Source organism: Eschscholzia californica, unplaced genomic scaffold (genome assembly GCF_041429995.1).
Source record: "Eschscholzia californica isolate CP2 unplaced genomic scaffold, dmEscCali1.0.p SCAF_6, whole genome shotgun sequence".
Taxonomy (NCBI): domain Eukaryota; kingdom Viridiplantae; phylum Streptophyta; class Magnoliopsida; order Ranunculales; family Papaveraceae; genus Eschscholzia; species Eschscholzia californica.
The window spans coordinates 3,828,635-4,068,788 of NW_028238483.1; the positions used below are offsets into that span (position 1 = coordinate 3,828,635).

Sequence of the window (240,154 nt, forward strand, 5' to 3'; positions counted from 1 at the left end):
GGAAGATATGATCATAGGACTATAATCAGAAAGATCCCATTAACATCCCTGCTACATGACCTCCATCAATTTAGTGTCTGACTGCAAAATCACGAGCAATGATTGACCACCGTCGTACAAACCTATATAAATTACATATGGCTGCCTTAAAAATGAATCTGATGTTTAACCTTTGAGATTTTTGTTACCAGTAACCTGCACACTTGAACTGACTTAAGCATCAGAATGACTTTACAGGTACCATCTGTCCCTCTCTTCTCACCAATGAGCTATCAAACAACACATAGGAGGTAAAAAGATCATAGGTAACAAGGCCGATTTTTTAGAGATATCCTGGAAACCACTTTTTGAGGTCATTACAGAAGATAGTTAATTGGGTCGAACTGTCGGGAACGCTTGCTTTTAATGGAACAAATTTTGGAAATTTGATTACTAATTATGATGGAATGAATGCAAAACTAAAACCCAACTGATTATGAGAAATGAATGACATATGCTACTAGTATTACCCATTCTGAGAGTATATTGTTGGTTTCGGTGTACCGATTCAACGAGTTGACTCAGCGAGTCTATAACCGAATCACTGGTGAAACTGGTTACTACTTTGATTTTATTTGTAAATTAATCAAAAACACTTTCTTTCCAAATTAATGGAGAAAAACTAAGGAATAAAACAACTCAATATCTTTCGTATTTCTAACCGATAATGTCTATTATCCAGAACAGATGATTCGTAGTCGAATCTCACTATCGATTTAAGATCGGAAAGAGGAATTGTATCCTTCTGTGTTTACTGATTTATTACTTTAAAAATCAACACACTTCTGATTTGGAAAATCAGAATGTCTTTGATTAAGAAATCAGATAGACAAAAAAGAAAAAGAAAATCGGAGGATTAGAAGAAGAATGATTTTTTTTTTTTTTTTTTTTTTTTTTTAATCGAGGCGAGGTATTCCTCTTTCCTTAAGACAATTGACGCCCTGTATAGTACCAAACAGTTACCGGCGTTTGTCTCCCAGGATACAACGATTAACCTTTCGATTCAATGGTACTTCGAATCAGAAAGTAGTCGAACTTGAAAGTATACTAACCTCTGACTTATGCAAATGGACCAAACTTCTTGCTTATGAAACTCCTTGAAAACTCTGCTAAATCTTTCTCTTAGATACTCTAATATGATCTTCCAACAATGCTTGACACTCTGGAAAAAACGGATTGGAATTTGGAGTTGATTTGGGTCCTATAAATAGGTTTCGAATAGATGCATTCATAAGGGACAGGTCTGTTGGCTTTTAGGGACGCATCTGTTGGAAAGAAACGTGACGGATCACTTCTTAGCAACGGTTTCTGTCGGCAACAATGAGGACCGTCAGATCTCGCTCAAGATCTCGGGAGGAACGCCTGCCATCAGATCTGGCCGTGTCCGCTTTGCGTAAATGGTCCCTAAACTAACTTTTCCTTATTGCGACTTAGTCCCTAAATCAACCAAACATCGATCAAACTTCGGACTTGAATATCTCATTCATCCGGAATCGGATTTGAGTGATTCTTGAGTCTAAACTTAAGAGCTCGACGAGACGAACGCAATGGCATGCTCCGTTTCTGAGTTTGACGACTTTAACCGATCCAAAATCGGCTCCGATTCCAACAATCCCCCACATGAATGAATATTCGAGATTTCCTATAATGCAGACTTACTAGACTGACACACTGACACTGACAGAGGTTAGAGGCGGAATTTTGCTGCATCGGGATAGATAGCTTGCGGCTTTGAATCTTCCGTAGTGAATAGCCACCGGGTTTACAAAGACCTTAGTGAACTATGTCTTGAACTGGGTCCCATGAGTTGTAAACCAACGAGTAACTATCACACATCTAGTTCCTTACTTTCAAAAGTTCTCGGTTGTGTTCATTTCGGCCCTGAACAACCTGGTTTTCATGTGTGCTCTAGAGAAGTCGGCCATTACGACCTTCTCATAGAACCGGCATCAGTTCGCACACATATAGGTTATCCGTAATAAGGTATTCTGCTATACCTCACGTTAGACTCAAGTTCTAAGTTTTCGGATTCATTAAGAGCTTAATGCTTAACCTCTCATTGCAGACAACACTGATGTCATCCTAGGAATGGGTAAGAGATAAATCTTTTTCAGTGTTCCGTTCGAGTCAGTATATAACTTCAGTTTTCCCGTTGAACCTACATCTTGGGATCTCCAGTCACATAGGTTGGGTTTCCGTTATGACTTTACTCATTTACTTTAGGCAAAAGTCCCATTCCCCTTGATGAAGCAATTACTAACTCTCTAGGTAACCCTTTTGTAAATGGATCCGCTAGGTTATCCTTAGATTTGACATAATCTACTGTTATGACTCCTTCTGAGAGTAATTGCTTTACGGTGTTATGTCGTCGACGAATGTGTCGTGACTTACCGTTATACATTTTACTATGTGCTCTTGCAATAGCTGCCTGATTATCGCAGTGTATTTTTATTGCAGGCACCGGCTTAGTCCATATAGGAATGTCCTCCAGGAAGTGTCGCAGCCACTCTGCCTCTTCTCCTGCTTTATCCAGAGCAATGAATTCGGAATCCATTGTCGATCGAGCTATGCATGTTTGCTTTGAGGATTTCCATGATATGGCCGCCCCACCCAGTGTGAATATGTATCCACTAGTTGACTTGGTATCATCAGTATCTGAGATCCAGTTGGCATCCGCATATCCCTCTAATACTTCTGGATATTTGGTATATAATAGCCCATACTCTTTAGTCTGTCTCAAATACCTGAGTACCCTTACTATAGCCGTCCAATGTTCTTTACTTGGATTGCTAGTAAACCTACTCAATTTGCTAACAGAATAAGCTATGTCTGGACGTGTACAATTCATCAAGTACATCAGACTTCCGATAATCTGTGAGTACCTTAACTGGTTTACTCCTTGACCGCGATTTTTCATCAAATGCACAGTCGGATCTATCGGTGTCCGAGCTAAACTCATATCATTCTTGCTGAATTTTTCTAGAATTTTCTCAACGTAGTGAGTCTGAGATAATTTTATCCCAGAAGAGCTTCTAGATATTTTTATTCCGAGAATGACTTCAGCCCTACCTAAGTCTTTCATGTCGAAATTCTTCGACAACATTTGCTTAGTTGTTTTTATGACATCTATATTATCTCCCATAATAAGCATGTCATCTACGTACAGACATAGGATTACACATCCTTTAGCAGTGACCTTAGTGTAGACGCACTTGTCACACTCATTTATTTTGAACCCATTTGATAACATTGCTTGATCAAATTTCAAGTGCCACTGCTTAGGAGCCTGCTTTAAACCATAAAGCGACTTTACTAACTTACACACTTTCTTCTCTTGGCCGGATACCACAAACCCTTCTGGTTGAGTCATATAGATCTCTTCTTCCAGTTGTCCATTTAAGAAAGCTGTCTTTACATCCATCTGATGTATTTCTAGATTGTGGATAGATGCTATCGCGATTAGCAATCTTATTGACGTGATTCGAGTAACATGAGAGTAAGTGTCGAAATAATCTAGACCTTCTCTCTGTCTGAATCCTTGAGCCACAAGTCGAGCTTTATACTTGTCGATTGATCCATCCGTCTTCAATTTCCTTTTGAAGATCCATTTGCAACCTAATGGTTTGCAACCTATCGGGAGATCTACTAACTCCCATGTGTGGTTATTCATAATGGACTCAATCTCACTGTTCACTGCCTCTTTCCAAAAAGGAGCTTCTGGAGTCGACATAGCTTCTTTATATGTTAGAGGCTCACTTTCTAACATGTAGGTTAGAAAATCAGGACCAAAGGTTTTTTCTACCCTTGCCCTTTTACTCTTACGAGGCTCTTCCGACTTGTCCTCTACTAGATTTTTATCTCTTTCCGAGATTTCTGTATTTTCTTCGTTTCTAACTCTTTTCAGAGATTTTTCCTCTGATATAGATTTACATGGAAATATATTTTCAAAGAATTCGGCGTCCCGTGATTCTAAGATTGTATTCACATGTATATCTTCTATATCAGACTTGTGAACCAAGAATCTGTATGCACTACTGTTTTCTGCATATCCAACGAAAATACAGTCTATTGTCCTTGGTCCTATTTTGACCCGTTTAGGTAAAGGCACCAGGACTTTGGCTAGACACCCCCACACTTTAATGAATTTAAAGGATGGTTTTCTGCCGTTCCACAACTCATAAGGTATCTTACCTGTTTTCTTGTGAGGTAACTTATTTAATAAGTAGTTGGCCGACAATATTGCCTCCCCCCACAAGTTCTGAGGTAATCCAGAACTGAGTAATAATGCATTCATCATCTCCTTCAGAGTTCGATTCTTTCGCTCTGCTACACCATTTTGTTGAGGTGTATAAGGAGCAGTAGTCTGATGAATGATGCCGCTTTCGGCACAAATTTCAGCGAAAGGGGATTCATACTCTCCGCCTCTATCGCTTCTCAAAATCTTAATTTTTCGATTAAGTTGATTTTCAACTTCATTCTTATAGATTTTGAATTTCTCTACTGCTTCATCTTTACTTCTTAGCAAGTAAACGTGACAGTATCTTGTACTATCGTCTATGAAGGTGATAAAATACTTTTTACCTCCTCTAGTCTGAACCATTTTTAAATCACATATGTCACTGTGAATTAACTCTAATGGTTCTGTATTTCTTTCCACAGAATGAAAAGGAGTCTTTGTCAATTTAGACTCTACACACGTTTGACATTTTTCCGAAGAATTAATATCAAACTTCGGTATTAAGTCCATGTGCATTAACTTTCTCAAAGAGTTATAATGAACATGACCTAGTCTCTCATGCCAAATATTACAAGAATCAACAACATAAGCTAATGGTTTTTCTTTATTAATAATATTTAGAGTTACAGTTGCAACATTCAATTTAAAGAGCCCCCCCACATAAGTACCCTTTTCCCACATACATTCCGTTTTTGGATAAAACAAAATTATCGGAAACAAATACAAGTTTGAATCCGTTCTTGCTAAGGAGCGATCCAGACACAAGATTCTTTCGAATGTCTGGTGCATGCAGGACGTCATTTAGGGTTACTTCTTTTCCTGAAGTGAACTTCAGGATAACTTTCCCTTTACCCTGAACTTGACTTGTTGCGGCGTTTCCCATAAACAGTGTCTCGCCTTCTTCAAGTTTGGTATAAGTGGAGAACATGGTTCTATCTGCACAAACGTGCCTCGTGGCTCCAGTGTCGATCCACCATTCTTTTGGATTTCCAACTAGGTTAACTTCAGAAATAACCGCACAGAGGTTCATATTCTGAAACTTTTCAGCCACATCTTCGATTCCAGTAACCATTGCACACAGGTTCTGGACATCTTCATCTTCAACAAGAGAAGCCTGATGCTTAGCTTTCTTTTTCTTGTTGATCTTGTCATTTTTAGAACGACAATCTTTGGCAAGATGCCCCTTCTTGCCACAGTTGAAGCAGTTGCCTTCGAAACTTTTCTTCGTCGGCTTTCCTGAGCCTCCTTCATGGCCCGAGCGTTTCCGCTTTAGTTTTGGTCCCCCTTCGATGACGTTTACTTTTGGAGTATTTGAAGACTTCACTGTCTTCTTCTCTGCAGTACGACTATCCTCTTCTATTCGAAGTTTGAGGATAAGTTCTTCAAGGCTCATATCTTTATTTTTATGACGAAGGTAATTCTTGAAGTCTTTCCAACCCGGAGGCAATTTTTCAATCATTGCTCGGACTTGAAAGGCTTCATTTGTTACCAATGATTCGGCCTTTAATTCCTGAAGAATTATTTGGAATTCTTGAACTTGGGTTATGACTGGTTTAGAGTCAACCATTTTAAAGTCCAGAAATCTTCCAACGATAAATTTCTTCACTCCTGCAGTTTCGGCTTTATATTTATTGTGTAGTGTGTTCCATAATTCTTTTGCACTATCAATAACACAATACACATTATAAAGCCCATCATTCAACGAATTCAGAATGTAATTCTTACATAAAAAATTACTATGCTTCCAGGCCTCTACGGCCGAAGTATGTTGGATATCTCCGTCTTCTCGAAGGACTGGTTGGTCTTCAGTCAGATATTTTACTAACCCTAAAGTGGTTAGATAAAACATCATCTTCTGTGCCCATCGCTTAAAATCGATGCCCTTAAACTTCTCCGGTTTTTCGGCATGGACAGGACCAACACTTTTCGTTATGGCTTCACCAGTTGTTGCCATCTCTATTTCTGTCTCTGACTCAGAAAATTAGTTCAGTATACCGAAGTAAATCAATTGTCTTAAGATTGTTGGTTTCGGTGTACCGATTCAACGAGTTGACTCAGCGAGTCTATAACCGAATCACTGGTGAAACTGGTTACTACTTTGATTTTATTTGTAAATTAATCAAAAACACTTTCTTTCCAAATTAATGGAGAAAAACTAAGGAATAAAACAACTCAATATCTTTCGTATTTCTAACCGATAATGTCTGTTATCCAGAACAGATGATTCGTAGTCGAATCTCACTATCGATTTAAGATCGGAAAGAGGAATTGTATCCTTCTGTGTTTACTGATTTATTACTTTAAAAATCAACACACTTCTGATTTGGAAAATCAGAATGTCTTTGATTAAGAAATCAGATAGACAAAAAAGAAAAAGAAAATCGGAGGATTAGAAGAAGAATGATTTTTTTTTTTTTTTTTTTTTTTTTTAATCGAGGCGAGGTATTCCTCTTTCCTTAAGACAATTGACGCCCTGTATAGTACCAAACAGTTACCGGCGTTTGTCTCCCAGGATACAACGATTAACCTTTCGATTCAATGGTACTTCGAATCAGAAAGCAGTCGAACTTGAAAGTATACTAACCTCTGACTTATGCAAATGGACCAAACTTCTTGCTTATGAAACTCCTTGAAAACTCTGCTAAATCTTTCTCTTAGATACTCTAATATGATCTTCTAACAATGCTTGACACTCTGGAAAAAACGGATTGGAATTTGGAGTTGATTTGGGTCCTATAAATAGGTTTCGAATAGATGCATTCATAAGGGACAGGTCTGTTGGCTTTTAGGGACGCATCTGTTGGAAAGAAACGTGACGGATCACTTCTTAGCAACGGTTTCTGTCGGCAACAATGAGGACCGTCAGATCTCGCTCAAGATCTCGGGAGGAACGCCTGCCATCAGATCTGGCCGTGTCCGCTTTGCGTAAATGGTCCCTAAACTAACTTTTCCTTATTGCGACTTAGTCCCTAAATCAACCAAACATCGATCAAACTTCGGACTTGAATATCTCATTCATCCGGAATCGGATTTGAGTGATTCTTGAGTCTAAACTTAAGAGCTCGACGAGACGAACGCAATGGCATGCTCCGTTTCTGAGTTTGACGACTTTAACCGATCCAAAATCGGCTCCGATTCCAACATATATAATATTATCTTTACTTTTTATATCAGAAAATACGTTTAGAAAAATAAATCGTAAGAAATTGCTTGCACAATTGGTTATGCATCTACTCTGAAAATTCAGAGGTTGTATGTTTGGTACTTGGCGGGATTAAAGTCAATTTATTTGCTTGTGATGGAGGGTATAAACAAAGTAAATATTTCTTAATGATCATTTGAATCCATGTGATATCCTTAAATAGAGCCACAAAATTTTGGAATCGAAGTTCTTTTCCCGAACGTTTAAATTGTCCAGCAAATTAATTTCAAATTTGGTATTGTAACACAATGATTGTGTCTGTAAGTTGGACTATTGTGCTCACAGGTTCGAAACCTCCTAGTAACACCAATTTTGTGATTTTTTCTTATTCTACTTGTAAAACCCAGATTAATTATTGTCATAGAAATAGCTAAATTTCCATCACAGACCTACCCTCTACTAAGGGAGGAGCGAAATTTCGTTTTAGGCAGGGTTGATTTAATTAAATTTTTATCTAGAAGGTATTAGTGCTGGTGACTTACTTGTCAACTGGTGAGACACATAAGTAAATAATAATGAGATCATGAAGTGAACGATAGATAAAAAAGAAATAACAAAAATAATTTAAGTACGTATGCATAAGAAGCATATAATTGGGAAAACAAAACAAGGTTTGGGACCTAGAAAGAAGTTTAGACACAAAGGCGGATTCAGAAATTAATGAAGGGACGGGCTGAAAATTTTAACTAATAAAACTTAATGTCTTTTATAAATAGTGCACAAAATTATTTTTAGTTGTACGTGTCTAGTAAAGTTTAATTCATACGATACATCTATAATAATAAAACAACTCAGTCGGTTACACGTGGGATAAGTTTGACCGTCCATTTTCTTTGGGAGTTTCATAAAAATCACATCCAACACCTGTTACAAATTCCTCTTTATGTAAATAGACTAAAAAAGAAAGGGTAATAGTGTCACTAATTAATTTCTTTTTAAATACGGTTAAGATATCCCTAAAATAACTACTGCCCCATTTTCTTCTCTCCACTAAATTAATCGGTTATCTCTCCACTAAATTAGTTATAATATCTTTACACTACATAAATCACTTGTCCTCAATGAGAGATATACGATTATATTTCTCTCTCTCTCTCTCTTCCCTAAAAATTGAAAATGTTACGGCGTTAACCAAGAGGGATCTGACGCGACGGAAACATAGTTAGATTATAAACGGGTTAAGAAAGTCGAGTCTCAAATTGCTATTCAATATTCAAAATATTGGGATCATATTTTGTTGGTGACACTTATGTTAGCTTAGGTCATCATCTTCTTTTTTATTACAAAAACTAGATAAGATTTGTTGTTGTTATTATATAAAATTGTAGTATAAGAAGGAAAGATAAAAATTGCAATATTAGAGAAAACCAAACATAGATTTTCGTTGAATATTTTTTGGCACAAGTGATTATGAGTTCAAACATAAGCTTCCCATCAAGTTTAATTGGGCACAAAAGGCAAAAAAAAAAAACAATTGGAACACCTGCCCTTTATGAGTAAGCTGAAGAACTCCACCCTTTGCCACTTAGGAATGAACATTCCCCATAAATGAAGTTAGTACTTGCATGCATTATTACATAAGTAGACGCGGTTGCAGCCCGGCGGAGCCCACTAGTGACCCCGTCTCTGTTTAGACACATATAGGTGCCTACACGATTAAGTAGTTACAAATTGGAGGTCCAACAAGAATCTAACAATTCTCTAAACAGAAGTTTTAAAGACCCTATAAGCGTTAGAGGCACCTCCTTCCCACATGGAGGCGCCTTCCAGTGTTATTAGGAGCGTCTCTAAAACTCTCCTCCCTTCTGAAATCAGAAATTAAGCAAAGAGACTGGAACCGGTGACCTACCAAGCCAAAACCAGCATTACAACCAACTAGGCTAACACACATAATTTTGATTATGTTTTGTTTCAAAACTATTTGAAGTATAGCCTGAGTTGGTCTTCACATAGTTGGGTTCATGCTCTAAAGTATTCAACTTAACAAAAAAAATGCTCTAAAGTATTCAAAACACTGTAGAAGAGGATGTAACTTTTAAGATAAGAGCCATTATATCTTTTTCTATTAAATTTTTAAGGTAGGCACAATCATTTAGGCATCTCATTTGGCATTGCAGGTACAGTGTAACAGTGGCTTGGGATTCACTCCCACATTTTGGGAAGTTACATGTTCAACTCTAATTGAAGGTGGAAATCCATGATTGACCAAAACTATGTTATTAAGGATAAAAGTAATGACTTGTAAGATATGTTGTATGACCTTTTAGGTGTACAGAGTGTTTATAGGAAAATTTTGTGGTTACTATTAACATATTCCATCTTAAGATGTATCAAAGTCAAACAATATATACAGTGACAAAGCAAAACCACATAAAAACTACAGGAAAACGGCAACCGCCAAACACCTTTTCTTAAAATGAATGTGGATGCTTTCTTTACAGATATTAATGCTAACACTGAAAGCAGTTTAATTATGGGGGTTTTTAGTGCATGCCCCTCATTTATTTAGCTATATTAGGGGGACACCCCTAAAAACACTTTCATTTAGGCATTAACTCCCAAAGTCTATTTCCCGTCAAATAGCCGTTATGTGAGGGGTGTGCGAGTCACATGCTCGATCTCTAACCAAAATACCCCCTCCTAATTTTTAGTATATGACCCCCATTTATTTAGCTATATTAAGACTACACCTCCGACCAAAATACCTTGTCCATTCATCCACGTTAAATCTGTTTTCAGATTCTCCTTCAACAACTAACCAAGATTTAGAGTAAAAAACAGAGTCCAAGTTGACAATAAAGAAGAACAAGAACAAGAAATTGAAGTGAACCCTAGATTGAAACCAGAACCCATTTGCTTAGATTCAGCAGATCCACAAACTGAAGAAAAATCTGGATTTTGTAGTGAAAATTTTAATTATGAAAGAATCACTTATTCCAAAAGGAGAAGAAGATACTACATGTTGTGAAGTTGATGGTTGAGAGGAAGAAGATACTTGAGAAATAGGTGGTTGTGAAGCTCCAAGTGGTATTTTGGTTAGGGTGTAGTCCTAATATAGCTAAATAAATGGGGGTCATATACTAAAAATTAGGACGAGGGTATTTTGGTCAGAGATCAAGCATGTGACTCGCACGCCCCTCACATAACGATTATTTGACGGGAAAATGAGTTTTGGGGGTTAACGCCTGAACGAAAATGTTTTTAGGGGTGTCCCCCTAATATAGCTAAATAATTGGGGGTCATGCACTAAAAAACCCTTTAATTGTTCATTATCATCAGTCAAAATTCATGGAAGCTAAAGTGCAAACAGCTCATGCGCGAAATAGTGAGGAAAGTAAAGCGCTAGTCATACTCAAAGGTATCATATGGGCGGAGGAACACAAATACAAAACAATCATAATTGAAAGCGATAACCTCAAACTCATACAACATATGAAGAACCCTGGGCACTCTATCTAGTGGCAATCAATTGACCATATCCGACAAATCAAGGAAATCAACGGGAAGTTTGAGAATATCCAATTCACATATACATCACACACTCAGAATATCCAGGCGGACAAACTGGCGAAATGGTCAAGGAAGACAAACATAATTAAATTCCAGAAGTACATTCCCTACTTTCTGTCTGATATGTATTGTAACTATACTCTTGTGAATTAAATGCGATGTATCTTTCAAACAAAAAAAAAAAAAAGTTAAACAATGTATGGTTGTCCATTATACTTATGTAATCCTGTTATTTAATATAAAAATATTGTATAGACATTTTCACTTGAGTTAAGGTTGTGATATACATTCTCAACAAAAAAGAAAAAGGTTGTGATATACACAAAAAGTTTAGAATCACTCTTTGTTTGAAAACATAAACAAGGTCTTCATAGGAACACAAACAAACCAAAATTTAAGAGAAATAACACACCAAAACGATTAAAATATACAATTAATTATTTATTATAAACGCATTGCCTTCCATTGGGTTATATAATAGAATTACATCTGAAAAATGATAAAAATCTTTAGATATAAAAAAATCAACGTCCAAGATGTTCATAGAGACTAGCTATGTCATTTGGATCTGGAATGACTAACTTTAAGTTGATTCCTTCCATTTCCCATCTCAAAATAGTTAACATAAAAAGTTTCCATATCTTTAACAAATAGAGCTTAAAAGGTAGGACAATCAATGTAAAGAAAAAGTTGATTATAAACCTAACAACAAACCAAAAACAAACAAGAAATAGATTTTTAAGTAAACGTGTGGAGGACTGCCTTCTTTCATTCCCTTCCGAACCCATGACAATTGATCTTCTTGAGGTCTTCTCTTGTCTGTTTTTGAAAGCAAAACAGAGTTTAATAACTCTTTTAGTTTCTTTCGAGTGGGATTAGTTACTTCTCTTGAGAATGTGTATATTTGACACACTCTTTTCATTTTATTATAGAAAATTTGGACATGGGGATTGAATGAATCCTCAATCTCTGTCTGTCCTCCCAAAATCCTTCTCAATTTAAATCAACCGTTTAATTCTTAAATGATTTCGACTTTTAGCCAACTCGTCAATTTGACTTTGCTGAACTAAATATTAATCGATATTGACTAGTCAAGAAGTTAATAGATTGACCTAGACCAGACATCTTAGTGTTTAGCCTCATGCGAGCAAATCCTCAATGGATCTTATCAAGAGAGGGGATCTGGAAGAGCTCTACCACCTGAGGCAATCTTTAACCAGAGAAATTGTCGGGAGGTTGGTACGAGTCTCCTAAGCACCTTAAATCCTGCATTGACCCATAGGCAAGCGAAGAGGTAGACTCGAGTCAGTCTGCCCTTAAGCTCTGCTTTGACTTTGAAATAAAGTGTAGGTCCGAGTCAACTCTGCCCTGTGAGCCCTGCTCTTCTGGCCAAAAAGACGAAGTAGGAAAGTCTACAGAAGTCAACTCGACACCTCGAGATCTGTTTGCCTGAATAAATGCAGTTGCACGGAGGGTCAGTAGTGTCAAAAATTCGGTTTTCACACACAAACCGTTATATGTATGAAGATCCTTTCATGTCAGAAGATACACACATGGTCAATGATTATACTTCTAACGACAATAATGAGACTCATCAAACCGGTGTTTTACCACCACATCATCTCAGTCGGTGCTTTGTCATTGCCCTCCAACAAGGCCGAAGCCAGGTGTCTGTGGCCCATGGTTCTAGTCAAGGGCTGAATCCTATTGACTATTAAGGTCTTAGATATAACTGGTGCACAAACATAGCTAAACCAAGGTGGTTCCTAAAGTAGTCACTTGCCGAATCACACAACTGACTAATGGAAGCAAGATTTAAAGTAAGTTTGGGAACATGAAGAACATTATAAATAGATAGACTAGGTGTGACGACATAGCCGATACCACCTAATGACATTGGTGTGCCGTCAACGGTTCGGACTGGAAGATCAGATATATGCTTTAATGAAACAAAAGATGGTAAGTCTGGAGACATGTGACGAGAGGCTCCAGAATCTAAAATCCAAACTGAAGAAGGCATACCTGAGGAAGAAATAAGAGAAAAGAAACCTTCAGAAGAAGACAAGGCATATGGCTGCATGACTAAGAATTTCTAAAACTGATCTGAGAGTGAGTCTAATGTAGTACTAGAAGACTTGGGAGCTAAAGGGCCTTGCGGAGCAGAGGTGGACATAGCATGTGGCTGCATGGCAAGAAATTTCATATACATTTGAAATTAATCAACCACATTATCAGTTTTGGGCACAGAAGAAGATGAGTCCCTAGAACCAGGCGAGTCAGATGGCGGTATAACTACTGCAGCGTCATACTGAAAAGGCTTCTGAGGTCTCTGATTCTGTTGTGACTTGTTCATTAACTTGGGACATTGAGCCTTCCAATGACCCTTTTGCTTACAGAAGTTGCATTCATCCATAGCAACCTTTGTATAAGGTTTGTTCTTGTGATTTTGCTTCGAATGAACAGCTAACACTGTTTCAGTAGGTATTTGAAGAATGTCTTTCCTTGCTTGGTACTTGAGACATGTCTCTTCAGCTATAAGCTCATTAACAACTTTAGCAATAGAGGGAAGTGTCTTACTATGCAAAATTGTACTACGAATTAATTCAAAATCACTACGCAAAGCCATCAAAAACTGAACCAAACGACCTTCCTCTCTAGAGCAATATAAGGAGGACAAGCCTGCAACTCTTCGGATTTTGTAAGAGCTAACTGATCCAAAGACCAGTCATTGCAGAATGAAATTCTTGAATACTCACATCTCTGTGTTCCATATTTCTAATATCAGCTTCTAACTTATACTGTGTTGCAAATCGACTATTGGAACATATCTGCTAAGTAAAACCACATCTCATGACAAGTTTGAAATTTCGCCAACTGATATCCAATAGTGTTATCTACTGAGTTATTAATCCAAGTGATAATTTTTGAGTTATTTGCTTCCCAAGTCTTATATAACTCAGCAAATTTTTTTTTCGATTTATCAATTGCTTGAACAACAGTACCATCAATGTAATCCCACAAATATTTTCCTTTCAAAAAATTTCTCATAAAAAAACTCTAATAAAAGTAGTTTTTACCATTCAATCTTACACTAATAGCTTGCAATGAATCATCCCCCCCCCGCCCATTTTTTCAATTCAGTACCAAAAATAACCAACAAAGCAAATAACAACACCAAACAGACTAGCTAAAAAAGTACGAAGAAGAGGAAGTGCGAAATAACAATACGAGATCTGCGGCAACCAAGCGGTCCCTTGTAGAAGATAATTTTCCAGCTAGTAAAAAAATAAATTCCAAACGCACCCTTCTTCTCCAAATAGTAAAATCACTTTTTCCAAAACCACCAAAGTGCAACTCGTCCAACTATTTTCCAAAACCACCTAAGTGCAACTCGTCCAACCCTTCTCCAAAACCGCCTAAATCAAAAAACCGGTAACTCGTCCAACCCTTCTTCTCCGAAAATCCAAAATAAAACCAAAATCCAAAGACAACCTTTTTCGAACTCTCCCAACAACTCTCTCTTTCCCTTTTATGTATCCAAATCGCCTATTTCTAAGCTCACAAACCGCTTTCCCACATTCTAAGCTCCGATACCATGTGAAAATCAATAACAATATTCAAAGAGAAGAAAAAGAGAGAAACATTTTAATGGAGGTTAGGGATTTCATTAGTGGAACTAGGTTTACCAGATAACAAATATATAGTAAAGATAAAAGACTAAAAAGCCTCAACATTGAAGAAATATATTCAATTAGGAACAAAACTTATTGAATTTATGTTAAAATTTGTTATCATAAAGGATAGTAAACATCCGTTGTAGCAAGTTTACATCACAAGATTACCAAGTAGATGAGAAAAACCAACTTAGATATAAAGTTAAAAGAAGAAAAGAGGGAGAAAATAACATCATACATGCTAAATATAACAAATCCTTCCCAATTTCAAATCATGTAAAAATTCATATATAACCTTAATCTCATACTTCTCCCTCTCAAAATTATTTAGAGGTTTGTTGAATGATATAATACAAGCAGTCATTGTATAAATGAAACCTAATTGTATTATACCAGATCAAAAGAGAGAAAAAGAAGATGAAGATTGTTTTACTCCTCTGCATGTGTACATAAAACTGTATATATACTTTTCCTTGTTTAATTAGTTCCTTTCGTCAAATTCGTACCCGTTGAGTCCGTTTTTCAGTCATAGTCTTCGAATGCATCATCAAGATCTTAATATTATTTTTCTTATTAGAGTTGAAGTTTGGTTTGGTTAATAATTTTAACCAAAACCCACTTTTCCTCTTGCTCTTTCCATTTCCATCTTCGACTGAACGGCTTCTCTTGAGCTGATCATCTCTGGTTTTCGACGACGAAACAAATATACTGTTCTGATCAATTTGGTCATGTTCTTGTTTTCGATAATGAGTTGGAGAAGAAGAGGAAGAAGAAGAAGAAAGAGGAGATAATAAATAAGGTGTTATAGTAGAAGTTGAATTGAAATCAGAGAGCTTTTCTTTCAAACAACATGAACACACCCCTGGTGATTGTCTATGTTTTGGGTGTTTATTGCACTTTAAGCTTGATTCAATTCCATACCAACCCATTTTATCTTTCTCTATCTAGATTTCTTTCTCTCTCTCTCTCTCTCTCTCTCTCTCTGTATAGAAGCAATTGATCTCATTGTCTCATGGTTTTCATATATTTAGAAGAGTAGGAGAGAGAGAGAAAGTTAGGTTTCCTTGGTGGCTTAGTTTTGTAATATTAAATTGATCCAAAATTGTAGGTTGTGATGTAAAAGGAAGGAGATTACAAGGAACCGAGAGCTTTGAATTTTGACCAAGATTGGTGAGTGGTTGTGTATTATAGTGGATGTATGCAGACAACATAACGCACGTGGGGAAACTGTTCTGTTGTTTTTGTGAAATAAATTAAAATACAGTATATTTTTTTTTTAGAGAAATGAAAGAGTGACTTAGAATTTGGTACTTAGAGGATGACATATTTTCTCATTTGGAAACAAAAGCGGTCTTCACTGTAGTCAAATTTTAAAAAAATATTGTCTTTTAGTGAATTTCACGTCATTATGTCATCCTCTAAGTCACTCTAGCATCTCCCTTTTTCTTAACACGCTTTCGGGAAGTCATTATATGTATGTAGATACGTCATAAATACATAAACCAATTAAAACTTTCAATATGATGATAATAATGAGTTACACAACTACTCCCTAAAGCAATAATGGATTCACCAACTCTTCAAGATGTGTAGAAACACTCTTAAATAAAAATTCCTCACCAAAACTACGGTTGATAAAGCTGAAGAAGAAAAAGGGAAATAAAGGTGTCTTACTCCTAAATTACCACAATGATTGAAGAATTATAACACTAAACCAAATCTCTATTTCTCTTTTTTTTCCTCTCTCTCATATTTCACACTCTAATTTGAGAGGATATAATCTAAAAAAGTTCTCTCTCTGACCTTTCTCTTCTATCCGAAAGGATATAGTCAGAAATGATTACCTAATCACTCTCCCTACTGGGAGGATTATAGTTCTCTCTCTTATCTCTCTCTAATCTGAGAGGATATGATCTGAAAGGATTCACTATCTTTCTATCACCTCCCTCGAATCCGAGAGGATATGATCTAAAAAGATTCTCCAATAACTTTCCCAACTGAGAGGATACTCTCTCGTTTGAAAGTATGAATACTATTTTCCCTTTCATTCTCTTTTACAATGACAATTAAGGAGGTATTCTAATAAAAATAGGATATCTTTTTTAGGCTTGAAATAGAAAACCTATATCAACCCACAAAAGGAATCAGGGAAAATCCTATTTTAACTAGGAATCCTTTTTATATTAGGAGGGACCCGAACAATATGCACTCGGACTTGGCTCAAGAGGCATCCGGTGCGCGTCTCTCCATGTCTGAGACTTACCACCAATTTTTTGTTCTTTTTGAATCCTAATTTTGAAAACTCCTTTTGAAAATAATTTAAAAATCTATGAAAAAAAATGATATTTCTCTTTTGAAACTCTTTGAAAAATCAAGTCTCTTGAAGAAAACTCAAATTTGCAATCTGTTTTGAAGATCCTTTCCTTTCTAATATGAAATTTTATCAAATCTTGTCTAAATTCTTTGCATATCTATCTAGCTATAACAAATCTAAATTTGTTAAAGTGTTAGTCCGAGATTAGCTAAAATTAGCTCGTGCAAATGGCTCTAATACCTCTCTTTGGTTATGGTCACACCTAATGTTCTAAGCGGAATCTGAGATGTCATACATCTAACATTAGCTGTCTGGATCTCATGCCAAACCAATAATGAACTAGTAAAATCAGAATTACCTTAATTCGCTTATCCTACTGACTAATTTGATTATTTTCTCTCGAAGATCTAGAGCTCCATTTGTGCAGCTCCTCTACTTGAGACACTCAAGGAATGGACTTAATCTTCTGCTCTTTAGGTTAGCTAGAATTGAATGGAGACCTTTCTTGATCCTTCTTTAGAGGTGAAGATGAAGAGCTCTTTCTTCTTTAGACTAAATAGACAGTTTAGGAATTATTATCTTTATTATATTGTACTAATGTAGCTAGAGAGACGAAAAATTATGAGAATTTTCCACACTTATTTCTATTATAATTGTATACGTTTATAGAGATTTCTAAAATCGGAATCTTAATCAAATTAGGTTTCCAAAAGAACCGCCAAAGCAAAAAAATTCCAGAAAACCAAATCTAAGTGGAATTCCTATATGGGAATTAACTCCCATCTGGGGTTCCCCATTGTGGTGGCTGGCCAGGAGTCCCATTCCTAAAGGGAATGACCTTGCCGACCATGCCCTAAGAGGCCCGACCACTACGCCCAACCTTGGACATGGCTGGGGTCATGCGCCCGTACACCCTCTGCCCCGGGCCATCCACGCCTTTTATCCCACTCTGTCTAGTTAGATCTTCTGATAGAGTCGACACTCTTTTGTGTAACCTGTTGTAGGATCGGTCTTTGTTAGTCGCATGTCATCTGAATGAGTTGTAGATCATAGTTAGTTTTAGCTAAACATTACGATTCCTAAAATGACCGAACTTATTCATCATCTGTCCTGTCGGACAAACTGATTGCATTGCCATCTTGATCGAAGAACATTTCCTTCACTGACTATTTTTCTATTTTAGAATGAAAATGAGAAACTTACTCTGAAATTAAAAAATAAGGGTCCTTCGAGTGGGAGTGCTCTAGGGATCGCCATATTTCCTTATAAAGGGAGATTCATACCTACTTTGGGTAGCAGTTTGGGCCCTGTCCCTAAAGGTAAAGTTATGCTCGTGCTGCCTTTTCTAACAAAGGGTTCAGTCTCTACTTCTCATGTTCAAAATTCTATATTTGATTTTCTAGGTGTTCAAACCCAAGTCTTAGCTTTGGATTCCACTACTGAGACAACTCAACCAGTCAGAGCTTATGCGCCTCTGGGTCCTCTGCCCCTCTTTATTTGGTGAGTTGTTTAAACTGTCTTCTCAATGTCTCTTTTTTTGTACTTGTATGAATATTTTCCTTTATGTTGTAGATATGAAAAAAATCTAGTGTAAATAGACCAAACCCATTTTTCGTGGACTTGCTTTGGAGGGAGCTACGTGGTCGAGGTCACAAAGATTTCAAGAGGCCAATCTTTCACTCTTGCAAAGAAGTGTCTCTTTCTAGCGAGCTGCTGAAGCTATTCTTTCGATGAGTCTGAGGTTGTTGAGGTGGTTATTGATCCTCCGTCTTCTTAGATAAAACGGTCGACCCTTCTGGTTCACCTGTTACGTATCAGGAAATCAATATTAAGGTTAATAATGCCAAATTTGATTATCTCTCCCGATTCTCCATTCTGGGAGTTCAATTGTTGGTCACTCGATCGACTTATCCGTGGATCCTCTTCCCTTTTTAACTCGACTTAGTGTCTATTTTGGTAGGATTGAAATTTCTATTTTTTTTTTCTCTTTTGAGTAGTATTTTAACTAACCACTTCTTTATTTGTAGCTCAAGGTAGTAATATAGTCGTCTGCTAACAAGTTTCAAAAGTTTGAGTTCGATCTCAACTCAGCTTGGATGTCTGTCGTGCAACTAATGCCGAGAGAGACATGGCCAAAATAGAACCCGGGCGAGTTCATGATTCAGGTGGATATAGTTGGGGAGAGATGTAGCATGGATTTGAAGTTGACTCGGGTTAAGGATGGGCCTGCCCACACAACTGAGCAATATCTTCAAATAATCGTTGACCTGAAATGCGACCTGGAAGTGACGGAGAAGAAGAGTGAATAGGCTATATTTGATATGGATCGTCGCTTTAGGAAGAGAGAGAAAAATTTGTGGCAAGTTGTCAACTTACCTTCTTGTGGGCTCAAAGTTAAGAAAGGGGTCCTCGGCTTAAAGAATGGGTGAGATTGTGCTCACCTGACATCAAAGCTCAGCTGATCTTGGTGCCTTTTTGCAAATGGCTCCTGATACCGTGAATGGGTATGTTGCCGAGTTGTAACTCATTGGGAGATTTATTTGAGTGAAAAATCAGAGCCGGACGATGAAGAAGGGAGGGCCGACTATGAAGTTGAGGATGAGGTTGCCCCCGAAGGCAAAGACGATGAGCATGACACTGATGTTGGTCAATATTTGGCTCATCCCACTAAATTACTTCCCTAACCTACAACACTTAACTGATTTAAGCTCAATGTCTTTGCAGGTAGCTCACCCCCACGATCATCTTAAATCATCATTGGAAAGTAGGAAGGACATTTAATGAAAAGTTACAAGTTTAATTTTCAAGAAATACTCAGAAAATAAGTTTCCGACATCATTAGAGACTACTGCATTTGAGATGCTCTAAGTTTGATATTGTTGTCTATTGAATCACTGCTAATAATGATTTAAGAAGTTAGATAATTTTATCATGCAATTATTATGGAATTATCATTTTGAGATGCTCTAAGTTTGATATGGCTGTCTATTGAATCACCGCTAATAATGATTTAAGAAGTTAGATCATTTTATTATGCAATTATTATGGAATTATCATTTTAAGATTAAAATTAGACGTGGACTAACCAGACTTAGAGGAAATCGAATAAAGGCTCCCAAATCCCAAATAGGAGGTTCGCATCTCATTTAAGCCTCTAAATTTGTAGGAGCTCCTGCTCCAAGGGAGGATCCCCAAAAAGGGGGTCCCAACCCAAATTTAATTTGTTTAGTCGTGTGTGATGTGCTTGTGTGAAATTTTAGGTCTAATTTTCGACTACAAAATTAGTTGCTTCAAATTTCAAATGTGTCAGCCGTCTATTTTTATAAAAGATAGAAGATTTTAAAAAAATCAAAAAAATATATTAAAAATAAAAAATTGTTTTGAAGTATTAAAAATATTATAAGTGGACAATTTTTTTAGGAATCCACCCCAAATTGGGAAGAGTTGGCGGAGGGATTCCGACCTCTTGGGGAGTCCGTCCAAGGGACTCTCGTCTTGGAGCACCCTGGGCTCCCAAATTCAAATATTTAGAACCCCGACCCTCAACTATTGGGTTTGCTCTTATAGCATAGAACAACATTTTAAACATCATTTAGTTCCACAAAAAAAAAAAACATTTTAAACATCATTTCGGCAACCATATACTTGTGGTTAGGTATCTTTATGGCAAATATGAGTATAAGAAAAGGCTAGTTTGAGCTTAACAGAAGGCAATCCACTCTCTTTTTCTATGTGACCTATATACTATGTACTATACATCAATTAGGGTCCTTTTGATACCTGTGAAAACATTTGGATAGGAAAGTGAATTATTCCTAATGACAAAGAAAATCAAAATTTTCACGTTATAGTTTAAGTGTTTGACAGAGACCGGGAAAAAAAGGGTTGCCTTTAAAAAAATATAAAGTATAAACTTTAGACATTCAGTGGGTGCTTTTGTGATGTTATACGCAAATTACTTGTCCACCACCCTTTCGTCCAGAGGTTGGACACCCCTTTTAAGTCCTGAGGTAGTCAGATCAAGTCGCGGTAGAAGCAGTTTGCTATCAAGATTTATCCCATGTAATTTTGGCAATATATATAGTAAACAATATAATAATTTTTCAGGCTTTAGGCCTCTTTCATGTTGTCGGGCTTTAGGTCTCTTTCATTATGGTTTAAATTAGGCATTTATCGTGCCCATCACATCTTCATCATGTGTCAATTCCTTGTAACAATTAATGTAGATCGTAGTCAATTTCTCAAAAAAAAATAGTAAATTACTTGTCCACCACCCTTTTGTGTAGTGGTAGGACATCCCTCTTAAGTCCGTGAGGTCTTGGGATCGAGTTTCGGTGGAAGCAGTTTATAACCAAGATTTATCCCATGTAATTTAGGCATTGAATAAAGTAGATACTGTCGGACTTTAGGCTCTTTGTTGTCGGGCTTTAGGCCTCTTTAATTATTGGTTTAACTTAGGCGATTATCGTGCTCATCACATCTTACCGATGTATTAATGCCTTGTAACGACTGACGTAGATCGTAGTCGATTTCTCAAAAGGAAAAAAGTAAATTACTTATAAGGGGTGCCTTTAGAGTTTCGTGATGTTGTCTTCTTCCCTTTCCTTCCCTTCTCCCGATCTCATCTTACTAATCTCAAAATCAAGTTCTGGATTGAGGGTTTAGAGTAAAGATGATGACATTCATAAACAAGACCAAGCTTCATTTAATCAGGTATCCGAATTTGAATCAAAAGTTCTGGTCTAAGGGTGTTATGGTTTGAGATTTGATTTTTTGGATTGGGAAAATTGATAAATTAGGGTTTGAATAATCTAAAGTTTTATTACTTGAAGAATCCGGTTTTGGTTACTTTTCTCCACTGTTTCTTTTGATCCATCTTATCTGAAGAGCATAAAGAGAAAGAATGGAGAAAACGAAAAATCCAAATCTGATTTTGGTTCCTTTTGTTGTTTGAAGAATCCAAATGAATGCTATAAAAAAAGTCAATTATGGATTATAAAGAGAATCCAAAGATAATATTAGAAAACCAAAATTGTACATGATTAGGTCGAAAATTTAGAAGGAATCAAGGTTAGAGTTAGATTTTTCGATCTCATCATGTAAAAAAGAGATGATCCGAACAAGCCAAAATCTCTTCAAGCAGCCATGCCATGCCGGAACAATCCAAGATTGAAGATTAAGGGTGTAAGGAAATTACTTAAACACCTTCACGGAAGAGATAATTTTCATACCTTTTTTTTTTTCTTAAGAAATCATTTAGCACACCCAAAACGCCCAACCAAATAGTGGAAAATAGATTTTCTTACGAAAATTGATTTTCCCACATAATTTTCTCGCGTATCAAACGGACCGTGAAGCAAAAAATGAAACTTTTAAAATACTGATTATATAGTTCTACGTTATAAATTTTTTGCTGAACTTTGGACACACTGACATGCCCTGGAATAAAAATTAAAAAAAAAAAAAAAAATATTGTTGTCCTGCTATTATTCTACTGGATTGATTGATTTAGGCCAATGTTTTGGGGAAATCAGCAAAGTTTCCGGGGCATTAAGTTTTGGGTGGAAACAAATTTTTTTTGTTTCCTCCAAATATCATCCTTTCAATTTTTATTTTGTCTTCTTCCGGTGACTTCTGCCATTAACGCCGGCGACCCTCTTTCCCTCTTCATCCCTTTCTCTCTCTCTCTCTCTCTTCATCCCTATCTCTCTCTATCTCTTCTACCTCTCTTTCTCTCTTCCCTCTCTCTTCTACCTCTCTCTCTCTTCCCTATTTTCTCTCTCCAAATTCCGGCGAAGGGAATGTTTCCTTCGCCGGAACCTTCGTCTGGAAAACCGAACGAATGGAGGAGACCTTCGTCTGGTTTTCCAGGCGAAACTCGTTTTGATCTGGACTCCAGATTTAGACAACCTTCTTCTGGAAAACCAGACGAAGTTCGTCTGGTTTTTCAGAAGAAGGTTCCGACAAAGAGACCATTCCCTTCGCCGGAATTTAGAGAGACAGAAGGGAGGGAAGAGAGAGATAGAGGTAGAAGAGATAGAAAAAAAGAAGAAAGGGAGAGAGAGAGAGAGAGAAGAGAGGGAGAGAGAAAGGGGGAGAAAGAGAAGATGATGAAGTTGCCGGCAACATCCGGCCGACGACTTCTGAGGTGCGTTTGGTTTGCGTTTTTTTAGTTTTGCACCGTCTTCCTCAGAAATTTTTCTGCTTCCCCCAAAGCGGTGGCCTTGATGTATGTGGTTTGTTTGCTTTTTTTTTGATTGATTGATTTATGTGGTTTATTTGTTAGACTAGAGGTTTGTGGTTAAAGAGCACATGAGACGTGAAAAAACTATGATGGGTAATTTTGTTGGGGCCCGGAAAATTGCTTCCCCAGTAGGATTCCAGAATATTTGCTTTTTGTTGGGCTCATTTAGATTGCTTATTTCTAGCTGATTTTAGAGTGGAGAGAAATTTTAGAGTGGCTTATGAGCCCAAAATAAAATATTTTGTAACAAGGTGTAAGGTGAAATAACTATCGCGTCCCTGACCAAAGCGAGCCTTGCACGCAAATTTAAAGCCAGTCAAAAGAGTCGGATTCCGACGTAAAACGCAAACACCACCCCAGTGTATGTATGTTTATGTGCCTTCGTCTCCCTCAAATGAAAACGAAAACGAAAACGACTCGAGGAAATGAGAATAGATTTCACCTGATCACTTAAACAACAAACAAAAAACAGATTCTTATTTGGTTGAAAGCTTCTCACACTATCATTGACTGAAACAATATCATATTCCTCTGCAATACTAAGCTTCTGCTCCGTATCTGGGGGAACACTTTTGCGTTTCTCACACGATAAACAAGCACAAGCATAAACCGGACGTTATCATTTTGCAAACACTTATCACGATATTGAGTGAACTCTATGGATCGGTCACCGATTGAAACCAAGAAAAAAGGAAAGAAAAAAAAAATCATAAATTTAGGCTCCTCTATTCATCTGGGTTACAAAAATGAAACAACATAATGAATCAAGATGGATTCAATTTTGAGGCTAGAATTTGCATAATCACATTAGCTGTCTGTGGAGAAACTCAGAGTTTAAAAATTAAACTAAGAAAAAGTGTTTACACCACTAGAATACTTGAACAACTAATGAGAGATCCAATAATAGGTTAAAAATTGAATGAAAACTTGTTTACTTGAGTTTAATAGAGACCAAGAAACTTCCACCAAACCGCTCCGACTCCACCCCAGATTGTAGCATTGATCATAGCCATTATAAAACCGATTTTGAAGATGTCAGGTAGATCAACATAACCAGCTATTCAGAAGAACACAAAAAACAACAATTATCAGTTATCACAACGGCACCATTTAGATCAAGCTAAGAAGCAACAATGAGAAACTATGCACTCGGCTACACATAAATTGTTTTTAATTGAGAGTGTTTAGTTACATAACATGTAGTCATACCATTTTTATCTGCTACCTTTATTTCTGATTGATATGCAGCTAAAAAAACAAAAAAGAATATGCAGCTAAAAGTATAGTTCTGTATATCCCAATGCTGTATTTTGTTCTAAATGAGCAATTACTTCCCGTGATGCTTAAACTAATCCAAAGTGAAGTATTGTAAGTGAAAAAGTAAAGGACCTATTAACTAAGACAAAAAGTCTAAGTATACAATTAACAATTGTATCAGAGTATCTAACTTTTTCCACTCGACTTTTTTCACTCACAGTATCTGACACCTCCTACTGATGTCAAACACCAACAAGCGTACCAATGTCCATGATACATAGTTTTCGACTTGGCTGGAAGATCATTCAGTAGAATAACGTCTTTGGAGCATGTCGATGTGGGCACTACACGTGACGATGTTAAAGATCCATCCCTAATTTATAATTTAAACCTAAAGAAGGAAATTATAAAAGAAAGATCTGAAAAGGAAAAAAGAAGCTATACCACCGTAGTATACCGCAGCCTGACCACTGCTATAATGTGTGAGTGCGCCAAAGAGATTAGTATTGTATGCCAAAGCTAACGCAGCCACAATAGCTGGAACTCCAGATGCTAAATGCATAGCAAGAAATGCAGAGTATAATGCTCCTACATGACCTGTCTGACTTGCAAATAGATAGTGGATTGAAAAATAGGCTACTTGAAGAACCCCAAATGCAGCTGGCCAACTCAAAGAGAATGTCCCGAGAAACTTGGCTACGCAAGTAGACATCCATGACACTATACCCAGGTTTGTTAACTGTCCTGCCATTCCCACTAAAACTGCAAACCAAGCCAATGTATCCCATGCTGATTTTTCGCTTAAGCAATCATCCCACTCTAGAACACCCAGTAACAGGAGTATCGAGAGACCAAGCATTGCAGCAACAACACTTGCTATACCAAGAGCATCTCTGCACATACAGACCAAGCTCTGTCAGAAATCGAGTCCTAAAAAAGCAAAATTGGAGATACACTAGCATAATGAGGCAATAATTCAGAAATATTTTATGTTGCAAAGTAGACAAATTATTTAGATTATTGCAAATTTCACATGTCAGATAGTTCAATGAATGTTACTTTCACATAAATGCATAATTCAGTTTCAACTATCTGAATGGCATTAGCATATGTAAGAAAAGATAGTTAATAGCCCTTCAGGAATATCCTGAATGTTAATTCTTACATCAGGGGGTGACTGGTCAGGCTATTTGAAAATAACTTGAACAATCTAACTTCTGCTGACTTCATGTGTAAGATAACCGCAACAAAAAAATGCCCGTTCACATATACGGAATCCAGTCAGGAGAGGAGCAATTTTATGCATAATCAAGTGAAGTTATTCCTATCTAATCGCAGCACTATCATATAGAAATATGTCATTAATTATATTGAAAATGTGCAATAGATAATCTTCTCTCTGCTGTGCCGTAGCTATGCGATTAGGGGGATAAGAGTTCTATGACTCTATCTGCTAAAAGAGGAGAGTGACTGTGTTTATCATTTCTACTGTATCGTAGTTTTCATTATATGTCAAATACTGAATTGATTGGCACTTACCCAAAGACCCACAATGTGACTGCAAAAAGCATAGTACTAACCATCACCCATTCATTCTTTGTGACGGGACCCATCTTTTCCAGCTTCTTTGTAGCCAAAGCGGGTGCATCAGGTGTGTCTTTCGTTTCAGGAGGGAATATCTTATATAGGATAAATGGAGTGGCTAGAAGAGAAACCAGTGCAGGTAAACTTGCAGCCTTGAACCACGAAACCCATGGACTTGCAATTTTAATTCCGAGTTCCTCGGCTAATTTCAAACACAACAAGTTTTGAGCTGCAGCAGTTAGGAAAAGCGCACTTGAGTTACCAGCGGACTGCCATGCATAAAAAAACACCAAATAAGAGGTAGATATATCGCCATCACAAAAAAACAACAACATCAGAACCTTTTCATAGTAGCCAAACTTTAAAATAACACAACTATAAGTCTAGCACAAAAATGTGGAACAATCCGATATCTATCAAGATGAAATTTTACAAGAAGAAATATAGTTCGTGGATCCCACCTACAAGATTCCGCAGACCAACAATTACCTGACCAACAATGCCTAAGAGGACAAACCATGTTACAAACTTTAAATGTGCGATATTAGACTGTAGAACCAACTGGATTAGATGCTTACGCCTTTGGATTTTCGAAAGAATAAAGTTGACCAGGAATCATAATGATGCAATAACCTGAGTAAGATTACCCCCAAAAAGGAGCACGTCTGAAGTACTAAATAACCTTAATATTTGATCAACAACATAAAGTAACAAAAACAACTTTCCTTCATGTTCCTTTATAAGGAAGAAAAGTTGGACCCAGTTCTCCATTTGCGTCAACGTTCGAAGGATAGATGACACTGGTGGGTCCAAACAGGGTGGTGGTTGGCCTACTTATTATCCTTAATAAAATGCATTGGCAATGGATATGGGTCAATCCCATTTACGAACATCAAACTACCCACTCTTAGATGTTATTCTTTCACGGGCAGTTCGGACTATTCTTCATTTCCACTTACATTCATTTGCAGTTGAATTTCCGATCTTCTACATTTGATTTTCTAATTTTCCCAATTGTCACATAACATAAACATGAGCAATGTTAATCCATAAATGTACGAAAGATATCCTTCGAACCTTTTTTTTTCTAATCTTTTTTAGTTTGATCATATTTTCTAGCTACTATAATTAGATATCTCTAAAATTACATAGTAAACAATCTTACTCTAAAAAAATGTAACTTCAATTCAAGGCAAAAACCTAACCAAGAAAACCAAGGATACTCTTTATTACCTGAAATTGAGACTGAATCAGATATGATCCAAGCTTCTTCTTCGAAGGATGGTTGGGCTGACTTCCAGCAGCAATCGATAATGACTTAATAATCGGCAAAAACACACCACCAGCTCTAGCTGTTGTACTCGGCATAGCCGGAGCGATTAGAGCTTCACTAATCGTTAATCCATACGACAAACCTAAAGTACTTTTTCCAAGCCACTTAACAAAATAAGTAGCGATTCTATCACCAAGTCCCGTCTTAACAAATCCACGAGCAAAGAAAAACGAAATAACAATCAACCAAATAACTTCATTAGTAAAAGCTGAAAATGCAGTTGTAAAAGCTAGGGTTTTCGTAACAATTGCAGTCGTTAAACCTAAAAACGCCCAAGCACCAACAGGTAAAGGACTTAAAACTAATCCAGCTATAGTTGATAAGAAGATCGCAAGTAATTGCCATGCTTGTTGAGTAACTTCGACAGGTTTAGGAACAAAAAACCTAACAATTAATCCAATTCCAACTGAAATCAGAAACGGAACAAATTTGGCACCCTGAGAAACAGATTTCTGATCATCTGAGGTAATTATACCAGGAGATGAAGCAGATGATTTAATCGGTGGTGAAAGAGATTTGAAAGATTTGTTAGAAGAATGAAGAGATTTTAAGTGGAAGAGAGAGAATTGAGATTGAGAAGAAGTGAATAAGAGAGGAGATGGAGAAGATCTAGAGAGAGAAATGGGTGATGAAGGAGAAACATAAGGTTGTTGAGATTTAGAGATAGAAAATTGTCTTTTAGAGAGAGAAAGACGAGATGAAGGAATGAGAGTAGTAGTAGAAGAAGTAATGGACGGAGAATACAACGCTGAGCTCTGCATCATTTAGCTTCTTCTTTCTGCTTCTACTGAAGAGAGAGAGAGAGAGAGATGTGATGTGAGAAATGAGAAGGTGGGGGTTCTATGAGAATAATTCAAGGGCCCCATAATTTAATTGGATATAACTTTTGATGTTGGCCGTTCGATTACATGAACTTTGTTGAATTATGCCTTAGCCAATGCCTTTTATTGGTTTTTTTTTTTTTTTTTTGAGAGAAATACAATAACATTCATAAAGGATAGGTTACAAAGTTGGTCCCTGAACTGACAGATAGAGACAAAAGTAACACAAGTTAACAAAATGTACTAAAGCCGCATACAAGGCAGACTAAGGGGGTAGAACCAAAGTCGCCAAACCATGTGCTGCTTGGTTGATCCTACGTGGAGAGTAGGATAGAGTGATGTTTAGCTGCCGCGTGCGTAACCGGAGATCGTCGATTTCGTTGTACAATCACCACGGTATTGTCGGATCATCGGCTGAGATTAGGTCCAGTAGAACCCTAGAGTCCCCTTCGATTATAAAAGCTTCCTGCTCCATCTCTTCCGCCATTTCTATTGCCAACCTGAACCCTATCATTTCGCTGTGCATAGCTGATTCCGTCCTGAATGTTTGTGTCTTAATCGATCGTGTGAAACCCTGTGCATCTCTTGCTATAGCCGCACTGGAGGCTCTTGTTTCTCGATATGATCCATCAAAATTAATTTTGATTAATCCCGTCGATGGAGGGCACCAGTTATCTGCATGTTCAGAGTGATTCGGAGATAAAGCATCTTGTGGGTTGGAAACATACCTTAGATCTTCCTGAGTTTGCCACCAACATCGTCTTAGATTCGGTTGGATATTGTTAAAGATAAGTTGATTTCTTGTCTTCCACCAATTCCACATAAGATATTTGATAGTATACCATTGATTGTTGTTATTTCTATGTTCTTCTAGCATTTTCTTGAGTTGTTTCACTGGATCTGTGTTTATCTGACTTAATCCTTCCTCCCTAGAGAGCTGAATCAACTGTCTGAATGTGGGACAACTTCCGAACAGATGGTTAACCGATTCGATTTCGTTTAAATTGCACATCCGACATGTTTGAGTTATTTGATCCAACCTTCTCCCTATGTTGCTCAGATTTGTCAGTCCATCGTGTATGAGTTTCCAAATGAAGATTTGAATATTTGGTTGCATCTCTGTTTGTTTCCAAAACTTTGACCATGGAAATGCATGAACCTCTTCATTTAGTTCAGGGAGATCTTTTATTTCAGCATAATATGATTTCGTTGTGAAATTCCCGCTTTCGATTGGACACCAAATCAATTTGTCCTTGTGTGTTCTGGCTGGAAGTTTGATGCTACTAATCTCATGTGTTGTGTTGCTATCAAAATACTGTGAAATTAGATTCATATTCCACCTGGTAGGATTTGTAATTATGAGATCTGCAACCCAGAAAATGTTAAAAGGCAGTTTATTTACTATGTTTGGTTGATGATTTGGGAGATTTGGGATCCATGGTCATTTTGAATTTTGACTGATGTGTCGTCTCCTATAATCCACAGGACCTTTTCCCTCATTGTCTCTCTTTTCTTGAGAACCAATTTTCAAAATGGTGAGGGTGTGATCCGAGTGTTGGTGGACCAAAAGTCATCGTAATTGACGTATTTCGACTTTAAAAGTCTGACCCACATAGCGCTTGAGTTAGTTAATAGTCTACAGGTCATCTTGGCTATAAGAGTCTCATTCACCTGTTTTAAAGTTCTGATTCCTAGTCCTCCCTTGTTTTTTGGTCTACTAATTATTTCCCATCTAATGAAGTGAAATTTTCGTTCGTTGTCTGCATGTCCCCACCAAAAACTACGCTCTGCCTTTTCAAGTTTGTCAATAACACCACTTGGCAAGAGCTGGTAGCTGAATGGGTATGTACAATAAGGTCCTAGGACTGACTTAATTAAAACAGTACGACCGGCCAAAGATTTTATCTACTAACCATTGGTGGCTCTTGATACGGTTACTTGGTTTTAAAATGAGTGCTCCCAAGTACTTTGCCTGGTCTGTCATGATTGGCGCATTTAGTTGATTGCTGAATTGGTGTTGGATGTGCTCGGGTACTCCTCGACTGAAGTGAAGAGATGACTTCTCAAAGTTCACTTTTTGTCCTGAGAAAGCTGCATACTGATCCATCATATGTAAAATAGCATCTAGATTTTTTTGATTAGCTTTTTCGAAGATAATCAAGTCGTCCGCAAATAACAAATGTGTGATAATGGGACTGACTTGATTTATCTTATACCCTGTAAAAGTGTTATTTTGTGCATAATGAAAAATTAAGAGGGAGAGAGACTGCGAGGTTAGAATGAAGAGATAGGGTGATAACGGGCACCCTTGTCTCAGGCCTCTAGAGGCCGTCAAGTCCCCCACTAATTTCCCGTTTACCTTAATGTTGAATCTAAAGGTAGTGATGCTGCTCATAATCAGTTTGAGTATGGTGCCCTGAAGGCCTGAGGCCATGAGGACCTTATGGAGGAAAATCCAATCCACACGATCATATGCCTTAGCCATGTCCATTTTCAGAGTAAAAACTCTTTTTTTGGCCCTAGACAAGTTCATAGAGTGGAGAAGTTCTTGAGTAGTCACTATATTATCCATAATTTGTCGACCCATGAACAAAAGCATTTTGCGTCCAAATGATTTTATCCTCAAGGTAAGGACGAATACGGTTTACTATAATTTTCGTGATGAATTTGTACACTGAGTTGCATAGGGAAATCGGTCTGTAGTCCGAGGCCTTACTCGGGTTCCTGATCTTGGGAATTAAAACAATGGTTGTCAAGTTGAGAGAAGGGTTGATATCACCTGAAATAAATATGTCCCTGATAAAAGCGATCAACTCCTCGCCTACGACCTCCCAATTGTGTTGAAAAAAGAAGCAAGGTAAGCTATCCGGTCCCGGGCTCTTAATAGAGCCCATCTTCACGATAACCTCTTTTATTTCCTTGGCCGAGGGGACCCTTGAGATATGGGCCAGCACTTCAGTCGAAAATACCTTATATGCGTTGAGTATCTCAGTGGGTTGGGAAATCACCTCCTCTGTCTGAAATAAATTCTGAAAAAAATTTGTCAGTTCATCTGCAATATCGTCCTCATTTGTGGATACCTGACCCGAGTTGAGTTTAAGTTGATGTATTTTGTTTTTCTGTCGCCTCATAGACATCAAAATGTGGAATGCCTCCGTGTTCCTATCACCATTGTGAACAAACTTTGTTTTAGCTCTTTGTTCGGCTTTTGATTTTTGCACGTCTTCCAAATGTATGATTTGTTCTTGGATATTGCTCTCGATTTGCATAGTCTCCTCTGTGGGGTCCAGAGTTTGGATATCTTCCAAGCATTTTTTTAATATGGTCAATCTGTTTTTCAAGACCCCAAATGCGCGTTTACTCCATTTACGGATTGAGTCCTTTACTAGTTGGAGCTTATATGGAAATGGACCTGTGCTGGTTTCCCACTTGGTCTGAAATGTGGCCCTGTAATCTGCATCTTTTGTCCAAAATACCTCAAAATTTGAAATAGTATTTAACACGTTACCTTGAATAGACAATTTTAGTAAAATAGGCGCATGATCGCTATTATACCTAGGCAAATGGAACACTCTCGCCTCTGGGAATTGTAATAACCAGGAGGCGTCGCATAAAACACGGTCTAGCCTCTCTCTAGTCAAATGGTGAAGAGCTTTACAATTTGTCCAAGTGTATCCCGGATCGTTAAACCCTAAGTCCAGGAGGTTAGCCTCCCTGATAAAGTTCTGAAAATTGGACATGAATGGGATGTTTGTGGATCCCCCCATTTGTCAGCACTAGAGCTCATCGCGTTAAGGTCGCTGATACAACAGTAGGGTCTAGTGATGGTATGAATCTTAAGGAGGAGGGTGGACCAAAAGGCCGGTCTATCCTGGACCCTAGGTGGTCCGTAAATGCAAAATATAACCCAAGGGTTCGGATTCATGGCGGATTGGACAGTAATATGAATACAATTAGCCGAAGTGAAATTAACATTTACTACTAATTCATTTGACTAATGAAGTAACACACCCCTACTTCTACCAGTGGAGGGAACAACTACATAATTAGACAAGTCATACTTAATAAAACAAGGAAATACATTATAATTAGTAATTCCAGTTTCGGAGAGAAAAACTAGTTGTGGTTTTGTCGCTCCTTGATAGGCCTAAAAGGTTACACTAAATAGGTCTACACCCGCAAGTGCACGGGTGTCAAGTTGTAATAAATTCCGGTAAAACCGGTTCGTTCCTCAGAGACTAGTTAAACATATTCTAAAATTAGGAAGTAATAAGATTTTAAAATGATTTGGTTTTGGTTTTTTTTTTTAAATAAAATATTAAAATAAAATTACGGAAATGAAAATGAACTCAAATGGGGAGAGGAGTCTAGGGTTTAGGATTCCACCACATAAAATCACCTTTATTACACATATTTAACTAACTAGTTCTTTTTTCTATAACTCAAAACTTTGGATAATAAACTATCCGAATTTCGGAAGATGTTTTCGATAAAATCGGTTCTTAGAAAATGGTAATTGTCTTCTTTTGAAAAATATATTTCTAAACTACTATCTATCAATTAATAAGCGTGAACCGTCAAACGATTTAACATAAGCACGATGCATCAAATCTAAAAGTATAGATAGTGAAAAGATAACTGATTTAACAAATTAAAACAAATTAAACTTTATCGTTCAATCAAAAGAATTCGTCAATTAAGAATATGCCAAAAAAATCAAGAGTTGGTTTCATCAAAAACCCTAGATAAATAGTTTTAGCTAATCATGGTCATCAAAGAGATCATAAATAATTACAGAGATTCAAATAAATAGGAAAAATAAGAGAGAAAATGAAAAAAAGAATTAAACTTTTCTTAGCTGGAAATGATTTCCTTCTGATTTTCCCGTTTATCCGCCAAACGCGCCTTAAGGGAAAATGATTTTCTCATCTTCTCGAAAATATTTTCCCTGTGGGAAAATTATTTTCCAATCTCTTTTCTCGTCTTCTTCACTGTTTTCTCTCTTTCTCTCTCTCTCCCTACTGTTTTAAACTTCTTCTAGTACCTCTCTCTCATACAACCATGAATAAAGAAAACTCCAGAGAAACAAAAATGAAGAAGAAATAAAAACAAGGGATAATTTGACATTAACCCCCATTTATAATGTGATATTAGGACTTCACCCCCAAAATCAAAACTGTTTAGGCGTTAACCCCCAATTGCTCTTTTTCCGTCATTTACACGTTAACTGGTCAGTGTGTGAGTCACACGCGTGAGTCGTGACCAAACTGCCCCTCGTACCATCCTCCATCTAATCTAACGGTCACCATCTCATCTCCCGATCAACGGTCCAGATTGAATATTTCAATATAGCTGTTGAATTATGTTTCCCAAAACTACCCCCACAAGCTCCCAACGGTAACAACCCTAAAAGCTTATAAAAAGCAAGAGATTCAATCGATGGATGATGAAGTTTTGGGAGGGTTGAAACCTTAAATTGTGTTCATTGTTTCGAAAACGATGGCAGGAGGAGCTAAGTGTAGTTCATCATCTGAGGTATACACTGATATCTTCTATTTTTGGTTGGGGGTCCTTCCCTAATTATCGTATTTACAGTGGGGTGTTATCTTAACTGTTATGTGCAATTTTCGTTTTCAGGAAGTCATGTGTCAAATTTGTGAGATGAAGGCTCATGTAGCTCTAAATTGCCCCTTTCTTTACTCCGCATGTACGAAGAGAAATTGTGATGGCATTCGAAAAGTGATGGTGTCGAGTACTTCAAGAAACCCCGGAAGAAAGTATTTGAGATGCCGGAAGAAAGTATTTGAGATCCCACTGTCAAATTTTCGTTTTCAGGAAGTCATCTATGATAGATAAGTTTCACTTGATGATGATGTCTTTGCTATATGAGAGAAGGAAAACAGCTAGACAGTGGGATCCCAATGGGATTGTACCAAGAGCCAAGAGGGTAATAGATGGGTATCAAAAGAGCATAAGCAAGTTTAGAATCCAAGGAGCCAGTGACCATCTTTTCAATGTGTATGAGGTAAATACTGCAAATAGATGGACTGTGAACTTGGCTAACTTGAGTTGTTCCTGTTGTGTATGGGATCTTACTGGAATCCCATGCAGTCATGCTGTCCCTATCATCATGCAAACTAGGAGATCACGGGCAGAGTAAGAACTTATAACTTATAACTTTTTTGACAATTCTTTAACCATTTGTAGTTTAAGATTACATTACAACATGTGTAAACCTTTTTAACATTTCTTATAACTTCATTGATAGATATTGTAGTGATTATCACAAGGTAAGTACTTACCTAATTGCATATGGTGGATTTATAACTCCAATGAAGCAAAGCAAAGACTGGGGTGAAGTAAGTGTTGCTAATGATTGCTTTTTTCTTTGATGAATATTACTTTGTTATTTGGTTAATCTTGTCCTAATGATTGTTTATGTGATGTGTTGGTGGTGTTTGTAGTCAATGTATGAAGTGCTTCCACCCATCATAGTTAGGCCAGCGGGAGGCCAAAGAAGCAAAGGAGGAGAGGTGTAGATGAAGGACCTTCCAGCCAGAAGAAGCCAAAGAAGTGCAAGAGATGTGGTGGTGTGGGTCACAACAGTAGGACCTGCAAGGGTGGTCAATCACAACCACAAAGACCCCCACCAACTCTGCCTAGGGGAATGAATGGTGCTACACCATCTACACAACAGTCCACCACCACTCAACCATCAACATCCACAACCCAACCATCAACATCCACAGCAAATCCAGGATGCAGGACATTCTTTGGCAGGTCACCAACAATACCAATGAACCAAGTATTTAGGCCTTCTAAGTTACAACCAAGAAAAGCAGGGAAGAAGTAATTAGGTTGGGTTTATCATTTTGATCATTTTGTGAAGAACATACTTATAGATTTTGCTCTTTTTTTGTGGAAATATGGTTATGTTTAGATAGTTGATCATTTTGTGAAGAGCAGTAGGTTTGAAAACTAAGGAAGATGTGTTAGGTATCTAACAGGAACTATGTTAAGTCTTGTTAGGTTTATGTAACATGTACTTTTGGAGCTATAAAAGTTGGGTATGTTTTGAATCTTAGTTTTTTTGTAAAGTTCAAACCTTTTGAATGTGAATTGCTACAAATGTCTAATCTTTAACTTCTAACTTATTCAATATCATCTTCATACATACATACTTGGGTACCCTACATACTTCAAAGTTTCACATTGTTAAACTTGTTACAAAACTCTTCAAGAGTAGTTGTTATCACTATTTGAGCTTGAGAATGGTTACTTTGCTTCTGTCCTTGGTTCTTATTCATCGGGCAATCTTTCTTCCAGTCACTTGGATCTCCACAACCATAGCAACCCACTACTCGATGTTGTTTCACACGTTGAGTTTGATATTCAAGCATGGCTTCATCTAGCCACTGAAAAGATTCACATTTGAGGTATTGGCATCTCAAATACTTTCTTCCGGGGTTTCTTGAAGTACTCGACACCATCACTTTTCGAATGCCATCACAATTTCTCTTCGTACATGCGGAGTAAAGAAATGGGCAATTTAGAGCTACATGAGCCTTCATCTCACAAATTTGACACATGACTTCCTGAAAACGAAAATTGCACATAACAGTTGAGATAACACCCCACTGTAAATACGATAATTAGGGAAGGACCCCCAACCGAAAATAGAAGATATCAGTGTATACCTCAGATGATGAACTACACTTAGCTCCTCCTGCCATCGTTTTCGAAACAATGAACACAATTTAAGGTTTCAACCCTCCCAAAACTTCATCATCCATCGATTGAATCTCTTGCTTTTTATAAGCTTTTAGGGTTGTTACCGTTGGGAGCTTGTGGGGGTATAGTTTTGGGAAACATAATTGGGAGAATTTGACATACACCCCCACTATTATATGAATATTAGGACTACACCCCCACTTTTTCAAAACTTTTGATATACACCCCCACTTGGACGGAAACCGTCAACTCAGAGTTAAGTTGAGTGTGTGCGAAACACACGCGCCAACCATGACGATTTTACCCTTTTGTAGTTGTTGAAATATTTTGAGCGATTTTGACATACACCCCCACTATTATATGAATTTTTGGACTACACCCCCATTTTTTGAAAAAATCAAAAATTTTCAATTTGCCCTCCAACGATCATCTTTTACCTTTTGTCTTATAAATTTATTTATCTTAGACAAGCTAAAAGGTCAAAGCGAAAGAACTATTTGAGATATCAAACTATAGAAAAGATGGGAGGAACTATTTGGGATATCAAGCGAAAGAACTTATTTATCTTATATGGGAGGAACTTATTTATCTTATTTGACATATAAGATAAATAAGTTCTTTCGCTTTGACCTTTTAGCTTGTCCAAGATAAATAAGTTTATAAGAAAAAGGTAAAAGACGATCGTTGGAGGGCAAATTGAAAAATTTTGTTTCTTTCAAAAAAATGGGGGTGTAGTCCAAAAATTCATATAATAGTGGGGGTGTATGTCAAAATCGCTCAAAATATTTCAACATCTACAAAAGGGTAAAATCGTCATGGTTGGCGCGTGTGTTTCACACACACCCAACTTAACTCTGAGTTGACGGTTCCAGGTGGGGGTGTATATCAAAAGTTTTCAAAAAGTGGGGGTGTAGTCCTAATATTCATATAATAGTGGGGGTGTATGTCAAATTCTCCCAACATAATTCAACAGCTATATTGAAATATTCAATCTGGACCGTTGATCGGGAGATGAGATGGTGACCGTTAGATTAGATGGAGGATGGTACGAGGGGCAGTTTGGTCACGACTCACGCGTGTGACTCACACACTGACCAGTTAACGTGTAAATGACGGAAAAAGAGCAATTGGGGGTTAACGCCTAAACAGTTTTGATTTTGGGGGTGAAGTCCTAATATCACATTATAAATGGGGGTCAATGTAAAATTAACCCTAAAAACAATTGATTATTTATCTCTCTCTCTATAAATTACTCATTTCTCTCCCTACAAATATTTCTCTCTCTCTCTCTGTTTCTTTCTCTCACTAAAAGAATTACAGAACAAGAAGAAGAAGAAAAGAAGTGGATGATAATGGTGTTTCTCTCTTTCTCTCCGATTTTCTCTATAGGTTGAGCTTGAGATGATGATCTTCCCCTCCAAACCGAGATGATCCTCATTCCCTCCTTCCTCTGTTTTTATAAAGAGATGAATAAAAACCATATCCAACTGTCTCTCTCTGTCAAACCGAATCCGAGTAGCTGTCTTCATCAGTTTCTCTTTCTAGAATATATTTCCTAATCTCCACCCAAAGTATCTCGGTTATCTCTCTGAGGATCGAACCTAAGATAATCTTTCTTTCTTGGTTTGATCTCTTTCCTGTCTCTGAAACAGCCGAGCTCTCTCCCTCTCTCGGTTCTTCTTTCCTTTTTGCTTCTTTAAAAATCTTGCCTTCCCTCTTTAAGTAACTTTCCCTCTCTTTCTATTTCTGTTCTCCATCTAAGATAACCAGTAATCCCCTCCATGAAAATATAAACTTACCTTCAAAAGGAAAAGAAGACAGATCCAAGAATCTGTTTATGGGAAGGTTTCTTTCTCTCTCTTGATAAATTCTCTAATAAAAACGAGAGAGAGAAATAGACGTTAAAGATATGGAATCTGACCAAATGAATGGGTGCCAGGTTGGTTTTGACGTGATCTTGTAAAGTGATAGAGATACAGTACACCAGATGCAGCATAAGAAGTTACGACCCTCACATTGAAGCCGCGGGATTCTACTGGTTTGCATGGAAGTCGTCGGATCAATGTAGATACGGGAATGGATTTTCGGGGATCATCGTAGACGCCTGCATCGAGATACATTGGATATTGCCGTCCTTGTTATCCCGAGAGTATACCATCAAATCCCAACAACGTACCGAAAATTTCGTTTTCGCCGTCAGATTTGCGCCACCTGTTGATGAGTTGGTATATGTTGACCTGGTCACTTGATTTTGATACTTTGACCCGGTCTATCTTTAGCATCTGGATTCCGATTCGACTTCCGCTTTCGTAGGTGGATTCGTGTTGGACCATACATTTCATTCGAGCACCAACGTAGACCAAATAGCCAGACTACCATAATTTCCAAATGACCAAAATACCCTCAGTGTCTTCCTCTCGGTTTTACTCCGGTTTTCACACTTAACTCCGTAAAAGACACCTGAGAAAGAGAAACACGCAATTCATCATAATAACGGCTCGAAATAGACTAACTCGTCCAAGTTAAGAGATTCAGATGGGACATTTTCATGTCTCATCAAACATCCCCAAACTTAGATTTTGCTAGTCCTCGAGCAAAATAGAAAAATAAAACTAAACCCATTTCCCCACTTTCGTAGGGAATCACGATTGCACTTAGCACGTGCAACAAGCCGTTAAACCCCTAGGTTGCCCTAAAGGACGAGTTTTGTCTCGTGAGGGTTTGCAGTGAATATACCCACAAAATTCAAAGATCAAAAAATGCAAAAGGGTCTAAATATGATGTGGACTAAAAATGTTCATCCGGTAGGTTTTCGAAAGTTAATAGAAATGAAATCCAAGCCAACCAAACCATACAAAAGCTAAAATTCCCTTCACTAGTAATCAAGACCTAAAGTGCACATGACCAGCCAATATGAGTATCATTTGGGTTCCAAACAGGCAAGACCTCGATTACCTTCTCAATACATTTCGCCTCGACTACTGCCTCACGGTCATACACTCAAAAATTTAAGTCACTCAGAAATGTTTCACTCAATGTGCGAGTATGAGCATGAAGAAAAACTCAACACATTACAAAAAGACAGACTAAATTTTTGGTAAACGACTGATCTCATAGAAAGGAAACAACCACTAATACGGAATGGGGAAGTTAACCAACTCTTCTCACCTGATCAACTATCTAACAATGCTTCCTAGAGGTCAATAGACTATAATGATGACGTGACTAGAACTCCTGAGAACTCGACGTCTTCAAATCTTCAAGAATTACTTCAAGAGATAAACACTTAAACAAAACTACACAAACACTTTTTTTTCTATTTCTTTTTTTTTTTTCTTTGCTTCTTTTTTTTTCTATATTTTTTTTCTCTTCTGGTAATACAACTCAAAATACACAACTTACTTTCTCAAAAATTTCCTTGGGTATAATTTTCTCCTCTTTGCTTCATGTCTTATTCTCAGGGTTCTAAATGATGGATGAGATCTATTTTCCTCTACATTGCTTTCAAGTTTCTCAGACTACAAGAGAAGGGTTTACTTCCTGATGACATCCCTAGTGGTTGTAAAATTTGAACTCAAGAGATCAACTGAGCTCTAATGAATATTGCGAGGTTGAGTAGCTCTTCATTCTACTCGGAGTTATCACAGAAGATATCACTCAAAACAAAAGGAAAGGCTCAGACTCTCACATAGGTTAAGTCTCCACTAATGATCGATTAAGTTCTCTCAGAAAAGTCTACTCTTCACCTATCTAACACTCACATGGCTAGTGCACAGACAACCTCAAGACTCGAAATTCGTGAAAAAAGCTTTAGCAAAAGTGCAGTACAACCAACTAGACTCTATAACTATTAACAAGCAAAAACAACTAGACTCACTTTTTCAATCCAAAATAAAAAAATTTAAACCCTTTTGAATTTTTGAAATAAGGACTTAGCAAAAAAATCAATCCCCTGTCCCCAAACTTAAATCGAACATTGTCCTCAATGTTCTGAAGACTATGTAAAAATAATAAGATGAGGGAAAGATATTACCTGATTCTGACGTCCTAGCCGTGGGTTGCCTCCCAGAAAGCGCTAAGTTTAACGTCTTCAGCCAGACGAAACAGATGGTTCGAAAAATATAAAAAATTATACCTACTGGATTACAAATATGTGATTAACTGTAAACGAATAATCGATACATCTGTGGGTCCACCCAAAACACAAAGTTTTCAGTGAACGATAGTCTCACATTTTCGTAACTTGGTGATAGTGTAAGTGAGACTATCAAGAAAGAAGGGCGATCCCCAAACTTAGACGACAATAAGGTCGTTAAGTTTGGCACCGCACTAGAGAGAGTACAGGCCGGATAGAATGGGTCTTCATATGGATGATCAACAGTGGGAGTGAGTGCTTCAAAATCTACACATGGTTTTGAGGGACAAAATGCAAAGTAATCTAGAGGACTATCAATGACACCCGGACTTAAACTAGGGTTCTCTAAAACAGGTACTTCAGGTTCCTTCAATGGAGAAACCCTACTATCAGACTCAAAGTCCCTAGAAATTGGTTCAGATAAACCTTCTGTGATCTCTTTTATCATGATGTAATCAGGGTCCTTGAAGAATTCTAAATCTTCGCCTAAATTAGGCGAGTCAATCCTCTCATTTAGCAAATTGGTCAACCATGATTCATCATCCTCAGTTGAGTCAAACGACTTCAAATCATCTTTCACTCTAGTGAACTCTTCATTATGGTCTGAATGGATTTCAGGTTCGATACAATGAGAGGATATCTCAATATCGGGCTCCATCGTTTCTGAGATTTTAGTCTCAATAACGATGTTGTCGGGAGAACTATACTCCTCTAAAATTGTATCCTCGTCATCATAGTACACAGGACACTGTGGACCGTACTCTACATTCTCATGGTGATCTTCTTCTATAATACTGGTTGTTATTTCTTGTAGAGGTCTGCAGATATTGTCAGTCTTTTCTTCTAAAGTCTGACAAAACTCGAAGGTACTCTTTTGAAGATCACTAACAGTTTGGGTCAATGAAGATGATCCTAAAGATGGAGAGTCAATAATTTCACCGTTATCCCACTGAAGTTGAGATACGTGTGGAGCAGAAGATTCTCCATTAATCCTCCTTAGCGCACTAATAGACTCTTCATGAACCTTCTTTAACATACTCATAGTTTCGGCCAACAAAGATGATGCTAAAGATGGAGAGTCAACCTTTTCACCGTTATCCCATTGAGGTTGAGACACGTGTGGAGCAGAAGATTCTCCATTAATCCTCCTTAGCGCACTAATAGACTCTTCATGAACCTTCTTTAACATACTCATAGTTTCGGCCAACGAAGATGATGCTAAAGATGAAGGATCTACAGTTTCACCGTTATCCCATTGAGGTTGAGATACGTGTGAAGCATAAGATTCTTCGTTATAATGCATGTAAGAGTCATTAGTTTCAATGTTTTTCCATTGAGGTTGGGACACATTTGGAGCATAAGACTCTCTACTATAATGCATGTAAGATGATCTGTCAGGATATCTATAAGGGAGATTTTATAGGGCCCCCTCATTTTTGTTAAAAGGCCTCCCCTCAGTGATAATTTAGCAAGTAAAATGGTTCATGGGGAGGCCTTTTAACAAAATTGGGGAGGCCTTATAAAACTTCCCTATCTATAATATTCATAACCTTCTTGAGGTTGATAATAATCCCTACGACCATCATTATGCACATTGTCTCTAGGATGACTATTACTATTCTGCCCATTTGCTAAATACCACCATGGTAGATTTGAAGAACTCTCGTCCCTTCTGCCATTATGTTGAGACCACGATCTATCCATTTCTCATCAATTTTTTTTTTTAACACGAAAACCGAGGAAGCACTACGAAGATCTTATGAAAAGTACCCACTAACAGGGGATTCGTGGGTGATTAGAGAAAGTTACCTCCCGTTCGAGACGGGCGACGACCTTTGCAGACGACTCGGGCCACTCTCCCCGCGAGTGTTCGAACCCGAGGCTTCGTTTTGGTTTTTCGGTTACAATTTATAAAAGCCCTCCAATTTAGGGTCAAAACAAAAGAAAGTACTAAAAAGTCTAAGTCTCTCTCTCACCAAAATAAATACAAAATAAAATAAAAATAAAAACAGTAAATTTCTTCTTTTGAGGTCCTCCTCCTTGTTTGTGCCTTTTCTTTCGCTCCTTAATGCCCTACACACCAAAAATAGAGAAGCAAGTCAAAGTGGCCAAAAATCAAAACTTACCAAAAATAAAAACTTTCCAAGATTAGAACAAATTTAAAACATAGTCCCCGGCAGCGGTGCCAAAAACTTGATAAGCCTAAAAGGTTACCCTAAATAGGTTTACACCCGCAAGTGCACGGGTGTCAAGTTGTAATAAATTCCGGTAAGACCGGTTCGTTCCTCAGAGACTAGTTAAACCTATTCTAAAATTAGGAAGTAATAAGATTTTAAAATGGTTTGGTTTTGGTTTTTTTTTTTAAATAAAATATTAAAATAAAATTACGGAAATGAAAATGAACTCAAATGGGGAGAGGAGTCTAGGGTTTAGGATTTCCACCACATAAAATCACCTTTATTACACATATTTAACTAACTAGTTCTTTTTTCTATAACTCAAAACTTTGGATAATAAACTATCCGAATTTCGGAAGATGTTTTCGATAAAATCGGTTCTTAGAAAATGGTAATTGTCTTCTTTTGAAAAATATATTTCTAAACTACTATCTATCAATTAATAAGCATGAACCGTCAAACGATTTAACATAAGCACGATGCATCAAATCTAAAAGTATAGATAGTGAAAAGATAACTGATTTAACAAATTAAAACAAATTAAACTTTATCGTTCAATCAAAAGAATTCGTCAATTAAGAATATGCCAAAAAAATCAAGAGTTGGTTTCATCAAAAACCCTAGATAAATAGTTTTAGCTAATCATGTTCATCAAAGAGAGGATAAATAATTACAGAGATTCAAATAAATAGGAAAAATAAGAGAGAAAATGAAAAAAAGAATTAAACTTTTCTTAGCTGGAAATGATTTCCTTCTGATTTTCCCATTTATCCGCCAAACGCGCCTTAAGGGAAAATGATTTTCTCATCTTCTCGAAAATATTTTCCCTGTGGGAAAATTATTTTCCAATCTCTTTTCTCGTCTTCTTCACTGTTTTCTCTCTTTCTCTCTCTCTCCCTACTGTTTTAAACTTCTTCTAGTACCTCTCTCTCATACAACCATGAATAAAGAAAACTCCAGAGAAACAAAAATGAAGAAGAAATAAAAACAATTGATTATTTATCTCTCTCTCTATAAATTACTCATTTCTCTCCCTACAAATATTTCTCTCTCTCTCTCTGTTTCTTTCTCTCACTAAAAGAATTACAGAACAAGAAGAAGAAGAAAAGAAGTGGATGATAATGGTGTTTCTCTCTTTCTCTCCGATTTTCTCTATAGGTTGAGCTTGAGATGATGATCTTCCCCTCCAAACCGAGATGATCCTCATTCCCTCCTTCCTCTGTTTTTATAAAGAGATGAATAAAAACCATATCCAACTGTCTCTCTCTGTCAAACCGAATCCGAGTAGCTGTCTTCATCAGTTTCTCTTTCTAGAATATATTTCCTAATCTCCACCCAAAGTATCTCGGTTATCTCTCTGAGGATCGAACCTAAGATAATCTTTCTTTCTTGGTTTGATCTCTTTCCTGTCTCTGAAACAGCCGAGCTCTCTCCCTCTCTCGGTTCTTCTTTCCTTTTTGCTTCTTTAAAAATCTTGCCTTCCCTCTTTAAGTAACTTTCCCTCTCTTTCTATTTCTGTTCTCCATCTAAGATAACCAGTAATCCCCTCCATGAAAATATAAACTTACCTTCAAAAGGAAAAGAAGACAGATCCAAGAATCTGTTTATGGGAAGGTTTCTTTCTCTCTCTTGATAAATTCTCTAATAAAAACGAGAGAGAGAAATAGACGTTAAAGATATGGAATCTGACCAAATGAATGGGTGCCAGGCTGGTTTTGACGTGATCTTGTAAGGGTTATTTCCCTAATGGCCCCCTACTTTGTGACCAGCTTCCCGCCTGGCCCCCTACTTTACGAGAAATACCCATATGGCCCCCTAATACCGTTAACTTTAACTTTCCGTCACTCTCTCTCCTCCATCTCTTTTTCTCTCTCTGCCATGTCACGCCACCTCATCTGTTAGGCCACCTCATCACCTTCTCCGGCAGAGGTGATGAGGTGGCCTAACAGATGAGGTGGCGTGACATGGCAGAGAGAGAAAAAGAGATGGAGGAGAGAGAGTGACTGAAAGTTAAAGTTAACGGTATTAGGGGGCCATATGGGTATTTCTCGTAAAGTAGGGGGCCAGGCGGGAAGCTGGTCACAAAGTAGGGGGCCATTAGGGAAATAACCCATCTTGTAAAGTGATAGAGATACAGTACACCAGATGCAACATAAGAAGTTACGACCCTCACATTGAAGCCGCGGGATTCTACTGGTTTGCATGGAAGTCGTCGGATCAATGTAGATACGGAAATGGATTTTCGGGGATCATCGTAGACGCTTGCATCGAGATACATTGGATATTGCCGTCCTTGTTATCCCGAGAGTATACCATCAAATCCCAACAACGTACCGAAAATTTCGTTTTCGCCGTCAGATTTGCGCCACCTGTTGATGAGTTGGTATATGTTGACCTGGTCACTTGATTTTGATACTTTGACCCGGTCTATCTTTAGCATTCGGATTCTGATTCGACTTCCGCTTTCATCGGTGGATTCGTCTTGGACCATACATTTCATTCGAGCACCAATGTAGACCAAATAGCCAGACTACCATAATTTCCAAATGACCAAAATACCCTCAGTGTCTTCCTCTCGGTTTTACTCCGGTTTTCACACTTAACTCCGTAAAAGACACCTGAGAAAGAGAAACACGCAATTCATCATAATAACGACTCGAAATAGACTAACTCGTCCAAGTTAAGAGATTCAGACGGGTCATGTCTCATCACTCCTAGGAACTGTGAAAGTGTCTCTTTTGTCGGGGCGTTCGCTAAACCCCGACAATTCCAAGCCAAGTGATTCATTTCTCTTCCGGCATTGGGGTTGCCGGTACTCTTTCTTCCGCATCCATTGATAGTTGTCCCGCTGTCCTTTTATAGTGTTTTATGGTACGCGCTTCTTGATGACCTTCCAGTGAGATTGGTTGTATGTTAATGTTCGGCAGTACTGCATAGTGTGTGAGAGTATAATCTGTCTCCCTGTCTCCTGAACTCTCTGCTCCAACGTTCATCGATTTCACCCCAGTTGTTGTTTGAACTTTGCTCCGTTTGATCTACGACAAGCTAGATAATAATCCACCAAAATTAGTACGAATAGATGGTCTGGGTGTGTTGGGGTCTTGTCCCTCTGTTTGCGGCTCAAGGGACAAACGTTCCAGACCTAAAGATCCTAGTTCGCGTCCCTGATTTTTCAAATTGAAGGGAACCTTAAAATTATCTTTATATTTCGGTTCCATGGCTTTCATCACTAGTTGTGTTTGTTCCTCTGAGAGTCTCTGTTTTAAGAGATCTCCAAAAGCTAGAATAGTTGGACAAAATTTAATTGTGTAACCAAGGCGACCACACGATTGACAAAACCGAGCAATGCCTTTTATTGTGAAAGACAATGTATTTTGTAAATTTGACTTGGTCAATTCTTTAAGACTATCAGACTATGTTTGGTTAAAGGGCTTAAAGGGAATGCTATTTCTAACGGTTACTTTCACCCATCCAGTAAAAAGCCGCTAGGCGTTAATAAAATAAATCTTCTTCCTTCTTCATCTTCTCTCTCATCTCTCTTTACTTGCCGGCAACGGGGATGGACCCCTTCCGGTTTCCACGTTTACGCTCACCACAAAATATCTCGGCAACTCCTAATCATGGTGGTTCAACTTCTATTGATACTTCTGGTAGTAGTAGTGGTAATTTTCTTGGTCACATTCGTGTGATGTGGCAGCATTGCTGGTAATGATTTTACTCATGACTTCATACAAGTCTTCAATTGATTCACAATGGTTTGTTTTTTCTAGAAACCAGTAGGCCTTTTATTTCAGTGTGTGGATAATTAAATCATATTGATGTACTAGTTATTTTATCACCAAACTATCTCTACCAATAATCAGAGTTAGGGGTGAGCATCCAGCTAAAAAAACACTATCTGTCTGAAATGTTTCAGCTCCTACCAGCTTAATGTTCATCAATCTCCTGTTAGTCGTTGTCGCACGGGATCACAAAGTTCCTTAAAGAGTGTTTCCGAAGGAGAAGGAAAAGGAGGAGGAGGAGGAGAAGAAGATGGAACAAGAAGAAGAAAGCTGGCCGACGATGTTATGTCAAACATTGGTTGAGGCATTGCCTCCAAAAACACATTGCCTTTAACGAAACTATGGATTGCCTTTAACAAGATTGCCTTTACTACAATAAAATCTCATCTTCTTCCATGAATTTCAACCAAAATTTTTTATTATCCTCAAAATCCTACCAGAGAACCCTAATTTATTATATTAAAACAGCTCAGTCAGTTATCCAGGGGATAAGTCTAACCGTCCCTTTTATTTTAGAGATTTGATTGGAAACACATCCGACGGATGATATAAAATTCTATTTTATGTAGATAGACTAACAGAAGAAGGGTATTAGTATAAATCGACCAAAATTGGTTATATTATCCCTACTACGTATTTATCTCCTTATTTTTTTTCTCCCACAGTTAAGTTTCATTTTTTTGAAACTTACCATAACCACCTATATCCAGTCTAGACATTTATGAGATAAGATCGTGGGATTAATAGTGGGGAGGTAATATTTTGTAACTTATTGCTATATATATTTCTTTTTATCCCATTGGTAATCTTTTGTAACTACACACTTATCTCTGGGTCAAAGTTCAACCTCTTTATCTTAAGACTGTCTTCATGGATGTTGTTACTTCCCTCGATTATCTCATCTACTTTCTCATCTCTTCATACGATTAAATCAAACCTTTTCACTTATTACTAACTTCTCATGTTCATCTTTTTATTTTGGTTGATATTTTTATAGTTTTTCTATCAAATTCTTTTTGGGGTTTGTAATTGATGTTTAATTCCTTCATGTTTTCTTTCATGTTTATGTATTTTACAGGTGAATGACACAATCAATTGAATACCAAGTAAGAAGAAAAAGGAGATAAAGAAAAGAAAAGAACTAAGAAGATATATTGTTTCATGTTTATGTATTAGATTCTTTAGTTAAAGTTTCATAATATTGTTTAGTTTTATTGTTTTATGAGAAAGTAGAGGGAGAGAGATTTAATGGGTAAGAGATACAGTTTTGTTTCATCCATATGTTTGTTTCATGGATTATAATTATATATCTTTGACCAATCAAATTTCATAGTTAATGGTTTCATAGTTTTATTAGATTCTTTAGTTAAAATTTCATAATATTTTTTAGTTTTATTAATGATCTAATAAAATTTGGTAATATTGTTTAGTTTTATTGATGATCCTTAAATCTCTTTACCAATCAAATTCCATTCAACCCCCAGCCATAACTTTCTCTCTACCCGTTCAAATCTTTTCCCTCATTAACAAATAAAAGACTACACACTTTATATACTTACTCTAATCTCCACGACATTGTTTTGGTTCATTATTTTCTTTTGTATTTCTCTAACTTACCTCTCTAATCTTCAAGGCATTCCATTGACTATTTTTTTTAAACGGGTTTATTTTTCTTACTTCATTGATAATGTTTGTTGAGTTTTTGATACTTTAATACTATAAATTTTTTATCTTTAACTAGGTTCCCACCGCGTCGCGGTAGATCCCTTTTGGCTAACGCCTCTATCATTGTATCCGCCGTAGTCGATCACCCTTCAGTGGTGTGTGTATCTCGAAGTTGTGCATATTCAGATGAGAATGCATCACGGATTTCATTTCTGCACCATCTAAGATAACACAAAGATCTGTGATTCGCATAGAATATGCAAATTACAGATCCCTGTATAATGTTGGATGGTGTAGAAATGAAATCAGTGATGCGGTCTCATCTGAATATGCACAACTTCGAGATACATACACCACTGAAGGGTGATCGACTACGGCGGATACAATGATAAAGGCGTTAGCCAAAAGGGATCTACCGCGTCCGTAGAACGCGGTGGGAACCTAGTACTTAGTAAAAGAAGTCATGAACCCTAGTTAAAACTACCTAACGAAGCCATGAAATCTTAATACATCAAGATAAATCTATAATATTAAAGAGAAACTTATGACCAATAAAATCCTAAATCTATAACAAGATTTCTTTGAAAACTTAAACAAACAACCAAGGAGAGTGAAAAAGAACAACAATCTTACCTTTATCTCTGATATCTCTTCATGTGGGTTGGAGAAGATAACTGAAGTCTTTGAGGTTAGAGAATTTTTTTTCTGAGAAGAAGATGAAAGGTTCAAAGAATGGCTTTAAGAATTTTTAGAGGGAAGAAATCAAGGGTTTTAGATGGAGGGAAGGACCTATCTGTAAAATAGTGGTATAATTCTAAATACCTAATAAGTTGTGATAAAGTCAAACCATTTGTAAATAGCAAAAAGTGTATCTACAAATAGCCAGCTCTCTAAATAGCTCTTAGTAGCTCTATAAATAGCAGCCACAGTGAATGAATTAAAAAATGGTAACTTTGGAAGAAAAAAAATTGACTTTAACGGTCAATGGACGGTAACGGCAAAAGGGGGTTATCTGGGTAGTTTCGATAAACTAGGGGGCTATGCGGTAAGCTGGTCATAAATTAGGGGGTCATTTAGGAAACAACCCTTTTAGTTATTGCTACTGACAAATTTTTATCTCTTAATTATTGCTCTAAATTTTAAAATCAAATTTGGCGATTTTACCTCTATGAATTAGGCAAATGTGGCGCCTTTTCTCTTTTGGGTAATAATAACTTTACGAATTAAATACTTTTCTATTTGTTACAAAAATTTCAAAAATCAAATCTGGTTAGTTCCCCTCTATAAAATTTGGTTAGTTTGCCTCCATAAAATTTGGTTACTTCCAAAATTGGATCCTTCTTAATAGGTGCCCTAAATTTTCATTTCTAAAATTTCTATACAATTGGACTAGCTATATATACAAGTTTCCATAAATAATGTGCATTCTTTCTTCAGTTAAGAAAAGAGACAATACTAAATAGGTCAAAATAATCACAAAACATTTGATAATTATTATTCAGGTAAAAAAACATACTAAGTCTATTATACCCTTTTGTCATTTTGTATAACTAATTTTTTATTTTTCTTTAAACTTTAAATCTATATAATTTTTTCTTGAGATGCCGGATTTTTATAACTTATATATTTAGAAGGGATTTTTTTATTAGCTTTCTAACAAGATCCACATTCAATATTTTTTGTCAAAAAGTAAAAATTCAATAAAAAAAACGACATTTTTTCTGATCGTTTTTCTGCAATCTGGGTTTGCAAAATATAAGTTGCAAATCGGGATTGCAAAATGTAAATTACAAACTGGAGTTGCAAATTTTGCAAACACTATTTGCAATCGAGAATAAAGACTGATGTTTCTTCTTCTTCAAATCTGATTTCTTCTTCATCAATCAATATTGGTATGAAATTAGATGGAAACGTCACCTGGATCTAAAACTACAGATGAATAAAGCCACAATAACATCAACAACAACAAACATAAACAACATCATAACAAATTAGGGGGAAAAATCGAAATTAGGGTTTGTTCTTCATTTTTTTTATTTCAATTGATTGTAGTTCTTGATCTATCACTCCGTAATACTCTTCCCAAATCTTTTTCTAACAAACATTGACGAACGAATCAATCCATTAAACACCTGAAGAGAAGTGATTGTCAATGGCATGAAGTGTTTCCCGACTTATTTTGACCATGCTTAACCATTAGTTGGCCAAATCCTTTCTTTGTACAAAATCTTTATCCACTGTTTGCTCATTAGAAAACCATTCTTACGAAAATCATCAAAAAGGTACCAATAAGGAAATCGGTGAAGAAATCGGTTGGTGATGGCTGGCGGAGCTCGATTTCTAGCTATAACCGACTTAAATGTTTGATGAGATATACAAAGTGAACTAACCCTAGAGATGATCCAAATCGATTAGTGATGGTGGTGACCAGACATGATTAATCTATGATGATAACGGGAAGATAAATTGGTTGAGTTTACAGATATGAAGATGAGAGGAAAATGATGATTTAGTGAAGAAAAGATAGTTGACTGAGTTTAGAGAGAGAGAGTGTGTGTGTGTCAGATAGTCTGTTAAGTTTAGAGATAGAGAGAAGAGCTGAAAAAAAGAGAGATATTTTATCAAGGGGTAATTTTGGAAAATAAATAAATAGAAATGACCTCATTAATAATTATCCATATTATTTTGAAAGTTATGTATCGTCACCACTAATATTGGGATAACATTTATTAAATACAAAAAAGATACTTGTTTTTTTGGTTATTATCAATAATATTTTGACCCAAACAACCATTTTCCCTTAAGACCTTTTCCTCCGATGTCAAATATTAGTGGTGATCGACTTAAATGTTTGATGAGATATAGAAAGTGAACTGAACCTAGAGATGATCCAAATCGATTAGTGATGGTGGTGACGAGACATGATTAATCGATGACGATAACAGGAAGATAAATTGGCTGGATTTACAGAAATGGAGATGAGAGGAAAATAATGATTTAGTGAAGAACAAGATGAAAAGAAAATAGTTGACTGAGTTTAGAGAGAGAGGGAGTGTCAGATAGTCTGTTAAGTTTAGAGAGAAGAGCTGAAAAAAAGAGATATTTTATAAAGGAGTAATTGTGGAAAATAAATAAATAAATAGAAATGACCTCGTTAGTAATTATCCATATTATGTTGATAGTTATGTATCATTACCAATAATATTGGGGTAACATTTATTAAATATAAAAAGGTACTTGTTTTTTAGGTTATTATCAAATATATTTTGACCCAATCAACCATTTTTCCTTAAGAAAATTACCGAACTATTACATTACATCACTTTCTTTTAAACCCTTTTCCTCCTACAAATATGAGTCATCTACACCAATCAAACTATTCAATTTCACTAGAGAAAATTAACAAACCAAAACGTTAAGAAATTCTAGATTATCTCTTGCAGAAAAGTGATAAAGGAAACCTAAGAAATCATTCAAGATAAAACATGAAAACAATACAGAGAATTTGAAAAATATTTCAAGAATGTCAAGTTAATGGAAAAAACTATTAATGTGTCTAGCAGATTCGCTGGTAATGTTAGTCGTAAAAGAATTGAAATTTATCGTAGCAAAGTATTAGAAATTCCTTTACGACGTAGTTTAAATTTTCGATCGATGGTCAAGTGCTTAATTTGGACGTTTCAAAAAGTACACTTTACAGACGAATTAAAGAAGATAAAATTAGGCCACATTCAAGTGCTCTGAAACCATCTTTAAGCATAGAAAGTTAAAAGGACAAAACTTCAATTTTGTTTATCGATGCTTAATCAAAACAATCTTGATTTTCATCCAGTTTTTTACGATATGTTCAATTATGTACATATTGATGAAAAATGATTTTATATGATTAAAAAATCCAAAGATACTACCTTCTTCCGGGAGAAACAGATCCTTATCGTACATGTAAAAGCAAGAGGGTTTATCTCAAAAATCATGTTTATGACGGTTGTTGCTAGACCACTCTTTGAGTATGCAAGTAATGAAGACTTTAATGGAAAAATTGAGATTTCTCCTTTCACAAGTTAACAGCAAGAACCGTGTTGTGGGTACATTAGAGAAAAAACTAATGGTATCTGTGAATAAAGGCACCATTCGATCATATTTAATCGAAAAATATTTGTCGACAATTAAAGAAAAGTGGCCACATGATAATATTTCGGGTACTATTTTTATCCAGCAAGATAATGCCAAGCCCCACAACAACCCTAATGATGATGAGTTTCTTCAAGCCGTTTCAAGGATTGGACTTGACATTCGGTTATGTTGCCAACCACCAAATAACCGAGGTCTAAATGTTCTAGACCTGGGGGTTTTCTCGAGCAATTCAGTCATTACAACATCATGAAGCACCTAATACAATCGATGATTTACTTGAAGCAGTAGAGAGATCATTTTGTGATTTACCCGTAAAATTTCTTAATCGTAATTTTCTAACTATGCAACAATGTATGGTTGAGATATTAAAAGTGAATGGAGGAAATAATTAAAAACTCCCTCACATAAGTAAAGATCATTTGGAAAAGTTGGAAACCTTCCTTCTCAATTGGAGTGTGATTTTGTGATTTAATCGATAATGCCATACGACTTTTACAAGGGTCGAAGTGTTAGTAGTTTTAGTGTATTTGGCTACAGTAGATTTGGTCCAATATGATTCTGGTGAATTTATTTACTTTTATTTTTCTGATTCACAGTTTCTACAAAATTTGTATTGTTAAATCATTAAAATTTGGTTATTAACAAGTAACTAGATTAGTGCAAAAGAGGAGTAGTTTGTTTGTTGGAAAAAAGATTATTTTTTTTTTTTATAATAATCAAATGATTTAATTGCCTTAATTAATGCACCGTATTAGCAATATTAAGGAAATGATATATGTGAATAAAGAAGGTATTTTAAATGATAAATAAGGAATGAGATTCTTTATTTGGGACATAAAAAAAAAAAAAAAGAATAATAGGCCCATAATTTGAGACGGAGCTAGTATAACAAATGTATGAGGTATTGATTGTTTATTGAACCCATAAAACTGTGGTTTAAAACTAAAATAAAATAAACGGTTATTTCTCAAATGATCCCTAGTTTATGATCAGCTTCCCGCTTAGCTTGCGAGTTTATCGAAAATACTCAGATGACTTTATCGAAAATACTCAGATGACCCATTTTTTGCCGTTACCGTCAATTGACTGTTAACTTTTTTTTAGAACTTTTGAGAAATGTCCTATTTCAATTACCACATAGTCAACTCTATTTCTATCTCATGAAATTCTCCCTCTCACTCCCATCATCTCTTTTTCTTCCCAAGGTTTTCTCTCGCTAAAAATGTCATCAAACTTGTTATAGATCTTGAAAAAGAATACAGATCTTTTTTGTTGTTGAAAGAAAATAACACATATGTTAAAACTCAGTTCTTACTTTTCTTGAAATCAGAGGTTTTAGTTTACTAAACCCTACATTGCTAAAATCATCACCAAATGTCCATTACTACTTTCAAGTTTCAACCAATCCCAACAAAACCCTAAAATACAAATGATCCAACCGTGTCTAGTTACCTAATGATCCAACCATGTCTAGTTTCTGTAAATGCCGGAAGATTTAAAGAGATTGGGGAGGAATGACAGATGCTCAAAAGTGAAATGAAAGGGAAAGAGAAAGAGGATTTTTGTTAATTTTAAAGAGAGAAAGTGAAATGGGCGTAAAGCTTATGGAAAACAATAGTTGTGTCACTCTGTGAAACTAGACATGAATTTCACTCATGGATCCCACAAATCAATTCATGTCACGGGGTTCATCGTTTCAGAACGATTGGCAGAGCTCTCGATCACATAACTTTGACTAACCAAATTGAACCCACCAGTAAAGATTATACCAGAGATAATATTTCTATGGGGAATTTAGTGATACCCCCTCATCCCTAATGTCTGATTAGCGATTCCCCCTCTTTTAATCAGATATTAGTGAAACCCCCTTTTTTGCACATGGAAGTACAAAAATACCCTTATCCTGTTTTATCTATCTTTTTTCTTCGATCTCTTATACTTCTTCGATGTTATGCTTACCAACGTATTTCATGTCGCATACCTTTTTTTTTCTCTTGTCCATCTTTTTCTAATTTACCAACAATATTTGTCGAAATTTAAAATTAGTACTAAATAACAACAATTCGAAATAAAAATCATCTAAGACAAAAAAATTAACTTCTCATTTGTTTTTTGTTTTATGTTAAAATTGATGTTTCTAAGTGTAAATTTGATAGTGACCTCTTGATATTTGTTGTTCTTTCTATTAATTATAACTCGTATGCATTCAAAAAATACAAATGGAAATTGAACGAAAAATTAAAAAGTTAAAATGATATACTAATTGAACTTCCAAATGAGAATGAAATTTTTTTTGAAAGACCGAAATTAGAGTATTATGTCAGTCATTAACTTACAAACTAGATAGAAAAATTCATGGGAAGACCGAAGTTAGAGTGTTATGTTGGTCGTAGTGATATGAGAGGGAGAATGGAGATCAACGAAAAAAAGGTTTAGAAAGAGAATGAAAATTAATGTGAAAAAATAAAAAAAAGGGTATTTTGAAAGAAAAATCTGAATGTAACGGTCAATTGACGGTAATATTAAGAAAAGGGACCATCTGATGGATGGCTAAATCGAGTAGTTGGTCATAAACTATGGGGTCTTTGAGAAATAAGACTAAAATAAATTTCTTTGAGAACCAATTAGGACGGTTCTAGAAAGCGCAGAGTCAACAGTCAAATGGCAGGAAAGGGCTTCAAACTTTCTTGTTTGGTAGGCTAAATATTTTAGCGATCCAATCGAATTTTAAAATTGGTTACTCAGTAGTATTTGAATACTTTTCCCCTGATTTCCTTCTCTTGAATTTCTTAGAAAGTGGGGGTTATTGAAACTTTCATGAATTGGTATCTAGTTTCTTCTGACTGACTATAAGAAGGAACTTCAATTTCGACAAGTTTAATTTCATTCATTCTTCAGATTCAATTAACATGGCGGCTCTCAACCTTTCATCTTCTTCAATGAACCTATCCTCTTTAAGGTATTCTCTCTCTCCTCTCTTTCTTTTCTTTCTCCAGGAGACTTATGGATCTGTTTGGGTTTTTGTATTTATTCTTATGTGTAATTCATTTGATATTGATCATTCTGTTTGTATCTCTTTTTGAACTGAAATGGGTTTATGTTAAAAATTAATCTTTTTTATCTAGAAATTAATGGGTTTTATAATTTTAAAATTCTTGTTTCTGGTTTTGATTTGGAGCAAATCCCTATTTGGTTATCCATTTTAATTTGATGAAGACCTTAATGCAGGGAGATTTTCTGAAGGATATCCTAAGATCTAGTATTTTAGTAGTATTTTTGTTAGTAAAAAGTTTATATTTTTTAGCAGTTTTATATTTTCCAGAAACTAATATTTTATTTATCTAAAAGTTGTTTGTTAGAGTTTGATTAGGTTTACGAAACCCCGATTACTATATGAAGGGGATTTAATAGTTGTTTAATGGGTTCAGTTTAGTCAATAAAATTCAGTATTTTAGTATAATCTTTTTTGTTTGAGGTTCCATAAGTCTTAGATGAAGATCTAAGGGTTTTTTTTCTGGGTTTTATAAGTTTTAGACGAAGATCTAATTCTTTTTATTAGTTTTCCGTTGCGTCAGACCTATATCACTCTTATAAAAGTATAGAACGTCGAAATCAATCGAGAAATGCAACAATGAAGAAAGTTGTGATAATAATTTGGAAAATGTCTGATTTAGAATGTCTCTTTGGATATACATGTTTGAAGATATATGAGGTCATGTTTTAGGTTTAATCTCCACTGAATGCTGGTCTCTACATGTTTCTGACACACCGGGAAACTAGGAAAAGCTTTAGATCTATTTCCAAAATTTAGAAATCGAAAAACTCACCAAGAGTAAAGAAAATACTGAATTTTTATTGAGAAACTGAATGAATTACACAACTATTGGATCCCCTTTCTATGGTATTAGGTTATCCTAAACGTAATCAATTTTGAAATAACATTTTCTAAATAAATAAGTTTCAGAATCTCAAGAAAATAGAAAACTACCTGAGAAAAACTTCCTAAGAGAAAACTTCATAAAAATGGTAAAAATAACTACTAAAAGTCCGTTTTGAATCCCTGATGGAAATTGTGGTTCAAGATAGAGTGAAACGTTATTTCGCACCAACATCCGTAGCTTCAATTTTTGCAATTTCAGTCGTTTGCCTTTATTTTTTGCCGCATCGATGTCTTCCATGAATTTCTCAGCCAATACCTCTTCATCAGTTTCCATTACTAATTTCAACAATTATTAGTTCTTCATAGAAATAGGATGATAACGAAGTACTTTTAAACACACAAACATTTCAAGAGTTGTTTGATTTTTTCTTTTATGAAGTTTCTTCTATTTAAATTTATCTTTTCATAAAAGTACAAGAAAATCTAACTAGGTAATGTGTTTTATGTAGGGGGAAGAAATCGTTCAAGTTGTTTAGCGGGCTAAAGTCTACGAGTTCATCTATTAGTGGAAACATATTGAATTTTCCCGCAACCAATCTGATTAACTCTAGCCTTGGCCTTCAGAGTGACAGTAGAGTAAGAGCTACAGTTATATCGGGGGAAGGCGATCTCTTATCCTATGCCCAAAGCAATATAGCTGATGGAACAAATGGGTTTGTTGATAAACAAGCCAAATTATTTACCCATGTCGAGACACAATCTGCTGCAGATATTACTCTCGGAACCGATGACTTTTTTGTGGAGACTAATGAATTTGATTTAGATATTCCGACAGAAGGATTTGCTTCTGTTTCAGAGGCAATCGAAGACATTCGTCAAGGAAAGGTCTGTTTTTTCCCCTTAACTAGGTCCATTTTGAATCACCTGATTCTTTTCCTTTTTGTTTACCCGTTTCTTCAATTTGGTCTACCTTTCAGATGGTTATTGTTGTGGATGATGAAGATAGAGAAAATGAGGGAGATCTAATAATGGCAGCAGAATTGGTAACACCTGAAGATATGGCATTTATTGTAAAGCATGGAACCGGAATTGTGTGCGTAAGCATGAAAGGAGAAGATTTAGATAGGTTACAACTTCCTTTAATGGTGAGGACGAAAGAGAACGAGGAGAAACTTTGTACGGCTTTCACAGTCACAGTGGTATGTAGCTAACTTCCTTCTTAAATCAGCTAAAGCAACAAGTTTCATTTATGGAGCGATTAAAATCAAATATATCATTTCTACGCCTTCTGCTAATACTTCAAGGTTTTGGAATAAGCACCTTTTTGTATTGTTGTGAGTTGTGACTAAACGTCATCAAAGATTGTAGATCCCAAAAGAATTATATGTGACATACTTTCTCATTAAGCGAGATGCGAGAAAGAGAAGAATAAAATCATTAACCCTAGATTTCATCTGTCCCGATAGCATAGTTGAGGTGCGGAACTTTGTCCATAAATGTGGCCCTAGATATTGGTGAATCACTCCTTCAACCCTAGATTTCGTATTTGCCAAATAGTGTAATAGAGGTGAGAAACTTTGTGTATAAATGTAAAACTAGGTCTTAGTGAATCACGCGAAATCGTACTTTCTCAAGCAATGTTTCCTTCCTACTTCTTAACCTCTACATTAGTTGATTATTGGGCATTACTCACCCATAAAGAGGAAGTCGTAAGTCGTAACTGATTTAATCGCGCAGTTGATTATTTTAAAGGTTCTAAACATGGTGATAGGGTATCAATATGACGTCAAGCGGTCAAGTGTACATATGAGCTAGACTTTCCCAATACAGTATATATTCCCTTTCTAATGTGCATCTTTAAGTGCATTCATAGTTTTGATTCTCCCTCATTTTGTGAATTGTGATGACTATAATTCATTAATTTGCTCCTTTAGGATGCGAAAAATGGCACAACCACTGGAGTGTCAGCTCAAGATAGAGCGACAACAATATTAACTCTTGCGTCGAAAGATTCAAAACCCGAGGACTTAAACCGTCCAGGACATATCTTCCCTTTGAGATATAGAGAAGGAGGTGTTTTGAAAAGAGCAGGACACACAGAAGCTTCTGTAGATCTTGCTGTCTTGGCCGGGTTAGACCCTGTTGCAGTTTTATGTGAGATCGTCGATGATGATGATGGTTCAATGGCTCGTTTACCAAAGCTCCGTCAATTTGCAGAGAGAGAAAATTTGAAGATTATATCGACTGCTGACTTAATCAGGTATTAACGATGGAAAAGAATCTTGCTATCTTGGAAATATTGCAGTGTTCTGGTTACTAGTCATTGTCATTTCTTTCTATTTCCGGAGTTGATTAATAACTTTTCATGGTTCAAATTTTACAGATATAGAAGAAAAAGAGATAAGCTGGTTGAGCTATCTTCTGTTGCCCGACTACCCACCGTGCAGGGGGGAGCGTTTAAAGCTTACTGTTACAAGTCAGTGTTAGATGGGATCGAGCATATTGCCATGGTCAAAGTAAGCAAATTCCCTCAAATATAATTTTATATAACGATTATAACATTCTCAATATGAAATCACAATTGCATCAATCGACTTCAAAAAATTCTAGCCTTTTAGGGAATTCATAATATCCCCAAAACTTGAAGTGAAAAGAATCCGAACTTCTAGTTGGTAAAACTAGGATCGCAGTTATGACCAACAAGCTTCTATGTTGTGCCCATTGATCTATTTTGGAACTTCTGATCAAACCTTTTAAGTGATTTTCTGATGTAAACAGGGTGACATTGGAGATGGAGAAGATATTCTTGTAAGAGTACATTCTGAATGTCTCACGGGAGATATATTCGGGTCGGCAAGATGTGACTGTGGGAATCAGTTGGAACTAGCAATGAAGAAGATAGAAGAAGCTGGAAGGGGTGTCGTCGTATATCTTCGTGGGCATGAAGGAAGAGGCATCGGTCTCGGCCACAAGCTCCGTGCTTATAATTTGCAGGATGCTGGACGTGATACTGTGGAAGCTAACGAAGATCTGGGGTTGCCGGTTGATTCAAGAGAGTACGGTCTTGGAGCTCAGGTACTTAATCTTTGAACACCAATTTTGATAACTATTTCTCGACAAAACTTGCTCAATAGTCTTATTTTTTCTTTGCATAACCTTTGATTGAGAACTTTCGCTGCTAAACTATACTTTACAACTCATGTCGGAACCCTGATAATCCGTAACTTCTTCCACGCAAAATGGCCGAGTGGGTGATTGCCCCTGCCATGTTAAAACGCCACGACAAATCCGTGTATGTTGTGCTGTGTAGTGTCTCCCACGATTTCTTAATGTACTGAGATTCAAGTATTGATACAATAGCTAAAACTAGGTAAGTTCTATTAGTATACACTACTAACTCAAATCTTAGATGAAAAGGAAATAAGGATACTCAGAAACGTATTAGAATATATAGTGCTAAATGAGCCAAGTACATTAGGTCGGGCAGCCAAAGCTCCCATGCATGTTGAGACAGCACGTTGTTACCCGAATGGTAATGTTCAAATATTTAAACGGCATGCAGTTTCCGGCCGAGTGGTAATATTGAGTATTTATTTAAAACACCCAAATCTTGAAAAAGCAGTAAATTCTGTTTCCAGTTACGTTTGTCCTTGCCCAAATTCTACATTGTGAAACTTCGCTAATACTTTTGCCTTCTAAGTAAAGAAGATCTCTTCTGATTTACACAATCTCTTTAGTAATAAAATGAAGTTGACGTTGCCCGCTTAGAAAATTATTAGTTTTAACCTAATGTGAAATTTTATACATTTATTGCAGATTCTACAAGATCTTGGTGTTCGTACGATGAAGCTGATGACGAATAATCCTGCAAAGTATATTGGCCTTAAAGGTTATGGGTTGACAGTAGTAAGCAGAGTTCCATTATTAACTCCAATCACTAAGGATAACAAGAGATATCTGGAGACAAAACGAACGAAAATGGGGCACATATATAATCTCGAATTCAATGGTCGTCTAAATGATATTGTTAGTGAAACAGAAACTCAAAACATCTCGTAAAAATATGAATATATTACAGAAACATTTGATCTCAAGGACTACCATTGGAAACTTGGGGTTCGGATCCATTGGGTATTTATTTATATGGATTCTTTTACAGAACAACATATCACTTCGAAAGATATTTCGTTATTTACTTGAGAAGTATTCAAAATAAAGTTCATTATTCCTAAATTGATAAGATATTATGTTAGTCTGAACACTATTCTCTTGATTCTTTTATGATAATGTTGTAAGTTGCAGAGGAAACATTCAAGTCATTTATAGAATCATGGTTTATTTTGTCATTGTTGTTTGAAATCTAAAGGATTGTATGTAATTTTCTGGTTATTATGTGTGCAATAAATAGTAAATCAGTAATTTTTACCATACAAGAATTAAAATTATAATAATTTTTCATAAAAAAAAAAAAAATTAATTATAATAAAGGAAATCTTGAAATACATGTGTAATCTCAATAACATATTGTAACAAATAAAGACTAATAAAATAAAAAAAAATGTTACATAAAATAAGACAATAACATAATTTTCTAAGAAATAGCATAAAAATCTTAAAATAACCTATAAGTAATTTGACCAGTAATAATATGATAATCTAAAGATTTTTTTTTTTGTTGGAAGATGATAGTCTAAACATAATAACCAAAATATGAAAAATAACATAAATTCTACTCACACAAAATTGAGCTAAGACCCAATTTTAAATCTTTTTAAGTTAGAAAAGACAAGTTATACTTTTTCTTGATTAAAAATTCAAAATTTGTATATTTCTTTTGTTAAAAAATTAAATACTATCTGGGTTTCGTTTGGTAAAAAACTCAATATATTTTTGCAAAATTGTTGCAAGGTGTTGCAAAGCTGTCGCAAAGTTATCGCAAAATTTTTCAACTTAAAAAAAAAATACTTCAGGAGCTGAAGACTAAAACAAATTGACCAAAACAAAAAACTTGTAGGGAGTTTTGACAAAATTTTGACGACTTAAAAAATATGTAATATATCGAAAACAACATGTAGAAAATGAAAAAGGTAATGTATAACAAAAAAACATATGGTATAGTTACGTTGTTTCTCATTTATTTTCTTTATACTACTATTTAGATATATCAATGTTATTTTCAGATCTTTAGATATTTTTATGTTGTTTTTATATTTTTTAGGTATTATTAAGTTTATTTTTGCACCAAACTATACAATTCATATTCAAACATCAAATAATGGGTCGGGGACTGGTTGTATACCTCATGAGAAACTTCTTCTTCCCCGGAAATTGGTTGAAGAGTTTGAATCGACGTAGAACTCATATTTTCGGAACACCTTCTTCTGTGGTTAAGTTCTTTTAAAAAGATGATATATAGATGATCTAACATAGTTCAATGGTGAATATCTGACTCAAATTGATTGTTCTTTTTATTTGAGTTGTCGTCAGTAGGTGTTGGTGTCGTCGGCAGAGATTGTCAGTAGTAATCACTCTTACCTAGTGTTTTGTTTTGGAAGAAAAATGATCAATTTGTTTTTGGAAGAAGAAAACGGAAGTGAACTTCAACTGGGTTAGCTGACCGGGTGCTTATAGAGAGTTCGGGTCAATAGTCATTGACTCGAATCAACGAGATGGCCGCCTACTTACAACAGTTTAACCTGGTGCCTATAGAAGCACCCTAAGATCATGATTTTCCAAATTAAATCAAAGTTTTTTCCACTTTTGACTATCCACACATTTTCCTATTAAATTTCTTTACAAAAAATACCACTCTAATACTTCAGACTTCAAAATGGAAACGGATTATTTGTTATCACGATATGAAAATCCTTTGGCCACTTCTGTTTTTTTTTGAAACCCTTTGACCGTTTTAGGAAAAATATTCAATGTTTAGATTTCCTTATATAAGAAACAACACACCCAAATTTCCTTACAAGTGTATTGACTTTCAACAACTAATGGATGTATCTTAACAAAAAAACAACTAATGGATGCTAGATATACCATAAAAAAAGAATACTAATAAGTAGTAATTGATGTTTTAGCCATATGTGAAGAAGTAAATATGGGGCGATCAGTTTGATGGTATCTTAAAGATCTTTTAGAACATAGTTTGACTTCAATGAGACCTAATTTTATGTTCATCCTCGGATGGGATAGCCTATATATAAGTCCACCATTGGTCATGTTGAAAATCCATCCCAATCTCACAAGTTTGTAGAATCATTTAGATTATTGTGGAAATTTAAGGTTAGTTTGCTTTTTCAACTTTTTCTTTGTTCATTACATTACCTTTATGATGTTCAATTGTTTTTAGTCTTATTTTGTATTGTTTTGAGTCTTTGTGTTTTTCTTTGATAATGTTTTTCTTATTTCTTTCCACGTCTATAAAGGGTTTTGGTTCAAGTTTTCTCAAAATGAAATTTAATTTGGAGTTAGATTGTTTTCTCAACCATATATTGTGAATCAGTCCACCAAACTTATATAAGTTTGATCAATTGACAAATTTCTTACATCTATCATTTTCTATTTTGTCTTTCCATCACAAAAATTGGTAAAGAGTAAAAAGAAATGAAACAGAAAACATAAAAAAATGGGTGACGAGTGGATCTGGTTTCTGGAATTTGATCTCTCTATATTTCTTTATCTATTTCTAGTTCTTTTCTCGTTAGTCTTGAAATCTCAAATTTTCATTTGTCCTCAATATCTTCGAGGTGGATCACCATTTTTTATCACAAGAACGGTATTTTTTCCATGAAAACTTTTTTCTTCTTTTTATATAAACCTTTTTCTTTCAAGGAAAACATTTTCCTTTAAAACAGGAATTAACCCTATATTTTCTTATGGATCCACTTTTGCATAAGAAACTAAATACTCCATTATAAGTTTTTGCAAAAATTAACGGTGTGTTTGGATGAAGCAATAAAAAATTCACGAATACACAAGTCATTTGGATTCATGATTCCACAGATTTATAAGTCCAAATTATTTTTTTTATTTGTTTGATAACTAGTAAAAATCCTATAATTTACAATTATATAAATTATTTATTTTTAGACGCATATTTAATTATTTTTAACCAGTTTTCTAAAAAATCATTCGTTTTTATTTCCAAAATTTCTTTCCAGAAACATTTTTTCTCCAAAAATTGTTTTTCCCAAACCACTTTTTATCACAAAAACGATATTTTTTCCACGAAAACTTTTTTTCACATAAACCTTTTTTCTTCACGGAAACCGTCTTCCACGATTTTTTTGTCCACGAACATCGTCTTTCTAATTTCCACGAAGATCGTTTTTCTCGAGAAAATCAAATTTTTTTAGAAACCCGTTTTATCGAGAAAATCTTTTTTTTTTGGAAAATAGAAAACGGTTTCTCACAATAATGATTTCTAAAGAAAAAACGGTTTAAAAAAAATGACTTCTGAAAAAAAAAATGTTTTCTCGAAAAAAGTTAACGACTTCTGAAAAATGCTTTTCGTGAAAAACAAAAAACAGTTTTGGAGAAAAAAATGTTTTTGGAAAAAAAAAGGGTTCTGGAAATAACGGTTCTCTTGAAAATATAGTTTTGGGGAAAAACGATTTTTCAAAGAAAAAAAGAAACAATCTCAATTGAAAAAAGAAAAGGTTTTGAAAAAAATGGTTTTCAGGAAAAAAACCTTTTAGGGAAAAAACGTTTTTTCGAAGAAAAAAAATAATTTGGAAATGTGATTTTTTTACTTAATTTCTTGTTTTGGTTTTGTGCAGTGAAATATCTGAAGATGGCCGCCACTGACAGTCTTAGTTCATCAACAACTAAGTTACCAAATGTTGTTGAGTTGAATGACAATCCAACTAATGATTTTATTTTGAAGAAAGATGATTTTGATTTGGATTCTCCTACACAAGGATTTGATTCTGTATCAGATGCCATCAAACACATCCGTTTAGGAAAGGTTTGTTGTCTTCTCATTTAGTTAATGGGCGCCGCTAAAGGCTCTCGAATTTTGTGTTATAAGCAGGCAGCTCTAACAGGCACCCGTTAACCTTTTGTACATGATGCATTTGAACATTAAATAATGAGTTAGAGAATGTTTATATCGTACATTACAAAATTTTCCTTACCTGAATATTGATTTGAAAAAACTCTTAAAATCCTCGTGCTTATAAAGTGTCTTGGTCCATGTTCATTGGCTCTAGTCAAACTAATAAGCCCTCTGCTTATAGCACAAAGGTCGAGTGCGTATAGCACTATAATTAAATGTTTGTCGACTATATTATGAAATAACAATATTACCTATACTAAAAAGATTAAAAAAATAATATGTGAAAACATTTCATTGGCTTAGAGCTAGTTCTCTTTTTCTTCGATAATGTTTATATTCAAACACTAGTATCTCCAGTCGAGAGATATGCATGTGATCACTCAACTATTTTCACAATTATAAGACGATTTGATCCCAATTTAGGCTCGGGGTTATTCAAAATTCTTTTAGCCCATCATCATAAACCAACTTACACATGCCTATGGATCAATATCTGCACTTAAATTGCTTATTAGTGGCATACGACGGACGCAATTATCGGGGGCGCGCTCTACTACTGAGCAAATAGCCGGTCGTGCCGCCCCCAGTGGGATACATCTATCTTAACTAGCAAATATTGTAATTCTAGTAACAGCTAGTAACAAGCTAGTTTATGCATAAAAATATTATAAATTATATCACTAACAACTAGAGTATAATGGTGAAGCTCACTTTGGTCAGGTGGTAGTAGCCTAGAAAATGACCAAGCTTGGAATCTTAAGGTTTCAAAAAAACTAGATTATAACCTAAACATATTGAAAATGATTGTAAAGTAAATTTCTTTTAAATACATATTTTTGAACCTCTACTTTTGTATAACTTTTCTCCAAAAAAAAATGTGAAAAATCTCGTCTTTGGTTGTTTCTAACCGATTTCTTTGTTGTTGGTGTATTTGCAGATGGTTATTGTTGTAGACGACGAAGATGAAAAAAATGAAGGATACTTAGTAATGGCAGCAAAATTGGTGACAGATGAAGCTACAAAATTTATGGTGAATCACGGAAACGGAATCGTATACGTGAGCTTGAAGGAAGAGGATTTTGTTAGGTTTCAACTTCCTATCACTGAAACTACCAACGATAATGTGAAAGAATCACTTGCTGCAACTTTCGCAGTTTCTGTGGTACATTTTTACCCTAACTTTTTTAATCAGCTAAAGAGAAATTTGGTCAAAACTCCCTACAAATTTTTGTTTTAGTGAAAAAGGATTGCAACTCCTTACAAAAGAGTATTATCCTAATTTAGAAACAACTAAACTATTTTACTATAATTACAACTTATCGTACACATGAGTATTTGCTTTCCGTCTGTCTTTCTTTAAAAGGTGACATACTTTAGCCCATTACCTTCGAATGAAGTGGAAAACATCGCTAGTCGTCTATGTATGATTTCTTTATGTGGCTAGATTGCCCAAGATAACGACCATTACGTTCGATAAATGCATGGCTATTCTCAATGACATTTATAAATAGGAATATTTTGTCAATTAGCTGTGGAGTATTCAAAGATATCATTCAAGGTATATTTTAGTCGACATAAGGTGAATATTACATGCATATGATATTATGGTTCAGAATTTTGATTCTCTTTCCACTTTTATGTTGACCAAAATTGACAAAAAAAATTTCAGGATGCAAAAGATGGTGTTACTGGAGTGCCAGCTCAGGATAGAGCAAAAACAATACTGACTCTTGCATCTAGAGATTCAAAGGCTGAAGATCTAAACCACAAAGGCAATATTTACCCTTTGAGGTACAAGGCTGGAGGTGTTTTGACAAGAGCTGCACACAAAGAAGCTTCTATGGATCTTGTTGTATTGGCTGGGCTGGATCCAGTTGCAGTTTTAAGTAGGATTGTGGGTGAAGCTAACGATGCTTGCGCGACTCATTTATCAAAACTCCGTGAACTCGCTCAAGCAGACAACTTGAAAATTATATCGATCGCTGATTTAATCGGGTAAAATATTGGTATTGAAAAGTTATTTACCATCTATTTCATATGTTCCTATTTTTTGGGACAATGCCGATGAATTTGCCATCTTCTGACCCATAGACATGTGCGGAAATTGATTTGGGGATCCATACAGGGCATTGACATTATGATTATGATATGTTTTTACATATCTTAAAAACATTCTAATTGTGATTTTACGAGTTATGCAGGTATAGGAGGAAGAGAGAGAAATTTTTTGAATTAGTTACCGTGGCACGACTGCCTACCAGCTGGGGACAATTCAAGGCCTACTGCTACAAGTCACTCATAGACGGAATTGAGCACATTGCTATGGTTAAAGTAAGCAAAAATTCTTCATTTATCTCGATAAATTGGGTTACGTTAAACCGTTGTAGATCCTTTCGATACTATTATAGACTTTCCATTATTAAAATTATTCTTCTTATGTCCAAACTCCAAAATACCCTTTTTATCCAAACTTTCAATTATAAATATACTTATACACCAATGAATGATGATATAAACAGGGTGATGTTGGGGATGGAGATGACATTCTTGTAAGGGTACACTCAGAGTGCCTGACAGGAGACATATTTAGGTCAGCCAGATGTGACTGTGGGGATCAACTCTCTCTAGCAATGGAGAAAATTGAAAAAGATGGAAAGGGTGTAGTTGTTTATCTGAGAGGACATGAAGGAAGAGGAATTGGTCTTGGCCCCAAACTCTGTGCTTATAATTTGCAGGATGCTGGATTTGACACAGTTGAAGCTAATGTGGAGCTTGGCTTGCCAATTGACTCAAGAGACTACACCATTGCTGCTCAGGTACTTATATTATATACTCAAATTTTCTATGGGGCGAGTATTTTTCAACGATGGCATCGACTAATCAATATCAATTTAGGATAGGTGTTTTGGAAAATGATATAGCAAAAGAAAAACCTATGCATATTTGGGAGGAAATCTTAAATCAACAACAACTTACTCTTGATTTATGTCCTGAATCAAGAGGAAATTCCGGCCGTTAATTTGGAATTCTCTTCCAAATCTGCCTAAAATTTCACTTGTTCTATCACAACTGAAGTATTTTTCCCCTAAGTAAGTATCGATCACGTACAAGTAAAAGAGAAAAGTGCAAAAAGTCCATTTTTTGCAATTACGTCATAGGAGTTATTAAAGGCCGATATGAAGACTACATAACGAATTTAATTTTTTTTTTAACATATGATTTTATATTTGTAACAAACCCTAAGCGGTAATGCAAATAGTAATAAATAGCACCTAAGGGATTGTCCTTAACAAAAAAAAGCACCTAAGGGATTGTTATAATAATCCCTTTGTGCAAATCATTTATGACCCATTTCACTTGTAAATGTTCATTACGTACGAAGAATTATGGCGTATAATTAGTAGAAAACAGACAACGTCTAACCCATGAGACTTCTCAGTATTATGTTTTGGATATAATACCAGCGAGTCTGCGTTTAATGAGACCATTACGTCCGTGTTATTTCCATTTACGAATTTCTTAAAGTCTCTCATTACTTTCTTTGGGTTCTCATTTATTTGATTACTTGTATGCAGATATTACAGGATCTTGGTGTTCATAAGATCAAGCTGATGACAAACAATCCAGCGAAGTCCATTGGGCTAAGAGGCTTTGGTTTAACAGTTGTGGGCCGAGTACCACTGTTAACTCCAGTCACAGTTGATAACAAGAAGTATTTGGACACTAAGCGCACCAAAATGGGACATATTTATAATTCTGAAGTCGACAGCGATGTCTCAGAAAATGGCGAAGTCAATAGTTATCTCAACGGCAACGACAAAGTCAATGGTGGTGTAGAGGGTCAAGTCGACAGCAATGTCTTTGAAAACGGCAAAGTCAATGGTTATGTCAACGGAAACGACAAAATCAATGGTGGTGTCGAGGGTCATGGCAACGGCGAATTTTAAACGTTGTCTAAACAACAGTGAGTTTTGATGGTGAAGAAGGTCAAAGAGAAGTGATCCCAGCAGTATGGTGATGTTTGAGTACTTTTTTGTTGCAATATGATTTTAAAAGTCCTTGAATTTGAATAATGAAGTTTTGGATTATAATGATTATGAATCATTTTTGGAAGTTTGAGAGGAATGGTTTATTAGCTGTCTATGAGCGTTATCTACAAGATAGAAAACATAATCTATCAATCTCAAAGCAGACACACAACAAGTAAGTGACAATTGCATAATTCGGGTTCACTCAATACTCAATATTTTACTACAAGGACAGTCTGATTGTTTTGAGCGTTAGAGAGGTTTCCGAGTTCCTTGCAGGTTTAGGTTTCGCTACCCATATTGTGAAGAGCATAACGGGATTCAATTTAGCAGTCTTAACATCTTGACTGATTCTAGAAAGAAATTTTTTGATATCAACAATACGTTTTCTAAAACTTTTAGTGTCAAAATTTTTTTTTAGAGTTTTGATGATGAACTCAACATGAATCTTTAAATTGATTTTTTCTTTGACAGACACCTCTAACGCAGAACTCAACATGAATCTTCAAATTTATACCGTCTTCTTGAAGATCTCTAAATGACACTATGCAATTCAATTAATTCTGGAGTCAAAATATAAATTTAGAAATTTTATTTGGTGTCTGATTGTAGAAGTCTTTCTAATAGAGCATTTGTAAATGACCAAATAAGAAAAAGATAGATTAAACTTTCCACCTTCGACACTTCTCATTCTTTGAGCGTTTCTCAAGAATTGCATTGGAGATACTCTTAGCATGGGGTGATTTTGTCTGATACTCTAAGTTCGTTTATAATAATATCTTTTTCAAAAACTATTTCAGTTGCATTCAAGTATTACTTTAAAGGAAAAACGGAGTCGAGGTTGAGCATCCCAGCCTCAGAAACGGGTTGAGTGCACGATACAGCTTCTTGGGCATGCCTTGCAAGTGACAGACATCGAGTTGGCGACCATGGCTGCTCTGCCCACAGGCGTGCCACGCAACGATGTTGTACTACACCCCACTAAATGGGCTAGACTGGGACCCTCACAACACAATGCCCCCTCAAACATTCACAACCCAACCAGTTCAGAAGCTGACAGTATAGTTTCAGAAACTAATATAGCATATGTCAATCTAACATAATAAGTCTGAAATGCACAAGTTACCTAAAAATACTAAAGTGGCTACTTGTCACCGATTTTATATCTTGGTAACCGAGCAAAATCCTGCTATTAATGATTATTTGATTTTTCGAAAAAATGAGTTTTGAAAATATTTGTAGAAAACAATTTCCTAGGAAGCTATTTTTGAAAACTACTTTTGAAAATGAATTTTGGGAAAAAAAAAAGAGTCCGAAAAATGTTTGTCGCAAAAAGAAAATTAAGGTTGCTTGAAAATAGACCGGTATGGAAAAACATTTTTGAAATCAGGTTTAGAAAAATAGCTTCTGAAAAGAACTCTTAAAAAGAAACTTTCAACGATCATATCGTGGAAAAACAAAGTATTTACAAAACTGACTCTTTAGGTTAATTTTAAGGAAATTTGGCCAAAACTCCCTAAAAAATTTGAGTTTTGGTTAAAAAGGATGTATCAACTTTTTATAGGCTTCAGCTCCCTATGGCATTTTTGTAAATAATCTAATATAGGGAAAAGACGAAATTAACCTTATTGCAAATCAGATTGCAAACCAGTTTGCAAACGAGAGTGCAAACTAGTTTGCAAGACAAATCAAATTGCGAAGTAGTGCAAACTAGTTTGCAAAGCTCTGCAAACCAGATTGCAAAGTGTGTGCAAAGTCATTGCAAGGCAAACCAGATTGCAAAGCAATGCAAACGGGATTGCAAAGCTCTGCAAACCAGTTTGCAAAGCTCTGTAAATCAGATTGCAAACCACTGCAAACCAGTTTGCAAAGCTCTGTAAACCAGATTGCAAAGCACTGCAAACCAGTTTGCAAAGCTTCGCAAGCTAAGATTCCAAGGGCAATTTCGGCATTAGAAATGGGAGAGCTTTTAGAATTGTCCTTCAAGCCTATTTCCAAACTATATATGGGGCCTAAAAGGACAAAAAGATAACTTGTCTTTTTGACAAAAAAAACATGAAATTGGGCCTCCGACCCAATTTCCTGTTAATTTTATGACTTAAGGTCCGTAGAATTTAAAGTTGCAACTCAAGATTCCTACCGTATTTTAATTTAGGAATCTTACTTTGGATTCCTGCATCCAAACACACAATAAAGGTTGAGAAGACATTGAGTCGGAAACCAACATGTTTTTTGGTGTTGTAAGAGTCGGAAACCCTATACAGTGAAACCATAAGAAGTTTCCATGAGGGGTAATGAATAATCAAAATCCAAGCAAATAAAAATATTAAAAGAATTGAAACAACACAAGTCATCTGCCAATATAGTCCCAAAAAGATACTTTCAATTTAATATTTGTTGTTTTTTAATTTTTTTTCGAGATACTTGATCGAACGTAGTCCTAATCTGAAAAGGGCATACTGGAACAAAATGTATGCCCTTATGTATGTGTGAAAGAACTTCAAACAAAAGAAACAAACATAATATTATACGGCGTATTCAAGCAGCGAGGTGCCTGAAAATCCTTGCTGCCGAGCGTGTAGTTATTTTGTTGTCAGAAGCCAAACTCTTATATATTCTTGGTCAGTATGTTATCTTCAGATGGAGAGAAGGGCATGCAGCAAGCGGAGATGTCTACACCGGCAACATCCATTGCGTTACAAACCCATTCAGGGACATCACCTTTCGGGAACTACAAGAAATTAACCACATTTAAATGGTTCAAGGAATAACTTAGATTTTTTTTTTTGTGATTCTTAACAACTAAAATAGCAACATGACCATGATCTTATGTCGAAGGCAGAAACCCTAAAGGTGGGTACTTTAAATTATGATCAACACAAACATAAGCGCATGAAATAAGAAAAGAAAACAAAATGAACAATAAAGCGGTATTGAGGACAGAGCCTTGAAGATTACCACAGACTCGGGGGTGGATCCAACTATTTCAACAGAAGGGAGTTGGTTAGGATACTGTATGGATAGAATGATCTAAGCTAATCAGTATAAACCCAAAAAGCTATAACCCTTCCTAAAGGGAACTTAGTAGGTGTTTCTGCTCCTGGATGACTACTGATCTAAGTAGTCCTACTACTGAATGAACTCGAACTTGACAGTAAGGTGAACCAGAGCCAAGTTCCATCTCAAACCCATGACCTTCATTTTTGTTACTTTGTTTCCCTCCTATGGTCGTTAATGTTATTTAGGAGACAAAGAGAGGACAAGGTGAGAAGAGGTATAATTTGAAAAAGAAAATTATACATAACCATCGAGTCTCTCCCCGAGTGACCTCCATATTCTCCCCTAGCGTCGGGGCTCCCCCTCAGCCGACAAGAATCGAGTCTCGAGCCTAGCTACTTATCTCATAACTGCAGGTTGCCTCAAATCAATACCCAAAGTCATTGTCCTCATAAAAAGCAGATCTCCTTCACCATGAGAAGGCCTTCATTCTTCTGGGCAGATACCTACTTTGTACTCTAATTCTGATTTTCAGATAAGGGTGCTAATAAATTAGACATAGTAACGCAACTAGCAGCGAATGTTTGATAGGTTAGAGATGCGATTTAGCTTTGGCTGAGTTATTATTCGATCTACGCGTCTAGCAATATCATCATAGGTGACAGGACAAACCCAGTAGCCAACACAATTCTAGTAGGAGGACTAAGGTTTAACAGGTATAGGTGTCCGGATGCATAATAGTATGTTTCTGTTGAAGGTGAACAAATTGGAAAAATGAAGTACCAAATTTGAGTAAGATAATAAGTACCATTTTCTTCAAGAATCCACAAACGAACCTGCATAAGATGTAACAAAAGAATAACGAAACAAATGTATCAGCGATGAGGGAGATACACAATTCTTTTCAGGTAAAAAGTTCTATGTTGATCAAGTTGGAGAGTTAGAATAAATACTCTGGAAATCTTCCTTCAATTATCGACGTGTGTAAATCCCGGCTAAGCTGTAAACCAGGAGACATAAGAAATTAGTTGCAAAACAGGACAACAAGAGAGAAGAAACGACTACTCCCTTAGACACTCAGTTTTTAATTACTAAGCAGTTAGGGGCAACATCGGGCATGGGCCGCAAAGCTACACTGATAATTCAAATTGAAATCCAAGAATTCAAAATTTCGTACATAAAAGCTAATTTGTAGGCTAGGCAAATAATCAGCTCGGGCTACCCCCAATCCGATCGCCGAGCTACTCGAGCTGGATCGACCAATCCCAACAACTTAGCTTAATGACTTGAGTACTGTATATGTACCTTCATCATATAAAACAAATTGTGGTATGACAGAAGTTGAGATCCCATAGCATCTTTTGTTACAAGAGTATGAATATAAGCTCTTGTATAGTTCTTGCAGACCTAGCAAGACGACATAGACAAATAAAACGATAAGAATATAAGGAATATTTGGTAATCAAGTAGATCAAGGAAAGAGGAAGTTGCCATACCAGACAAGTGCATTCAGGATCAATTGGACGAATATCATCAGCCATTACCTGGTGCTTTAGTTTCAGTACTCCCTGCATAAGAAATTTAGTGAATGTAAGTATCAGAGCAAAGGAAAGGATAATAATTATAATAATAACAATAATAACGGAAATGATATTCGAGGTTTATTTGTGCGGGAAAATAACAATATATATATTACAAGTTACAAAATGAGTCTTTAAAATAACTACCTCAGGTACAAGAGCCGTACCAAACCGAGCAGTACGTGTAGGATAAACACAATCATACATGTCAGCACCTAATGCACTGCAAACTACAATATCAAGAGGATATCCAACACCCTAAAAAAGAATTTGAAAAGAAAATGTAAGATATCATGGCAGAACTATCTCCATTTAGTTAGTTAGTCCTTGGATACAAAAAAGAACATAGAAGTAGAATTAGGGTAAGGGTTTGCCTATATATATCATTTTCCAGTTTTCAATTGATAAAATTCAAAACAATTGCAGATTGGCATCCTTTCGATAAATATTCACGAGACAACATTCATGCACATGGTTTAGAGCTATAACATTTTTTTCATATTTGGAAGTTGGAACATTTGATACAAGTTAATTACTGTTACCATCACATAGCGTGGTTTATCTTCAGGTAAAGCTGAAGTACATTGAGCAACAACACGCCAAAATGAGTCTTTTTCTTCACCGCCTGCAAGCCCGCCGATAGCATAGCTGTCACAAAAGTAAAATAAGTTCAACCGCCTCCCAAAAGTAAAATTATTAGATTAAAAGGTTCTGGTGTGGTGATTATTTTATCATATATCTATAAGAAACGCCGAGAAATGAGAGTTTGATAGACACTAATGAGGCCTAAGACTCAGAACCGCCTTGAGCACTACCTTAAAGGAAATGGGAAAACGACAAAATACTAGACCTCCACCATTTTAACATTGATTTTATCTACAGAGTTGAACACTAGAATAAGCGTGAATTACTTTTTAGATCACATTTATGTAGGCTAGAGAAGATGGTGCAAAATAAACAAACTTGTTTATCTAAAACTGTAAGTGAGATAAATACCTAAACTTTGGGAAGATGGTTGGCGAAGTGTAGGAAAACTGATCTATGCATCATCTTTGTAGGTTCATGAAAAATATGAAAAAATTAACTCTGACAACTCATAAAGAAGTAAAGAACAAAGCGGTGGGTGAGCAAAATTGTGGGCTAATGTTGACAAATGTAGTAAAACTGATATGAATTACATGAGAGGATGCCTACTCTAGAGAAAAGCTAAGAGTGTGTTATAGTTTATTCTTGGAAGTATGTTGGCAAAGAGTTTGAAGAGTGTGTTGTAGTCGGCTTACATTGACCTAATAATTTCTCACAAATTGTGAGGCCCATTAGTAACTGTAACATGTAGAATCTTACATACCCAGGTAAATTGCGATCAACCAAGCCTCGAACACAAATATCTCTGGAAAGTAAGGGATAGAACAAAAAATTTAGCTAGTATGGGGAAAAATACGAGTATATAGTGTAACTTCTTTTCAGGAGCCATGTATAATCATTTCTTCAAAATAAGAACGAAATAAGAGGCATGACTTTACCTGAGCACTGGATCTAATCCTCCTTGTACTATCCCAAATAAGTTTTGTTCAGTTGGTCTCTTGTGAGCTGTTTTTGTGAATAAATAGAATAAAGTTTAGCAGTAATTTATTTTGTGATTATAGCAGCAATCAGATAGAGATAATGCAATTTGGGAGGGTGAGGGACGAGAGCATAGTCATAAAACGTCCCTAAAAAAGGATCAGCGCTCCAAATCTGGGAGCCCAATGATATCAGCTGTCCACCTTCGTGGATTAAAACTAAAGCAATCTTTTTGCTATAAAATGAAGTTACCATCTATACATCTGTCTATCCAACGAATAGTCCGATACATAGCCTCCTCGACTCGTGGGCCAGTAATAGTTGTTTTGACAACATCGTCAAGAGCCATTATGATATCTGCTCCAATTTTGTTCTGCAAAAGTTGGAAAGAAATTAAAAAGGTAATATCTAGAAAAAGATGTCAAACTTTGAAGATTTTCAACAGTAGGGGTAGAAGGAAACTAAAGAATCTCATTTGTTTTGAACTCTTGATAGAACAGTGTTAGAGCATAAAATATACCCACTTGAATCTGTATCGACTCTTCAGGAGTTAAAAGCATTGGCTTCCCATCGACAGGTGACTGGAGTCAGAAAAACGGAAGCATGTGTTAACAAGCATGTATCCGACAATTATAAAGAAATTAAAAAAGATACGCTTTTATTCCCAATTCTCGGCATTCCACAAATGGACAACTAACCTGAACTTTTTAAGTTGCAACTAGTTTGAGTTTAGTGATTGCTCTCTCTTCTAAATTCTTCAGTTCTGATAACTAGTGGTTTGATATGATCTAATGATATAGAATAGTTCATTCTTTGGAGGTGTGAAATTTAATGTAATTTAAAAAAGAGTTATTCCCCAATATTTGGTGAATCTGACTCCTCAAAATGTGTATGAGTGCATCTATTAGGTAAAGTTTTTCTGCTCTTCCTACAAATCCTAAAACATTTATTGCGCATTGACTTCCTAAAATAGATACAAATATAAATATATTCCAAGAAGACTACGATTTCAGGATCGCTTTCTACAAAAATACAAAGAAATTGAAAAGCAAGAAAAAAAAAATAGCTTAACAATTGTTATTTTGCATTTGACTAATTGTGGACGATATCTGTATATTTCATCAATTGTATACTCGTACAATTACCTATTTGGATTTTTCACCCATTGATAAACAACGTACATAGGAAAGCAACAATAGATGAGTAACAAATAAATAGAAAATTGAATAATATAGAAATTCCTCATTGAAATGATTCTGAACAAAAACAACAGAATATTGGTTACATCTTGAATTCCTTAGATAACTTGGAGGCTAAACATCAAAAAACTGATAAGCAGAAATAAAACGAATACCTGAAACGTTACACCTTCCTCAGTAATATCAGCTAATTCCAATAGTGAGACCTGAATAAGTAAGAAATGAAACATTCATTTAGTAAATATCTGGTAACATTGTTTATCTCAACTCTGAAGGTAAACTAAAGAGTGAGTGCACATAAATTTGAAAGAGGAAACAAACACGTATGGAATGAAGAAGCTCGTGATTCAGGTCACACTGTCAAACAAAATTTAGGACATGTTGGATAATTTAGTTATCTCGGTTCAGATGCAAAGCCTCGAGACTGTAGAACAGTACTTTTAGACGAATTCTGTTTACTCCATCTCAAGGCAATGCAAGATGTGTATCTTTCAGAATTACATGCCTTCTTTTTTCCTTTACTGCACGTCCTTTTGCAGTAATTAATTTCCAGTTTCCACAAACTAAGTATAACTAATATGATTCTAACTAACTTGATAATCTTACAAAAACACCAAGAAAATATAAATATATCATGGTTTTAGAATATTCATTATCCATTTAGAGACAGGTTCCGAGTTGCTCTGGACAAGATTTCAAAGTGTATAGCCTATGAACACCAGAGACTAGGTGGTAATGGGTCTCCCTGACGGATAAGAGGCTTCCAGGCTACCTTGGATGGAAGGCAGTCAACCATCTGCAGTTTGCAGATGATAACCTATACTTCATAGATGAAAATCGAAGACAACTCAGGAGACTCAAAGACATCCTTATTTGGTACAGTATAGCTTATGAAATCTGGCCTCAAAGTAAACTATTCTAAATCCTTAACTAATATAGTATGGTTCCATATATGTTAGTTCAAAGTTTCAAATAAAAAACGTCGGACAATATGGTCAGGCAAACTAAAATAGAGAAATACTAAATCAGTTGGTTGTAACAAATTCCCATTAAATAAAAAGCAGAACGACGCATCATGGGATGAAAAACAACCATCTGAAAGCCACCAGAATCTGTAAGCATTGCTCTAGGCCAATTCATAAATTTGTGAAGGCCCCCAAGTTCATCGATCAGTTCTGAACCAGGACGAACTTCCAAATGGTAGGTATTTCCGAGAATTATTTGACAACCAATATCCTCAAGTTGGCTTGTTGTTAAACCTTTTACTGTACCTGTAAAAAAAAGGATCACCGAATATTATCAGAATATTGAAACAGGTGTTGCCAAGTTCTACCATAACTAGTTTTTCGGAAAATTAAAATGTTCACTACCTAGCTTTGTGTATATGGTAAATAACCATCTAATACTCCTATTGATAGATGTGAAAGCTTACAAAACAAAACTATTAGATGATCCACCCAATTGATTAACCAGTATCAATTGGCACCGCACCTTTCACAGTGACAGATAGCAACGTCAAAGACATAATGAATGTGAAAAGATAGTCGCATGAGACAAAAATTGATGTTTAGAACACTGATCCCAAAGTTCAGATACTGAGATACATATGAATGTTAGGCAGTGGTCACTACAAAAAAAAAAAAATTGATCCTACTGACATCTCATATCTCACCACTAGTGACTTGCATGTTGGAATAATCTCAGATGGATCAAGGAATGTTGAATGATTGAAAAAATCTAGGGTCTCTCCACTCATTGCCAATTAGTCTCGAGTAAGACGCCAAGTAACACACTTATTATGCAAGCTAGGCCTCTACATAATAGGCTCAGTGGTAACACGAGATCTAAGTCGTACAATAGATGTATATACTTGTTTGGCCAAAAGAACCCTGTAAGGTGAGGCGGTGGGTCCGCACATCGCCAAGTGCCAACTGGTTATGAGTTAGATTTTCAAATCCAACAACTTAATAGTGTAATGGGTGACCAGTGTACTTATCAGTGTTTTAAAAAAGAATCAAGGCGTTCACCTCAATCCGAGCCTGATGCCTTGGGGCATACATATATGACCTCGAAGATAAAAGAGCACATTTGAAGTCGCCGGTTATGTTTGAGTTGTATGTTTATGAAACACTTACGACTTTATATAATATTATAATAGAATATATAATGGTAGTAAAGTACAAAAACTATGTTATATTATACACAATTGATATCATTTTCTTCACGAAATAACAGTTACGCCATTTACGCATCAAGCCGTCGCCTCGAGGCGCCGTCTATCCTTGTGAGAGCGAACCGCCTTGAGGCCTAAAAACGGATTTTCAAAAATTGGTCTTTATTGCGATTACTCATGCCCCGTACAGTAGTAGGCATGTAAATAAATGCCAGGAAAGGATAAAAGAAATCTAACCTTGTGTCCCGACGGGCATAAACAGAGGTGTTTGGCACACAAAGTGAGGTAGGGTAAGTTGAGATGCCCTAGCACGATTGAACCGTCCCAAAACCTTAACACCCAAAATTCATACAAATGAGCATTACACTGTCAATTCATAATATCAGTCTACTTGTTGGCACGAAAATCGATTTCCATTGAATACAATATGCAACATGCCAAAGTTACAATCAAAAGTGGTTCGCTCTAGTTTGTGGTACCGATAGCTTGGTTCAGTATTTTAGGTTTGATTGTAGTAAGTTCCAGCCTATTTTGCTATACAATATATACTCTTAGACATTTAATCTCTATAGAACTTAAGATCTTAACTGGTAACTAAATCTCGTAGTCAACTAATCAACTTGTTGAACTTGTAAATGTTTCAAGCAAATAGGTTGATTAAGGCTAAAGAATCCTACCATTTGAGAAGAAGAGGCGAGATTTTGTCTAATAAGTGCATTTTGTGCAAAGCAAATGGAGTTTACAAGCCATCATTTTATACACTTCAAATGGTATGAAGAATTTAAAACCTCTTTCTTGGTGCTAGGAACGTGGTGTTGCTTACACCTCATACGGCGAACGATCTTTTCTATTTGGCCGGTGAGAACTAAGAGCAATTTTTTGAAGGAATAAAGTTTGATAACATATTAATATCAAGGAATAAAATTTTGGTTTCGGTCAGTCTACAAATGGAAATATTTTGTTTAGTGTGGAAATTTTACAAATCCATAGAAATGATAAAAATACGATGCAATTGCATATAACAAGATTACTAAACTACAATGAAGCATAAAATATGATGCATATAACAGATTAACATAATGGATTAGTTTGAAAAGGTATCGTCAATTACACAGTTATAATAGGGGTGTGACTAAGATAAAATCAATTTAAGCAGTTAAGTCGGGGGGGATCTTCAAATGGATTTAAAAAGCATTAAAACATAACATAGAAATCAAGCGATATCTATGAAAAATGAAGATGAAAAACATGAAGGAGATGTGTTTTTAGTTCTAGTTTCTCCGGAATTTTTGCTACATTGTCATTATTCCGTTGAAATTTCCATCATGTCAGTGGAAAATTTGAGATTTCCATCATGTCGGTGGAAATTTCGAGATCTCAAACAATTTCTGTCGAAATCTCCCTCATGTTGGTAGAAACTATGCACATGATAGTTGTAAGTGTGATTTCGTGCACCTCATCTAAATTTCCAAAATAATTCGCAAATTTCCGCTGAAATTCGTCAAAAATTTCATTCCTTGATTAATATCAAGGTAAATATGGTAGAATACTACAATTACTGTATTTTGGGGCAAAGAGGAAATATTGGACAACTTTAGAGTCAGGTAAAGATTTATATCCAAACTAAGCTTAGGCAATCACACTCAGCTTACTAACAAGATCAATTACTTAGAGTTAGTTAGGGTCCAACTACTCGGACCATGGTTCAACACTAAAAGCAGCATTCGCCTTCCATGTAAAAGAAAGAGACGGAAATCAACTATCTTATAAAAAGTAAGTAAATCAGAAAAAATACAAAGATTAAACTAAAATTATCAACTTTTATTATTATAACTTTGCATGCTATAGCACTCTCCAATAATCATCGGTAATAAGTGATGCCACTTAATAAGTAAATAGAGCCTCTTTTCATAACCTAGCCGTGCTACTTACTCTTTTCACTTATAAATACTAAAGTATATTTGTTTAAGACTAATGTAAGATTCTTTATATTCCATAAATCTTGAGAATTTCTTGTTAAATTCAACGCTGCATCATGTTGCATATATGTAAAGAACCAAATAAGATGTCGGAGAGTAATATCTATAACAGACATCAAACAACAATTCTGATTTGGACAGAGATAAAAGAAATCTCAGACTAATAATAAAGATGCAAGTTGCAACTCCTACAAACTAAGGAAGACGTCGAGGTTGAGCAAGGGTTTGCCTATAGTTTTGGAGAAAAGATTTAGGCATCTCATTGCTCAATATAGGATCCTACACTTGTCCAATTATTTTGATAGACATGTAACCTATGAATCATGAATTCTGAAAAAAATGTTTTCTTAGGAGTTCGCTTGGTCTACATAAGGAATCCTAAGAATTTAAGATCCATAAAATTCAAATTATGTTTTCTTCCAACATTTGGCAACAAAAATAAAATAGGTTTTATTAGTTATACTTAGTAGGAACCAAGTGTGAAAAGTGGGTCCTAAATTGTCTCTTTCCAACTTGGTCATTTAGAGATATTCTATTAGAAAGACTTTTCAATAGACATTAAAGAAAAACTCCGTAACTTATATTTTGACCGTAAAACTAATTGAATTGCTTGTGTGGCACATAAAGAACCTCATAAGGATCTTTATAATAAAAGTTACGACATCAATTTAGGGATTCAGGTTGAGCTTTGCATCAGAGACCTATTCTTAAGAAGAATTGTTTGAACCTATAGAAGGATCGGAATAACAAGATTTTCAAGGAATCAAATGCAAACTATAGTCTTGATTGATGTTGATGATGTAAAAGGAAAAATATTAAGTTGGGCTAAAAGTTTGTCTAAATTTAAACACTCTTCGTATGTCGATGTAGTGAGCAATTGGGAGGCGTGGATATCATGACAGATCCATGTCCTCCCCAATCGTTTCTTCGTTTAATTATATTAACTCAAATTTTCAAAAAAAAAAAAAAAAAAAAAAAAAAAACTATTGTTAAGAATCTTATGTGACACTCTAAGTTTTATAGTTTCAGTGTTGGGAGATGCTCCAAGTGTTATTACTTATTAATGAAAAAACTAGACATAAAATAATAATAATTTCAAAATTATAATAATTTAAAATCTAGTTTTCAAATTTTAAGGTGGTGGTTTGTCACATGCGGGTGGTTCGGGTGAAATTACCTAAATTCTAGCAAGTACCGTTAGGGTTTCAGAATCAAAACAAGGGTTATGGTCCAATTTATGTTTCCCTTGAAAACCTAATTCCAGGGTACTGGAAAACCAAAATTTAAAGCCATGAGAATAGATAGGGGTAAAAAAAAAACGAGGGGACGAAGTTGAAGATATACCTCAAAGTGAAGCGCCATTTTACGAGCAATTGATGAAACTGACATCAGACAACTGAAGAAACTAAAGAAAAATCAACTAAAAGGTTACTTTTTTATGATTTTAAGTTAAAGTTTATAAGGGCATTTCAAGATATGTAGCTTGAAAAATTGATGGTTATAAAGATTAGAATAGAGAGGGAAAGAATCAAAGACTGAAATAGGAGTTAAAGTTGGGATGAGTGTTTGCATGGAGTTTGGAAACTTTTGAAAATAATAAAACTGTAGAGAGAGAGAGAGAGAGAGAGAGAGAGGTGGTGTTGTAAAATACAGAGAAGGGTTTAGGCGGCGGCTAGGAGTAAGAAAGCAATATTGGCGTTATTCCTGCGGGGAAGGTTTTTGTACTAGAGCGCGGCTATAAGCGCCTCTAAAATTGATGTTCGCACCCGGGCTCTAACCGCGCCTGTACGGAATTACATAAGGCGCCCTGAGCGCCCGTTCTCCCCAAACGAATTGTCCTAATTTTTTTTTTGTCTTCTTCTTCGTTTTTTCTCTTTCTTGGTGAAAACATCAAACTTCGTCAACATTTGGATCACTTAAATTCGATGAGTTTGTTCGTTTCGGGTTTTATTTCTAATAATTTATGTGTTTTTCTTGTCAGGTAACTTATTTAGAGTTCAAAAACGAAAGTTGGAGTTTTTTAAGAGAGAGAGACTCCAAGCTGACGTCAGCAAAAAAGTAGTCTTCCCTCTCCTTTTTCTCCAAGCGAAACCCTAAGAGCCACCATTAAGTCTTAAAGAACAGATCCATCTGATCTCTAGATCAACATGAAACTTTAGATAACGGGCCTGGAGATACTCGAGTCAGCAATAAAGACACGCTTTGGGGAGAATCTAAGAAGAATAAGGGTCGATCAACCAGATTTAATTTTTCTGGGAAACTGAAACAAATTGATTTTGATATCAAATCAAGGTAACTCTCTTCAACCACTGTCTTTACTTGCCTTTTAATTATATTAAATTCTTCAACATGTGTTACAACTAAGGAGTAAATCGAGTAAACTCTTCATATTCTCCCTGCATGCGCCGAATCCGTGCTAGTTCTTGGACGTTTCCTCTGTTGGGGTAGTTCTCTAGGCAAGTTGTACAAGTGTGGCTAATCTCTAGAAGATCGAGTGATTATCGAGACGAGTGTTATCACTCCAGTGTACACGTGCTACACTAAAGATGGCCTGGTTCGAAATGGGATGTTGAAAGGAAGAAGTTGGCTTTTCCTTTAAAGCTATATTCTATGTTCTTCCTCTTTACTTATCCTTCCATCCCTGCAACGTTAATCTCATTCTCATTCCCTTCTTCTACCTTCATAACCTTTTCATGTCGACTCTTCCCTCAGATTAGAACATTGAAGATCTCACTCAAAAAATGTCCCTAAAACTCAGTCTCTCTGAAGGTGGTAATCTAACTATCTGTTACCCAAAACCTTCTGAAAACAAAGATCTTCAAGAGATATCGTCTGGATTTCTAGCTAGGTTATGTTGTCAGTTCGACTATGGTATCGGTTTTATTCGTAAACATCTCTCTGGTCAATCAAGGTTCTTTAGGGAGTCGAGGATTATTCCTTCCTCAACAGGGTTGAATCACTTTCTGATTAAGCCACGTAACCTCACAGTACTCAACGAGATTCACCAAGGTCGTCCTTGGATCATTAGGGGCTATCTAGTGGTCATGCAGGAGGTTGACTTTCCTCTTAGAGATGTGATCCCTCCTCTCATCCTTGAACCGATGTGGTGCAGTTTTTCGGGTCTCCCTTCATCTATCCAGAACAGACAGGACCTTGAGATCATTTTCTCTTGCATGGGGCATATTATTCAGATCCAGCCAAGGAACTTTAGTATGGTAACTAACTCCACTATCCGAATCCAATTTATGTATGACGTTAGGACACCATTGTTGGCTACGCTTAATTCCATCTTCACTGATCGAGGTAAGCCAGTGAACTTCAGCTATTACAAGTTTCCTAAGGCCATATGTCATAAATGTAGGATAGTGGAGCACCCTCTTACTCCTTGCATTAAACCACAGTCTCATGTTTTTGGTAATCCCATAGATATTCAGTCCTATGTTCCTAATCTTTCTGATAATTGGGCTCTCTCGGTTGTGCCTTCTGCCTCGGGGTCTTCTCTCCCTATTCCCCCTCATGAAATCTTTCAAGGTCGAGGTAAGAGGAAAGACCTTGATAAGCTAATGGAGGTTAAAGTTGAGGAGGAAGTCAGGAGAAAGTCCAATCTTAGCAAAGCTCAAGTAATGGAGAAACTGTATGAGTCTAATTTGGTGGAGAATCCAGTAGGTTGGTATGCAGGTACTTCTTCATCATCGTCTTTCCACTCCTCATCCATCCCTCCTAGCTGATTCTCCCCCCCACTCGAATCTGTAGACAGCCAAGAAGAGAGACGTCGGCACATATTCGCGGATTCACTAATGGCGTCTCCTGGTCCATCTTCAGATGCCAGAGAGGAGGGAGATAATGAATGAGTTTACTCGGTTGCTCCTATTTTGTTTCTAATTAGTGTGTTAATCTTTGCTTTTGTTTATTAAGTTGGGGATGTTTTGTTAAGATTATAGCCTATTTTGTTGATTAGTAGGCTGCTTTGATCTGGTTTTAGTGGTCCTACATACTGTTAAGTTATATCTTAATTATATAGATGTATTTTGCTTCTCATATTAATTAACAGTGATATATTAGTATTTACATTAGTGTATTTTACTTTAATCTGGATTGAGATTTTAGGCTAATTATTCGTTTTGTTAGTCCCTTGCCTCTCGTTAGTTTTAGTTAGTCTTAGCTGCTGGTCCTCGGTCGATTAGATCTTTCCCCTTTGGAGTGGGGCGGGTGCCGTTAGAAACAGATTAGGGTTTTGCTGCCTATAGGAGCGGGTTAGTTATACTGCTTCTCTTTCTTTGATTATTTCTTTGTTAGAGGCAGTCCTTCTTCCCACTGGCTATGGACACCCCTAACTCTTGCCCTTCGGTCCTGAGTTGGAACGTTAGGGGTATAGGTAATTTCCTTACTAAGAAGCATCTTTTTAGACTTATTAATAAGCACAATCCAGATATAATCTTTCTTGCAGAAACTAAAAATAAAGCTCACATCATTAATAAGAACATTAAAATTCAAAAGCATTATAATAGCCATTTTGTCGATCCTCAGAGTAAAGCGGGTGGGCTAGTAATGTATTGGAAGCATCACTTAGACACTAATATACTTTACTCGGACAATAATATTATTCACGCTAAAATCTTGGATTCTCACAATAATGGCCACATTTTTATTACGGGATTCTATGGCTGTCCCTATAGTAAGAATAAACTGAAACCTTGGAAATCGCTTAATAACCTGACAATAGATAATAATATCCCCTGGACTGTCATTGGGGATCTAAATTCTATTTTAGACATGAATGACAAGATGGGGGGGGGGGGGGCTCCAACGCTTCTAATTCCCACATGTCGAGTCTTCTCTCTATCATTAGTAATCTTGAACTTATGGACATGGGTTTTAAAGGTTGTCCTTACACGTGGAGTAACAAGCAATATGGTGAACACCTTATTCAAGAGAGATTAGACAGAGCGCTTGTCAACATTCATTGGTTGACAAAGTATAAGAACTCGAGTTTATCTCACCTTGAAATGGTAGGGTCTGATCATCTCCCTATCCTTCTTGAGGATAGCAATGAAATGATTCAGAAGCCTAAACCGTTCAAATTCCTTCGAACTTGGATGTCTCATCCGGATTGCCACGATTTCATTGCCAGTAAATGGAACACCAATATTAATATTCAAAACAAACTTAAAAACTTAAGTAGGCATCTCACCAAAATGGAATAAAAATGTTTTTGGGAACATAGAGAGAAATATTAAGGTAATCACCGATAGGCTACAGGTTAGTAGTAATAAAGAGGAACTGGCTAGGCTTAATGATCAACTTAATAATCTGTATTTATATCAAGAGAGCCTGTGGAAAGAAAAGTCTAGAAATAACTTTCTTTCGGTAGGAGATAAGAACACCAAATACTTTCACTCGCAAGCCATTCAACGGAACCGTAACAACAAGATCATGGCTATTAAGGATAATAAAGGTGATTGGCATGAAGATCCTATTGGCATTCAGTCGGTCTTCACTAACCACCTACTTAGTATCAACACCTCGGAGAATACTATTACGGCTCCAAACATCCTTAATCTTTTTAACCAATCCATTACCCCCCAACAGAATGAGCTTTTAACAGTTATTCCGGAAGATGAGGAAATCAATAATGCCATCAAAAGTATGAAGAAAGAGGCAGCCCCAGGCCTAGATGGCTACCCCCATTTTTTCTTCCAATCTAAGTGGGACACTGTTAGGTCAGATATTAATCAGCTGGTTCAAAATTTTTTCCTCACTTCTACTTTACCTCCCGAATCTAATCATACACACATTTGTCTTATCCCGAAAACATCGACCCCCCAGTCCCCAGCGGATTATAGACCTATTAGCCTTCTTAATACTACTTATAAGATAATAACGAAGATCTTAGAGGATAGATTTAAAGTCACCCTTAATGCTATTATTAATCCTTTCCAAGCCGCTTATGTTCCGGGAAGGCAGATTTCAGATAACATAGTCATAGGTCAGGAGATTATTCATTCGATGAAGAAGATGAAGGGAGCGACAGGATACTTTGGTTTAAAGCTAGATATGTCTAAAGCCTTTGATAGGATCGAATGGAATTTCCTTATAGACATCATGAGAAAGCTAGGGTATGCTGAGCATTGGATTAATATGATTCACAACTGCATTTCTACTGCTTCCATGTTGGTGCTAATCAATGGACTCCCTGGACCTAATTTCTACCCTTCTAGGGGCATCAGGCAAGGTGATCCGCTCTCCCACTTCCTCTTCAATCTGGCCATGGAAGGTCTTAGCAGAATGGTTGAAGCAGACGTCGGAGCAGATACCTTTACGGGGTTTCCCGCTAACAATTCTAGCCTTAAGATATCGCATCTCCTCTTCGCTGATGATTGTATTATTTTCGGTAGTAACTCTCTGGATAATATTCATATCCTTAAACAAATTCTTAAAACTTTTAGTGAGTCTTCCGGCCAAATGATCAATTATAAGAAATCTAATATCTTCTACTCAAAAAATTCTCATCCGAAATTTAAGCGTCTTATCATGCGCTCGCTCAAAGTTAAGAATGCTTCCACTTCGGATAAATACTTAGGGGCGCAGCTGTTCATTGGAGCAAATAAGACGAAAGCGTTCAATGACATTCTTATTCATATCAAAACCAAATTAGAGAAGTGGAATCACTCATTCCTTTCTCAAGCTGGACGCACGGTTGTTATCTCAACAATCGTGGTGGCCGTACCCCGATACCAAATGCAATGCTTTGCCATTCCCAAAGGCATATGCAAGAGCATTTCGACTATTCAGAAGTCGTTATGGTGGGGTAAGTCCAGAGGAATATGTACGAAATCTTGGTCATCCATTTGTAAGCCTAAAGCTTTGGGAGGTCTTGGTATACATAGTCCTGAACTCGACAATAAAGCTATGCTTAGTAAGCTAGCTTGGAGGATTAAAGCGGAGCCTAATGCTATATGGGTCAGATTCCTAAAAGCCAAATATTTCCCTAATAATGAGAACCCAGGTCCAGTTAAGCCACATCACTCATGGATGTGGAAGACTATTAGGAAGCAATTACATCAGATTGAAGATTTCATTATATGGGAGGTACACAATGGAGAGAACATTAATATTTGGACTGATAGATGGATCCCTGACATCCATACACCTCTGCTTCAGAGTAATGAGCCCACTGTAACAAAGGTTGCTCAATTGATCAGTAATAATGAGTGGAATGAAGAGGCTCTCAATAGCCACTTTGATAATAACACGAAAAATCTAATTAAATCCATCCCCATTGATGTGTTGGGAAGGGATCAAAGAATTTGGACGCTTACAAAATCAGGTAAATTCACAGTTAAATCCATGTATAACTACCTTTGCACTAGCATGAATTCCCCCCATCCACTCAACCCTAACTGGAAATTTATTTGGTCCCTCCCTACTATTCCGAGAATACAAAACTTCATTTGGAAAATTTGTACGAAATCCCTACCAGTGAGGGATAGAATTGGTAAATATATTAATAATAACTTGGTCTGTCCTAACTGCAATAAAATTGAAACTATTGAGCACGCTCTCCTCCACTGTACTATTGCTAGAAATATCTGGTTCTACTTCAATATTATATCTGAGAATATTATGAATGTTGCAGAATGGATTTTTTCATGGGAGAACACTCCTTCTTTCAAAGAACCTTCTTATCAGAATCTGCTTGCCACTATTCTGTGGATCATTTGGAAAATTAGATGTGATCACTGTTTTCAATATGAAATCAATTCTCTTCCAAATATGATTAATATGATTATAGCTTTTCCAAAAAATACTATTACCACTCCTAGCATAAAAAACCAATTGCAAGGAAAATGGAACCCTCCTGAACCAAATTGGCTGAAAATTAATGTTGATGCTTCCTTTACCAATGTGAATGAAATTACAGGCATTAGTCTTATTATCCATGACTCTGGTTCTAAATTTATAGAAGCTCATACGAATGTTACGAGAAGCAGAAATAGTGAAGAAGGTGAGGCGTTGGCTATCCTTGAGGGCCTGGAATGGGCGGTAGAACATGATTATAAGTATATTATTATTGAAAGTGATAATATAAATATCATTCATAATATTCAGAACCCAAAGTATGAAGTTCAATGGCAGTCTAGAATTCATTTGCGTAAAATTCAAGAGATTAAACGTCAGATCCATAAGGTGAAATTCAGTTACACCAGCCGTAGATTCAACACTCCAGCGGATAAGCTTGCTAAATGGGCCAGAAAGAAGATAAAATCGAAGACTTGGAGCAGAATTCCTTATTTTATGGTTTCTTTGTACTGTAAGGACACTTTATTAGCTTAATAATATTTGTATCTCTTAACAAAAAAAAAAACTTATTTAGAGTTCATTAATGATGCTATGCCCGACACTTCTCCCGATCCAATCCTGGCCGGCTGATATGTCGAGCATATATTTAGAGTGAGAAAATTTAAACTTTCTCTCTCTAAATCTATGCCCGACACATCAGCCGTCCGGGATTGGGTCGGGGAAAGGGTCGGGCATAGCATCAGGGCTTTAGAGTTTGACATTTGATTCTGAATAAAAAGGAACAACTCATCTCATACGGAATTATATGGGTATTTTAGTCAAAATTAAAGGCTAAATGACAAATGGAGTCGCTGATGAATCTGACGACGAAAACGGAAGTCGAAGCGGAGTTTGAACGGGTAATTATGAAAGAAAGAAGTCGAATGACATTTTGGTCTTTTTTTTAATTAGAGATGTAAAGAAAAAGTTGAAGGCACCCCCTTGGTTTATAATTAGAAGCAAAGCAAAAGAGTTCAAAAAAGAAGGAACAAATGGAGAAATTCTATGAGCTCCCTTTAAGATACCAAGTCAAAATTGGTCTAATTAAGGTGAACCAAGACAAGGTTGACCGAGAGTTCAATTTTGGTAAAAAAAGAAGAGAGGGAAGTCTGATTTGGGGGATGAACGCTTAGAGATTGAAAAAGTTTGGGTTTTGGTGATTGGGGAGCTAGGGTTTGTTCTTGAAGTTCTTGAGAGGGAGGTGAAAGTTTTTACCAAAATCCCAAGCCCCTTTTGTCTTGTCTGAAATCCAAGACATGGTTGTATTTGAGCCAAAACAAGGCTTAAGCGCCTAAGACAATTGTATTGACCCCTAGTTATGGGCTTAAGTGGTAGATATCTTCCGAATTCAACCTCCCTTTTAAGTTGATACGGGTTGACCCGTTGGGTTTTTGGTACTTTATTGACTTATATATTAACCTCAACCAACTGATGACCATTTTTGGATCATCAAGAGTCTCACCACTCCTTGGTCTAAAGAAGATAAACTAAAAAGTAGAAGAGCTTATAGTTTTTCCTTTGATTTCAACAGATGATTCTTACGGAAATTAAGATAATGCATAATTCATTTAAGTAAGTAAATCTTCAAGGTTTAAAATTTACCTGAACCATGGTTGTAATGATAGTCTGGATATTTTTGCTTGTAATGATATGATATGGGTTGCGCTGCTTTTCGAGGTTTCTTATGTTTATTGTTGCATGCAAGATGTTCCAATGTCTTTAACTTTTGGATTAATTCCATTTTGGCCCCCTAAAGATGACCAACTCACAGAAATGGCCCCCTAAAGAAGACTAGCTTCCCCATCTTGCCCCCTTTTGATCTTTTTCGTCAGTCAACTTTAACTATTGAGTTAATTTTTTCTTTTCTGCCCCTTTATTCAAAACTATTTCCCTCTGTGTCCTTTGTCACTTTCTTCTGCCGATCGCCAGAGGTCGAATGGTCACCGACTATCGACTATCGTTTAAAAATAATAATTCAAATGGCCTAAAACCCTTTTTCCTCTTTGTCTTCCTTAAAGTTCATTTCTCTCTCTAGAACCCTGCATCTATTTCTCTCTACAACTTCAGATCTGTCTATTTCTTACAAAAAAACTCCAAATTTGTCTTATCTCTTCACAACTCTTGATCTCTCTTCTTGACTGCAACTCTTGATCTCTCTTCGTTACTCCAAAATACTCGTATCCTTCCTTCTACAACTCTCATTCTCTCAATTTTGAAAAAGCAGTAAGATTTAAAAGTAGCAGTAAGGTTTATAAGTATAAGCACTCGATTTGGAAGAGAAGTAGTCTTTTTAGGTTAGGTTTTTTTCGTCCTCTTTCAGTGGATTCAGAAGAAGAATAAATATGTTCTAGATAGTTATGATTTAGAAAAAGTATTTGATCTGGAAGAGAAGTAGTCTATTAATGGTGCGCAGGATTCCTAAGTATGTTTGGCTACCAAAAATCCTATGACTCTTGAATCCTTAGGATTCCTAAATCCAAAATTTCTATTACACTAAAATGACACCCGAAACCTAAGATTTGCTACGATTTCGATTACTAAACCAAAATTTCAAACTTAAAATCAACAAAAAAATATTTCCTTATGAACATATTTTTCTACAAAATAATTATTTTGAATTTTTTTTTCAAAAACATTTTCTTTTTCCAAAAACAGTTTTTCTCAAAAATCATTTTCGAGGAAAATTGATTTTCGAAAATCGTTTTTTCCTGATTTTTCTTTTCGCCATTATTTTTTTCAAAACTCGATTTTTTTCCCCCGAACCCATTTTTTCTTCAAATAATTTCTTTTCCCCAAAACCAATTTTTCCTTTAAAATTGTTTTTCCCTAATGTTATTTTTTTCCCCGAAAACTATTTTTTTCTCAAAAACCGTTTTCCCCTGAATATCTTTTTTAAATACCGAAAAAATTAGTTACCTAAAAAAATATCGAAAATTCTTTTCCAAAACCATTTTTTTTCTCACAAACCTTAATTCCCCAAAACTAATTTTACACAAAAAAAATTAGTTACCTAAAAAAATATCGAAAATTCTTTTTTTTTTCCAAAACCATTTTTTTTCTCACAAACCTTAATTCCCAAAAACTAATTTTACACAAAAACCGTTATTTCTCTCAAACCTTTATTTTGGCAAAAGCATGTGCTTTTTTCTTAAACCAAAATTTTCAGAAAGATTTTTTTCATGAAAACTGTTTTCCCCAGAATTTTTTTTTTCTCAAACCATTTCGAAAACCAAAATTTCCTGAAAACTTTTTGTTCCATGAAGACCGTTTCCAAAAAAATCAGGAAAAAAGGAAAAAATGATTTTCATGAAAAACACAGTTTCCAGAAAATCTCAGACCTCAAAAGAATTTTTTTCGAGGAAAAACAGTTTTCGGGATAAAATAACAAAATCTGAAAAAAAAATATAATGAAGAAACAACTTTCGAAGAAAACGATATTTGAAAACAAAAAAAAAACAATTTTGACAAAATGAATTTCAAGAAAAAGAATTCATAAAAAAAAAAGTTTTTTGAGTGAAAAGAGGTTTTCGGGAAAAATCGATATGGAGGAAAAAACGGTTTTCGAGGGAAAACTGTTTTCGGGAAAAAAAAACAATTTGCTGAAAAAAATTATGAAGAAACAACTTTTTAAGAAAACGATATTAAAAAAACAGTTTTGACAAAATGCGTTGCAAGAAGAAGATTTCTTCAAAAAAAAAATTAAAGCATTTTAAAAAGCTCTAATAATAATAAACCCTAGGGTTCTTATTATTTATTTATTATTTCGAGAAAAGCAATCAAATATAAAACCAATGTAACAACATTAATTGGATCAAATGTGTACAACAGACAATGTAACAGTACTCATACCGAATTGAAAAGGTGTGAAGAGTGAGGTGTTAATTCGTGAGGGACTTAGTTCGCATTACGTGGGCAGTGGATTATGGCCACGTCCCGCCTGCTTGAGAAGACGCGTAACCCTGCTTGAGAAGACGCGTAACCGCTCTAGTGTTGGATTTTACACCTGTCCACTAATGTTTATATCGGAATTAAGACATCATATGTCTAACATTAGTATCCCTAGGATCACATGCATAAGCCAATAATACTAAGTAAGTAAAACTAGTTCAATGATTACCTTAATCGCTAGTTTTTCCCTCGAACCTTTCCAATCGCTTTTGAGAAGACCAAGAGCTTCAAACGTAGCTCCTCTACTTGGGACACGAGCAATCAACTTGATCTCCTACCTTGTTGTTAGCTAGAACTCCAATGGTGGTTGGATGAAGAACTACTTCTTCTTTGACTAGATAGATAGTTGGGAATTAGCTCACTTTCTCCTCTTTACTTGATGTGGTAGAGTAAGAAAGCTTAGAGAGAAATTCCACACCTTAATTATTCTCTGTCCTAAGAGTCTTTTTATAGATCCCTAATAGAGCGGTTACGCGTGGTGATTTGTGATGGAAATTAGTTTCCTACCTCTAATTTGGTTTCCTAAAAGACCTTTTAGAATAAGATTAAGGAAATTGCCGAAAATAGCAACTGATTGATATTTTCTCAATTCCTTGAGGAGGTGACGTCCAAACCCAGCCAAAATTGACAAATTTAATTTTCCTAACATGAGGAACCGACCCTCCAATTTTCAGCCCAATCCGAGGCCTAAAAGTGCTCCAATCGATTTAGGCCCAAAACTTTTGTACTATCTTTGCCTAATTTCTCTTTAGGCCTATGAGATATGTTTATGGGACACTCACATGGTTATATCTCACTCCCACTAGTCATATCCTTTGATCAAATTGACACTCTTATGTGTAACCCGTTGTAGGATCCGGTCGAAGTTAGCCGCGAATTACTTCGTAATTCGACGGTCGTGGTTGATTTCTAGCTTAAACTCCACGACCCCTAAATCAACCGGACTTGATGATCTTCTTCATCAATTGTCCTATCCGACAAATTGATCGCATTGAAACCTTGGTCGAAGGACATCTCCTTTATCAAGATCGTAGGAGATTCTCCACGAGGCTTCATCTTATCCGCCCAAAAGAAGGGTAACAATAGTTTTTGAGTCCCCTCAAGGTCAAAGCTATATAAGTTCATCTTCTCTACGAGAAGAAACCCTAAATGGGTGATTTGTGATGGAAGATTTTGTAGAGATTTGACTGGTTTTTGGGAGATTCTTCTTCGACCTATAAAACAAAGATATGGGATAGGGAATGGGCATCTCATCTTAGAGGGGGTCATCTCCTCTCTTAGCTCCACGAACAGAAAAATCAGAGAGAGAGAGAGAAGAAGAACAGGGATAGACTCAGGGCTAAGAGAGAAACAAACAGAGAACCATATACTTGATCATCATCATCATCTCTGATTTTGATTTGTTATTTTTTCTGTAATTTTACTTTTTTTGTGAGAGAAAAGGGTAAGTATTGAGAAAGATATTGTAGAGAGAGATTAAACAGAGAAGTTCAAAAGCAATTCAGAGAACATCATCTATCTTTTTTTCTTCTTCAATTTTCTGGTTTTCACACTTTTAGTGAGAGAGAGAGAAAAAAACAGAGAGAGAAAGAATTGTAGAGATAGAAGTTATTTTCCTATCTATTATTATCATGTTTGTTGCCTTTCAATTGGGTTAGTATTCATTAAATTAAAATTGAGTAACAGTAGAGAGAGAGAGAGAAAAATTCTGAGGAAGAAGAAGACCCTGTTTGGTTACAAAGTGCTGGCGGAAAATTATTTTCCTCTGTTGCTGGAAAATCATTTTCCCAGAGGGTGCATTTGGTAGCTAAAGGAAAATCAGTGAGAAAAGCTTTGTTTTCCTCCCTATTTCTCTTTTATTCTTTCATACTCATCTTTTTCATTATGAATTGCTAACTCTCCTTCTAGGATTTTAGGATGAAACACATTTTTGAGCTTTTAGTGACACAATCGTATTTGGTTAATTCTCCCGATCATGCTTCAAAATCCAAGTTTTAATTAGTTAAATTGATTTTCTTTTCATTGTCTATGCTTTTGGATTTGATGCATCATACTTAGGTTAAATCATTTGATGATGTATACTAATTAATTGATAGATAATAGTTTAGAGATCTCTCTTTCAAAACGAAACAATTATATTATAGTTCATCGGTTTTACACGAAAATATCTCCCGGAATCAAGATAGTTCATTATCTGAAATTCCGAGTTATAATAGAGAGTTAGTCAGTTGATTTCGTGTAGTTGAAAGTGATTTTATGGGGTAGATTCCGAAACCCTAGACTTCTCCCCCCATTTGAGTTCATCTTTTTATTTGTTTTAATATTTTATATGTTTTATTTTAAAATCAAAACAAAAATCAAAACATTTGAAAAATCTTATTACTTCCTAGTTTTAGAATAAGCTTAACTAGTCTCTGAGGAACGAACCGGTCTTACCGGAATTTATTACAACTTGACACCCGTGCACTTGCGGGTGTAGACCTATTTAGGGAAACTTTTTAGGCCCATCACTCCCTCTCTAATTCTTTGATAATTATTTTTGGTATATCAGTGTAAGATTAGTTTGTTGGGTTTTGTACGTCTCTAAGACTACTAACTAGGTTCTAAACGGAATCTCAAACATCTATATGTTTAACACTAGAATCCAGGATCATAAAGCCAGAACTAATCAATGAACTAGAATCAGGATAAATACCTTAATCGCGTTTTTCCCTCGAACCTTTCCAATTCGCCTGTAAAGATCGAGAGCTTCATGTGTAGCTTCTCTACTTGAGACACCGAGTAGGTTAACTTGATCTCCCTTCCTTCATGTCTGCTAGGACTTAATGGAAGGTTGAGAAGAACCCTTCTTCTTGACTAGATTGATAGAATGAGAGTCTCTCTCTAACTTTCTCTCTCTCTCTCTCTCCACTAGTTGTCTGAGAAAGAGAGATGATTTTCTCTCTAAGAAAATCCACACCTTTTCTATTCTCTACAAGGCCCTTATATAGAGAAACACCCTAATCAGAATCATATTCACTTTAGGTTTCTATTTTCAGGGCCACATAAAAGATAATACCCAAAATACCCTTTTTGGGTATTTAGGGTTTCACCCCTTAGTGTGGCCGGCCAAAGCAGCCAACTATGGGCTTGGCTTGGCTGGCCCACTTACCTTGGTCGACCATGACATGGTCGGCCCAATGAGCTTTGCTCCGGGCACCCCTTTCGAGCCCGGTTCTTTCTATCTTGTTTTGAATCGTCATTCGAACCCACTAGTCAAATCTCTTTGATCAAGTTACCACTCTTATGTGTAACCCGTTGTAGGATTCGGTCTATGTTAGCCGCGAATCACCGAAGTGATCCGACGATCGTAAACGGCTTCTAGCAAAGCATTACGACCCCTAATTGGACCGGAGTATTGGATGATCTTCAGGATGAGTTAATCATTATCCTAGCTGACAAATTGATCGCATTTCCATCTTGGTCGAAGGACACTCCTTCGGAAGGACATCTCCTTCAGGCCGAACGGATATATCCTTCATAGTTACCAAACAATCAAAAATTTTTTTTACTTGAACTCATGAATCGACAGATTTATGATTCCGTAATCCAAACACACCATAAGAGTATTTTTCCTTCTCTCTTTCAGCAGATTTATAGAAAGAAGAAACCTGATTCACAAGAAGAAGCAATTTGACTTAGAAGTAGAAGCACCCCATTTGCAAAAAGATGCAGAAGAAAATGAAATCAATAAACACACCAATTTGCATTTTTAGATTCGATGAAGTTCCTCTCTTCTGATTTCGTCACCCAGATTGAATCTGTAAATGTTCCTTCGGTAATCTCATTTTCTAATTTGTGTTCTTCCTCTGTCCAACAAATTGTAATATTACCTCTTTTTCTTGATTTGTGTTATTGTTATGATTTGTAGGCTTTTCGTGGGTGCATCGACGACTAGGAAGTTTTCCAAAGGAAATCCTTCTAATGCCTTTCTTTAAAGGCTGGGAACCATCTTAATATGATTATAGGTATGGATTATTTTTTAGATTTTTTATGGGTGCATCAAAGGCAAGGGAGCATTCTCCGAGTGGAATCCTTATGAAAAATGAAAATTAGAGTTTACATAAGAAGAACTTCAAACATCTTTCTTCCCTTTTTCTTTAACTGAGAAATGAATCTAGGTAAGATTAATTAAAAGGATGAAGGAGAGAGAGAAAAGAAGTTAATAAAGGGAAGAAATGAGAAGAAAATATTTTTTTGTAAATGGTCGTCGGCTGGTGACCTGCCGACCTTTGTGACTGACAACCGACAAAAAAAATGACAAAGGATGGGGAAAGGAGGCATTTTGCCGGGAGGGGTAGAAAAGGAACAGATACATCAACAATTAACGTTCACTGACAGAAAAGATCAAGAGCGGGCCAAAATGAAAGCTGGTCATTTTGAGGGGCTCATTTTGGTGAGTTGGTCATCTTTAGGGGGCCAAAATAGAATTAACCCTTAACCTTTTGAAGAACGGATTTCGTTCTTTGCCTTTTGATATTCTGACTTCAGGTAGCCAGATTTTCTGATACAAAATTACCATCAACACAGGTACCTTGACCACATCCTCATTACCATGTCCATTACAGGTGAACATCAGTTGGATAACTCACTTTTGAGTCTATCCATAGGACGATCCAAAGGGTTCGATTATTGTAAATATCAATGAGAACCAAATTATGGCTGAATGGTTTGGTTTTGTTGGATAACCGAACCAAAAGTTAAAATTTTGCCGAGAACAAAATTTCGAGTTTAAAACCTGCTACAATTACACTCAGAACGTGCTAAAAATTAGTATTGTCTCACAAACCTGTAAGTATACATGTCCATGATTAATTCTACATAGTTTATCAACATTCGAGGAAGATAAAAAACGATAAACAATTGAAGCTCCACCATCAACCATGCCCAATCATATATTCTTACATATATAATATTAGACATAACCCCCGCCCTACGGGTGGGTAATGCCCTTTACACAAGGCAGATAAATGTACATTATATACAGCTATTAAATACTTATTTTTCACATTTGGTATATTTTTTCATTGTAATTTCAACTTTTCAGATCAATACTCTCTAAAGATAAGTGTAATGGTTCGAGGTATAACATTTGTTGTAAGTTATTTAAGTTTTTGAGATTACAAAACTATTTTTGATTTTGATGTTCTTAAATATATTTAGAAGGAGTACTCTGAAAAGCTTTTAGTTTTGTTTTTTGGATAACTCACTGCAATATACTTTTTTGAGTCACGTGTTACTAAAAATGTTAATAGATTGTGTAGTTATTAGAAGTAATTTGAGATGGAGTTTTAAGTCCAATTAGTTGCAATCAATTTAAACTCCCTAATATCGAAGAAAAAAAACTCAGACTCCAACTTGGTGCAACAAACATAAATGTAGACTGTTCTGAATTTATAGAGATCAAACGCTTTATATTTACAAAGACATATTTGAGATTTTGAAAGGTAATCCCTTGTTGAACTCTAACCCGATAATGGAATTTTAATGCTTTATTTTATCCTGGTTTTACTTTCAAGCGTTCATTATAAGCAAGAGGAACATGAAAAGATATTCATTTGTGCAAATTATTTGATCTAATCGAAGGTTACTCTATCTCACATGTGTCAAGTGCCATATCCTCTACATCATTCTGACAGGAATATGGAAAGCCAATTCTTAAACAAATTGGAACATATCTACAAAAAACACATAATCAAAATCTATATACAATAAACAACCACACAACCAGATTATGATCTATTGAATCGCCTTATCTTTTCAAATTCGAAGTCATGATAATTATGAAAAAATTGATTGAAAATACCTAGGAAGTGAATTGGAGAAGAGGCTAAGAGTTTGAAGACTTGAAACTGAATAAGAACAACAGAGAAATAGTACGTACATTTCTTATAAAGATAACAAAATATTTAGTTATATATACTAGCAGGATTGGTTCCATCACTATAACATCCTCAATCCAAATTGAAATTGGTTGTGTATATTAACAAGAGTCACGAAAAATATCATGATGTCAGTTGTGAAACAATATAGCAAGTGTTTAAGTTGATAACCACAGAGAAATAACTTAACAGACACTAACTACTCAAACATATGCAATGTTTTAAGCTGTAGAAAATATTAATAAATCAATAGCTTCATCGGCACACCAAAAGCATTTTGAGATCAGGAATAGTATTTTTGACTGTTAAGATCAAACACGGGTTTGTCTGGTTCTTTTTCTTCAAATGCCGACATAATAAAAGAAAACATTGGTCTTAATCAAAAATCTCTTCAAACTAATTTAACAAACCCTATTTTTATCAACTTTATGAATAAAGGAACACATGCAAGATTCATGTGCAAATTAAAACAGAACTTTGAAACCTTAAACGCAAGTGATCTGATGAATGAGAATTGCGAAGGGCCATAAAGTCTTGGACATATGCTTGAGATAATCGTTGATTTGTCTTCCTCTATCTTGTAAGAAAGAGTTAAAGAAAAATTAGTTATTATTTTATTGAGAGAGAGAGAGATTTTAATTTATTTTTTTAACCCTTGAAATTTATTTTGTTTCTTTTTTTCTTAAATTAGAATTTTTATTTCTAAGAAGGAAAGGATTATCGTTTTTTAAATATGTAACTTTATTTCTACGAAGGACTATATTTTAAATTTTGAGAAGGACTTCTAAACAATATCCTTTATTAAAAAAAGATGTTTGTCCCAGTCATCGTTTTCCCTTCTGTTTTATTATATATACTAGATATACTAGATATACCCCGTGCCTTCGGCACGAATAATGTTATTGGACTAATTCGAATCAAATTTGACAGAGTCTCAATCTGATTTTTTTCCTCCGAAGTGAAATAGTCATTCCAAGATGTTTCCATGATTGTTCCATTATTACAATATTATAGATTACAAAATAGTTGTTGATGATTCTAAATATTATTTGTTCTTGGTTATGTATATATAGTTATAGAAAAATGAGTGATTTAGGAAAGAAGATAAGAAGAGCATTTGAAACTTATGAAAGTTGGCTAGTAAAATGAGTGATTTAGGAAAGGAGATAATAAGAGAATCGGAAACTAATAGAAGTTAGCTCACCATGGGATTGAAAGTTAATACTAACAAACTTGAGTTTTAAGTAAATCCTATAACTTACCTTTGGAAAAATACCCTTAAATATAATATCTATATAATAAAATAGGTGGATGGGTGCTGACCGGGACAAACCCTTGGATAAATCCAGCCGTCCCATCCACATCACCAACAATCCCGACCATTGGATTCAGCCACAAATTCACTTGGGTGCCTATAGCCTCACGTATTAAGTTTCTCAAATGACGCATTTTTTTTTTGTTGAAGAGAATAACAGACACATCTTAAGACTTGAGCGGATACATCTCTTCTCACTTCCCTCTATTAAAACCATGGCTTCTTGAGATTCAGAAATATTTTGCTTCGTTTGACTTCTGGGGTTTAGAAAATTTTTGCTTCTTTTCATTGGGAACTCAATTCACCTGGGCAAGGTAACTATTTTATTCCTCTCAATCGAAATCTGTATACTTTTTGTATGTATTTTGTTTGGTTTGTTTTGTAGAGTTTCAAAATTCAATTTGAGTTTTGTTGATTTTAGTGTTCTTGGTCGAATTAAAGTTTTCTGAATTTTGATTTGTGTTTGTTTCATCTTTTTCAATTTGAGTTTTGTGGAGTTCCAAAAACTAATTTGAGTTTGGGTTGATTTTGATGTTTTGGGTCAAAGTCGAGTTTTGCTGATGAAGTGCTCGATGAAATGTCTCATAGACGATTTATTGTATCTTTTATCCATTTTGAAGTGTTCTCAAATCCACTTTTGATATCATGTTTCAAAAAAGAAGAGTGAATAAGAAACCATAAAGTAGTACGGTAGTAGCTTGTCATTTGATCTTTTGATTGAAAACCATAATGTAGTAACATGTTTTGATTGAACTCTATACTTCACATACTTCTGAAGATTCCAAAAACCCATAATTTTGAAATCATTTCATATAAATTTTTTGATATTGTCAACGGTTGGTGGCCCAAGTGGTTCCAAGGTGTTGACATGAACTCCAGAAATCCGTGGAGGTCCCAGGTTCAAATCCCAGAGAAGGTGGAATCTTTGGTTATTTGAATTGGGATTATGTAGGTATAATAAGGTTGTTGGGCTTCAGGCCGTTGTCTTTGTTGGGCTATAGGCCCGGTGGTGTTAATGTTTGAGTGGGCAGTTATCGAGCTTATCACATCTACAATGTATCAAATGCCAAGTATCACGACGTACGTAGACCGTAGTCGTCTTCCAAAAAAATTTTTTTTTTGATATTATGTTACTACCGTATGTGAATAAGAAAATATAATGTAGTACCATATCTCATAGACGAATTAAATTTGTGCAAGCTAATTTGAATTAGAAAAATCTCCAATTCACTATCTCTTTGAAATAATTTTGCAGTAACCATGAAAGGTAGAGAAGATTGGATTGTATATTCTATTACAACAACCATATTGAATTGGTATTTTTTCGCATTTGGTGGTTTTTGGAAGTTTTTTAGGAACACGTTTCTTAAAATGGAAGAAGAAATTACCAAACAGTCAAGTCGCCCTTTTTGTGAAATGGCGTTGTCAAGTACGTAAACGTATGTTTCATCTTACTTTCTTGAGTGTTGTGTTTCTGACGGCTTGCCAAAACTTGTTTGAGCCGGGGAGCTTATGAACATATGACAACACGTAATTAGGTGAAAGAGTAGGAGTAAGTTTCACGTTGCCAGAACTTATTTGTAATATTTTTCATCTGCTGCATTACTATTGATTGGATTGAGTCCCTGTGCTTTAGTTTTTCCACATTGTTGTGTATTGCATTTTAATCTTCATCTTTCATCAATTTAGAGTTCCTTAAACTATCTCAACCAGGGAAATCCATCAGTCATTGTTTTGAGAAGGTAAAATGACATTTTTCGTCTGCATCATTAGTGTTGGTTGGATTGAGTCCTTATGTATTAGTTTTTCAACGTTGTTGTGTACTGCATTTTAGTCTCCATGCATTGAATTTGATAAAGATGTGTCTACTTCTCAGGAATCAAACTAGAATAAGGTCTACGGTCTACCAAATTGCAATTTAGGGAAATTCCCACATTATTCCTCATCATAAACTAGAACAATGTCTATTTCCTAAAATTGAGGCATACTTTTTTACGAATTTTACTATGGAACTTGCAAACAAGATGCTTTCTGTTGCTAACTAGAAGTTTGAACAGGTTTCGGAGGATGATCTTAAACTCTATTTTTTCTAGCTAAAGAGTGGAACCAGATTCTCGCTTCTTCAATTGTTTCTGAGCATATTTGAACAAGACTTATCATCAGGAATTGTATTTTGCATTGTCAACAAAAGCTTTTTCTTTGTACGAAATAGAATATATGTAATTACTTCCACTGCTTTCATCAAGTATAGATTGCTTAAAAATACTTATTATTTGTGGTCTTATTTTTGTTTTTGGTTTCTGATGGTTTCATGTTGGGAGATCACGTACAGACACTCTAAGCTTGTCCAAGTTTACCGAAGTTCAAGAAGAACGAGTTTGGGAAGCTAGAGGTTAGCTGAACCAATTTGGGAAGGAAGAAGTTAGTTTATTACAAAATCAGTTTTCTTGGAGTGTATGTTCATGGGAAACTACTTAGAAGGATTTCAAGTTCGTTTAATGTGATCTATTAATATGAGGTCAGCATAAATAAATATTCTTGCATAATCCTAATATTGATATCGGAAGTCGACTCATATTTATAAATTAGACTTTCAAAACTAAAATGGTTTATGCTTAAAGTAATCTGTCATCCGATTTTTCTTATCAAGGGAAGTTATTAACCTTTTTATAGTTATCAGAATGCAACTACATTTTTCTTTTTCCTATTATATACTTGGAAAAAACTTTTTGAACAATTGGTTTGGCTGTTAAGGAGTTTGCGCAGAAATCGGAAACAGAGCATGGGATTCCTGGGTTATGCCCTTTGAGAAACAGACAGCGATTGCTTGTGATAAGGTGAAGAAAATGAAAGAGCTAAGTGATGGATATAACATTGTTGGGCTATCACAGGGGAACTTGATAGCAGGAGCTGCTACTGAACTTTGTGATGGAGGAGTCCGGTTAGAAATTTCATATCACTAGCAGGTCCTCATGCTGGTACTGCTTCTGTGCCACTGGGTGGATCCGGAATCATGTGTATGATTGCAGACAACCTAATTAAGTTCGAGATTTACAGCAACTACGTTCAGGCTAACTTGGCTCCCAGTGGATATCTTAAAATTTCAACAGATATTCCTGCCTACTTGAAAGAATGTAAGTTTCTTCCAAAGCTTAACAATGAACTGCCGAACGAGAGGAGCCTAACTTACAAGGAAAGGTTTACAAGCTTACAGAATTTGGTGCTTATTATGTTTGAGCATGATATAGTCCTGGCATTGAAGGAAACTTCTTGGTATCCTGATGGAGCCTTTGATCCTATTTTGCCTACTCAAGCAATATATATAGAAGAATGGATTGGTTTGAGAGGCTTGGATGAAGCTAAAAAGGGGAAAATGCATAAGGGTGCCCGGATCACATCTTGAATGAATAGTTTGTCCCAATTAACACTCCATTAACCCGAGGTATTCTTTCGCATAGATTAAATAATATTAGGGATTCCTCGTATTTTTCCAACATATGTAAATATATAACTTAAATGAAAGTAAATGTCCGTACCTCTTTTAATTGATCAGTTTTAGAGTAGCTAAACGGAGTATGAGAATTTCAGCATTAGCATGAAAATGAACTATTTTCTTTTGAAGGAAAAACAACAAGACCCGAGGGAAAACTTATAGGAAATCCATCGCAAATGCAATATACCAATAACAACTAATGCACTAGAGTTTCACACATGATAACTAAACTATGAGTTCAACGGGATTTGTCGTGTCGAAGGCATAAGACTGGGTCACTTTGACTCTTTTTTTTTGTTGAATACGGGTCACTTTTACTTTTTTTTTTTTTTTTGATGAAGCGAGTCACTTTTACTTGAGCGTGGAACAATTTCGTTCTATGCGCAAGATTATATCTACGATCCACCATTGGCTTTAAGCATCCGTACCATATAAATGAGTAATTAGATTGCTCAATTTTCCATGTTTAAGCTCACTGTGATGAAAATACAAAAAATTGTGATGGCAATTTGGATTTTTAAGCGTCACTTTATTTAATGATTCAATTCTCCATGTTTCAGTCGTATAAATGCGTTTCATTTGAAATTGTGATGAAAAGACAAAAATTTATATGGGAATTTGGATTTATAAGTCTCACTTTATTTAATAACGGTTTAATTGCAAATTACATTGGATCAAACTCCACACACACATTGATGCAGGGGCACCCGGCGTGGACACTTTTATCGTGGACCTAACGGCCACGTAGGCCAACCGGCCATATTCATTAGTTTAGGAAGTCCCAAATTTAGTATGATTCATAAAGAATCTAGGTTTAGGAAATTATACTGTTTTAGTATTTCCAATAATTGGAAAGGTCCAGATTTGAGTCTATCTATTTAGGAAGTTGCAGTCTTTTAATTATTTAGGAAAGTCTAGTTCTAGTCTATCTAGGAAAGTATGTTATCCTATAAAAGGAAGTCCAGTCTGTCTTTTAATTTCATGTTGAAGAGAAAATCCCCTTGAGTTTAATAAAGTTTATCAGTTTTAGAGTTATTTTAATCTTTCTTTTAATTGTTCTTCGTTTATTTTATCGTCTTCTTTATTTCCGCTGCGTTCTACATCATGTGGTATTCAGAGCCACCAAAGTTTTGGGTGAATGATTCTAGAAATTTTTTTCCAGACGAGTTAAATCAGTATCAATCATATTCTGTTCTTCAATCAGATTATAATCAATCAGATTATACTCATCAAGGAATAACGAATGGATGCTTATGCGCATCATGTTTGTATGAGAATAGAGATTCGTACGATTATCATTGGAATCCGGGAGAAACTGTACGAGAAAATCCATCTGCTTATTATCTGACAACAACCACTCCACCTCAACCACCACCACCTCCGTACTCTAATTATACACCACAACCGTCTACTTGTCAATACCAACCGTCAACACCACCACCAATGTGTTATATACCATCACCTCCATCTTATTACTTTCCAACACCATCATCAACACCACCACCACCACCACCACCTCCGTACTCTTATTATTCACAACCGTGTTCGCCACCTCTACCATCTTCGGCACCGCCACCACCAACACAATCATCTTTTCTTTACTACTCACCACCGCCACCACAACCATCTTTTTCAGAAACGGTTTTATCGCTAAAGTCAGATTTGGATAAGATACTACATATGGGTAACGACGTCAAAACAATAATACGTCAACCATCTTCCTCGCCGATTATATCTTTTCTTCAGGAAAAAAAAAAAAAAAAAGAGTATGAAGAAGTTGAAGAAGATGCTCACGAAGAAGTTGAAGTTAAAGAAGAAGAAGACCATGAAGAAAAAGAAGATGATTATCGAGCCGAAGAAGGTCCACACGTTGAACTCGAGGATACTAAAGCCCAACCACCTCCTCATATAACCATCTCTGACCCAACCTCACCGCTGTCTTCCTTCCAACCGTCAACCAAAAACCTAGCTCCAACACAAAACCTAGAAGATGGTCATCAAACTGTTAAACAACTTTCTCCCTCTACAAACCTCCTCAACCAGAAAAAGATTTTTAGTGAGATGGGTAGCTCTGATATTTCATTGAAATTGGCGGATCACCCAAAGCTTCCAAAGGGTAAGACTATTGCTTTGGTGGTTTTGGATGGATGGGGTGAAGCTCATCCTGATCAGTCTAATTGCATACATGTTGCTCAAACACCCACCATGGATTCCCTTAAAACGGGTGCACCAGAGAAATGGAGGCTAGTAAGAGCTCATGGTAAGGCGGTTGGTCTCCCAACTGAAGATGACATGGGTAACAGTGAAGTCGGTCATAACGCACTTGGTGCTGGTCGGATTTTTGCTCAAGGTGCCAAGCTTGTGGATTCAGCACTAGCCTCAGGAAAAATCTATGACGGAGAGGGTTTTAACTACATCAAAGAGAGTTTCGCTAACACTACACTTCACCTTATTGGGTTATTGAGTGATGGTGGTGTTCACTCTCGGCTTGATCAAGTGCAGTTGTTAGTACAAGGTGCTAGTGAAAGAGGTGCCAAAAGAATCCGTATCCATATTATCACCGATGGACGTGATGTTTTGGATGGTTCAAGTGTAGGGTTTGTAGAAACTCTTAAGAATGACCTTGCAAACCTGCGGGCTAATGGCGTTGATGCACAAATTGCATCTGGTGGGGGTCGCATGTATGTAACAATGGATCAATATGAGAATGACTGGGGTGTGGTAAAACGAGGATGGGATGCTCAAGTTCTTGGTGAAGCACCATACAAGTTTCAGAATGCAGTTGAAGTTGTCAAGAAGCTGAGGCAAGAACCTAAGGCCAATGACCAATACCTACCTCCATTTGTTATAGTTGATGAAAGTGGGAAGGCAGTCGGTCCAGTAGTGGATGGTGATGTTGTAGTGACATTCAATTTCCGAGCAGACCGAATGACTATGCTTGCTAAGGCACTTGAATACGAAGATTTCAATAATTTTGACCGTGTTCGATTCCCAAAGATCCGGTACGCTGGAATGCTCCAGTATGATGGTGAGTTGAAGCTTCCAAACCATTACCTTGTCTCACCTCCAGAGATTGACAGAACATCGGGTGAATACTTGGTCCACAATGGCGTCCGTACCTTCGCCTGCAGTGAGACTGTGAAGTTTGGACAAGTTACCTTCTTCTGGAATGGAAACCGTGCCGGATATTTCAATGAAGCTCTAGAAGAATATGTAGAAATTCCAAGTGACAGTGGTATTACATTCAATGTCCAACCAAAAATGAAGGCCTTGGAAATTGGTGAGAAGGCAAGAGATGCCATTCTCAGTGGCAAGTTCGACCAGGTACGTGTGAACATACCTAATAGTGATATAGTAGGACATACAGGTGACATTGACGCCACTGTCGTGGCTTGTAAAGCCGCTGATGAAGCTGTTATGATGAATGATGAGCGTGTGGGTTTGAGGTCAGAGACGAAGGAATTTGTCTCCATTAAATTAAATAACGAAGGAAGGGAGGTCGAAACGGAACACCTCAGAAAGATCATTGAGATATGTATTTTTGCTACGATACCTTCTACAAAAATAACTACATCGGCCAACAATATTATTTATGGGGCTATGTTAGTTCAGAAAGTAACTAAATTTCTACGTAATTACCGAGTTACGGTATATAAGCTTCACGAAGATGAACATGGGAAGACCGTTTTTGAGTGTCATATCGACGCTACGTGTTTCAATATCGATAACTTTTTGGGAGTTAGTTATGCTTCTACTTTAGCTCTTGACGAGGACTCTTGGGAATTAGCTACAATTATTCTGACTTCACACTTGTTCAAATTCCTCCACGTGTTCTTGAAACTTATAAAGTGGTTGAGTCTACCGTGGGAAGATGGCGAGATCAATGTTGTTAATTCACTTAAGTTAGTTTGGAGAGTCTCATTGCAATATGAGAGTCAGGTTGGTGATTTCTTGCATATTGGTGTCTTTCACACTCAATGAAACAGTCGTTTGAAAAGGGAATTATGGATCACCATGGCATATCTCATCGTATGCGGGAGCATCAAATTGTTTTCTTCGTCGAAACGGTTCGGGACGAACCTCGTGGGAGAAGGGGAAGCTGATGCAGGGGCACCCGGCGTGGACACTTTTATCGTGGACCTAACGGCCACGTAGGCCAACCGGCCATATTGATTAGTTTAGGAAGTCCCAAATTTAGTATGATTCATAAAGAATCTAGGTTTAGGAAATTATACTGTTTTAGTATTTCCAATAATTGGAAAGGTCCAGATTTGAGTCTATCTATTTAGGAAGTTGCAGTCTTTTAATTATTTAGGAAAGTCTAGTTCTAGTCTATCTAGGAAAGTATGTTATCCTATAAAAGGAAGTCCAGTCTGTCTTTTAATTTCATGTTGAAGAGAAAATCCCCTTGAGTTTAATAAAGTTTATCAGTTTTAGAGTTATTTTAATCTTTCTTTTAATTGTTCTTCGTTTATTTTATCGTCTTCTTTATTTCCGCTGCGTTCTACATCACACATATATATTGGATTGAACAACAAGAAATTGATGGCATTGCATTTTCACCGTGCTCACCGAATGGTGTCGTGCCGGAAGTACGAGTTTTTACTTATATGTTGATTGTTATTCACCTAATTGATAGTAGATTGTCATTGGAATGAAATATTTGGAATTGTTCGTATCTAACGTGCTTACTCACAGGTTAAGTGATCCAAAAGATCCGTGCCGGAAGCACGGGCTATAACCTAGTCTTATTATAAATAATAAATGATATGTTTGTCCTTTATTATAAATATAATATCTTATTATAATATAATAACTTATGGAAGGAAACTTGTATATCTTGTGTCCTCGGGCACAGACACTTGTATCAATCAAATGTTACGAAATTTATTGTTATATTTTATTGAGAGAGAAAGATTTTTATTAGTTATTATTATTTTTTGTATTATTTTTTTGTTTATTTTCTCTTAAATTAGTTATTATTTTATTGAGAGAGAGAGATTTTAATTTCTTTTTTTAACCCTTCAAATTTATTTTGTTTCTTTTTTTCGTAAATTAGTTATTTTATTTCTAAGAAGGAAAGGATTATTATTTTTTAAATAGGTAACTTTATTTCTACGAAGGACTGTATTTTAAATTTTGAGAAGGGCTTCTAGACAATATATGGTAGTGTGATATCCACAAATATTACATGTCCTACCTGTTAACTACTAATCACAAAAAATGTGACCTATCTTATTAATAGCAAGATGAGTTCAAAATCATATATTTTGCCAGTATATAGTGCTTTAAAAGTATAAAAAAGGCTTAGTATTTGTCATTTTTGAGCTTAGCCTAACTAGAATCTTTGGAAGTTTATGGGCACTAATTTGAGCTTAAACAAGGTAAACCAAATTAAACTGTAATTAGAGTCCCTATGAATCAAAATTTTTTTTTTTGACGGAAAAGCTAATTTCATAGATAATATCCAAAGGATACAATGAGTACAAGCTTATAAGTCCCAAAAAGGGTCAAACAGAACATACAGACAAAGTTATGGATTCATAAGAGATTTCGCCAGTTCATGTGGGGCTAAGTTGGCTTCTCTCGGACAGTGCCTGATTACCACATCTCTACCCGTTAGATAGCCACGTAGACGGTCCAGATCGTTTATCAATCTCCACGGGGATGCATCTCGTCCATCCGTTATTAGGTTTACCAGGACTAAAGAGTCCGTCTCCATCTCGAAACTATTAAGCCCTAATCTCTCAGCTACTTGGAAACCTAGCTCCATTCCCCTTAGTTCACTGTGGAGAGATGAAATTGGTGGGAAGTTATGCACTTCTGAATCTATCGTCTCCCCTCTCCAATCTTTTGCAATTGCTGCTGCTGCTGCTTTATCCCTCCTGAATGCTCCATCGACATTGATCTTGATTCGTCCTTGTGGTGGTGGATTCCATGCTTTGTCCTGTAAAATGTTCGAAAAAGAAGGGAAAACAGATAAAGAAGGAAATCTTTTGAGATCAAGAGAGATTTTATGCCAAGTTCGATTCAAATCAAAATCTTGGTTTTGAAAGTGCTTCTCGTTCCTGGCTTTCCACCAATGCCACAACAGATAAGTATATTTGTACCAAAACTCATTCACTTCCTTCCCTTTGTTAAGAATGTCTTTTAGATTTTGTATCGGATCCTCTGTTAGATTCTGGAAATCGACATCCTGCAAGAAAATAATAAAAGTTTTGAATGTCTTGCATGTCCCAAATAGGTGGGTATGTGATTCAATCGCATCCTCGGAACACATCTTGCAATTTTGGTTTGTCTGTTGGGGTCTATGATTCATATTTGATATTGTTGCAATCCCATTATGGATTAACCTCCATATAAACAGTTGGACTTTCGGATCCATCTCTTTCTTTTTCCAAAATTTCGACCAAGGGAAATCACCTATTTCCATTGGTAATGTTGGGTTAATTTTGATGGTTGAATAATATGATTTAGTTGTGAATCGCCCTTGCTCTGTATTCTTCCAAATTAGTCTGTCCCTTTCACCTGTTATTGAGATTGTTATGTTGGTTATTGCAATGATTGATTCTGTGGTGAAAAATTGTTGGAGTAGATGAATTTTCCATGTTTTTGAGTTTGAATCTATCAAGTCTGCAACCCATGTTATGTTCTGTGGTAATTGCTGAATTAATGTTGGAATATGATCTCTCATTTCAGGGATCCATCTATCCTCCAATATTCTTGTATCCGACCCATCTCCAATCATCCATATGGTATTGTGTTGTAGAGTAGTTCGAACTTGGAGTAGTGATTTCCAAAATGGTGATGCAGGTGAATTCATTTCTACACTCCAATAATCTTCCTTCTGGAGATATTTAGCTCTAAGTAATTTAACCCATATTGCCTGTTTGTTAGTAAGAAATCTCCAAGCCATTTTGGCTATAAGAGATTCATTGACCTCTTTTAAAGACCTCTGTAGCGGAGACAGTTACAATTCATTTCCGGCACCACCAATACTGGTGGCGATTTACTTCTGCTAAGTTGGTTTTGGGCAGTTTCGGTCGGTTACTTTCAGTTACCGACGAACAGTCACATCTGTCTATCTTTCTTCCCCTTCTTTTCTGATTTAATTTGGTTGAGATTAAGTCTCTTTTCATTATTTTGATCTCCTATCTTCTTCTTTTCTCATTCGATTCATCATGGACGCAACTAATTCAGACCTCTTGCAACAACTTGAAGAACTTTCGACTGATGAACCATCGGTTCAAACAGTCGAGGGATTTGAATCCCTCAGCCTTGAACAGTCGGTCATCAAACATGGAGTCCTCAAATTCTGTAGTGACAAGAGAATAGACACTAACCAGGCCATGATCAGGCTCTCAAGGGTCCTTTACGGGCCAAACAAATTCACGATTACAGAAATCAAAGACAATCATTTCTTAATCCGTTTCGCCACAGGAACTGAATTGGAATTGGCCATCGCCCGTTCACCTTGGGTGATTATGGACGAACTTATAGTGTTACAGGAATGTAATTCTCAAATCGCACCAATTAATCATTCATTTGACAAAGTGTGGTTTTGGGTTCAAATGCACGGAATCCCGATGAAACACCTCAACAGCACGAACGTCAACAGACTAGCTTCAACGATGGGACGATATCAACCGACAACACCGGATGACGTTTCTAAATGGACAGTATTCGGGAGGGTCAGAGTGGAAATACCAATTGCCGAGCCATTGCCAAACAGGATTAATCTCTCTATTTCGAACTACCAATTAATATCAGTTGAATTACGGTTTGAAAGATTGCCTCGTTTTTGCAATTCTTGTGGTCGAATTGGACACACATTTACTTTTTGTCCTATCATTCTCCTTATGGGAGACCTCCTTAAGATGAATCTTTCAGAAAGCCAACGTGCCAAACTAACATCTAGTATGATACCAAAATATTCTGATAAATTCAAAGTAAATATGTCCAAAGGTGGAACCAACAAAGAATTAGAATCTTTTGGTAGCACTAGTAGCACATTCTCTAATGGCATTTTAGGACCTGGTCCTTTAGAGAATATAGATGAATCTGAGTACAATCGCCGGATGTCACTAAATGAAAATTTTGGAGACATCCTCGATCATCTCACCTCGACCAAAAGAACCAGACCTACAAATCAGGCCTCTTCCTCTTTAGATTTGGACACTAATAATCTTCATGAAGTACAGGTACAAAATCAGACTACCTCCAACGAGAAGATGGAAGCAACGAGGCCTTACAAACGATTGGCCAGACAGAATGCAACAAGAAATAATGCAGAACAGGTTACGGCTACCTCAAAGCCGATGGAGGAATGAGCATTTTTGCGTGGAATTGCCGGGGAATGGGGAACACCCCGACAAGAAATGCTCTTTATCAGTTCCTGAAGGCCACTAGGCCGGATATTATATTTATTTCTGAAACTAAACTTTCGTACTCGTGTAATTTTCTCTTTTTACATAATTTAGGATATAATAATTACCGCCAAGTTTTATCTCAAGGTAGGAGTGGTGGCCTATATTTAGCTTGGACGGATAATATCAATTTAACTATTAATTCCTCTGATGTTAATCTAATTCATGCCACTATTCATGACTATAATTTAAATTTGGACTGGGATTTATTCGCTATTTATGGTCCTCCTCATATTCAAGACAGATTCTCTTTTTGGACTAACTTTTCGACAATTCTCTCTTCAGTTACAATTCCTTATTGCTGTATTGGAGACATGAATGCAATCGGTCAAGCATCAGAAAAGAGAGGGGGCAATCATCCAAATTCATTTATGAATCATTTCCAATCCTTCATCCAACAAAGTGGACTCATCGACTTGGGTTTTAATGGACCAGCTTTCACGTGGTCTAATAACAGAGATCGTCATCATCTGACCCAAGAGAGACTCGATAGAGCCATGGTATCATCAGACTGGTTGTTAGCTTTTCCAAATTCAGGAGTATTTCACCTCCCGAGATATGCAAGCGATCATGCCCCGATCCTTTTAAAATTGAAAGTGATAGGTCAAACAGTACCCACAATTGAAAAATTCGAAAAATATTGGACTCATCACCATGACTACAAAGATACTTTCACATCAAATTGGGAATCGGCAACAGGAACATTCTATGATAAGGCAAAATCGGTCAAATCATCTTTATCTATTTGGAGTAAGCGATCCTTTGGTATTATAAAGAACAGACTAAAGGCACTTCGCAACAGACTCTTATCCATTCAAAGACTACCACCTTCATCATTATCATTAGAAGTTGAAAGCCAAATTCAAGAAGAGATAATCTATCTAGAAGAAGTAGAAAGAACAAAATGTGAACAGAGATCTAGACTAAAATGGGCCGCAAATGGGGACAGAAATACAAGAGCTTTCCATACATCAATGTCCATCAGAAAACAAAAGAACAAGATCAACCAAATAAAGACTCAGTCAGGCAATACAACTTCAAATGAGAATGAAATAGCAAATGAACTAATTAATTTCTTTCAGAATTTGTTTTCAGCTGAACAGGTACTTCAACCACCAATGGAAATCTTGGGTGCATATAAAGTAATTCCGGCAGAACAAATCAACGCCATCTCAGGAATCCCAACAGCAGAGGAAATTAAAGATGTGGTCATGAAGATGGAATCTAACAAGAGCCCGGGGCCGGATGGACTTCCATGTGAGTATTTTCAAGTCAACTGGGACATTATAGGCAACGAACTCATAAGGTATATTCAGAACATATTTCACTTAGGTAAGATAGACCCATCCCTCAACAAAACCACATTAGCATTAATTCCTAAGGTCAAGATTCCGAGTTGCGCTTCAGAGTTCAGACCTATTTCACTTTGCACCTCCATTTACAAATTCATCATGAAGATAATTGCTAACAGATTAAAACCATTCCTAGAAGATAATATCATGTGGACACAAAATGCATTTGTCCCCAATAGACAAATCTTAGATAACATAGTGATCACCCAGGAGGTTTTACACACAATGAAGGGATCTCGAGCACAAAATGGTGGGTTTTGTCTAAAAATGGATATGGCCAAAGCGTATGATCGAGTGAGTTGGGAATTTTTGGAATTGGTGCTCAAGGCCATGGGTCTGTCAGGCCCTTTCCTGAATCTCATATTACAATGTATCACTACTCCCATATTTAGTATTCAACTCAATGGCAGATTATATGGAAGTTTTAGGGGCACTAGGGGACTTCGACAAGGATGCCCATTGTCCCCTTACCTTTTTATACTAACATCTCAGGCCCTCTCCCTGCTTATCTATTATTATGAGTCACATTGTTTGTTCACAGGATATAAGATCAATTCTTCCAGTCCATCAATCTCACACCTTTTGTTTGCAGATGATTTAATTATATTTGGTAAGGCAACATCTACTAACCTCATTGCTATAATAGAATTTATGGAAATATATTCAAGTTTTTCAGGTCAAGCAGTGAATTATGATAAATCATCCATCTATTTTAGCTCTGGAGTCACCCCTGATATTAAACAACAGTTTGTCAATACATTAAAGGCACCCATTATGACAGACCAAGCAAAGTATCTTGGAGCTCTAATCCTAAAACCAGGTAATAGAATAAAGAGTTTTGATTGGCTACAGGATAAATTCAAGAAAACTCTAGCAGGATGGAAACAAAAATTGGTATCACAGGCAGGTAGGACAGTGCTCATAAAATCAGTATTAAGTCCTTTATGTGTGTACCTATGAATCAAAATTGGGACTTGCATAACTCAGATATAAATCCACATTGGACTAAAATCCACATTGGACTAAAATCCACATTGGACTAAAATCAAAATTAGAGTCCCAAATTAAAGTCCATGCGTGAAAGAAATCCACATTGGACTAAAATCTCAGATATAAACAAATTCACATCTTGACCGTTCAATAAACCAAATTAACGGTCAAAATTGAATCTATATTTGGCCATAACTCAATTAACAAAGTAGTTAGCAATCAAATCACATATTTTAAGGGGAGTATTAGTTATTATAAATACATAGAACTCTAGTTTAATTACTTAACCCAAACACAAACACAAACAACAGAAGAAATTAAAGATCAAAGAAGATGAATGTTAAAATTATATTAGTGGTTGTATTAATCATGATGGTAATTGTTGTTGAAGGGCTTAATTACCCAATTAACGATAATTGTAGAAATTGTTTTATTAGTGAAGTTGAACTCGAATGGGTTGATCGAAGTCTTTGAAGAGGTAAAAGATGGCAGAAAGCCAACAAACAGGATGTGAAAGTAAATAGAAACTGGACATTAATCCATGAAAATCGTGATCGTTATTATCGTAGCAAAAAATTCTTGAGAGAGAGAAAAGTGCTGGTCTAAGTTGCTTGGAGAAAATTATAGCAGAAGAAATAGTTATTGTGGAAACGAGATACTGACATCTTTTATGGTAGTTAATATGAAGATGCCTCATCACATATATGTGTCCAAGGGATGTTGTTATAATATATTTGAACTAAGTGATGAATGTTGGAAATTGCGGCATAGTGAAAACCCTAATTTTCTCAAGGAATACTGTATTCGCAATAACGGAGATGAACCATTCCTACCTTCAGTTTCTTCATCGTATCTTTATAATTTTCCCTCGGTGTAAAAAAAATTGTATGTGGTGGTTGTTAATAGAGAAATTGTTCTCCGCGGAAGTAGGTCATGATTATCCGACCGAACCACGTTAAATTATCGTGTCACTATTTAAATTTATATCTTCGACTATTATATAATCGTGAATTTAACATGGTATTATGAGTGGGTTTACCAATCCTGTTTCATCGAATTTTTTTTATCGAAGTTAATCAACCTTGATTCAAGCTTCCGCAGAATTTCTGACATTTTTATTGTTCGTTGATGTAATAATCGTACAATTACTTTGACGAATTTTTTTCAATTCTCAAGTTATTCTTGTGACTATCAAATTCCAGCACCATTTTTATCCGTGGTGATTATCTATTGTTCCACAACCTTCTTGAAATTATGAGAAAATGAATGGTGCTATTGGATTTCAAACTTGGCACATTAATGGTGGTGGTGTTCTTATCGGATGATTGTAGTGTTCTTATTGGAGGCGTTGTGCAGCAACGTGTTTATTGGTCAAGATACTTAAAGCGAACCAAAAGCTTCATCCAAATTCAGCCAACATGAAATTTTTGCCACGACGTACGCTTTACTCCTTTAGTCCTTTATTTCCCGTCAACCAAGCATGCCTAGTCCAAGCTAGTTATTCATGAAGCTGAGAAACACCTTTCCCCACCGCTTGCAGTCGTAGTTATTCTGTCCAACATAGCTGATTCAAGTAAGTCGCAATTTTTTGGATGTGACTATTTCACTCTCTTTTCTCCAAGTCGGATTTGCGGGAGGGTATTGAGATACGTGTGTGAACACGTGATATAAAAGACGGATCACGGTGAAGAGATCCAACGTCAAGACCATTCCAAAATATTTGAAGATATGTGAAGATCTAAAATATTAGTTTCCCAACCAGGGATGATATTTTGCCAACAACCCTTGATTGGAGTGGTAAGAGTTATAATCTTCCACCTAGAAGTCAAGGCTTCGAGGCACACGCTGAACAATTCAAAAAATTACAATATTAGTTTCATATATTTAAAATATCTATTGTAATATATCTAATATTATTATTAGATAGATTTTATATTGTTTTCTAGTTTAGTTAGGAGAAATAGGAAACCCTAAACCTTAATGTCGCTATAAATAGGAGAGAGTTGTAGGAGTTAAGATTATCGAGTTATGTTTCACCAATGTAACCGATTAACCCACAATTATATGTGGGGATTATTAATAAAGAAATTGTTCTCTGTGGATGTAGGTCATGATTATTTGACCAAACCATGTTAAATTATCATGTCAGTACTTAAATTTATATCTTCGACTATTATATAACCGTAAATTTTAACATATAGCTCAAATACCTATCATTCTCTTTAAAATTAAGGTTTTTGTTATAAAGACATCTTTTGAATATTGTGTAATCATATTATAATTGAAAGCATGGAATAGAATTTTCTTATTCATTCAATTTTATCATAATTGGATTCACAAAGTTCCTCCTTAATAATCAAAACACATTTTAAAAATCTTTTCACTTTTTTTTCTGAAAATTGATGACGAACATTGATGCATCAATAAGATCTGATAACCCCCCAATCTTGTAACTCGTGGATCTTGAGATTTCAATATAACACAAAAATACGTGAAATGGGCCACAACCTGATCTATACCTTATTGGGTGATTTTTTAAGGCACTACCTTTAAAAGTTGGAATAGTGTGACATTAGAGAAACTTTACAGATTTTTTTTTTTTTGTCAAGATGAGAAACTTTACAGATGGTATGGTGTTGTTTAGTTAGGTACTTTTTTTTTTATGAAAGGTTTAGTTAGGTACTTAAGGCATGCGTTTTTTAATGGGTTAACTGAGTTATCAGTTAGGTTTTGATTTGGTTGTTTCACATTGTTTTTATGAAAATTTCTGTTGAGATGTAGGTATAACATGCTCTTTTGCTAAAATTTATTTTTCCCCTTACTATATATATATATAAATAGTAGGAGCTTTTAGAAGAGCATAAGATAAACAGTGATTCTTTCTTTTCCATTTGGTTCTTTATGTTATCAAAATTGTATTTGACGACTTTCCTATTCCAATAACTCGGCAATACCATATGAAGGTTAATAGGAGTTGCGAAATACTCTCTTTATCAAATTAAATGTCTTATGACCAAATGGTTGCCTGGAAAGAATTTAACGCGATCTGGGAATGTTCTCTGTTCTTACTAACCTTTCGTATGGTGTTGCTGAATTATTATGATATGCCGATACAAGATTGTCTCTCTATGAGTTAAATTGACTCTACATCTGTCTCGATAGAACAATGGGTAAACATGTGAAATTAGCAAAACCAACATTGACATAATGATACATCAAACTTCCTTTCTTGATACAGGGAGATTTTCGGAAAATAAATCAAGATCCTTAGATATCTAATTATCTTGGTTTATTTTTCGAAAATCTCCCTGCATCACATTTTTATGGTTTATTTCTAATTTTTTGTGCGCATTTATTTATTTCCGGTTGAATACTTAACTTATCTGGAAAAGGGGAATTTAGCAATGCCCCCTTACCACTAATGTCCAATTAGTAGTGATACCTCATTTTCTTATTGGATATTAGTAAAACTCGATTTTATGAATTTAAAATTACAAAAATATCCGTAAACTTATTATATTTTATTTAATCCCCTCTCATATCACTACAATAGACATAACGCTCTAACTTCGGTTTTCTCATTAATTTTTTAATTGAATCTGTAAGTTCACGAATGACATAACACTCTAACTTCGATTTTGCCATGTATTTTCCTATCTTATTTGTAAGCTCAATTAATAAATTATTTTCTAACATTTTAATTTTTCGTTCAATTCACAATTTCAGTTTTATTTGTGTCCCTTGAATGTACATGAATTATAATGAATAGAAAGAACAACAAATATCAAGAGGTCTTCTTCAAATTGGTTGCACTTGAAAACATCAATTTTAAAGTAAAACAAAGAACCATTGAAAAGTAAAAAAAAAAAATCTTAGAATTTTACGACTTTTATTTCGAATGGTTGTGATTTATTTTACTTAAATTTTCGATAAATGTTGGTGGTAAAATAGAAAGAAGATGGATAAGAGAGAAAAAAAAATAGGCATGAGAAATGAAGATTCGTTGATCAAGTATAACATCGAAGAAGTATGAGAGATCAAACAAAAAAATAAATAAATAATAAAAATAAAAATAAGGACTCTTTTGTACTATTAAGTGCAAAAAAGAAAGTTGCACTAATATCTAGTTGAAAAGAAAGTATCCCTAAATTCCCCTTTGGAAAAAGAAAAAGAAAGAGGAACTCATTGACATTCAAATAAAATATTTTATCCAAGGGTATAAACAAGTCAATTAATTCACGACCTTTAAATTAAAAAAGTTTGAAAAACAATATAAAAAAAAACAAATATCTAAGACGGACTTTTGGAAATTAGCTCGAAAGCATTTTAAAAATGGCAAAAATGTCAATACAATTGCTAAATATATGTTTATGTCTAGGTATTCTAAAGTTGTTCATAAAAAAAAAGGTCTTCTAAAGTGGGCAGGCAACCAGAATGTAGTTTTGGTTGTTTGGCACCAACCTGGGTTATATTCAAGTATTTATACAATATGAAATACATACCTCACAACCAACAATGGAAAATAAAAATGTTCATATATGAATCAACCTGCAAAAATGTGAACCGAAAGATAACTAAATATATATTCGACCAAATAAACAAATAAAAACCTCAACAATTGATTTTTATTTTGCAATACAATAAGAGTAGATTGCAATAAACACCGAAGTTATAGAAATAAAAATAAGAAAAGATGTGAAACAAAATAAATAGAAGAAAATATGAATCAGCACAGACCTAGAAATATAATCTATTAAAGGCATCTTCAAACACATTTGAAATAGAAAATAAGGTAATCAAATCGATAGCCAGGAGGAGAAGTGCAAGCACAAATTTGCAGACTCGCTGCTGGAGTCTCATGACCAATCCTCAAAGGTCAGGGAAGAAGGGGACAAAGAATAGTCTTGCTTGGTTGATTGTCTCATTACAGAAGAAGTACCTTGGTGTCTAGTTCATGCTACTACTACTTAGTTTAGTTTATTATGATTAAGAAGTTCAAGGTTTGAAGTTTGTATTAACTGATAAGAAAAATAACCTAATTAACTTGTTCAGGAATATGAAGATAAGCAATGCGAAAGTAAAAGTAGAGACACCAAGATTATTTAACGTGACAAAAAACCCTCCAAGATAGAAGGTAAAAACCACGGGACCTAGTCCAGAAATCTTCCACTATAATTAAATAATGGGTTACACAATTCTTCACCAAACCTATGGTGGATAAACCAATTGTTCAAGATGTGTAGAAACACTCTTGGATAACAATTCTTCCCTAAACAAATAGAGGATTAACCAATTCTTCAAGATGTGTAGAAACAATCTTGAATAACAACTCTTCATCAAAACTATGGTGGATAAACTGAACAAAGAAACAAAGAAATAGAAATCTCTTACTCCTTAGGATTTGAACAAATCCTAGATAACTAAAGGCCGAAGAAGATAACCACAAACTTAATTGCTTCACAAGATTAATAATCTTCTTTTCTCCAGACTAATATTCTCCTCTTTCAATCTCTCTTGAAAGAACCACTTCAGAAATCTCTCTTTCTCTGACTTCTCTTTGTTCTGGAAGTTGTTGTGAATAATCTCTTCCCTTTCATTCCCTTTTATAATGGTAAATAGGGAGGTTTACCAATAGAAATAGGAATTCCTTTTTAGGCTTGAAAAATAGAAGTTTCTATTTTTTCCCCAAACAAGGAATAAGGGAAATCCTATTCCAACTAGGAGTCCTTTTATTATAAGGAGGGACCCCAACATTAACTGTTTATCTTTTGCTAGAACTTTCAGAGACTGGTGACAGTCTATATTTTGTGGTCTTTAAGAGACTTGATTAGTAACTAATATAAGATAGTTACTTTTGGATGCTATACTTTGCTGGTTTTTAATACTTAGTTAACTCACTGTTTATACATTTCATATCTTGATATATATGCTTGCTAGATTATAACGCGGTATTAGTCAAATTAATCAAGAAGCAGATGGCTTAGACTTTTGGTTGAGTTTCATCTCTGGTACTGGTCATCTTATTTCTAGGTGTAGGTAGAAGACATATAATGTCTCTTAGCTTATGTTACAGATTGAGAGTTTGCTTATATACTGTTAGTCTCCTTTGAGGTGAGTGCCCTAATAGTAGCATAATCTGTTTGAGCCTAAGCTACAGTGGTCTTCAGACTTCCCTCTCTATTAAAAGAGGTGCTTCTAGACTTACCCATCAAGATAAACTCTAGATAGACCGATCTTCTTGCGGGCCTAGCTAGGGGAGTGCCCCTATCAAAATGAAAACAAACCCTAGCAAAAGCCCAATCATACTTAGCTGGAACGTTAGAGGCACATCCTCCTATATCACTAAAAAGCACTTGATGACAATGATAACGAAACACAATCCGGACTTCATCTTTCTTTCCGAGACAAAAAATAAATCTTATAACATCCAAAAACAAATAAAAATTAGCAAATACTATAACAATCACTTTGTTGAACCTATCAGCAAATCGGGTGGTTTAGTGTTATACTGAAAACACCATTTCAATGTTCTCGGATAACCACATCATTCATGTGGAGGTAGCTAACCCCCAGAACAATAGTAATTATTATATCTCGGGTTTCTCTGGCTGCCCATATTAGAAAAACAAGATGAAGCCTTGGAAAAGCTTATACAAGCTAAAAGTGGAGGACAAAGCGCCTTGGATAGTCATAGGAGATCTCAACAGCATCCTTGAAAATCAAGAAAAAATCGGTGGTTCACATTCTAATACCTCTTATCTTCCAAAAATCCTTACCATCATTAGCCAGCTAGAACTGCTAGACATGGGTTTTCTGGGTAACCCTTTTACTTGGAGAAATAAGCATTCAAGAGAGATTGGATAGAGCCTTATCCAACACCACTTGGCTTCAGATGATCCAATTCTCAGGAATCACACATCTGGATTCGGTAGGTTCAGATCACCTACCTATTCTCCTCTCTGATAACAATCAGCAGCATAATAAACCGAAACCTTTCAAATTCATCAGAACTTGGATGTCGCACCCAAATTGCCATGAATTCATCGCGGCAAACTGGACCAGTAACACTAACATCCAACCTAAACTTAGGACCCTTAGCAAACAACTTACAAATTGGAATAAGAAGGTATTTGGTATCATAGAGAAGAACATAGATAACATCATCAAGACTATCCAAAAGACTAGTAATAAAGAAGAAAGAACACAACTCCACAAGCAGCTCGAAGAACTATACGGACAATAGGAAAATCAGTGGAAAGAAAAATCTCGTAACAATTTTATTTCGGTGGGAGACAAGAATACAAAATACTTCCACTCGCAAGTAGGGGTGGGAAAAAGATCCGGAAGACCGCTATCCGACCGAGATAAAAAGTGTCCATGGACACCCGATGGTCATAACGGTCAGTGTCCGACCGGCCCGAAAGAATTGGCGGACGGTCACGGTCAAAATTCTATGTCGAAGGACCGACCGCTGACCGACCGGTACGAGTGACCGAATAGGTTGACCGACTAAACTGTCCTCATTTTTAGAATGTGACCGTTGAATTTTATAGACATATGAATATATGATGATCGTTGACTATAGTCATATAGTCCTCTGGAAGACCAAACATTAGTGCATGGCTTAATTATATCTTGTCAAATGATGATCCACTGTGTTTTTTCTTTTTTATATTTACTTTTGATTTCTTGGCTAAACATCTTCATCTGTAAGTAATTTTGTTTGTGGTAATAAAAATAAAGTTCTGAATTAAGTAAATTTATTGGAAAGTCCGGACCGAGACCGTCCGGTGTCCGACTGGACCGGTAAAATAAACGGTCTTGGACGGTCAATGAACAAAGAATTCTTGAGAGTGACCGTCCGAGTCCGCCCGAGTAAATAGGTGGTCACAAACAGTTTATGTCCGAGTCGACCGGTTCGATGAAGTTAGAGTCCGATACCGACCGGTCCGGACCGATTCCCACCCCTACTCGCAAGCCATCCAACGGAACAGAACCAACAATATCTTGGTTATCAAAGACAATAATGGCGAGTGGCAAGAGGATCATAGCAACATACAAGAGGCATTTACCTCCCACCTTCTAAATATTAGCACCTCCAGTAACACCACACCTGACCCCAAAATTCTCAACCTTTTCCAGAATTCCATCACCCAAGAGCAGAATAATGATTTAACGAGTATCCTTAACAACGAGGAAATCAACCAAGCAATAAAAGAGCTAAAGACAAATGCTGCTCCAGGACCGGATGCCTACCCCCCCTCTTCTTCCAATCTAATTGGGACACGGTGAGTCCAGACATCCACAACCTGATCAAGAATTTTTTCAGTACAGCATACCTGCCTCTGGAAGTAAATCACACTCACATATGCCTAATCCCCAAAACCTCCTCCCCCCAAACCCCAACAGATTTTAGACCTATTAGCCTTCTGAACACTACCTACAAAATTATAACATCATTAGCCCTTTCCAAGCGGTCTATATCCCTGGTAGACAGATTACAGACAATATTATCATTGGGCAAGAAATCATCCACTCCCTTAAAACAATGAAAGGTGCAACAGGTTACTTTGGGCTCAAACTAGATATGTCTAAGGCATTCGTTCGAATTGAATGGAACTACTTAAAAGACATTATGACCAAGTTAGGCTATTCAGAGCACTGGATTCAGATGATCTCTAACGGCATATCCACAGCTTCCATGGCAGTTCTTATTAACGAGCGCCCGAGACAGACTTTCTATCCAACTAGGGGAATCAGGCAAGGAGATCCGCTTTCTCCCTTCCTTTTCACTATTGCATGGAAGGTTTGAGTCGTCTTATACTTACAAACCAAGGAATTGATCATTTCAAGGGATTCCCAACTAATAACCCAGACCTTACAATATCGCACCTCCTCTTCGCTGATGACTGCATTATTTTCGGGCGAAACTCTCTTGATAATATCAACATACTTAAAGATATCCTGAAGACTTTTTGCAATGCGTCGGGACAAGTGATTAACTACAACAAATCCAACATCTTCTACTCGAAGAAATCTCATCCTAAATTTAAGCGTATCATTATGAGATCCCTAAAAGTCAAGTACGCTTCCACCTCGGAAAAATACCTCGGAGCACAACTTTTCATCGGAGCTCAAAAAACCAAAGTTTTCAAAGACATTGTTCAGCAGATAAAATCCAAACTCGAGAAATGGAATAACACCTTCATTTCTCAAGCAGGGCGCGCTGTGGTCATCTCGGCAATAGCAGCGGCCGTACCACGAAACCAAATGCAATGCTTTGTCATTCCGAAAGGCATAAGCAAAAGCATTAAGACCATACAACGGTCTTTCTGGTGGGGTAAGTCTAAAGGTGTTTGCACTAAATCTTGGGCTACTATATGCATCCCAAAGAAAATGGGAGGCCTAGGTATCCATCAACCTGAGCTCGACAACACCGCTATGTTAAGTAAACTAGCGTGGAGAATTAAAACTGAACCTAATGCTATGTGGGTTCAATTTCTCAAAGCCAAGTATTACCCTCACTCGCACAATCCAGGCCCGGCTAAAGCCTCACATTCCTGGAACTGGAAAACAATCAGAAAGCACCTTAGTACTATCAATGATTTCACGACATGGGAGGTACACAATGGAAAAGATATTGACATCTGGAAAGACAACTGGATCCCCGCTATACACAACCCAACAAACAATAGCAACAACTCTACTCTCACTAAGGTAGCTCAACTCATAGAAAACAACAAATGGAATGAAAAGAAGCTTTTCACCACCTTCGATGCAGCAACTATCAACTTAATCAAATCTATTCCACTTCCTAGTAATGGAAAAGACCAAAGAAAATGGATGCTAACTAACTCGGGAAATTTCACAATGAAATCGATGTACAACTATCTTTGCAGTAGTATGAGCACCCCTCTCCCCAACAATTATGATTGGAACTTCATCTGGCACATTCCTACTGTACCTCGGATCCAACTTTTCCTTTGGAAAGTTTGCTCCAAAGCTCTTCCAGTTCGATAAAAAATAGGAAAATACATCAATAACAATATGAACTACCCAAACTGTAATGAAATCGAATCTATAGAACATGCATTGCTTTACTGCCCTTTGGTAAAAAACATATGGTTCTATTTTAATATTATAGCGGAGAACATCCCCGCTGTGGCGGATTGGATTTTCTCTTGGCAAAATACCCAGATGAGAACAAAACAGAAAACAATACTCATTACGCCACTATCTTGTGGATTATTTGGAAAACCCGGTGTGATCACTACTTCCAGCATGAAATCAACAACTTAGGTAAGATCATAAATATGATATTGACCTTTCCTGAATCGCAAAATAAATCAAAACGAATTAAACAAAAAACCATAGAACAATGGGCAACCGCCAAAACAGAACTACATGAAAATAAATGTTGATGCTTCCTTTACAAATAATCAATCGATAGCTGGAATTAGTCTTATTGTTCACAACCCAGAATCGAAATTCATAGCAACACACATATCTACCATTAGATGCAGAAACAGTGAATAAATTGAAGCGATAGCAATTCTTAATTGCCCAATTTGGGCAGAATCTTAAAACTTCCGGAATATAATACTGGAAAATGATAATATAAATGTAATAAAAAACATCCTAGATAAAAACACATGACGTACAACGACAATTCAAATTCATACAGAAAATAAAGGAAATCAAAAGTAGATTTGAAACAGTCAATTTAAATACACCAGCAGGAAACTCAACACTCAAGCAGACGCGCTAGCTAAATGGGCAAGGAAGAAGAACAGAACCAAGACTTGGAAGAACGTACCTTACTTTCTAGTTAAAATGTACTGTAATAATATTTTCATTCCATGTAATGACTCTTAGTCGGTTTATATATGAATACATTTCAACAAAAAATAAAAATAAAATCAAGTTACTTTACTATATATTTAATCCATCATCAACGAGCAATAATAGACTCCTAGATAAACAATTGAAAATGGGAACCAGATAGAATAAAATTACTTACCTTGTTATTCTTTATATTTCAACACCTCGAAGAGGTATAAAAGTAACTCCTACTTGCAGTAGCTAAAGATGGTTGGAATAGAGGGAGGTTCTTCTTTCTCACCCTTCTGTTTTAAGCCTCTTCCACCTGCTCTGTCTCTCTCTCTCTCTGTCGGGTAGGTAAAGAGAGTTAAGAGGATGGCGTGTTAGGCTGACTCCCTGTTCTCTCAATGTTAGTTTCTTATTTCCAATATTTCCCAAAGAATGTCGTGAGAGAGGGGTTGGAACTTTTGGGTGGTAATTTTAGACCCAAATTTGAAGATGATGAGTATGAATTTTTTTGAGAACTTAAATAACATATTGTTTTCGACTTCAAAAAGAAGGGAATGGTTCAAATTAAGAAGCTACACGCCACAACGGATACTGAAACATTACATTCAAACGAAAAACATCAATGATCAAACATTACCTTGCAAATGAAATTGTGAATAAAGCAAAAAGGCGTGTTCCCGTTGGATTCAACAACACTGATGTTTCAATTCCCTAAGAGCAATCCTTGTCCATATTTGTACCTAACCCATCTGCAAATATAAAAGAGAACAAGAAAATAGTGATATTAACTCCAAATAAGGAAATATAAGAATACCCTGGTAAGAGGAAACGAAGAAAATGAATTCAATGATTACTTAAATTTATTAAAGGTGGAGCACACATGAAGGGAGTTGGTGCTTAGGTACATAACCACCTATAGTTAGGGAAATAAAAAAATTACAAAGAGAAGAAATGCTTTTCCCTAAATATAAGAAGTTATCTATGATTGTGAAACACAAAGAGTTAAAGCAAGAAACAAAATAAAGAAGCAAACAAATAAAAGGATTGGAACAAAGAAAATAATGAAGCACGCGAAGTTAATTACTAGCAGATTCGTATAAGTTGATAAAATAAGATGGAATTGAACCTTTACCTACAAAGAGAAAGAAGATTAGCTATTTGAAAAATATGTAATTATGTAAGATGATAAAAATTACATTGAAGAATTTGAGCTTAGTGGAAACCCCTACTAGACATTTATCTATAAAGGGAAGTTCAATGTTTTTTTCAATCTAACATAATTCGTTGTTCGCATTCTAGTACTTCAAATGTAGTTTCATAAACCTCTAAGAGAAGAGGTGGAAGCAATACCTATAACAAAATGAACAGTTGCACTGCACTTGGGATCCCAACATCAATAACACAAGTATGTTGTGGAGAAAAGGAAGAGTTAGAAAGAAAAAAAAATTGCATAAAAGTAATTACAGATTGGGGCACGAGGTAAAAAAAAATTGGTAATAATAACTCATTGTGAAAAGGAAACTTCAGTGGAATAAATTTGCATGCAACAGTTGTATTATCAGCATCGTTTTCCTCTATAAGCGGATGGTAGAATTGAGAGTGAGTTATATAAGGATGCCCACAAAAACAAGGTAATTATGACATTTCTTCTACACAATTGAAGGATGTGAAAGTAATGAACATTCTACGCACTTTGACAATCTTCATTATGTGATCAAATTTGAATTCTAACAGATAAATTGCCTCTGGTTATGTAGCAATGTTGGCCATCATTTCTGTCGTGTCCATAACAATGACGAGGACTCCACATATTAAAACAGAAAGAGAAACATGAGGCTGCATGATTCTTTTTTTTCAAGTTTATTGTGTCCAAATAGTTAGAGTCGCTCTAAACTGTATCATAATTCAGCCCTTCTTGGGTGCATATAAGATTTGAAATACTTCTTCAAATGGTATGTATTTCTGGAAAAGATAAACGTAGATAATTTATACCGAGGAAAAAAGAAGCTGAGATAACCATTAATGAAGAATAAGAATCAAAGTTGTATCTATAGTAGTAAAAAACAAACAATCAAAAACCTTAATTTAACCCCAAATAATCATAACCCAGACCACCAAAATCTAGAGAGAGATAAATACCAGTGCAGCTCTAGACTTTATCAGCTAAGAAGAAGACACCATTTTGCCATGATCGGACCTGTTGGCGACTGTCATCATCTTCTGAGACTTACATATACCATATATATAAACATTAAATAGAGATTATAGAAAAGTAAGAATAAAATCTCATGAATTTTGTTCATTCAGAGAAAATAAATAAAGTTAAGATTAGTGAGACTAAAAACATCACAATTTTTAATCCAAAATTGTGATATTTGAACTACAATTATAATACTTCAAAATCAATCAAAACTACATATTTCAATTTTTTGAATTGCTTGATGCAAAGATTTTTCCGTGCTTCTTTTGATAAATTTCTTATAAGGAAAAAACAATTACATAAGCAAAAAAGAAATTAAAAAGGAACTAACCTAAACAATTGATACTTCAAACCTCTATGAAACATTTTCTCAAACAGTTTATGTCTAGATAAAGTGTAGTGGTCAAAATCCAATTAACTTGCAGAATTTTAATACTTTGAGACATAAATTCAAGTTGAAGATCCGTTCTTTCCCATGGGAAATGAGAAAAGCAAAAAACTTACGAGTTTGTTTGCAAATAATCAAATCTTTGACAATCTTCTGATATTCAAATTCTCAATATATCTTCTCTCTTTGTGTAACCAAATTTTAGAAATCTCTTGTTTATCAGGACTATTAATTATTTGTTACTGCAAACAATGAAATCAAACAAATTAGATTCAAATGCAAATAGATTAATAAAAAAACTCTTTTATTTGAACTACAAATAGTTTTTATCAATCTATATAGTAAAACAGAAGGGAAAACGATGACTGAGACAAACATCCTTTTTTAATAAAAGATATTGTTTAGAAGCCCTTCTCAAAATTTAAAGTATAGTCCTTATTATAAATAAAATAACTAATTTGAAGAAAAAAATAACCGTGTCTTTAGTGAAAAATAACTAATTTATGGAAAAAGGAAACAAAAGATATTTAAAGGGTTAAAAAAAGAAATTAAAATCTCTCTCAATAAAATAATAACTAATTTAAGAAAAGGAGACAAAATAAAATAAGGGAAAATGATTGTATAGGTCAAAATATTATTTATAATGACTAAAAAATCAAGTATCTTTTTCTATTCATCAAAATGTGCCAAAATATTATAAGTAATGAGACAAAGAGTTCAAAATAATATAGATAATTATCAATCAGGTCATTTATATTTTTTTCCCTTCCGTAACTACCCTTTCCTACGTAAAGTCACCCTCTCTCTCTCTCTCTAAAAAAAAACTTGATATATGTTTTTTTTTGTTTTTCTTCTTCACAAATCTTCTTCGTCTAGGTTCTTCCTCTTCATCAAAATCAAGCAAAACCTAACTTCAATTATCTTCAATTTTCTCTTAAGAACTGCTTGCATCACCAAATCCCTAACTAATTTTCTAGAGAGAAAAAGAAAAGAAAGATCAGGTGGATGTCATCATCATCATCCTGTTCGACCATTGTTATCGGCGGCGTTTCAGGTGTTAGTGGTGATGGCGCCACCCAGTTTGATCCAGGATACACAATCCCTCCATCTTTCATGAATTCATTTCGTGTGTTCTGCTGTAGCTGAACGACTAGCTAGACTTGTTCGTCCTGGTCAGCGTTTTGATTCTCGTCAGTTCTTCAATCTTTGTATCACTTTAGCCAGGTAAGTTATATAATCCCTTTTTCCCTCTCTCTCTCTCTCTCTAAAACTGTTACTTATTTGATCTAGATGGAAAAAATTGTTTAGTAGAGAAAAATTAGGGTTCTTAGTGAAGTTGTACTGGATGAGATTGAAATGATCTTCAAATCCCATCACGAAATTAACATGGATTCTTATAAAGTTTGCAACTTTATCTTATAAAGAGTAGCTTACCTTGTTTTCTACTGATTATTGTCTATTTACTTGTCAAATCCTCATATTAGTTTTTGGAGCATTAGAAGAGGATATGGGTGCTTATTTTGTGAAGTTATGTTTTTTTTGTTCTTCCCCAAATATCAATCAAGTTGGAGATATGTCAAGTGATGCATTATTCATTCTTCTTGTCGACAAAGATGCCGTTTATATGAAATTAGTTGAAGATCGATTTTAAAATCGATTTCCTTGTATTATAATAACAACAAAAGGGCAACCTGGTGTACCTACAAGATTGGTATTAAAAGAAGATGAAGAATGAATAGAAATTACCAGTTCTTGCACTTGTTGATAGTGATCCATATGGGTTGAAAATTTTATTTGTTTATGGGGGTGGATCAAAAAATATGTCTTATGATAGTGCTAATTTGACAACACCACATATGAAGTGGTTGGGAGTTAGACCAAGTGATTTGGATAAGTATAAAATTTCTCAACAATGTAGATTAATTGATGAGCATTTGCCCAATTTGGAGAAGATGAGCATTTGCTCAATTTTAGGCTGAAACTTTTTTATTTCTATAAGCTTAATTGATGAAAGAAGAGAAATGAAAAGTTATGTTGTCAAAGTATATGTCTTTTAGATTTTATTCAAATAAATATTGTGCAAACACATGTTTGCATTTTACATTATACAAACACATGTTTGCGTAACAGATAGTTGCAAACACGTTTGCGTAACAGATAGTTGCAAACACGTTTGCGTAACAGATAGTTGCAAACACGTTTGCGTAACAGATAGTTGCAAACACGTTTGCGTAACAGATAGTTGCAAACACGTTTGCGTAACAGATAGTTGCAAACACGTTTGCGTAACAGATTGTTGCAAACACGTTTGCGTAACAGATTGTTGCAAACACGTTTGCGTAACAGATTGTTGCAACACGCCGTTTTTTCTGGATTTTTTTTTTGAAAAAAAGTATGGAAAGTGGATCTTGTTAGAAAGCTAATGAGAAATCATTTCTAAATATATAATTTTTATAGAAATCCGACATCTCAAACAAAAGTTATATCGATTTAAAGTTTAAAAAAATAAAAGAATTTAGTTACACAAAATGACAAAAAGGGGTATTTTAGTATTTGCACACTTTTTGACCTGAATAATAATTTTCAAATGTTTTGTGTTTTTCTACTTATTTTCAATATTATTTTGACCTTTCTAGAAATTACCTCATAAAATAATACCAAAAAATTAGGGTATCTAGAACATAACAACATTAAACATGGAAAGTCGGGTGAAATTAAGATTAGAATTTTGTCACATTTGTGTCCGTACCCTGGGGCACGGGATATACCCCAGTAAGCATATAAAACAGAGTTAAGGAGTTGTAGGATTATTCTCCATGATTGATTGAACCCTTAATACATTGATTTCTACTTCGAACGACATGAACCCATATTTTAGGGATTGTTCGAACTATATGAAAAACCAACCCATCAAAACTCAAAATAGTAACCAATGACTCTTTGATTTCACTTATATAATCAATTCCATAGATAATAGTAAAACAGAAAACAAAAACCTAGACCAGAAAAAACAATTTGACATTGAAAATTGATGAGTTAAAAGCCAATCTTACCCTCAATGTTGGCAAAGACATGAGAGAGAATGGAGAGAGCCAAACGACTGAAGATGATGAGAATCTATTTCATTGGGTGTGTTGCAGGGAGAAAGAAGAGAATAAAGTCATGAGAGGTAAAAGGGAAATGGAGGGTTTGGTAGCTAAACGGACATTAGAGCATGGATAGTCAGATTCAAGTCTTGGAAAAGAAAATGGATGGCTAGATTTGTTTTTGTACCGTGGTTGTCCTAGTCACCAAAAAACTGCCAAGTCAGATTAATGAAAACTGCCAAGTCAGATTAATGTATATTAATTTTGTCCTAGTCATATTGAAAATCTATTAATTTTGTCCTAGTCACACTGCCAAGTCAGATTAATGTATATTAATTTTATCCTAGTCATATTGATTTGTTTTGTAATAGAGATAACAAATGATTAAAGTGTCCGAATTAAGATTATTGATCGTCAACTCGACACTAAACGAATAATGAGGTCTACGAAAATCATGGATATAGATAGTTGACAAAAGAGAAGAATTGAAGAGTAAATATTTTGATAATTGACAATATCAAATTTTCACATTCTTTGTTTGTAAATCTTGTAGCATTTGTGTAGTTGGTCAATACTATCATTGTGGAAGTATTTCTCGTCGATCTGCCATGCTTATAAATTTTCAACTACCTTTGGGGACTCAGATTCTTCTAAGATAGTTGGAAGTCTTGTTACTCTGATCTTCTCCATCTCTACTTTTAGTTGTTTTATCAAAGTCTTGGTTCTCCAGCAACTGGTCCAATTCGTCTGAGTCCTCAAATTCGGACGCTGACGAATTTTCGAGCTCAATCTTGAGATTTATCCTCATAACTCAATGGGCAATCTTCCATTTCTTCAATAAATTCTTCTAATTGTTGTTCTAATTCATTTTCAAAAAGAATTCTCTTTTTTGTAACACTTGAATTTTATAAAACTATCCCTTTAAAACTAAAGAACTTTTGAAGTGTTCATTCAATTTAATCTCCACTGTTCTCGAGTTGTCTTCGGAACTCGAAGCTTCAAAATCCTCATAAATTAATATCTTCATCTTGTTCTAGAATGGGTGATTCTATTTTCGAAATATTTTTCCAATAAAATCTCTTCCTAATTCGAATCCAATATATGATTCATATATGAAAGCTTGTTACTCCCTCCGTCCCAAAATGAATGACCTATTTTGAAAACCCAACTTTGCAAGGGAACAACATTAATTAGAGTTCGACTTTAAAAAATAATGTGCTTTTTCTAATTATACCCTCAGTAACTTTCTTACAAAACAAAGAAAAAGTTCAACTTACTTTTAAATAAAGTTGTCATTAAATTTATAGTAATGGGTATTATTGGAAAGAGCGAAAAGTTATTTTCTTTATTTTAAAAAATGGGACGGCCCAAAAAAGAAATGGGTTATTTTCCAAATGGCCCCCAACTTTGTGACCAGCTTCCTGCCTAGCCCCCTAGATTAGCAAAAATACCCATATGACCCCCTTTTTAAGATTCCGTTATAACACCGTTAACCAGTCAACATTTCTCTCTCCTCCATCTCATAACCTGTTATTTCCTCTTTCTGTGATAAGACTGATACAACCCCAGCTTCCGACTGCGTTGGATCTTATCAAAGTTATTATTATATTGTCAATGTTTCCATATTGGACAGAAAGAAATAGATTGATAAATAATATAACCAATTAGTGATGTCAAATCTAAGAATAATAACAATTAAAGAGATAGAGATAGAGGGAGAGATCACAAAACTTAGAATCATCAAATATATGTAGATCCTTTGTTCCTATCTCTATTAATCGAAACCTCCTAATTCGATTTTCTGTACTTCTATGTCTAAAATGAAAACTGTAAAAATTGATTGTTCAAAAATTTATTAGTATAGCTAGCTTTAACAATCCATTATACATAGGCTAAATAAAGTCAATTGATTATACATAAAACCAAATATTAATTGACCAAAAATAACTAATCTACTATAATAGAAAGTTTCTTTATCAATTAAAAATAATACAACTAAATGAAGTTAGAAGAAGAAAGCCCCAATGGAATCAGTAGGTACAATAGATATCTTAAGAAAGCCCTAAAATCTATTATAAACAAAGTTAGAAGAAGAAAACCCTACAACAATAAGTACCTTGAGAAATCAGTAGCTACAATTATCAATTTCAAAGCCTAAATGGAAAAGAACGATATCAAATTTTAAACCCCAAAACATAAAAGAACGATATCAATACTTACATTGACTTTATACAACTTTCCTTCATCTAACATCTTTAAATTTCAGAAAACTTACTTGTTTCATAGTGAGAATGCTATGAGATAAGAAAGTGAGAAAAAACTTTTTTAACTAAGGAGAAGAAACGCCACATTTAATCATATGTCTTTGTTTCTATTGCATTCTATCTCATCGTATCACATTCTGTTCTGCGATATTTGAGAATGACCGTCAATATCTCGGTGTAGATCCGGGATAATCCTTTGTTTCATAGCCTGGGGCTATTTACAACTAGCCAATTAAGAATTCTCAGATGTACTAGTACTAGCAGTGCACCAAAAATGCAGTCATCGATTCTCCCGAGAGGCCACAGTACCGCGAGCAAACATATTAATGATGAGTAACACATTTTTGCTATGCTACTAATACTTGTACCTGCTCTGCTATTCAACCCAAACTTGTCTGAAGAAGAGTTGCGGGGAGTAAAACACAAAAATATGGTGATTCGGGTCGGGCATACTATATTTCATGATGGAATTATTCGCGAGAAATAATAAATAAAAAGAAAAAGTTAGACAATTCCATTTCGATAAAAGACGCACACCCAAGTTCCATAGCTTTGGGTCCACTATCCCGACATTATTTTCCTACCCCAGAGGTAAAGGAAAGGTCCTTCCCTTTTGGGCCAGTTGTGGGCGAGGAGGGATTCGAACCCCCGTCACCGTGGTTCGTAGCCACGTGCTCTAATCCTCTAGGCAACATGCCCCAACCCGTCTCCACTGGATCTGTCCCTGGGAGTACCCTCAAAAGGAACCTTTCCTCTCCTCAGCCATTTCGGGTTAAGAAGATGTGAAAACGCCTTTCTCTCTATAATCTATAACCATACGAAGGGTGCCTTTCGAGGTGTGAAGTGGGAGAGAAGGGATGTCATAATTGGGGTTTTGAATAAGACGACCTTTTCATTTTTTCATATTGAATAAGTACTAAGAATGAAAGGTGTTAAGCTTTTTATCATCCTGGCATCGAGCTATTTTTCCGCAGGACCTCCCCTACAGTATCGTCACCGCAGTAGAGTTTAACCACCAAGTTCGGGATGAATTGGTGTGGTTCCTCTAAGCCTAGGACACCAGAATATCGAACCATGAACGAAGAAAGGCATGAGAGAAAAGCATACTGGTTGGTGACTGTGAGGCCCCAATTCTTGACTAGAGGGGACACCAAAGGCCTCTGCCTTATGTTGAAAAAGGCGGCAACGGGGACTAGTCGCCAAACCCAAGACTAGGAGTAGTCGTTAATAGTCGTATTTAGGCGGGACTAGTCGTATAATATTAATATATAATGTTTTTTTATATGTAATTATATATGCATAAATATAAACATTTGAGATCAATATGATAAGAAATCTTACCTTGATAGAGGTGAATGGAGGTTCTTCCAAATTTTCCAAGTGTAGACACAATTTTTCCTGAAAAAAAAAGACTTCATTCAATATTCGATTCAGTAGCTCAATATTTACTTCACCTTTGCAAATTCATGTAAAGAAAAAATACGGTAGCTATCCAATTTTACAGCATTGAAAGAAATCCCAGCCTCATTTGCCCAAATGGCATATTTCTTCCAAGACTTGTGCATCAACTCTATTTTATGAGGATTGTTTCTATCTAGAGTGTCTTGTTTCATTTTCTTAGGATCAGCTCTCAAATAAGCATCCATAGAACCTCTAACATTGCTTGCTCTCTTCTGACTTTTTCCTTTAGCATTAACAGTATTTTGATTCCTTCACCAATACTTCACCCTCATCTTCGACATCTTCATCATATCCCTCATCATCATCATCACCCAAAACATCATGGTTTCAAATGATATTACTAATTCTAGCCTTTTCAATTTTTTTCTTTCCATAGTTATCCAGTTGTTCTTGGATTTTCTTCTTTATCTCAATAGTAACTTTACCACATGGTAAAGTATTTCCTTTCTTGCCAACAAGATGTTCCTTAAGTCTATAGATTTCCCCTAACAACTTCTTCTCACATAACTTACACCATACCAAATTTTTGTCATTAACATTCCTACATTCTCCCCATTCCCATGTTATGTCTGTGGAATTTCTTTTCACCGGAGCAACACTACTAGCACCAGCAGATCCAGTACTCGCAGAATTCATCGCTTAAGGACTTTACTGTTTCAAATTAACCAAAATCAATTCATTAAGAGTATAATATCACCAAAAATCAGATTATAAACCATAAAATAAGTTAATTATGAGTATAATATCAACAAAAATCATACTATAAACCATAAAATCAGTTCATTACGAGTATAATATCAACCTTAAACCCTAAAATAACCTCATTATGAGTATAAAACAGTACAAATCATACCTTAAACCCTAAAATATCAACCTTAAACCCTAAAATAACCCCATTATAAGTATAAAACACTAAAAATCAAACCCTAAACCCTAAAATCAGTCCATATTATGAGTATAAATCACTATAAATTAACCATAACAAGTCAAACCTAATTGTTATAAACATTAATGAAGTATAACAACTCAAACTTAACATTAAAATCAATTTATATAGAAAAAAAACTCAACTAATGATTTCTAGAGAGAGAAAGAGTTGTAAAAAGAAAAAATGGAGAAGATAGAGAGAGAAACTTACTTGGAATCAAGTTTGGAGAAGAAGATAGCTTGAAAAAATAATTCAATGATGCTTGATTGGTGTTTGGAGAAGAGGGAAGAAGATAGCTTGAAAAAATACTTCAATGATGCTTGATTGGTGTTTGGAGAAGAGGGAAGAAGATAAGATGGAAGGAACTCTAGACTTTCTCGATTTGAAGAATGTAAAAGAAAAAAAAACAGACCTGCTACTATTAAGCCCGACTGGCCCAACTAGTCGACCCGACCCTAGTCGGGCCGAGTCGGGGCTTTATTGATAATAAGTCCCGACTAGGGATCTGGTCTCTAGTCGATGTGCCACAATGCCGACTGGGGACTAGTCTAGGACTAGTCCCGACTTTTTCAACATAGCCTCTGCCCTTCTATCCCTTGGATAGATAAAGAGGGAGGGGAGACCTTTTGGTTTTTTCATGTTGTCAAAGAGTTGAATAGTGAAAATAGATGGCGAATGCCTAATCGAATTGATCGGGTCATGTAGGAACAAGGTTCAAGTCTATTGATCTGTTAGGATGCCTCAACTGCATACATCACTGCACTTCCACTTGACACCTATCGTAATGATAAACGGCTCGTCTCGTCGTGACCTTCTCTTGGATTCTCAAAGCTTCTGTCGCTCCATCCCCGCAGGGGCAGAGAACCCGTCGTTGTCTCGACTGTGCTACCAGAGGCTCTGGAGAAGTCAGAATAGGAGAACACTCATCTTGGGGTGGGCTTACTACTTAGATGCTTTCAGCAGTTATCCGCTCCGCACTTGGATACCCAACGTTTACCGTGGGCACGATAACTGGTACACTAGAGGTGTGTCCTTCTCGGTCCTCTCGTACTAGGGAAATGTCCTCTCAATGCTCTAAGTCCCACACCGAATATGGCCCGAACTGTCTCGCGACTTTCTGAACCCAGCTCACGTACCGCTTTAATGGGCGAACAACCCAACCCTTGGAAGATACTACAACCCCAGGTGGCGAAGAGCCGACATCAAGGTGCCAAACCTTCCCGTCGAGGATGAATGAATTTTGGAGAAAGGAAGGTGAAGAGGAAGGGGTTTGGAGCGTTCATAACCGTAAGCCTGAGATTCGGAACATCATTTTTTGTAAGGGAGCCGTATAATAGATTTAATGGGAGGGTGTTTGAAGGTGAATAATCCAAAAGTCAATATTTGAGATCGACGGAGACAAATGATCGTGATTTAATGGCCATAAAATTAAACGGACCCAGATTAAAGATTATAATTAATTATGATTCAGTTTTGATTTGCATTAATTGGACTCACTTGATGATTTATTTTAGTGCTAAATCCAACGGTTGATATTAGTTCTGATTTGAAACAAACGCTAGATTTATCTCTATGGTTGTCCCAGTCAGTACTTTTCAACTATATGTTTGTCACAGTCATCACTTTTCAACCCGTTTTATATAATAGATATAAACGATAATAATAAATTGTTTGGTTCGACTTTTTTTGGTTATCCGTCAAACAAATCCATGGACCGAACCTGCTGATGTCAAAAAATGGCCTTCCGTTATATCAACATGAAACGGGGAGTTGATGCATGACAGCCTCCGTTATGTTGAATGTTCTGTTAAGTCGAACCAGATTCAGCCGAGTGCTTCTGCCTCTGGATCTGGTTCTCTGCTCCTTTACTCCTGCTCCTCGCTCCTGAGCTTAGCTCCTTGTTCCTGCTAGCTACTCCTGTTCGTTTTTCCCAAAGGGGGAAAAACCTGCAAAGGATTCGAAAACCGCTCCGACGCTCAAGACAGTCAGGGTGTTCTTTGCATAAAAGAATGAATATTGATTGATCCTTTTGGGGGCGAGTTGTGAGAACTTAGAGTTTTCTGTGATCTTCTAGGGTTTTGAGATCGTGTCCTTTGAAGGACGATTTGGAGGCCTTTATAGGCTTAAGAGGCGGCGATGATTGCCGTGGAGGGAAGTTTTCTCTTTGTGTTTATCTCGCATCCAGGATAGATGAAAGTTCCTAAGTTCAAGGATCTTTCGTAGATATCCTGTCAATGTGATAGATCTTTGGGGAGAAGTTTCCTCCTTTGGACGCGTGAAGTCCAAACTTCCTTAAACACTTAGAGATCTGTAGCCGACTGAGATCTCTGTGGAGATTATGGGATTAAGTCGGTAGGTTGCTGGTGCATTTTGCCTTCCCAGTTCTGGGCGTAGGACGTCGACCAAACCTACATGGACCCCCCTAATTCCTTTAGAAACCCCATGGCTGATCCGTTCATGCCAAAGGCGTTACATGGCTGGCTTCCTCTAGCTGACCTCCTAGTTAGGGGAGTACGTGACGGACCGTCAAGGGTTCAACTGACCTGCTACCTTAAGTCGGGTTGACCTGATGGACTTCAGGTCTGATATTGACTCTTCAAACGTTAGTCAACGTCTGGACATTTTATGTATCATCAAAACCAACCCCTCAGTTTTGAATTTTTAGTATCCGAACCAATTCGGATAACCATTTGATTGATCCCAAAACCGCCCAAATTTATTTGGATCAGATTGTTTGGTCGGTTTAGATACTAAATGTACACCCCTAATGTTCACCGCCACCACTGTACCACCACTCCAATTATCCACAAAAAATCATAATATAAATAAAATTAAATATCTCCATGAGATAAAAAAAAGAATTAGATTTTGACAACTTAACAACTATATGATCAAACTAACTTAACAACTATATGACTTATAGTCAACACTTGGTTGCCCAAGTGGTTAAAGTGTTGACATGTACTCCAAAGGTCCCCAACGGTCGCGGGTTCGATCCCCATAGGAGGTGAAATCTCTGGATTGTTGAATTTAGGATTATTAGGGCATAAATAATGTAGATGAGCTTTAGGCCATAGTTTAGTTGGGCTTTAGGCCATAGTTTATTTGGGCTTTAGGTCTGTTCTTGTTTAGTCTGACAGTTACCTTGCTTATCACATCTTTGATGTATCAACGCCATTGTAATGACTATCGCACATCGAAGTCGAATTCCTAAAAAAAAATTATTTGACTTATAAGTAACTATTTTGTTAAATATAAATTTAATAATTTTTTACTTCGTTGAAGCAAAAGGACTTCTACTAAAAGTACAATAACTTTTACTTGCCAAACGACACCTAATGGATTAAAGCCAAAATAAAGAAGGAAAAAGTTAAAAGGGCCCAACAAGAATGTTTAAATTTGACCTTTCTAGTCAGCGCATTGAAACACAAAAAAGAACCATCTCGATATTTAAGCAAACTTAGGGGCCAAAAAGAAAATAATCCTAACAAAATGTAGCGGGAAAGAAAAAGAAGGAGATATTCATCCTCCGTGATAAATTGCACGTTGTACTAGAGACTGACACGTGTCCTACACAAGGGCCCTATGACTAACGTATCGTTCACGTGTCGGAGAAGGAACGGAGTCGAGGACGCATCTTCCACTTTCTTGAATGCAGCGAAATTGGGAAAAGCGTGGAGTGAAATAAACTCCCAAAAGTTCCTTTTAGCTGATCTCCCGATTCTCTCTCTCTCTCTACTTTCTTGAGGTTCTTTCTCCTTTTCTTTAATGGATTCTCTACTTTACTCCCACCATCGAGTTAGTAATATTCTTCAATCACCTTTCTGTGATTCGAATAGCATATTTGTTGCTTCCAGTAATGCTGCTACTCGTTCTTCTTCACTTGATGTTTTTCATCTTTCCTCGATGGGGTAAGTTTTAATCCCACATTGGTTTTTGATGAATAATTTGTTCGATTTAGGTTTTATCAACTTTTTTTCATTTGTTGTTTAACAGATTGAGATCAAGTAAAGGTTTGTTTCGTAGTAACAGAACAAGTCTCTTCACTAGCAAGGCATGATTCTTCTTCTAACTTTAGTTCATACTCTTTCTCTCTCTAAAACTCAATTATCTAATTAATGTAGGACCCTATTTTATCCTTTTCCAAATGAATGGACAAAGTTTTTTTTAGATGAATTTGGATTTTAGAAATTGAGATATAAATCCTGGTTAGGTTTTTTTAAGATGATTTTTGGGAAGATGAACCAAGAGAAGTTGATTGCTATTTATTACTAGAAAATTATATCATGGTATTATTATTATTGTTCTAGAAGGTTACATAATTTAATTGCATTTGAAAATTCAAAAGACATTTGTAATTATTTTTCCTTTTCGTTATATAGTATTTGAAAGTTTGATTTGATTCTTGGCATAGGTTAGATAGGTGATTCAATCAACCAAAAGGTTTCAAACGTTTATGATCGTCGTGCTCGCCAGAGTGTGATTGAGGTATTTTATCTTCCAAATTAAGAAGTTACTCGTTTTGCTACATGTTGTGACTTGTGACAATGATTATCTCAAAATGTTACTCTTAGACTCCCGTTTTCAGCTCAGTTGGTAGGGTCTGGCGCTTTTTACCAGGCTCTGCCTCTCATACTTAAAGGAATGGTCTTAGCTAAAGGAACTAGATATGCCCAGGGGTTCCTCTCAATCATGCTATGCTACTTATTTTGTTATTTTTCGCAAGTTAGGCTTTGCAAAACAGTAAACATAATTAACTTAATATGTAACCCATGTTGGGGCGCTTCCCTAGTTGAGAAGTGGTTAGCAAGGGAGGAGATGAAGCTTGACCTAAAGCTCTTGAGAGCATAGATAAACGAAGTGACACAACTAGGGTAAGGGAGAATGGAGAACTATGCTTATACTTTTAGGTCTTAAAAGAGTATGTACAGAAATTGTTCTGACACCCTTCACTAGTTTTACTTCTTCTTATATTAGTACTAGGCATAACTCGTGCCTCCGGCATTGACCCTTCCGTTAAGCACTTTACGCGTTATAAAGTAGTGGACCTTTCGTTGCCAAATGAAAAAAAATCTAAGAAATAAATCCCATAAATAACTAAACAATAATTACTTGGAAACTTACCTGGAGTTCATACCCAAGGAAAATTTGAGATTAAATTCAGACAAGAAGTAGAAGAGGAAGGGTCTTTAGTGAGGCAGAATTAATGGGAGAAGTCCAAGAATGATTCAGCTGAGAGAGAGAGAGAGAGAGAGAGAGAGAGAGAGAGAAACAAAGATGAGGAATAAATGAAAAACAATTGAATGAAGAAGCTTATGGAGAGAGTGAGAGGCTGGGGCGTTGAAGATTGAGAAGTTGGAGAGTTATCGCATGTGGGAGGAGAAATAAGCATATTCAATTTTGGGTCCTTCAAATTGCCTAGATTAAAAGAGAAGGATTGTCCTTGTCGTACGTCTACGTGTTTCTCTAGTCAGCATCTTGGAGCATTAATTTTGTCCTAGTCATGACCATTCGGTTTTGTAATATGGACGTAACTATGTTGTGGAGGCAGAGAATATGGTATGAAAGCTTACTATGTATGGGTTTCTAATATTAGCTTAACCAATTAAAAAACCAAAGTAATCGTGAAACACTAATTGTAAATATAGCTAACAACTTTCACTGCCTAATGTAATACGAAAATGGAAGCGAAGTGTTAATAAAGCTAACCTTATACGAAACTAAAAAGTCCTTCACCAGTCACATGATTTGAAATGCATGAGCTATTGACCAAAAAAGAATGTACTTACCTATATAGAGTTGAGCCGTCAGAACCATCTGCTAACGGAGAGCTATCTTCTTCTAGATATTCAATATAACTCCAAATATAGTTTCTCTCTTCCGGTGTTGTTTTTCTTTTGCAAATTAAGAACATAATCTTATTCTAGGAGGAAAAAGGCTGGACATAAATTCACGTTGGTTTGTTGCTTACGTTGTTTCAATGTTCATTGTAATGTAACTATGTATCGTAACTAAGGTCCAATTTTCTTCAATTGTAACTTCAGGAGGAGTCCTCTCAGATGTCTAAGACAAATCCACCATTGAAAGTTTCTCCTGGCCAGGCGTCTCCGTTGGGAGTATCAGAAGTAGAAAATGGAATCAACTTTTCTCTCTTCTCACAGCATGCATCTTCTGTAACTCTTTGCTTATCAGTTAAGGATAGGTAAAACCTCTGCTTCTTGAAATTTTCATAGTTGCATGTAATATAATTCTGCTCAAGCGGGTGGCTTACTTCTCACGACATATATAAAATTACTCATCTTTACATCAATAAAATAAACCAAGGTGCTTTTATCTTTTATCTTCTTCCTTGTTTATGCTTTATATGCCTTTTGTCTTGCTTTTTAGTTGTTAAACCCTTAGTTTTTATCTTAGCCCGCCATAGTGATATTTTACGTCACAGTTGGTCTAATCGTCAAGAAGCCTCAACTTGATTAAGACGGATTCCTCATCAATGAACCATTGAGAAACAAGTTAAAAGGAGTGAGGCAAACGGCATTATCAAAACTAACTCAGACTACATACCAGTTTTACTTTAATGTGGTGGCATCAAATGGGCCTATGACCATTTAGACTTGAGCTGTTGTGGTTAGGAATATCATAATTCATCATAAAGATAGTGTGGGAGAATTGGGGATGCGTCAGAAATCCGGTTTTGTTTTATGATTTAAGCTTTAGGATCTAGAGGAAAAATCAAAAGTTTAGCTACAGATGCGATGAGAGACTTGGAATCTAGACTCCAGTGCTATTGGATGCAACCAAGAACCTAGACATCCAAGAAAAACAACTGCAGATGTTCAATGAAGACAGAAGCAGAAGTGGAGTCTCTGAAGCCGAAAGAGGTTAACTGGAGAAGACTTGAAAGCTAGATTACCTTGAAAGGAAGGCACAATGACCCTATTTGCATAGTTTTTTACCAAGTATAGTAACAAATTACTCATCCCTATTCTCCACCATATCTTTTAAATATTACACCAATGAGGGACTTTTACAGAGGTCGACGGAGACTGGAAAGAAGTTGAATAATGTTAAACGGGTAGAAAATCCGCAAGCCTAAAGATAATGGCTGGTGTTGACATTTGTAAAATAAGACAATGAAGGTGTTATTGAGTAGGTTGTTGTTGAGGTATGAAAGGGTTTAAATGTCTCAATGTATAGGGAAAGGGGACTCAAATTAGCCTCAAACGACACGAGGGCCTACGAGGTTGCAGTCTGACGAGGAGTCAGAAATGGTTCAAGGGACTCCAAAGGATTCACATAATCAGATTTTGGGAGTATCACTCTAAGAAGGAACTTGAACGATTGGGAAATTCCAATTTACATTCATCTGAGGACTTGCTCCAAGGATTTTGGCTTTTAGAGGATGTGGATGATCGGAAGATTTGGCGCAGTAATGAGAAGGGCCCTCTGTCGGTGAATCAGTGTTACACAAGAATCAAGGGCCAGAATATTTCGACATATTCCTTCAAGTTCATCTCGCTGTGGTCTCCAAAAGTGCCCCCTAGAGTTAGTTTCGTGGTTTGGGCTGCTGTTCTAGGAAAGCTTCCTACAATCGATCAACTTCAGAAGAGAGGAATGTCTTGGCCTAATAGATGCATTCTTTGCAAAGAGGATGGTGATCGGTTAATCATTTGCTCCTTCACTGCCCAAGAGTGTCTCCCATCTAGTCTTTCTTCGTTTCTTCTGGAGGTAGCTATTGGTGCAGCCCAAGGTCTATTTCTCAGGCCTTGGAGCAATTGAATGGGCTGTTTGTGAATAGAATCAAGAGGGACCTTTGGTCTCTGATCCCCTTCGCTATAGTGTGGCTGTTTGGGTTACCAGGAATGATCAGACTTTCAAAGAGTATAGTGGCCGGTCTAGTTTAGAAGTGGAGGATATCCTTGTTATTCTCTTCCGTTGGAGTAGGCAAATAGCTTGGGCTAGGAATAAGTCTTGTGTCGAGTTCATTTCTAAATGGGAGGACATCTTGATGTAATTAGTCTGGGCTGGTGCTTTTTGGTTTCCGTTTTCTTGTAGTTCCCTCCTTTTTCGTTTATTATTAATTCAAATTATTCAAAAAAAAAAGTTTCCCATAACTGGGGAAATGACTAAAAGCTCATAGTGGTCCGCTGTTCAGAATATAGGGGGAATGCAACAACCAACTGATGTTACAATGCCTGCTCGCACATCATATTTGGAGTTTCTTTGTAGATACCTTCAATGTGCAACAGTATACCACTACCTCATGCTAAATCATTGCATTGATAAGTGGCAAGGACTGAGCTAACCATAAAAAGGAAGAACCCTGTGAAACCTGATTCACGTGGAAATACAGAAACAAGATTGTTTTCAAAGATAGAACGGTGAACATCTCTAATATCATTGAGAGTATCCAGTCGATTTTGTATCACGAAGCAAGAATATTGAACGGGCAAGGGGATAATCTTGTACAGACTATACCATTTCTACGAAGCCATTATTGTAACATTGTAGTTGTTTTGTGTCTCATGCACACCCCATCTGTAGCTTCATTTCCATCTTGTAGAGAGCTAAAGTGTCTTGTAGATGCACGGAACTTTGACTGAAGATGGCACTTCAAGAATGAGGGAGTAAGACACATAAATACTATTGCATACCTAAACACATAATGATCGTCTCAGTAGAGAAGGAGAAGAGGGTGTGGATGATGCAGAAACATCCCTGGGCCCACAAGGGCAGCCAAGAATCCATAATGGCACGAAGAAGCTCATTGGAGTTTAGACTTTAGAGGGTAATTTTGGGTGGATTATGTATATTTCTATTATTATTAGCAGTAAATGTTATCATAAGATAAACAACATTCAGAATAAATTCTTCGGTGTCACTGTTAAGCAAGTTAGTCAATTTAGAAAGGTTCCTAGAGCGTTTAGAAGTCTTTTTGTCCAATTTACCATTCGCCCGAGTTATCGACGGGGTACTATTACGTCCTGTGATATGTTCTTTCGCTTATTAATTTAAATCATTACTCAATGGAAACCTTGCCATTATTTGTTATCTTCTTTTATTCCTTTTTATGTTTTTTTATTTATTTATTTCTTTTATAATGTTTTCTAGTTTAGAACAGTTAGTATAATCATAATCTTCCGTGCCGCCAAATTAGTGGACCTTGGAGGAGGACAAACTACATTTGTTTTAACTCCTACTGTGAAGGGTCGAGGGACACAATGAGGCAGTATTTGTAAGCAAGAATTGCGAAAAGTCAAAGTACCAAAATACATGTGTTCTGTGATAAGGCAGAACCAAATCCAAATCCAAATCCAAATCCAAATCAACCCCATGTAGAAAATGTTATTAGACCAAATCAAACCACGTCGTTATCTCTGTGTTTGATTTCTAATGGTTGTTTACTATATTGATAGCACATTCTGAGCAGAGTTGACGTGTATAACGACATTAGGATTTATCTCATACTAAATGGTTCTTAGGGGTAAGCTTGAAGAACTAGGTTCTGAAATGCTGGAGTTAACGCTGGACCCTCACTTTAACAAGACAGGAGACGTATGGCACATATGCGTGGAGGTTGTCTTGATACTGATTTCACTTTCAGACTTCCCTTCAGACATTCAGTTCATAGTTGTTTAAATGTATTATTTAAATTATTCAGGATCTGCCTCGATCATGTGTTCTTTATGGTTATCGCGTCGATGGACCACAGGGATGGCAACAGGGACATCGCTTTGATAGCAGCATTGTGCTTCTAGATCCTTACGCGAAACTAGTTGAGGGTCGCAGAGTTTTTGGTGATGTTAACAATAAGTTGTCTAAGTTCCTGGGAACATATGATTTTACTAGCTTACCTTTTGATTGGGGAAACAACTACAAGCTTCCAGATATACCCGAGGTAAACAATCTTGAAGAAATAGAAATATGTAATTGCCTTCACTAAATAACGATTCTCTTTAAAAGTTGTTGTATCCAAGGTAATTATCATCTCGAACAGGAGTAGAACATAGTTCAGATTGGCCAGCACTTTCTGTATGGATTTTATCTTAGACTAACATGGATATTCTTTCCTTGTGTATTTACCGTGTTTGATACTTGACATTCCTCTCCAAAACCTGTGGTCACTTCAGTAGGTATAGTGTGACGTTTTGTACGTTCATCATTGCGTACTTGCACCCAATCGTTTATTCGTGTGAGGACTTTACTTTAACGTGTTTTCTAAATTCAATAATGGTTGATCCGAACGTAGATCAAGTACCTAAAACTAAAAACAAAAAGATATAGCTGTCTAGAATGTCATTCTGGTTAATTGTATCTCTCTCTCTCTCTCTCTCTCTATATATATATATGTATGTTGTATCTTTATTTATTATCTTCATTTTTGTTTCGTTGATGCAGAAGGATCTTGTTATATATGAAATGAACCTTCGTGCATTTACTGCTGATGAATCAAGTGGGATTGATCCAAATATCCGTGGCAGTTACCTTGGTGTGATTCAGAAGGTAATGTTTTCAGAAACTAAATTCAGTCTCATTGTTGTATATCATTAAGGATGTCTGCACGAAAATGTTAAAGCTAAAAAAGCTCCTCAGACGATTTCAACCAATGATTGTGTCAAACTTTAGACCCTTCCATGTTAGAGAATAATATCCAAGATTTTCCGTAATCTAACTTCCATAGATGATTTGATTATGTTTTCTAACAACAATATAGTCCAAATATTAGGTTTTTATGTAATTGCTAATTTTCAAATATTTGGAGATTATGTTCTTTAATAGGAACAATTGTGGTGTAGCACAACATGATAACTTCAAATTAAGATACCAAAAGTAAGATAAAATGTAATATTTTTTGAAAGTGACTTACAAAGTCATTACAATGGATCGATACATCAAAGATGTGATAAACATGATAACCGCCAAAATTAATCTTTGGAAACAAACATGCCTACAGCCCAACTAAACTACTGGCATAAAGCCCAACGAATTAAATGGCCTAAAGCCGACTTAACTACATTATTTATACTTCTTCATAACTCAATTTCAATAAACCAAGTATCTTAATCTTTCTTTTCTAGATATAGTGTGTAATTGGGAGGCGTGGATGTCGCGAGAGATCCACTAGCTGCTTCCCCATTTGTATAGTTCTCCTTTTCGTTTTAATATTAATTCAAATTTTCAAAAAAAAAAAAAAATTTCAATAAACCATGGATTCCTCCTCCTCTGGGAATCGAACCTGGGACTTCCAGGATTTTGGAGTTTATGTCAACACTATCCACCACTTCGGCTACCAAGCTTTGACAGATAAAATGTGATTGAAAGGCGACAACTTGATGACAGTGAGATAGCAGTTGCACTGAAGAAGTTATTCAATCCATAACGATAAAAAACAAGGAAAAAAACCTTCTATAGGGGTCGACCAGTCTCGGGGCATGTGTATCCTAAATCTACTAAAATATTTGTTTCCAATATTAATTGTAACAAGGTTGCTACTTTTGTAAGTATAGAAATACCTTACCTATCAAGCTCCCTCCAACCATTATTGCCAAAAAGGGTATCTATAAATGCTAGCAAACTTCACTACGGTTATATCTGTAACTGTTGAGCATTTTCTACTTCGGATCTTAGAGCATCTCCAATGCAAAACTAAAAGGAAACTCAAATTGTCTTATGTGTCAAGGCTCAATTGAGTTTCTCTTTCCTAGATGTCAATGTTGAGATCCTCAATTCAAAAGACATCTCCAATGGAACACTCTAAAAACTTAAAATAACTTAGGTGTCATTTCCTAGATGGGTAGATTTGCTTTTAATATTGAATGAACAATTGAGATCCTCAAAAGAAATCTCAAATATTGAGTTTTTCTTGAGATATCTCAACGTTAAATGATGCCACATCATTTTGAGATCCAAATTTGGTGTTGCATTGGAGAACTCAAAAAATCTTAGGTGGCACTTTGAGTTTTTCAATTTGAGTGTTGCATTAGAGGTGCTCTTAGAAGTCTTTGAGAACTTATTGAAAATACTAATTGACAAGAGATTGAATAGAAAGGGTAATTGTATTGAGTAATTATCAAATTCCTTTAACTGGTTGGTGAAGTGATTTAGGGGTTTATATATTGGTATTTATAGATTACAAATAAACTAGGGTTTATACAACAAAGGAACAAGAAGAGAGAAAGAGAGAGGGGTCCACGACTGCTAGAAGAGGTGCAGTCTTTACCATCGATTCTTTCTCTTGGGTACCATATTTGGTAAGTAAATCTTCTAAATCTTCCTTGTAGATGTAAAACTTCAGGAGAATATTAGAGAGATAGTCGTAGCTAGGATTCTCACAACAAGCGACCCATATAGTACCAACCTGGTGCTTAGGTAAAGATCAAAACCAAGTGGCTTGGTGAATACATCTGCCACTTGATCTCTGGTAGAGACATGTATTAGTTTAATCAACCCAATCACAAAAGTTTTTCACGAACAGAATGACAATCAATTTGAATATGCCTCGCTCGTTCATGAAAAACTGGGTTTTCCACAATGTGTATTGCAGATTTGCTTTCACAAAAAACTGTGAACAAATAAGGAAGATCAAGCCGTAGATTTTTGAAAAGAATCTTCAACCATTGTAGTTCGGCTGTGAGATTTGCTAGCGCACGATATTCAGCGTCAGCGGAAGAGCGTGCATATGCTGGGTTGTTTCTTCGATTTCCAAGAAATTGAGGAATCGCCTAACAGAGTAAATTATCCAGTCATATATCGACGGGTATCTAGGCAACACACCCGCAGACACGGTAATCCTGACAGCTGAAGAGAATTGCTCGATGATAACAATATACGATGACCAATTGGCCCTCTAAGGTAACGAAGGATACCGATGGTTGCATCATGATTGGGACATCATGGTTGAGACATATAATAATCGCCCAATCAGCCATCGATAAGCTGTGGGGCCTGGTTGTGATCACAACAATAGTTCTTGGGGTGATTTGTTTTGGAGTTTTGGTTCGGCATTTTGTTGATTAAAGACGTAGTGGTTATTACACATTCGCCTGAAATAAGAAGGCGTGAGCAACGGGCAGAAGACGTCAGTGTTTTCTTTCTACCACCCTATTTTGCTAGGGGAGTACACACAACTAAGTTTGTGTAAGATTCCATTCACTTGAATGAAGGTTTGTGATTCTTGAAAGAAATTATGTCCAACTTCCGAATTAATGACCTGAGTTTGAGGCATGAAGATCTTCTCAGATCCAGATGATATCGTCTCAACTGTTCTTTTATATTGTATAATCACAAAATTTAAAGAAGTATTAATAACTTTTCGAGTTTCAGATTTGCATGCATAAAATAAATCCAAGTACAAGTGAAACCATCTACAATTGTGAGAAAAAAGTTTGCACCAGAAGTAGCAGGAATCGAAAAGGTCTCCAATTATCAAAGTGAATTAACTGGAAAAGTTTAATACTCTTGTTCAAGCTAGAAGGAAAGGTAAACGTGTTAGTTTTGCTTGTGGGCCAACATGACAAGACTCACTGAAACTAGAAATAAATGTACGCACACTTACTAATAAGAAACCTAAAAACGATCACCAGAAGGGTGACCGTAGTGCCAATGCCCTAAATCATAAACTAGATTCTAAATATGAAAAGCATACTCGACATGAAAGTAAAAGTAATATAATACTCCTATCTCATCTCCTAGACCTCTTGCATGGAATCCAATTCTTATCTTGATCGGCTTTGGTGGCTCCACATATACAAGGCTGAATCTCTTGCATGGAATCCAATTCATGCCATACATTTCCAACTTAGCAAAATAAGCCGAGACTGACAATCCCTCTTGCTTGAAGTTTCAGATGGTTAGTTTAAGTTGAAATAATTTTGGGGTATTAGATTGGCCATAAAGGATTTGAAGATTGAGCCAAATGGATCTAGTGGCATTGTTGTACACGACACTTGTTTTTATTACTTCCTTTATCGAGTTCAAAATCCAGCTTCCGACGAAGACATCGCAACATTTCCAGGTGTGAAAAGCATCTAGATCTGTTGGTCTTGGGTAAGTTCAGTTAATGAGTTTCAGCTATTGGTGGTTCTGGATTTTTGATTTCAGATCAGAAACCAAGAAAAACCCTGAATTAGAAAATAGCTTCGAAAATTGGTTTCGGCTTGTCAAGATCAGCTTTTTGTCGGTCAAAAAAAGGTTCAGCTTGGGCAATTCACATTGCCGGGTTCGGCTTTTTGGATGGAAAAAATTACTCGGGCTGCCTGTAATATGGCTCGACTGACGAAAACGGCCCAGCCTGCGAAGACGGCTCGGCCGACAAAGACGGCTTGGCAGACAAAGACAGCTCGACTGACAAAAGAATGCTTGTCTATGCTCATAAAATCGTCTCGGCTGACTATTCCAGAAACCGCTTTGTTCTGGTTAGTTTTAATCAGGACAGTGTTATTCTGTTCTCGATGATTACAGAAGCCAAACATACTTCTTTCTTAATCCAAGAAGAGAAACAGAGAGAGGTGAGTCGGCTGCTAGAACAGGTGCAATCTTGCCCAGCGATTCTTTCTCGATCCAATCTCGTTTATCCATCTTGAGTAATATATTTGGCAAGTGAATCAGCCAAGTCCCCTTGCAGATGGAAAAATTCAAGAGAAGATTAGAGTGAGAATCCTAGATTTCTAGGATTCTGACAAATGACCCCAATATAGGGTTCGATTTCCTCTAATACTTATTCTGAGTTGCATAGGGTAAATGGGATGTAGACATGGATTGGTTTGTCGTATTAGGCATATCCAAACACTTAAATTCAGAGTTAGTCTAGTGAGAAACATGAGAGATTTGTAGGTCTCTTTCTATATTCATGGTTATACAGTTACTGAGTTACACTAACATTAGTTTAATTGGACTAACTACACTGCTCGCAAAAATTAATCATATAATTTCCTTACTTTTTACACCAATTTCCAAGCATTTGGATAATGAAGTCTCAGACTCTCTGTCGCTGCTGGCGTCCATAAGAATTTGTCTTGGGATTCAAGCTGGTTACGGTCTCTGGAGACCAGATTATGTTGTTTATAAATTACAATACATTTTCTTAATCTATTATTGGCTCGCATAAGCTTATGAGATCATATTTTTCATAATTAGCATAGTATATTTACCAAGATTCTGCATTTTATCAAGCAACAGTTCTGACATATTTCTTCTCAGATCCCTCATCTTCTGGAGCTCGGCATTAATGCCGTGGAGTTATTGCCTGTTTTTGAGTTTGACGAATTCGAGCTTCAGCGACGTCCAAACCCGAGAAGTCACATGGTAAATATGAACCACATAACTTGCACATGTTCCTAAAGTTCATGATGGTATTCTATATCAACTTTTATTGCACTTGTCTATCTTTTCTTCTCTCAGCATTTTTTACGTTGGTGGTAGTGCATGTTTGAGATGTGTAACCGAGATCCTCACTTTTGCATAATCTCAAACATTTTATTAGATTTTTTTTTTCTTTCTTTAGTCATGAAATTTTTGGCTTTGTCAGTAAAGTGTATCTCATTTTGATCAGAACTAACATATTTAGATGAATTATTGTTTTCTTTTCCTTCATAGTGAAGCTGGAAGTTTTATTTCCATCCTTGCCTAAAAGAAAATATCAATGCATTCTGAATTGAACTGGCAATTTGTTAAGACAGAATTAAACCACTCGTTACTTGGCAGGTTCACATTTCTGACTCTGTCAGACGATAATATCAAGTATACATCGCTATTATCTTTGTAATGCTAAACAAGAGAAGTACAGCATGCACCAAACATGTGCAGGACAGAATGAGTTGCATAGTAGGCAGCGCACATAAACATAATATTTAGGATCTGTTAGTGTTTTTTTTTGGTCTGAGGTAATTCATGGGGTGAAATTTAAGAAGAGATTGCTTCTCGGTACTATCAAGGAATTGCACATATAAAAAGCCTTACAGGTTACCTTGGACTTAATTCTTATCTCGATACTAGAACAAACGACTCTTGTAGAGATTGGCTCTCGTACCATGTTAACAACAATTTTCTCTAAATATTGACTTGTTATAGAGGCATTGTGTACAAGGAGTGCCTAACAAGGAGTATCGAAGTACATAGTTATTGTATATTAGCACCTAATGCATTTTTTCTCATGTGCTCCGAGAAAACTTGCTTTTCATTTATGTCCGTGCTTACCGTGGCTGCAAAATTCTAGATCAATACGTGGGGCTACTCTACTATAAATTTCTTTGCTCCTATGAGTCGGTATGCTAGTTCTGGTAGTGGACCTCTAGCGGCTTCTCAAGAGTTCAAACAAATGGTGAAAGCTTTGCACAATGCAGGAATTGAGGTAGATTTTATTTCTTTTGTTCCTCAATTAGTATAGTTCCCCGTGTCACTCTAAATAGGTGTACTTTCATGAGAACCTAATGTAGTGGTATTTCCTTGTTACAGGTCATATTAGATGTTGTCTATAACCATACAAATGAAGCTGATGATGCGAACCCTTATGTTACTTCTTTCCGTGGCATAGACAACAAGGTAACTTTTGGATCTGTACCTCTACTAAGTTCATGTGTAGTTGATCAGATGACTTGCTATGGAACATTTTGTGGACGATAATGATGGAGAGAGTTTTGTTCACTTCTTTAATTTTCTCATTTCATTTTTTTCGAAAATTTTGAATTAATATTAGGAAAAAAGAATTTACAAGTGTTTAAATGAAAAAAGCAAAATGTTATCAGTGATATAGAAGAGCTAGAATATCTTCCACCTGTAGCACACTGTTGATATTAGAATCTTTGAAATTTTTATCATTTATGTCCTTCCAAATAGCCCAGATAATTGCTGGCGGGATGAAATACCACAATTCTTTCGCTCTTTTAACTTTTAAGCGCCACCACTTCAAAAGTTTGTGATAATGTCTTGGGGATACACCGACGATTACCTGATGTAACTGTGAAGAAGTCTCATAAGACTCTAGCCATGTCACATTGAAGAAATAAGTGCTCCACGGTCTCTCCCGGATTCCTGCATTTAATGACCTATTCGTAATGGGCATCTCTCGTCTCTTAAGAGTCTCCATTGTTGAAACCTTGTTTTTATGGCGGCCCATATCACAAAACTGACTCTTGGAGGGATCTTCGCCCTTTTAAATGGTCGTGTGGAAGTCCGAGTTGGAGGTTGACTCTGCTTGATTCAATCTCATGTAACATTGCTTAACTGAGAGGTCCTCTTTCTCCTTTGTCTTCCAAGCTTACCTGTCTACTTCTCCCTCTTTTGGTCTAAACTCATCAGTAACACCCAAAAGCTGTGAAAAGATTGGAATTTCCCAGTCATTTAGGTTTCTTCTTGGTAAAAACTAAGACCTCCCAAGAGGAAAGGATCCAATTAAATGTTTGGTGTACCGTTGCTTCCTTTGCTGAAGATAGATGGAATCTGGCTGCGAACCTATCTTTTAATGTGATTGTGTGACACCGTATGTCATGCCAAAAGCTGATACACTTGCCATCGCCCAAAGTCCATCTCGTGATTGTGATGAACTCTTTCGCCGTACCTTGTATTCCTTTACAGACAACCATAAGAGGACTTGGTGGGTTTTTGGTCCCACCCACCCTTTTCTTCACCATACTTTTCGGCAATAATGTTGCACCACAACATAGTTTTTTCTGAAGCAAATCTCCAAAGTCATTTGGTAAGCAATGCATCGTTCATTATCCTCAAGTTTTTTTTTTATCCGCAGTCCTCCTGATTACAAGTCTTGACAGATCAAACTCCATGCTACCCAAAGAATACGTTTGAGTCCCAATGAATACGTTTTGAGTCCTCTATATCGTCCCAAAGAAAGTTGCACATATTCTTATTTCCTTATAATGTAAAAATTTCCATTTGACATCTGTTTCAACATTCCCTGATGAACTTAACTAACATATCTCTTAGAATGATTTGAGAACTAAGGAGAAATACTGGAAGGTAGATAGTAGATAGTTTCACGGATATCCAAAAGTTGGAGTTTTAATTAAAGACCTTCAGCAACACCGTATCCTATCTTGCAGGTCAAATGAGATGGAAGAAGGAGTAGAGCAAGAGTCGGATAATTATACAGAACTTACCTGTGTAATTAGTCAAATCAAATCATTTAATTAACTAGTAACCTGCTTTCTCTGAAGTACCTAAAGTCTCCGAAGTGCTACTTTCTAAATCTGCTTGAATCTACTTGACCAGGATTGGTCTCCTTCATCTCTTGGTCTTAGGGGAACTCAACGTTCCTCTGTGGTTAACCTTCGAGCTCTAAAATAAACAGTTTTGTCTTATGACTCCCACATTATATTTGGTAATTTGTCATAAGCTATTAAGATGTAAGTACTGAACAAATTTGTGGTAATGATTAATAAAGTCATTTGGTTGGTTCAGGGCTTTTACATCTAAACTTCAGATCTCAACAAGTACCACTGTTCTTGGTAGTAACTGTGGAAGGGCTTATTTAGCTCTGTTGGTGTTTAAGCTATTCATGCTGAGTAGCGAAGGTCTGTGATTGAGTAGGGCGGAAGAGTTTTAGGATACATTTGGTTTGAGATATACCGTATACATAGGGATGTTAGTATTTCATTGAAAATAAAATTCTTCATAGTGCAGCACTCGAATAGCGAAAAATGCTGATGTTTGATATGTAACATTTGTCCATATGGAAGTGTAGTTGATTCTCTTGTAGAAAATTCCATGGCAAACTACAACAGCATGGTGGTAGTCAATATGAACAAATATTACTATTCGGCTTCTTAGACGCTACACCTGTCATTATTACTTGTGCAGAACATGTTCATTAAAGTTCCATCTTTTTCAAATTCTTCTACAGGTTTATTACATGATGGATCCTAACAACGGTCAACTGCTTAATTTCTCCGGCTGTGGTAGGATAAGCATATCTTTTGGAACTGTTAAACCGTAAAATTCTTAATGATCCTGAGTAATTGAATTATCCATCACTTACTGATACGTAGTACCTTTCTTTAGAAACCTTGCAATTATTCTTGTTGATTTTGGACTTCTTATGGAGGTGATGGTGTATGTGGATCTCTAGTCTTTGATCTCAAATTCGTTTTGTAATTGAAATATCGCAAGGTTTTACAAAAGGACTTCGCTCTTTATCTTTCACCTTTTTTGCGTCATGACCAGTGGAGATGAGGTGATTGGAAAAATGACACGTGAAGAAATGCATTCCCTCAAAGCTTACGAGAGAGATCTCAGGAAAGAAAAATTAAGTGAAGTGATCTAGGCAATATAAATTTATTGGCATTGTTCTATAATTTGGATACGAGATAGGGGAGTAATCTTTCTACATCATTACTTGCAGAGCGTATAATACTGAACGGAAACTGTAAAGCATTGAATGCCCGAGCTTGTGTTGGTGTTCTGTATTATTCATTATTTAGCTTTTCACCTCTGGAACTGGTCAGAAACGAGGTCTAGAATCTTGTTCAGGCAGAAGACTCAGATAAATTGAAAACCTAAGACTATTAAACTGAAAGTCTGAAACACTTTCATCGTTCCAACATATTACATTAACAGCACACCACATACTAATACCGTTTTCTCCCAATGCCAATCGACTATCTTAGACGTACTAACGTAGTACAACTATGTTAAAAAAAAAGCTTGATTCACAGGTAGTACGTGTTTGCTGCAATGTAGGTGTAAAGATTGATTCCAAGAGTTCTCAGTGTTTATTATTTTTCTCTTTCAGGAAATACTTTAAACTGCAACCAGCCCGTGGTCATGGAACTTATACTCGATAGTTTGAGACACTGGTATGGGCACTAAATGTCATTTCTGGTGCATTTATCTGAAACAAGATTAGCTTTCTGTGGTTTTTCGGATTATTATCTATCCACATTTACCCAATAAATTATCAAATTTGTTTCATTTGGAATCTAACTCAACTTGGACTTGCATCCTCAATATGCAATGTGGTTAGTGATGTAAATGTTGCATGAAGGAACAAATTCACATGCCTTCTCATCTTGGTTTGATTTAGCATGTTTGCTTGACAGCATGTCAACGCTGCCTTTGATGGTCACAGGAGTATTATCTTTTCAAGTCCCATTTTTTTAAAATCTGGAATATTGGTACACTGCAATTTGTGGAGTTTTATTCCCAATTATATGGCCCTCGCTATTAGGAGTTGTTGTAAAATAGCTATATTTAAGGGTTTCAAAAAAAAGGAGAGAAAATTGATTTTGATAGACCTAAGCTGGTGGTACTCAACCTCCTCATCTTTTGCTCGAAGGGGGATACTTGGATTCTTTTAGTTTCTTAAGGACGTTTTAGTTTAGTCTTTGAATTGGGAAAACATGACAGCGACACTCTGAAGTTAAAATTTAGTTTTCCCTTAGCTAGTTAGCTCTATGCTTGCAAGTTTTACCATTATCGAATACAGATACATAGATTCTTCTTCTCGTCAGAAAACAAAGTAGTTATATGCAAATCAGAGAATCCCAAATATGGTCCTCGGTAATAAACAAGAACTAAATAAAAGCTCGGGTTCTAGGAAATTAAAGATGTCATCTTGTGCCTCAAGGATTAGTCTAATCTGTTTCTAATTGATGAGTAGTGTTTTAAACTAGTAGAATTTTATTAGTTGGTCACTCAACCTCCTCAACAAACTTCGTATAAAGCATGGGAAAACCTCAATTTAAGAAAGTGATCAGGTGAAAACCATGAAACTAGTGTAAAGCTATGTGAAGTGGTCTTTAGAGTGAATAAATACTTATACAGCAACTACTGATTACAATAATAGTATTGTTCTGTCGTGATAGAACACTAAGTCCTACTAGTGATACAACTCACACACCCTCTCAACCTCAAAGCAAAACCCGCATGAGATAACATACCTTAATTTATATTGTCTTTTATGTTTCGGATGTATGTTTCATAAATTTCCGGATTCTTTTAACCTTTTGCCTTTTTTCCTTTTTTTTTTTGTCTTAGAATGCTTTGTTTAATTATTTATTTATTGACAATAGGGTTACTGAGTATCATGTGGACGGATTCCGCTTCGACCTTGCAAGTGTTCTTTGCCGTGGAACTGATGGTTCTCCACTTGAGGCTCCTCCTCTTATTAGGGTGAGTGTCTTCAAATAGATCATAAAGAAACAGAAAGAAATGTATCAAGTTCCCAATCAAAATTGAGTCCACAAGTAATCTACCACAAGTAATCTACTGCAGACACTGCTATGCTTTTATTATTTGAATATTCAAATTGTTTTCCTGGAACTTGGTAGCCCTATAAAATTCTCTCTTTCAAAATAATGAAACTTGCCACTTGCAATGACGATCACTTAGTAAAGGTCCCGTAGTCGGTAGTTCATTGAAATAACGCCAGTGGTGTGCCTAATTTTAGTCGTCTTCTTCATCTTGTAGCTGTCTGGTTGGGAGGTGCCCTTGTCTATGGGTGTTACTTCAATATAGATAGTTTAACCGATGCTTTTGTCGGCCTTTACCTTTGGTAATAACCCTAGGGCAAGCCGGAAGTATACATCTTCTTTGATGATCTAAAAGGATTTAATACCTCGTTGCTTTGAATCCCATTAACTCTAAATTGTTATAATTAACTCTAAATTGTTATAATTAACTCTAAATTGTTGTGGTTAACTCTAAATTGTTATGGTTAACTCATCATTCTAGAAGAACGCAGGTAGTTTCCAGCGTCTTTACTTCTTAGAGAATCGATTTATCGTCAGTACTAGCTCTATTAGGAAATTATTTCTTAAGATGCAAAATCTTGGAGAACTTGATTAACATTTTCCATGTAGCTAATAGTTTGACTAGATCTGAACATTTATCCTCGAGTGGCCTTGATTGATCTCAATCTTAGAATCTGTAGACCTCAACCAATGGATCTTGGGTAAGACTGATCTTCAAATATCTTCTAATAAGTACTTGAGGAAATCTCCCAGAAGATTACAAATTTAGGGGTTTCATAAAATGTTGGCGTAAAGAGTTCTTACATGAGGGCTTGTTCTAATGAGTGTTTGTGTTTGCGGCTGTGCGAAAAGACTTACATTTTCTTTTGAATACTTGTTTCGTAACTAGCCGTTTCTAAGAGGTTTTCATTGACACTCCTCTTTTAATTTAATTTTTTTTTTTTTAAAACAGGCGATCGCCAAGGATGAAATTCTATCAAGGTGCAAAATAATTGCAGAGCCCTGGGATTGTGGGGGTCTCTATCTTGTTGGTAGATTTCCAAATTGGGACAGGTAATTCTTGTTATTTATATGTATGAACCCATTTTTGACCTGTTATTAATCATAAAATACGGATCACCTTTTTGAGTATGTAGTATTCATGATTATTACTCTTTAATTATTTCTACTGAAATCTTCTCTTATATATTAGCTTATGTGATTCGTTTGTACTGGTTAGTGGCTTGTTATTTCACTAAGGCCAACATCATTCGAAGTCCAATCCACTATGTTCATTTCTCGGGGAAGGGTTCCTGTCAAATTTTATCCATTTCTTGCCTATGCTTTCTTTGATGGTTGATGGATATTTGTTTTAAGGTGGGCTGAATGGAATGGAAAATATCGAGATGACCTTAGAAGATTCATAAAGGTAAAAAAATGGACCAAGTTTGTTGTTTATGACTTGCTTAAAATAGATTCCTCATTTTTATTTAGTTGTAGTTCAATTTCCTTTTATGTGGTAACCATTAAATGCATGAACATAATATGCCTAAGAATAATTTTATTAAGTGGAAATGTTACGAAATTTCTTTAAGAATCCAGACCTAGAGGCCAAAGGTTATATCTTAGTAGTATAACCTATGTAACATGGATGACAGTATGGGTATCGACGTCTTACACATGTATGAAGCACGATGAGTGGGAAAATGCCAAGTGGAAAGAAGACCATGCACATATTTGATTATTTTCTTGTCTTCCTTTATGTCGTTTATCTTCTCCTAAAACATTGTACTTTTAGGCGATTGTTACAATGTATGAAGTTTAAAACCTAGAGAAGTTATGCTCCTATTATGATTTTCTCCATGTAAACGCAAGCTGAATATTGGAAAATTGAAACTTGGTCGAAGACCAATTTCATGTTAATCTAGATTAAGGAGACATGTGAAGGAAGATTCGTTCAAGAGAATCCCTAGGAAAGAGGGACCAAAATCCTACACGCCAAAGGGGCATAAAGTCCTAGCCGGCGAATCCAGTGCTAGGAGTTATATCCCTCAACCACCACCGATCCTTGGGCCAATGCATGGCAAGAATGTTTCATCTTCCAATAAACCCACCTTCTCCTATAAATATCCCCAAGCTTCAAAGCAGTCGAACCAATACCCTTTCTCAAACCCTCATCCCAACCTTCTTTCTGCTTCCAACCCTAATATGGCGACAGCAGATATCCATAACATGGACTGGTCGAAAGCGGTGATCCTTGAGAGAGAATCTTCATCGGCACACTGGCAGTCGGTGGAATTGAAGGTGAAAGGAACAATCGGGTCGGATGATGTGGAGGTTCTACCGTTCAAAAGTGGTGCAGCATTGGTAAAGACGAAGCTCCCAACTGATGCGTTGAGAGCGATGGAGTTTTTGGTGGAGGAGAGTACGGGTAAGAAAATATATATCCGTAAATGGAACCCACATTGTAACTCGGTGATCATCACCCCATTGTTGATGGACGTCAAGATGTATGGAATTCCCTTCCATCTCTGGAATGATAGAATCTTTGCTAGTTTGGTGGAGGACTTGGGTGAGATCGTTGCAGTCAGCTATGAAACAACACATCTCCTGAATCTTCACTATGCATGTGTGTCCGTGGATGTTAAACCGAACAGGTCCATAACGGAAAGGAAGACCTTGTTGGTGGATGGTGAGAGTTACCAGATTTGGATCACGACGGAAGTGGTTGCTGAAAGGAGACAGGACGCGTCGGTAACCTTCCCGCCGTTAAACCAGAACACCCTACCGGAGAAGACAACGGATCTTGCCAAAGACGCGAACTTCAAGGCCCAAGTACACCATCCTATCACTGATCCGATGGAAGCAGACCTACCACAGGATAAGGTGATGGATACTAAAGCTGACAAAGGTAAGGCAGGCACGAGCCCCAAGAGAGATCCTAGGAAAGGAAAATCTAAAGTTGCAGGTCATAAGGACGTCAGCCCAGAGGAAGTTACCCGGAAGTTGCACTCTATGCCTGATATGAGGGGGATAGAAATCAGACCGGTGATGGTGGAAGCTCTGACTAAGATGGTCAACGACTCTAACAAATGGACTAAGTCAATTACGTACAAACGACTTAAGAAGAGTCATGTTTTGTCCAAGAAAAAACTCTGGTCTCTGGGCAGAATCCCAACGGTTAAGAAAACTATATCCAAGAACTACAGGCACCCCAAGGCAACTGGGCCGAAGCAGGTGGAAGAGCCCAATGATCCAATAGACCAGGACCTGGGAGGGGATCATATCCCTGCAGGCGCCGCTGAGGATGCTAGGATGGCCCAGTTTTTCAAAACGGGCAAGGAGTTAGGTTTTTCAGGATCAGATGACTACGAAAAGGTGATTCACATATTGGCAGCTGAGGGTGTGGAGCTACAACACAAAAAGAAGAAGAAGAAGGTTAACCAGGAGGAGGAAGTTCTCAATACAACACCTCTAGCCATAATCAAGCCAGGAGCAAGTCAGATGGATAAGACAAGTGGAAGCAAGGGTACCAGCTTAGGTGCGAGGGAGAAGGTTGGTATGGCTACTGCTATTCAAGAGGATGAGAAGGAGATGGGAGCTGGGAAGAAGACCAGTCCAAGCAAGATGAACAGGGAACTAAAGAACCTCACATGGGGTCTGTCGGATCCTCCTTCATCTCTGACTAGATCTCGCTCGGCACCAAGTATGGGGGATTTCAAGTTTAAATGTCTCTGAACCTTCTTAGTTGGAATATAAGGGGCTTGGGAAGCCCGGCTAAGAAGCTTGCTGTCAAGAAAGTAATTAAAGATTTCTCTGTGTCTATTTTGTGTATCCAAGAGACTAAAGTAGTAGATGTGTCTGAGTCTCTTGTTAGGTCTGTTTGGGGGAAGGGAGGCTGCGGATGGGATGCCATCCCAGCAGTAGGGGCTTCCGGTGGTATTTTGTGTATGTGGGATAATAGTATTTTGGTTGCTAAGGAAGTGTTTAAAACGTCTTTTAGCCTTTTTATCCATTTCAAGAACCTTTTGGATGATTTTGAATGGGTTTTCTCCGGAGTTTATGGTCCTTGCCAGAGAGATCTCAGAGCAGAATTTTGGAAGGAGTTTGACCTTATTTCGACCAAGTAGAAGATTCCATGGTGCGTGGGGGGGTGACTTTAATGTCATTAGATTCATCCATGAAAAGAAACGGGGGAGGAAAGTAACGACCAGTATGAGACAGTTTGGGGAGTGGATTGATCGCAATGGTTTAATGGACCTACCCAAACAAGGGATGGAGTTCTCATGGACTAATAATCAAAGAGATCCGGTGCTTAATGTTCTGGACAGATTCCTCATCAATGGAACCTGGGAAGACAAATATCCAAAGGTGGAGCAACTGATTCTACCTAGGCCTATATCAGATCACGCTCCCATCCTCTTGAGGACTGAGGTTATCCAATCCAACCCACCTCCATTTAGGATGGAGGAAAGATGGATGAGGGAGGCGGACTTCATGGATGTTGTAGCGTCTTGGTGGGTGGAAGGTCCTAATGGATCGTCCCCCAGCCACACGTTTTGGAAGAAACTTCAGTTCTTGAAAGGTAAACTTAAAGGATGGTCCAGGGAGAAATACAACAAGTTTCATAAGGCATTCTTACAATTGCAATCTGACATATGTGAGCTAGACAAGGAGGAGCAACAGTCCTTGACTGAACCAGAGATTGTGGAAAGGAAGAAAATGAAAAGAGAACTGGAGATATTGATGTCCCAGGAGGAGATTAGTCTGCGTCAAAAACCCAGAGCATTATGGCTCAAAGAGGGAGACAAAAACACAGCTTACTTTCACAAAATCATGAAATGCAGGGCAAGGCAAAACAGAATCAGCATCATTATTCAGGATAATGGCAACATCACAAAGAAGCAGTAGTCTATTTCAGTAGTCTATTTCAGTAAGCTTTACTGTGAGCCCACACTCTGGAGACCCGGAATCGAAGGTATGAACCTCCCTCATATTACGCCCAACGAGGCAGACGGGTTGGAAAAAGAATTATCAGAGGAAGAAGTGCGTAAGGCTATAGCCAATTTGGCCAAAGACAAGGCACCGGGCCCAGATGGGTTCCCTATTTCTTTCTATAGTAGATGCTGGGGTATCATCAAGGAAGACTTCATGGCAATGGTAGAGGCCTTCTCGAACTCAGCGGACCTTGATTGGAGACTTAATCAGACTTTTATTGTTCTGATCCCCAAGAAAAAACAGAGTTCCTCCTTCACGGACTTCAGACCTATCAGCCTGGTGGAAGGGGCTTACAAGATCATATCAAAGGTACTAGCCTCTAGGTTGGCCTCGGTAATGGACAAAGTGGTGTACCCGTTTCAAGGAGCCTTTATAGGCGGAAGACAAATCCTAGATGGTGTCGTGATAGCTAACGAGTTGGTTGACTCAAGAAGAAAAGAAGGCCGAAGAGGTATCATAATTAAGGCGGATTTAGAGAAAGCATATGATCGTATCAATTGGGACTTCCTTTACCAAATCATGAACCGTATGGGTTTCGGCTATAAATGGCGGCCTTGGATTTATATATGTATCTCGTCGGTTACCTTTTCGGTGCTGATCAATGGGCAGCCTTCCATAGTGTTCCAGAGCTCGCGAGGGATTAGACAAGGGGACCCTATATCCCCTCTCTTGTTCCTCTTGGTTGGCGAGGTTCTGAGTCAGTGTATGCAACAAGCGGAAGATAGAGACTGGATCTCAGGTTATCAAGTTGCAGCTTCTAGCAGAAAGATTAATCATCTTCAGTTCGCGGATGATACCTTGTTCTTCCTGGACGAAGACTTGGACCAGACAAAAAAACTTCGTGACATCTTGGTTTGGTATGAGTTATGCTCAGGGTTGAAAGTGAATCTTAAGAAGTCCTTTATTTATGAGGCTATTGAGGTAGAGGAAAGGAATAGGAATATTGAGGTGTTGAAGGGATTTGGGTGTCCTATAGGTACTCTTCCCACTTCATACCTGGGACTACCTCTTGGTCATAGATACAAGGCTAAGTCCCTTTGGGACCCGGTTATGGAGAGGGTGAGCAGCAAGCTGGCCTCTTGGAAAGGGCATGTTCTTTCTAAAGGTGGGAAGATAACTCTTTTAAAATCGGTGATTCAGGCGCTCCCTACATACTACCTATCTCTTTTCTCCATCCCCATGGGTGTGCTGAAGGAGATTGACTCTAAAATGTGTAACTTTTTGTGGAATGGAAAGTCAGAGTCCAAGAGGATCCATTGGGCAGCTTGGAGCAAAGTAAAGACAGCCCGGTCTAAGGGAGGATTGGGTATAAAGAATCTCAAGATAATGAACCAGGCTCTTCTAACCAAGTGGCTATGGAGGTTCGAGCAGGAAGATGGTAAGCTATGGAAGGAAGTCATTGGGGAGAAGTACGGATTTGAGTCGGATGATTGGGCTAAGAAGGTTAAAAACTCATCTTATGGGTGTGGGGTTTGGAAAGGCATTCAAAACAACCTGTTCGATTTCAGAAGAATCACCAAGTGGAAAGTGGGTAATGGTCATAAGATTATGTTTTGGGAGGATACTTGGTTAGGAAACTCGGCCCTAAAAGAACGATTCCCTAGCATATTCTCTGTCGCGGTGGAGAAGAAGGCGAAGGTGTGTAAGATGATCGATTTAGAGTCCGGAGTTTGGGTCATCAAAACTCGAAGAAGCCTAAACGATTGGGAGGTAACAGACTATGTGGGGCTTCTCGAGGCTCTCCGGGAGGTTAGGCTGAACAGTAACCAGGACACTAGAGTTTGGAGAAGGGAGGAGAAAAGAGAAGATGTCGGTTAAACAGTGCTATTCATCGATGGAAATAGGAGACCAAATCATACATCCAACACTAGTGAATATTCTCAAGAGGAAAGGGCATCCCTCCGAGAGTTGGATTCATGCTTTGGGCGACCTTTATCAATAGAGTCCCGACGGTGGACGCCCTCAGACGTAGGGGTTTTACGATCGTCAATCGTTGTATCATGTGCAAGGAAAGTGAGGAATCTAGTGACCACTTATTCATCCATTGTAAGGTGGCGCAAGGCCTTTGGACATATTTCCTTAAATCAGCCGGCATTTATTGGTGTTTACCATCGTCGGTCGCCAACTTGTTCGAACAATGGGAGAATACCCCTAAGCCACGAGGAAAGAAGGAGATTTGGGACTTAATCCCAACAGCTATAGTGTGGAGCATCTGGAAGGACCGCAATAACAAGATTTTCAAGGATGCGAATGAAAACTCGAACCTCGATGTGGAGGACATTAAGTCTGTTATCTTTGGTTGGGCTATAAACCTTACTTGTATTGGATCTGCTTCTTTCAATGATGTTGTTTTCAATTGGGAGGCGTGGATTGCCTAAGGCTCCCACCTCCCTCCCCCCTCTTGTATAGTTCCTTTTGTTTAATATTAATTCAAATTTTCAAAAAAAAAAAGATTAGGGAGACATGTGAATAGTTGATATGTTTTGGGCTCCATGTGCAAACCTGTGGTAAACATGCACATTATACAAAACCGTGGTAAAAATGCTGATAGAGATGAATGGCAGCAACTGTTTAAGGCATATGGGAGACGTCAAAAGAAGGATTGCCAGATCCAAATTCTGATTTATCGTGTCTTGCATGAATGGCCCACTTAGAACCTTGAATAATGCGGGCCTGATCCACATGTCTTTGTGGAGATTCTACTAGTTTCTAAGTATTAGGATGGTTAAGTGTCTTTAATGTCTTTTAGTGTCTCTTTAATGTCTTTAATGTCATCTAGTGTCTCTTTAATGTCTTTTATGTCCTAGGAGTTTAGAAGTTTAAAAGTCTATAAGTATGGGATATTAAGGGTCAGTTTTAGGCTATATATAAGGGTTGTATTCTGCTGTTTGAGGGGAGACAGAGAGTATTCCAGCAGCTAGTTAAGCTTTATGTGTTTGTGTGATGCAAATACCCCAAAGGTGTGATGCCTAAGGGCTCTAGGAGTGATTCCTAGTTTGTACTGGTGTGATACTAGTGCGTTATTTCTTATATCTATAATATAATCAAGCTATTTTCTTCCTTATTTCCAACTTCCCATTTCTGTCCTACATCAAATGCACATTGTGCGAACTCGTGCAAATGTTACCCTGTGGAAACATGTGCAAACCTCGCGTAGGCTAAAGCCTGGAAATAGTGATGGATCCATTTTGACAAGAAAACGTGTAAGTAAGCTTTCGTTGCAGTTGGATTGGAAATAGAAATATGTTGTAATTTCGGGAAATTTAATACCTTGGACTCATATAGATCAATGGAGCAAACTCGCTCTTTTTCATTTTCATGTCATTTAGCTTGAGCACAGCATCCTTTGATTAGAACTGTGATGCTCCCTTGCCCCAAAAGTAGGCATGAATACACCCTGCCCGACAACTCACAAGTGAGGATCAAATCCAGCAGAGTCTTCTCTGTAGTCGAGAGGCATGCCCATGCCTGCTTTTTGGGGAAAGGGCTTCATAATAACAATATTGAGACAAGCCATAGGGTTTCGACAACTGTTTCTCAAAGGAACTATTCTCGATAATGTAGTTTGCTGATTGAATATAACTATTAAATACAGATCTAGAAGCTTTGCATCATCAACGCTTATCTCAATTTAAAAGACACATAGTTCAAAATTAATGACATGAAAATAAAAATTATTGGAGCTTTCTTTGTTTGTTCTACGACACATTTGATATTCTCTTCCACACTTTTGATGCCCTACATAATCACTGCTTACCCAATTTTGACATCTTCATCTTTATGTTCTTTGGCTAAAAGTATACTGCTCGATTGATATGCTCTTTGGCTAAATATACTGTTCTTTGGTCAAAAGTACACTGTTCTTCGCTAAAAGATATCGAATAAGGTGGTCTGTTGATTGCACCGTGTCTTTGCCATTCCGTTTTCTTTACAATTTGCCAATATTTCTACTTATACGTGACTTCATTGAACCACCAGGGTGACATGGGAATGAAGGGCAGCTTTGCGACTCGTGTGTCCGGATCTGCTGATCTATACAGAGTAAGAGTTGTATAGTTTGTAATTGACACTTTTTTAATTTTTCTAAGCTGAAATGTCTTTTTGTTGTGATAACTATGAATTTTATACTTATGCGTTATGATTAAATAACATATTTGAGAAAGAAAACTGTATGCAGCCAAAATTAATTTCTAGATGGATCACCCAAAAAAATTCGTGGTAGTCATAATTTTCAGGGATGAAGAATATAACATTCCATGTTTTTCGATTATTTTATATAAAGGTTTAACAGAGAATTTTCAGAGATGTGGCCTGAGAGTTTTGGTTCCCAAGAAGTAAGATGGAGGCTTTCTTTATCAAGAATCCAAGTTTAAATTGGATCTCTGTTAAGTTTAGAAGGATATGAAAAATGAGAACTGCGATCAAGTGATGCAGTAAACAAGACTTCATCTTTTAATCTGTTTTCTTTAACTTGAGCCCACATGAAAACTCTTGTTCTTTTATCTGAATATAGAGGCTTCTCCCTAAAGGCCTAAACCTTGATCTACATCTCTTCGCTAAGCGACCTTTCTCCTTTTGGTTATTTGCAGTTAAAAGGTGCCTTACCGAACAAGTTTTGTTGTGGGAAAATGAATGTTTCTGTTTTTCCTCCACTCTGAGTCCCAAAAATTTTAGTAGTAGTCATAAAAAAAATTTGAAGGGTTTTGTTACGGCCTATAATCGTAGCAAATGAGTTTTATCTAGGACAAATAGTCTGCAACCAATAGTACCGTTGCAAATGGCTTTAGTTACAAACTTTCCGCTATGGTGTAGTTCATAACTAAAAAATAAGTTTTTTGGTTATGGCTTCGGTCGTAGCAAAACGTCATATAATCATATAATATATGCCCTATCCATTTCATTAAATTTATGAAAATAACTACATTGCATAATGCATATGCATAAATATAGAGATGAAATTTGTAGAGGCTGTTTGCAACTTGGTCCATTTCAACCAAAGGACAATAGTTTTCCTAAAGACATTAATCAAGAAGCTCCGTCTTAGTTTAATGATCATAAAGAGTGGTTAGAATACCTTCGTTATATTGCTGAAAAAGGTAATCTTGGTCGTGCTACCTTTGCTAACGGAAGTTGGAATGGTTAAAGAAAAGCTGACAGAATGATGATTTCTCAAATTTTGATGGGATTGGACCTCTTGCAAGAACGTTGGTGGACTAAGAGATATAAATGATATCACTTAGTTTATTTGCTTATTAACTTTAGCATTAACTTTGCTGGTTGCAATTGCCTCCGTTGAAAGAGTTTTTTAGCTATGAAGTTAGTCAAGATATGCTTAAAAAACAAAATGAGTTGAATGATAGTTTAGTAGTCTTTATTGAAAAAGAATTTTTTAGTGAAATTGACAATGACTTGATTATGTGAATATATCTGTGTTTACAAAAAATAATTATTTTAGTATATGATTTCGCACCCCCTATGTCCAAATCCTAAATCCGTCCCTGCCTCCACTAACTTTATAACTTTAATTTCATTTTTACCTTCGTTCCTTCCATATCATACACTATCTGTTCTACTTTCTCCATGCACGATATTATTGTCACGTTGTTATCAGAGATCTGAATCGTATCCTTCATTGCTACCTCATCCCATTGACATGATTCTCTGTTTTGTAATTTACACAGGTAAACAAGCGGAAACCTTACCACAGTGTCAATTTCATCATAGCACATGACGGTTTTACTCTATACGATCTTGTCTCTTACAATTTCAAGGTAGTATTGCAGTTTGTGGTCGCGTTCAGTAAATTCCTTTGCTATTAAAGATTAAACTTTTTCTTTTCTTGGATTTGTAGCACAACAATGCGAATGGAGAAGGTGGCAATGATGGATGCAATGATAATTTTAGTTGGAATTGTGGCTATGAAGGTAACTTATATATTTTCTAGTTCTTTATCTTCTTTCTTGTTTGCTAGTCCATGTATATCGGATGAAAAGGGACTAAGCAGTGTAAGATGAAATATGACGAAGCAAAATTTTCTCCAGTTTAGCACTAACGTAGAAAAGGAGTTCGGGGATAGAATCTTGTTGAGATTCATAATTTTTCTTCTCTTTTGGTTGATGATCTTAGAGGATTATGATTTTGGAATTAGGGTTTCTAGTTGAATCTACATTGTATGGTCGTGAAGTAGCTCTAGCACTTTATATGTTTCCAAGGGTTTTGGTCCCCGTGAGAATATCAAGCTTGCAATCAGAGAAAGAAGAGCAATGGAGAATAATATTGGAATAAAAATGTACTTAATTGACCTTAAAGATTGAATATGTAGAGTTACATATGTACATGAAAGGAAATACAAGAGACAAGAATAAGAACACTAGAATTTGGGATGTGTAACAGTCACATAAAGAAGTTCATCAATAAGACGTCGGGAAAATGTCAGGTTGTATAAAGGGGAACCATCAGTTTGCAACATTTTTAAACATTGTTCATAAGAGAAATACTTCGTTTGGCTCCGAGTAGCCTAAAATCCCGAAAAAATGTCCTTGGGAGATCTAGAGACCTCAAGGTCAAGAAAATATTAGAGATGTCCGAGATTCTATAAAGATAATCGTTTTTCGAGACGCCGTCGAAGAATGAATGGCAGTGCCATAATTGCCCGTGATGACAAGTGGCAGATATTGTTGGACCGTTTAAAAAGTGAAAAAGAGAATGGTCGGAATTAGACTAAGTGAAACCTTCAACCTGATGAAAATGTGGCAAACCATTGTTGAGAAGTCTGCTCAAAGCCTCAAACAATATAAAGTCTTATTCAGCCAAGAAACTCAATTGTTAGAACAAGAGGAATTGTCAGATGCACCTTTTCCTCTAAGTCACCTGGGAGCAAAACATTATTAACATGTAACCGATGGAAATTCCAACCCTTAATGGAAGTAAGGGATATAAGGAGTCACCCTTTAACTAACATAGAGATAGGGGCAAAAGTGATGTCGATTGTTGCGGAAGCGTTAAACTAATGGAATCCACCATTAAAACTATGATAAAATAACTAAAGAAACTGACAAAATAATGAAAAACTTGATTAATAATAAACTCAAGTGGGTGTGGGGTGTGGAAGGGGATAGCAGCTAGAGAGAAGCATTTTCTCAGCCTTACCAAGTGGGTCTTGGGACATTGGAAGAACATTAGCTTTTGGGAGGATGTATGGTGCTCCCAAATTCCGCTCAAGGAGAGATACCCAGCTATCTATTACATTTTGGCTTCCCAGCAGGACTCGGTCCATAGTCATTTTAACAGCTCTCTAGGCTCCTGGGAGATTCGTACAAGGAGGAGCTTGAACGATTGGGGGATACCTATTTTTACAGACTTACTAAGGGCTTTGGAGCAAAGTGTGCCTGTTGAAGATAAGGAGGATGTCAGGGTGTGGATTAAGGATGGAGATGAGAAGCTCTCAGTTGGAAATTGTTACACTAGACTTCACCCCATCTCAGACCAGCTTCCAGTTTCGTTTGACTACAGCTCCCTATGGTGGATAACCTCAAGAGGAGAGGTTGGTATATGCCTAACAGGTGTGGGAGGTGCAGAGTGGAGGAAGAATCGGTGACCCACTTGTTTATACACTGCTCGTAGCCAGATAAGCTTTGGAAGTTCTTTATTGGGTCAGTTGGGGTCAGCTGGTGTCTCCCTGGGTCTCTAGTTCAGCTCTTAGCTCAGTGGAAGAAGGTCCCTCTGAAGAAATCAAAGCAAAGCCTTTGGACCCTTGTTCCTTTTGCTATCTGCTGGTGCATATGGAAAGCTAGAAACGATGGAATTTTCAAAGACTCCCCTTCTGCCTTCAAGGTGGGGGAGGAGGATGTGTTGGGGGTTTTATTTCATTGGAGTAGACCTTTGGGTTGGGCTAGGGCTTTCTCTTACTTAGATTTTGTGTCGAATTGGGGGGACATTTTAAGTATGTTACAGTGCAAGGTCCCCTGCTTCGTCTTGTATAGTTCTTTGTTTTCTTTTTCCCTTATATTAATTCAAAGTTTTCAAAAAAAATAAACTCAACAGATAATATTCCAAGATTTAAAATAAAGATAGACTAAATTCCCTTTTATAGGGTTTAGATATTTTTAGATATACATGAACCAAGGAATTAAACTTCGGTTTTTGTGGAAATTTCAGTCGGTTCAAAAGTGGAAACGTTTCGGTCTGTGTGGAAATTTCACAAATCTGCGGGAATCCTTATTAACGTTTGTTTAGTATGAAATGTTAATAATGTAGGGGCATAATGCGCAATAAATAGTTTAGTTAGGGGCCTAAATTGTAAATTTCACCCCTAATAACTCAAACACAGTTAACTTGGGGGCTAACCTGTAATAAAAAGTTAGTTTAGGGGGTAAACTGCATTATATTTTAACCATTCTGTTAGTTTGGGGGTTAATTCAGTTAAGAAATTGTTGAGGAATCAAGTAGAAAAAATAATTTAAAGAAATAAAAATTAGTTTTAGTAGGTTCTAAAGTGCCCCTCAAGTATTACAGGCACCCCCGAAAGGGCAATGGGAAGGGGTGCCAATAATCTTTTGGGGGTGCTGCTTTTAAATATGCTTTTAAATCAGAAACCCTACTTGCCTCATCCCGACCTCTTTTCTTCTTCTTCTTCTTCAGTCGTAACTCCCTTTCTCTCTCTAGGGTTTCAAGTTGATCTTGAAATTTCTCAATATTTTGTGTAACCTTCTTAGGGTTTCTATAGTGAAGATGAAAATTAGTGAAATCAACAAGAAATTTGGAAGAAATAAACCAGGAAATTTTGAAGATTAAGGTATTTATTTATATTTTTTACCTTATTCATGTTTGCAGTTTAGGTTAGTTTTGGATTTCAGCCGAAATTTAAGAAATTTCAGCCGAAATCTTGCAAGAAATCTATGTAAGTACCATTTCGTATCGGTTGTTGCTAAACCCGAAATATTTCGTCAATTTCGGTCGACATATTTCGACATTTTATTCCTTGACTTGAACTAGGAAATAAATAACTTTTAAACTCTTCTTGGTTACTATTAACCGAAATAGAATTCTAAAATAAGGAAACTTGCTAAAACTTAGACTATAGAAACTTGCTAAATAACCTCACTTGGGGTTGGCCGTGTATGGCCGGAGTGGCCGACCCCTGTAATGGGCCTTAAAACTTCTTTAAGCGCCCAAAACCCTCTTGTTTCGGCCCTTTGTACTATCTTTTGCCTAAACTTCTTTTAGGCCTTTCGGACATATCTATGGGTCTTACCTATGCATATATTTTTAATCCCTCTAGTCATATCTTCAGATTAAGTTGACACTTTTGTCGTTGTAAGATTCAGACGAAGTTAGGTGGGAATCGCTTCGCGATTTGACGATCGTAGTTGGTTTCTAGCTAAACACTACAACTCCTGAATCATCCGGACTTGATGATCTTCTTCATCAATTGTCCTATATGAAAAATTGCTCGCACTGCATCTTTGGTCGAAGGACATCTCCTTCAAGAATAGGGATCACTAACCTGTTGCTTACACCCGTAACAAAGAGTTAGAGAACCCATACCATGCTTTAATGATGTTGTCTTATCAAACACAAATCACTCTCCTTCGCATATGTTATCTTCTATTGGTATTTCCTCTAAATACTTCAACATCACAACTTTTATTTTATCTTCTTTGTACCTCTTCCACATCATATTCTCAACCGCTTTCTGTCTTTTTTTCGTTCTGGGGTTTGTTTGATGTTTAGCAAGAACCTCTCCTTCAACAATATCGATCAAGGTGGTTGAAAGAATTTTGGATAATAATTTTCGCGATTCAATTCTGGCTTTAACGTAAGATAAATATTAATGCGTAGGAAGAAAAACATACCTGAAAAAAACTTTTCAATTGAGCCCAATCATCTATGGATTCTTTTCCATCAACGAGTCTCCATTGCATTTCGTTAAATTTTTCATAGACTCTCTTAGACAAGTGTTGTTCAACGAGAAAAACCTTATCTTCGGCATGAACATCTTGATTTCTGAAAAAATCCTCTGTGTTTAATCCAGAAATCTATGTAACGTTAATTGTCGAAGAGTGGAACTTTAGAAACTCAATTAATTTTTCCTTCTTCTCGATCAACATAAAATTGACGTGCATCTCGAATAGGATCCTAGCATAAACGTGAATTTTTTTTCCGACACTCAAGAAGAGAAGTATCCAGAAATTTTATTTCATCTATTCCCAGATTCTTCAAGCTCTGAATACCAGCTGATGTAGATTGTTGCGGAAGCGGTAAAGTAATGGAATCTACCAATAAAACTATAATAAAGTAACTAAATAAACTGATAAAACAACGATAAGTTTGGTTAATAATAAACTCAATTAATAGTATTCCAAGATCTAAAATAAAGATAAACTCAACTCCCTTTTATAGGGTTTACATATTTCTAGATATACTTGAACTACGAAATACATAACTTCTAAACTCTTCTTAGTTACTATTAAAGTAAATAGAATTCTAAAAGAAGGAAACTTCCTAAAACTTAGACTCTATAAAAACTTGCTGAATAAACTCACTTGGGCTTGGCCGTGTATGGCCGAGTGGCCTGTTAGGTGGATGGTCAAAAGTGTCATGATAGTCGATGCTTACTTATCAGGTATAACCCTATGGGACGAGCCACATCTTTTGATGCAATGTTACCTAGTACGCAGATCGTTCTGGTTCGTGGAGTCGAAATTTTGAAGATTGGTGTTAACTTTCAAAAACCTTAGATTTTCTTCTCATTTCTTCTTCACTTTATGATCGATTTCTTCCAGATTTCATTTGATTTCATTATTTCTTTTCCATTTCACTATTTTCTTCTTTACAATTGGAACCCCAAGAAGTTCTGATGAAACTTGAGGAGATTTGAAACTAATTTGAAATCTTAGAGAGAGAAAGAGAAGTAGTCGAGAAGACGAAGAACGACACAGTAAAACCTAAAGTCTATTTTGGTCGTGGGTGAGACGATTTTTACTATATTATGGTACATCATTCTTGATGTTTTCTTTTGTTTTCAGCTTTTAAGCCTATATAATATTTTTGTTTTGTAAATTACCCTTGCTAGGCTGCTATAGCTTTCAATGTTCAAATTGTTCGATTTACATCCCCGATATAACTATGTAACTGCATATACCTCCTCAAACTAACCAATCTTGTTCAATTCAAAACTAACCAATCTTGCTAAAAGGTTGTTAACTTTTTTCGTATCTGCCCCTTGTATCATCTCTTTATAGCTACTAATTGTAAAATTGTTATCTTTTGGTGTTATTGTGAAGAAGTATTTCCACAAAATATTTGTCAAATTTCCACACTGACTGAAATATTTCTATTTTCGGGCCGATCGATATTCCCATTGAAACCGAAGTTCCATTCCTTGGGTATGCTAGGGGTATGCCTCTTTGGTACGCCAGTTTTTGTTGCAGTACGTTTTGACTAGGTTTCAAACCAAAATATACTCTCTAGTCTCTATGATGCATCCATAATAAATACAGCAACATTCAGACATTCTGTTCTCCATAAAACTTAAAATGTAATTAACTAAATAGGAAAATCTTATAGTGTTAACTACTCAACCAGTTGAGCTTACTAATTTTTACAAAGAAATCGGGTTAATTAAGAATGACAGTTTTGGTACGCCAAATTTGGAGTAGTGGAACGTGAACCCACCCCAAAAGGGTGCAGTACGTGAGGGGGATAGAGTATCTGGTAACACTGTTTTGACGTTCAATAGACCTAGTAAATCCGTACTTAATTTTGTAAACTGGTTAGTAACCAATGGATATCTTGACAGGAAGCGGAGAAGTCAGAGTCCAAGTATTATTGGACTCGAGAATCAAAATCTCCTTAGCCATGACCTCACGCCAGGCGGGAGAAGTGGAAGCAGTCATATAAGATGTTGGTTCTTCAGTGGTGAGGACAGAAGTGAGAAAAGCCCTGGGAGAGAGGCTAAAATTGTCGTAGGCAATGTAATCGACAAACGAGTTAGGTGTTCGAGAATTGGAAAACTCCAAAGTGGAAAGAATATAATCAGCCAAATGAGAGGGTCGGCTGAATGATCCCCGTGGGCGAGCATGAAACTAAAAACAAAAATTCATTTCAATGGACCCAATCGGTATTTTTTAGATAGGGGGTCCGATAAACTAGATATAAACTAAATACTTGTCCACCACAAATAAAATAATTGAATTGAATGCTCTACTTGATTAAAATTGAGTTTTGATTCAAGGGAATGAAATTGTGAAACTGAAATAACTCACTCAAAACACTTTTTAAAGGATTACGTGGTATGATTGGGTCCAATAAGCCCTTATCAGATATGGATGGAACAACAACCGGATCAGAGGGGATGGAACAACAACCGGATCAGATGAGTCTCTAGGCGGCGTAGTACTAAAGTCGGATGGAGAAGTGGTGGAAGCGTCATAATGTGTCTTGTCCGAACACTCAGAGGGGATGATGAAATCCTCTGAAGGAGTTTAGACCGAGAATCCACCGTAGGTGGAACAAAATCAGATTTAACCGGTAAAGGTTGTCGAAGATGGTTTGGAAGCATCCTGGTGAACTTGATGTGCAGCAGGAGCGGGATAATCGATGTTGTCATCCAAAATGTAGAGATTGAATCAAGACTTCAAGAGAGAGAAAATAAGAAAACTTATCCCAGAAAAACCGTTTATTACGAGAATTACAAGTTGTTTTTTGTCTCGATGTCATATATACCCCTTCTTGCTAAAAGGTAACCGACGAAATGCCTAGTTCGCACATCTGTTGAATTTGTTTTTGTTATGGAGAATATGGACATTATGTGCGAAACGAAGACAACCAAAAACCAGGAGATGAGTATAGTCTGGGGGTGATTCATACAAAATCTCATGGGGAGACTTGTAGGAAAGAAGTTCAGTAGGCAATTTATTGATGAGATAAATAGCTGTTCTGAGGCGTGCGAACAGGGTGGAGGACTCATAAGGGTTTCTAAGAGGAAGCTTGGGGACAGTCAGAAGATACAATTCTGGGACAACATTTGGACCGTAGTCTTAGGGAAAGGTACCCAGCATTCACTTCTTATCCAGCTCTAAAGATGACTCTGTCAGCCAACTCTTTAACATTAATCAAGGGTGTCGGGATCTGAAACGTAGAAAGAAACTGAACGATTGGGGGATCCCGATTTTCATAGACTTGATGGATGCGATAGAGGCTGCACATGCAACGGTAATGAAGATGCAAGAGTCCGGAAAGAAGGGAACGAAATGATTTCACAGTCAAAAACCTATATCACAGAACTAACCACGACGAATCATACAACATCTTCTTTGTGAGCAAGTTTCACTATTTGGGAAGCTGGCCTTCAGACACTCCCAACAGTGGATGGGGGTTCTACTTGGTTAATAGGTAAATAGTGTGTGAAGAGGCGGGAGAATCGACACCACCTATTCATCCATTGCAGAATTGCGTCAGAAATGTGAAACTATTTTGTTAATGCTCTTCGAAATTGATCAATCAAGCCATCAAAGAATGGGTGTTCTTGAGAAAATCGAAGCAAGGAAAGGAATTTCGGAACTTAGCCATCATTTGGTGCATATGGAAAGACAGAAATAACAAGATTTTCAAGGAAACAACATTTATAGTCAAGTAGTAGAAGAGGATGTCAAAGGAATTCTGTTGCACTGGAGCAGAAACCTACACGGGCAAAAACAAAACATTTTATGATTTTGTTCATAATTGGGAGGCCTTAATGTCGTAACGTGTTTGTAATCAGACCCTTCTGTACAGTTTTCCCTTTAATATATCGATCTTTCAAGAAAAGAAGAATATTAGGACACCATTATATTCCTGTGGATATAGGGATTCATTTGGATGTTGGGTGAAGTATCTTCCTTTTCTTTTCTATGCTAGCTCTATTAGATCACTGTAATCAAGATTAGATACTTTGACAGACATGCAGCTAGCTTACATATTTCTGATTTGTAAAGCGGTACTGTGGTTATTATATAACTTCTTTCCATGAGTTTTCCTTTGCTTGTTTGCAGAAAGATTACATATTTCTGATTTTTAAAGTTAATGATCTGTTTTTCTAAACAGGAGAAACTACTGATGAAAATATTAACATGCTACGCTCTCGACAAATGAAAAACTTCCATTTAGCTTTGATGATCTCACAGGTAGTTTTTTGATCTATCTTCACCGGTAGTATTTCAACCATCTACTGTCTCGTTTTTGCAACTTGATCAAGGGCATGTTGCTAGTAATGAATAATCACATTTCGTGCCAACTTCATCTTAGCATATACTTGATTTGCATATAAATCATTCATACAGGGAACGCCGATGATGCTAATGGGAGATGAATATGGCCATACGCGGCATGGAAATAACAATAGTTATGGACATGATAATGAGATGAATAACTTCCAGTGGAAACAGGTATCATTACAGGTCTTCCTCCAATTAACCAATTCTTCGTTTGGGTTTTTCTAAAATATATGATCTTTGTGTGTGCACAGCTGAATGCCAAGAAAAATAGTCTCTTTAGGTTCTTCTCAGAGACAATAAAGTTCCGCCAGAAACATTCCGTACTAGGACAGGACAAATTTCTTGAAAAGGTAAATATCATTCAGCTCCGAAGTTTCAATGGTTTATAGCTCACTATCAAGAAAATAAGAAACTTCTTACTGGATTCAGGATTGGTAATATGTTACAAATATGTTGATATATGGTAATTATTGAACCTGACTTCGGGTTGTAAGAAAGATTGAAGTCAGAGCTTTACAATTAGATTCCGCATTTGAGATCAAGTCATGAAAGTAATGAATAACGTGTATGCTCGTGTCGGGGCGACGAGTGTTACTCTTTCTATCAGTTAAATATTACAAAAATTCATCGCTATTACCTCCAGTGTAATTCAAGTAAACCAGTTGTGGTACCATTTAAATACAAAGGTTGAATTTTTGCACCTAAAACGAACATCATTAATGAAAGATAGGACTTATTTATTGCACTGTATGTCCACATATTTCATGTCCTTCGAGACCAACTCGGAAATATTTTGTCATGTCATTGAAATTTGAAAATATGGATATTTACTGCCGTGATTATGCTCACTATGTGGACAATGCATGTGTTTTCTGAAATAGGTGTGTTTTAATTCGTGCAGGATGATGTTACTTGGCATGAAGACAACTGGGACAACCATGAGAGCAAGTTCCTTGCTTTTACGTAAGAAAAACATCACTTCATTTTCTTTATGTGAAGATCATCTTTCTCAAGTTTAAGCATTTTAGAGACCTTTAGCCCCTAAAAAGATGTATTTAAGTCGAAAGTTTGCTTTGTTTGTCTCGTTTTGGTTTAGATACTAACAATGTCATCTTTCATCCACTGAGATTGGTCGTCCAAAAATGTTTAACCCATCACAGAGTTAGTTTCATAATTGTGTTCAATATCATAGTAGATATTAAAGTTTATAATTAGAATCATATGTATATGCTTAAATCCATCTATGATTCAAAACCTTTGTGGAATCGATGTTACGTGGTACATGGATCGCTGCGGTACATAGTACGCGGTACTTTACCACATGAGTATCGCGTACGCTAGGGGTTTACGTCTTCACTATGCTATTTCATGTTGCATTACGTTTTGGACTATTTCCCAGACTATTACATACCCTCCATGATGCATATATAATAGATATACATAGTTTTAGACACTCTACCTCCATAAAATATAAAGTCTTAACTCACTAAATTAGAAAGTCTTGTAGTTAACTACTCATCTAGTTGTGCTTTTGTTTACAAAGAAGTTCGGGTAATTAAGATAGGATTCTTGTACGCCAAATTTAGGGTATTCAATTGCAAACTCATCCGGAGAGTATAGTATTTGATAACATTGAGTGGAACACTAGGGTTGTTGTCTCACATTTGCTTTTCGTTAGAAAACAATTGCTTTATTGGATCCGAAGACTTGATGCTAACTCATTCATTTTACAGGATCCATGATAACCATGATGGGGCAGATATCTACTTGGCATTCAATGCACATGATTATTTTGTTAAAGCTCTAATACCCTCATCTCCACCCAAAAGGCAATGGTTCAGAGTGGTATGCATTCTTCTTCTTCTAATCATTACCTTTTCTGATAAATATACACAATGATACTATAAATACTAAAATGCCATTGATTGTATAGCTATACGAATTTAGAACCTCCTACTTGTTTTCAAGTAGCTATATGACATGGTGGGACATATGAGAATCTGTATACGACACCTGCATGAAGTGTCAAATACAACCACCTAAGAAATGACACCTAAATGAGGTACGAGAAATATTAATATGGTAAGAAAATCAAGAGGTACAGGAAACCAGTACTATCTAGATTTGTACCACATACCAGAGCGATATGCGTACCAGGTACCATTGGTTCATAAAGGGGCAGTTTTGGTATGGGCCGCTGTTTTGTACTTCTGGTATTGGGAATTTTTTTTAGAACTTGGACCAAGTTCCTAGTCTTGCTGGAGCCCATCTTTCTACAGATTGGTTGTGCCCGCTTGCTGTTTCTTTTGGTTACTCGGACCGAGTCTGTCTTGTTTTTGCCATGGGCCTCTGGACCCAAAGTGATCATGCTCATTAATTGGAAAGGGCCTCTGGACCCACAGTTGTCATGCTCATTACTACAAAGGGCTTCTGAACCCGTTGGGACTAAGCACATGTTTTTTAATATGACCTTTGAATTTGTTGTGATTATGTCGACGTAGAGGAATCTTACTCCAAAGAGGAAACTACTATTATCATAGATCTGTTTATATTGTTTATCTAGTTTACTAATCTTTTTAGTATCCATCTTTTATACGTTTGAATATTCTATATGATACAAAGATTATAAATATGAAGTAAGATGAATTACATCATATCTAAAAACCATTGATAATCAAATTCCTTTTCAAGGTTATTAAGTGATATTTTGTTACCATCGTTTTTTACTTTTGGATCAACTATTGCTACATTAACACAGGACATTAATAATCTAATGGACCTACAAGATTTGAGCTCAAAAAAAGATGTATACAAATCCCACATTAATACCAACTGGGGTGATCAATATCCTTATATGACATGGCAAAAGACATCAAGGAAAGTTTCTGTTATATAGTTTCTCTTTTAATATGGGTGGAAACTTTCTGCAGGTTGATACTAATCTGGAGGCTCCTGATGATTTCATATGCGAAGGCATTCCGATCACTGGAGGTACCTATAATGTCGCTCCATACTCTTCAATTCTTCTTGAAGCCAAACCATGAGCACTTACCGTTATGAGGTATCCCAAAATTTTCAGTTTAAGATATACCTCTAGGGCTTGTAAAATTAAAGTAGATGTGATGTAGAATTCTTCAGATACGGTATCGGCTCTAAAACCTTTTCTAGTAACAGTTATTGTGCTCCAAATTCGCCAAACCTACAAACTAGACCGAATGGAAGACCCTTAGTCCATATATGAATAACTGTATCTTCTCTTTGTAGTTATTCCTGTAACACTGCTTATTAATGTTTAGTAATAAATTGATGAATAATGAGACCAACACTGTTTCGGATGCATAATTATGAACATGTGTTGGTAATAATGGATTCATTAGGGTTTTAGTTTTTGGGCGAGCTCTACCATCTCCAATTTGAGAGGCGGCTTTATTAACGAATGCACCACTAAGGTGGTATTTGGTAGCTCTAGGGAGAAATATTGGACAACATTTTACATTTCCACTTACCGTCCTAGTGGTACCAAGTCCCAGACAATACAAATATAGAGTGCTTCTTTGTGAATATCATCATTTATTTTGGTATCATATACCATGGGTGCACGGTGTCATGATTCGATTTCTTTCTTCGTAGCCTATGGAAGAAGACAAGAACATCACATCTACTTAGGGATGCAATATAACAAATAGAGCTGGTTAGTGACCACGAATAGTGTCATAATGTTGACACTGAAAAAGTGATGGACCAGACACCTCTAATAGATCATCAAAATATGTATAGAAACGAAGCATCTTGGTGGGAGTAGGTAGTCTTAATTTCGTCGGAAATGGGCCAAGTTGACAGTGGATTTGGGACCACTATTTTTGTTTTCGACACCAGATCCCGGTTGCCAGGGTAACTGAATCTGCTTAATCACAATGTCCAAAAGAATAATAAGAAAATAAGCACACCACTATACAAGGTTGGATTAAATACAAAGAAAAAACTATACAAGGTTGGGTTCCACGAGAAGTCATTATTTTTCTTTTTCCATTCGAAGTTTTCTTTATGGAGGAAGTTGTTATACTATTGTTATTTTATGTTATTATTATTTGTTACGTCCTATTGTCGTCGTAGGTCCCTTTTGACTAACATTGCTGAGATAAAAGACATCACTTATGTGGTAAAGTGTTTTCGAATGTTAAAACGGATGTAAATATACATCGGTGGTTACGGTCACGATGTTTGGCTTCACGCGGGTCAAGAATAAATGTAGACGTGCATACTCCAGTATGTACAGTTTATCACATTTTGGCACAATGTGTATAGATGAGATCCGAAATCTGCGATTTCATGCGAAATTTGTACATGATTTCAGATGACAGGTACTCGCGTGACACCAGATAGTGTGGGAATGAGTATATTGGAGCATGCACGCATGTGGATCCTCGACCCACGTGAAACCAGACGACGCGAGACAACATGGTATATGTGCTTCCGATGAATGTTGGGAACACTGTATCCGCATAACTGAGATGTGATCTACCCAACACAGAGATCTATCGTGTGGTGCGTTGGAGACTTAGTTAGTGTAATATTGGTGTGGTCAGTTTGATTGGATTGATTTCAGATTGTTCTTGACAGAAGCAAACAAATCGAGTTGACCTGTGCTAATTTGGAAGAATCGACCGGTTAGGCTCATTTTCGCTGATTCGACCAATTTTCTCACACCACTGTACAAAATGGCACAGGAACATTTTACACACTGAAATTGTTATTCGCATAAAAATACAAACACATTTTTACCTTCACCTTGTCTGGCAACTTCATTGGAATTCTTCATTTTGCTAGAAAATAATTTTCTCCATCGTCTTGTCCTTTTTCCCTCGCTTTTTTCTTTCTGTTCTTTGTATTCCTCTTGCTTCCTTCCTATGGTTGTTAGTGGTGCTCGAAAGGCCGGACCGAGCTCCGGTCTGTGCCTAGCTAATCTAGGTTGGAATAGTCTCGAGTCGGACCTCAATCCGGGTTGGCTAAACAATGCCCAGCCCGAGACCAGCAACTGAACTAGGTTTGGTTGGGCTGGGCTGGGTCAGGTCGACCCGCAGGTCACTGTTACGGGCCGGACTGGTTTTTTACCACAAAATATAAAGTTTATTATTATTATTATTATTATTATTATTTTCTATTCGTTTAACCTATCTTAATTGGTATGTATATTAGTTTTATTTTCTTAAATATGGTTTTACAACTTTTAGTCTATCAAATCAATTGGTTGCTTTTTTTTCAAATTAAGTGGTGTTACTTATTACTTTGTCACTAATAAGACATTTAGTGTAAATTTTTTTAGTTTCTTTACTCCTTAGTCAAGTTTCTTTTTATGTTATTCTAATTTATTAAAAGTATAAATGGAAAACAAAATTGTAGAAATGAACTTATTCTTTATTAGATTGAAATGAAATTAGAAACTACATGAAAAAGGCTGATAATTGGATCACTGTAGATTAAGCACATCCCAACTGGGTTGGCATCCATTTAAACTATCAATCATTACAAATTATTTTTCCATTAAGAAATTTTTTTAAAGAAAATACAACATTGGTAAACTAAGTAACTAATCATCTTCGCAAAAAAAAAAATGTTACTAATCATCTTCGACAATTACTTGATCTTCTTCCACTTGTAAAGTTCAAATTCTTTTTGAAGCTCCTCCAAGTTCCTCTAGTTTCAAAAGCATCCAAATCCTTGCACGCATACAAGTGCTTCAAAGATATTGGAATTTAACCTACTTCTTTTATCACTTAAAACCCATGAACATGCACTAAAAGCTGACTTCGATGCAAAGGTTGATGCGGGGAAGGAAGTAAATCAGGCACCTTTATAAGCGAAGTTGGGTAATAAATTTCATTGGTTGTCCGTCACTGTAGAACATTGAAGTTTTCATTATATAAAGTTTTGATATTGCCTAAAGCACCTTGTAAATAATTAGTAAACTCAAAATATCCTAAATTATTTGAATTACCTTGAGTTTATTTTTGTTTATAAGTGACTACTAATTGTCTCCATGGACTAGTGGAGTTACTAGATGAAGCAACATTTTCATCATCTTGAACAATTTGAGCACCATATTTTTCTTAATAACAATCATATAAATCTTTAAATAAATTCAATACATATTGATAATATTATGATTGGACATAGTTTGTGGGTCGTCATAAACATTATACTATATTAGAGAGGCGTTTTTTACCTTTATTCTAGGATCCACGCATGAAACTAAAATGAATTTTAGGATCTCCAGTCTACTAATTATGTTATTTGATAATTTCTACGCTTGACAAAAACTTGAGTCATATTATAATTGGGCATAGTTTGTAGGTCGTCATCTTGAACAATTTGAGCACCGTACTTTCTTCATAACAATCACATAAATCAGTTCAACAAAAAAAAAAATCGTATAAATCTTTAAATAAATACAATACATATTGATAATATTATAATTGGGCATAGTTTGTAGGTCGTCATAAATATTATACTATATTAGAGAGGTGTTTCTTACCTTTAATCTAGGATCGACGCATGAAACTAAAATGAATAATTTAGGATCTCCAGTCTATTAATTATATTATTTGATAATTTTTACACTTAAGAAAAACTTGAATCATATCATAAAGTGAAAATAATACTAGATTCTAGTAGGATAATAAATTGGTATAAAATATCGTTAGAAAATCTATAAATGAATCACAATTTTGAAAATCATACAATTTTATTAATAAATAATTTAGAAAGTTGGAATACTTTAAATATAAGCAACAAATAAAGTAAAAAATGAATGGTCAGCGGTCAAATTGAAGAAGATTGATGGGTAAAAAAAAAAGAAGTAATTTAATAAAAAGAAGATTGATGGGTAAAAAAAAAAGTTGAGGAAGGAACTTGAACCTTGGTCACGCGCATGGACTAACATGCCCCGGTCGAGCAGCTGCTGCCTCATTAGTGCCAAGCTTATCTAATTTTATACTTAGTTTCCGAAATCCAGACCCGGCCAGAGCCTGGCCTGGTCTCTTAATGGTCCGTCCGTACTTAAGACAGTGAATAATTTTAGTTTTCTGGTTCAAGTAGAAAACTAGTTTAGTGTGTTGTTGTGATTACCAGAATTAGCAACAAAAACAAAGTCTGCTCTTAAGCAAGTTGGTCAAATCACGCCAGAAAACCAGAGAAGTTTTCAGGATTTGACTTTTAGCGTTTGCAACAGAAGATGCTGTTTTATTTGACTACTTTAGGGTTAGTCAAGTACCTATCTGAACCAAAGGCAACTCTTGAAAGGGATGGAGATGTTCAGCATGTCTCTGCCATTTAAACATGAAAGCACTCAGATTTTTTATGCAACAATTACATCCTTAAATCACTGGAAAATGGTTTATACAATGTCTATTATGGTATAGACATGACTAAGGAACTCTGGGAAACCTTGGCTAATAGATATAAAACTAAAACAACGGGAGTTAAGAAATTACAGTGGGTAGATTTCTGAATTTTAAAATGACTGATATTAAACTAGTAATGGGTCAAGTCGAGGAATTTCAACTTCTTCTACAAGAATTGAAATATGAGAATATCGTAGCAAACGAATCATTCGATGTGAGGGTTATGATTGAAAAATTACCTCCATCTTGGAAGGATTTTAAAACCAAGAGAATGTCTCTTGAAGAAATCATCCTCAATAAGAATTGAAGAGGATAGTCGCAATGCAGATAAGAAGATAGAAAAGAATAATTCATCTTCTGCAAAAGTCAACATAGTTGAGGGTGCACCAAACCCCAAACAAAAAAGAAAGAGAATGAGAAAACGTAAGGCATCTAAGAAAAATAATAACTGATTTGATGGTACTTGTCACAACTGTGGAAAAAAAGGGTCATTTTGCTAGAGATTAAAAATGACAAATTCAACAAGAACAAGAAGGCCAAAAATCAGGCCTCTCTTGTGGAAGATGAAGAACTCCAGAACATGTGTGCTATGGTTACTGGAATGGAGGAAGAAATGGAAGAAGTAACAGAAAACCTTCAGAGACTTAATATATGTGAAGTAGTTTCTGAAGTTAACTTGGTGGAAATCTATGAGATCGGTTGGTTGATACAGGAGCCACTACACATATTTGTGAAGACAAAAACTTGTTCTCTACATTACCAAAGTCCTAGAAGGAGAAACCCTCTTAATGGGAAATGCTATTACTACCCAAGTTGCTGGGAAAGGAAAGGTGGTCCTGAAATTCACATTAAGAAAAGAAGTTACCCTCAACGATGTATTTCTCGCACCAGATATTCGTAAAAATTTGGTACTTGGTTCTCTACTCTCAAAAAATGGGTTCAAGCTAGTTTTTTAGTCTATAATTTTGTATAAAGCAAGAGTGGTATGTATGCGTGTAAGGGTTATCTATAAGGGGGTTATTTAAGATGAATGTAATAATTGTATCTCCAAAATTATTAATAAAGATAATGTTGTCGATTCTTTTAGTATTTGGCATAAAAGACTTAGCCATGTAAATAACCATTCATTAAAGAAGGTAATGAATATGGATTTAATCCCAAGACTCGAAATTGACACTAAATAAAAGTGTCAAACATGTGTTGAGTCTAAATGACAAAGACTTCAGTTCATTCTATAAAAGAAATACAGAAGCACTAGATTTAATACATAGTGACATATGTGATTTAAAATTGGTTCAAACAAGAGGTGGATAGAAATACTTTATCAATTTCATTGATGATTCTACTCGTTACTGTTATGTTTACTTACTTAGAAGTAAAAATGAAGCAGTAGAGAAGTTTGAACTTTATTAAAATGACGTAGAAAAACAAGTTAACGAAAAGATAAAAGCACTAATGATTGATAGAGGAGGAGAATACGAATCTTCGTATAAAGAATTATGTGCCAAAAGTGGCATTATTCATCAAACGACAACTCCATACACACCTCAACAAAATGGTGTAGGCGAGCGTAAACATAGAACTCTAAAAAAGATGATGAATGCTTTATTACTAAATTCTGGTTTACCACAGAACTTGTGGGCGAGGCTATACTAACAGCAAACCATCTATTAAATAGATCGCCCCATAGAAAAACAGGAAAAATTCCATATGAACTATGGAAAGAAAGGAAACCTTCATTAAAATTCACAAAAGTGTGGGGATGCCTTGCAAAGGTATTAGTCCCTCTTCCTAAAAGAGTCAAGATAGGACCGAAGACAATAGATTGTATATATATATATATAGGTACTGCTATGAATAGTGAGTGGTGCTTTTAGATTTTTAGTACACATATCAGAAATATCAGATATTCATCCGATACTATTTTAGAATCAAGGGATGTTGAGTTCTTTGAACACATCTTTCATTATAAACAAAATTTTGATAAATATTCTGAAACTAGAAAACGTGAGAGAAATCTAAATCCAGAAACATTTCAAAGAGATAGAATGGATGAAGAGGATAATGAGGTTGAACCTCGAAAGAGTAAGAGGGGAAAGATAGCTAAGACGTTTAGTCCTGATGTTCTCACCTATATGGTTGAAAATGAGCCTCAGACATTCACAGAAGCAATGGCTACCCCAGAAGCTCAATTCTAGAAAGAAGCTGTGAATAGTGAAGCAGATTCCATTATGCACAACCATACATGGGAAATTGTATATCTTCCACTTGGATGTTAGCCTTTAAGGCCCAAATGGATATTTAAGAAAACATTAAAAACAAATGGATCTATAGACAAGTACAGAGCAAGACTTGTAGCAAAAGGCTTTCGACAACGAGAGGGATTGGACTATTTCGATACTTACTCTCCGGTGAGTCGAATAACCTCTATAAGAGTGTAAGTATCCTTATATAATTTGGAAATTCACCAGATGGATGTGAAAACAACCTTTTTAAATGAACAGTTAAAAGAATAAATCTATATGAACCAGCCAGAAGGGTTTGTGGTTCCTTGCTAAGAAAAAAAAGTTTATAGATTAGTGAAATCTTTATATGGGTTGAAGCAGACCCCAAAACAATGGCATGTTAAATTTTATAATACATTATTATCAACTGTATACAAAATAAACGAAATTAATGTGACAAGTGTGTCTATATTAAAAACACAAATAAAGGGTGTATTTGAAGGATATAGTCCTTCGGTCTGAAGGAGATGTCCTTCCGAAGGAGTGTCCTTCGACCAAGGTGGCAATGCGTACAATTTTGCAGTTAGGATAATGATGACTTTATCTATAAGATCATCTAGTCCGGTTCAATTAGGGTTGTAATGCTTAGCTAGTAGCCGCATACGATCGTCAGATCACTTCAGTAATCCGTGGTTAACATAGACCGGATCCTACAACAGGTTACACCAAAGAGTGGTAGCTTGATCGGAGAGAATTGACTCATGGGAGCTAGCCTATAGATGGATATGATCCAGTCTGATAGTGCAGAAAAGATAGAAAGATTCGGACTCGAAAGAGAAGCCTGAAAAGGTGGAAAACCCACTTATGGGGTGTCTAGATCAAACACAGTAATGGGTTGATCTGAACCGGACATAGTGTGGGAGTGGTCCGGCCAAGCCAAACCCATTAATGGGCTTAAGTAGCCGGCCACACACCATATTAAGGCGAAACCCAAATTTCCCTTAAAAGGGTATTAAGGGAAATTCGGGTGTTTATCTTTTTTGAGACTCTTATTGAAATATAATTTGAGTGAGACTCCTATTAGGGTTTCTCTATATAAGGGTCATTAGAGTTTAGAAAAAGGGTTGGATTTTTCTCAGGAGAAAACATAATCTCTATCACAATATACAGCTAAGTGGAGAGAGAGAGTTTTAGAGAAAAAACTCCCAATCTATCTATGGAGTCAAAAGAAGAATGGTTCTTCTTCTTAACCTTCAATAGAGTTCTAACGGACAATAAAGAAGGGAGATCAAGTCACTTACTCGAGTGTCTCAAGTAGAGGAGCTACATATGAAGCTCTCATCTTCGGGATAAAGGAGTTGGAATCTAATTCGAGGAAAGCGAATCCAGGTATCCTTTTTATGTTTTCATTATTAGTTCATGCATATGATCCTGGATAACTAGTGTTAATCATATGATGATTGAGATTCCGCTTACAACATTAGTTAGATGATATGTAGTCTTAGAGGCATACAAAACCTAACAGTATTGTCCTGTGTCTATATGTATATGACATGCTAATTATGGAAAATAACTTAGATGTCATCAACACTACTAAAAAAAATGCTTTCTAAGAATTTCGGTATGAAAGATTTAGGAAAAGTAGAAGTAATCTTGGGGATCAAACTTACTCAGATAACTAAAGGGATAAGTTTATCTCTATCTCACTATGTTGAAAAGATGGTTGAAAAGATGTTGGAAAAATTTAGTAAAAATGATCTCAAGACTGTAGTTACCCAATTAGACCCAAGCATTCATCTTATGAGAATACTGGAAATGGAGTAAAACAATTAGAACAATCAAGGATTATAGGAAGCCTTATGTATCTAATGAATTGTACTAGACCTAACATAGCTCTCTCGGTTAGTAAACTAAGCAGATTTACTAGTAATACAAATAAAACCCACTAGGATGCCATAACAAGGCTATTACGATATTTAAGGTATACAAAGGATTATGAATTCCATTATACTAAGTACCCAGAAGTTCTTGAGGGATATCGTGATGTAACTTGGATATCAGATATCGATGATACAAGGTGAACCAGTGGTTATGTATTTACACTGGGAGGGGCTGCCATATCTTAGAAATCTTCTACGCAAACTTGTATTGCTAGCCCAACAATGGATTCAGAATTCATTGCATTGGATAAAGCTGCAGAAGAAGCCGAGTGGCTTAGACAATTTTTAAAAGATATATCAATATGGCCTAAGCCAGTGCCTGAAATCAAGATTCACTGTGATAATCAAACTGCAATTGCACACCACCGACATGGCCTAAGCCAGTGCCTGCAATCAAGATTCACTGTGATAATCAAACTGCAATTGCACAACACATAGTAAAATGTATAACGGTAAGTCTCAACACATCTATCGAACACATAACATCGTAAAGCAATTACTCTCTGAAGGATATATAACAATAAATTATATAAAATCTAAAGAAAACCTAGCTGACCCTTTCACCAAGGGATTGCCTAGAGATCTTGTAGTTGCTTCATCGAGGAGAATGGGTCTACTGCCTGATGGGTCAAGAAAATGCCTCATTTCAATCTCTTAATTGGAGCTAGTTAGTCCATATCGAGCCGTTACTTTGATGAACTACGTGATTTTCTTTCTGAGGTCTCTTTTACGGAGTTTAGTATGAAAAACAGGCGAAATCGGGAGAAATTGATGTTAGGGGCATTTTGGTCATTTGGTGACAAGGGTAGCATGGTAAGTTTGGATAATGTTGATGCTCGGATGAGAAGAGGGGTCCATGACGAGTCCGTGGGCGAAAACGGAAGTCGAATCAGAATCCGGACGAGCGAATTAGGCAAGGTCAAAGTTGAAGTCAAAGTTAGTTGACCAAATGGGTCAGTAACACATGGCACGCAGGAGGGAAGTAGATCAGACGGTCCAGATCAGTTGTGGGCTACGTTCAGTCAGTAAAGGTGTGTCACAGGATTCTCAAAGAGCGTCAGATCCGGTACACCCGCGAGCAAGTTATTACGGTGCTTCCGAGCTTGACCGCCGTCCAGATCCGTGTTTTGTAGATCCGACGATCTCTGTAGCTTCCCACCGTGGAGCAATCGGACGTAGCCAGCTGGATCCATCAACCTCATTGTTTCAAACCTCTATTCCTGTTTGATATTGAAGAAGATTGTCAGTTAAAACCTGAGAGAGAGGGAGTGAGAAGGATTCAAATTCAAACCGAGAGAGAGAGAAGGATATATTCTCGGCAAGAATCAAAACAGGAGAGAGAGAAGGATTGAAGAAGATAGAAAAGAAATCAAAATAGAGGAGGAGAGTTGGATCACGGTTGTTAGAGATGGTTGTTAGGATTTTAGAGAGAGAGAACCAAGAGATTCGATTCAATTCGAATCAAAACAGAGAGCTAGATCACCACGATTTTAGAGAAAAGAACAGGAGAGAGAGAGAGAGACAGAAATCGGAGCTTGACATTTTGATTTTTCTTGATTTTTGATTTTTTCTTTTGTATCCTCTGCTTCTTAGTGAGAGAGAGAGATTACAGAGGAAGAGAGAGAATTAGAGAGAGAGACAGAGAGATTAAGAAGAGAGTTATTGTAGAGAGAGAGAAAAACAGAAACTCGGTTTTAAGAAATTAATTTGATTTTTCTTGATTTTTGATTTCTCTTGTTGTTTTCTACTTCTTAGTGAGAGAGAGGGAGATTACAGAGAAAGAGAGAGAGAGATTACAGAAAGAGTGAGAAAGAAACAGAAAGAAAGTACTTTCAAGAAGACGAGAAAATAATTTTCTCTCAGAGAATTCATTTCCGGGAAGACGAGAAAATCGTTTTCTCAGAGGGTGCGTTTGGCAGAATTCTTGGAAAAACAGAAGGAAATCACTTCCTTAAGGCTCTGTTTGGCTGCAAAATCAGTAAGAAACTCAATTTTTCTACTTTTTCTCCCATATTTTATGTAGTTAAACGTCTATCTATCATTATGAGAAACTAATTTTTCCATCTAGGGTTTAGATGAAGTCTATAACGAGAATTTTATCAATTCGATTTATATGCAAGTCAATTTTTAAATTAAATCTTCATATCTTTTAAAGTTCTTATTGATTTTAATGACAAGATCTTCCGGATTCTAGAACGTTCATGTGATAGAACCCGAGTAAAACAACGAACTTAGTTGACTAAGGCAAATACATCGTCTTTAAGATTATCATGTGGACGGATTCGAAAACCCTAGGTTCCCTTTTTCTGAATATCAAATTCTTTGTTTTCTTTTGAGTTATATTTGCTATTTTTTTTATTTGAATCATATTACCAATCAAACCACTTCTGAAAATCACGATAGTTTTAAGATGAAATTGAGTTTGACTTAGTCTCTGAGGAACGAACCGGTCTTACCGAGAAATTACAACTTGACACCCGTGCACTTGCGGGTGTAGACCTTTTAGGGTAACCCTTTTAGGCCCATCAAGTTTTTGGCGCCGCTGCCGGGGACTTAGTTTAAATTTGATCTAATTTTATTTGTATTTTTGGTAAGTTTATATTTTTGGACACTTTTACTTGATTTTCCGTTTTTGGTGTAGAAAAAACACTAAGGAGCAAAGGAGAAGGCGCAACAAGGAGAGGAGCTCAAGAAGAAGAATTTACATTTTATTTTTATTTTTGTGAGAGAGAGACTTTTAGACTTTCTAGTTTTATTTTTTTATTTATTTTTAAAGTTTTGACCCTAAATTGGAGGGCTTAATTAAATTGTAATCGAAAACCAAAACGAAGCCTCGGGTCGGAACACTCGCCGGTCGTCTACAAAGGTCATCGCCCGTCTTGAACGGGAGGTAAATTTCTTGAACACCCACGAATCTCCTGTCAGTGGGTATTGGTGTGAATTCGTGTGCTGAATTGCTGTGACCGAACTGTTTAGTGTAATCATTCTAGTAAGGGCACTAACCCACTTACAAGATAGGAAACGGATTTCATCACCGTTCTCTTGCCCACATAGGTAACAACATTCACGATCCTAAACCTCACCTAAAAAGCTAAAATCTAATTTAGACATTAGCCCTTAAGATCTCGAGCTCATAGATACTTTGAAACGATTCAGGGACTTAATATTTATTTGGGCATTCCTAAAGGGAAAGTTCATTCAACTCTTTATAAGGTCGCCTCGAGAAGAGGAAACGTTACCAGGTTGGACGGCTATCACAACGTTTATCGTTGGTCGTCTCCAGGAGTTGTTTGATCGTAGTACTTGGACGGAGTAACCCTCATAAACATTATAGTTCAAGCTTCGTTAGGAAGTAGGAGCTGTCTAGATTTGTAGGGTGAATCTGACAAACCTGTCTATTGTCTAGATTTTGTTTAGGTTGCTTGGTGGAGTCAGCCTGATTGTGTTTGCTTTCCTATAGGTTCCTCGTAGTGATTCTTTGGTTCGAATATCCTTGGTCGTTGGGCTCTAGTTTATGCCCAATAGATATCGTGATAAGAGAGGTCGTTTCATCAGTAGAGAAGCACATTTAAGTAATCTTCGAATCTCTCTTTGAGTGACACTATGGGTGAAAATCTAAACCAAGCCAGGGATGGAAATCAGCCTATGACACTCAGGGATTACATGAATCCCACTAGAACGTGTCAACTGTTATGCATACAGTTACCCCAATGCACGACTCAATTCGAGTTGAAACCGAGCACTATTCAAATGCTCCCTGTTTTCCGTGGGGTTGAGAACGAGAATCCCTACTACCATGTTAGGGATTTCGAAGAAATCTGTGGGACTATGAATTTCCCCAATATGCCTGACGAAATATTGAGACTTAGGTTATTCCCTTTCTCACTGAAAGAGAAAGCAAAATCTTGGTTGTATGCCTTACAACCCCATTCCATTACTACATGGGAAGAATTGAGCAGTGCATTCCTTCTGAAATTCTTCCTGAAACACAAAACTACCTCTTCTTTAAGGCAAAGTCTTAGCAGTTTTGGGCAGCAAGAAGGAGAATTTCTCTATAAATATCTTGAGAGATTTGAAGAAATCTTACTACAGTGTCCACACCATGGTTTTGAAAAAAATCAGATTACTCCAGATTCTCTATGACGGACTAGATTACCCAACTACATCCATGGTAGAATCATTCTGTAGTGGCGGGTTCATCAGTAAAACCGCCGATGAGTGTATGGCATTTCTAGAAGAGTTGGCTGAGAAATCCCAGCAATGGGAAACTTCTAGAGGACCTCCTACGAGGGTAATCCTACTCCGAATAAAGCTGGCATCTATAGAATTGATGAGTCAGATCTTAAACTCGCCGCCATGACGAGAAGGATAGAAGCCCTAGAACTTGGTCAGCCTAAAGCATTCAGGGAGGATCCCACTCAAGCCATGAGTGTTGGAAATGAATCCATCTCTTATCCGTGCTCGGTCTGTGGAGACCCATCTCATACTGGAAATAAGTGTACGCTATTTTTTGTTCCTGACAAAAAAGAGCATGCTAATGCTCTTTATCTAAACTCTAGGCAAGATAACCGTCAGAAATATGATCCTTATTCGAACACTTATAATCCGGGTTGGAGAAATCACCCCAATTTTTCTTGGTCAAAGGGTCAGGGTCAAGGTCAGATTAGTAGTTCAATGAACCCTCCTGGGTTTAATGCTCCTAAGAATCCTTATGCTCAAAATTAGGGTCAATCTAGTACCCAATATCCTCACCAGAACAAGGAGTCTTTAGAGGAAACCATGAAGCAGCTAGCTAAGGCCCAAATGGAGTTTGCACAACAGACCAACCACACTATATCTAGTCTAAGAACCGAGGTAGGACAACTTACAAAAGCCCTTAGGCAGAGAGAACAGGGTATATTTCCTAGTCACCAGAGCCAAATCTGAAGGGTAAAATGTCGATGGACCAGGCCAATGCAGTAACCACCCTTAGAAGTGGTAGGACAATTGACAATAAGGTAGGAGTTCCCGAAGATAGTGAACCAAACTCTGAACCACCAACCTTACCAACTAGTACCCCTAGTAAAGAGCCTGTGAAGGCTCCTGAGTTTGAAAACCTACCCATTGTGCCTGAGCCATATGTTCCTAGAGCCCTTTATCCTCAGCGTCTGGTAGAACCTAAGAAGAAGTCTCAGTTTGAGGAGATAATGGAAATGTTCAAACAGGTTAGTATTAACATTCCATTATTAGACTTTGATGAGGAGGGAAGTATCAATGAGGTAAATGCTTTGCTGGATTCTACCCCATTACTGGATACTGATAAGTGGAAAGCGAAAGTTGAACCCCTCATTTTGTCAAAGCCAATTGACTCGCCAACTTTAGAGACAAATCAACTATCATCGACCAATGAGTCCAGTGGTCCTTCTATCCCAGATTTGTCTACATCCACAGAAAAACCACCTTCCTTAAAATTGAAACCCTTGCCTGACAACTTAAAGTATTCGTTTCTAGGCCCATCTGAAACTCTACCTGTCTTCATTGCTTCTGAGTTTGAAAAAAAAAGGAAAGTAGATGGCTAGATGTCCTTAGAAACCACAAAGAGGCCTTAGGGTGGTCAATATCAGATTTAAAGGGTATAAGTCCTTCTGTTTGCATGCACCATATCTACCTAGAGGAAGATGCTAAACCGTCAAGGGAAATGCAACGTAGACTTAACCCTCACATGAAGGAGGTAGTTAGAGCTGAAGTCCTGAAACTATTAGGTGCGGGTATCATATACCCTATTTCAGATAGTACTTGGGTCAGTCCTGTTCAAACTGTACCCAAGAAATCAGGCGTAGTAAAAAACGAGTCAAATGAGTTAATACCCACCAGGATAACCACTGGGTGGCGTGTTTGTGTTGACTACAGGAAATTGAACACGGTCACGAGGAAAGACCATTTTCCACTTCCTTGCATTGATCAGATGTTAGAGAGACTAGCTGGGCATAGCTACTACTGTTTCTTAGATGGCTATTCTGGCTATAATCAGATCCCTATAGCCCCTGAAGATCAAGAGAAAACCACTTTCACCTGTCCATTTGGAATTTATGCTTATCGTCGGATGCCTTTTGGGTTGTGTAATGCACCCGCCACTTTTCAACGATGTATGATGAGCATATTTTCAGATATGGTAGAGAGGTTTCTCGAGGTCTTTATGGATGATTTTTCAGTCTTTGGCTCATCATTCAATCAGTGTCTGCATGACCTCACACTTGTGTTGGTTCGATGCAAAGAGAAGAACCTAGTTCTCAATTGGGAGAAATGTCACTTTATGGTTCGCTCAGGAATAGTCTTAGGGCATGTCATTTCTGAAAAGGGCATTGAAGTAGATAAAGCAAAAGTTGAGTTGATAAAAAGCCTCCCAGTCCCTAAAACGGTCAAAGATATTCGATCGTTCTTAGGACATGCTGGATTTTATCGGCGGTTTATCAAAGATTTCAGCAAGATATCTAGACCTCTTTGTAATCTTTTGGCAAAAGAGAACAAATTTGTCTTTGATGGTCCTTGCTTAGAAGCCTTTGAAAAACTTAAACTTATGCTTACTTCCGCCCCTATTGTTCAACCTCCCAACTGGAGTACTCCATTTGAGATAATGTGTGATGCATCTGATTATGTCATTGGAGTCGTGTTAGGTCAACGTGAGAATAAAATTCTCCAGGTTATATACTATGCTAGTAAGACGTTGAATGATGCACAACTAAACTACTCTACCACTGAAAAAGAGTTGTTAGCTGTAGTGTATGCCTTAGAGAAGTTCAGATCATATCTCGTTGGGTCTAAGGTCATTATATTCTCTGATCATGCTGCATTAAAATATCTCCTTTCTAAAAAGGATGCAAAACCTAGGCTGATTAGATGGATACTGCTGCTACAGGAATTTGACATAGAAATTCGGGACAAAAAGGGTTCCGAAAAATTTAGTAGCAGACCACTTGTCTAGAATTGTAGTCGAGTCTGTCAAAGACAAGTTACCCATGAGAGAGAGCTTTCCTGATGAGCAACTCTTTAGTGTCTCCCGATTACCTTGGTTTGCTGATATAGTGAACTATCTTGCTACTGGTCAAATACCCAAATACTGGACAAAGCAAGATCGTGATAAATTTTTATCCGAGGTGAAACGGTTCTTCTGGGACGACCCATACTTATCAAGTATTGTCCCGATCAGATCATTAGGAGATGTGTTCCTGATGAGGAACAATTGAAAATCATTTCCTTTTGTCATGATTGATGGGCCTAGAAAGTTTCCTAAATAGGTCACCACCCGCAAGTATACGGGCGTCAAGTAATAATTCCGGTAAGACCGGTTCGTTCCTCAGAGACTAAGTGAAACCTATTCTAAAACTTAGAAATAGTACGGTTTTTGTTTCGATTTTGGTTTTATGATTTTGGTGATAAAATAATAAAGAACAAAATAATAAAACAAATAATGATACAAGGAACTCAAATGGAGGGAGATGATCTAGGGTTTTTGGAATCCACCGAATAACTTACTTTTAAACACACGAGATCAACTGACTAACTCTCTTGTTTTATAACTCAGAATTTCGGATAATGAACTATCCTAATTCCGGAAGATGTTTTCGATAAAATCGGTTTTTAACTCATGAATTTGTAATTGTCTTATTTAAAAAATGAATTTCTAAACTACTATCTATCAATCAATAAGTATGTACCGTCAAAGGACTTAACCTAAGCACGATACATCAAACCTAAAAGCATAGATAGTGAAAAGATAATCGACTTGACAAATTAAAACAATTTAAACATTAAATCACATTCAAAGAATTAACCAAATAATTTGTGTTTCTAAAAGCTCGAATATGGTTTCATCCTCAATCCTAGATTAAGAGTCTTAGCTAATCATGATCAAAGATTAAAATCAATATGAAGAATAAGAGAAAATGGAAGGAAAACAGAACTTTTCTCACTGATTTTCCCACGGTAGCCAAACGCTCCTCTGGAGAAAATTATTTTCCAGCATCAATGGAAAATTATTTTCCAGTAGCAACTACGAACCAAACACGGTCTTCTTCTCCAACTAAATTCTCCTCTTTCTACTGTTTCTCTTTTCTTTTTTTTCTTTTTTTTCTTTTCTCACCAAATGAACAAATAACAATTGATTCACTTTTGTTTTAATACTAATGAGATAACAAAGAGAATGAATATAAACCAATCTTGATATTGATAATAAACCAAAATAAATTTCTCAAAACTCTCTGATTTCTCTCTTTCTCTCACTACAAGCCACTCTTTCTGTTTCTCTTTCACTCTTTCTGTTTCTCACTTTCTCTCACTAAAATAAGAACAATAAATACAAAGAAAAGTAGATGATAATGGTGTTTCTCTCTCTCTCTGATTTTCTCTATAGGTTGAGCTTAGAGATGGTGATGTTCTTGACCCCCAAACCGAGATGATCTTCTAGCTCCTGCTCTCTGTTCTTATGTATCCCATGGTTCTCTCTCTCTAAAATATTTTGATCAGACAAATAAGATCCGGCCAGCTCTATCAATAGAATTTCTCTTTGATTTTTCTCTCTAAAATCTTTATGTTCCTTCTTTAATCGAATTCCTTCTATCTTCAGCTCTAATTCAATCTTCAATCATCTCTTTCTGTCTCTGTAAAAATTTGATCTTCATCACTGTTATCTTATTCAAGAAGAATATATAGACATATCTCTCTTTTGGTAATAAAAACACCTCTTCTAAAATTGAAAATAGTAGAGAGAGAAGGAAATAAAATCATATCTCTAATCTCCATAAATCTTCCATCACAACTCATCGAATCCCAGCTTTCAATCAAGCTCTATTTCGAATCTTCTTTCATCTCCTTCTCTAAACTCTTCAATATCCAAATATGAAATTATAATCTCCATTTCCCTTTTTTATCAGAGAAGAGAAAAAAAAAATCTCTTTCCCTCCTTAGAAAATAACTTACCAAAGTAGTTAGAAGATAAGAGAGAAATGTGACCTTCACCGATTTGGCCACTAACTCCACACGTGATTGCTGGTGTTTTGGTTATTAAGAGGGATGATCCAGTGAGTTGCTGTTGTTTGATGATAAAAGATTAATCACAAAAAACCACAAACAATATATATAAGACCCAATACTATCAATCAATAAACCTCATCAAACTTAGATTCAAATATGAGTTCAATCTCTTTTCAATACAAAGTAGTTAACTACTAACCTTTAGAAGTAAGCAACACAAAACACTATTAAAGTATTAAGTCTTCAAAATACCATATACCCTTGCAAGAAATCACCTTTCTTTCACTTTCTCTCACTAGGTTTTTTTTTAGATCTCAAAAATAAGAAGCTGCCTCACATTTTTTCTTCTTTTCACTATAACATAACTTTTTTAATCCAACACATTTCTATTTTGTAACCTTATAGTACTCAAACCACACTCAAACTTCAAGCCCACATAATATTCCATACAAGGCCCAACTTCAAATTTGGTTTAAAGCCTCTTTTTCCAACATCCCCCCTTAAACCAAATTTCCGTAGCTTCTCATACCTAACATCCACTTCAATCGTTCAAAGACATCATGCTTCAAAGGTTTCGTAAATATATCCGCTATTTGATCTTGAGACTTGCAATACATCACTTCAATATCTCCTTCTTTAACATGCTCACGAATAAAATGATATCGTGTATCAATGTGTTTGCTTCTTTCATGACAAACGGGATTCTTGGCTAAAGCAATAGCCGATTTGTTATCAAGGAACACTTCGGTTGGACCAACTTGAGGGCATTGAAGATGCTTCAACATATTTCTTAACCAAATTGCATGACAAACCATAGAGCTAGCGGCTACATATTCCGCTTTACAAGTAGATAAAGTCACAATGGGTTGTTTCTTAGAAGACCAAGTAAATGCCGTGTAACCCATAAAAAATACGAACCCCGATGTACTTTTTCTTTCATCTAAGTCTCTACCCCAATCACTATCGGAATAACCGATAAGCTTAAAATCTTGTTCACAAGTGAAAAATAAACCATCATTGAGCGTACCTTTAACATATCGAAGGAGCCTCTTTGCAACATTAAGATGAGATTCATCCTGTGTGTCCATGTACCTACTCACTAGCCCAACTCCATAGAGAATATCCGGTCTTGTACATGTAAGATAACGTAGACTTCCAATCAAACTTTTGAAATATGTAGGATCGACATCACTTCTTCTTGTGCATTTTCTCAATTCCACTCTACTTTCAAGAGGGGTGTTTACCGGATTACATGACTCCATTTTAAACTTTTTAAGGACTTCCTTAGCATATCCTCTTTGAGAAATAAATATGCCATTTTCCATTTGCTTCACTTCAATTCCAAGGAAATGACCCATCAACCCAATATCGGTCATATCAAATTCCTTAACCATGCTCTTCTTGAACTCATCAAATAGTCTTGAATCATTGCCGGTAAATATCAAATCATCAACATAGAGACAAACAAATAACATACCTCCATTTTCTTTCACTTTCACATATAAAGTGTGCTCATGAGGACACTTTTCAAACCCATTTTCTTGAAAATACTTATCAATTCTTGCATTCCATGCACGTGGAGCTTGCTTTAACCCATAAAGGGCCTTCTTCAACTTATAGACTTTATCTTCTTTTCCCTTTTTAATATATCCAAAGGTTGTTCAACATATATCTCTTCCTCTAGGATACCATTTAAAAATGCCGACTTGACATCAAGTTGATAAATCTTCCATGAATATTGAGCCGCTATAGAGATTAACAATCTAATTGTTTCCATACGAGCAACGGGAGCAAATACCTCACTATAATCAATGCCGGCCCTTTGCTTGTAACCTTTAGCTACAAGTCTTGCTTTGTATCTTTGGACTTCTCCACTTGCATTCTTCTTTGTCTTATACACCCACTTCACGCCAATAGGTTTGTATCCCTTTGGCAAATTTGTCAACTCCCACGTATCATTTTTTTCAATTGCATTAATTTCTTCATTCATTGCATTTTCCCATTTTTCTTCTTGGATGGCCTCTTCATAACTAATAGGATCACAATCCATGAGAAAACAACACAAGTTCAATTCTTCTTCATTATCTACAACTTCATAAATTTCTCTTAAACTTCTTGTCTTCATTGGTCTTTCACTAGAACTTCCCCCCGATGATGAGGATGATGGAGACGAGGATGAAGGTGATGATGATGATGATGCTTCTCTATACATCGGTGTTTGTGGCTCTCTTTGAACTTCTCTTTGTGCTTCTTCTTTTTCATGTTCTTCCCCTTCAAGCTCAAGTTCAACTTGAGTAATTTCTTTTCCTTTCCACTCCCATGCCATTTCTTCTTCAAATACAACATCTCTACTAAGGAGAACTTTATTGGCAATAGGGTTGAATAACTTGTAGCATTTTGTTTGTTCATCATAACCAAGAAATATGCATTTTTCACCTTTGTCATCAAGTTTTATTCTTCTTGCTTCCGGTATCTTTGCATAAGCAATGCACCCAAAAACTTTTAAATAAGCCACACTTGGCTTGTAGTAGCCCCATGCCTCTTCCGGTGTCTTCATATACACACTTTTTGTGGGACATCTATTCAACAAATATACGGCACATGCCACGGCTTCCCCCCAAAAATTTCTAGGCAACATTTTCTCTTTTAACATGCTTCTTGCCATATTTAATATGGTGCGGTTTTTCCTCTCGGACACTCCATTTAGTTGTGGTGTGTATGATGGAGTAAGTTCATGAATAATCCCATGATTTTTGCAAAACATATCAAAATCTCTTGAAGTGTATTCTCCACCTCTATCGGATCTTAATTTCTTGATCACATAACCACTTTGTTTTTCAACCATATTCTTGAATTCTTTGAATGCTTCAAATACTTCAAATTTATTTTTCAAGAAGTATACCCATGTTTTTCTACTATAATCATCAATGAAAGTAAGGAAATAATTATTACCTCCATTTGTCATCGGCTTTAATGGACCACAAACATCGGTATGCACAAGTTCTAATGGATTATAAGCTCTCCACCTTCCTTCTTTCGAAAAATTTGTTCGATGATGTTTACCAAAGATACATCCTTCACACACTTTATGTGGGTGATCAATATATGGTAAACCCCTTACCATATTCTTGCTTGCCAAAGTCTTTATCCCATCAAAGTTTAGATGCCCAAGTCTCAAATGCCACAACCAAGATTTATCTTTCACAATAGAGTTTAAGCATTTTACATCACCATGTTGAATGTTCAAAGGGAATAATCTATTTTTCGCCATCTTCACTTTGGCAATGAGAGTTCCACTTCTATCTCTTAATGTGAGATGAAGATCCTTCAATCTAATATCATATCCTTTCTCTAAAAGTTGTCCCAAACTCAAAATATTATTTTTCATATCGGGAACATAATAAACATCGGAAATATAACTATGGGTGCCATTTTTTAGTTGAATGAGGATATTACCTTTTCCTAGCACCGGAATCTTTGAAGAGTCGCCAAACTTTACATTCCCTTTTACATTTTCATTTACTTCAACAAACAATTCTCTTTTCCCACAAATATGATTACTTGCACCGGTATCAAAATACCAAGTATTTGTTTGAGATTCATCAAACCCATCACAAGAAAATAACAATGTAGGATCCACATTAATTTCTACATCGTTCTCAACAAGATTTGATTCTTCCTTCACTTCATTTTTATACCAACATTCATTACTATAGTGTCCAAGTTTGTGACAATTGTAACATTCAATATCCCTTTTATCTCTACCATGACTATTATAAGGTCTAGTAAAGTTTCCTCTACCTCTTCCTCTTGATTCATTTGTTCTTCCTCTATTAAAAGGATTTCTTCCTCTTTGGTTTCCAAAGCCCCTTCTATGATTATCATAGCCTCTTCCATAACTCTCATAGTCCTTTTCCTTTTTTGGTATACATTGTTTTTCTTCTAAAGTTAGTTTTGCTTGAAGCACTTGATCAACCGAATAATTTGAAGAGTTTGCAACATTTCTATTCACCCTTTGTTCATGGATTTGCAATGTTCCCATCAATTCATCTACCGTCATAGATTCCAAGTCTTTTGATTCTTCAACAACAATAACCATATTATCAAATTTAGGTGTTAAAGACCGTAAAATCTTCTCCATCACCCGAACATCATCACATTTTTCACCACACCTTTTCATTTCGTTAACATTAGACAATACTCTTGAAACATAATCGGAAACAAGTTCTCCTTCATTCATACTCAACCTTTCAAATTCACCGCGCAAAATTTGAAGACGAGCCTTCACTACTTTATCAACTCCTCTAAAAGAATTCTTGAGAATATTCCAAGCCTCTTTCGATGATTTTGCTTCGGATACTTTTTCAAATGTAGGACTATCTATCCCTTGATATATGAGAAACAAAGCTTTTTTATCATTCTTCCTTGAACCTTTAAGAACATTTTTTTGTAAATCATTCATACTATCCTCTTCTTCTAAACTTAGTTCTACATAACCATTTTGAACAATATCCCACAAATCTTGAGAACCCAACAATACACTCATTTGGATAGACCAATGTCCATAGTTTTCTTTTGTTAATCTAGGTATTTGAGATTGTACCATATTTGCCATCTTTCTTACAAGATCCCCAAATTAAGAGATTCAGATGAGGCATTTTCATGACTCATCAATGATCATGCATGTGGAGGGCATTTTAGTAGTAAAAAAGACGGCTACCAAAATTCTGCAATGTGGTTTTTACTGGCCGTCTATATTTAAGGATACCCATGCATATTGTTTGGCATGTGAACGATGCCAAAAGTTGGGAAGCATTTCACGTAGGAATATGATGCCCCTTAATCCTATTTTGGTAGTTGAGGTCTTCGATGTATGGGGCATCGATTTCATGGGTCCCTTCCCAAATTCATTTGGAAATCTGTACATCCTAGTGGCAGTTGACTATGTGTCTAAGTGGATAGAGGTGGTTGCTTGCAAAACGAATGATCACAAAGTTGTGATCACTTTCTTAAAGGAAAACATACTTTCACGTTTTGGTACACCGTGGGTAATTATTAGTGATGGAGGCACACACTTTTGTAATAGCTAGGCAGTTTGAATTTTTAATGAATAAATATGGTATTACCCATAAAGTGTCTACCCCATATCATCCATAGACTAGTGGTCAAGTCGAGGTGTCGAATAGGTAGATTAAACGCATTCTGGAGAAAACGGTTAACACCAATAGGAAGGATTGGTCTTTACGACTAACCGATGCACTATGGGCTTACCGTACAGCGTTTAAGACCCCTATTGGAATGTCTCCATATAGACTAGTGTATGGCAGAGCATGCCACTTACCCGTTGAGTTAGAGCATAGAGCATATTGGGCTATCAAGCAATTGAATTTTTCGCTTGACAAGGCGGGTAGAGAGAGAAAGTTGCAACTCAGTGAGTTGGAGGAGTTGAAAAATGATGCATATGAGAGTGCTAGGTTATATAAACATAAGATGAAAATGTTGCACGATAAAATTATTTTAAGAAAGACCCCTATTGGAATGTCTCCATATAGACTAGTGTATGGCAGAGCATGCCACTTACCCGTTGAGTTAGAGCATAGAGCATATTGGGCTATCAAGCAATTGAATTTTTCGCTTTAAGGCGGGTAGAGAGAGAAAGTTGCAACTCAGTGAGTTGGAGGAGTTGAAAAATGATGCATATGAGAGTGCTAGGTTATATAAACATAAGATGAAAATGTTGCACGATAAAATTATTTTAAGAAAAACATTTTTACCAGGTCAGAAAGTTTTATTATATAACACACGTTTGCATTTATTCCCTGGTAAACTCCGTTCTAGATGGTCAGGGCCTTTCACGATCAAGTTTGTGTATCCTTACAGTGCGGTCGACATTGAAGACAGAAATGGTAGTGTGTCCAAAGTGAATGGACAACGGCTAAAACCATTTTTAGAGATGCTGACCGATACAGAGGACGTTCCTATCGAAGATCTTGTCTATCAAAACTGATCCGCTATGATCAGTTTCGTCTGGCTGAAGATGTTAAACTTAGCGCTTTCTGGGAGGCAACCCATGCATAGGACTTTTGAATCTGGTAACATCTTTCCCTATTCCTGTTATTTTGCATAATCTTCAGAACATTGAGGACAATGTTCGGTTTAAGTTTGGGGATGGGGGATTAAATTTTAGTCCTTATTTTCAAAAATTCAAAAGGGTTCAAAATTTTTAATTTTTGGATTGGAAACGTGAGTCTAGTGTTTTTGCTTGTTAATAGTTATAGAGTCTAGTTGGTTGTACTATTCTTTTGCTAAAGGTTTTTTATGAATTTCGAGTCTTGAAGTTGTCTGTGCACTAGTCATGTGAGTATTAGATAGGTGAAGAGTAGACTTTTCTAAGAGAACTTAATCGATCATTAGTGGAGACTTAACCCAGGTGAGATTCTGAGCCTTTCTTTTTGTTTCGAGTGATCTCTTCTGAGTAGAATGAAGAGCTACTCAACCTCGCAGTATTCCTTAAAACTCAGTTGATCTCTTGAGTTCAAATTTTACAACAACTAGGGATGTCATCAGGAATGCAAACCTTCTCTTGTAGTCTGAGAAACTTGAAAACAGTGTCAACTAGAGGAAGATAGGAACGCCATCATCATTTAGAACCCCGAGAATAAGGCATGAAGCAAAGTGAATAGAATTTTATCCAAGGAAAGAATAATGTGAAGAAAGTATCTTATGTATCTTGAGTTTTATTACCAGAGTCAGTATTAAAAAAAAAATAAATAAACAAAATAAAAATGAAAGAAAAAAGTGTTTATGTAGTTTTGTTTGAGTGTTTACCCCTTGAAGTAGTTCTTGAAGATTTGAAGACGTCGAGTTCTCAGGAGTTCTAGTCAGATCCTCATTAGTGTCTATCTACCACTAGGAAGCATTGTTAGATAGTAGATTGATGAGACATGGAAATGTCCCATCTGAGTCTCTTAATTTAGACGAGTTAGTCTCTCTAGAGCAGTTACTCTCACGAATTACTCTCTTTTATGTTCAGGTACCTTTTTACAGAGTTACGCGTGCAAAACGGATAAAGTCAGAAAGAATACGGACTAGGGGCATTTTGGTTATTTGTTGATTCTGACTTCTTGGTCAAGATTAATACTCGGATGAGAAGAGGGGTCCATGACGAGTCCGTAGGCGAAAGCAGAAGTCAGATCGGAGTCCGGATGACAAAGTTAGACCAGGTCAAAGTCCGAGTCAAATCAGTTGACTAAAAGTCAACATATACTATCAGAGACACGTGGCGTGCAGATGGGAAGCAAAAACTGACGGCTCAGATTGATTCGGGTTACTTTCTGGCACACACGGTGGTACTTCAGGAGTTCCAGGGGTCCTCGATTCGGTGCAACTGCGTGCATGAGATTACCATGTATTCTTGACATCTGACGGATAGGAATCACAACCGAACAGATCAACGATCGTCCCACTGCATCGTACAGAAATCCATGGTCCGCGCAACAGAAAATCTTGGTCTTCTCTCTTATCTTCTTGAACTGTTTTGGTAAATAAAAGATGGTTCTCTAAATCCGAAAACAGAAAAGATTTAGAGAGAGAAACCCGAGAGAGATGGGATTCGATTCAAAACGGTCTATAAAGAACAGAAGAGTTCGGCTGAGAGGAGGGGAGTTAAGATCGGTTTTTAGAACAGAAAAAAACAGAGAAGGAAGAAAGTAGAGAGAGAGAGAACAGAGAGCTTCTATTTCTGATTTTTGTTTCATTGAGTTGTAACCTTAATTTCTTAGTGAGAGAGAGAGAGAGATTACAGAGGAAGAAAGAAAGTTAGAGAGAGAGACGGGTTTTAGAGAGAAAAGAACAAGAGAGAGAGAGAGTTATAACCGAGAGCTTCCATGGAGTTTTTTTTCATTGATTTTAATTTTACATCTTTGTCTTCTTCTTCTTCTTATTAGTTCTGTCTTTGTGAGAGAGATAGAATTAACAAAGAGAGAGAAGGACATTGCAGAGAGAGAAAAAACAAGAACCACCATTAATGAATACTGGAGTTTAAAGAAATTTGTTTTCGATTTGTTCTTTTGATTCTTGTATCATATTTCTTTGTGAGAGAGAAGTATTATTCAGAGAGATTAAGTATAGAGAGAGAAAACAGAAAGTTTAGAGAGAGAAAGAGAGTTAAGGAAGGTGAGAAAATAATTTTCTCAGAGAGGAAAATATTTCCGGGAAGACGAGAAAATCGTTTTCCCAGAGGGTGCGTTTGGCAGATTCTTGGAAAAAAAGAAGGAAATCACTTCCTTAGGCTCTGTTTGGTGGGAAAATCGCAGAAAAGTTATGTTTCTTTCTTCTTTTTCTTATATTACTTCAAATATTTATCGTTTCTAGCATGAGTAGCTAAGTTTTTTATATCTAGGGTTTTAGATGAAGTCATAATAATTATTTTAACGATAAATTTATTAAAGTTTTTACCATTTTAACGATAAAATCTTCCGGGTTTTTAGACCGTTCATGGACTAAAACCTGAGTTATATAAAGAACTCTCTAATTAGATCAAAATTAAATTGTCGTTAGAATTATTAGGAAGACGGATTCGAAAACCCTAGGTTCCCTTTTTCTGAATACCGACTCATTTCTTTATTTATTTTTGAGTTTTATATTTTATTTCTATTTTACCACCAGCAAACCAATTTTAAATCTCAATAGTTTTAAGGTTAGAATTTAGTTTAACTTAGTCTCTGAGGAACGAACCGTTCTTACCGGAACTATTACTTGACGCCCGTATACTTGCGGGTGGAGACCTTTTAGGGTAACCTTTTAGGCCCATCAAGTTTTTGGCGCCGCTGCCGGGGACTTAGTTTAAATTTGATCTAATTTTATTTCTATTTTTGGTAAGTTTATATTTTTGGACACTTTTACTTGCTTTTCCGTTTTTGGTGTAGAAAAAACACTAAGGAGCAAAGGAGAAGGCGCAACAAGGAGAGGAGCTCAAGAAGAAGAATTTACATTTTTTGTTATTTTTTATTTTTATTTTATTTTTTTGGTGAGAGAGAGACTTTTAGACTTTCTAGTTTTTTATTTATTTTTGGTTTTAAAGTTTTGACCCTAAATTGGAGGGCTTAATTAAATTGTAACTGAAAACCAAAACGAAGCCTCAGGTTGGAACACTCGCGGGTCATCTACAAAGGTCATCGCCCGTCTTGAACGGGAGGTAAATTTCTTGAACACCCACGAATCTCCTGTCAGTGGGTATTTGTGTGAATTCGTGTGCCTAATTGCTTTGATCGAACTGTTAGTGTAATCATTCTAGTAAGGGCACTAATCCAGTTACAAGATAAGAAACGGATTTCATCACCGTTCTCTTGCCCACATAGGTAACAACATTCACGAACCCAAACCTCACTTAAAAAGCTAAAATATTATTTAGACATCAGCCCCTAAGGTATCGAGCTCATAGGACCCTTCAAAAACAACTCGGGAAATTGACTTTTATCTAGGCATTCTTAGAGGAAAGTTTGTCGAAGGAAGACGGCTGTCACAACGTTCATCGTTGGTTGTCTTCCTGGAGAATTGTTTACCGACTACTCTGATCGAGTAACCTTTATAACAGTCAAAGTTCAAGTGTTGTGGCAAAGTAGGAGCTGTCTAGCTTTTTAGGTGAATCTGACAAACCCACTCATTGCTAGATTTTGTCTAGGTTGCTTGGTGGAGTCAGCCTGATTGTGTTTGCTTTTCTATAAGATCTTCGTAGGGCTTCCTCGGTTTTCGGTCTCCAAAAAAAAAAAAAAATATTTTGAGAGATGGATAGATCGTGGTCCCAACATAATGGCAGAAGGGACAAGAGTTCTTCAAATCTACCATGGTGGTATTTAGCAAATGGGCAGAATAGTAGTAGTCATCCTAGAGACAATGTGCATAATGATGGTCGTAGGGATTATTATCAACCTCAAGAAGGTTATGAACCATATTATAGATATCCTGACAGATCATCTTACATGCATTATAACGAAGAATTCTATGCTTCACACGTATCTCAACCTCAATGGGATAACGGTGAAACTATTGATCCTTCATCCTCAGCATCACCTTCGTTGGCCGAAACTATGAGTATGTTGAAGAAGGTTCATGAAGAGTCTATTAGTGCGCTAAGGAGGATTAATGGAGAGTCTTCTGCTCCACACGTGTCTCAACCTCAATGGGATGACAGTGAAAAGGTTGACTCTCCATCTTTAGGATCATCTTCGTTGGCCGAAACTGTTAGTGATCTTCAAAAGAGTACTTTCGAGTTTTGTCAGAATTTAGAAGAAAAGACTGACAATATCTGTAGACCTCTACAAGAAATAACAACCAGTATTATAGAAGAAGATCACCATGAGAATGTAGAGTACGGTCCACAGTGTCCTGTGTATTATGATGACGATGATACAATTTTAGAGGAGTACAGTTCTCCCGACAACATCGTTATTGAGACTAAAATCTCAGAAACGATGGAGCCCGATATTGAGATATCCTCTCATTGTATCGAACTTGAAATCCATTCAGACCATAATGAAGAGTTCACTAGAGTTGAAGATGATTTGAAGTCGTTTGACTCAACTAAGGATGATGAATCATGGTTGACCAATTTGCTAAATGAAAGGATTGACTCGCCAGATTTAGGCGAAGATTTAGAATTCTTTAGGGAGACCGATGATAACATGATAAAAGAAATTATAGAAGGACTATCTAACTCGACTTCTAGGGATTGTGAGTCTGATAGTAGGGTTTCTCCATTGAAGGAACCCGAAGTACCTGTTTTAGAGAACCCTAGTTTAAGTCCGGGTGTCATTGATAGTCCTCTAGATTACTTTACATTTTGTCCCTCAAAACCATGTGTAGATTTTGAAGCACTCACTCCTTCTGTCAATCATCCATATGAAGACCCATTCTATTCGGTCTATACTCTCTCTAGTGCGGTGCCAAACTTAACGACCTTATTGTCGTCTAAGTTTGGGGATTTCCCTTCTTTCTTGATAGTCTCACTTACACTATCACCAAGTTACGAAAATGTGAGACTATCGTTCACTGAAAACTTTGTGTTTTGGGTGGACCCACAGATGTATCGATTATTGGTTTATAGTTAGTTACACTTTTGTAATCCAGTAGGTATAATTCTTTCTATTTTTCAAGTCATCTGTTTCGTCTGGCTGAAGACGTTAAACTTAGCGCTTTCTGGGAGGCAACCCATGCATAGGACTTCTGAATCTGGTAACATATTTCCCTAATCCTGTTATTTTGCATAGTCTTCAAAACATTGAGGACAATGTTCGGTTTAAGTTTGGGGATGGGGATTGAATTTTTAGTCCTTATTTCAAAAATTCAAAAGGGTTCAAAATTTTTAATTTTTGGATTAGAAACGTGAGTCTAGTTGTTTTTGCTTGTTAATAGTTATAGAGTCTAGTTGGTTGTACTATGCTTTTGCTAAAGGTTTTTCCACGAATTTCGAGTCTTGAAGTTGTCTGTGCACTAGCCATGTGAGTATTAGATAGGTGAAGAGTAGACTTTTCTAAGAGAACTTAATCGATCATTAGTGGAGACTTAACCCATGTGAGATTCTGAGCCTTTCTTGTTGTTTTGAGTGATCTCTTCTGAGCTAATTCTGAGTAGAATGAAGAGCTACTCAACCTCGCAATATTCATTAGAACTCAGTTGATCTCTTGAGTCCAAATTTTACAACCACTAGGGATGTCATCAGGAATGCAAACCTTCTCTTGTAGTCTGAGAAACTTGAAAACAGTGTCAACTATAGGAAGATAGGAAATTCATCATTAGAACCCTGAGAATAAGGCATAAAGCAAAGTGAATAGAATTTTTCCCAAGGAAAGAATAATGTAAAGAAAGTATGTTATGTATTTTGAGTTTTATTACCAGAGTCAGTAGCAAAAAAAAAAAAAAAAAAAAAAAAAAAAAAAAAAAAAAAATGAAAGAAAAAAGTGTTTATGTAGTTTTGTTTGAGTGTTTATCCCTTGAAGTAGTCCTTGAAGATTTGAAGATGTCGAGTTCTCAGGAGTTCTAGTCAGATCCTCATTAGTGTCTATCGACCTCTAGGAAGCATTGTTAGATAGTAGATCAGGTGAGAAGAGTTAGTTAGCTTCCCCATTCCATATTAGTGGTTGTTTCCTTCTTTGAGATCAGTCGTCCACATAATTTTAGTCCGTCATTTTCATGTGTTGAGTTTTCCTTCATATTCATACCAACACATAGAGTGAACCATTCTTGAGTGACTTTGATTTTTGAGTGTATGACCGTGAGGCAGTAGTCGAGGCGAAATGTATCGAGACGGTAATCGAGGTCTTGTCTTTTCAGAACCGAAATGATACTCATATTGGCTGGTCACGTGCACTTCGAGTCTTGATTACTAGTGAAGGGATTTTTAGCATTTGTATGGTTTGGTCGACTTAGATTTCATGTCTATTAACTTTTGAAAATCTACCGGATGAACATTTTTAGTCCACATCATATTTAGACCCTTTTGCATTTTTGATCTTTGAATTTTGTGGGTATATTCACTGCAAACCCTCACGAGACAAAACTCGTCCTCTTGGGTAACCTAGAGGTTTAACGGCTTGTTGCACGTGCTAAGTGTAATCGTGGGTCCCTACGAAAGTGGTGAAATGGGTTTAGTTTTATTTTTCTGTTTTGCTCGAGGACTAGCAAAATCTAAGTTTTGGGATGTTTGATGAGACATGGAAATGTCCCATCTGAGTCTCTTAATTTAGACGAGTTAGTCTCTCTAGAGCAGTTACTCTCACGAATTACTCTCTTTTATGTTCAGGTACCTTTTTACAGAGTTACGCGTGCAAAACGGATAAAGTCAGAAAGACTACGGACTAGGGGCATTTTGGTCATTTGTTGATTCTGACTTCTTGGTCAAGATTAATGCTCGGATGAGAAGAGGGGTCCATGACGAGTCCGTAGGCGAAAGCAGAAGTCAGATCGGAGTCTGGATGACAAAGTTAGACCAGGTCAAAGTCCGAGTCAAATCAGTTGACTAAAAGTCAACATATACTATCAGAGACACGTGGCGTGCAGATGGGAAGCAAAAACTGACGGCTCAGATTGATTCGGGTTACTTTCTGGCACACACGGTGGTACTTCAGGAGTTCCAGGGGTCCTCGATTCGGTGCAACTGCGTGCATGAGATTATCATGTATTCTCGACATCTGACGGATAGGAATCACAACCGAACAGATCAACGGTCGTCCCACTGCATCGTACAGAAATCCATGGTCCGCGCAACAGAAAAGCTTGGTCTTCTCTCTTATCTTCTTGAACTGTTTTGGTAAATAAAATAGGGTTCTCTAAATCCGAAAAAAGAAAAGATTTAGAGAGAGAAACCCGAGAGAGATGGGATTCGATTCAAAACGGGTCTATAAAGAACAGAAGAGTTCGGCTGAGAGGAGGGGAGTTGAGATCGGTTTTTAGAACAGAAAAAAACAGAGAAGGAAGAAAGTAGAGAGAGAGAGAAGAGAGATCTTCTATTTCTGATTTTTGTTTCTTTGAGTTGTAACCTTAATTTCTTAGTGAGAGAGAGAGAGAGAGATTACAGAGGAAGAAAGAAAGTTAGAGAGAGAGACGGGTTTTAGAGAGAAAAGAACAAGAGAGAGAGAGTTATAACCGAGAGCTTCCATGGAGTTTTTTTTCATTGATTTTAATTTTACATCTTTGTCTTCTTCTTCTTCTTATTAGTTATGTCTTTGTGAGAGAGATAGAATTAACAAAGAGAGAGAAGGACATTGCAGAGAGAGAAAAAACAAGAACCACCATTAATGAATAGAGAGAAGTATTATTCAGAGAAATTAAGTATAGAGAGAGAAAACAGAAAGTTTAGAGAGAGAAAGAGAGTTAAGGAAGGTGAGAAAATAATTTTCTGAGAGAGGAAAATATTTCCGGGAAGACGAGAAAATCGTTTTCCCAGAGGGTGCGTTTGGCAGATTCTTGGAAAAACAGAAGGAAATCACTTCCTTAGGCTCTGTTTGGTGGGAAAATCGCAGAAAAGTTAAGTTTCTTTCTTCTTTTTCTTATATTACTTCAAATATTTATCGTTTCTAGCATGAGTAGCTAAGTCTTTTATATCTAGGGTTTTAGATGAAGTCATAATAATTATTTTAACGATAAATTTATTAAAGTTTTTACCATTTTAACGATAAAATCTTCCGGGTTTTTAGACCGTTCATGGACTAAAACCTGAGTTATATAAAGAACTCTCTAATTAGATCAAAATTAAATTGTCGTTAGAATTATTAGGAAGACGGATTCGAAAACCCTAGGTTCCCTTTTTCTGAATACCGACTCATTTCTTTATTTATTTTTGAGTTTTATATTTTATTTCTATTTTACCACCATCAAACCAATTTTAAATCTCTATAGTTTTAAGGTTAGAATTTCGTTTAACTTAGTCTCTGAGGAACGAACCGGTCTTACCGGAACTATTACTTGACGCCCGTATACTTGCGGGTGGAGACCTTTTAGGGTAACCTTTTAGGCCCATCATAGATCAGGTGAGAAGAGTTGGTTAGCTTCCCCATCCTGTATTAGTGGTTGTTTCCTTCTTTGAGATCAGTCGTCCACAAAAATTATAGTCCGTCTTTTTCATGTGTTGAGTTTTCCTTCATATTCATACTAACACATAGAGTGAACCATTCTTGAGTGACTTTGATTTTTGGGTGTATGACCGTGAGGCAGTAGTCGAGGCGAAATGTATTGAGAAAGTAATCGAGGTCTTGTCTTTTCAGAACCGAAATGATACTCATATTGGCTGGTCACGTGCACTTCGAGTCTTGATTAATAGTGAAATGATTTTTAGCGTTTGTAGGGTTTGATTGACTTGGATTTCATTTATATTAACTTTCGAAAATCTACCGGATGAACATTTTTTTTAGTCCACATCATATTTAGACCCTTTTGCATTTTTTATTTTTGAATTTTGTGGGTATATTCACTGCAAACCCTCACGAGACAAAACTCGTCCTCTTGGGTAACCTAGAGGTTTAACGGCTTGTTGCACGTGCTATGTGCAATCGTGGGTCCCTACGAAAGTGGTGAAATGGGTTTAGTTTTATTTTTCTGTTTTGCTCGAGGACTAGCAAAATCTAAGTTTGGGGATGTTTGATGAGTCATGAAAATGCCTCATTTCAATCTCTTAATTGGAGCCAGTTAGTCCATATCGAGCCGTTACTCTGATGAACTGCGTGATTTTCTTTCTCAGGTGTCTTTTACGGAGTTTAGTGTGAAAAACAGGCGAAATCGGGAGAAATTAATGTTAGGGGCATTTTGGTCATTTGGTGACAAGGGTAGCATGGTAAGTTTGGATAATGTTGATGCTCGGATGAGAAGAGGGGTCCATGACGAGTCAGTGGGCGAAAACGGAAGTCGAATCGGAATCCGGACGAGCGAATTAGGCAAGGTCAAAGTTGAAGTCAAAGTTAGTTTACCAAATGGGTCAGTAACACATGGCACGCTGGAGGGAAGTAGATCAGACGATCCAGATCAGTTGTGGGCTACGTTCGGTCAGTAAAGGTGTGTCACAGGATTCTCAAAGAGCGTGAGATCCGGTACACCCGCGAGCAAGTTATTACGGTGCTTCCGAGCTTGACCGCCGTCCAGATCCGTGTTTTGTAGATCCGACGATCTCTGTAGCTTCACACCGTGGAGCAATCGGACGTAGCCAGCTGGATCCATCAACCTCATTGTTTCAAACCTCTATTCCTGTTTGATATTGAAGAAGATTGTCAGTTAAAACCCGAGAAAGAGGGAGTGAGAAGGATTCAAATTCAAACCGAGAGAGAGAAGGAGATATTCTAGGCAAGAATCAAAACAGGAGAGAGAGAAGGATTGAAGAAGATAGAAAAGAAATCAAAACAGAGAGGGAAACCGAGAGAGAAGGAGAGTTGGATCACGGTTGTTAGAGATGGTTTTTAGGATTTTAGAGAGAGAGAGAACCAAGAGATTAGATTCAATTCGAATCAAAACAGAAACAAAGGATTTCGATTGGTCTTTGGTCTATAAAACAGAAGAGAAACAGAGAGCTAGATCACCACGATTTTAGAGAAAAGAACAGGAGAGAGACAGACAGAAACCGGAGCTTGACATTTTGATTTTTCTTGATTTTTGATTTTTTCTTTTGTAGAGAGAATTAGAGAGAGAGATAGAGAGATTAAGAAGAGAGTTATTGTAGAGAGAGAGAGAAACAGAAACTCGGTTTTAAGAAATTAATTTGATTTTTCTTGATTTTTGATTTCTCTTGTTGTTTTCTACTTCTCAGTGAGAGAGAGGGAGATTACCGAGAAAGAGAGAGAGAGAGAGAGATTACAGAAAGAGTGAGAAAGAAACAGAAAGAAAGTACTTTCAAGAAGACGAGAAAATAATTTTCTCTCAGAGAATTCATTTCCGGGAAGACGAGAAAATCGTTTTCCCAGAGGGTGCGTTAGGCAGAATTCTTGGAAAAACAGAAGGAAATCACTTCCTTAAGGCTCTGTTTGGCTGCAAAATCAGTAAGAAACTCAATTTTTCTACTTTTTCTCCCATATTTTATGTAGTTAAACGTCTATCTATCATTATGAGAAACTAATTTTTCCATCTAGGGTTTAGATGAAGTCTATAACGAGAATTTTATCAATTCGTTTATATGCAAGTCAATTTTTAGATTAAATCTTCATATCTTTTAAAGTTCTTATTGATTTTAATGACAACATCTTCCGGATTTTAGAACGTTCATGTGATAGAACCCGAGTAAAACAACGAACTTAGTTGACTAAGGCAAATACATCGTCTTTAAGATTATCATGTGGACGGATTCGAAAACCCTAGGTTCCCTTTTTCTGAATATCAACTTATTTGTTTTCTTTTGAGTTATATTTGCTATTTTTTTTTATTTGAATCATATTACCAATCAAACCACTTTTGAAAATCACGATAGTTTTATGATTAAATTGAGTTGGACTTAGTCTCTGAGGAACGAACCGGTCTTACCGAGAAATTACAACTTGACACCCGTGCACTTGCGGGTGTAGACCTTTTAGAGTAACCCTTTTAGGCCCATCACTGCCTAAAGTAAATGACTAAAGGCATGATGAACCTAGAAGACTAGAGATCCCACGGTATAGGTTCAAAGGGAAACTGAATTTTTCTCTTTCCCATTCCTAGGATAAAATTAGTGATGTCTGCATTGAAGAGGTTAAGCTTACAACTTTTAATGTATCCAAAAAATTTAGAAAAATAATTTTTTTCTATAAGGAAGGTGTAGCTTCATACCTAAGTAGGAAACACCTATATGTGTGGGAATTAGTCTCGGTTCTATGAGAAGGTCGTATTAGGCGAACTTATCTAATGCACACACGAAATTGGGAACATTCATGACTGTAAAGAACACAACCAAGAACTTAAGCAAGTAAGGAATTAACTGTGTGTTAATTATATTTGCCTTACAATTACCAGGACTCAGTTCAAGACTAAAGTTCATTATTGTCCTTGTAAAACCGATAGTTATCACTAGGGAAGGTTCAAAGCTTAAAAGCCACCTTCATCCAATGCTGCGACATTCTGCGTAAGTACCACTGTCTGTCAGCATTATAGCATAGTAAGGTCAGTCAGTTTGCTGTGATTTTCGAACATGTAATAATCATTCATGTGGGGGATTGTTGGAATCGATACCTAGCTCAAAAGCAGTTGAACCGTTATTTCCTTAATTTGAGAAATCTTGATTCATCAGAATGTAGAGCAAGACATCTCGTTGGATTCGTCTCATCGAACTCTTGAATTTAGACCCAAATTTTGTCCAAATCCGGTTCCATATGAAAGAGTTATTACCAAATTAGTTTGATATGAGTCTAGTGACTCTAAACCGGAATTTTGAGTTAGTACCACGTCTATGATGTTGGAGAAGTATTATTTCCTTATATAGACTCTTCCATGTATTTATGGTATGTTCGTTGAAATGGAAATGTACTTTTCGTGGTTTGCACCACGCAAACCGCGCGTGGCGAATGAGCGTCTAGGGTGCATTGGGCGCTTTAGAGGTGCTCACACACACTTCACACGTACGCACCGTGGCAAGATTGCACGAGATATGATCCGACGTTCAGGATGTTTGGTGCCCTTCAGATAAATCTGTTCAGGATTTGACAATGGGCGTTCAGTGCACGAGATGTGATGGTCAAGATTGCACCCGAAAGCCAACAGTCAAATATGACTGTTGGGAAGAATCCATTCGTCTATAGGCACCTGTCTGAAGTGTTTCCAATACTCCTATATATACCTAATAGAATCCAGCAAACAAAACACGAAATATTAGCATTCAAAGTTACATGAGCATTTAGAGTTTTAAGAAGTTACTTCCATCTGTATTGCTTGTTCGAAGTTAGCACGCTTTCAGAAGAAACAAAGTACTATTTGTCGTCATTTTGAAAGGTATAGCCGTTGTATCCTGAGAGACAAACATCTGACTAGTTTAAGTACTAATACCAGGGTCTTCACTATCTTAAGGAAAAAGACAACTCGACTTGACTTTCTCTCTTTAACCTTCTAATTAATCTCTGTTTTAACTTATATTAGTTTTCCTTTTTAATTGGTTTCCAGAACAGTAAAAAAATTTAGACATAAAAATCTATAAGGTGGTCTCTGAATTTATTTCAGAAAGACATTAAAAAGTGTAACCCTGTTCTGATCAAGACAGGAAGATCTGGTTCTCATAATACCATAAAAACGACACCAAGTTAGAATTAGTATATGTCTCCGGGCGACTTCAAGAGTAGCAACTGAAAAATGTGTGGCCACGCTCAAATAGATTATTAGTTAGTCATTTGGTTGACGGTTGTACTCTAGATCAAGAAAATCTGAAATGTATAACGTATCAGATAAGATACGAAGTGAAAGCTTTTGCTCTAAAATTTCTTTTTCTACTTGACGTTGTGGAGTAGATTTTCTGTTGAGAAAATTCCATAACTTTTATATTCTAATATTAGTCCTTATATATAGAATTAGAATCCCATTCGAATTACGATTCCATAAGAATTCTAAAAAAGATAAGACTCAGAAACCCTTTCTGAGTAGAATTTCCAGATGGGAGTCTGTCCCATTTGGGACTCCTAGCTGGTCGGCCAGGGCAGCTCCATTAGTGGGTTGGGCTTGACCGCCCCTTTGCCATGGCCGACCCATTCCCTTTAATCCGGGACTTTCTTTCCGGCCCGGTTACTTCTATCTCTGTCTAGATCTCATTCGAACCTTCGGGGCCTATTAGATTGGATCTAATCCACTCTTTTTAACCCCATTCCCTCTAATGTTATCTCTTCGATCAAACAATCACTCTTTGATGTAACCCGTTGTAGGATCCGGATCATGTTAGTCGCAAATCATCGAAGTGATCCGACGATCGTAGTTGGCTTCTATCTAAGCATTACGACCCCTGATTCGTCCAAACTAGATGATCTCTTGGATAAAGTCATCATTGTCCTACTTGACAAATTGAGTGCATTGTCATCTTGGTCGAAGGACACTCCTTCGGAAGGACATCTCCTTCAGACGGAAGGGATTAGGGCTCTCTATATAAGAACAATATTAGAATAAAAACGGTGTGAAATTATCTTTCGAGGAAATATATCTTTACAACATCAAATAAATAGAGGTTTTAGAAAGAAGGCTCCCGTTCTGGCTATCTAATTAAATAAGATGTGTTCTTCGTCTCAACCTCTCGATTAGGTCCGGGATGACTATAAAGGCGAGAGATCAAGTTGTTTGCCCGGATGTCGCAAGTAGAGGAGCTGCAGTTTGGAGCTCTCATCTTCGAGATAAAGGGATCAGATTCAGTTCGAGGGAAAGCGATTCAGGTATAATCTTTTTCCCGTTCTAGTTCATCTTTAGTTCTTGCATGTGATCCTGAAAGCTAGTGTTAGACTTACTAGACGTCTAAGATTCAGCTTAGAAACACATGGTGACACCAAAACCCAATAATAAGCTATAATGGTAAGTCTGAAATAAAAAAATACAAAATTATTTTAATAAATTTAGATACTTGAAACCTGAAATTTATCTCCATATATGTTTTAAATGACATTATTACCCATCCATATTAGCATAATACACTTTTATCTATATTTTAGCAAATGACATTTTTGCCCTTATATAATACCAGAATGGTATGTTTACCTTCATGTTGTCCAAATAATATTTTAGCTTTTGTCATAATTACATTTTACCTTTTTATAATATCGACATTTTACCCATATGTTCTCAAAATGACATTTTTACTCTCTTATAGTACCAAAATGAACTTAAAGACAAAAATGTCATTCTGACAACATGGACAAAAATATAATTTTGACAAGACAAAGTAAAAATGTTGTTTTGGTGGCATAAGGTTAAAAATGTAATTTTTCCAATATAAGAGTAACAACGTAATTTTTCAATATAAGAGTAACAATGTTATTTGACAACGTATGGGTAAAAATGTAACTTTGGCAATATAAACGTAAACATGTTTTGATAACACAAGGCAAAGATATTGTTTTGGTGGCATAAGAGTAAATATGCAATTTTCGCAACACAAGGGTAACATTGTTTTTTGACAACATAAGGGTAAAATTGTTATTTTGGTAACATACGTGTAAAAATGCAACTTTGGCAACATAAACGTAAAAATTTCATTTTGACTACAAAAGGAGTAAATAAAATTATTTGATTGAATATAATATTCGTGGAATTTTTAATTTCACAAAATAATAAATATTATTTCACGGAACAACAAATGACAACTTAGTGAAATATATTCCACTGAACACTTGTTATAGAATTATTTATCTGGTATCAAACACATTCTAATAAATATCCAGAATTCCGGACTTACTAGTGGAGATTAGACTCTCTAGAATTCCGGACTTACTAGTGGAGATTAGACCCTCTAGGGAGAGCCAAGGCGGACGCCCTGCCGGCCCCCCTCCCCCGTCAAGCAGAGGCCGACGGTCAGGGAGGCAGTACGCGTAGCAGCTGTGGTTCGTTTTATCTAGTTGGTCAACTGAACAGTCTAGACGTGTATCGCTTATTCTCTGTCGTTGATTTTAGGGAGACTTGACTTAAAAACTTCAAATCCCTAGGAAACGCCGCACAACAAAATACCGTATTCTTCGCTTATATATATATATATTTAATTATCACCCTTTCTCTCCCAACCTATTTCCCACATCTATTCTCTCTCTCTCTAACATCCTCAGTCTCTCTCTCTCTCTATACCCTAAAGTAACCTTCAACTGAGAATAATGGCTTCTTCCCTCTTCGTTGTCCTCTTGATGTCAGCTCTAGTGATTGGATCCACACTAGCTCAAGCACCAGGACCAGCACCAGTCGGTTTTCCGACCAAATCACCACCAACAGCTTCACCACCAACCCCAGCTGCTCCAACACCATCACCATCTGCTCCAACACCAACTATGTCCACTCCACCAGCTTCATCTCCATCTCCACCTGCTCCTCCAACTTCAGCCCCAACTGCTGACACTCCATCTGCTCCAGTTCCAACTGCTCCAGTTTCATCACCTCCTGCTATTACTCCAGCTGGATCTACTCCTGCTAACAACGCCATCTTAAACAGATTTTCCATCTCTGGATCTACTCTTGTTGGAGTAGTGGCTGCTGCTTTCTTGTTCTACTAGATCTAATCAAAAGAACAAGAAATTATCTCAATTCTGAAATTTCTTTCATCTCCTTTTACTTTGGAGTTTGATTGAAGATCCAGATTTAGATTATTTTTAGTTCTACTAAGTTTTTTTTTTCTTCAATTCTTTTCTGTTATATTTCTTGGTTATTATTATTGTTATTATTGTTTGTTGTTGTTGATGAGGTTAGACTGATCATTGATGTACGGTTGAGATTGATTTGATTACATTCTTAGTACTTTATTATTCTTGTATCTCTTCTTATTCAATTCCTTCTATCTTTTATTTTCTGTAATTAATTTAATTCCTCTCTATTTTATGTTAGTATTAGTTATCTACCCTTTTTGATCATTCTTGTTTCAATCTCATTTAGAACTATCTTGAATTGCTAAAGGTTCAAATTCATGATCTAATCTTGTATCTTAGTATAGAAATTTAGTGTAATTAGTGTAATTAGTGGTGAGTTTTGTCTTTTTTTCATCATAATTTTTGTTTCTTGGTAGAAAGATGTGCATGTGGAGAGAGAAAGTGGTGGGGGTTAGGGCAAGTTTGTCTGGTAGTGTTTGGTGGGAATGGGGATAAAAAAAACAGCTGGAGTAATGTCAGAAGGCTCATGGGGAGATCACTTTCTCTATCCATCTATACCTTCTTTTGGTTCCACTTGTATGTGGGGTTGTTAAAGTTCCTGTGTAAAGATAAAGAGATTAGCTTTTGCAGGTGTTTTTTTGCCATTAACCATGTGATTCACAGCTGTTTGGGTATCTCTGTTTGTGTTTCCACTTTCCATATCCTCTCGAACCTCTCCATAGTAAGTTGTTTTAGAGCATTTGGAATGCAAATCTCAATCTCACATACTCGGAGTGCCACTTAGGACTTTTAGACTTTTTATCTTAGAATTCATCTCCAATACAAAACTCAATTCAAATCTCCAAGATAACGTGTCGAGGGTGGAATGGAGATATCTCAAGAGGACACTTCATTTCTAGAGTGTCTTCTTGAGTTATCTCTAAGTGCCAACTCAATATTTTCATATATTTCAATAAAAAAAATATGTCACGTAACTAATTTAAGGAGTTTTAGAGTGTTGCATTGGAGAAGTCCTTCGAATAGAGGATCTCAATCTTGACAAATAGGAAACAGAAAAATTAGAGATTGACATTTGAATCTCGACACATAGGATTTTTAGAGTTTTATCTTTTGAGTTTTGAATCTCGAGGTGCCGGCCGGAATTGAAGGTGCCTGCCGGAAAATTTATTCTCTCTTTCTCCTCTAACTGTCTCTCTCTTTCTCTCTTCCCTCTCCCTGTTTTTTTTGTAACAGTTTCGGCGAAGGGAAAACCCTTCACCGGAACCATTCGTCTGGAACCAGACGAAGGTGTTGTTCCTTCGTCTGGATCTGGTTCTTCCAGATCCAGACGAAGGCGTCTCGTCTAGATCTGGAAGAACCAGATCCAGATGAGTTTCCGGCGAAGGGAGATCCCCTTCGCCGAAAAGTTCGTGTGGTAATGAGAGAGGGAAAGAGGATAAGAGGAGGGAGAGAGAAGAAAAGAGAAAGAAGAAAGAAGAAAGAAGAAAGAAAAAAGAAGAGAGAAGTCTCTTGATGGTGATCGCCAACAATTATGTTGTAAGTTGCCGGAATCCGGTGGAGTTCGTCGGAGTTCTAGTTGAGGTGAGAGGAGAAGAAAAAAAAATAAAAATTTGCAAAAGTGATGTTTCATGTTTGGAGGAAACAAAAAAAATTTGTTTTCACCCAAAACTTATTACCCCGGAAACTTTGCTTCTTTCCCCACAACACTGGCCCAAAAGTATGACCCTGTGAAATATTTTCCCCATCTAATTATGAATAAAAAAGAATGGTGACTTAACGAGCTCAAGCTACTATGGTGAAATATGAGGTTGAGACTTTGAGTTCGTAATCGCTAAATCTCTATATATTTGTTGAATTTTAATAATATACAATCAGATTGCCCTAATTGAAAAACTAGACAAATATAACTCATGTCTAATTCTTTTTTTCTTAAGAATTCATATCCAACTTAGGTAATTCAATACATTATCATTCACATGTCATGTTCAAAAAATTCAACATAATTTTTTATGAGTCATTGTTGGACATCAAAGATGAATAATAAGTCATGTTCTACCTGCATAATTACATAAATTGCTACTGTAATTTTAAGTAATTCAAGGAACTATCTATTAAATACTTTTTGTTTATGTTTAGCAAAAAAGTAAGTATTTTCTTATATGGAACGTTGAGATTGGGGTGAAAATAAAAGCAAGAAGAAGAAAGGTACTAGAAATATAAACCAAAAGATAGTAGAAAAGGAGAACTAAATTTTTGTTCTTATGTTTATCGAGTTTCTCTACTTTAATACATTTTGTTCATTAGCTAGAGATATCTTTATAGGCCTATTGAGACTTGCATATCTAGTGAAAGAGTTACAAAATCAGTGGTGTTTGAATACAAAGTATTGGTAGAGAATTTATGGTGGTAGAAGTAATAAAGTTGGTGGTCATCCACCATAAACCGAATATTTGCAACACTCTCGCTCGGTGTCCACCACATCAGAAATTGCCTCATGAAAATCTTAACAGGAAAACCTCATGGGACAAAACTATAGTGAAGGAAAAAAAGTACAAATTCTGCATTTCAGTAAATCTTTGGAGGAGCATATAATCTTCTTCGTAAAACCTTGTTTGGATTACCCCATGAGAAAAATTCGTAATAAGAAAAAAGAACATTGTAGGAGAATAAATTATAGAATATCTTCATAAACTTGTTCCCCTCATGCAACCTGAGAGTATTGTTAAACTTTTTATCTTCGTTTCATTTTGGTACAGGTAGACAAAAATATAATATGTCACGTTTATCCTTTTACTTGCATTTGTATAGTGAAGTTTTGTACACTTTAGATTTAATTTTGCTAACCTTTAGGGATTTCAGTTGAAGTTGTTAGATCTCTAGTGATTCATATTTGTGTATTATATACATCGAAAATATAATTATAATATTATGTGAAATTAATGTATCTATCACATTTTATTGTGATTCAATATAAATTTTGTTCACAATCTACCTGACACGAATGATAGGTGTCAGAACTTCATCTTTTAGTTACTATTGTTTTAAAATAGTTGTCTGGCCTTGCAAATCCTTGTTAGGAAAATCCAATAGGATAAAGCCTAAACGAAAGAAAAAGACTACAACTTTTAGAAAATAAAACATTTTTAATTACAGATAGTTGCGTCATTAAAACATTGACAAGGCTATCTCGGTGGGACAAAACCTTGACGATGGAAAAAGAGTACAACGTGCAAAAATTTAATATTGACATTTTTCATCATGCTCTCTCTCTTATAAAATATCAATTAGAATATTTTCTTTTACAGAAATATATGAATTACGGTCAGTTTCTTAAATTACATTGCAATGTACATAATGTACTGTCTATACTATAGTAGGTACGTCTGGACTTAAATTTTTTGCGACAAATGGCAAATCGAGACAATATGAGATGCTTAGAAGTTTGGTGTCTTTTCATATTTCAAACTATATTTTATCGTCTAGATGTATTGTTCTTCAGATATTCTTTTCTCAAATATTCTTTGACAAACTCTTCAGGAGTATCAGTAAGACCTATCAATAGTTCATAAATTACCTCGAGAATTTTTAAGTCATAGAAGAAATTTATAATGTAAGTACTTTTTGTAGACTAGATGATTTTTCATGTTTTACCGACATCTATGTTATTCCCTTCAGTGTTCGGGAGTATATGCGACTTTGATCAAATCTCATTATTTTCCTTGACCTTTATCGAGGAAATAAAATTCTAACAAATATTAATATTTTAGAGGTAAAAAATTCTCAATACTATAATTATAAAAATGAAAAAATCTTGATAATCTTCAAGTATTTAGCGACATTCAATGTAGGACTTCATCTCTCAAATGTCGATAGATCTGTCTCATTTGATAATTCTTTGCCCGCACATACTTCATGCATGTAACAAAGACGAAAAAAATTTAATTGCTTCAAGCATATCTTGATTTCAATTTTCATATCGTATGATTCGTAAGATCTTTCAACAAAAAAATATATGATTCGTAAGACTAAATTCTATAAGGTCATTCAGATACAAAGATCTTTAGCATATAGCAGTCAAATAGTACTGAGATTGTACTATGCGACGTAACATTTCAGATAGACTCTTGAAACAACAACGATCAACTATTTTTTCCTTTAGGTTAACATTTTAATGAGACATTTGACCTCAAAGATGTGAGTCATTTATTCTGATATCACAACTTCAGGAGTGATTGATTACATATGAACTATATCATCTTCATATGATTTTGCTATATTAAAATACAGGACGTATAGGTTGGTTGGTGTTTCCATGGGGTATTTATATATATATATATATATATATACAATATTTTCTTCACTTTTGGGTTGTACAGTTACAAAGAATAACTTTGCAACAAATTTTTTTTTTACAAAGAATAACTGTGTGAAAAGATAAGCCAATAAACTTTCTTAATTACTTTTTTTTTTGTTGAGATAACTTGATGTAGACCAGCGGAATTAAAATAAGAACAATAAAATAAACGAAGAACTGTAAAGAAAACGATAAATAAACTAAAAACTTAATTAACTTCAATGGTTTTTCTCTTCAATATGAATATCAAAATACACTAGACCTCCTTTTATAGGATAATAGACTTTCCTAGATAGACTCAAACTAAGATTCCTAAATATAAAAGATACTTAAAACATAGAAACTCCTAAATAATAGAAATACCAACATAAGGTAATTTCCTAATCCTAAACTAACTAGGACCATTAACGTGGCCGATTAGAGCAAGGGCGCGTGGATTTGCTGCCTTGACCCGTATGCGCCTACATCAGCTCCCCTTTCCCCAGAAGGTTCGTCCCGAACCGTTTCGATGAAGGAAACAATGTGAGCCACCCGTATACTCTGAATTCCGCCATGGCGATCCGTAATTCCCACTTCGAACGAAATTTGCAGACAATCGGTAGAAGACAATGATGGAATAACGAACCCAATATAATCCGGACCCCTTGACACGACGAGATTCGTAAAATCCACAGTAGTGAAGAAACATCCAACAAATTGTGACATCGGCCGTCATATTTTAGTGGGATGAAGAAGATTGCACATACCAAAATATCCTCTTTGAAAAATCGGACCTCCAAAATCATCTTCCAATATATCACGATTTCGTGTTCACCGGAAGCTAAAAAGTGAACTGGTGGTGAGATACTTTTCTTTTTCTTCACATTACTCTTTTCCGTTAATGTAGCAAGTATCCCATTGATTTTTCTAAGGAGCATTTTCTCGAACACGTTAGAAACACCAATTAATATTCCTATGTTTGGCCTCCCGTGTGGTAAGGTGAAGCTCCATCCACCTCCTTTCATTAATTCCTTGTTTCTCAAGTAAAGACTTTCATGTGATGAAACCATTGAAGATGATGATGATTCTCTGCCAATTACTTTGTATGTAGGCATCTTTGTAATAGTTTCAGTTGATTTTTCCCTCCTCTCCACTGAATTTACAATTGACTTCTTAGTAATATACAGTGATGAAGAAATTGTTGATGGAGAAGATAACAAAACATAACTATCATTGGCAGTGTTAGTAATCAGATCTTTGAGCAGGAAACGTTTCGTCTTCATCCAGTAATCTTCAGACGACGATGATGATGATAGATTGCTTTCATGATGAATTTGATTGAATTTAAACTGTCTACCGGAGAAGATTTCAGTAGGGTAAATATGAAATACAAAAGCTAATTCAAAGTCAACATTGCAAGTGGGATGATCTCCAGTCTTTGTGTTATGATCACTCGATGAAGGATCATAACGAAATTCTTCATTATCTGCTAATGTCTCAAGCCAAATTAGTTGATTATCTGCATATAGTTGAGCTCCCCAATACCTGTTATCTTGTGAAATTTTGCCTTTAAACCTCGTAAAAGTGGTAACATTATCAAGTTGTGATCGTTTATTTGAAGACCATGGGGTACTACTATTATTTGAATACGAAATAGGTTTCTCCCATGATAATGAATGAAGGTTTGTTTGATCATGGGGATTCGAAACTGTCAAAGCTCCTGGATCCCAAATAAAATCAAAATTATCTTCTTCTATTGCTGGGGAATATTCATCTTCATCTTCTTCAGTTTCAACTTCGTTGTGATGTTCATGTTTAATATCAATGGAATCATCCTCTGTTAGTACTTCTTTATAGTTGGAATCATCTTTTTCAACTTCTTGTTCTTCTTCTTCTTCTTTAACTACAACTTCTTTGTAATCAACTTCGTCAACTTGTTCAAACTCTTCTTTTTCTTCTTTTATTAAATCTTCATGGTTAATGGAAATAAGACGTTGTGAATAATAATAGTACGGTGGTGGTGGTGGTGGTGGTGTTGACGGTTGGTATGGACAAAGAGATGGTTGTTGTTGTTGTTGATGTTGCTGTTGTCGTTGTTCCATCAGTGGTGTCGAAGATGGTATAAGAGGTTGTGAATATGGTGGTGGTGTATAATAAGAAGATGGAGGTGATGGTGAATATGGTGGTGAGTACGGTGGTGGTGTATAAGAGTACGGAGGTGATGTGAGACATAATTGATGCGGTAAAATTTTATGATTCGAAACAAGGATGTCGTCTCCCGGAATGTCATATGAATCATAAAATTTGGTCAGACATTGATGTTTCATATCTCGACTAGGATTTAGATTTGATGAAGGAAAATTACTTCCTTTTTCCTCCTCCGCCATTGACTGAATTTTGTTCCTTTTTCCCTGAACTTCTCCTTTAATATCATCGATCTTAGTGATTGAAGTAACTTCGGAGAACTGTCTTCTCAATTCAATTTTTGTTTCTACACATGACAAACATTCATCGAGAGGAAGAAAAACAATACCTGAAAATACTTTTCAATGTATCCCAATCATCAATGATCGATTTTCCTTGATCAATAAGTCTCCATTGCAGGGCATTATATTGTTCATAGATTCTTTCAGACATATGTGAAGGAGTTGAAGGAGATGTCCTTCGACCAAGGTGACAATGCGAACAAATTGTCGGATAGGACAATTGATGTGGAAGATCATCAAGTCCGATTGATTTAGGGATCGTAGAGTTGTAGCTAGAGACCAACTACGATCGTCGAATTACGAAGTAATTCGCGGCTAACTTCGATCGGATCCTACAACGGGTTACACATAAGAGTGACAAATTGATCTAGGATATGACTAGTGGGAGTGAGATATAATCATGGAATGTCCCATAAACATATCTCATAGGCCTAAAAAGGAATTAGGCAAAGATAGTACAAAAAGGCCAAAAACAGGGTTTTTGGGCCTAGACCGGTTCGGGTACTTCTAGGACTCGGATTGGGCTGAATTTTGGAGGGTTAGTTGCTGATATAATAAAAATTATATCTGCCAATTTTCGTGGTGTTTGGGCACCTCCTCCTTAGGGAATTGAGAAAATACCAATAGTTGCTATTTTCGACTATTTCCCTAAATCTTATTCTAAAGGGTGTTTTAGGAAACCTAAAAGGAGGTGGATTCTTATTAGGGTTCTATATAAACACTCTTAGGGCAGAGAATAAGGTGTGGAATTTCTCTCTAAGCTTTCTTACTCTACCACATCAAGTAGAGAGGAGAAAGTGAGCTAATTCCCATTACTATCAATCTAGTCAAAGAAGAAGGTGTTCTTCTTTTCCAACCACCATTGGTGTGCTAGCTATACAACAAGGTGGGAGATCAAATTGATTGCTCGTGTCCCAAGTAGAGGAGCTACACTTGAAGCTCTTGGTCTTCTTCAATCAATTCAACTAGTTCGAGGGAAAAGCGATTAAGGTAATCTACTATCTCCATTAGATTAATTACTAGTTTTGCATGTGATCCTGGGAATACTAGTGTAGACATTAGATGTCATATTTCCGCTATAAACACTAGTAGAAGGGTGTAAATCCCTACAGTGGCGTCAGAGCCTCTTGCCATTAACTAGTTTTTGCTAAGAATCGAACTAATTCATATGCTTAATAGTTTGAAAATTGAGTTTATAAAAGTATTTTAAAAAGATGTTTTTAAAAGTATTTTAAACTCATAATTTGATGGGATTCAATAAATTTTCAAATTGAGAATCAAATTGATGATTAAAAGTGTTTTAAAAGACTCAATTTCATTGAATTTCAAACTAATCCATGCTTGATTATGTTGATAGTTATATTTAAAAAGGTTTTAAACATAAAATTTGATTAATTATGAATTGGATTCAAAGATTTTTCAAATCGATTTCAAAATTGTTCTTTGAAAATTTCAAAAACCTAGATTTTGATCCAAAATTGGTTTGATTAAGAGTTGTTTTTTAAATTTTGGAAACTTTTGAAAAACAAAGATTTGGAATTTTAGAAGTGTTCTAAAAAGAGTAGTTTTGAGTTTGGGAAACTCTCAAAACAAATTTGGAAAAATTTAAAAGTTTCTAAAAGTTTTGAAAAATTTTAGAAGTATTCTAAAAGGAATTTCAAAAATTTAAGAAAAGTTTTAAAATTGGAAAATAGCAACTTAAAGTTGCATAAGAAAAAAAAAAATCTTTTTGGAAACTAGGGTTTTGAAAAACCCTAGTGTCCGGCCAGGAAGCTTCCTGGCCGGACCAGAAGCTCCTGGATGTGTCCTCTGGACGCGTCCAGAGCAGCTGCTGAGACGCGTCTTGAAGACGCGACCAGCAGCTGCGACAGAAGCTTCTGGACGCGTCTTTGAGACGCGTCCAGAGCAGCTACTAAGGACGCGTCTTGAAGACGCGTCCAGGTCGCGTCTAAGACGCGACCAGCAGCTGCGAAGGAGCTTCCTGGACGCGTCTAGGACGCGTCCAGAGCACTCGACCAGACGCGTCTTGGAGACGCGTCTGGGAGGTTCTGGGTGTCTCGGACTAGTCCGAGACACCTAGTGCTGGTCCGGTCCAGTACCAGACACGTCTAGGATGCGTCTGGTACATGGACTAGCGTCCTGGATCCGGCCAGGACGAGACCAGGCCTTGATAGGCCTCGGCCAGGACATGCCGGCCCTATGGGCCGTGCTATGTCCGGACCTTGTCCGAGCCCTTTTTGGGCTTGGGCCGGGACTTGTCTAGGACTTGTCCCGGGCTTTTTCGAGGCTTTTCGGATCACGAAAAGGGACCATCATTCGAGTGGGAGTTTTTGCCAAAATTTTTTCCGATTCCAACCAAATAATTCCAAAAATCAATCCGGGCCATCCAATAGCCCAAAACGGATTTCCCTTTAAATTGATTTATGAAATCATTAAGAATCGAACCAATATTTTTTCCGAAATTGACCCGGGCTTTCTCGAGCCCAAAACGGAGTTTTTCTTAAAGATGATTTTAGAAATCATAAAACATAAAACCGGAAAGCACCATTAGTTGAATTCTTCGAATTTAGACTTAAGGTCCGCAATGTGACATGTGATGTCAACAAAAGTATCTCCCAAGATAATCATGCATATATAATTCTTAGCCTTGATATATTATATGATTGCATGTGACGTGAATGCGGGAAACTAGTATGGCCATAGATTTATTTCTTTATTCTTGTTTTAAGCACGGATGGGTGCATGCTTTGTAATTAATTTTAATTTCAAGTTTATACGATCTGCGAATCGTTAGAGTCTTGTAATTAGAGTTTAGGGTCTATGAGTCCATTGAAGAAACTCGAGGATGAAATCCAAAGGCAAGTGGGAGAAATCAATGGAGGTTCAAAGATGGCGATCTAAGACGAACCAAAAGGCGAAACAAGAAGAAAACCAAGGGTGATTAGATCTTCTAGGTTAGGGGCCATACTAGGATCCATGTCTGCTTGATTTACTTTCTCGCGCGCATTTACTTACTTATTTACGCTTTATGTCGTGGATGTTAGTTAGGCTAAATAGTTCACTATAACAAACGCCAGACTAGCGTAAAAGTCCCCAAAAGTAATCATGAGTAATCGCCTATCCAGATTAAGACACTCGTTGCGCCCTTGTTCGAGGAAGGTGGGTCGGCCTTCGCAGAGTACCTCCTCTACCTTGGGACAATGCGGGTAGGTCTATAGAAGAGGCCTACACGTCTAAATGGTTCTACTCAACGAGATCAGCAAGAGAGTCTTGGATACTCGAGGCAAAAGGATAGATTAGTCATTCATTAATGAAATCTATTAACCAAGAGTCATAAGGTATGATCAGTGAAGGAATTCACTCACCCGGAACGACGGAGTCAAAGGGTAGGGCCTTCGTCCGCTTTACTTCGAAGAACTGGGGTCTTGGAATCACTTATTCAATCGGGGACGATTTTTATTGAATAATGTGGGAAAACTAATGTTTTTCAAAAACGATAACGAGTTTTAAAACTTTGTCATTTCTTTATGTAGTTTTAAGATGACACAAACGATTTCAACATTGAATCACACCTAAGGGAGGTGCTGATCCACTTCCTAAATGGAAGAATGAATCCGAGAATAATTCTCAGATTCAAAAGGAAGGTCACTAGAATACCCAATCCCAATGTTGACTCATACAAGAGAAGGTCAAAAGCCATTTGCAAGCAATCGTATAACATTCTCTTTGGAAGAATAATGAATGCTAGCATAACCATTAAGACAAACTGAGGAAGAATTTCCCACAGAAGTCATAAATGGAGAGGTACGAGACCTCCAAGGCAATCTGAAAGTCATCCTAACGGAAAACAACAGAATACATCTATCACCCAATTCAATATTGATTGAACAAAGATAGATAAGACCTTAGATGAGTCACTCAGGTTGTTACAAACAAACTGAGCAGAACATACGGGAATATCCAGTCTAAGAAAGGTTCTTGAGATTTGGTACAAAGAATCTAAGAAATAGATTCAAAAGGGCAAAAGGATCAGTCAAGTGAGACAAACATTTGATCAAAGAAAAGCAGCTACCGAGTACATGATCAAGAGTATTTCTCATTACTGTGAATGTTTCTGAACAATGGCTAGACCATTTAAAAGGAAACTACCTTTAGCACCTGGAGGACAAAAGGAATGGAATTATGAATTCCGATTCCGTATCCTTGTTAACAAAGTTAAAAACAAGTATCGTAAAATTCCTTCATCAGGTATTTAAGACCAGATGAGCGGCTCAGTGGGAGCTCAAGGAAATCACATACTTGACTAAAAGAAGTAAAGATCCAAGAGGGAGCAGAAGCAGTAATGCTAGGGATGCTGAAAGGGATCGAAGTCTTCCTTTAGACACTGATCTAGCTTAGAACTTAATAGTGATTATTTTGTTCTTCTAGAAACGTCTGATGTTTTAAACCAGTGATAAAATTAACTGAAGGTTAACATTGATAATGGCTAAAATCAAGAGATTCAAACTCATTAAACTTCAGCATTGTAAATTGGGTCTTAAGGACTAATTGACAAAGTCACCCTTTTCAAAAGGCATAAAGACTAGTAATCTATTAGGACTCATACGGTGTTACGCAGACCTATAAGTTTACTTGCAGAAGCTAACGAGAGAAACTTCAAATACGTACTCTGACAACTTCATGAAGTATGGAAACGTACAAATCATAAAGTATAAGTCAGAATGTTTGAAAGGTTCAAACAAAGTACAAACCGAAGTAAAGAATCACTTTGACAAGATAGTGAAAACTTGAGTCAAACACTTGATAACCATCAAAGGAGTTGAGAAACATTTTCCCAACTCTGCTCCATGGAACACATCCGACGGATGGTGGATTCAGTGGGAGCAATCGAACATTACTATGCATAATTCGATCAAAGATGGGTTTAAGCCAGTCTTCCGAATATTTTGGGACATATTCTATAAACGATTGTTTTCACACTTACCAAAATTCCGTCTAAAGCTAAATTTGTAAAAGCATTACAAAACTAGCTAATATCTGACGCAATTTCTTTTTAAAAGAAATTTGGGCTTCTTCCATAACCAATCAAGAGAACAAAGTGTTTGTTGCTCATGATAGTATTCTTCTAATAATTAGCACACCTAGTAGTCTGGGAGAAAACACTAATTATTACAAGAATAAGTGGGAGAAAAGTACAAGTCGATTTAATTCGATCATGAGAAAAATCATGGAGGGTCATGAAGAACAATCATGAAACTTGTACAAGTCGATTAAATTCGACCAAGAGCAACAAACTGCGACTCCTTGGAAAAGGAAAGGTTAAAGATATAATCTTATAAACCCACCGCACAAAAGCGAATGTCATTCGCCGGAAAACTCTCAAAACAAGTGAAAGTGTCTCTAAAGGAATATCTCAAAGTAGTTGAGAAAATTCCAAATTGTTGTTCAAAAGCCCTAAAAGGTCAAATCTCAAAGACACAGAAAATAAAGGTTTTTTCTGAAGAGATAAAAGACCTGCGCAGAAACGGAAACTGACTCTAGATTTTGGCTAGAAGCCAAAATCATCGTGGAATCCATATCTCGTCAAGACATGAAGCTTGATAATTTAAGTCAACAGAAGACCTAAATTGGTTTTCCAAAGTAGAAAACTGAGAAGGATGGAAACATTCATGTTTCCCGAAACTAGACAAGAAGAATAAGATTCTTTCAATCAAGTTATGTCCACAAGCATGCTTCAGAAATCTATCGACGGATTAAAAGCACGCAAGAGTTAGAATCTTCGATTCAAAAGGCAATCAGAGAAATTTGATTCCTGGAGAATGAAGAAAATCTTGAATCACGAGTTTCAAGAAGGTAAGTGGGAGTAAACAAACCTTCCGGGTCCATATGCATAGTACATACAAAAGATTGAGTACGACATAAGGTGTTGTATAACAGTAACGAACTGACTCAATAAAGGACCACACACAAAAGGATAAAATGCCATTTTGGGCATCTGAAGATCTATAAGCATAGTTCAAAAGGATGATAGGATTAGAGAGACTCAGTACGCTGAGATGCTTGAGATCCGAAACAGAAAATCTAAGACTCGGAAAGTCTAAAAGAATTTCGACCCAAAAACTCATGACAGAGGGCGTTGCAAAACTCGGAGTCTAAAAGACACCGATGAGCTAGCACGCATGAGAGAGACATTTATGTTCGAAAACATAAAGTCAATCATGTTGGACATGATTAGCATTTAAACATCCGAATTCGGATTGGAAAACCGAAACACTACTTAGTACATCCTAGAAGGCCAAAGGATGAAGTAGTACAAAGTTGAACATGTCATCGTAGCAAACTTCCAGACATGGAAGGAAAGTAGGCTAAAAGTGTTTTAAGCCGGGAACTGTTGCAAATACTACACAAAGAATTAAAGGCCTTAACTCTAGTAAAGATTACTAGATATTATCAAGGTTGAAGATGGTAATCTTCAAATTAATTGATAATAAGCAAAGTTTAAAACCGACTACCACGGTAGTCAAACTAAACTGTCACCTTAGACATAGTATGAGATTCATACACAGTCTAAGGCATGAGGTATAATTTTAAACCTCGACAAGTAAAACTGAGTGGGTAAAAGGAGTTTTACGGAAGAGGCTCAGATTTACAACTCTCGTTATCAGAAATAATAAGAATTATTTCACCAGTCGTCTAAACTTGGTTTAGTGTTTAAACGACAGTCCATCGATAATAAAACGTTCCGAATAGGTTTGTCAGATACGTGATCTGATGAATGAAACCCTATTAAGTGAACTTGGAATAATTATTATCAAAAATCCCTGGTCCAGGTCATTGCATGGACAACAATGACTCACGAAGACTAGCACGGGAGTCGATGGGATAGCGCAGTTTCATGGGCTATATGAATAGTATATTCTATTCGACTACGTGGGTGTGTAAAAGGTTTATACACTGGATAACCCTCAAATGAGAAGTACATCATTCGTGATGAACGTCAATACTTCTCATAAAGACAATTGGAGAGATTCCTCAAAACATGAGTGCTCCACTCATCTTATGTAAGGAATGCCCGACTTTGGTTCCGTTAAACGCCGCGCCGTAAAAGGAGGTTATAAAGACGGATACTGGGAAGGACAGGATAGACATGAAGTTAAGTGGGAGCGCAAGAATGGATTGTGTCATCCTAATCACATTAGGTACAAAGTGTCTCAAGGCCACTTGATGAGTAGCAACTGAAAATGCGTGGCCGCGCTCAAACGGATTAAAGTTAATCGTTTGTCTTTTACAGTTGTACTCGGATATCAAGAAAGTCTGAATGACGTGACGTATCAGATGGGATACTAAATTGACACGGGAATCGAGGCATTGCACTTGTTCTAAGTCCAAGTGGGAGTCTGAAGGAGTTGAACGAGATGTCCTTCGACCAAGGTGACAATGCGAACAAATTGTCGGATAGGACAATTGATGTGGAAGATCATCAAGTCCGATTGATTTAGGGATCGTAGAGTTGTAGCTAGAGACCAACTACGATCGTCGAATTACGAAGTAATTCGCGGCTAACTTCGATCGGATCCTACAACGGGTTACACATAAGAGTGACAAATTGATCTAGGATATGACTAGTGGGAGTGAGATATAATCATGGGAATGTCCCATAAACATATCTCATAGGCCTAAAAAGGAATTAGGCAAAGATAGTACAAAAAGGCCAAAAACAGGGTTTTTGGGCCTAGACCGGTTCGGGTACTTCTAGGACTCGGATTGGGCTGAATTTTGGAGGGTTAGTTGCTGATATAATAAACATTATATCTGCCAATTTTCGTGGTGTTTGCGCACCTCCTCCTTAGGGAATTGAGAAAATACCAATAGTTGCTATTTTCGACTATTTCCCTAAATCTTATTCTAAAGGGTGTTTTAGGAAACCTAAAAGGAGGTGGATTCTTATTAGGGTTCTATATAAACACTCTTAGGGCAGAGAATAAGGTGTGGAATTTCTCTCTAAGCTTTCTTACTCTACCACATCAAGTAGAGAGGAGAAAGTAAGCTAATTCCCATTACTATCAATCTAGTCAAAGAAGAAGGTGTTCTTCTTTTCCAACCACCATTGGTGTGCTAGCTATACAACAAGGTGGGAGATCAAATTGATTGCTCGTGTCCCAAGTAGAGGAGCTACACTTGAAGCTCTTGGTCTTCTTCAATCAATTCAACTAGTTCGAGGGAAAAGCGATTAAGGTAATCTACTATCTCCATTAGATTAATTACTAGTTTTGCATGTGATCCTGGGAATACTAGTGTAGACATTAGATGTCATATTTCCACTATAAACACTAGTAGAAGGGTGTAAATCCCTACAATATGTTGCTCAACCAAAAAAACCTTATCTTCGTTGGGAACGTCTTGATTTCTGAACCAATCTTCCATGTATTGAATCCAGAAATTTATATGAAATTGACCTTCGAAGAGTGGAATTTTAGAAATTTGATGAATTTTTCTTTCATCTTCTCGATCAATATAAAATTGAGTTGTATCTCGAATAGGATCCCAAGATAAACGTGGAAAAAATTTCCAACATTCAAGAGGAGATGTATCCATAGATTTTTTTTTTTTTTGTAAAAAAATCCAGAATTTTGAAGGCTTTGAATACCACTTGATGTAGACGCAGCGGAATTAAAATAAGAACAATAAAATAAACAAAGAACTGTAAAGAAAACGATAAATAAACTAAAACTTAATTAACTTCAATGATTTTTCTCTTCAATATGAATATCAAAATAGACTAGACCTCCTTTTATAGGATAATAGACTTTCCTAGATAGACTCAAACTAGGATTCCTAAATATAAAAGATACTTAAAACATAGAAACTCCTAAATAATAGAAATACCAACATAAGGTAATTTCCTAATCCTAAACTAACTAGGACCACTAACGTGGCCGATTAGAGCAAGGGCGCGTGAATTTGCGGCCTTGACCCGTATGCGCCTGTATCATAACTTTCTTAATTACTTTTTTTTTATGAAAGTAGACTTATAATCTATATTTTATTGAAGAATAACTTCATGAACAATATTGGGTTTATCAATACCCAATTCAACTGAGATACAACTTGGGGGTTGTGGCCCTTGCCAAACATTATTCGACTCATTTTTAAAAGCAAACTTCGCTAAAGTGTGTGCTACAATATTATTTGAACGAAGACAATGTTTAAAGGATATTGAGTGAATCAAGTCACTAAAATGGTGGATTTCTTCAATAATGGGTCTGATTCTCTAAGGAGGAATCTCCCTCTTATCCGAGCAAGCCTTAATAATTGTAGAAGCATCCCCTTCTATATCCACTACTTGGTGTCGAAAGCCTTGTGCTAACTCTATGGCTAGTAACGCTGCCCTAACCTCAGATTCCATTGTTGATGTAGTTTGTATAAATCTTGATTTGGCCGAGAGAAGAACTCCTTCATGGTTCCTACAAACTTCCGCAATGGCTGCCTTGCCATCCTTAAATGAGCCGTCAAAATTAATTTTTATAGAACCTGATAATGGTGGTTCCCACCCTCTTGATGGAGCTGCCTCTTCATTTTGTAAGTTCATACTATTATTTTGTGCTCCACCATGGAATTCTCCATGCATGGCTAACGCTTCTTCAGTGATACTCATACTGTTGGTTGTGTACCTTCAAAAACAAGTTTGTTTCGAGCTTTCAACAAGAACCAAGCAATATATAGTGTTAGCCGAACCTCCTCACTATCAGGTGTATTGTTTATCCACTCACAAATCATCTCAACAAAGCACACATTATCATCTAACCTCAACCCTAACGGCGCCTTGAACCAAGTTTCTTTTGCGAGCCGACACCCCTTGAAAATATGTTCAATATCTTCTTCATTATCCTGACATAGTGAGCACACTTTTGACAAGTGGCTATTGAAGCGTAAGGCTCGAGTCTTAGTAGGTAGCGCACCTTGAAGTAACCGCCATATGAAGAATTTGACCCTTGAGGCAACAACAACATTTTTCCAGAAATTATGCCAGTTGATACTATGGTTTACTGCATCTATTGATGATGAACTTAACTCCATAGATCGATAAAGTGACTTGGTCGTGAAGTTGCTTTTTGTTGTATGTACCCATATACATTTATCTTTATAAGTCCTTTTGGATATGGGTATCTGTACGATTGCTGCTGTGGACAAACTATCGAAAATAGCATTAATTATAGGACGGTTCCATTGACCATCGTTTTGTATAAGTTCATTTACCTTGCTCACCATCGGTTCCTCTTGTACTTCCTCCTTCTTGCCTGGCTTAAATCCTCTAATATTAGGGACCCATGGGTCCTCCCAAATTCGGATATCCCGACTATTGCCTATCGAATAACACATTCCATCTTCAACATATTTGCGCATTTTTAGAATACTGCGCCAAGTATTTGTGATTCCGGCTTTGATCTTATGAGTCCAAAAGTTATCATTCTTCAAATATTTAGCTCGTAACAATTTTACCCATAAACTCTCTGGTTCCGTCTGAAACCTCCATACTAGTTTTCCCACCAAGGCTTTGTTCACTAATCCCATGTTAAGAATCCCTAACCCTCCTTGTTTATGATTTTTTTTGAAGCTTTACCTAATTAATGTAATGCATTTTGGTTGTATCTGTATCATGTCCCCACCAAAAATTTCTTTGGTGCCATTCAATTACTTAACTCTCATTCATTACTTTTTCTCCTGCTAAGTCAAACATTGTTTCTAACAGAAGATATATTATAAATTATTGATCATTTTCTACCATAGAAAAATGTTTTTAAGAAGGTTTAACAAAATTTTCTTTTCTAACGGGTGCTTTAAACAGTGGTAGTGTTAATGATGGAGTTGTTTATGGTTACGGAAGCGGTTGTAGGGGTCGTGGTAAGGAATTGGTGGTGCGTTTGGAGATAAGAAGACAACAAATAAGTCGTAATTATCTATATAACAAATGACATAGGTTTTTTGTCATGTCGTAACTTGCCTCTATAAATCTTGGACGTTCATTTCTTATTTATGAATTTTAACCATTTTCTTTAAAGAGTCTTTAGAAATATATATATAGATATTTAAAAGTCAAATAACTACCCACTTCCTATAATTTCTCATATTATTTCTCTCCTGATGAAAAACCAATTATATTTCTCTCTTTCCTCTTTTCTCTCTTCAAACAACCGTTTATAATCTCCATTACTATTCTTCTAGAAACTACAATTTATTATTTTAATACACTTTTAATACATAAATATCAAAGCGTAATATGCATATAGAAATTTTTGTACCCTATAAGCCTATAGGCACTGGCTATACCCTAGTATATATTACTTTAAGTTTGATTTTGAAGAACATATGTTTGAAGTGCGGAATGTGAATTATAAAAACTGAAATTTTATTTTTTGAGAAAATATAGTTTGCCACGGCGTTATGTTAATACGAGCATCGAGCGGCCAACAAAGAATTGGGGGCCTCTAAGTTTTAGTGAATGAGTTGGGGGCCTCTAACTTTTAGTGAATGAGTTCGCAGTTATAACTCAACTTATGTAAGGTTCCTCTACCTCTAAAATACCAACAAAGAGTTCACATAGAAAGGTCCTTGAAGTTCTATAGGCACGTAAATATAAAAACTACAAGAACTTTTATAATCATCCCCGCTTTTTGTCATTCAACGGGCACCTAAAACATAGTTACGACTTACGATATGCACAACTATGTTATACGCACCACCAAACCTACACTGACCACAACACCACCAATCCAGTGTCGTGGCGAGATTTGAGGGGAACGATGCGAACATTTATACAGGACCATTCTAATGATATTGTGAGAACTAAAAAAACATATGTGATATAATAGAGGAATTTCTAAGTAATTTGTTTGACGAATTTTTTTTTTTTTGTAAACTATCATGAAAAATATATGTTTATGCGGGTTACATAACTAACTCTATTAAAAATATTTAAACTATACTCAATGTAGTTATATAAGTCTAAAAAAACACACATATTCACATAGTAAGTACGACATAGAAAATCTTATGCAACAAGTAGAAAATAATATTGTTTTGCATAAGAAATATTATCAAGAAAACAAAGAATAATAAGTATATTTGGGTGAGAAGACATGGAAGCCTATTACATATAAAAGAGGGAGACAAAACCAGAGGCAAAAACTAGAAATTAGAGATTAGAATAGCCTTGAGAAATTTCATAAAAAAAAAAGAGTAGCCTTGAGAATGCCCATAAGTCATGAAATCAGTAGTCATGAATCACATGGCTTTGATTGTTGTGAAGGTTTTTTCTATTAAGTTTTCAAGAGAAAGAAATATTGCAATAGCCACTAGAACTACAACTTATTCATAGATTTGACTCAATTTCTTTTTTGCCATCAATATATGGACAAAAGCTTTTCTTACGTGGACGACAAAATTAGGTGCAAATAAATTTAGTTTGAGGCAACAACTATTTATTCTTTTTCTTCATCATCATCATATTCACCGACAACGATCCATAGGCAACTACCTACCTTCACCAAGAACAACCATTTTTCTTCTTTTAATTGTTGCTTCTGATTGAATAATCAGATTCTATCATTAAAACTTTCGTTTATAAGAAATATGTTGGTTTCTTTGTTTTTAATGATGAAATTTAAAGATTCAGGGGGATTTGTGTTGTTATTTAGAACCTCAATTGGTGTGTAATACCTTCATTTGCTTAATTTCGGGTTTGAATTCTTTGCTAAAACATACCGAGTTTTTAGTTGTACCTTAGTTTTTTTTTTTTGTTGAAAAGAAATAACATTAATGCTTCAAAGAGTTATTACAGTACATATAAACTAAAAAAACAAGGGATATTATGCCACACTTTGCTTTTATTGCGCCTCCTTGCCCATTTAGCTAATTTGTCAGCCTGCAAGTTTGCTTCTCTACTAGTGTGCTGGAATTGCACCGCTTCAAAGTCTCTACTGATTTCTCTGATTTTCCTGGTGTGAATCATCGATTGCCAGTGTATAGAGTGCCGCTGGTTGCGAAGATGCTCGATGAGATTGAAATTGTCACTTTCTATTATAACGGAGTTGTAGTTATGCTTAGTAGCCCAGTTCATACCCAGATGTATCGCCAAAGCTTCACCCTCTTCGCTGTTCCAGGCTCTAGTAGATTGTACTTGGGCTTCAATAAATTTAGCGTTACTATCATGAACTATCATACTTATTCCCACAGTGAATGTTAGATCTACGAAGGATGCATCGACGTTAATCTTAATAAATTCATTGGTGGGCGGTAACCATTTTTTCTTAGATTTCTGTTTTTTTATCACAGGTGTTTGTATAGTACGTGGGAAGTTTTCTATCATTTTGATGATATTATGAATATTACTTATTTCATGCTGAAAGCAATGATCACAACGTATCTTCCATAGGATCTAAAGGATGGTGGAGAAGTGGATATTTGAAGCAGTGTAACATTGGTCTGGATTTTCTTCCCAAGAGAAGATCCATTCTTCAATGGATTGAATTTTCTCTGAAATCATATTAAAGTGGAACCATATGTTTTTCGCTATTGCACAGTGTAATAAGGCATGTTCAATAGATTCAATAGCGATACAATTAGGGCATGTAGAATTGTTATCGATATACTTCCCTATTCTTTCTCTGACCGGGAGAACTTTATTGCATATCTTCCAGATAAAGATTTTGATACGGGGGATGGTCGGAAGAGACCATATGAATTTCCAGTTCCTATCGCTAGGGTTTTGGTTTATATTAGCCGTACTTAGATGCCTATACATCGAAGCAACAGTAAATTTTCCAGATTTCGAGAGTTTCCATTTGACTTGGTCCTTACCTTCCGTATTCACCGGGATAGCCTTCATGAGGTTTTGTGTGTTAGTGTCAAAGTTCGCATTTAGAGTATCCTCATTCCACTTATTATTGGTAATTAGCTGGGAAACTTTGGTTAAAGCAGAGTTGTTAGTATTAACTAATGAACCATTCATTTCCGGGATCCAATTATCTTCCCATATGTTGATTTCCTTACCTGAGTGCACTTCCCATATGCATAGCTCGTCTATTAAGTTGTAGTGCTTCCTGATGTTTTTCAAAATCCAAGAGTGATGTGCTTTAACCGGACCTGGAGAGTCTAAGAAGGGGAAGTATTTATCTTTTATGAGTCTAACCCAAATAGCATCTGGATTAGTCTTGAGTCGCCAAGCCAACTTCTACATAGAATTTTGAAGGATTTGATATTTCTATATCCGCCATGGGAGACTGCTAGAAATGATTCATTCATCTTCTGGTCAAGGTTTTGTCCCTTTAGGAAAGCTTATCTTCATCTCCAAATCTCACATCATCAAAAACCATAGAGATATCGTATTCTCGATCCCTGTGGCTCGATCTTTACCCGATGGAATCACGTTCATCTGTTAGGATAAGCTCAATTACCAATTATTGAGGGGATAAATTCAATTACTAATTAGTGTTACGAGTAACCAAAAAAAAAAAAAAAACCTTTTATAAAGGTGGATAGGTTGTGGGTACAAAATCATAAGGCCAATGGGTCAAAAGATCCTAATCCTAATAAGAATAATTTGAAATGGGATTTAGGTCCTCTAAAACTAATTTACTTTCCCCACCTTTTTCTTCTATCTTAATACCTAAAATACATGTAGTTAAAAAACTGCATGCACCCCATTCTCTCATTGCCCCTCTTTCTCTAAACCACTAGCCCTATTTGTTTCATCAGATCTAAAACAGTTTCTCGCAATATCTCTCTTTCTCGAGCGCACTCTTACTCCGAAATTCCATTCCTTTCATCAACTCACCACCTTTCATTCTCTTCCAAAATATGTTTTCTTTCATGAACCTTTTTTCAAAAAAGCCAGAAAATCATTCACATGTTTTCTTCAACTGTTTCGCTCTTTAGAATCCGATTTTTGTCTAGAAAAAGTAGCATGGACAGGTAATTTATTTCAACAAAAAGTTTCTATATTCTCTCAGCATTTTCTTAATTCTAACCAGATATTTACATTTTGTAATTTTCTAACTTACATTTACGTTTTTATTATTTCAACGGGCGAGTTTGTTCAGCAACCGACAACACTATCAGGCAGGGGCGTGGGTGAGGGGGTGCGAGCGGTGCGACGGCACCGGGCCCCCCTCTCCCTAAGGGCCCCATTCCTGGAAAATTTATAGAGGGATAACTTTATAGACATTTGAAAGCCACTCTAAGAGATATAAACGAGATAGCTCAACTGGTCTGCTGCTGGGAACTAGCCTTAGGCTACGGAGGTCGCGGGTTCAAAACTAGTGAGGGAATTCCAAATTTTTTTTTTTTTTTTGTGTTTTTTATAGCATGGACCTGATGTTATTTTCTTTATAGGCACTTTAAGGCCCAATGTTATTTTTTCTTGTAGGCAGACCTGATTTAGGATAAATGGTTGGTAGTCTAATATTATTTTTTTGTTGGTCGCTACGAGAGGTTTTTAAGTAAGGGGCCCCGATTAAAATTTCGCACCGGGCCCTTAAATTCTCAGCCACGCCACTGCTATCAGGTTTCTTTTAGCATTTCTTTGATGTTGCTAAATTTTGAAAATCTTGCCAATATTTTCTAAACTCGAAAAAAATCCATCATATTTTACAAACATATATACGTTGTTTTAAGAATGGCTTTAACTGTATTATAAGGGGCATATTTTTCGCAAAGTTTTACATTTTATTCTTGTAAATTAATTTTTTTGTATTGTTCAATGTTTATTTGTTGTGTAATTAATGCACATGTTACCCGATCATCATGTGAATTTAAACGAAAAAGTTCTACTGCCTCTTACTTGAAAGTAAATTTAAGAGAAAATCATTAAAACATAATCCACTACGATATAATCCATTACAACATAATCCATTACGACATAATCTATTACAACAACCAATAACTTAAAGATTTTGTCATTTATCCTTCAATTCATCCAGTAACCATCAAGTTAATTTACCCCTCTTCATTTGTGCTTGTATTGTTCAACCTTTGACTGACATCCCATTTGGAAAATGTTTATAGTTAGATTTGACCACAAGTTCCTCCATGTGAAAAATCACATCCAACCACAATCTGTTCTGCAAATTTGTAAAATATATTACTGTTGAACAAGTATATGTAATTCATGGAATGATAAAAAAACAACGTAAAAGAATAGAAATGTAAAAGTTTACGGAAAATCCGTACACTTTTACTGTCGATAAATCCATTTTAGAAGCAATATTGTAAATTTTGTTGGATTTTGTCAGTGTTCAGTTATGTTGGTAGAGTTGTCAAAATTTAAACAAAATCAAAGAAATGCTACAAAACAATTAAGGGTGTTGGCGGCTACTAAACAAACTCGCTCATTGAAAATTACAAAAAGATAAATGATTTTCTAGCCAAATCAGAAAATTACAAAATGTAAATATGTTGTTTGAATAAAATAATGTTAGGAAAATATCAATTTTTTTGCAGAAATATTTCACTTTCTCATGCTACATTTCCTGAAGAAAACGAGATTCTACAAAAGGAAACAGTTGAAGAAGATTTTTGAATGATTTTTCAGTTCTTCTTGAGGAGAAAGGTTGATATTTAATGTTTAAGAAAAAATTTAGCTTAATCAAAAAGTAGAAAAACAAAAAGACAAACCCACTTTCAAAAAGTCAAAGATGAATTAAAAGCCATCGTGGAGAAGATAAAAAAAACCCAATCCATTGTTAATAAAAAAACAGACATATAGAGAGATGGAAACTTAATAAACCAGTACACAAACCTTAATGAAGATTTAGCTTTATGAAACTTTACGTCATT

The 240,154-nt window shown here is 36.3% G+C and overlaps 10 protein-coding genes, 1 long non-coding RNA gene and 3 pseudogenes across 13 annotated transcripts; 8 read left to right on the forward strand and 6 right to left on the reverse strand.

The window, feature by feature from the left end:
* Positions 1 to 13,203: 13,203 nt before the first annotated feature.
* LOC147530886 (uncharacterized) lies at positions 13,204 to 14,105 on the reverse strand (annotated as a pseudogene).
* Positions 14,106 to 15,066: 961 nt separating this feature from the next.
* Positions 15,067 to 15,619, reverse strand: LOC147530887 (uncharacterized). Its single transcript, XM_086649406.1, has one exon. The coding sequence runs from the start codon at positions 15,589 to 15,591 to the stop codon at positions 15,157 to 15,159; it is 435 nt and encodes a 144-aa protein (XP_086505532.1). The 5' UTR covers positions 15,592 to 15,619; the 3' UTR covers positions 15,067 to 15,156.
* Positions 15,620 to 23,980: 8,361 nt separating this feature from the next.
* Positions 23,981 to 28,258, reverse strand: DIT2.1 (dicarboxylate transport 2.1). Its single transcript, XM_086647910.1, has 4 exons — positions 27,295 to 28,258; positions 26,017 to 26,330; positions 24,922 to 25,370; positions 23,981 to 24,277 (listed from the first exon to the last, which is right to left on the reverse strand). The coding sequence occupies exons 1-4, from the start codon at positions 28,156 to 28,158 to the stop codon at positions 24,162 to 24,164; spliced, it is 1,743 nt and encodes a 580-aa protein (XP_086504036.1). The 5' UTR covers positions 28,159 to 28,258; the 3' UTR covers positions 23,981 to 24,161.
* A 345-nt stretch (positions 28,259 to 28,603) lies between these two features.
* On the reverse strand, positions 28,604 to 29,548 carry LOC147530889 (uncharacterized). Its single transcript, XM_086649689.1, has one exon. It carries the CDS (start codon positions 29,546 to 29,548, stop codon positions 28,604 to 28,606), a length of 945 nt encoding a protein of 314 aa, XP_086505815.1.
* Positions 29,549 to 54,398: 24,850 nt separating this feature from the next.
* On the forward strand, positions 54,399 to 60,065 carry LOC147530890 (bifunctional riboflavin biosynthesis protein RIBA 1, chloroplastic-like). Its single transcript, XM_086648121.1, has 7 exons — positions 54,399 to 54,798; positions 56,229 to 56,604; positions 56,697 to 56,918; positions 57,654 to 57,979; positions 58,103 to 58,235; positions 58,498 to 58,794; positions 59,536 to 60,065. Exons 1-7 carry the CDS (start codon positions 54,749 to 54,751, stop codon positions 59,776 to 59,778), a joined length of 1,647 nt encoding a protein of 548 aa, XP_086504247.1. The 5' UTR covers positions 54,399 to 54,748; the 3' UTR covers positions 59,779 to 60,065.
* Positions 60,066 to 61,806: 1,741 nt separating this feature from the next.
* LOC147530891 (bifunctional riboflavin biosynthesis protein RIBA 1, chloroplastic-like) lies at positions 61,807 to 67,906 on the forward strand. The gene is made up of 7 exons (XM_086648341.1): positions 61,807 to 62,007; positions 63,504 to 63,691; positions 64,719 to 64,943; positions 65,451 to 65,776; positions 65,983 to 66,112; positions 66,301 to 66,597; positions 67,357 to 67,906. Exons 2-7 carry the CDS (start codon positions 63,518 to 63,520, stop codon positions 67,726 to 67,728), a joined length of 1,524 nt encoding a protein of 507 aa, XP_086504467.1. The 5' UTR covers positions 61,807 to 62,007; positions 63,504 to 63,517; the 3' UTR covers positions 67,729 to 67,906.
* A 2,258-nt stretch (positions 67,907 to 70,164) lies between these two features.
* On the reverse strand, positions 70,165 to 81,005 carry LOC147530892 (uncharacterized). The gene is made up of 15 exons (XM_086649409.1): positions 80,645 to 81,005; positions 77,559 to 77,652; positions 76,241 to 76,419; positions 75,304 to 75,354; positions 74,474 to 74,530; positions 74,202 to 74,322; positions 73,910 to 73,976; positions 73,735 to 73,776; positions 72,929 to 73,034; positions 72,534 to 72,644; positions 72,303 to 72,374; positions 72,112 to 72,213; positions 71,760 to 71,806; positions 71,615 to 71,642; positions 70,165 to 70,540 (listed from the first exon to the last, which is right to left on the reverse strand). The coding sequence occupies exons 1-15, from the start codon at positions 80,687 to 80,689 to the stop codon at positions 70,418 to 70,420; spliced, it is 1,245 nt and encodes a 414-aa protein (XP_086505535.1). The 5' UTR covers positions 80,690 to 81,005; the 3' UTR covers positions 70,165 to 70,417.
* A 3,728-nt stretch (positions 81,006 to 84,733) lies between these two features.
* LOC147530893 (uncharacterized) lies at positions 84,734 to 87,634 on the forward strand. Its single transcript, XM_086649690.1, has 3 exons — positions 84,734 to 85,679; positions 86,064 to 86,501; positions 86,937 to 87,634. The coding sequence occupies exons 1-3, from the start codon at positions 84,734 to 84,736 to the stop codon at positions 87,632 to 87,634; spliced, it is 2,082 nt and encodes a 693-aa protein (XP_086505816.1).
* A 13,370-nt stretch (positions 87,635 to 101,004) lies between these two features.
* On the forward strand, positions 101,005 to 105,797 carry LOC147530894 (uncharacterized; annotated as a pseudogene).
* LOC147530895 (2,3-bisphosphoglycerate-independent phosphoglycerate mutase pseudogene) lies at positions 103,830 to 105,603 on the forward strand (annotated as a pseudogene).
* A 3,084-nt stretch (positions 105,798 to 108,881) lies between the features above and the next one.
* On the forward strand, positions 108,882 to 110,354 carry LOC147530896 (uncharacterized). The gene has a single exon (XM_086649614.1). It carries the CDS (start codon positions 108,998 to 109,000, stop codon positions 110,144 to 110,146), a length of 1,149 nt encoding a protein of 382 aa, XP_086505740.1. The 5' UTR covers positions 108,882 to 108,997; the 3' UTR covers positions 110,147 to 110,354.
* A 26,907-nt stretch (positions 110,355 to 137,261) lies between these two features.
* Positions 137,262 to 177,496, forward strand: ISA3 (isoamylase 3). Of its 3 annotated transcripts, none has more exons than XM_086646276.1 (25): positions 137,262 to 137,489; positions 137,581 to 137,652; positions 137,738 to 137,795; positions 138,161 to 138,229; positions 139,786 to 139,943; positions 143,224 to 143,317; positions 143,403 to 143,639; positions 144,140 to 144,244; positions 148,940 to 149,044; positions 149,955 to 150,089; positions 150,194 to 150,280; positions 152,595 to 152,649; positions 153,483 to 153,546; positions 154,762 to 154,861; positions 155,894 to 155,994; positions 156,298 to 156,349; positions 163,897 to 163,959; positions 165,600 to 165,689; positions 165,770 to 165,842; positions 174,004 to 174,083; positions 174,240 to 174,344; positions 174,425 to 174,523; positions 175,075 to 175,136; positions 175,907 to 176,018; positions 177,104 to 177,496. In XM_086646276.1, exons 2-25 carry the CDS (start codon positions 137,648 to 137,650, stop codon positions 177,215 to 177,217), a joined length of 2,223 nt encoding a protein of 740 aa, XP_086502402.1. In that variant the 5' UTR covers positions 137,262 to 137,489; positions 137,581 to 137,647; the 3' UTR covers positions 177,218 to 177,496. The 3 variants fall into 3 exon arrangements, with proteins under 3 accessions (XP_086502402.1, XP_086502401.1, XP_086502403.1); XM_086646277.1 differs by having other exon boundaries at positions 137,305 to 137,489; positions 138,156 to 138,229; XM_086646275.1 differs by having other exon boundaries at positions 137,283 to 137,652.
* A 16,422-nt stretch (positions 177,497 to 193,918) lies between these two features.
* On the reverse strand, positions 193,919 to 195,047 carry LOC147530898 (uncharacterized). Its single transcript, XR_015227326.1, has 2 exons — positions 194,947 to 195,047; positions 193,919 to 194,802 (listed from the first exon to the last, which is right to left on the reverse strand). It is a non-coding gene; the product is annotated as an uncharacterized LOC147530898 (long non-coding RNA).
* Positions 195,048 to 215,619: 20,572 nt separating this feature from the next.
* AGP10 (arabinogalactan protein 10) lies at positions 215,620 to 216,669 on the forward strand. The gene has a single exon (XM_086649022.1). It carries the CDS (start codon positions 216,020 to 216,022, stop codon positions 216,410 to 216,412), a length of 393 nt encoding a protein of 130 aa, XP_086505148.1. The 5' UTR covers positions 215,620 to 216,019; the 3' UTR covers positions 216,413 to 216,669.
* The last annotated feature ends 23,485 nt before the right edge of the window (positions 216,670 to 240,154 follow it).

Coding starts and splice junctions, on each gene's coding strand:
- LOC147530893 (XM_086649690.1), top strand. CDS start 84,734: ATGGCTATTAAGGATAATAAAGGTGATTGGCATGAAGATCCTATTGGC. Junction 85,680..86,063: donor TCTCCTCTTCGCTGATGATT/GTATTATTTTCG, acceptor CCATTCCCAAAG/GCATATGCAAGAGCATTTCG. Junction 86,502..86,936: donor AAAGGTTGCTCAATTGATCA/GTAATAATGAGT, acceptor TGAATGTTGCAG/AATGGATTTTTTCATGGGAG.
- AGP10 (XM_086649022.1), top strand. CDS start 216,020: ATGGCTTCTTCCCTCTTCGTTGTCCTCTTGATGTCAGCTCTAGTGATT.
- LOC147530892 (XM_086649409.1), bottom strand. CDS start 80,689: ATGTCAGTTTCATCAATTGCTCGTAAAATGGCGCTTCACTTTGAG. Junction 73,977..74,201: donor GATAGACAGATGTATAGATG/GTAACTTCATTT, acceptor TCACAAAAACAG/CTCACAAGAGACCAACTGAA. Junction 70,541..71,614: donor GTGGATTCTTGAAGAAAATG/GTACTTATTATC, acceptor AATTTCTTGTAG/TTCCCGAAAGGTGATGTCCC.
- LOC147530890 (XM_086648121.1), top strand. CDS start 54,749: ATGGCGGCTCTCAACCTTTCATCTTCTTCAATGAACCTATCCTCTTTA. Junction 54,799..56,228: donor ATGAACCTATCCTCTTTAAG/GTATTCTCTCTC, acceptor TGTTTTATGTAG/GGGGAAGAAATCGTTCAAGT. Junction 56,919..57,653: donor CGGCTTTCACAGTCACAGTG/GTATGTAGCTAA, acceptor TTGCTCCTTTAG/GATGCGAAAAATGGCACAAC.
- DIT2.1 (XM_086647910.1), bottom strand. CDS start 28,158: ATGATGCAGAGCTCAGCGTTGTATTCTCCGTCCATTACTTCTTCTACT. Junction 26,331..27,294: donor TGATTCAGTCTCAATTTCAG/GTAATAAAGAGT, acceptor TATGCATGGCAG/TCCGCTGGTAACTCAAGTGC. Junction 25,371..26,016: donor GTCACATTGTGGGTCTTTGG/GTAAGTGCCAAT, acceptor CTGTATGTGCAG/AGATGCTCTTGGTATAGCAA.
- ISA3 (XM_086646275.1), top strand. CDS start 137,510: ATGGATTCTCTACTTTACTCCCACCATCGAGTTAGTAATATTCTTCAA. Junction 149,045..149,954: donor CAAACCCGAGAAGTCACATG/GTAAATATGAAC, acceptor GCAAAATTCTAG/ATCAATACGTGGGGCTACTC. Junction 163,960..165,599: donor GATCTGCTGATCTATACAGA/GTAAGAGTTGTA, acceptor TAATTTACACAG/GTAAACAAGCGGAAACCTTA.
- LOC147530889 (XM_086649689.1), bottom strand. CDS start 29,548: ATGAATCTAATTTCACAGTATTTTGATAGCAACACAACACATGAGATT.
- LOC147530887 (XM_086649406.1), bottom strand. CDS start 15,591: ATGGGTTGGTATGGAATTGAATCAAGCTTAAAGTGCAATAAACACCCA.
- LOC147530896 (XM_086649614.1), top strand. CDS start 108,998: ATGGACGCAACTAATTCAGACCTCTTGCAACAACTTGAAGAACTTTCG.
- LOC147530891 (XM_086648341.1), top strand. CDS start 63,518: ATGGCCGCCACTGACAGTCTTAGTTCATCAACAACTAAGTTACCAAAT. Junction 63,692..64,718: donor AACACATCCGTTTAGGAAAG/GTTTGTTGTCTT, acceptor GTGTATTTGCAG/ATGGTTATTGTTGTAGACGA. Junction 66,113..66,300: donor AGCACATTGCTATGGTTAAA/GTAAGCAAAAAT, acceptor TGATATAAACAG/GGTGATGTTGGGGATGGAGA.